The 284,975-nt window shown below is 45.4% G+C and overlaps 1 protein-coding gene across 2 annotated transcripts; it reads right to left on the bottom strand.

The window, feature by feature from the left end:
• Nucleotides 1-45,015: 45,015 nt before the first annotated feature.
• LOC138268293 (uncharacterized) lies at nucleotides 45,016-218,981 on the bottom strand. 2 transcript variants are annotated; one of them, XM_069217805.1, is made up of 9 exons: nucleotides 218,491-218,981; nucleotides 137,985-138,139; nucleotides 134,024-134,181; nucleotides 126,089-126,293; nucleotides 122,396-122,677; nucleotides 120,081-120,296; nucleotides 111,222-111,326; nucleotides 91,165-91,698; nucleotides 45,016-56,113 (listed from the first exon to the last, which is right to left on the bottom strand). In XM_069217805.1, exons 2-9 carry the CDS (start codon nucleotides 138,112-138,114, stop codon nucleotides 53,022-53,024), a joined length of 4,722 nt encoding a protein of 1,573 aa, XP_069073906.1. In that variant the 5' UTR covers nucleotides 138,115-138,139; nucleotides 218,491-218,981; the 3' UTR covers nucleotides 45,016-53,021. The 2 variants fall into 2 exon arrangements, with proteins under 2 accessions (XP_069073906.1, XP_069073905.1); XM_069217804.1 differs by having other exon boundaries at nucleotides 218,518-218,981.
• Nucleotides 218,982-284,975: the final 65,994 nt, after the last annotated feature.

Below are 284,975 nucleotides of genomic sequence, written 5' to 3'. Positions count from 1 at the left end.
GGGAGCTACTTCCAGGTAAAGGAAATAGCCGGTTTCCCCGCAACCAGAGATCAGTGGCAACTGTTTTTTATCTGGACTTTAGCCAGACTTTAAGGGACATCGACCTCTGAGGCCGAAGTTGCCCCACCGTGACTGTGGACCAAGCAGTAGTCCAAGGAAGACCCCATGACCAGATCAGCACCCTTCACAATCTTCACCAACCAGTACAGGACCACTCCATTGAAGCCTACGGTGGTTCATCCATAGAATCCAGAACTAGACTGTAGACTGCCTTGACTGCAAGGTAACTGCTCAAGCAAGCCTCTTTGGCCTCTGTGACTTATTTCCTGCCAGAGTTGTAGTTTATAAATTTGCAAAAGTTTTCAAGTTAACCTCTAAATGGAGTAGTTACCAATACTTGTTTGCAATTGTAGTGAAAATGCATTTATTTATTATTTGGTTGATAATTTATATCTTCAGAACCCTCAGGTGAATTTCGTTCATTTTGGTGTCCATTCATAAAAACGAGCTCTTTTTATAAATTGGTGCAGGATTTCCTTTGTGTTGTGTATCTTTGATATTCAAGTGTTTTTGCACTTCTACATGCTTTACACTTATTACTTTGACAAAGCCTGACTGCTTGAAGCTACAGCTACCCAGGATTGAGCGAAGGTTTGGCAAACAAACCTGACTGGACCCAGGATGGATTTAAGATTTTATTACACGGTGAGGTTGCGCAACCACATCATATAATAAACCTCTCTCCTCACACAATAACCAGATCTGTATTTGGTACCGCAACGGCAGGGGAATACAATGGCCTCCATCAATGCACCCTTGTACGCCAACCTCACTCTGAGGTGGTTTGAGGGTCAGCGAATCTGGGGCCCAGGAAGTTCCAGATAGTCATAAAATCCAATACTGAGGAGGCAGGTAATTTCTGATATAATATTGATCTGGAAAGAATTGCAAGGCTTTTTTAGATATCTAAACAATAATGATTACAAAATGAAGTCTACCCTTAGTAAAGAGAGGATTACCTTTTTGGACACTGAATTATATGTTAAAGACCAGAACTTACAAAGTAGAATCTATCGGAAGAAGGCATGTTGTAACTCCATTTTACTCACCAGTAGTGCACACCGACAGTCACAAATTAAGAGCTATACTGCTTGGAGAAATGACAAGAGCGAGAAGGAATTGCAGTGAAAAGGAATTCTGATACATTGTGGACATCAAATATACATATCTAAGAAAAGGGTATAACTTTGAACTAATAGAAAGTGTGAGTGGTAAAAAACTGAATTCGGAACGTGAGACTACATTAAGAGATAACAGTATTGGTAACAAATCTAAGAAGAATATTACCAAATTCATTATGGTGTATGGAAGAGATACAGGCAAATTTAGCTGTACATGATGAGTCAATATAAGAATAATTTACACAACACTAGGGAGTGGCATATCAGAGGGAGAGAATGATTAGGGATATACTTAGTCCTAGTTAGCCGGTAGTAGTTCCCAACACTAGTTGGCAGGGTCCTATTAAGAAAAGTTATTTTTAAAAATGTGGGCACTGTAGTGTGTGGGGAATTGGCTATATGGCAAAAGTTTAAGTTTAAATGGAGCTCAGAATACAGGTTAACAATATAATGTGTCAGCCAAAATATGTGCTTAATGTTTTAATGTGTGCTTGTAGGAAGTTCTGTGTGGATAGTACTATCCAGATCTTAAGAGAGAGAATTTCTTATTATTTAGACACACTAAATGTAGGGGTTATGAGACCTCCTGTAGCAGCACATATAATTTCTTGCCAGACCAGGGGACTACATATAGATTTTCATTTTCATGTATTCAAGTGGTGGGTACCTGGAAGCGGAAATGGAGAATTATGGCTACCTTATCTAGAAGCACAGTGGATAATAAAGTTAAAAGTGGTGGAAAAAGATCTAAGCGTTGAACACAAAGTGCAGAATCTGTTGAGAGATTAATTGTATCCCATACTTGTAAGTGATACAATAAGCAAGATAACAGGATTAGATGGGGTATAGTTACTTAGAACACTATATTCTGATAGACATTAAAAAGATGAATAATTAAAACAAGTCAAACTAGTATTTAAAGGGCATGTTGGACAATTATATGGCCCTTAAGAAAACAAACTGACAGGATGAGGGCCATTGACTTTTTATGGGCCCCTTTCCTAATATTGACAGTTGATTTTTGCATGAAGTGCTCGATGAGATTAATTTGACACTAAATATAGGCTCCAAGAAGGTGGTCCTGGACTTTCGAGATGTATAGACATGTTTGGGAACAAGTGAGATAGGGATTACTATCTGGTTTGGAAACATATTTCAAGGCGGGCACATATCTAACATAGGGATGACAACAGAGTATGCTGAGCCAGCATTTCAGTCTACTAGACATTGCATTGTAGTGCAATTTTGACTAATATATGGATGGCTAACTTTTGACAAGTTTAGGTCAGAGGGCTACATCTAGTCAGATTGTCATTAGAAACAAGTGCTTGCAATATGTTCTAGAAACCTTTCACATCATAAATTTAGGTGCTGATATTTTATGGAAAGTTGGTCTTCTATAATGGGTATTTCAACCTTATCCAAGCTGGCACACAAGTAGAAGGCCATGTAAATGCGGCACTATGGAGTGAAATGCACCAACAAGAACTACATCTGGATGCGGACTATGTTAGTGAGGAGTATTGTTATATTATGCTTTACTAGAGTAGTGCAATTTGACTTTTGCTTTTTTGCTGATGTAGATGTGATTAGGAGTGTAGCCAGGCTGGATCACACTTTGTATCCGTACACTTATGACTTCTATTACTTCGATCAACCGAACTTAGTAAGCAGATTACAGAGGCTTACAAATTTAATATTTTATAGAACTGGGGAATTTATGGACGGCTCTAAATGGATTTGGATTTAGCATCAAGGAAGTGTAATTGTGAATGACAATTTAATAATAGGTGAGCTTTTGACCTGTTGGCGCTTATCGTAATACACCATTTTTTGCTTGGAACTATGATTATATTATGTTGTTGCAGCCTGCTCGTCTGAGTACTCACTATGGATTGTAAGGTGACAGAACTGGTTATTGAGACAGATTTGGGATTCAGTTGTGGAACAATTATGAAATTTGGTGTGACTGTTGGACCATTGTTATGCCATGGTCTCAGAGCCCACTTTTCTGTGCATTTACTGTGGGAATGTTAGGTGAGGGAATTGACTTTTGCAACACCTCTGGTAATCAAATGTGGAACGTGGTGTCACTATAATAATGTAATATAGAATGAACTAGCAACTTACCCGATGTGTCCTAAGTGAAAGGTCTGATCAGATAGCGCAAGACCTTCTTTGATGGCTCCTATCTTCTTGCATGGTGAATCACATGGTACAAAGGATTTGGAACCTTGTGTTTGGTTGGAATAATGGTGTACTTATATGGTTTCTAGCCTTACAAAAGTCTGAAACACATGTTGACGAGTGTACCAAACGTTGACTGAATAAAGAAGAGTTGGATCAACTAAAGCAAATGGAATTTAGGATTATTGGACTACTTATGAGAGGAGGGCTCAACGGTGTATATTCCTGGGAGGAGCTCCCTCCCCACTGTGATTGGAGCCTGGATGACTGAGGGATCAAAGGAGGGGCATTTGTAGGTGTTATATGAACATGCCAGTGGCAGCAGAGGCCCCCTTGAAGATAATTAAGTTCTTGGGCACTGCCCTAGAGGACAATGTGCCAGAGAAACAAAAACGTCCCACCCCCCTCCACATCCAAGCCTTTGAGTACTTAATCCTGAATGAAAAGTGAAAACTAGTCCCAGAGCAGAAAACAGAGGGCTGCAGTTAGAGACTAATGTAAACTGGTGTCAAGTGGCATTAGCCACAGAAAAGGTACTTTCTAAAAATGCCCTTTTGTAGGGAAATGCCTCTCTTGGCATGGTTATCCCCTAACTTTTTCCCTTTTGTTGATGCTAGTTATGATTGAAAGTGTGCTGGGATCCTGCTAACCAGCCGCCAGAACCAGTGTTCTTTCCCTAAACTGTACCTTTGTTCCCACAATTGGCACAGCCCTGGCATACAGATAGGTCCCTTGTAACTGTCAGGAATCCCCAAGGTGCCTCCTGCTTTATCTGTCAGCATCCCCAGGGATTGGGCTTAAATCATATCTCTGTTCTTGGTTAAACCTTCATGTTTCTAAGTAAACAAAATGTGGTGTGTTACACAGTTGGTTTTATCAATGCTTGTTTGCTAATGTGAGCAGGTGTAACATGTGCTTCTAATTGGGTGTGGTGACTCATCCACATGTGGAAACTCAAATGCTTTCCTGATTCGCTATAAATAGCAGAGTGAAGCATGCCTCCCTGCTTGGCTTTGTTTTGCTTCCTGATCTCAGCATCTGACTTGGCAGTCCAGCCCCTGCTGTCATCCTCGTATTCAGGACTTTTGAGGCAATTATTTTCTTAGTTCATGTACCAGCTGACTCCAGGCATTCATCCCGCAGTCCGGAAAAGACTGCAGCTAATGGACTAGTATTCTCCAGGGAGTTTGTTCTTTAAGCGCCGCGCTTTCCTAGAACAGCTGGTGTATTTCAGACCTCGTGTTTCGGAAGAGTGCTTATCTTGAAGAGACAAATGCATTTCTGAACATTTTACATTATTATTGAGGTTACTTGCCTAAATGTGCTTCAGGAAATCTGCTTGAGCTCAAGTACTACAAAAAGTGACAGTGCAATTTTAAAAGAGCATTTTCATGACTTTTCTTTCTCTAATAGCATAACACATGGATTTAAATAGTGTCATTCATGCCTGTGTTTCAGGTTTGAGGAATTTCTTTTTGAAGGGTTTTTCACACACACACACACACAGTGAAACCAAACCAAACTGTGCCACCCTAACTGTTTGAACCCAGAGTGGACATTTTTATTTCTTGGATTGCTTTTGTTCCTTTTAGTTTAACCTATGTATGCAGGAAAGTTATATGTGATATCAATAATAAACTTGTTAGTCTTTCTTGTGCAACCACAGTTCTAATTGTAGTGTCCAACAGTGGATCTCTGTGAAGCCAGCCCTAGTGTTGCAGCACTTATTGTTATGGTACTCAGTTTGGGTTTTTGGTAATGCAGTGTTAGTAATTGTGCCAACAGTTATTATTATCCAAGAAAAGTACTGGAGCATCCCGGTGTCCTTCTACCAATCCTGTGAGCATATCAGAAAGTGAGATTCAGTTTCAAGGAAGTTGAGTGCACTAACTCTACTATCACTCTGTCAACAACAACCTGCCCCCTGAAGATACAGGGTGCCTGGCTGGACCGGTAAGACGTGGCAGTGTTTTGTCTTTTTCTCTTCCACTCCCCCTTTCCTTTTGGGACATCTGCCGGGGTTTCTGTGTCCACCAGGAAGTGCCGAGAGGTGTTCCAGGAGGTCTGGAGCATACCATCGCCCCTGCAGACATCCTGCTTTTCAAGTGAGTGGCCCCGCCTCAACAGTAACTGGTACCCCTGGTACCAAAGGCCCTGTGGCCAGGGAAGGTCCCTAAGGGCTGTAGCATGTATTATGCCACCCTGGGGACCCCACACTCAGCACATGCACACTGCCTCACAGCTTGTGTGTGCTGGTGGAAAGAAAATGACTAAGTCGACATGGCACTCCTCTCAGAGTGCCATGCCCTCAACCCACTGCCTGTGACATATGTTAGTCACCCCTCTAGCAGGCCTTACAGTCCTAAGGCAGGGTGCACTATACCACAGGTGAGGGCATAGTAGCATGAGCACTGTGCCCCTACAGTGTCTAAGCCAAACCTTAGACATTGTAAGTGCAGGGTAGCCAAAAAGAGTATATCATCTGGGAGTCTGTCAATTACGAACTCCACAGTTCCATAATGGCTACACTGAAATCTAGGAGGTTTGGTATCAAACTTCTCAGCACAATAAATCCACACTGATGCCAGTTGGGATTTATTGAAAAATGCACACAGAGGGCATCTTAGAGATGCCCAAAGTATACCATTCCAAACACCAGTTAGGCTGACCAGTTCCTACCAGCCTGCCACAACCAGACAGGTTTCTGGCCACATGGGGTGAGTGCCTTTGTCACTCTGTGGCCAGGAACAAAGCCTGCACTGGGTGGAGGTGCTTCTCACCTCCCCCTGCGGGAACTGTAACACCTGGCAGTGAGCCTCAACGGCTCATGCCTGTTGTTACAGCACCCCAGGGCATCCCAGCTAGTGGGGATGTCCGCCCCTCCGCGCACAGCCCCCACTTTTGGCGGCAAGTCCGGAGGAGATAATGAGAAAAACAAGGAGCCCCCCCAACAGTAAGGACAGCCCATAAGGTGTCCTGAGCTGAGGTGAACCCTGCCTTTAGAAATCCTCCATCTTGTTTTTGGAGGAATCCCCCAATAGGAATAGGGATGTGCCCCCCTCCCCTCAGGGAGGAGGCACAAAGAGGGTGTAGCCACCCTCCAGGACGCAGCCATTGGCTACACACCCCCAGACCTAAACACACCCCTAAATTTAGTATTAAGGGGCAACCCTAAACCCAGGAAATCAGATTCCTGCAACCTGAAGAAGGAAGAAGGACTGCTGACCTGAAAGCCCCGCAGAGATGACGGAGACAACAACTGACTTGGTCGCAGCCCTCCTGGCCTGTCTCCAGACTCAAAGAACCTGCACAGCAACACATCCAGCGGGGCCAGCGACCTCGGAGGACTCAGAGGACTGACCTGCACCTAAAGGAACCTCCCCAGAACAGCGGCTCTGTCCAGAAACAACAACAAAACAAGCAACTTTAAAAAGACTCCAGCTTCCTGCCAGAAGCGCGAGTCTTCACACTCTGCACCCAAGGCCCCCAGCTCGGGTTCAGGACAATCAACACCGCAGAGAGGACTCCCAGGCGACTCCCAAGACGTGGACACCGTTAGTCGACCTCCCTGCACCCCCACAGCGATGCCTGAAGAGAGGATACAGAGACTGCCTGGTAACAAAGGAACCCGACGCCTGGACCAAGCACTGCACCCGCAGCCCACAGGACTGAGAGGAACCACCTACAAGTGCAGGAGTGACCAGCTGGCAGCCCTCATCCTAGCCCATTCGGTGGCTGGCCCGAGAAGCCCCCCTGTGCCCTGCCTGTATCGCCAGAGTGACCCCTGGGTCCCTCCATTGCTTTCAATACAAAACCCAACACCTACTTTGCACACTGCACCCCTGTTCTCCATACGCACCTATGTTGTTTGGGCCCTCTTTTGACCTCTGCACCTGACCGGCCCTGTGTTGCTGGTGCTGTGGCTTTGGGGTTGCCTTGAACCCCCAACGGTGGGCTGCCTATGCCCAGGAGACTGAACTTGTAAGTGCTTTACTTACCTGAGAAACTGACCAATACTTACCTCCCCCAGAAACTGTTGATTTTTGCAGTGTCCACATTTAAAATAGCTATTTGTAATTTTAACCAAAACTATTTCTACTACTATTTTAAATCTAAGTTCTATACTTACCTGTGTGAAGTACCTTACAATTTATGTACTTACCTAAAATCTGAATCTTGTGGTTCTAAAATAAATTAAGAAAACAATATTTTTCTATATAAAAACCTATTGGCCTGGATTTAAGTCTTCGAGTATGTGTTCTCATTTATTGCCTGTGTGTGTGCAACAAATGCCTAACACTACCCTCTGATAAGCCTACTGCTCGACCACACTACCACAAAATAGAGCATTAGTATTATCTAATTTTGCCACTATCAACCGCTAAGGGGAACCCTTTGACTGTGCACATTATCTCTCACTTTGAGATAGTATACACAGAGCCAACTTCCTACACCTTTCCATAATATGGGTTAAAAATTCAACTTTACCAGTCAGCTATACATTTAATAAACATTACAAAGTGTCACAAAATGAAATGTCTAGCTGTTTCTTAGCCAGCGATAACATTATTACATTTAAAATGAGATCCTAATATTTTCTTATGCAACAGTCAGCCCTACTACAATGAAAATAGCTGTTTGGGGCCTTTTTATTGTAAGGACATCCAAAATTAGATTTTTACATGTCTTACTTTAAAATACCATGGATCCTGCCTTAAGGGAAGTAAGACCTACACAGGGGTGACTTTTACCTTCCTTTCAAATATTGATAAGGGTTTAAGTTGATAGATTGGATTGCAGTTTAAATGTTGCTTTAGGCTGGTAGGCCTGAAGCCATGTTATACACCATCACAGTAGTGGATAGCACAATGAGTAATGCAGTCCATTAGTGACATTTAACTTACAGCCCCTGGTTACTTTTTGTATCAAACACTAGGGAATTATATGTTGTTGGAAAATGGGTTATTGGTAAGGGCAGGTAAGTACCTACACTTAGCAATAGGCCACTAACCTCCACTTAGGTCCAGTTAGGTCTCAGTAAATTAAACCCAGCTCAACCCTTGGTAGCTTGGCAACGAGCAACAAGGCTTAACTTAGGAGACAGAGTGTAAAGCATTCAAATAACACAAAACAGTAATTAAATAAAACACAGGAAACAGTTTAAAAATCCAAAAACAATTTATAAAAATAGATTATATTTTTATCTTTAAAATGACACAAAAACGAATAAAATCGGATAAGGGGAACAGGAGATATGATTTTTTAAAGAATTACTGTTTTTTTAGCGCCTAGAAACAAAAAGCGCCAATCGGGTCATTTGCTTGCACCTCGATCGGGGCAAAGTCAAAGTTTAAGGCCGACCGCGATGGAGCCTGGCTCGGCTACAGGCCGCGGGAGCTCTCGGTCAAAAGTTTACATTCGCACTTAGTCATTTTTCTGAAGATTTTCTTCAGTGGGACTAACCTGCCAGTCCAATCCGACCTCCTGGAACTCTTCTCCAGATACGCGTCGCGGGAGCCCTCGGTGGAGATTTTTACCTTCGGACGTAGTCATTTTTTCGAGGTGAAAATCCTTCGACCGGGGTAAACCTGGATCTTGATCCGACATCCTTGGAGCCCTCCTCGGATACACTGGCGGGGAGGTCCTGGTCAACTTTGTACGTTCGGACTTAGTCTCTTTTTTGGAGATTTTCTTCACTGGGACGAACCTGCAAATCAGGCCGGGTCACGGTTGAGGCAAGCCGGCTAGAGTTGCCGCGGCGGGTCGGTCCCTCTGTGGAGCTTTTTTTTTTTAAAAGTTCTCCAAACTTCTGGATCTTCTCCCTGATGTTCCACTATGGTTCTTTTGGGGTCCACAGCTCACCCCAAGGTTTCAGAAGCTCTAAGATGATCCTTGGGGGGTGTGGACTACAACTCCCAGAATGCACCTGGCACAAACTCCTTTTTGGCCACTGGACAGTGGTCAGCTGGTTGATTTCTTCAGGAGTTGGTGCAGGGGACTCTGGTTAGCAATTTTTCAACTGTAGCAAACAGGGAGTCCCTCCTTGAACCAGCTGAAGCCAGACAAAGTCCTCCTTGTGGTGAAGCCCAAGTGTGCAGCTGGTGCAGTCCTTCAGAGTGCAGGGTCCAGGTGCAGGCCAGGGGTCCAGCAGGGCAGTCCTTCTTCTCCTTTGGTTCTTCCTTGTTGGAATCTGATGGGGATCTGAGGTGTGGGTGCAGGTCTGGCAATTTTATCCTTGCTTCTGGGTGAAAAACAGGGGGTCCTGATTCTCCAGTCAGGTGCAGGGTCCTTCCCCTGTGATGACCACTTCCTGGGAAGTGTGGCAAAAATCAATCCCAGGAGGCAACATTCCTCAAAAATCCATCATGGCTGAAAGTGATTTTTGGACGTTACATCTGGCTGAGCCCACCCATTGGTGTGGCTAAAAATCATAAATACACCCCTCTCCTAATCCAATCAAGGGGGCACCTAGTTGTCTGGGGTTGCAGGATGTGGGGGAGTTGCTGGGTTGCTCCAAATGTAATTCTCTGCATTTGAAGACCAGTTTGGCAGCCCTCCCCCTTCCTGCCTCACCATCTGCTGAGGGTAGATACCCTCCCACAGGCACATCTCTTTGTGTGAAGCCAGGCCACCTCACACCTCATCAAGGCAGCCTGGCCAGGCTGCCAGTGGCTGGCCAATCAGAGCACAGCAGCAAAAACAATGCAGGGCTGAAGCTGGCAACCTTTCAGGTAAAGTTTAAAACTCTTTACCTGAACAAGTTATATTAAATCCAACAACTTGAAATTGTGGGATTTATTATAACAATTAATTTGATACTAAACTCTTTGTAATTGTCACTTAAGGGGACTTTTAAAATTAAAATAAAGTCTCCCCATTCTAGCCTATGAAGGCCATTCACTACAATGAGGGAAAACGAATGTGGCTGTATTTACCTCACCAGGGCTTATAAAACTACTTTTATAAGGTCCCTGCTTATAGTTACATGGCACCCAACCCTAGGGGCACATAGGGCACACCTTAGGGGTGACTTATATGTAAAAATAAGGTTGTTTAAGACTTTGGAACTACTTTTAATTCCAAAGTCGAATTTGCATATAACTTTAATTTAAAAGCAGCCAGCGAGGCAGGCCTGCCTTTAAAATGTCACTATGCACCTCAGCAGTGCACCTATGGGTGCACTACCTATGCTCTGGTCCCTAAACCTACATGCCCTACCATATACTAGGGACTTATAGGTAGGTTAACTTAGCCAGTTATAATTAGCCTAATTTGCATATCCACTTTGCACAGAGCACTGGCCCTGGGACTGGTAAGCAGTACCCAGGGCACAGCCAAGAGTCAGTAACCACCAGTAGCTGTCCATGTGGGGGTGACCAGGGAAAAGGACTTTTCTACATAGGTAAGTTAAATATGCCAATTAAGGCTATCTTAATTTCACCATGTTGAAAGGAGATATGCACTATACTACTGGTTCGCAGGGATAAAGTGCATCGAGTTCTACTACCAGCAAAAACACTTAAGGCCACTCAAAACATGGTCATTTTCCACAAGCACATTTAAAAACAAATTATTAGTGTGTACAAATGCCTACATAAACTAGCTCACAGCTATCATACCTCTAAAATTCTTGCATGGACCAAGGAATTACGCAGCAAAAATGGGGTCACGTGAATGCTTCCCATGCATAATCTTAGTCCAAAATGGGGCCAATTATTTTTATATTAGGCTGCTCAGTTTCGGAATTCAATAATGCCAGGCAACAAGCTCTTCCCTATGATCTTAAACTATAAGAAAAAAACAGAATGCTTAGTTATTTTAGGGTGCACCAAGAAACTGTTCTAAGTTGCTATTTGCAACATAACAAAATGGTTACTTACCTGTAGCAGTAGATTTGGAGCTTAAAGACCTTTCTGGATTCACATACTATGCATTATCTAGCAGTGGGGTCTGGGATACATCTTAGTCCTCTTTTTTGTGTGTGGGCGCCTCTGTGTATGGTGCCATCTTCAGATGTTTTTCTCTGTTCTTGGAGACTTAACTCGATATTGTAGTTTTAAATGTTCTCCTTCTTGCTCCTTCTTTAAACGTTGTGCCTCATTTCTTGGAGAGTTGGGTGGTTACAAACAATTCCAGAAAATACTTAAAGCTGCAAAACTACTCCTACAGGTAAGTAACTATTTCATTTTGCAATGGAAATCTTTTCTGGATTCACATGTTGTGCATTGCTTTTGAAGTGGTATCCTTGCTCACCCTGTGTAGTCGTATTCTCTGTCCCACCTGCTTCTTCATATTTGTTTGAACTTTGACGCAATAGTATTTGATGAACATATGCGTCGATGACCATGTGGTTGGCATACATGTCACTAAAGTTGCTAGGAAAGTGAGAGCTGCTCCCTTCTTTCTTGTGTTGTGTGCTCTAGGCCTTGTCTCCAGATGCACTCCTACTTTTTCGTCAAGACCTCACAAGGATTCCATTAACATCCTATTTGTGTGCATTCAACTGTGAAACTTCCATTCACCATACTCATACGCCTTACGTACCTATGTTCGCAATTATTTAGTAATGTCCTATATAGAGCTCCATGACAGCAAGAAGGCAAGTGGACCAACAATTTAATGCACACAAATAGGATACTAACATGATCCTTGTGAGGTCCTGACGAAAGCCAATGAGCCGGGTGAGGCATTGGTGTGATGGCTGACATGTTGACCCAGGGATATAGAGGATACTAATTTCCTTAGTGTATCACCACCTGTTTTTAACTCTGACAGTGTGCCCTTTCACAACAAAATTACCTCAGGACTATTTTAAATCTAGGATCCCACCCAATAACCAAAGCACTCCCTTGGCTACAAAGGTTAAGCCCATCCAGAAACACTAGGTATTTGGATGGGGAATCTATGATGAACCATGCCACTTGGAATCCCAGTGGGTAAGAGTCCTTTTAATACCACTAATTGACACCCTTGGGCTGGTATGGAGAGATAGGCTAAGCACGGTAGAGGTTCCCTCATGTAGTTTTTGTATAGTTAGATGTTTGGGAAGGTGAGCAAATCCTGTATCTCTTCACTCCTTGTTTCGTGGAGTATAGTATGTTGTTTAAAACACACTTGTCTGACTTTTTTTTCCCATTCCTGGAGAAAGTCTGCTATCCTGCACCACATTGACGTTATGTACTGGGGATGTTGCTGGGCAGTCACTTGATGGAGGAGCTTGCTCCCCTGGAACGTTGTCCCCTGCCAGTGGATCTGGCCAAAAAGGGCTGACGCTGTGGTGGTGGAAACTGCCACTGTTGCACAGAACTTTACTGTTGAGCTAGCTGCTGGTATGGTGCCTATGACGCAGAGCGTTTAAATTGTCTTTATCCTGTGTCTTCTTATTGGGATTGCTCCCTTCCTTAGTTAATTCTGGAACTGTAGCATCCCCCCATGGCCTTTGCAGTGCCATCATTTTTGATCTGCTGTAATGTGTTGCCTACAGCTGTTCCAAACAGGTTCTCTCCCATAAAGTGTGTTGTAGATGTTCACCTGAACCTCATTCGCAATCCAGACACCTGCAACCAGACGTGCCTTCTCATGGATGTTCCCGTTACTAGCTAGCTCTGCGTGCCACATCAATGTTGATTTTAAGTATGTGTTAATTATTTTCCATTCCTCTACTAATGCAGTTTGTGTCCTGGCATTGCTCTGGGAGTTGCTTTAAGAGGTCTTGCACCTCTTCCCAGGGGCTGTGGGCATAGCAATTGAGTGCATTTGAATTTTAACCCAAACCCCCCCCCCCCCACCCCATTGTATCGCAGCTCTCCTCTCCACCTGATGGCTTACCATCTCCACTCTTTTGCTCTCCGTCTCAGAAGGGGGTCCTATGGATGCCAAGCATTGCTCTTTTTCTCACCATGGCCACAATGATTGAAAGGGCCACCTCAATGTCCATGATGTATAAAGGATTCTTGGAGGAATACTTGTACTTTTTTTTCATTTCTTGGTGTTACTGCTTTGCAGAATATTGGTTCCATCAAAGTTCCCTTTCCTGATCAAGGATGCTTCACAGCATGGTGAGGTGCTGGTTTCTGCTCTGGAATGGCTGGAGTGTCTCAAGGAGGGAACAGGCCTGTGTCCTCATCTCCTCCAGCTGTATCCCATACTTATCTGCTTCACTTTTTACAATGGCATTATGCATTGCAATGTCACTGGGTGGTGATGGCCTCAAGGTGTTGGTGTCGACAGGCTCCTTCGGATCATTTGTTTGAGATCCTGCCATTACCCAAAGACATTTTTGGTGTACTGGAATATTTGCTGGTCCTCGGTCCTCCTCCTCATAGAAGAACATTGCCTGTTCCTCTTCTTGTGCCGCAGGGCTACTGATGATTCAAGCTCACCTTGCTCGTCTTCTGCCTGCTCTTCCCACCTGGAGACTTTATAGGGAGTCAGATTTCCCTCCTTGATATCCTTTTTTTTCTCCAGGATTGTCACAATTTCTGCCCTGAGCTACCTTTTTTTAGTCATTTTTGAGTATCATTCTTTGACAACGAGTATTTTTGACGCCATTTTGATTGAGTCTAGCATACTCATTGGGTCCTCCTTCACGTACTACCCATCTCCATTGTCTTTTTATGCCAAAGGTTTGTCCGAGGCATGACAATCATCAGTCTCTCTCTTTCAGGAACTTTGGGGTTCCTTTGGTTTTAACTTCCCTTCGGTTGCTGAGTGTTTTGTGGTCGAAGTAAGTCTATGCGGCACTGAACCTAAAGCCTTGGGCTAGACCCCACAATGTTTTGTTATGTTACCTGAATATGTTTTAGAAGTTTTTCCACTCTGGTTTTCTTTGTTGGCTGGCTGACTTGGTTCTACTTTACCGACTTCTACTTCGGTGTCAGAGCCTTCCTCTTTTTTTGTGTCCTCAGCAATGCCCTCCTCGCTCGACAGTCTGAGGTCCTTCAGTGATGAGTCCCCTTTCTTTTGCGTATGCAAGATGGTGCAGTTGTCCCGCCTCTGCTTTTCCCTTGCTCAAGGTTTTTGGCCTGTACTGCCCGCATGCTTCAGATTTTCGTATTCTCGTCTCTGGGCAGGCAGACGTTGCAGACTTTGTGGTTGTCATTATGTGCATAATTTCCATGGCACACTCGGCAGATTCCAAAGGGAGTATTTTACATTTCCTATGGTGATAGTCTCTCGTCTACCATGCATTCTGAGACTGAAAGCGAGACATCTTACACAGTCCACAATTTTCCGGTGATCTTTTCTTCTCCGGTGTTTTTTGGTTTTCACCTTCTCTCTCTTTTTACTATCTTTTATTTATTTTTATTCAACAAACTGTCAACTTCTCTTGAAAAACGTCTCTCAGCGTCCAACTTCAGCTGTTGCTTCCAGACCCAACAGCTGAAAAAAGAATCTGAAGCGGGCAACCAGGGACAGAGGATTACTGGATGCACTACTGATGTCACAACGAGCGGACTTGACACCAAATGGTACCAGACGATGCCCACGCACAAAAAAAGATTATGAAATATTCCAGACTCAATCACTAGATAGTGAGATAATGCATAACATGTGTAGGAAGCTGGCCTTGGTGTGTGGTGGGTACCTATGGTACTTGCACCTATAGCCAGGTCCAGGTATCCCCTCTTAGTGAAGTGTAGGCAGTGTATAGAAGCAGGAGGTAGCTGTGGATGAGAAGCCAAGGGATATCTAGGCGACATGCAAAGCTCATGCAATACCACTGTAGTCACACAGCACTTACACACATGAAAGAAAACACTCAGTTGTACAAAAATAAAGGTACTTTATTCTTGGAACAAATCACCACAAACTACCAAACAGACATCCCCTCCTTAGGAGGAAAGTAATACACTAAATATATACACCAGTAATCAGAAACAGGCATAGAAAACATTAGAAAACAGTGCAAATAGCAATAACCAATAATGACCCTAGGAGGGGCAAAAACCATATACTAAAAACATGGAATGCGAATAAGGTACTCCCACCTAGGTAAGTAAAATGTGTAGAGGGGAGTACTAGAAAACCACAGAGGTAAGTAACACAGTACCCCCCAGCAAACAAGAATACAGGAGTAAAACACTGGATTTTCCCCAAACCACCCAAAAGGAGGAAAAGAAGACACCCATACAAGACTGCAAGAAATGTCCACAGGAGCAGAGGCAGCACCAACAGGAGTCCCACAGGATGGCAACACAGGAATCGCAGAAGAAGCCCAAGCAGCACTACAAAAGAGGATCCAACGCAGCAGAAGAACCATGCAGGGTGCTGTGCTTTGCAGGATGGAGTGCTGGGGGCTGCAGCTACACGTCGCCTGAAGCTTGGAGGAGATGCAAACAAGCCTTGGGAGCTGCAAGAGAGGCAGTGCATGGGGGTACTGTCCTGCGTGGGAAGGCAAAGGCTTACCTCCACCAAAGTTGGACAGCTAAAAGAGAGGACCAAGATGACTACTCCGGACCACCACCCGTGATGCAGGATCCACGTAGTTCAAGATGAGAGGAGATCCACACAGCCCGTCGTCGCTTGCTGTAGGTGCCTGCAGTTGCAAGGAAGGGTCTCCTTCACTGCAAGGGAGATTCCTTCTTCTTCTTGTACAGGCTGAAGAGTTGCAGTCTTTAGAGGATGCACAGCCAGGGAAATGTGGCAAAGCTGGCAGGAGACATTGACATAGCTGCGGAAGAGTCTTCTTCGCTGTAGCACGGTTTGCCGGTTCTTGATGGATCCAGTCGCGGTTCCTGTGGCCAGGATACAAAGTAGAGGTTGCAGAGGAGTCCTGCTGGAATCTTGCAAGCCGACTCCGAGGACCCACCCAAGAGAGAGACCCTAAATAGCCCTGAAAGGGGGACTGGTCACCTAACCAAGTAAGTACCTATCAGGAGGGGGCTCTGACGTCACCTGCCCGGCCACTCACATGCTCCCAGAGTTCCCTGCCAATCTTGGAAATAAGATGGCAGAACCCAGGGACCCTCTGGAGGAGCTCTGGGCACCACCCCTGGGGTGGTGATGGACAGGGAAGTGGCCACTCCCCTTTCCATTGTCCAGTTTCGCGCCAGAGCGGGGACTGGGGGTCCTCTACTAGTACAAACATGTTTATGCAAGGAAGGCCCCAAATGTGCCCTTCAAAGCATACCAACGGCTTAGGGAGGCTACCCCTCCCAAGACATGTAACACCTATTTCCAAGGGAGAGGGTGATGCCTCCCTCTTGCACAGGAAATCCTTTGTTCCGCCTTCCTCTTGCCCGAGCTGGTCAAGCAGCAGGAGGAAGGCAGAACAAAGACAGGAGCATTAGAGCTCTACTCTCCTGTGCAAGCCACAGGTGTCATACATGTACGCTGAGGCAAGCTCCTGACTCACAAAGGGAAGTGGGCGTTTTTTCCCTCAGTGCAGAGACAGAAGTTATACTCTCAGGAGAACAGGATAGGCTAAATCTCACGTGCAACAGAACTATGGACCTCCACATTCAGACATGGGAGTGGGTTTTAAATCATCAGTAAACAGTGCCTAGAAGAAGAGGTTTTCTTTCTCAGGTAAGAACATCAACAAAGACCCCAACAATATTAAAATAATCATCAATCGTGCTGTAGGATTAGAGGAGACACCTGTACTAGAGCACATACAAGAACATTTGTTTAGCAATGACCTTGGATATACTACATACATTGCTGATACCTCGGGGTATGACCAGATGTGGTAGCCACCTATGTTGTACAAGTCACCTCACTTCTAATCAATGCTGGGTAAAATATGGCTCAAATTCCAGATAATGCAGGTAGGCAGCAAATTAATTTCTAAAATAAAAGGTAGTTCAAAGGTACCCTAGATCTACTATTGTATACACAGCAAACATAACAAGCATTTGCAATGCAATGGGTCTCGCGTTTGCTGGAGTTAAAGCTATTAGCGTTGTAAACTCCTAACCGGACTTTACTTGCCAAATAAACTGAAAAGTAAAACAGTTTCACATAAGCAAGCCGACGGCCACCATGAGCACAAAGCAAACACACAAAAGGAAACAAAAGTTTGCTTGCAGTGAAACTAACCGGCAAAAGTGCAATTATCCATGTAACTGGCAAAAGTGCAATTCTCCATATAACCAGCAAAAGTGAAAATATCCATGCAACAGGGTTGATGTCATGCAAAGCGCTCTACTACTGCCCAGCGAGATCACGCTGCCTACGAAATAAAGAGAAAAAGTAGTGCATAAACCATATGGAAAACATGGAGCCTTGTATGTTTTCAGTAGTTGGCCGGTGCGCTTGAGGCGGGCTAAACACCAGAAAAGGCATGACGTATGCAAGCCTTTCACTAATTAAATCAAGCTAATTTTAAAATGCAAGCCCGCAAACCAACCAAACCGATGGGCTTGACATGGGCGCGGTTAGAAGCCCACAGAGAGATTACACCATGGACAGAGCGCTCTGTACTCGACCCTAAAAAGCCTGTTCACATCACTGATTCTACTGAACACAAGTTGCTGCCACCATTGTGCTCCTGTCACTTAACTCCAAATAATGGCACTAGCCCCTTACCTTAACAAGGGTAGTGCTTAGTGCCCCCATGTCAGTCTAAACAGACTGCATTACCGTGAAACAGGACTATATTATGGCGCACACGCATGATCTGTGATGGCCCAAGACCAAAAAAATCAGAATCAGGGATCCAGATATTGATGCAGCTGGGAAACTCATGGCAAGAGCGCATGTCCGCAACTGTGCAGGGGACATCCCATACCAACAGTGGTATACAGACATATACGCTAGTCACGTAAGCTTAACTTGTTACCTAAGGCAAAACAAAGGTAAACAATGAACAAGCACTGACAAAGCCAATAAGTCAATGTTTTTTCATATATTGCAAAGGAGTTGAGCTGCTGTGCAATATAACAAAGTTTTCAAAAAGTGCTATGACATGGACAATAGTGAGCTTGCCAGACAGCGATCATAGGGAGGAGAAAAATAACTTTTACCATGCAAGCCAGAACCAGAGCTTCCCATTCATTAAATGGCAACAATGCAAAATATTGGGGGAAGAGCAGCCTGGGAACATAAATCAGATAATCGCAAGTGTTTTTTTGCTATTGAGTATTAAATGTGCCAAACTGACCATCTTGTCCTAAGGTAGCGCTACAAAAACACGGTCATTAAAACATACATAATTAAGTGTATTCATGCCCCCTGAACACTGTGCAAAAATCTTTCTGCAAAAAAAGGGTCAGTATTAGATTCAAAATTATGATTTGGCGGTCGTTAGATGTATAGTTTTCCGTTCTCGAAATCAGTGACGCTGCGCATTTTCTACTGTAACCCAGCATAACTATTTTTTTTGCAAATCATCTGTTTTTGTAATGTTATGTAGAGCAGTGTTGTCCAACCTTTTTATCGCCGCGGACCGGTAAATGTTTGATCATTTTTCCGTGGCCCGCTTGTCCCATTGTGTGACAAGCGGGCCACGGAAAAATTATCAAACATTTACCGCCCGCCACAGTGGGGCGGGCCCGGTGCCGATTGCAGCCCGGGGGTTGGGGAACACTGATTGGAGAGCACCAAGACGTTCCTTTTCTGCCTCTTCGCAGCACAGTTATCCGCTATTGTCCCATGCCAGTGCTAGCTCAAGTAATTATATGGAATGTAAAACAAATACAAACATAGGGGCTTAATTTACAAGGTATACATTTCATTAAAAGAGTTCTCTAGCTTCATCACAATGACCTCAAACCTCCCCCGTCCCAACTTAGGCGTAGGTGATTGTGGAGATTTTCAGGTGCATTTTGAAAAGGGCCGCAAATGCCTTTTGTTTCTCTTAATACCTCAATGCAAATGTATGCAAACTGCTATGCCATAGCAGAAGTTATATTCAGGGATGCTTCGTCCAAATGCACTCTGTAACCAAAAGTTAATTCAGCATTATTTAAGCACATTAAACACATGTTTATAGATATTTTGAAAAGACGTGGAATTGGAACGCTTATACTGCACAGAGCAAAAGTGTAATAACTCGCAACCAACAGAAGTAGTTGACCAGTTTATTGAACGTACTCCTTGCAAAACACCTCCTCACTTGACAGCTCCTTTTCTCCTCTCAACACTCTTCTCACCAACATTCTAAGGTGCACTCCTGGTCGTACCATTAGCTAACATTCTACAGGAGAGCCTAGGAGCGTACCATTACACTTGTACTAATGAAATATAAACATACTTGTAAGGATTTAGTTATGTAGGAATTAAGTTAGTTAACTACGTAAAACAGTGTTTATATAATAGGTTAATATGCTAAAATACATAGGTATTCATCATTACAACAATATTACAACACTTCCCCTTTCCCTCCAATACATAAGGGAGAATGGTTCATCATATTGTTTATTGTCGTAGGACATAGTCCTTGTGCCATGCTGGAGGAGTTTTTCTCCTGGGAAAATCAGTCTGGGTTCTCCAGGGAATGGTCTTGCTTCCCTCTCCAATTCTCTCCTGTTCCTTATCTGGTTGGTTGTCCTGGATAGCAGATATGCGATCCATGCTCCATACCCGACCATCGTCTAAAGTTACCACATTTTTATGTAATTTCACAATTCTTAACGGTTCCGAGAACTTGCTCGTTCCCTTCCGAATGGATTCTGGAAGTCTCACTCTGACCCACTGACCCACCTTCCATTGTTTTCTCCTAGCACCATATTTGTTGTTATACCACTCCTGATACTTTCTCTGACTCTTCTCTACTCTCGCCAGCACTTCCTCACGCTGAACCAAAACAGGTTCTCCCCCCTTCAACCAATTGGGGTTTAATTTGGTTCCCGGTTGCCTACCCTTAAGAGAAACAAAGGGAGATACTCCTGTGACCAAATTGGGGGTGGTGTGGTATGACCATAACATTCGCTCAATCGCACTCTCTCCTGGCTCTCGCGACATGCTAGCTAACTGCAAACACTCTTTGACCATCCTGTTAACCCTCTCCACAAGACCATTAGCCCTCGGGTTGTACAGTGCTGACCTGAAGTGTTGTATCCCACTGTTTCTTAAAAACTCTGCCATGGCTCCAGAAGTGAACTGCACCCCATTGTCTGTCACAATAGTGCTTGGAATACCTTCTCTTGTAAAGGCTTCTTTCAGAAACGCTATTGCCTCTTGCGTCATTACATTATGAACAGCTTTTGTCATCACCCAGTGTGTATGATAATCGACTAAAACGAACATGAACCTTGCTCTCGATCCCCAACATGTGAGGGGTCCCAGGATATCCAACCCTAACTTGTCCCAAGGTTTGGTGGGAACCTCGACGGGAGATAAAGGGGACCTGTGCGTAACCTTGGTTTTATCACTCATTGCGCAAAGGACACACTCCCGAACAGTACTTTCCACCAACCTGTCCATGGTGGGAAACCAGTATGAAGCTCGAAGTTTATTTTTGGTTAAAGTTCTACCTAGGTGTCCCTCGTGTGCCAGAGCTATAAGTTGTTCCCACAACACTTTGGGAGGAACAATTCATTCACCTCTCATAACTAAGTCATTGGCTATATGTAACTCATCACGCACCTCCCAATACCCCTTGAGTTCCTCATCGATCGGTTGTGGTCTTTCAGGCCACCCACTCCTTATTTTACTTTTCAAGGCTTGTATAACCTGATCCTCATTAGTGGCAGTGACCCATTCTTCCTTGGTAATGCCCGATAGCTCTACATAGAACACTGGTTCAAGGGTCTCTTCCATTTCGTTTTGCCTCTCCTCTCTGGGTAGCCAAGACAGACAATCAGCTATAATATTTTTTTTTCCTGGAACGTATTGCATATCGAAATTAAAGGCTTCTAGCCCCATGATCCATTTTGCAATACGTGGTGTGGCATGGTCTTTACCTTTAATGGTGAACAAAGAAATGAGGGGTTTGTGGTCCGTCCTAACCAAGAAAGGCAAACCCCACAAAAAAAACTTGAAGTGGTTAATGGCCCAAAAGCACGCCAGCGCTTCTCTTTCAATCGTAGAGTAGTTGAGTTCTGCCTCCCTTAATGACTTGGATGCAAACGCCACAATCCTTTCCTGCCCGTCAATACACTGAGATAAGGTGGCACCAAGACCTTTCCCACTAGCATCCGTGGTAAGCCATGTTCTCCTAGTGGGATCAAAGTTCCCTAACATAGGGCAATGGACTATGGCATCCTTGACTTGTACGAATGCAACTTGACACTCATCACTCCACTCAAAAGGTGCATTCTTCTTTAATAATGCTCTCAAGGGGGCCGTGACCACTGCAAAATTGTGAACAAATTTAGACATAAACTCAGCTAACCCTAAGAACGATCTAAATTCCTCTTTATTAGTTGGGGCTGGGGCTTCCTTCACTGCCACAACAAGATCGCATTTAGGTTCTACCCCGTTTTTATTTATCTTATGCCCCAGATATTCCACTGACTCCACTCCTAGTTGGCACTTTTCCTTTCTAATTGTCATGCCCGCATCATCAAGGGCTTTGAATACTTCTCTTAAAATGGAATTGTGTTCACTCTCTGTACTTCCATACACTAATATGTCATCCTGGAAGCACATAATCTGCTTAATTCCTTGCAATATGGTTTGCATTATTCTTTGAAATACCGCTGCTGCTGAAGCAAGGCCAAAGGGCATCCGGCGATATCTAAATGCCCCAAACGGAGTGATAAATGATGTGAGTGAGCGTGAAGATGGATGTAATTCCACTTGGTGGTAAGCGGACGATAAATCAATTACACTAAAATATCTGGCTGCCCCTAACATGCTCACCATTTCGTCTATCTTGGGTAAGGGGAACCTGTCCACCCATATATTAGCGTTCAAATCCCTCAAATCTACACATAGACGAATGCCTCTGCCGTTAGGTTTCCTAGTGACCACTATGGGTGCCAGCCACAAGGAACACTCAATTGGTTCAATAACTCCAGTTTTAACTTGTTTCTCCAATTCTTCTTTTAGGGGTTCCCTCATTAAGTACGGCACAGTCCTGCACTTGTGTACTACAGGTGTAGCACCCTCCTTGAGTTTAATTTTGTGCTGGAAATTTTTCAATAAACCCAATCTATCTTCAAACAGCTTGGGAAATCCTTCACTAATGCCTTCACTAATTTCTTGCAAGTTTACTAACAACACTTGTTCCTTGCTGTTAGGATCCAGTTTGATTCCAAGATCCTTTTGGTGTTTCCACCCTAATAAGTTTGATCCTTTCTCTGTGACATACACTGCTCCCTTGGTGTGCCTATCCCTGAATGTAATGTTCAGTTCGAGCATCCCTTTAAGTGGTATAGGATCATTGTTATATCCTCTTGGTCTTATATTAGCCGTGTTCAATTTGTACCCCTGGTCATGAAAATTATCAACAAAGGTTTGGTAATTCATGAATGTGTATGGTGAGCATGAATCCGCGTATGCTTCCACCTCAATACCATCAAGTTTGATGCTGCACAATGGATAATTGTTGCTAAGGGGTTCCCTCCCATGACTTGCCTTGACCTGCAGTATGAATTTACTACCTAAATCAATGACCTCTTCCACCATATTAGTTTTTTTTTTCATGCCTTTATCATTTCTACACACCCGTGCATAGTGCCCCTTGGCACCACATTTCCTGCATAAACAGTTGCGCGCCAGACAAAGAGGACTGTTAGCTAGGTGATTGGGATTCCCACATCTGAAACACTTCCCTTTTTGTATATCTTCACTTAATTTTTTTTTCATTGGAGCGGTTGATAATATTGAATCCTCAACCTTGTTGACCACACTTTCATCTAAATTATTACAACTTTTGATTTCCTTCACCCCTTCTACCTCTGGCGAATATTTGATTTCCTTCATACACTCCATTGTGTGCTCAATACTCTTAGCTATGTCCACAGCTTCTTTAAGAGATGGGTTAAGTGTGAGGAGTTTTTCCTGTACCCTTGGACTACTTGTACACCTCACCAATTGGTCACGTATCAATGAATCCTCCAAGCTCTCAAACTCACAAGTATGAGCTAAGCCCCGCAAGGCGGCAATATAAGTGGCAACTTTTTCTTCTTTGCCCTGTACTCTGCAAAAGAATCTGTGCCTTTCCAGGACAATATTGATTTTGTGACCAAAATGACATTCCAATTTAGCAAGTGTTTGTTGGAACACATCAAAATTTTCTCCACCATCCTCACTATCATCTTCCGTATCAGTTAAACTTTCATACACCTTCCTTCCATGTATTCCTAGATTATGTAGCAGTATATGTTGTTTCCTTAATGCCGTGAACTTTCCCCCCCCTATAGCAATCAGATATGATTCAAACAGTTTAGACCACTCTTTCCAGGGTAACATCGGTTCACCTATTTCATTAAGGAACGGAGGAGGTTGGGACATCCCTGCTGCTGCCATTCCCTTTGTAGTTGGTCTCCTCAATAATGTAATGATTTGCCTGAATACGTTTTTCTCTTTTTTTTTTTTTTTCTTATTATTTTCCTACTTAAATATGTGCTGTATCAACACTAACAATACAATCTCAGACAATAACTTACTAACTGTACTCTCACTAAATTTACAACCCTCGTGCACAGGTTGATACCAACATACTGTTAATACAGGAATAAGATCATTTAAAAACAGAACTCTTATTATGAAAGCGATCCAATGTTTCAACAGATAGGACTTTTATTTTGACAGAAATTCAGTTCCTGTCTTCCGTGTTCTTTGGCTGAAGGAATTACTAGAGCAGTTTTTACAACAGTGGAGTCCCGTTGCTATGAACTCTCAACGCTTCTTCATGCTGCTTGATCGGGACTCTCGCAAGGTAAGCTCCTCACGCCTCCAAAGTTGGGCTCAAATACCCAACAGGCTCCGATAAGCACGATGAGAGGGAATTCCTTGAAAACTTCGCCCACTCCGTAACACTCAGAAAGAAATCCTGCACGTTAATGCACCATGCTGCGCGCACACCGCGCCGACTCAACTGGCTCGGCACAGCTTCAAAGGTTGGTTTCTCCTCACGCGGTTCTGAGCGGCGAAACTGGTAGAGTAAATCCCTCCCGGTAATCGCGCGCTTGACACAGCCGCAAAAGTCGGTTTCTCCTCACGCGGCTCCGGCGCGGCGAAACTGGTAGGGCAAATCCCTCCCGGTGATCGCGCTTCCCACAGCGCTGCAATGACACCACTAAGACGCCGAACAACTGCCTCCGTGCGATTCTCCCCACACTTCGGTAGTCGGGAGAACTCGTGCTCAATTATGCTCACACCGCGTTCTCCCGAACAACTGCCTCTGTGCGATTCTCCCCACACTTCGGTAGTCGGGAGAACTCGTGCTCAATTATGCTCACACCGCATCCCCCTCAGTCAATACGGCAAGAAGGGGGGGGGGGGGCACCGTCCTCAATCCTTCCACTCTGCACTTTCCCACAGTGTGGAGAATACCTGGTCTTCCTCGTACCGTTACAGCCTTATTAGTGCCTATCGCACACACCACACAGAATCTTCATATGGTAGAATACTTCGCTTCCTACTGCGATGTCCCAGCTCCCATGGGTACTCCTGCCCACACCAAAGTTTGGCCTGATTAACCTTATCCTATTATCACACCACGAACCGTCACTGATGGGCAACTCAGACCGTACCTTCTTAGATATACATGAGCTGAATACAGTCTTTCGTTGAGGTGTTGAACATATCAGGGGCAAGGAGTCTTCACTGCCCCTGCGCAGTATCCCATCCTCGTCGCCAAAAGTTCTTCTGTAATAACTCGCAACCAACAGAAGTAGTTGACCAGTTTATTGAACGTACTCCTTGCAAAACACCTCCTCACTTGACAGCTCCTTTTCTCCTCTCAACACTCTTCTCACCAACATTCTAAGGTGCACTCCTGGTCGTACCATTAGCTAACATTCTACAGGAGAGCCTAGGAGCGTACCATTACACTTGTACTAATGAAATATAAACATACTTGTAAGGATTTAGTTATGTAGGAATTAAGTTAGTTAACTACGTAAAACAGTGTTTATATAATAGGTTAATATGCTAAAATACATAGGTATTCATCATTACAACAATATTACAACAAAAAGTACAACCTCTTTTTGGCACTGCGTGCTCATGTTAAAATAAATTTGTGCCGTCGAAGACGGCGTGGTTGGGCAAATAAATAGAACACTTACTTGTTTTTGCTAGAATATGCATGAATCACTATTTCCACGAATATACTGACCGTACTTCGTAGTTTATTTGCATCAGTTAATTTACACAAACGCGATTTTTTTCATGAGAGTTGTACAATATGTAACAAAGATGGCACAACATATCCAGGCGATTACAGATCACATAAACTTGGGTGGGGGACAGTTTAAGAGTTCTCGGTGGCCCTGCTACACAAATCAAAATGAAAATTAATGCCCAGGCAAAAGGCTGGAAAGAACCTCAAACACACGTGTAAAGGACAGGTAGGCTTGGAAAAAGTTACCCGCAGTGAACTCACAGAGATGCAGTTGCTCCTTGTGTATATGTACAACATATCCGCGTCCCACAAGCAGAACCCTACAATTCAAGCACAGCACGGGCAGAGACAAATCACACATGGCCACAAAGCGGCTTAGTTAATAATGAGCGCTGTAAACTTGTCTCACTCACAACCCAAGTGTCGTAACTTCTGTTTACTGTGGTATCAGTGTTAAGTTTTATAAGAAAACGTGCTTTTTTCAAAGAGAAATGGATTCATTGAGTTTTACAACCTGGAACTTTATACTTTTTATACTTAAAATCATTACTATGGTTACCAGATGACGCCATACCACTAAATATACGATACTACAAATCTGGATATTCTTTTAACAAATATTTACGGTTAGTTCAGTTTGATCGAGTGAAGTGAACAAGGTCTACAACTCCTAAATGCATTAGAATGTTGAAAGAAATGGATGCGCCTCGCTATATAAATGAAGCAAAACAAAACTAAAACCGGAGAGGCTAGGGTGAGAAGGCCGAGAGCAGCAACAACAGATAGGGGACAACACAAGCGAGGTGCGGGGAAAAATAAGTGAGGGGGAGGCAGAGGCTGACTGCAGACATGCAGTGGTGGAGGACACATGTATAAAAATATTTTTTTTAATAAATTGGTAACATAAAAGAACGAACATAGGGAGTGTTTTGGGAAACAAATACAGGAGAGTGTGGGAAACAATAGTAGGAGGGGAGAGGTGATAAGGAGCAGTGGGAGGATGGAACACATTCAGTCGTATGGAGTGCGGGCAAAAAAATGACAAACATTTGCAATGCAACAGGTTTCGCGTTTGCTTGAGTTAGAGCTATTAGCATTGTAAACTCCTAATGGGACTTTTCTTGCAACATAAACTGTAAGAAAAAAAACGAGTGTGATTGCGCTATGTAAAACCCAGCGTGATTGCACTGCGTGGAAAATAAAAAGATAAAGTAGTGCAGAAAACAGGCTGAAAACATGGAGCCTCGTATATTTTCAGTAGTTGACCAGTGCGCTTGTGTAGGACTTAACACCGGAAAAGGCCTTTCACTAATGAAATCAAGCAGATTTTAAAGGGCAAGCCCACCAACCAATGAAAGTGACAGTCGTGACATGGGCGTGGTTAAAAGCCCAAAGAGGGATTAAAACAGGGACGGAGCGCTTGTGCGCTAGACCCTAAAACAAAGTTGCAGCATTCATTCTTAGAGCTAAACTGACAGCAACACAGAGAAGTGATAACGAGAAACAGAAGTTGGTGGATACCGTGATGACAACCAATGACTAAATCAAAAGCTGTCGCTTTTAGTAAAATTAAATAGGTTTTCTCTAGCATTGTTGAACAAGCTACTTACCTTTGGTAACGATTTATCTGGTAGAGACATATTTTAGTTGCAGATTCCTTACATTCGAATTTCCTCCAGGTGTCAAATTGGATCCAGAGACTTTTCTTTGAGCAGTACCCCTTGCACGCTGTCAGGTGGCGTTGGTCAACTCTGCATCCGTCATAGGCATTGTGATCACCATGATGACATTGTGGTCATACTTAAGCGCCACCCCACACTCTGATGTTCGTTTCTCCTCACGACTTTCCGCGCCAGAGCCATGAAGAACACTGAAACTGGTGTGCCAGGTCCCTGAAAGGGAAATCTCTGTCCTGAGAAATCAGTTCACAAGCGGGGTGAGGATGGGTAGGTGGGTAAGGAATCTGGAACTAGAATATATCTCAACCAGATAAATCTTTACCAAAGGTAAGTAACTTGTTCATCTGATAGAGACGTCTAGTTCAAATGTTTTACATTAGAATAGATACCCAAGCAATACCATCCTCTGAGGTGGGCTGCAAACCAAGATCACACTAAAAAGTCCTGCAAGACCGAACAACCAAAGAAGCCATCTCTGCGGACCTGACTGCCAAGGCAGTAATGTTTCGTAAACATGTGCAGAGAGGCCCATGTTGCTGCCGGGCAGATGTCCAGGACAGGAATTCCACGCGCTAATGCTGTGGTACCAGCAGTTGCTCTAGTTGAAGGAGCAATCAAGCCCTCAGGGAGTTGCTTCTTTGCCCGAGCGCAGCACATTTGGAGGCAGAGCAGTACCCATTGTGAGATAGTATGTCTTGGCACTGCCTTTTCTTTCTTCGCACCCACATATCCAACAAAGAGTTGATCACCCACATGGAAATCTTTGGCATGACTGAGGTAGAACGCCAATGCTCTTTTTGGATCCAGACAGTGGAATCTCTCCTCTTCATGATAGGGATGTGGGGGTACGTAAAAAGTAGGAGGTGATGGATTGGCCTACATGCAACGGCCTTACAAAGGAAGGAGACCCGTGTACGAAGCACCACTTTTTCAGGGTGGAAAGACAAAAAATGTGATTTGGAAGACATAGCTTGAAGGTTAGTCACAGCGAGCAGAGGAGATGGCAATAATAAAGGGTCAAGAGCCGCAAGGAACAATTGGGCATTGGCTCAAACGGGGCACACATGAGATAAGTTAAGACCGGGGTCAAGACCCATTGGGGCATAATGAACGGGCCGGAGGAAACAAATGGGTAATGCCCTTCTAGAACCTTCCAACAATGGGAGATTTGAATAAGGAAGGTTAGTCTGGCAATCTAAGAAAGGCCGAGATGGCCAAGAGATAACGTTTAGGGGTGCCCAAAGAAGAGCCCTGCAGGGCCAAAGAAAGTATGAACAAGAGAACCTCTGAGAGACGTGCAGAAAGGGGGTCAACAGATCTGTTACACCATGCCACAAATTTATGCCAATGACAGGCGTATACCATTTTGGTGTGGGGATTCCTGGCTGCCAAGATAACATCACAGACTTTAGGCAGCAGGTCGAAAGCTGTGAACTGTCGCCGCTCAATCTCCACACATGTAGGCAAAGATTGGACAGGTTTGGGTGGAGAAACGTCTCCTGCTACTGCAACAGAAAATCCTCCTGAACAGGCAGTCTGATCGGATGATCTGTAGCCATGCTCAGTTTTGGGCCCCAGACTCTTCATGCCCTCTCCGTAGCCACAAGGATAACTCGGGCCTGGTCGTTCTTGATCTTTTTCAGAACTCTGGAAAGAAGTGGTATTGGCAGAAAGGAGGCCTGAGTTCTAATCGAGATGAAGTGTCCCTGAGCGAGTGCCACCTTGGAAACTCCAATGTGCAAAACAGCTGACATTAAGCGTTCTCTGCAGAGGCGAACATATCTAACCAAGGCTCTCCCCACTGCTGAAAGAGGCCTGGTGTTACCTCGGGATAGAGACGCCATTCGTGATCGACTATGCATCAATGGCTGAGTTAGTCTGCTCTGGCGTTCAGAGAGCCTGCCCGATGTTGCAACACCAGGGTGATGCCCTGATGTTCCAGCCACGTCAAGAGGTGTAGAGCTTCCTGACAGGGGGTCCACAACCTCACTCCGCCCTGCTTGTTGCAGTACCACATGGCGGTAGTGTTTTCTGTGAACACCTGCACCACTTTCCCTTTCAAAGAGGGAAGGAATGCCTTCAATGCAAGCCTGATTGCCCAGAGCTCCAAAAGACTGATGTGGAGCCCAGATTAGGCCAGAGACCAGAGACTTCTGATCTCCACCTCTCCCATGTGGCAGCACCATCCCAGAAGTGACGTATCTGTCACCACTGGGATCTCTGTTTGGGGAAGGGAAAGAGATCTGCCTCTGATCCAATCTTGATTCGATAGCCACCTCTGCAGGTCTTTGGCAGTTCCCTCCGAGATCTGGACCGTGTCGGAGAGTTTCCCCTGACGCTGCGCCCATTGGAACTTCAGGTCCCACTGCAGAGTCTGCTTATGCCATCTGGCACGTGTGACCAACAGGATGCAGGAGGCCATGAGGCCTAGCAGCCTCAGAGTCATTCTCACCGAAATCCAGGACACAGGTTGAAACATCAGAATCAAAGCCTGAATATTCTTGACTCGCATTTTGGGAGGATAGGCCTGAAGTAGCACTGTATCCAGGACAACTCTGATGAAAGGGAGCATCTGAGAGGGAGTCAGGTTTGACTATGGCACGTTTATAGTGAACTCCAGGGAGTGCAGAAGATTCAACGCAGTCTGAAGGCGGGAGATGACTTTCTGGGGCGTGTTCACCTTCAACACCCGTACGTAGAGGTAGGGGAAGACTGAAACCCCTAACCTGCTCAGATAAGCTGTAACCACCGCCATCACGATCGTGAACACCCGAGGGGCGCTGGTAAGACCAAAGGGGAGCACGATAAATTGAAAGTGCTCATGACCTACCACAAACCGTAAGTAGCACCTGTGGGCAGTCAGGACTGGTATATGGAAGTAAGCCTCCTGAAGTCCAACACTACCATCCAGTCTTCTGGGTCCAAGGCAGACAGGACCTGAGCCAGAGGGAGCATTTTGACCTTCTCCTTCTTGAGGAAGAGATTGAGGACCTAAGGTCGAAGATAGGACGTAGGCCCTTGTCCTTTATGGGCACCAAAAAGTAGTGGGAATAGCAAACAGCCTAAGGCGGTCATTCTGACGGCAGAGTGCTGCGGAAGCACCGCCAACAGGCTGGCGGTGCTTCATGGGCAATTCTGACCGCGGCAGTAAAGCCGCGGTCAGAAAAGGGCAACCGGCGGTTTCCCGCCGGTTTACCCCTGCCCCAAAGAATCCTCCGCCATGGGGATTCCGACCCCCTTCCCGCCATCCTGGTCCTGGCGGTAAAAACCGCCAGGAACAGGATGGCGGGAACGGGTGTCGTGGGGCCCCTGGGGGCCCCATAATGATTTTCAGTGTCTGCCTAGCAGACACTGAAAATCGCGACGGGTGCCACTGCACCCGTCGCACACCAGCAACTCCGCCGGCTTCATCGTTGCTGGGTCTTTCCCGCTGGGCGGGCGGGCGGGCGGGCGGCCTTTTGGCGGTCGCCCGCCCGCCCAGCGGGAAAGTCAGAATGACCGCCGCGGTCATTTGACCGCGGTGCGGTCTTCTGGCGGGGGAACTTTGGCGGGCGGCCTCCGCCGAAGTTGGAATGACCCCCTAAGTCTGGAGCAGGACCCTCTATATGGCTCCGTTGGCCAAGAGAGCTGCAACTTCCTCTCGGAGAAGTGCCAGATGATCCTCCGGTAAGTAGCCATGGGATGAATGCAAGGCTGGAGGGGTAGTCTTGAAGGAGAGGGAGTAGCCCCTTCAGACTATTTGCAAAACTCACCTGTCCGTTGTGATGGATTCCCAGTGGGGCAGGTGATGGCAAATACTGCCTCCAACTGGTTTGAGATGGGGGACGGACTAGGAAGGCTTGGAGGCTGCGACCTCTGGTTCCCTGTCCCACGAGATCGTGGGATTTCACGTCCATGGCAGCGTAGTGTTTAGGGTCGTTCAGGGCGGGCCGATGGTGGCGGGAGATTGTCCTATTCACAAGAGCCCTCGTGGTGAGTCTGGACTAAGCACCCAGAAGGAAATCCGTGAAGGCTTTATTTAAGGGGAGGAGAGGCTCCAAAGTGGAAGCCCCAGGCTGAAGCACCTCCGTCAGGAGATTAGTCCTGACTGCCACAGTAGTAAGCTCTAGGTCAAGGACCTCAGCCGCCCTACTCACCACCATTGAGTAAGCAGCTTCCTCAGCCATAGCCACAGTAGGAGGAGAAAGCATGCCAGCGTCTGGAGAAGTATCCAGAACCTGGCCTCACCCAATTCCTGTGCCCAGTTGAAGTCAGAGTTTTCTAGCTGGTCTTCCAAAGGGTCCAGCAACCCCTCCAATTCTTCCCCATATTCGTACCCATAATAATAATCGTCCAAATCCAACCTGGGGTGAGTAAGCCCCGTCAAAGTCGAAAGTGGCATCAATTGATGCCGTTCCAGCTCAGAGAGGTCAGGGAGGCACAGAGCAGACCCAAAAGTAGGCTCTGCGGAAGGAGGCCTAGAGCTTTGGTGCTTTTCCTGCATCTCATCGGTCGAGCGACAGGGTGAAGTCAAAGAACGTTTCGCCTTCTTCAACGACTTCTTTTTGTGACCTGAATGTCTTGACGATTTTGAATGGGACGGAGGATGAATGGTGATGACTCCACGAGCGGTCTCGAGACCTTCCTCTCAAACAAGACCAGGAACGCAGAGTCGAGCGCCAGGCCACCATAAGCTTTAGGGACCGCTCCCTTAAAGCCTTCGGGTTCATGGCCGGCACTCAGGGCACGACTTCGGGTCGTGATGACGCCAGACATCACAAATTAGGTGCTGATCCACCACCGACATCATCCGGTGACAGGCGTCGCAGGGCTTGAATCCGGTCTTACGTGACATCTTGATGCACCAAATTCGTCAAATAAGCAGACAGAAATGTCAAATTTGGTAACTAAAAAATGGCCAGGGCTGCTATCTGCGGAAATGCACATGGCACAGAAAGAAAAGAACTGACGTCAGCGCACCGGGGTGGCGCTAAAGTACGACTGCAACATCATCACGACGACCATGACGCTTACGACAGAAGTGGAGTCGACCGACACCACCTGACAGTGTGCAAGGATACTGCTCGAAGAAAGGTCTACGGATCCAGCCTGACGCCTTGGGGAAAATCTAATGTAAGGAATCTGCAACTAGAAGTGTCTATCAGTCTGCATACACAACAAATAGGACATCAGAGTAAGTCAAACTGCTAGGTTCCTTCAAAATATATACGACTGGAGCAGTGCAGCTATAGCCACACATCAGTAAAACTTCAGTCACATGAGATGCTTAACACAAACACAATAGTCACATGTAGCTGACAAGCAAGCTTCTATACAAATTTAGTATAGGCATCAGTATGAACTTAAATTTACACACACACACACACACACACACACACACACACCAGCCCAAACTTCTCCCATAAATATACCATGGCACAGAACTGTCTGCCTCAATGAATGTAATCCTCACAGACATCACACAGCAAAAGACGGTAAAGTGCAAGCAAGAAACATGCTGTTAGACCTGTCACCCTTAAGGTGGTCCTACCCCAGACCTTTTGCCTTTACCTCCTGTTTTGTTGTTGTATCTTTTTGTTGGCCTTAGGACTCTGAGCACTTTACCACTGCTAATCAGTGCTTAAGTGCACATGCTTCTACCCTGAAACATGGTACATTGCTGTATCCATAAATGGCATATTATTAATTTATCTGCAAGTCCCTTGTAGAGTGGTATAAATATACCCAGGGTCTGTAATTTGAATGCTACTAGTGGGCCTGCAGCACTGATTGTGCCACCCACTCAGGTAGCTCTGTAAACATGTCTCAGGCCTGCCATTGCCAAGCCTGTGTGTGCAATCTCACTGCCACCCGACTTGGCATCTAAAACCTCTTGCCAAGCTGAGCACTCCCCCTTTTCTTACATATAACATCACCCCTAAAGTAGGCCCTAGGTATCCCATAGGGCAGGGTGCCACGTAAGCAGAAGGCAAGACATGTACATTTTTCATGTCCTAGTAATGGAAACCTCCTACAGTCATTCTACATTATTGAGAGGCCTGACCCTTTCATAGGCCGTCATTGGGAATTCCTTATAAAATATTTAAACTGTAATTCCTGATCTAAAAAGAGTAGCTGCATCATGTTTAGTACCAGAGGAATGGTACTGATAAATCCTCTTTACTGGTAAAGTCAGATTTATTATTACTATGTTACAGATGGCCCTTTTGGAAACTGGACATTTCTCTGGACTCTGCCCTGTGTGCCTACAACCTCTCTCTAATCCATGTCTGGCTTGGGTTAGGTGACACCTACACTTGTGCATTCCTTTCAGACACCCAAAACAAAGGTTACTCAGCTACATCTGCATAGTCATGGGTCTTTCTGGGGAGGGGGTTGGGAAGGTCTTACAGTTACATTTCAAAGGGTAGTGACTGAAGTCCACACAAAGGGGCTGATTACCTCCCATTCGCAGTCTGGAGCCAAGGCTGACCTGAAAGGGGTACCTGTGCACTTCACAAGAACTCTTTTGTTGTCACCCCCACATCAAAGGCACTTGTCATAAGTCCTGGGCCTCTTGACCCACAAAGGTAGTATACTTCCAGACCCAAGAGACTCTGCTTGAGTAATGTGCCAGGATCGCCACCCTGCCAGAATTGACTGTTCCCAGGAACTGCTACTCTGCAGTTTTGTGCTGCCCTGCTGCCTGTTGATCTCTGCCCTGAAACCCTAGAACAGCAAACACCACCAGTGTCTCCAAGAGTTTGCTGGCTTGCCCCCAGATTTCTCTCAGGTCTCAGGGACATTAAAGCTAACGACCTGTACACCCCTTCTTTGAGCAGACGTGCTGCCCCAGCGCACGGAATCCTGCGCTTTGTACTGTACTCTGGATGGCTTTGCAGTTCTCCCACTCTCCTGTGGGGTTGTTTCAGGTTCGTAAACTCTGAAGATGCGAGTCCCAACCAGATTACTAGGATCTCTGCCCTGCAACCCTAGAACAACAAACAACCCCAGTGTCTCCAAGAGCTTGTTGGCTTGCCCCCAGATTTCTCCGAGGTCTCAGGGACATTAAAGTTAAAGACCTGTACACCCCTTCTTTGAGCAGACGTGCTGCCCCAGCGCACAGAATCCTGTGCTTTGTACCGTACCCTGGATGGCTTTGCAGCTTTCCACTCTCCTGTGGGGTTGTTTCAGGGTCATAAACTCTGAAGACGTGAGTCCCAAACAGATTATTGAGGCGGCGAACACCCCCGGTGTTTGCTAGAGTGACATGGGGAGCTCTGATCTTGCCTGTGTGAGCAGGGCACTGACTGAGAATGTGCTCCGTTCCCCAATGCCAGCGTGCCCTGACGAGAGACCAGACAGACTGCTGTGCGTCGCAGCCCCCCCCCCCCCCCCCAAACTTAAGAACCAGCCAGTAGTGTTTGCGAGTCAGACACATTCACCCGACACAGGCGGCCCTCACCGTGCCACGACTGGCCCACCCAACCATTGCTCGTCAGTTCCCAGGCGAACCCGTGCGCTTTCCGTGCTGCTGTCCTTTTGTTTTCCCGCAGTGCCACATTCAAATCCCGTGGCGTGTGTTAAGTCCCAGTGGAGCCCTATTCCAAGTGAGAGAGGGGCACCACCTTGGCAGACAGTTCCACCCGAGCGATCTATGGATTTCTCCTGTGCCTCTCGCATCCAAAGATCCTCTTGTCTCTCTCGGGCCAGGATGGTCCTGGTGACACTGTCCTGCACTCACACAGCTAAACACCGTACAGCGACCTGATTACTCAGGCCAAGCCTGAGCGGCCGTAACAACGGATTATCATTCTGATCCTCACAACGTATTCCCAAAGGTACCATAAAGGCTCTAAATGAGCCCTGCTTCAGCTCTGTGTCCACACATTGTTGAGTGAATGACATTCTATATCCTGACTGTAATTTTATTGTTTTTATCTTGCACACCTCAGATAAAGAATCTCTATTCTTATAAAACCTGTGTGGAGTATTTTTGTGGTGTTTTCACTGTGGATACTGCATGTATGTTTCACAGATACTTTACGCATTGCCTCCGGGTTTAAGCCTGCCTGCTCTGTGCCAAGCTACCAGATGGTGAGCACAGATTAATTAAGGGTGTGTATCTGACCTACCCTGACTATAAGTGCAAGGAGTCTGCCTGGCTTAGGTGTATACCCTAGGCAACCAGGAACCACTTTCTAACACATGCAAACACACTAGTTGTGACACCAAGCAAAAAAAAAAAACAGAGTAAATGAGCAATGTGGGTAACAGAATGATGTGGAAGTTTCTCACAGTAAATTACAGTCTTGCTCACTCTGTTCTGCTTAACTCGCTTTCAGCGCTTCCATGCTCATGGCCGGAACAAGCTTTACAAATACAAATAGGAAGTAACAGCAGATCTAGAGATCATAAATCAATACCAACATGCTGAAAAGCATTAGAGATTAAAGACAAATACAAGACCATAAAGACCACATGATAGCATTAAACAAAACTGGAAAATTTGGTCATACCACGAAACCAACAGTGCTCTAAGGATTGAAGGAGGTTCAAAATAGCACATGCAGGGCAATCTTGGTGACAAATGAATAAAAGTGAACAACAAGAATAATCAAGGGGTGATGGGAGAGAGGAAAGATAGCAAATATGAGGCTCACCGGGTCAACCCGAATCATGTAGAATGGCGAGTAAAAGGGGGCTAACAATTTCAGCCTCATTTAATGGGAACATCGGCAACAAAAGTAAACCCTGTTGTAAAATCTAATCTAGTAACTGGAAAATACCCACTATTACTTGGGATCAAGGAGACTAAGGAAGGGACTCATGACAAGTGCTCTCTAAATGGAGGCCTCTGATTTTAATCTGAGCAAGGTGTTAACCATTAAGTACACTCACACTCGTTGATCAAAGTATTACATTTTTTTAACCATTTTTATTTATTTTCATTCTTGAGGTCTACATTTTTACCACTTTAGAGACACACGAATCTTATGTAATGAGACAAGGCATGGGTGGAGGCAAAAGGATAGTTCCATAAACTCAAAGGAGACCATAGCAAGGAAGTGAAGTGCTCCTTTACTGTGCTGGATTACTCTTACTCAAGAGACTGCAATTCGATCATTTCAATCAACCAGGTTTAAAGCCCCAACAAAGGCTCCTCCTGAAGCTATTGCATGAAAGAAAGAAGAAAAACTAGTTTCTACAGCATGAAATGTATGCTCATTTCACCAGTATCTAACTCTGTGTGGTCCTGGATGCTTTGAGAAGGGAGAATCGCTGACCTTAAAATGGGTACTATAAATTGCAGTGGCAAGGGAAAAATGAGTAATGCAAAAATGGGCCTCAAAATGTCAGTTTGGAGGAGGAGCGTCTTCAAAAAGAACCATAGTTAATAGAACCAAAGTTTATGTCTTTTGACTGGTATAATATTTGCAAGACCATCTCTTACTGGAAACTCACACACCTGCTGCCTAATTAATTAGTCACTGAGGCTGTAAAACATATCATGGGTTGCCACACAAGTAAGTGTATACGTAGCTGAAGAGTAGAAACGTACAAAGATGCTACAAGCTAATTCACAGGTTGCTATGTACCCTCTTCTTACATTGGTTTATCACATGCTATACTGCTTCGCTACATGCAAAATCTTAGAACTTTCTCTAGGGTGCTAGGGACTCTATTTTTCTTCTATGGAAAATAAAATCAACATGTAAATCAGAGAGAGAGAGAAGAATGAGCAACACCTTGGTCTGTACTGAACTGTACTGAACTGTACTTGTAGGTCTGGATCTCATACGGTCTAGCAGGATCCAGGGATGGGTTCTCTTCAACATATTGGGTAAGGTGTATGAATATTGGTGGACAACTCTGTATCTCAGGGTAGAAAGAAGGAATACTGCATGGGAAACAAATTAATAATGCAGTAATGGAGTGGCAGACAGTCTTTCTTAGCACCTTCAAGACCAGTTCCCGGAATCATGTATACAGTGGCGACATCAATGACAGCAAGGGTCCAAGTCATGCAAGCATTGAATTGAAAGGTAGAGGGGCAGTGGGAGATGGTAGAGAGAGCTGGTGGTGAATGCCAATGGTAAAAATGCTACACTTTAGGCACAATTAATTGCAATTGTTAGCAAAACCTGATTAGATGCCAAGCAATTCTGTAATCCATATTAAAAAGCCTGCAACAATGGGGGACTATGCTAGGACATTGAGCTAGGTTGCAATACAACCTGGGCTACGGACACAGTACTCAGCTATAGGAAAAAGGACAAAAACAATGGGGTCTACTAACAAGCCCATGAACCAGATTTAAAAGGACAGAGGCATGTCTATAATGAACAGGAAGTCAAAGGACACTGCCAAAACTGTACTTTCTTATGGTGCTCATTCTTTCAGCACTCTGTTCATCATCCTTCTGTGTTGCTACAGTCGCCTAGGTGGCCAGGGTATGTCCAGACATGGGTCCATTGCTCACTGTGCCACTGGATTAAAGCTAGCTTGGCTGATGAGGGGGTGATACCCCGACACCGGTCCCAAGATGCTTGTGTCAAGTCCAGGGAGTAACTGGCCTGGCAGTTCGGGCTGGAATGTTCCAATGGGGAGCAGGGTCAAGACTGATTTGCAGAGGGGGCAAGCTGTAAAAACACATGGGGCTATATAAAAAAGTGAGCACTGCAATTACCAAGATGAGGCATTATTCTTGCCACTGTACTCGGCTGATTGGAGTCTTAAAAAGTGGTACAACTGATGCAGTAATATTTTACCAGTCTAAACTGTGGTAAATGGCTGTTTGCTAATAGAACCTTAAAAGGAAAATGCAGTTTTGGCTAGAAACATAACAGAATTTGTTAACTTCTGCAAAGAGATTACAGAGTACAGCACAATAATAAAAAGCAAATGAAAACAGCAAAAACAATAGGGCACAATAAAAAAAATATATGCAGCACACTGACCACAGTAAACCACCACAAAACAATGTAATAATGCAGCATGAAAACATAAAAGCACCAGAACTTCACAGAACATTGCCACCATACCAAAATTACACAAAAAAAAAAAAAAAAAAAAATCTGAAAAAAAACCTTGTCACAGATCTCCTCCACAAATCATCTTTCGTGATACAGTGCTAAAAGGCGGTGCACCAAACACTGACTTAACATACCACCAAGGACATGAAATATCACTAGTCAAATAGGTTTTGTGATCTGGTCCACTGGGTTGAAAAGATCTACACTGAGGAAGCTGCAAAGAACAAGGTAATAGACCTTACTTTTATAAGAGATTATCACCAATGACAATTTTTTTCAGGTATTCTCTTCGCTCGAGTAAAGGCAAAAATTCTAAATGCCACACTTTCCTTAATCTGTAGAGAAGGAACTGCTGCACTTGCTGGACCGGAAAACAAAACAGTAGCATATCAGGATTCCATTTGACCAGCAGACACAAATCTCCTGAAGTTTTTTTCAGTGGATTTTTATTTTTAAGTAATCCCACAATACATTCTTCACACTTATTAAATTATTTATTCGCAAAGTCAACAATTTTCATAACCAAAATTCTTTACAAAAACATAATTACTTAAGTACATTATATACACACAATATACATACATAAAATACAAAAAAAGTATCAAAATGTATGCAAAAGCAATAAAATAAAAAAATAAAAAAAGCAAATGTTTCCGGTGGGCCTTGTTGGAAAATGTAACAGAAAAACTAAACCTTGACACAATTTATTAGAGAAGTCTCGCGGACTCCAAGACAAGTATAATTACTCTTAGGATCCAGTTTTTCGATCTACAAGATAGCTTTCTGACTTAAGAAATCACATCTGAGATATGTAGGCAAACTGCATATCAAAGGTTTAAGTCATATCAAAGGTTTAAGTCATATCAGAGGTGACTTGCCCGTCATTTTAGTGAGTTTGGAAATTACACCTTTAGATAGCAGTAGCAAGTTACAAATAATTAACAATATTTTTTCACTCACAGCTTTGCAAAAAGTAAACATTTCAAATATAGGCCCATACAATATACCCAAAAACTGATGTTTTGCTAGGTGCACCTAAGAACTATGTCATACGGCTTTAAATAGTACAAATCAGTCAGAAATACTTTATTCAGTTAATTAAAACTATACACGCAGAAACATACATGTTAAAAAGATTTCTTGAGAACGCACTCTAAAATGAATTTCATATTAAAATGTCCTTAAAAAATGCATTTTACAAATACTAACATCAAAAAAGGAAAAATTGTTCCAATGCAGCTACATGTCACAAAGCGGATAACAACATAATATAAAACCAAATGCTTCTTATTGATTCTAAAAACGTCTGACAAGGTACTAACAACATAGTAGCATACTAGCAGTCTTAAAAAGGCCCTTTTAAATAGCAAGTACTTCTTTTGCAAATACAAATGTCAAAAATCTGTTCTGATGCAGCTATATGTTGCTGTTACATTAAACAATTGACCTAAGCATACTATTTCACTGAATTGCCTCTTCTTAATTTTAAGAGCGCCTGATTAAAAACATAAAAATATACTAAGGGACCGGAGAGCTTCGGCAAATAAACCAAAGCTGGTCTTGCTTGATGAAAGTATTTACTTCTTAACAGAGGTATTATAAATCAAAACACAGTATTGATCGCAAAACATAATAAAGTGCATACTATCGTGCGAAGAACAATTATCACAGGAACAGGGGCCCAACTCATACATCTTGTGCCAACCCTGCGGTGCCCCCAGTATCCAATGTAATAGATTTATTCTGAATCTTATTCTTAAAAAACGATGGTGAGGTATTGTGACAGTGACTAGATAGGGCTCTAGAGATGGGCATGTTTTAATAGTATATGGGCCCATAAAGACGGTTTGCCAAGCCCTCCTGCCTCTCTTTCTGACTCCATAATTGATAGAAAATGCCTTTTCACCCAGATCAAGACTCTCTTTATGATGCCCTTTGGGTTTTCAAATAACTCTGGACACCCCTGTTTAACCGTTGCCTCCTTGATATACTTGAGCCACGGGATATAGATCAACCTAACCAAAGTCATACAGTCACTTATTACTGCCTGATTCAGGTCTAAATCCAGGCTAATCTGTATCCTCTCCCATCTCAACAGAGGAGCAAGGACTAATTGATCAGAAAGCATAGCACATACCCAATTCTTCATGCACTATGTATGAGTATACAGACTGTGGGACAGCTAACAACAGTCTTTCGAAGTTATTTTCCACAATGTGCAGGTCTGTAGTATCCTTATAGCTCCAAATATACATAACTCCCACAGCTGGCAATGAATATACCCTTTGCTTGGTAAACCTTCATATGAGCTTGGACAGGCTTCGCTCCCAATCTTTTGCGAAATCAGAGATCCTGACAACAAATTCTTTTGGGTCTTCCTTTGGGAGAATCATGAGCCCTGCTGGTCAAAAAGAACTCCCAGATAAGGAAACGTGGATAGCCTAGATATTTCAGTGCCCCCTCCGAAACATTTTTTTCTGACATTTGTTTTTGGGGCCTACAACCATGGTGTGGGATTTAGCGAAGTTGGCACTTAAATACAGCGAGCTCATGAAGGCTACAACGGAGTTGAACAGCTGCTGCAATCCCACTGCAGTTCAGTCAATCAGAACGGTGTCATCTGCAAATAGAAGCGCAGTTCCTGCCAGGGGATATTCGTGCAGGATGCATAGGGCGGGCCCAAATTATGACTGTATAGAGTGAATAAGAGTGGAGCCAAAATACAGCCTTGTCTTACCCTCCTATCCATGTTTAAGGGAGCTGACATGCACCCATCCTGATTGTATCTTACTGCCTCTACCAGATTCAAGCGAAGATTATACAAAAAAAGTTTACTAGGTTACGATCCACCCCCATTTTAAGCAACACACACCAGAGTTTAGATCTATTAATTTGGTCAAACGCTAATATTCAATCCACGAATGCTAGGGTGTAGTGTGCCTCTCTCCACCACAGTTTATTTCACAATAAACAATGGTAGATTCCGGTATTGATCTACCGTGCCATTCCCTGGCCTGAACCCATACTGTAAGCTGGAAATAACGTTGTTTTGGTCTAGCCATTCCGTTAATCTAGAGAATATCACTCTCCCCATAACCTTCACAGCCCTGTCTATCAGGGATATTGGGCAATAACATCTTGGGTCTGATCTTGAGCCCTTCTTAAAAAGACTTAGACCAAGAGGATGAGTGACCTTGTCTGCATGTTGCGGTGAACACACAAGCTAAAAGTTTGGCCCAAATAGGCGGATTCACTTTACTCAAGTCCGCAGAGACCCTGTCTGGGCAAGGTGCTTCTTCATTGGATATGGTTGCAATAGCCTCTAACACCTCTCCCCAGGAAAAGTCACGGCGTTATCGCCACTAGGGCATGCCAGATCTGGGTTCTGTCGCTCTTCAAATATATTGCCCTGGGTGCTTTAAAAAAGTGAGGGTCCCACATTCCTGGGGCAATGGTGCAGTCTATCATACTGTTAATAAACCCCAAGAAAAAGGGCTGGCTAATTATCTTCCAGAATTTACCACTATTATTCAAAACATTAATCTGAAGGAGGTCCTCCCATGCATTATCTTTAGTTTCTTTCTTACGAGCAACCAGGGTGTGTTTGTATATTTTCCTCCTTAGGGTTATCTCGTGCCTATCTCTGGGAATTTGCTTTAGTGCCGTCAGAAAATTCAGGTGGGCCTCTGAGCAATTGTGATCAAACCATCCTTCCCCCATCTGGTTTCTTTCTCCCCAGGTCCTCTGTAGGTCGATTGCAGCCTGCCCACATATCCTAGTAAAAGTAGTCAAAACATCCTCATCATTAGTGCCCTCATTTACACAGGTACTAATGTCACGTGCACATTCAATATAAATATTGCTGACAAAAGAATGAGGTACAAGTTGTTCTAATTTAATCTTTAAGCCTGGTCCTTGGAGGTAACTTCAGAATTCCTTGAACTATCAAACTATCGGTAACCCCTAGATCCCATTCCAACTCCATGAATAAAGGGTTATGATCAGTGAGCTGGCTCCATTTGGCCTAAAAGTGTGCTACATGTGGGACCAAAGTAACATATATTAAAACATGACCAATTATTGAATGACAGTCTCTCCCACTAAATGTTGGAACATCTTCACCCTCTGTCCAATCATTAATATGCTGCAAGTTACTATTAGCAATAATACAGCCAAGCATGTCCGCCTGCGGAGTGTGCTCAAAATGTATAATTCAGAGCTTTCAAAACAAAAATCGTCCTATCTGAAACAACCCATTCAACATAAATGAATGTTTAAATCACTTAAGAGATAACCAAATAAACTGATGTCTGTTTTTCAGCATCAAGGTCAAGAAACGATTTTAGACTTAACAAGTATTAGCCTGCACAAAAGAAATATAAAACTTAACAACCAGTAAGCTCGGAACTTTCTTAAAATCTACCTGAACTGCCAACAGGGGAACCTGTCTGAGTTAAAAGGAGTGTGCTTTGTATTTCGAGTGAAAGTAAGGTAATAAGCCCCCTTTAGCTCTTCCAAAATTTGAGGGTATGGCGGGCTCAAAGTAAGACTGAAAACCCATCCATATATAATGAATGATCACTATCCCAAGTCTCCTGTAGGCATAATATGTGGTGGCCTGGTAAAATACTGAGCTATCTCTCGTCTTCTCTTTTATAATTTATGTCTGCCATATTCCAGCTAGCTACTTTCAAGGCTAGTCCAAACCTAGTGGTGCTCTCACCACACCCAGCGCTAACAGTGATTACAAACACACCACTACAAGCCATCACACTCTCTACTTTACCCTGTTTGGGCTGGCATTGTAAGTGCAGTCAATCACTGCTATCCAGATCACTCTGGGAACGAAACTTATTGGTCAAACACAAAGGCATCATCTGTTTCCCTCTCAGTCCCTCTTGTCCTGCCTGTTGCTGCTTATCTATGGTCCTAAGGCAAACAGAACTTCTAGTGGGGGTGGAAAAAAACCTGTGGTAGCACTCTAATAGCCATGGTGCACTTGTTACCGTACGCCTTGTGTTGTAATATCCTTCTGGCGTATTCTGGTTATCTAAAGTTTTAAACTATGCAGTCCTCCTCATCTTTTTCTCCTTTACCCAGCCACCCCACCCTTCTTGCCATTATTAAGTGACAAGAAACCTGCTGCCCATCCATCAAGAAGTTATCACACCAGTATTTAGCTTTGCTCATTAACTCAGATATTAATTCTGCTACCTAATCTTTCAAAGGAGGGGCACCCACTAAAATGGCTTCCAGCAGGGTGGATTCTGGTGTGAGCGGCAATCTAATGGTGCTCCCAGAGGGCTCCTCCTTTTTCTGAGGTGGACTTCTCTGGACCTCCTGATGTTCCTTCTGAGCCTGCCGGGCGGCATTTCTAGGGTGCTGTGAAACTTAAGGGGAGGACCCCTCTGCCCGAATGCCCTTAAGGTGTGTGTCGAAATGCTAGTGTGTTCCATAGAGGCAGTCCTAGGCCTTATGGAGTCATCTGTGGGCAATGGGCCTATGATGCGAGGGATAAAATACTAAGCTAGGGAGGGCTTTGTATACTCCTTGAGCACTCCAGACATCAGAGGACGTTTCCACAACCATTCCCAGCTATCATTACCTTGAACTCATCAATCGAGGATTCTATAGCACCCAATTTTACTTGCAAACCCTCCAATAAGCTAGAAAATGACTTTACAAAATTTTAATGTGAAGCTTTAAACAAAGGTTCTAAAACAGTTTTCAACGGCATATCCAACAGATTAACACCTATGGGATTGGCGTTCAAAAGAGGGCTGTTGAGTCGTTCATTAGATTGTTATCCTTGTGCGGGTCTACAAGCATCATAATAAAGATGCTTTTAGTCTTCGTCCCATCTTTTTCCTTTTGTGCCCAGACGGGGGTCCTTTCAGATGTAGGAGAATTGGGATTGGCATCTGCTATGGTGGGCCTTTCTGGCAGGGTTCTGCCACCCAGCAAGACCCTCTGCTCCAGGCTCGGGTGTATTGGGGCACCCCCTCCTTGAACCACAAATGTCAATTCTTGCACTGGTGCCAGAATCAATTCAACTTTTGTCCGCCCCTGTTTTAATTCTGCACTTTGAATTTCTTTGGTTAACGCCCCCACCGCTAAGATGACATAATGGAGGCGATTTTGCAAGGTACTTTAGAGGTATCAGAGTCAGTATCTATGTTACATGTTGACTTTTGCTTACCCAGAGCTGAAGATTAAGGGGTTGCCAACATGCCAACTTGCGCAGGATGGCCCGCCCTTGGCCCGTGGGCGCAAAACACTGCGGGACCCGTGGAAGCGCTATATAGTGTGAAGCAGTGAGCAAAGGTGCTGGCAATTGCAGGGGCTACCTCCTGGACCCCGAGGTGCACTGGGACACACAGGGGTCATTATGGCCCGGCAGTGAGTGTTAATGTGGCAGTATGACCGCCAACAGGCTTGCGGTACATACCGCCATATTATGAGACTGGCGAGTTGGATGCAGCCAACCCGCCACTTCTCCACTCATACCGCCATGGCGCAATGAGCCGCCTGGCTGGAGATGTGTATCCAGAACCCAGTGGCCAGCATAGTACCGGCGGCGGCATTATGAGCCTGCTTACCACCATGGTTTTCGTGGCGTTAGCAACGCCATGAAAACCATGGCGGTAGGCCCTACCAGTGACAGGGAATTCCTTCCCTGTCACCGGTAGGTGGCTCCACCGCCCCCCAAACATTCAACTGACACTCCCCACCCCCCATCCAAACACCCCCCACCCCCTCCGATTCTCACAGACACACCCTGATCCCCTCTGATCCTCACAGACACACCTCCCCACCCCGCCATGCCGTATGAATTGTCATACCATGGCTGGTGGCGTTCTACTGGTGTGGCGGTGTTGGTGGTAGCAGCGCCACCTTACCACCGTACACCACCATGAACACTGCCGGATTTCTGCCCATCTTGTGGCAGAAGTCCGGCAGTGCTCATAATATGGCGGACGGATGGTAGCTGCAGAGGCGGCATTTTGGCGGTCATCACCGCAGCGGTAGGCGATTTTTACCGCAGATGTCATAATGACCACCATAGTCCCACTGATTCCTTTGATGAACTACATACATAAATATCCCAGAAACATGTCTGGATGGAAAGTATGTGGTAAAATATGTGTCTCTGAGAAAGTAATAACGGAGTAAGGTAGGTAAGGAGGCTGATGTAGGCCTTGCAAAATAAAGCTTCCCAAGTCCTGCCCTTCTAGAAAATGAAGTCTTGGGCAGCAGGCTCATTCCAAAATCTGAATATATGTATTGTGCTCAAATGCTTCTGGGTGCAGCAGAGAGCATTAAAGGGAGAATTTGTGACTTGTAACAGCTGTGCTGTCATATAAGTACATGTTTGTATATTCACAACAAGTCAATATGCTAGCAGCATGATGCAATCTTTCAGACTGCATAGTAAACCTAAAAAAAATTGGATACTCTGATTTAGAATATTCCACCACCTAAGAAGTTGGATTCCAACACTCAGCATTATGTCCTCAGAACTAAATACTTTAAAGCATTCTGTAATAATGCCAGGAACATAGTCCTTGACCAGCCTACACAAATACTATTCAGTAAAATACGAGCACTTTCACTGAGAAAGACAGACAAGATCCTATAGTACATCGAGAGTAGGATTTCTGTTTAACGAGACATCAATGAGACATCAACAATATTGAGAATGCTAAATGCTATGGGCTTAGTGGGTTAGTTCAGTGATACACAGAAGCACCCTCGGCATGAATACTCTATTCAAAGGCCTTAAGATCATTATCAATAACAAGTTCAGGGATATGAGATTGCTTCAAAGATGCTGGTAGACAAACTTGTAACAAACGCTCAGTCTTGCACTCCACAATGTGTTGCAAGTTCTTAACAACCAATGGCAGTACAACCTAACTGTCCGTCATACATCTATCAATCATACATATAGATGCTTATGACAGACATGTTGAATTACCACCACTGCCCGCGCCAAATTCCTCAGAATGGGCATGTCACTGGTACACAGTGATGCAGTCTGAAATGGGGCCTTACAAATTCCTGATTATAACTATCAGTATGCCAATGACACAAATGTGTTAGACATTTAAGACAATGCTTGGACACCATCAATAGTGTATGACTGCAAACCATCTCAAGATAAATTAGACCAATGCTGACTGCTTTCTCATCAGTGAGAGCAATCATCACCAGCAGTTCGACCAATATCTCAACTCAATGGAGCTCAATGACTTTTACCCCACGCTGGCCACCACTGCCAAGTAAATCACCTTCACTGCACATATGAAAAAAAAACTCCCTACAAATTCCACTCTTACACATAATCAAACTTTCTCAGTCAACTCATTCAACTTCACAATGCAAGTTCAGAGCTTAAAACACTTGATTTGATCCTCCTCCAAGATGCCACTCTCCCCCACCTAAAACCCCCTGTCAAAGCAGCTGCCTGCCAGATCACAAGCCAGTGCCACTTGACAGCATAAGCCCACACTCGAACTCCGTAAGTTCCCTGTTGTGGCTTGTGTCAGGTGCACAGTATTCTGCATCATTTTTACGTTTTTGTTTTATTAAAATCTATCAAGTCTGATTACAGTGTTGAAAAAGTAGACTTTTCTGGCTGTACCATCACCTCTAATCTATTGGTACTGGATTTTAACACTTAGGATTATCCACGTAGAGACTGTCCTTTTCTGCATTGCATTACATTTCCTTCTTTAAGAGAAGTCACAAACAATGGACTACCCATCTGGTGGTCCCTGGTGCTATCAATGTAAACCCCAGTTTGTTTGGGAAATTTTTTTGCACAAGACGGCTGAATCAACAGTACCTGCAGCTCACTTAGGTGATGAACTGACATTATCACAACCAAAAAAGAACATCTTAAGGGTCAAAGGACTAAGTAGGCAACTGGTATGGGCTCAGAAGAGGTGGACATCAACAAAGTGAGAACCTGATTCAAATCCCACTGTGTTCTCACAAAGGGCTTCTGCAGGAACATATTCTGTAAACGTTTAAGAAATCGGATCACAAAAGTCAACTTGACCAAATAAGGCTGATCCGGTAACTGTGAAAAAGCTGAAAGAGACAACAAATAACCTTTAACAGTGCCCAGTGCCCAGCCTTGCTGAGTCAAAGTAAAAGGCGTCAAACAGTTCAATTTATAATGGGTCAATCTGGCCACTGCAACAGCCAACAACAACCTTCTCACAGCGGCTGGCATTCATCGAGTTTGTGGAATGGCGTTAGCTGGCAAGATGATTCCAAGTACCATAGTTTCCTAGCTCAATCTGAGGCACTAGGATGACCTGAGGCTAGTTTTTCTTCACCTTTTTTTTTTTTAGAAATCGAGCCAAGACAGTCAGGTTGAAAGGCATAGTAGGTAGACTCTAGGCAGAATATGGCTGAGAGAGAGAGACACCCTGAGAACTCCAGTGCGCCAAAGTGTTGACACTGCAAGTTCTTGGTTGTGGCAAAGAGATCTGGTCAATGTTCTCCTCACTGCTGAAAGACACACTACACCACCTCTGGATGCAATTGCCATTTGTGATATGCTAAGCAGCGGTAGCAGAGTTCATTCCCCCCGGGCCTTTAGAGATCTCACCAAGTGAGATGCTGGCACAGAACCAAAGATCCCACCCTGCCCTGCTTGTTGGCGTACCAAATGGTGGTGGTGCGGTCTGTGAAAAACTATACCAGCCTCCTTTTGGTGATCTGCAGGAAGGCCTTCAACACCAGGTGGATTGCACTTGAATCAAATGGCGTTATTTTCTGCCGGAGGCCAGAGCCCTTTGATCTCCACCACTCCCAGATGGCCTCTCTAACACAACAGTGGTGTATTTGTAATCACTGTTAGCGCTGGGTGTGGTAAGAAGAGGGATCTGCATTTGGCCCAATCACAGATTAGTGGTCACAACTGTAAATCCTTTGCAGCCTTCTCCCGAACCTGGCCAGAATGGGATACGTTCCCCTAGTGCTGCCCTCACTGGTACTTCAGATCTTACTGTAGAGCCTGTATTTGTCTTCTGGCACTTTCAACCAACAGGATGCAGGAAGCCAACAGCCCCAGGATCCTCAGAGTCGTCCTCACAGAGATCAAGGATCAAGGTTGAAACACTTCGATAACCCGCATGTCCTGGACTCTCTGCTCCAGGGAGGGAGGGGGGATGGAGGTGGAGGGATGGCATGAGGGCAGAAAATCACAAGGATGGCTCTGATGAATGGGAGCATCTGTGAGGAGTTAAGTTTGACTTGGCACACTGATAATGAAGTTCCCAACTATGTTAGACGGTTTGCTGTCATTTTAAGGTGGACTATGATTGCCTGGGGTGAGCCTGCATCCAACAGCCAACAGTTGAGGCAGGGGAAGACTTTAACACCAACCTCGAAGCAGTGCTACAATCACTGCCAACACTTTCGTGAACACTCAAAGGGCACTGGTGAGGTCAAATGGGAGCACCCCAAACTGAAAATGCTCCTGGACAATAGTGAACTATAGAGAACACCTGTGGACCTAGAGGGTGGTTATGTGGATATAAGCTTTGTGCAGGTCCAGAGCTACTATCCAGTTTCCAGGGCAGACACAATCTTGGTCAATGTGAACATCTTGAACTTGTCCTACAGCAGAAACGCGCACTGAGGGGGAGGGGGGAGGGGGGGAGGCCAAGGATGTACTGAGAGTAAAACCCAGGTTCCAGCATCCGAGGCCAGATTCATCTCTATGGCCCCTTTGGCCAAAAGGCCGTGCACTTCCTGCTGCAAAATGGGCATGTGGTCCTGTCTAAGCTGCTCTGATATTGGTGAGAGGTGCAGGTGGGGAGAAAGAAATGGAAGGGCGTAACCCTGCTGCACAATTTGGAGGACCCATCCATCAGAAAGAAAGTCTTCAAACAAAAAAGGTGATACCTAATATAAGTTTAACTACTGGCAAACACTCAGAGTAGCATTGTAAACCATCAGTCTTTTACCAATTATGCCACCTCAGTTTGAATCCAGCAGTAGGCAACTCAATCTTGACCCTACTCCAATGGGGACAGTCCTTCCTGACTTAAAAGCCAGGTCTCCTCCCTGAGCTGGAACACAAGTAACCAAAAACCGGTTTCACCCTGATTGAGGCTCCTCCTCTGGGTGTAGCTTAGCTCCAGTGGCACAGACAGCACAGGACCAAAGTCTGGGCTTAAGCATGGCCACTTAGAGCATTGCATCAAACACAGAAATGGTGATAGGAGGAATGACTGCAGTACATCTACCCACTGACAATCACTTGGGGTAGCACCCCAACCCTTTTGCCCACCAGGCCACCTCAGTTTGAATCCAGCCATATGCTTTCCAGACCTGCCCCGGCTACTATGGAACTGGTCCCATCCCGACTTGCCAGGCCAGGTTAGAAGTAACATCCTGCCAGCCCTTGAAGAAGTGACATTTAATGCCTCTTACAGACTGGCTGTGTGCCAAAAATGGCACACTAAAGTGGTTTTGAAGCTGTGATTGCTGGAGGTGCAGCAGACGGAGCTGTGCATTATACCTGATGGTCTGGCACTCTCTCTGGGAGCCAAAGCCTCAACCCCAAAAGGGCTAAGAAGTTTACTGTGCCAGCAGCAGGGTCTAACGTGGATGGTACTGCAAGTCCCTGGCATATCCCTGAAAAAGGTGAGAGCTATCAAATAGAATATTCATTAAGGATGCCTGGATAGCCCATACAGCTCATCCAAGTACAGCGCTAAAGCACCACAATCACGCCAAATGCCTGGCCAAAACAATTGATCATGCCCAGGCCAAGCCAGGCAACACATTTAAGTGCATTCTGTCCATCCTAAATAGTTTGGATTGGACGTCTACAAGTCATCTGGGGTCAAAGGAAAGGTCTAACCGGCCATGTCCTATAAAGCATAGGTAAGCAGCCAAGTAAGAAAGTGGCTTTCACTGAGCTAAGGGCAAGACTGGCAGAAGAAAACATGCGCTTGCAAAATGTTTCCCTCCGGTATGATCCACGGGCAGCTAAGGTAGTGGGGAAGGGGTCTCAGTTGACCTTAACAGTGGATGCCTGAACTACCAAGATCTATTTAGGTTTTCTGGAGATAGACTATGGCAACGGGCGACCTGACTCTGGACTGCAGGGCCAGAACATGGTTTTGCCCACATGACCAAAGGTATATCCTTAATGTCCTCATTGAGAGGCAGAAGAGGTTCTGTACAGGTATAGCCAGGCTGAAGGACCTCATTCAGGACATAAGTCTTAACCTCCAGTGTGGGAAGCTGCCGGTCAAGGACCTCTGCAGCTTGTCAACTGCGAAAGATGCATTCTCCTCTGTTATAGAACCAGGAGGAGAGACTAGTCCGCTGTCTGAGGTGTCCAAACCACTAGTATCCTGTAATTCTTCATACCAATTGTTTGGGCTCCATCATTATAGTGCTGGTTACAATCAGAATCCAATCTGAAAAGTTGATGCAGCGTGTGAGCATGCCCAAATAATAAGGGTAGTGTGTCTGAACAAGAAGGGTTTCCAAAAGGCTGAGCCATGGTAGGTTTGGAGTGAGGTCTCAGTCGAGACACGTTTGGAATGATATTGCATTCGACTAGATTGTGCACTTCCTCCTTCGGTGTTAAAGGGACTGGTGCAGGGACCAAAGTTGGCAGAAAAGTAGATGTGGAGCCTGAAGCAGAATAGGGGCACGACACCGCCAAGTGCAAACACACCCAGCCAGTCGATTCCTCTGCAGATTCTTGGGGCTCAAAGGCACACATGGAAGAACATACAGCATTCCAAGGATACACAGCATAGCCTTCCCAAAGGCTTAAACTTTTTGAGACGTCCCTGACAGACCTAGAAATTGGGAGTGCATCTGGACCAGACTCAGAATCAGACCCTCAGGAGTTTGCAAGTGAGACCAGCTAGCATGTTGATGCCCTTGTGCCTTCTCTGGAGACAAGTGTGTCGAGAAAGGGCCAGTTTCGGGGTGGATTTGTTATGCTTCTTCTTGGACTGAGAAAAAGATAGGAACATCTTGTTGTAGACGAAAGAGATATCGCTCCGAATCAACATCTCAAAGTATGGGAACTGACATCAGCGTGCATGGGTGGCACCTATATGCAGCTCCATTATCACTTCCCGAACAGAATGATGCAGACACACAGCCACTTGAAGCCACCTATTAACACGCAGGAGTGCTGCTTTTAAGTTTTCCAGACCCAGTCTATCTGAAGAATATTCAAAAGTGGAGGAATCTAAGGTTAGAAGTATTGATCAGAAAGTATCTTTCCCTTCACCTGAGACAGACTCTTAACTCTCACATTCAGGCAAGAAACCAGGCACTCTAATAGCCTAATAACTCTCCTTGACCAACCCACCTGCTGCCTTATGCACCAGCTTAAATGGAATACTGCTTTGCTCCAACACTGGATGATCCACCATGCTCATGTAATGCTCTGCTCTTCTAATTTCAATAATCAGGCCACAATCATGTAATGAGTCCATTCCTTGTGTAAAACTCTGTAGAGGCATTTCCCATTCTTGGGTCTTCTCATGTAATTTCCTATCCTATATAACGAGCTACGGCTTTCGTCTGGGTACAGGTCGTGCTAAAATAAATACCCTCAAATGAAACAAAAAGAAAAAATAATTGTAAAGTGTTGCCTCGTCTTCTGAAAAGACGCTGTAGGGTTCAGCGCAGACCTAAATAATTCCAGCAGGTTTACACATTTGCAGAAACAGGTAAATTAAGTGATGTCCACGAAAGTTTGGGGATTGAATGTTGAAATCGGCATTACAATTTACGTTTTCAAAATCAACAACATAGTCACACAATGAAGGAGAAATCTGTTGCATGTGGTGTAACCCTAAAATCAAACAGAAAAGCTGTGGTGTAACTTTCGTGAAAAACGTTTAAGAGGCTGCACTGCAACCAAAGGGATAGAACTCTAGCTGGTATTTTGAGTGCCCACTTCGACAACTAAGCTCGTCAGTTGTACTTCCTGGGTGGGAACAGGAAACATATCCTGTAAATAACACAAGGCACGTCCAATCCCTGAGCACAACCGCGAAAAGAATGTGAGGTAGCACTTCTGATATTCATTTTTAGAGGGAGATTAACTAACGCAATTTGCAAAAATACAAAATCGTGCCCACCTCATTTGCATGATAAAATATTCCCTAAAATTATTCTGTAGTGAATGCCGTCATTACGATCAAAACATTTAAATCCCCAAGAGCTGATCGGGGAAAGAAAGCCCTTTGATGCAGCCACAAAGGCGCAACTGGAGCGAATGACATCTGATGAGAAAAAACAACATTCTCCTAATGCTCTGCACCCACGATTGGAAACTTAAAAGTGGTCCACTGTGAAAGAATGCAAACACCCTCATCCAATGTTATTGTGTGGTCTTTGGGCGTTAGCATCCCACAAATTATACCACCCGCACTAAAATCCTAATCTGTCATGGGGTGAAGCTTTCCCTCTCTATAATTCGAAATTCAACACCTTCCGCCCCCCCCCCCACCACGTCACCCCCAACAGGTTCACACTAGACAGTGCAAGTGTATAAAGCAGATTGCCCCAGTGTTCTTCCTTTGCTGGGCTCACGCCATCCGGATGTTTAGCACAGAATATAACTGCAACAAGTAAAAGAGGGAGGTGAATTGAATGAAACCATATTACCAGCAGACTGACCCACGTGCCTAGTTTTCAGTCGTATAAGATGGTGCCAGGTAACACGCTCTTGCTACTTTGTGCCAGAGAATGCAATACACCCTGTATCGTACTAGTCATCTTTGTAAACACTGCAAACATGATCTCCCTGAAATTCTTCCAGGCATTTCTCGCAGGTCTGTACCACACGATGGCTCAACTTGTGGAATGTAAGGATGCACTTGCGGAAGAACACTGCCTCACACTTGTCACATTTGTATAACGTGTGGCTTCGTTTGTGCATCTTCAGAGCCCGTGTAGTTATAAAACTTTTGTTGCATTCCTTACACACAAAGGTTTTTTCTTTATCACTAGGCAAGTGTTTGATCATGTGCTCCCTCAACGAAGGAAGTGTGGTGTATGATTTCTCACACTCCGTGCAAGAGTAGGGTCTTATGCCATCATGTGTTCTCATGTGTATCTTCAAGAGGTGCTTTGCATAAAATTCTTTAACACATTTGGTGCACTTGTACTCGCGCACGCCCGAGTGCTTTATCTGATGTGACTTCCGGGCAGATGGATCAGAGAAGTCCTTGCCACAAACTGGACACAAGTATGGGCGTGCGCCCGTATGTTTATGTTCATGTTTCTTCACATTGCTGTAGTAATTGCTTGTATAGGGGCAGTGCTTACACTGGTATGTCCTTGATTGCTTTTCACCTTTGCTTCGATGTTTATTTGCCGCTTTCTTCCTCGTCTTGGATTGGCTCGAAGAGGTCATACTGCATTCTTCGTCAGAGGTTGGAGACATTTCTTCTTCCTCAGCTTCAGAAGATACTTCTTCCTCTGATACGGATTCATCACTTTCCATTCCACTTGAGCCAGAACCCACACCACAAGAACTTCCAGAACCTTTACTACATGCATTATCCTCATCACCATCCTCTACAGAGGTGTAATTCACTTTCTTCTGGGACACACGGATACTATAGCCACTACTGGTCCTTTTTCCATGTCTCGGTGAAGAAGGCCTTCCAGGACTCTCCTCTGTCAAGGATGACGAAGTTAAAGAAAGCGAAGCTGGGAGTACTGCTTTGTTTTCGTTGCTGTTTTCCCTTTTTTTGTTTAGGAATGGGGGTAGGACATTAGTGGGCATTCGCTGCAACGCTACGGACACAGAGGAAGACAGCTGGGACAAGCCTTTCACTCCTAGTTGCTTGTCTAGGTAGTCAACGTTCAGTTTATGCTTCTGAATAGGAGTCGTGGGATTACCGGGCAGGCTACTCTTGGGTGAAGGCAATGCTGAAGGCGGCGGTGCAGCACTTTGGCTTGCACTGGTGAGAGCACTATTGCCTAGACAGTCCAATGGCTCCGGTGTAGCACTAGAGGGATGGTTTCCTTTGTTTTCGGATGAAAATGATGGTATGACAATTGGACTGCTGGCCTTTGGGCTGTCCTTGATGTCAGTTACTATCTGTGTCGCCAAGATATCAGGAGGAGGCGTAAGCGGATGGCTGAGGAGCTCCTTAGCGTTCTGTGGAGCACTGAGCAGCTGAGGGGCCGTATTAAGGGGAAGAGGGTGCTCACTACTTAATACTGAAGAAGCTAACCGAGGCAAAGGAACAGCCTGTGGTTCACTTACCTGGTTATTTGACAGTGGGGCGTTTGGTAGCTGGGCAGTTATGATGCTGGTAAGTCTTTGATTATTTATGGGTGATGGCGGAGGAGACGGATGCGTTAAATGGGAAGTGCAATGGTTAGGCCGATCAGGAGTATCATTAGAGGTTTGATTCTGCTCTTCATTAGATAATGGTGTAAGATGTGGTAGAGGATCTGATGAACCAACTGGCAGAGGGATCATATCATTGCTGCTTGCTGGGCAGTTTCTTTGTTGGGATGTTGTATTTACGGGAAGTGTTTTCTCATCTTCGGGTGAGGACAAAGTTAGAGGTGTGGTTTCTTTGGGATTATCGAGGCGGGCATTCTGCTCTGCATGGTTCGAGGTCTCAGTGGGAGTATTATCTGGAAGTACTTGCTCCTTTCTAGATTCTGATGACTGGAAAAGGTGGGATGGAAATTTTACAGGCTGATCTTTCTTTTTAGCACGATTTTTCCTTCTGGGTAAGACAGGGATGAAGTGATTGTTATCGGACACCGACGACACTAACTGTGATAAATAGCTTAGTGGGGACTTGGAAAAATTAACTCCCTTGTTTCTTAGTGTAGAGTAGGATAATGTTAGAGAAGAAACAGTCTGATCACTTGACCTGGAAGTCTTCAAGTGTGAAATATTCTGGGACGTGGGCAGTGTATTTTTACATCCCGGTCCTGACGACGAGAGGGAAGATGCCACTTTCTGAACGTTACCACCCAAGTTATTAATAGCCGAAGTGTTCACAAGCTGAAAGGAAGTGTTGGCTCCCGCGGAGTTCTCATTCTGTAATGCTAAGGAGAATGTTAGCACAGGTGACGTCGTCGATATTAACAATGCAGTTGGTTGACTGATAGCATTATTATTCTGTGATGGACCCATTCCAGGCAGATTGTGTGGCGAGGACGGAAGGGTTAGCATGAGTAATGACATCTGGGAGTTGTTGGTACCAGTGGGCACCAGGAGGGTGGTATTTGCAGGTTGATGCAACTGCGGAGCTGGAGCAGACAATACAAGTGCAGTTGCAGGCTGCGAAACCGGTCGAGACACAGTGACGAGATTATTTCTGCTTGTTTGAGCAAGTGATTGGCTCCCAGCATCACTGTTTTGCCCGACGTCTGTTGAAGCTGATGGAACTGAATGATTATTTGCCATGTGTTGATTGGCAATGTTATCTGATGATGCACTGCAAGGCGTCACTGCTGCTCGGTCGCTATACGTTAGAGCTCTTTTAGATAATAGTGGCGATGACAATGATGTGCGAATGGGACCCGGAAGTGCAAGAGGCCCTGGAATACACTTAAGAGTGACTGCATCATTTGGAGATGGAACAGCTGTGTTGAATGACTGCTTCTCTGACTCGGAAGATGACAAAGTCTTGGGAGGAAGCTGGGAATCTTTTGTGGGAAACTCAAGACTTTGCTTCTCCGATTGTGAACATGACAAAGTCTTGGGGGGAACCCGGGAATCTTTTGTGGGAAACGCACGACTGCCTTCTCGTACTGCATCACGAAGTTTGACTGATGATCTGCTTTTGGTTGGTCGACGTTTCCTTCTTGCACAGTTTTGAAATTCTAGGAAACACAAACAAGTTAAGCAGTTACTAAAATAATATTGAACAAATTAAGCAGTTAGTAAAATAATAATGCCCAAATTATCACTACATATCTAATGAATTTCAAAAGCATCGAATCCAGTTGTGGGAGTAAATCTGTTTTGGGCCTTTTGTGAGACACTAATTTGTAAAGGCTAAGAGACTGACCACTAGAGTCTCCTATAAAATTGCAACCATGGTAGTAAGGTTGCCAAAAGTATATAAAGTATATAAATTCTCATTGCATGAATCGCAATGCTTAGCATCTCCCTTAGTTGGATTTGCTGACCGGCAAGGCCTGGACAACATGACGTGAAGACATGTTGAGGTTCTGGTGGAAGCCTGCAAAGGATGCATTAAACAGCACAGAAATTACCTTTTTAGCTACTGCACTTTCAAGCCGGTCAGGGAGTTGACAAATACCCCCTCCCCATACTAAACCTTCGAGCAATCCTTCACTACACTGGGCCGGATTTAGCCTAGACCAGGGAAATCTCTGCGTGGACGGTATTCACCAATTCTGCACAGAGCTCTCTGCCGGGAGGTAAATTTGCAAGTCTCCACACCCTTACACGAGTGGATGAAGTCTCTAAAAAACAGAAATTATGACCCTAATGACTGTATTTCTGATGTAAGCCTATAGGTGTCGATTTCAACAAAGGCAGCATTAATTTCTGTCACTGCTACTGAAAACTCAGATTTGAAAGTACAAGGAAATATCCTCTTGACCACAATCATAGAGAGCTGATTAACAATAACTCTGCAAACACACACAATCAGCCCACACTGTGAACTGTCCCTCTCTCCCTTAGACTATGGCCCTGATTCTTACCTTGGCGGGCGGCGGAGGCCGCCAGCCAAAGTACCCCCGCCAGAACACCGCACCGCGGTCGTCAGACCGCTGCGGTGATTCTGGGATTTCCACTGGGCTGGCGGGCGACCGCCAAAAGGCCGCCCGCCAGCCCAGTGGAAATCAACATTCCCACGAGGACGCCGGCTCTGAATGGAGCCGGCGGAGTGGGAAGGTGCGACGGGTGCTTTTGCACCCGTCGCGTATTTCAGTGTCTGCAAAGCAGACACTGAAATACAAAGTGGGGCCCTCTCACGGGGGCCCCTGCAGTGCCCATGCCATTGGCATGGGCACTGCAGGGGCCCCCAGGGGCCCCACGACACCCCATACCGCCATCCTGTTCCTGGCGGCAGAGCCGCCAGGAACAGGATGGCGGTATGGGGTGTCAGAATCCCCATGGCGGCGCAGCGAGCTGCGCCGCCATGGAGGATTCTTATGGGCAGCGGAAAACCGGCGGGAGACCGCCGGTTTTCCTCTTCTGACCGCGGCCAAAGCGCCGCGGTCAGAATGCCCTGCGGGGCACTGCCAGACTGTTGGCGGTGCTCCCGCCAACCCTGGCCCCGGCGGTCCATGACCGCCGGGGTCTGAATGACCCCCTATATGTCCTTGTGGACACCAGGACCTGGATTTAGCCTACAGGATGCAGACCACTATGTTTAAAAGTAAGAAGAACGTCACCGAGTACGATCCCAGCCTTGTAGCTTTTGTTGATCACTACAGTAAAGGAGATGGTTTGCCGCCCTACACCATCAACGGAGTGGTGAGGGTTGCTATGCGGAAGGAGGTAACAGACTATCAATGCTGTGGGTGTGGAGATCAGCACTGTGGAATATTTAAAGAAGGAGAGGCAGGACCAGTAGAGGCAGGAGGAGGAGGAGTGGTTCTTCAGAATACATTACAACTCTATCACATACAAGTTCAAGCATCTGCACATACACATTTAAATTAGTAATACATTTCTCAGTTTTTATTAATATATTTATTTCATACAATATTTTACACACTATTTAAAAAAATATATAACATATTGGTTTTGGGGACAATTGGAGGTCTAGTCTAGCCAAAAGTAAAATGGGAAAATGTTCACAAAAACATCTATAGAAGTTCAAACACGTTAATTTCAAAGTTTGGACCCTTGACTGGGAAAGCATGTTTATTTTCAAAGGAAGAATAAAACAGACTAAAGTGAAAATTAAATATAACTTCAACCCCAAACCCAGATTAGGTTTCAAAAATGTATTCCCGGGTTGAGGGACCAAATACTTGTTTTAAATCTTTCTGAAGAGCTTAGTTTATGGAGTATTGAAAAAGGGCTGTGCTATTTTTCTGGAGTTTTAATACTGTAACTTTTTTTTATGCATGTCACTTTATGACTCAAATTTTGAATAGCGAAATCCTTGTTTGTTTCTGCTAAAACATTTTCACTGCAGATGTCACTTGATGAATTTATACAACTGTTATGATACTGTGTGTATATTATTGATTTATATGCTATGCACTCTATTGTGGTCTTATGAGCCGAATAAGGATTGAATTGATTGGCCTGGCCATTTCCATTCCCGCCTTCCTCTTCTTCAAAGGCCAAGGCCCAAAGACCATCCTTGACAGCACTTGGGGCTGTAGGGTGCTCATCACCAGTCACTGTTTTTTTGACCAGGCACTTGAACGATGGGTAACAGGGGATACAATTGGAGATCCCACTGTTGTGGATGATTTTGGACTGGAGTAGGGGGACATTTGTCACCGATTATGGAGGGCCTGCTTCATAGACACCAGTGATGTTTGCTTTTGTAAACCAATAGGAACCTCGCTGTCTGCCTACTATAGAGACTTGGTATCCAGATGAACCACCCCCCTTTGTGGTCTCCCCAGACTTCATCTGGAGTGTCTGAGCTTGGAAATAAATGTTTTCCAGGTAGCTGCCCTCGCCAGGCATACATGTATTATGTGGATATGTAATGGCTGTTCTTTGAAACAGTACATTATATGCGCATTACATAAAACTGATCATTTATGTATGTAAATGTATTAAGTATGTATAAAATGTTGTCTTGAAAACATCAAATAGATTAAATGTGTTTTTGTAGTTTTTGTTTTTTTAACGAGCAAACTTGAAGATTTCTTAAAAATATTAAAAAACATTATTTCCTTTGTGCCAACATATTATATAATTGATATCTTTCTATTTAAAATATCTCAGATAAATATATACAAAAGTAACAAAATTAATATTTAAGGTCACATTGACGGAACATGAAATACAGCACAGATATAAATAAACAGAATAAACCTCATACATGACATTACAAAACTTTCATAGCACATGAAAAATGATTAAAAGTAATTAATGTTAAACCTACTGCCTTGCTGCTGCTAGTGGGCTTCCACGGAGTGTGTCACCTTAAGTTAAGTGTGTGGAGTGCGGTATGTAATGCTAAAAAAATACCCACAGAGCATCCAGAGCCTTAAGCTGTGCTCATCACCAGAAGTGGTCACAGAGTTTGAGGGACTCTTCGGCGTGAACACCGACTGCTCTATAGTGCATGGAGATGGACTATCAGATCTATGTTTGTTCTGCATTGCTAAGCTGGATCTCAATTTTCATCTAAAGTTGAGGATACTTGTCGAGGACTCGCTCCTTAGTGATGTTTAATTCCTCTGGCGAGAAACTGGTGAGCACCTTCACATGATCCTCAGCCATATAAGAGATATAGTTAAAGGAGTAGCAAGGTGGAGTTGAATTGTTTGGTGGCCCTACTTCCTGTTCTCTTATGTCACAACCAGTTTGATGGATTTCACTGCTGTACACAATAAATAAAATACATTCACAAAGCCAATAGCTCTTGCACAGGCCGGACCTATTGGCTTTGCTAATGCTTGTTCCTATGTGTAGTTGATGTTCTTCGCTGCCTTTATTGATTTTAAATTACAGTAACTTGAAGTCCCACTGTTTGACAATGTATGGTTTATAAATTACTCCAAGGGTTGTTTGAAATAATTTTTGGCCTGTTCTGTAGCTGTTGGTGCAACACTGGGGAATAGCAATGGTCTTAAAATTTTTCTTGCTGTGCTTTAATATTTGTATGCAACAAGTATAAATCCTTCCTTGAGTTTAGCCCAGCTCCACCCATTCAGTAGTAGTCTCCATTTACACCTAAACATTTATCTCTGTGTGCATATTTGTATATCATAAAAAGAGGGGAGGGACTGGGAGATTATTTCATTTACTGCATATTTGTATAGACAGAAAATTCTGTATTTAAGAGATGAGGCAGACATCATGGGAGGTCTCCACTATTAAGTTAGTGAACACCATTTGTGAGTTCCCAAAATAGTATTTGGAGTATACTTTTACATACTAAAAATGCTTTTACAAACAGGCTCGTCTGAGTTTGTGCTTTGACTATTTTCTGAATTCATCGTGCATACAATATTCTTTAGCTTGATAAAGCACATGAGTCATGATCGCCACATTATACAAAATCCCAAGATAAAATTAAGTGGGCATCGTAGAATCAGGTGTCAATTCATCTCAAGCCCAGCAGATATGATCAAACATAGCAACACGCTAAAATTCCTATTGTTCTCAGTATAGAGAATTGGGTTAAGAGAACTATTTTCTTCTCTGCACTGAATGGTCCTATTAAGGCATTTAACTAATGCACACATCTTCAAACACATCCTCAGTTAAAGTGTAAATTAGATCATTACAGAAAATCTGATAAATAATTTCAGTGGGCAAAAACCAAGACTTAGAAGCACCTTTTCCATCACAAAATTATCTGAACAAGTTATTAGCTTCAGGCTTTCTAAGGCACCACAAAGATTGGAAGAAGGATGGTGTGGCCAATACGAATTTGAAAAGAAGTTTAAGTTTAAAGAGCAGCTCTATGAAAGTATTACCGATTAAGTACAATTGAGTATGAAGTGGTCCATTACCTGTATCAGTAGTTTTGTAGCTTTAAGAGTTTTCTGGATAGTCACTTGCTGAACATTATTCTGCAATGTACTGACTGGGTCCGGAATTATGTCTTCTTTCTTTCTTTTTTGTTGGAGTTATCATCAACAATCATGCAGTGGTATGTCCATGGCTCTGTTACATCAGGCGTGAGTCTGTGCGTGTTTGCCATCTTTCCATTCTTTTTTCCCTTGTTGGTGCTTTTTGGGACGGAAAAGTCCTCTGCACGGTAATAGATGTGTGCCCCTCTCCTGAGTGCCCAGATGTACTAATGTCTGAATCTCTAAAGTTTACTTTTGTTTTATTTGGCAAACAGAGATCGTGAGTATCCTCCATGACATAGGCCTGACTCAAGGATTGCAATCATGTTAGACTGGGAGGGGTGCCCAAAGAGCTACCTTAAGTGGTGCAAGGCTACTGCCTTCACCAAGAGTTAAGCAGCATGAACGCAGTTACGGCAGCAATCTATGTATTGACCAGTAAGAGTGAACAAGTACTTTTTAACCTTCGCCACTGGAGTGCGGCCTACAGGCTCACTCTCCTTTTTTAAAGTTCTGCTGCTGTGTGCTTAGCTCACCCCTTGGGCTACAACGGTGGAATGTGAGGTGCTGCGCAGAGCAGGAGTATTGATTTAGAGGTGGATGTGTGTGTGCTTGGAGAGGGTACAATACAGAGGCAATGCAATGTACATGCACAGTGAGTGCATGTACTGGGTGGATGTGTACCTGTGAATACATGCACTGGTGTATGTGTACTTGTGAGAAGTATATGACATGAAGGGTGAATTGGTGGACAGCGCACATATGATGAGTATGTGCTCTTAGCAGTATGTGTGCTGCTGGTGGCTCACCATGTTAATACAAAAAGGCAACCGTACTGAACAGTGCACACAGAGTGAATGTGTGTGCTGAATGTTTGTGTCAGTGGTGTCACGATGCATTGAGATAACAGTAATGAACAGTGTGTTGGCTGTGTACCTTCACTGAGTGCAAGTGTGCCTGTAATGGCAAACAGCATGGAGGACACTGGTTTCTATTTTGGGAAGCCCTGGCCTGCCTACTGAACACATGAGGAGTAGAGGAATCACCCCAGATAGATTTTGGTAATGCTGAAGACCTGAGATGAATGGTCACATTGGAGAGGGAGAAAGACTCTTCCCCCCCCCCCCCCCCTCCCCAAACGCTTAAAAGGGTGCGATTTGATTCAGTGAGAGATCACAAAGAAGGGGCCTGGACACATCTCAGAAAGAAGACGGGGCTGATAAGGTAATCATAAAAGTAGGGCTGGGAGCCCAGGATTAACATTTTTATGTACATACCACTGTGACTGACTTCCGGATGTGAACTCGATTCACTCTAATGAACTGTGTTGAGAGACTATCAGCTTCAGTCTCTCCTGCTGTGACAGACAGCCTTTCAAGAGGAAGAAGAGAGGAAGAGTGCACCACTTTAGCTGAACGTGAACATAAAACTTCAAAGACACAGGCCACAAATCATATTTGCTTTCTGGAAATGGACTATGAGAAATGGAGGTTGAGACCCCCAAAAATGCCATCTTCCAATCAGCCAGGCGAGCTGTGCGAGAAGAGGAAGCTCTGCAAGACTTCTGCCTGTGACCACAGCTGGGGGCCAATGACTGCTAGTCTCCCTGCTGGGTGAGGGGACATCACGTTGAAAAAAACGAAATGACCTGCTCTGGAGTCTGTGGAGTCTGAAGCACCATTGCCTGCCTGCTTTCCAAGACCAGTATGTCATGTAAAGATCCGAGCAAGGAGGCAGCGTGGTCCAGTGGGGAGCATTGTTGAAAGGACTCCCAGTGCAAGGCGGCAGCTGTTGCACCAAATGGGTCATGGCACATGTGCAAAATCAGAACAGCAACCCCTGTAGGCCAGGAAAGGGCCACCATGAAGAAAGCCAGGAACTGAAAGCCATGTAGGGAGCACTGAAATGCACTTGAACTCACAAACAAGCATGTTTGTACTCCTTGTCCAAACTGTGCTTCACTGTTTATCTAGATGTCAACACAGTAATGCTTTGTGAATGTGAATATGGAGGACCATGAGGCTCTCATACATATGCTATTGATGGACATGATTGCTAGAATGGCTAGAGCTGCTCCCTTTTACCTTATCTAGTGTGCCCTTGGTTGGGTTTCTAGCGACTCCCCCCACATTTGTGTAGCAGGTTTGATTTATGTGCACAATCTATTGTGCTGTTGTTCCCTTGGTTACTGGCATTCCCTTGCCTGCCCATGCAGAGGAGGAAAAACGTTGACTCCCCTTTCTTAAATTTCTTGGATGCAGTGCATGACCACTCTATGTCTAATATGTCTAGTGTGTACATGTCTCTTTCACCGTAGAGCTTTGGCTTTTAGAAGAGAGCTGGTAGTTGTATAGTTTGGTTAACATGAACTTGTGACTCCACCTTTGGGAGAAACTACGTGGGTTAGTCTTCATAACCATGCTGTCCTTGTGAATTTGTAAGGTTCTGGAATGGTGACTGCTTGGAGTTCATGGACGCTATGTGGTAAGTGATTACTATTAGAAAACTGGTCTTCAGTGTTAGGAAACTGGGTTCAAAATTGTGCAGCGGCTTGAATGTCTCCTTCATTAGTTGTGTGAGTACTGTAGGCTCCTTCATTAGTTGTGTGAGTACTGTATTAAGTTCCACAACAGTATGGGTGCCGCCCTTGACAGGGTTATCCTTTTTGCTTCTTCTAGGAATCTCTTTATAACCAGCAGCTTAAACAGTCTGGCTCTAGTGAGTCCTCTAGTATAGGCCACAATGGCAGCCAGGTGGACTTTAAATGATGCATACAATAAGCTGTTATCTAACAGGTGGGTTAGTCATCTTAAGTACTGTGGTTGTGCTCTCAGTTCTATCATCGATGGGACCTTGTTTATTAAAGCAGTATATATGTCTGTTCCATTCTGTGTTGGAGGATTTGCTTGTACGTGGCCTTCTGGCCTCCTTGAGGACCTCCATGGTCCTGTGTGAGAGACAGAGGTGGCCTAACTCTTAAGTAATAAGGAGCCAGGCCGCAAAGCTGAGACTGGGTGATTCCCGGTGGCAGACCTGTCCCCCTTTCATTGTATGTTCCATGCTGCTAGGAAACCTATCTTTGTTCCTTGTGAGATCTGCTGCACCAGGTCTGAGAAACATGTCTGTATGGCCCACTGTGGGGCTTTCAGAACAAGTGTCCTACCTGAAAGCCTGAATTTGCCTATTACCCTTGGAATACGTGGAATCCATGGAAGCATAGGCAAATGTCCCTGACCAGTCTATTAATAGGTCACTTCATGTAGACTGGTGGTGTGGGTACCTGGACGAAAATTATCTGCAAGCAAACAGATCTATATCTGAGTTGTCCTATCGGTGAAAATTTTCAACCAGTTTTTGCTGTTTTAGCTCCCACTTGTGGGATGCAATTGCTTGCCTGCTTAGTTTGAATACCTGGTATGGGTACCACTGCCAGTGTTGACTTCCTCTAAATAGCCTATTTACATCTGTTTTAGTTTAGTTTTGACAGTGGGTAGGTCTCAATTCCTCCCTGTTGATTTTCCACAGGCAAAACCTTCAAATCTGATAGTAAATAGTCCACAAGGTTAGAATGATTGCACAATCAGATCTGAAGATTTTCCCTGTGGAACATGTCTTAAAGGAACTACTGGACGTTAGAGAAAACTTCTGGAAGTCCCGTTAAAAATCACTGCATCCAGATGGCCTGAATATCACTGACAATACCACCGGATTACTGCATATCTCAAGAGCTCTCAGGACTGCATTGATTCCACATTCCAGATGGAATCTTCACTCAGGATGTTTTTTGAAAAACCAGCAGTGTCAACTGTGCCACCACTGAGCAAACCATATTGTACTACCCAAGGAAGGAGTAAGCCAAAGCGTTTTAGTGGAAATATATTTTTGTTTACACATTTGAAAAAAAAATATATACATATTTTATTTCTCAAATGTGTATTTTCCCCTGTGGGGTAGATATGACCCCTCAGGGTGAAGAAAACACATATAATGGTGAACGGAACATATGCAACTGTCATGGAGTACCCTGTGTGGCAAAAATGTAAAGGCTTGACTAGATTTTGAAGTGCTTTTTAGGGAACTTATGTATAAATCCAGGATTTAAAACCACGATTTGTAAAGTATAGCAAATCACCCATGAGGGTCTCAAGGCGCTGAACTGCAGACACAGGGAGATGTAGTTTGCCCAGCTTCACAGGATGTGGAGCTGACGCTGAGACTTAAACCTAGTTCCTCCCAGCTCCAAAGTCAGCAACTCAGACCACAACACCAGGACCACCCTGATTGCCCATGAGAACCACAGTAAGTGTAATAAGTCAAACAAATGTCCCTTGGAACTAATCACCAAGATTTCTACTTGCTTTGTAACTTTATTTGATTTTTGAAAGTGTGCAATCTCAATTAGTAATTTGTAGTTCACTGTATGGGTATGATACAAGTTAGTAACTGAGTTTTCACACTTTCAAAGCAAAAGTAGAAGTGTTGGTGAATGAGTCCCACAGGACATTTGTTTGGCTTATTACTTTAGAGAACTCAGACAGCATTCCCTAGCATGTTTGCCTTAGTTTCAACTGTAGATATGCTTGCTCAGTTTGAGCAATGAGGCCTCGAAGAACAAGTTACTTACCTTCGGTAACGCTTTTTCTGGTGGATACACTAGCTACCTGTGGATTTATCACCTTATGAATTCGTCCTTGCGTCAGCATCCGACGGAAAGTCTTCTTCCTAGCTGTTCACGTCGACGAGGACATCATAATGGCACGGCTCCACGTGACTCCGTCTGACATCAACGTGCCAATAAGAGGTCCTAGTCGGCGTAATGACGTCAGTTTCACCTCATTTTTTTCGTGCCTTTGAGGCGAACAGGTGAATACCGACCCATCAAAAACCATAAAAATAGATATATATACAGACACAATAACATTGTCTATTGAATATATTTACATAGTCACCTTAACCGCTTAGGTGCGGGCGTCGGCCACTGGCCGACGCCCACACACCCTCCCTGGTGCGGGTCACGACCAGTGGCCGACACCAGGAAGGGTATCAATAAATCCTCGGGTGCGTCGCACCCGAGGATTTATTTATTTTTTTAAACCCCCCCCAGGAGACACGGAAGCTTCCGTGTCTCCCCCCGCCCCCCCCCACCCGCCCCTTTGTGACGTCAGCGCGCCTCGCGGCGCGCTGACGTTGCAAAGGTGTTTTCCCCATCAAAGCAGGAAGCAGCCTTGCGGCCGCTTCCTGCTTTGATGGGGAAAACGGCCTTTCTCACGTTCGGGAAGGCCTCGTAAGAAAGGGGAGTGTCTCCCCTTTCTTACGAGGCCTTCCTGAAAGTGTTTCCTGGCCCCCGGTCGCAGCTGTGCTGCGATCGGGGGCCAGGAAACACTTTCAGGTTTCCTGGCCCCCCGATCGCAGCTGTGCTGCGATCGGGGGGCCAGGAAACACTTTGAAAAGGCCTCGTAAGAAAGGGGAGACTCTCCCCTTTCTTACGAGGCCTTCTCAAACAGTTTCTGGCCCCCGATCGCAGCTGTGCTGCGATCGGGGGCCAGAAACAGTTTGAGAAGGCCTCGTAAGAAAGGGGAGAGTCTCCCCTTTCTTACGAGGCCTTCTCAAAGTGTTTCCGGGGGCCAGGAAACACCACTAGACGCCAGGGATTTCACTTTGGGGGGGTGGCCCCCTCGGAAAACGGGCCGCCACCCCCCCGGGGCATAATTAATAAAAAAAAAAAAGGTAGGTGCCCCCTGGGGGGATGGGGGGGGGCGCGATCGCCCCCCCCCCCCCCCCCCAGGGGATTGTTTTTAAAAAAAAATAAAATAAATAAAAAATAAAAAAAATGACAGGGGGTCGCCCGTGGGCAGGGTGACCCCCTGTGGGGGCAATTTTTTTTTTAGATGTTGTAGGGTTTCCCTGGGGGCCATTTTGGCCCCCAAGGAAACCATACAACAACTAAAAAAAATAGATCTATATTTATATATCTATGTAGATAGATATATCTATGTACATGGATATATCTATAGATATATCTATGTACATAGATATATATATATATATATATATATATAGAGGTAGATCTATATATACCAAAGAGATTTATAAAGGGTGCTACTCACCTGTGAGGGTCTCAAGGCGCTTGGGGGGGGGGGCGGGGGGAGGGAAAGGGGCTGGGAGGTTCACTGTTCGAAAAGCCAGGTTTTGAGGCCCTTCCTGAAAAGAAGTAGGTTTTGGGTCTTGCGAAGGTGGGTTGTGAGGGCGTTCCAGGTTTTGGGTGCAAGGTAGGAGAAGGATCTGCCCCCGGTGGTGGTGTGTTTGATGCGGGGGACAGAGGCGAGAGAGAGGTCAGCTGAGCGGACGTTTCGTGTGGGGGTGTGGAAGGTGACTCTCGTTGAGGTAGGCAGGGCCTGTGTTGTGGAGTGATTTGTGTGCGAGGATGAGGATCTTGAAGGTGATCCTTTTGTCAATGGGGAGCCAGTGGAGGGATTTGAGGTGTGGAGAGATGTGTTCGTGTCGGCGGAGGTCGAGGATGAGTCGTGCTGCTGAGTTCTAGATGCGTGTAGTTTGCGCTTGAGTTTTAGAGTGGTGCCGGCGTAGAGGGCGTTTCCGTAATCAAGCCTGCTGCTGATGTGTGCGTGAGTGACAGTTTTTCTGGTCTCTGTGGGGATCCATTTGAATGTTTTTCAGTATACGGAGTGTGTTGAAGCATGAGGAGGTGAGAGCGTTGATTTGTTGGGTCATCGAGAGGGAGGAGTCTAGGATGATGCTGAGGTTGCGTGCGTGGTTGGCGGGGGTGGGTGCAGGGCCTAGCGTGGTGGGCCACCATGAGGGGTCCCAGGTGTTTTTGTGTGGGCCAAAGAGGATTATTTCGGTTTTGCTTGAGTTGAGTTTCAGGTGATTGGCTGTCATATATATATCACTTTTGTCAATATGTGTGTGGTTTCCCTGGGGGGAAAAGGGTCCGACTTGTCTAGTGGCAGTTTTAGTGCCATAAAGAAGCGCAGAAGGTTTATATGCCTACTGCAAAGAGCAAATCTGTATTTTATGTAAATAGCTGAGTACATTAGCAAAGTCTATGGAGAGATGAAGGGCACTTTTGCTGGGTGGTAATGAGGGAATCCGAGGAGGAGGGAGTGGGAGCACCAATAATGATTGTTGGACTGGGCGCAGGAGGTGCTAAAGACTGTGACGAATGGTATGTGACAAGGTGTTTTTTGAGTGTCTTGAAAGTACGTGCTGATTGAGGGAAGAAGCGCAGGTAAGGTGGCCTCTACTGTTGCACGTATCTCACACACCATTGATTTTGTGACTGTCTACGTAGGCTAGTGTTTTAGAGCAACAGTTTAGCCAATAGCAGAGAATGCATCTTGATGGATGACTGCTGCCTACACTCGGGTTATAGAGGACCGCTCTGACATAGGATCAGAGACTGATACAGCATCTGAGGGATAGGACAATGGCGCAGACTCTGGGAGTGATTTTTCAGTCAGAGGAGTCCCATTCGATAACTCCTCTTCCAGTACATTATGAGGGAGGTGATGAGGACAGTCCTGCTGTCCCTTCGCAAGCTGTTTGTGCAACTGGGTAATAGTGGGTTAGGCCAACCCAGAGAGCAGGTGAATGCGGCGGCAAGCAGAGAGAGAGTGCTCTCTTGGGAGCTCCCCAATTTAGTTCAGCCCCAAATTCCACCACCCAAATCATATTGTGGAGACATCAAAATTATCCATGGCAAAACAAACTGGTTTTGAAAGGCAGGCACCTGTGTTTTTGGTCCTGGATTCGGCGGCCATATAGTGAAACACACTAAACCCAAAAATTTCTGGAAACTAGACATTCGGGGGAGTCCACAGAGGTGTGACTTGTGTGGCTTCCCCAAAGTTTTCTTACCCAGAATACCCTGCAAAGCTGAAATGTTGAAAAAAAACTCAATTTTTCTCGCATTTCTGTCACACAAACTACAGGAATATGCTGGGATCCACAATATTCCTACCACCCAGTGACTCCTCACCTGTCCTGATAAAAACACTACCCCACTTGAGTGCCTACACCTAGTGTCTGTGTCAGGAATGGATCACCCCAGGGTCAACAGCTGCCTCACGTAAGGACCAACATTGACGGTTGTGTGATCTATTCCTGTCGCAGGCACCAGGCCTAACCACACAAGTGAGGTATCATTTTTATCGGGAGGCTTGGGGGAACGCTGGGTGGAAGGAAATTTGTGGCTCCTCTCAGATTCCAGAACTTTCTGTCACCGAAATGTGAGGAAAACTTGTTTTTTTAGCCACTTTTTGAGGTTTGGAAAGGATTCTGGGTAACAGAACCTGGTCCGAGCCCCGCAAGTCACCCCTCCTTGGATTCCCCTAGGTCTCTAGTTTTCAGAAATGCACAGGTTTGGTAGGTTTCCCTAGGTGCCGGCTGAGCTAGAGGCCAAAATCTACAGGTAGGCACTTTGCAAAAAACAGCTCTGTTTTCTGTGATGTGTCCACGTTGTGTTTTGGGGCATTTCCTGTCGCGGGCGCTAGGCCTACCCACACAAGTGAGGTATCATTTTTATCGGGAGACTTGGGGGGACGCTGGGTGGAAGGAAATTTGAGGCTCCTCTCCGATTCCAGAACTTTCTGTCACCGAAATGTGAGGAAAACTTGTTTTTTTAGCCACTTTTTGAGGTTTGCAAAGGATTCTGGGTAACAGAACCTGGTCAGAGCCCCGCGAGTCACCCCATCTTGGATTCCCCTAGGTCTCCAGTTTTCAAAAATGTACAGGTTTGGTAGGTTTCCCTAGGTGCCGGCTGAGCTAGAGGCCAAAATCTACAGGTAGGCACTTTGCAAAAAAACAGCTCTGTTTTCTGTGATGTGTCCACGTTGTGTTTTGGGGCATTTCCTGTCGCGGGCGCTAGGCCTACCCACACAAGTGAGGTATAATTTTTATCGGGAGACTTGGGGGTACGCTGGGTGGAAGGAAATTTGAGGCTCCTCTCAGATTCCAGAACTTTCTGTCACCGAAATGTGAGGAAAACTTGTTTTTTTAGCCACTTTTTGAGGTTTGCAAAGGATTCTGGGTAACAGAACCTGGTCAGAGCCCCGCGAGTCACCCCATCTTGGATTCCCCTAGGTCTCTAGTTTTCAAAAATGTACAGGTTTGGTAGGTTTCCCTAGGTGCCGGCTGAGCTAGAGGCCAAAATCTACAGGTAGGCACTTTGCAAAAAACCAGCTCTGTATTTTGTGAAAAAATGGGATGTGTCCACGTTGTGTTTTGGGGCATTTCCTGTCGCGGGCGCTAGGCCTACCCACACAAGTGAGGTATCATTTTTATCGGGAGACTTGGGGGAACATAGAATAGCAAAACAAGTGTTATTGCCCCTTATCTTTCTCTACATTTTTTCCTTCCAAATATAAGAGAGTGTGTAAAAAAGACGTCTATTTGAGAAATGCCCTGCAATTCACATGCTAGTATGGGCACCTCGGAATTCAAAGATGTGCAAATAACCACTGCTCCTCAAAACCTTATCTTGATCCCATTTTGGAAATGCAAAGGTTTTCTTGATACCTCTTTTTCACTCCTCATATTTCAGCAAATGAATTGCTGTATACCCAGTATAGAATGAAAACCAACTGCAGGGTGCACCTCATTTATTGGCTCTGGGTACCTAGGGTTCTTGATGAACCTATAAGCCCTTTATATCCCCGCAACCAGAAGAGTCCAGCAGACAAAACGGTATATTGCTTTCAGAAATCTGACATCGCAGGAAAAAGTTACAGAGTAAAACATAAAGAAAAATGGCTGTTGTTTTCAGCTCAATTTCAATATTTTTTTATTTCAGCTGTTATGTTCTGTAGGAAAACCTTGTAGGATCTACACAAATGACCCCTTGCTGAATTCAGAATTTTGTCTAGTTTTCAGAAATGTTTAGCTTTCCGGGATCCAGCATTGGTTTCACACCCATTCCTGTCACTAACTGGAAGGAGGTTGAAAGCACCAAAAATAGTAAAAATGGGGTATGTCCCAGTAAAATGCCAAATTTGTGTTGGAAAATGTGGTTTTCTGATTCAAGTCTGCCCGTTCCTGAAAGGTGGGAAGATAGTGATTTCAGCACCAGAAACCCTTTGTTGATGGCATTTTCAGGGAAAAAACCACAAGCCTTCTTCGGCGGCCCTTTTTTCCCATTTTTTGGGAAAAAACTAAATTTTCACTGTATTTTGGCTATTTTCTTGGTCTCCTCCAGGGTAAACCACAAACTCTGGGTACCATTAGAATCCCTAGGATGTTGGAAAAAAAGGACGCAAATTTGGCGTGGTTAGCTTATGTGGACAAAAAGTTATGAAGCCCTAAGCGCGAACTACCCCAAATAGCCAAAAAAAGGGCTCAGCACTGGGGGGGAAAAGGCCCAGCAGCTAAGGGGTTAAGATACATGTATACACAAATATATAAAGAAACATATTTCCAAATACTGCAAGATAACTGTGAAATCAGGCAGGCAACAGGGAGGCAGGATGGACCGTGAGGAATCCACAGGTAGCTAGTGTATCCACCAGAAAAAGCGTTACCGAAGGTAAATAACTTGTTCTTCTGATGGATACAACTACCTGTGGATTCCTCACCTTATGAATAGAGTCCCAAGCAGTACCGCACTCGGTGGTGGGTGCCCGCCTGATTACACCAAGAAATCTTGCAATACAGAACGAGCAAAATGACCGTTCCCTCCTCACTTCAGAGTCTAGACAATAATGTTTTACAAAGGTATGGAGGGACGGCCAAGTAGCTGCTTTGCATATATCTACTAACGGAACTCCTCTCGCTAGGGCCGAGGATGCAGACTTAGCCCTAGTAGAATGGGCCCTGATACCTTCAGGAGGGACTTTTTTCGCCAGAGAGTAACAAATCTTAATACACAAGATGACCCACCTGGAGAGTGTTCGCTTCTGGACCGCTCTGCCCTTTGTCCAACATACCCAACAAACAGCTGATCATCCAGGCGAAAGTCTCTAGTCCTCTCCAGGTAGAAGCTCAGCGCCCTCTTAGGATCAAACCTATGTAGCCTCTCTTCATCTTTAGAAGGGAGGGGAGGATGGTAGAACGAGGGTAGGGTAATAGACTGCCCTATATGAAAAGGAGTGACAACTTTCGGCAGAAACGCAGCCCTGGTTTTCAGTACCACTTTATCAGGGAAAAACATGGTAATAGGAGGTTTAACAGAAAGGGCTTGAAGCTCTCCAACTCTCCTAGCAGATGTGATCGCAATTAAGAAAACAGTCTTTAAGACCAAATATCTCAACGGACATGAGTGCATGGGCTCGAAAGGTGAACCCATCAAGAACGTCAATACCAGATTTAAGTCCCACTGAGACATGTGAAAGGGCGCAGGAGGAAACTTATTCACTAAACCTTTAAGAAACCTATTTACAATTGGAGACTTAAACAAAGAAGGCTGGTCCGGAAGGCAAAGAAATGCTGACAGAGCCGCCAAATAGCCTTTAACCGTAGTTACCGTACAGCCTTTCTTTGCTAAACTAAGAGCAAACAAAAGAATATCAGAAAGGTGGGCCTTTAAAGGATCTTTTTGATTCTCCCCACACCAAAGGACAAATTTTGCCCACCTGCCGGCATAAATGGATTTAGTGGAGTGTCGCCTGGACGATAGAATAACATCCACTACATCCGGTGGGAGAGAAAACGACCGTCCACTTTGGGAATCAGGAAATATCTTGAATAACACCCCTGACCCCTTTCCTACAACGGCACCAACTCTATAGCGCCCTTTGCCAACATGGTGACAACCTCCTGTTGCAACAACAGAAGATGGTCTTCTGAATAAAAAGGAGGGATGGGGGGGGTGGGAGGGAGGAGGGAACTCCTTAAAGGGGAGAGCATAGCCCTTTTCCACAATTCCGAGCACCCACGATTCTGTTGTAATCGACTTCCATTTCTGCAGAAAAAGACTCAATCTTCCCCCTACAGGAGAAGTATGGATGATAAAGTGGGGAAAACTACGGCTGCTTCTGCTGTTGTCCACCAGAGGAGGATGAAGAAGATGACAGCTGCTGGGCAGGACCTCTACCTCTACCCCGCCCTCTAAAGGCACGATAGGGCGGATTGGCAGGTTGCTGGGCGTAGGACTGCGACCTCCGAAAGACAGAGCCTCGAGCGAACCTCCCAAAACTACGAAAAGGTCTATACGGTGTTGCAGCAGAGGTCTGTAAGCCCAAGGACTTAGCTGTCGCCCGACAGTCCTTAAACCGTTCAAGGGCAGAGTCTGCCTTGTCCCCAAACAACTTCTCCCCATCGAATGGTAGATCCATTAGGAGAGGACCTAAACCAGGCATGCCTCCTAGTAGCCACAGATGTTCCCATGGCCCTGGCTATGGAATCCGAAGTGTCCAGGCCAGATTGTATTATTTGCTGAGCAGCCGCCTGCGCATCCATAAAAAGGGAACCATACGATTTCTGCATCTCCTGTGGCAGTTCTTTCGCCATTTCTTTAGCGGAGTCCATAAGGGCGTGGACGTATCTGCCCAGCACGCAGGTAGAATTAGTAGCTTTAAGCGCCATACTACAAGATGCAAAGATCTTCTTTGAAGACTGCTCCATCCTTTTGGACTCCCTATCAGTTGGGACTCCAGGGAAAGTCCCATGAGCAGACTTTGCAGAACATGACGCTTGTACTACTAAGCTTTCCGGAGTTGGATGTCGTGATAGAAAAACCGGATCTCCTGGTGCGCCCCTATGTCTCCTCGCCACTGCTCTGTTCACAGCCGGAGTTGTTACTGGCTTCTTCCATAAGTCCAGAATAGGCTCAGTTAAAGCCTCATTGAAAGGCAGCAAAGGGTCAGCACTGGAGGAAGAGGGATGTATTACCTCTGTGAGCAGGTTAGTTTTCACCTCTGCCACAAAGGCAAATCCAGGTACTCTGCTGCCTTCTTCACCACTGAATGGAAGGAAGCGGCCTCTTCAGTAAACTCCCCCGGAGACGCAATGTCCCACTTCGGGGAAGTATCCAGACCACTTGCAGTGGCAAGACCCTGGAACTCATCTGAAGGCTCAATCTCGCCTTCCTCCAACTGTCTATATTCCTCCTCCTCCAAAAGTCTCAATGCCTTCCTCCGAGATCGAAGATGCATCTCTAAGGCCGGCGTCGATAAAGAATCCATCGACGCCGACGACTTCGAATCCCGAAAGTGCCCAGGAAGAGATGGACGACTCCTAGACTCACCCGACGCCGGTGCCGACACTGAGTCGAACGATGACCTTCTCGGAGTCAGTTGGCAGGAAGGTGATGGAGCCGGTCTGGATGGGGACATCAACGACGTCGGATGGCGCGGAGAAGGAGTCGGTTGACGTGATGGAGGATCCACTGTCACAAGTGGAGGACTCCTGCCAGGGGATACCCTTGGTGCCGAACCGCCAGTCTCTGAAGGGCAGAAGGGCATGAATGGAGCCGCCTTGTACGGCGCCGGAGAGCCCAAATTAAACGCCAATGGCCCCGTGGGACCCGCCGGTGCACCAGCAGGGGCCATGGAATGGAACACGGCATACGTTGCATTAAAAAATGCAGCCGGATCCGTCCCTGGAGCCGGGAAAGCCGGGTACTGTTGAGCAGAGGTCTGCTGTACATCAGGCTCCCTCGACGCCGGCGAAAACTGAGGGCTACGATGAACGACCTCAAATACAGATGGCGCCGGCGACAACCCCGGACTATCGGGCTGAGGCGTGACAGTAGGGCTCATCTCACATGTCTTCTGACGTCGAGAAGATCGAGACCTCGATCGGCTCCGCTCCGAACGGCGCCGAGAGTCATGACGGCGCCGAGAGTCATGATGACGCCTCTTCTTATGTCTTTTGGGAGAAGAATGGGAGGAATCCTTTTTATGGCCCTTCTTCTTCGCTTTTGCCAAGAAGAGCTTCGCCTCACGCTCCTTCAGAGTTTTCGGATTCATGCTCTTGCACGAAGAGCATCCTTCTACATCATGCTCCGAACTAAGGCACCAAATACAATCCGAATGGGGGTCGGTCACTGACATCCGACCCCGCATTCTCTACACGGCTTGAAACCGGACTTTTTTGGAGGCGACACTGTAACCACCAAAAAGCGCTACAGTTATCAACGAGCCAGGAAGAAAAAACGTTGGCGTCGAAGGCATGGAAAAAAGGAAAACTGACGTCAGTACGCCGACGAGGACCTCTTATTGGCACATTGACGTCAGACGGAGTCACGTGGAGCCGTGCCATTATGACGTCCTCGTCGACGTGAACAGCTAGGAAGAAGACTTTACGTTGGATGCTGACGCAAGGACGAATTCATAAGGTGAGGAATCCACAGGTGGTTGTATCCATCAGAAAGGCATACTCAGCACCCCAATGTGTATCTACAAATTGGAAGGAGTTGGATGTAGCACAGTGATTGCACTGAAGGCGCATGATAGACTCGTGTTCTTGCGCTTTAAGAAGCTAGGGACGGAACTTGTCAGTATAGGTTCACTTGGCAAGTATACAGGATTAGTCAGGACTCTGATGAGAACAGAGACAAGAACGGGTAAGAAAAGCTTAGGATAGGTGTGTAGGGATAATGCATATGTAGTAGGCAGATAGTAAGGGTATTACAAATACACGTCACCACATTATCTTCACATATGGATTCAAACCCACTGGCGCCACACTCAATACTGAATTACTCCCTCACTCAACTAAGCAGATGACTCCAAACCATACAGAACGAAGCAGGCAGCCTCCTCCATCAACATCCCAACTCACACACCCAGTACCTGAAACAGCTTCACTGAATCCCAATCCACAGCTCTGGTCAAACTCCTGAAACACATTTTCAAAGTCTTACACACAGCACTTGCCCAGCATACCTCAATACGGCCTTCCAGACACCTTTGCTCAGCATAGCAGGCCCAGAGTAAGGAGAATAGACTTCTCTTAATTCGATTTAAAAGGGCGGAATGACCTGCCTCTAAACATAGGCGTAGTCTCTAAAAATTAGTGCATTCCGCACAAAGCTGAACACTTGTCTCTTTGACTAGGTTACTCCTTGCATCACCCGACTGCTCTTGCATCGGTGAAAGGATACCCTTTCGGGTGATAGTGCGTTTTACAAAAAATTCATACCATTACAGGGAACTCTGCACCCAACGCTACACGTATGTGTATAATGTTTGACCTGCTTGGCATGTTCATCCACCGTCAGAAATTAGCAGACGCTCCATTTGCTGTATGATGTGCACATTACAGTCATAGCCGTGCAATACAGTGAATGGGACATATGCTACGTTCTCATGGAATAAATACTGTGTGTCAAAAGAACGAGTTACTTACCTTCGGTAACGACTTTTCTGGTGGATACATTAGCTACCTGTGGATTCCTCACCTCATGATTCCTCACCTCATGAATACTCCCATGGCGCCAGCATTCGACGGAAATCTTCTTACTAGTCTCTGCACGTCGACGAGGACGTCACTGTCTCGCACGCGACGCCGTCTGACGTCATACAGGCAATAAGAGGTCCTCGACGACGTGCGGACGTCAGTACCAATCATTTTTTACGTGCATGAGAACAACCAGGCAATGCAATGAAAGAACAAAGCAACATCCATTATATTGTAAAAATACACCACATTGTATGAATAACTGTAAATCTTTTTATGTACATATATATATATATATATATATATAAAACTCTCTCTTTTAAAATATATACACACACCAAGTATATACATAAAGATATATACACATATACCTATATATATATAAATATATTATATATATACATCTATTGCACCCTCAAAGACCAAGAGGAGCGCACTCAAGGATTACTTGGCAAGACCATAAAGGCAACGGGGAGGCGGGTGGGACCGTGAGGAATCCACAGGTAGCTAATGTATCCACCAGAAAAGTCGTTACCGAAGGTAAGTAACTCGTTCTTCTGATGGATACAACTACCTGTGGATTCCTCACCTCATGAATAGAGTCCCAAAGCAGTACCACGCCCGGCGGTGGGTGCCTAAATGGTCAAACCAAGAAATCCTGCAGCACTGACCGTGCAAAATGGCCGTCCCTTCTAACCTCAGAATCTAAACAGTAATGTTTTGCAAAAGTGTGAAGGGACGACCAAGTTGCGGCCTTGCAGATGTCGACCACAGGAACACCTCTGGCTAAGGCCGAAGTGGCCGACTTAGCTCTGGTGGAATGAGCTCTAATGCCCTCAGGAGGATCCTTCTTTGCCAAAGAGTAACATATTTTAATGCAAAGAACAACCCACCTGGATAGTGTTCTCTTGTGGACTGCCTTTCCTCTCCTCTTGCCCACGTATCCAATAAACAGCTGATCCTCCAGCCTGAAATCCTTTGTTCTATCGATAAAGAAGCTCAACGCTCTCTTTGGGTCCAGACGGTGCAGTCTTTCTTCCTCTTTGGAAGGATGAGGCGGAGGATAGAACGTGGACAAAGTAATTGCCTGAGCCAAATGGAAGGGTGAAACAACCTTCGGGAGGAAAGCAGCCTTGGTCCTCAACACCACCTCATCCCCATAAAAAGTTGTATAAGGGGGTTTTACTGATAAGGCCTGCAACTCACTCACTCTCCTTGCTGATGTTATAGCTATCAGGAAGACTGTTTTTAAAAACAAATACCTCAAGGGGCAAGAATGCATAGGTTCAAAAGGGGACCCCATAAGGAAAGTCAGGACTAAGGACAAATCCCATTGCGGCATAACGAATGGCTTTGGAGGATATTGATTTAGAAGACCTTTCAAGAATCTGATAACAATAGGGGATTTAAATAAAGATGGTTGGTCTGGAAGACATATGAAGGCTGACAAGGCCGATAAATAACCTTTAATGGTAGCCACTGCACAACCTTTCTGCGCCAGAGATAGAGCAAAAGACAAAACGTCCGATAGATGAGCATGTAAAGGATCAATCTGCCTCTCTCCACACCACGCAACAAATTTAGACCACCTATTAGCGTAGATAGATTTAGTGGAGTGTCGCCTGGCCGCTAATATAACATCCACTACCTCAGGCGGGAGAGAGAAGGAACTCAGGTTGCCCCGTTCAATCTCCAGGCATGTAGGTGCAGACTCTGGAGGTTGGGGTGTAGAACCTGCCCCTGCGACTGTGAGAGGAGGTCTGCCCTGAAAGGGAGACGGAGCGGCGGGCACGTTGAGAGTTGGAGAAGGTCGGAGTACCACACCCTCCTTGGCCAATCCGGAGCTATTAAGATTACTAGAGCCCGGTCTTGGCGAATCTTCCTCAATACTCGAGGAATCAAGGGTATGGGAGGAAACGCGTAAAGCAACTGGCCGCACCAGGTCATTTGAAACGCGTCCCCCAACGCTTCCTGCATCGGATACTGAAGGCTGCAGAACAACGGACAATGCGCGTTCTCTCGAGTGGCGAACAGATCTACCCGAGGAAACCCCCACTTCTGGAAGATTAAACGGACTTGATCTGGATGGAGACGCCACTCGTGGTCTGCCGAGAAGTGGCGACTGAGACTGTCCGCACGCACGTTCAAGACTCCGGCCAGATGGTTTGCTATCAAGCAAATCCGATGGTCCTTTGCCCAGGACCACAGTCGAAGAGCTTCTCTGCAGAGAAGGTACGACCCCACTCCTCCCTGCTTGTTTATGTACCACATCGTGGTAGTATTGTCCGTTAGGACCTGTACCGACTGACCACGAAGGGAAGGGAGGAAGGCCTTGAGAGCCAGGCGTACAGCCCGTAACTCTAACAGATTGATGTGAAAAATCTGTTCCTCTGGAGACCAAAGACCTTTGATCTCCAGATCCCCCAGATGAGCTCCCCACCCTAGAGTGGAAGCATCCGTTATGACTGTGGCCACTGGTGGCGACTGCTGGAACGGCTTTCCTTGTGAAAGATTGTTGCTTGCAATCCACCACTTCAAATCCACAGCAGCATCTCTGGAGATCTTGACAGTACCCTCTAGATCCCCTCTGTGTTGAGACCACTGCCTTCGGAGGCACCACTGAAGAGCCCTCATGTGCCAGCGAGCATGCGTGACCAACAGAATGCAGGAGGCAAAAAGACCGAGCAGACGAAGGACCTTGAGGACTGGAACTACCGCTCCATTTCGAAACATTGGAACCAAATCCTGAATATCTTGAATCCGCTGAGGCGGAGGAAAGGCCCGACCCAATGTTGTATCCAGTACTGCCCCTATGAACAGGAGGCGCTGAGAGGGCTCTAGGTGAGATTTGGGCTCGTTCACCGAAAAGCCCAGGTCGAACAACAACTGGGTTGTTGACTGCAGATGACGCAACACAAGCTCCGGGGACTTGGCTTTGATCAACCAATCGTCCAAGTAAGGGAATACTGCTATCCCCTTCCTTCTGAGCTCTGCCGCAACCACCGACATCACCTTCGTGAAGACTCGAGGTGCTGAAGTAAGACCAAACGGAAGGACCGCAAACTGGTAGTGTTGCGATCCCACCACAAACCGGAGATACTTCCTGTGTGACTTGAGTATCGGGATATGAAAGTAAGCATCCTGCAAGTCGACAGACACCATCCAGTCTTCCATGTTCAACGCCAAAAGCACCTGTGCTAGGGTCAGCATCTTGAACTTTTCCTGCTTGAGGAACCAATTCAAGATCCTCAGGTCCAGAATTGGTCTCAAACGACCATCCTTCTTGGGAATCAGGAAATACCTTGAGTAAACTCCTTGACCCCTTTCCTGCTCCGGGACCAACTCCACCGCGCCCTTTAAAAGGAGGACTTCTACCTCCTGTTCTAGCAACAGGAGGTGTTCTTGTGAACAATACGAAGGGCGGGGCGGGATGAGGGGCGGAAACTCCCGAAAGGGAAGGGTGTAGCCTTTTCCCACAACACTGAGCACCCAAGTGTCCGACGTAACAGTCTCCCATTTGGTGAGAAAATGCTGTAATCTTCCCCCTACAGGAGAGGAGTGAGTGGGAAATGGTGGAAGCCTAAGGCTGCTTCCCCTGCTGCACCCCGCCAGAGGATGAGGAAGAGGCAGAGTGCTGCTGAGAGGCTCCCCTGGTGCGGACCCTACCCCTCCCCCTAAAAGATCTATAGGGATGGGAAGAGGCAGGTTGCTGATATCTTCCCCGAAAGGAAGAGGAGGAAGAGCCACGCCCAAATCCACGAAACCTCCTGAAGAATCTGGAAGAGGCCGTGGAAGAAGGAGCTTGGAGTCCCAACGACTTAGCCGTGGCCCTGCTCTCCTTAAAACGTTCCAAGGCCGAATCAGCCTTAGCCCCAAACAGTTTGTCCCCATCAAACGGGAGATCCAACAATGTGGACTGTACATCTGCCGAAAAGCCCGAGTTACGGAGCCAGGCCTGTCTCCTTTCCACCACAGTTGTGCCCATTGCTCTGGCTACCGAGTCGGTGGTATCCAGTCCCGTCTGGATAATTTGGGTCGCAGCAGCCTGGGCATCAGAGACAAGATCCAAAAGACCCTGGGGAAGCTCTGTAAACGAAGAGGAGATGTCATCCATCAGAGCATGAATATACCTCCCCAGGATACAGGTCGCATTAGTGGCTTTTAACGCCAGACTGCAGGACGAAAAAATCTTCTTCGACTGCGCCTCTAGCTTTTTTGAGTCTCTGTCCCCAGGCACCGTCGGGAAAGAACCAGGCGCTGACTTGGACGAACAGGAGGCCTGCACTATCAAGCTCTCCGGTGTAGGGTGCCTAGATAGGAAACCAGGATCAGTTGGAGCCGTCCGATACCTTCTGGCCACGGCTCTGTGAACTGCTGGGGAAGATGCCGGCCTCTTCCACACCTCTAAAACCGGATCCAGCAGAGCGTCATTAAAAGGTAACAGAGGCTCCGCCGCGGCTGAGGCCGGATGCAACACCTCCGTCAAAAGGTTTTGTTTCGCCTCCACCACCGGCAAAGGCAGGTCCAAAAAACTAGCTGCCTTCCGTACCACTGTATGAAAGGAAGCAGCTTCCTCAGTATATTCCCCCGGGGACGAAAGGTCCCACTCAGGGGAAGTGTCCAGCCCACTGGCCGACTCCAGTCCACGCAGCCCATCACCCGAGTCCTCTAGCTCTCCTTCCTCTAGGGCTCGTTGGTACTCCTGCTCTTCTAGTACCCGGAGAGCACGCCTCCTTGAATGCAGTCGTTGCTCAATCCGCGGAGTCGACAATGCCTCCGCCGAAGTCGGAGATCGGCGCCGATCTTCCGAAGCCACCGACGCCGCATCCGGCGCCACGGGTAACTTCGGCGCCGACTGAAGAGCAGCTGAAACAGATGGACCCACCGGAGTCACAGGCCGAAATCTCGACGTCGACGGGATGGAAATCCCTGGGGCCAATCCCTCCGAAGCCACCGGAGCGGCCACCGGCGCCGACACTGGCGCCGAGCCCACGTTCCCAAACGGGAGAAAGGGCATAAAGGGTGCCGGCCGAAGAGGCGCAGGATCACCCAAAGAAAAGGCCAAAGGCCCAGCCGGAGCACCCCCTGGAGCCATCTGTTGGAAGATGGCATACATCGCATTCAAGAATGCGGAACTATCGGCTCCAGGGGTGGGAAAAGCCGGATACTGGGGTGCCTGTCTCGGAGGCGACCCCGACGCCGGCCTCGGCGTCTGCGCCGGAGAAAACATTTGAGGCTCCAATACCTCAATCACCGACGCCTGTCCAGGCGAAGTTGGTGACGCCGGAGAGGGCAACGCGTCGAAGGATGCGGCGTCACCGTGGGGCTGACCTCCCATGTCTTTCGGCGCCGATCCGGAGACCTGGAACGAGCCTCCCTTGAATGACGCCGAGATTCTCTACGGCGCCGGGAGTCTCGATGACGCCGATGTCTTGGAGAAGACTTCTTGTGATGCTTCTCCTTTGACTTGGCCATAAACAGCTTCGCCTCACGTTCTTTAAGGGCCTTCGGATTCATGTGCTGACATGAATCACAAGTCGAGACGTCGTGGTCGGAGCTCAAACACCAAAGGCAATCGGAATGAGGATCCGTCACCGACATCTTGCCTCCACACTCACGACAAGGCTTAAATCCAGACTTTCTCTGCGACATTATTTCCACAGAGAAAGAGTACGCAGCAAGATATACACTGTAACCGCAAGAGTAACAGTTGCTCCCTCGAAGATAACCGTTTCGAATGCACGGAAAAAAGGGAACTGACGTCCGCACGTCGTCGAGGACCTCTTATTGCCTGTATGACGTCAGACGGCGTCGCGTGCGAGACAGTGACGTCCTCGTCGACGTGCAGAGACTAGTAAGAAGATTTCCGTCGAATGCTGGCGCCATGGGAGTATTCATGAGGTGAGGAATCATGAGGTGAGGAATCCACAGGTAGTTGTATCCATCAGAAACTACAGTTCTCCGTTGTTTATGATGTTCTGTTTAGGGAACTCCAGCAGTATTCCCCAGCATATCCGCCTTAGTTTCAAAGGTAGATATGCTCACTCACTCGGAGAAATGACGCCTCAGGCATACTTGGGCACCTCCAACTTGCATCCACAAACTGGAAGGAGTTGGATTTACCACAGCTAAAGACGCATGTAAGACATGTCTTCCTGAGGCTCATGCGGCTGTCCTGGGTGCCATTAGTAACAGTTCAATAAGTATGCATTTGGTAATGTTCAGAATGAAGGCAGCTACCTGGGTGGTAAAATGTAGTCAAACTGTTTTGGTTCTGTGGCGTTTGAATGTGATGGGCCCTTGCATTGCAGGTATGTTAATGTGAGTGCACTGATCTGTTGGATTGGGCCCTTGGCCAGCAGTATGAAAGTCTTTTGTGTAATGCGTGGATGACGTGTGTTTGGACCATAAAGCAGTTGGTGCCTTGACTTGGCTTTGCGCCTCGCCTTCAGAACTCTTTGTTTAAATATTCAACTATTTTGATAATTATTTGTGCTTAGAAGCTAGCATTTCTGGAGGTGCTAAAAAACAGTATAAGTGGTGGATGAACTTTAAATAATTAGTATCCAATTTATATCTGTGGCAGAAAGATGTCTTATTTTTTTCTCATTGTGGGTAGGTGTGGATTTTGGGCCCTAGCTCAACCGGCACCTAGACAAAGCTGCACATTTTTTAAAACTAGACAAGTAGGGGAGTCCAGGAGTTCATGACTTGTGTGGCTCTCACCAAGTAATATTAACCAGAAGGACTTGCAAACGTCAAACTTTGGTAAGAAACAGACATTTTCATCACATTTCTTTGGCGGAAAGACATGGAATCTGTGGGAGTCACAGGTTTCCCACCATCCTGAATTACCACACATCTCTCGATAAGAGGAGTACATGGGTGGCCCAAGAGAAAACTACACAAAATGTCCTAAATCACTATGTTAGGAGATAAGCAAAAGAGATATGCATGGTACTTGGGGCCATGCTGTGGCGCCACCTGCGCAAACCAACAAACCACAGACATTTTTGAAAACTAGACAACCAAGAAAGACAGAGGTGGTGGGCCTTGTGTGGATTCCACAAGGTTTTCTTACCCACAATGGTCTACAAACCTCAAACTCTGACTGAAATCACACATTTTCTTCCATTTCTGTGATGGAAACTTCCAGATTCTGCATAAAGCCACAATATTCCTACCACTCTGCATTACCCATTTATAACAATAAAAATGCCACCCCACTTGTATGGCTGGGCCTAGTGCCTGCTACAGGAATGGCTCAAACCAAGGTTGGCGGGTGCCTTCGCCAACAGACTCTCACTGACCTTGTTTTGATCCATTTCTGTCACAAGTGAGGAACCATTTTTATCGGTAAACTTGGGAGAATGCCAGGTGAAGGAAAGTTTGTGACTTCCCCCAGATTCCAGAAACTTCCCACCACAGAAATGTGAGGAAAATGTGTTTTTTTCTTAAGTCAAAGTTGGAGGTTCGCAAGGGATTCTGGGTAATAAAAAAAAACTGGTGAGAGCCACGCAAGTCAGCACACCCTGGATACCATTAGGTTTCTAGTTTTCTCAAATATACAGGTTTGCTAGTTTTGCCTAGATGCTGGCTGAGCTAGGTTCTAAAGTCTACAGCTATCCTCTTTGTAAAGAAAGGGTCATTTGTGAGTGAAAAAATGTGATACCGCCATGTTGGGTTTTAGGCTGGTTTCTGTCGCAGGCACTAGGCCTACCCACACAAATGAGCAAACATTTTTATCAGGAGACTTGGTGGAATACTGGGTGGAAGGAAGTTTGTGGCTCCCCTCAGATTCCAGAACTGCCCACCACAGAAATGTAAGGGAAATGTGTTATTTTTTTTATTCAAAGTTTGAGGGTTGCAAGGGATTCTGAGTAAATAAACCTGGTGAGAGCCACGCAAGTCAGCCCACCCTGGATAACCCTAGATGTCTAGTTTTCAAAAGAGTACAGGTTTGCTCGGTTTCCATAGATGCTGGCTGAGCTGGTTCCAAAATCTACAGCTACCCACATTGAAAAAAAATGGTAAGTTTTCAGTAAAAAAACAAATAAATAAATAGTGATGCAGCCATGTTGCGTTTTGGACCATTTCCTGTCGCAGACACTAGGCCTACCAACACAAGCAAGGTGTCATTTCTATTTGGGAGACTTGGGGGAACACAAGTTTGTGGATCCCTGCAGAAGGCAGAACTTTCCATCAAAGAGGTTTAAGGAAAACGTGTTTTTTTGTTTTTGTTTTTAGTCGAAGTTGAGGTTTGCAAGGGATTCGGGGTTAAAAAAACAACCCGATGAGAGCCACACAGGTCAGCCCACCCTGGATAACCCTATGTTTCTATTTTTTTTTTTTAAATGTACAGGTTAGATAGGTTTTCCTAGGTGCCGGCTGAGCTAGGTTCCAAAGTCTAGCGCTATCCGAATTACACACAAAAGGTAACTTTTATGGTTGAACAATGCAATGGGTCCATGTTTTGTTTTGGCCTGTTTCCCCTTGCAGGCACAAGGCCTACCCAAGTAAGTCAGGTACCATTTTATCAGAAGACTTGTGGGAGTATAGAATAGTAGAACATTGTTAATACCAATTGGATTTTGCTGCATTTGTGCCTTTCAAATGTAAGCCAGTGTCTTAGGAAGAAGGCATTTTGAAAATTACCCTCTAAATCATCCACTAGTAAGAGTACCAACAAATTCAGAGATGTGCAAATAACTAAACTCCATATTATGTGCCCATTTCAGAAATACAGAGGTTTCATTGGTACCTATTTCAATATATGCATTGGTCTGTGCTCTGTACTCTAAGAAAAACCACTGTATAGTGCAGCTCAGTTGCTGGCTCTTGGTACCTTGGGCTCTTGGACAGCCTACAAACCCTGTATATCCTGCAATCAGAAGGGTCTATCGGACATAATAGTATATTGCTTTTGTAAATCAGCCATCACGACAAAAAGTTACACATGAAAATGCTGTCACAAATAGACGTTTTTTCCCCACTCAGTTTCAATATTTCTTTATTTCAACTGTTATTTTCCTTAGGAAAACCTTAAGGGGTCTACACATATGACCCTTTGCTGAATAAAGAATTTGGTCTACTTTTCAGAAATCTATAGCTTTCCCGAATCACCCTTGGGTATCACACTGGTTTCCACCACAAATTGGAAGTAGGTTGAGACCAAACAAAATAGGAAAAATGGGCTACCTCTTTGAAAAATGCTAAAACTGTGGTACAAAATTGAGTTTAGGTCCCGAAAGCTGGGAAGATTGGGGCTTTAGTTTGGCAAACTGTTTGTGGATGCCATTTTAGGGAAAAACAGACACTTATCTGGGGCACTTTTTCCCCCATTTGTACTTAATAAAGTCAACTTTTTATATATTTTGGCTATTTTCTCAGCCGCATCCAGGAGAATGCACAAACCCTGGGTACCTTTAGAATCCCTAGGACGTTAGGAAAAAAAAAGGGACACAAATTTGGCATGGATACCTTATGTGGAAACAAGTTATGGAGCTCTAAGCGCAAGCTACCCCAAATAGCCAAAAAAGGGCTCAGCACAGGAGGAGGAAAAGGGACTGCAACTAAGGGGTAATGTCCATTTAAATACAGACCTGCTACAGGGCATGGAAAAAAGTTATTAGTGGGACTACATTAATATAAAGGTTATGCCTCAAGGAAAAAGCCAAGGCAGATCCACAAGGAGATGCCTTAGTGAAACTAGTTTTCATAATGCAATGGGACAGTTAGGCAACCTTCGGAAGAAGACACAGCTTTGTTTACATACTTTTTGGGGGGTGCAAGATTAACAGAAGATGGCATAATCTCGGGTATGGGGACCTGGATGGTGTTTAATACGTTCCAAGTTAAACCAAGGCCAGACAGAAATCATAAACTAACTAAAGGGTCAGCAATATAAGAGAAAAACGAGAGGGAGGAGGCACTAGCAAATGCAGGTTCCCTAAATAAGTTTATTATAAAGATGAAGGTTAGATCAGGTGAAATTAATATTTCCTAAATGTAAATAGCAGTGTAAGAGGTAGGCGTAACAAATTACTAGGGGATGGCCTAAAGGAAGATACTTTTTTGGAAGAGCATAAGGGGGTAACAATTTTAAAGTGTGTAACAAAGTTAGAGTGCAGGTATAGCAACAGGAAAAGAAAAAGGTAAATACATTCTATTAAGAGGTTTGCAGCAATGTCAAGTGAAACATTAAAAAATATAATGAAGCATATATAATAAAAAATGTGAAACATTATAAAGGATGAATAGGTGCCAGAAAAAAAGAAGGGCATAGAGGAAACTATAAAAAAATCCAAAGAACCGACCGTGGGATGATTTTGTCTGGGAAAATGGAGAAGATGCTAGAAGAAGAGTGGTGGTCCTGGCATGGTTAAGGGGTCAAGAAGGTTCAGCTCTGGTGAGGAAACTCTGACAAGGGATGGCCATTTTGATCAAATACTTAATGAGGCAGCAGTTGTCATTATCAAAACGTGTTTTCTAATTACATTAACACTGGTGCCAGAGATGTGAAATACAATTATCTTGATGACATCTACACAAAAGGAAGGGAACAAAAGAAATACGAGACGCCACAGTATTTAAATGTTTTAGCATATTTTTGAAATTCACCTCTAATTTTCCCTTTCTTGCAGAGTATAGCTACTTTGTGGAAGGCGATTTTATTTTATTATAGTAGAATTGGCTTCACAGAATGAATGAAATTGTAAAATGGTATGCTTTGAATATCAATGAGAATGAAGATATACAAATAGGCTACAGTGTGGGCCACGATCTTTTTAAACATCGTTGTTCCATCAGCAGAAAACAGGACAAATAATGTTAAATATTAATCATTAGCAATACTTCATATAACAATGAGAACAATTATCTTTTGTGGCACTCAATACTGGATGAAAAGATAAGCAAACCTAGGAGAAAACTCTTAATTCAATAGCAACGAGTTTGACGATTTTTCTTAAACAAAAAGGGGATGCAACGGATCTGATCTTAAAGTGGTCGATGAAGGCATTATTTCAGTGCTACAACAAAGACCCAGAGGTCCCTATGACTCACAAACCTAGATGGATTTATTTATAACATCTTAAGGACTTAAGTAATGGTGCCCCTACCAAATCGAAGTTCTCGTGCTGTAATCACACTCCATTCTAAGTTATCCCAATACCTTTTAATGCTGTAAATGTAAAAAAAAAAATTACCTACAACAAAACCGGTATTCTTATGACTTACGGGAGTAGCTTAGTCAGTAAGATTTGGGGGTGTGGGGGTTTGAGCATCAGAATTTCCGACAATCAGACTGGCATGTAATGTTTAAACACATTATACGACAAGGAGGGTGACACGGAAGGGGCCTAAGGGACAGCGGAAAGCAAGAGGAATGTGGATTGGCACGGGTACTAAGGGAGAAAAAACAATATTTTGTAAAATTATCAATCTTTTTGACGACTTTAAAAATGTGAGGGAGAGTGTGTGTGTTTTTGCCTGAATCAATGTATGTAACCATTCCAGACTGAAAGCATCTGTACTCAACTATTTATCAGAAAATTAATTTATTAGGGGGGTGTAGCACTCCCCCCCCCCCTCCTCCTCCACGAAGCTACGCCCCCCAGACGATTTTAGCAAACGCAGAGTACAAACCTGTTGTCCAAGTCCACAGCGTGACCTGTTGCATTATCCACCTCCAGAAGCCCCAAAAGAGGGGGGGTCGGTATGGCAGTCACACGGCATTTGCCCTCTGTGCAGTACTAATAAATGTCTGAATCTGGGTGTATTACTGCACTTGCGCCAAACAACAGGTTTTATTGGGTGACTTTTATTTTCATTAGCATAGCATTAACAAATTGATAATAAATAAATATTCTGAAATCCACTCACCCAAAAGAGTTGTTGGGTTTGTCTCAATGTGAGTCAAGGGTATCCAAAAATCTGCCTCACACCTTTGAAAACCAGTACTGGGTGAAGCAAAGACAGCAGGAGAGAAATAAGCAAACTATGAATTCACGTATGCATGATTGCCCACCTGGGTCCATCATGGCCATTCACCTGCTCTCCCGGCCACGGAACCTAGCACATTGTAAGAGTCAGGGGCAAAATGCAGGGACCCTGGAATTATGAGATTTTGCAGTCATGGCTTTTTTCATATAATTATGGATTTACCACTTCTGCGACATATATGATTTTCTGCATAATCAACAGATTTTCGCAAAAAAATAGTTTCTAGCTCGGATCAAAAGTTACTAAAAACACAGCAACACGTGTTGTTGCGCAGTGGAAGGCCGTTCAAAAAGGTTGACTGCTCCCCTTTCTGTTTATTTCTATATTTGGGTATAAGTGGTACTGATGAGGTGAAATCTTTGCCCCGATAGTGGTAACGTGTAAAAATCCCAAACTAATTAGGTAATATTAACACAAAATATGCTTCACTAACGCAGCGCAATTTGCCTTTTCTTGTTACATAATTTAGGCAAGTCTATGCATAATTTTGTCCTCCCCTGCTGCATAATTCCAGTGGACCTGGTAATACGCAGGGAGGACCAGTTTTATAGTTACATCAGCCTGTACGCTACATTACACTGGCATGTTACAAGAAAACACTAAGGTAAGACAAATACAGGTGGTAGTTGACAATAACTGTTACAATCACACAGAAAATATAAATGAAAATGTAAGTAAATAAACTACATCACCCATCTTTACGATAAACTACATCACCTATGCTTAAAGAAAAAAACAAATCCCTACACCGAAATGAACTGATATAATAGGTCAAACAAATGCATTAATCAATTGCGCTTGGAAGACAGAATTCCTGCAACCCTCATAGGTCTTGTAGCATTTAAATCCGATGTCCTGCTCCACACACCAATAAACAATTACTTTTATCTCACTCAAGAATTGATAATGGTACCAGACAGAATAAGCTGGTCAAAATATCCTTGAAGGAATGAAGGATTCTACTCCACCGGGCACTGGTTATGTGTTCAATCATTACAACCCGAGCCTCCCGAAGTATGCAGAGTTGGAGGACCATATTATGCAGCAGGGTTGCCTCCATTACGGAGCAAGAAAAGACAAATTATGCGGCATAATGTGGTAGATTCTGTGGAAGTATTACTTAACTATGCAGCAATCAGAATCTGAAATCTGGCCAGTAATCTTTTGCAAATGTGTGTCACTCTGCAGCACCACTTGTGTTTTGGTACCGGTGGAGTGGGTTATGCAAGAAACAAAAACATTTTGTTATAATCTGCAAACTGTGGTGATGGTGGATTATGTGACCAGTACAGTAAACCCACGTTTATGAGGAAAACGCAGCATCATGTCAAAATTACAGGGCCTGTGCTACATTCGAGCCAGTTTTAAGTGTTATATGTACCACATCCAAAGTTGAGGCCAAGGAAAGCCAATTGAGTTGATCCTGCTGATGTAACATGATCATGCAATTTCTGCCAGCTATCCCTCTAAATTCTGTAATCTACTTGGGCTAGTGATCGACCCAGGGGTGATAGCAATCTGTATTTGGCCATACTGTAAGATTCTACAGTGCCTCAGAAGCATGTACAACAACTAACTTATGCCTGAACCACATAAGAGGTTAAAATGGAAATGGGCTGCTATGTGAGAAGTCCAGACTTGAGGTTTGAAGGACATGTTCTCCCTCAACAAGAAGCTCAAATTACAATTATTCATCACTGGGGATTGTATTTGCCATAACAAATCTAGGGGGTTGGTGGTTGTATTCAGCTAAGACACCATTTAACCCCAAAGACCGTGGTGCTTTAGCAAGCTCCATGTGTGCTGGAAATGGGTTTAGCTTTGAAGATGCTGTTTATCTGCACCAAAGGGAAGCCGTGTCACAGAAGGCTGCCGCAAGAGAGATTCCTTCTCCCTTGCAGGTTCTTCTACCCTCAACTGCCACCAAAAATCAGATATATCTGTATACTATCCCTGTGACACTTATCTGCTGCTGTAAGAGGTTTTCCAGGTCCAGCCCATTAATACAACTAATAAACCGTAAAGGGTACTCTTTTGTTGGGCAGAGTCAGGGATTCTAACGACATACTTTACGATTTCCCTCCACCAACTCAGATGACAGAGCGATGAATTTTTACTCGGATGTTCTTTTCTCAGGAAGGAATTGCAGCAGATGTCACACCATTCTGAACAAAATAGATACAACAAACCTACCAGCTGTAGGGCTCAACACCAGTTGATAAAGACGTCCGCAAGACAGCCGCAACTATTGACTGCTTGCTGTTTCATTAATGAATGCCTTTCTTCTTGGAAAAAAAAGGCAGCTACTGTTTCACTGACCAATCAACATTTGCACAACCACAGTAGCAATAATAGATCTAGATGATGTCTTAAAGTACATACCCAAGAACCTAGCTGACATAACGCTCATATTTCGTCATCCTATAGTACATAAAGCACCAGGCAATCAGTTGAGTGTAAACATTCCCTTGCGATTTTTGTATCTACAGATAGACCTATGTGCTTTGCTGTCCACTTTGTCTCTTCACTGCAGAAGATCTGTAATCCCGCAAGCTAAAGGTTGCCCATAGGCTTCCTTTCCTGCTTGCAGTAGCCTTTCTAAATCTTATATGAGATCCCAAGTGGTATGGCCCGGACCCTCAACATGCAAGATCATGTGTAAACATGTGAAGTAGAAAACTCTGTGATCCTTTCTCCGCTTGGATATCTTAATTATTTATCAGAAATTTCACAACTACTCAAGAAAATTCAAGCGGAAATGTATTACTCACATTTAAAATGCCACAAAGTATTTGTATTTAAGCCCATGAATTTAGAGTTGGTCTTACCCTCCTCATTCTCACTCAAGTCGTCTTCGTTCATTTCAACAGCATCCTCCTCATCTTCCTCCTCATCATCCTCATCACAAGTCCATGATTTCTCAGAACTTCGGTCTGACCAGCTATCATTCTCCTTATCTTTTTCTTCATCATCATCATCGAATGTGTACTTCACCTGTGCTCTCTTTTCTCGGAGTCGGTACATGCATTTTGAAGTCTCCTCAGGCTCGGGTGAATGAGGTCGCTTTCTGCAGGCCCGCTGGCGATGTAGGTATGCTGGAGAAATACTGGACTCTTTTTCCCTAATTGCTTGTTGATGGTGCTCTGCCGCAGAGGAATGTTGAGTCTTTGCTAAGGCTGGATTGATCCTTTGAGAAGTCTTAGAGCAGAACTTTTTGGCAAGACTGTCCCAGCCAGAGGTAAACGGTGACAGAGCTGCGGGTGCTTCTGATATGGACCGTATTGATGCTTGAGGTTTCTTAGGGACATAACTCTCTGTGCCTCTTGGAAATTGATTGTTACCAGAAAGTTGTTGAAGTTCACCTGGAAACAGAAATATGCACATTCAGTCATGTACATCAGGAGAAATAATTAATAGAAGCAGTCACAATGTGCAACGGAAGATCGTCCTTTTGAAAAGAGGGACTTTTCAGAGCAGGCCACTGCATCCTGCAGAAGTGGGTGCCAAGAGTGTCAGACCTTCAAAAGAGGACTTTCTACTTCTATGTACCCCCCCATGTCATTTAGCTGCATTATTTTTAAGGTGCATCCAAACCACTGCCACATTCACTGTTCTTTCAGAGAGGTTGATTTTTAGGGAACCCATAACTTGTTTTAAGATATTGCAAACTGGGTTGGAAACAGTCATTTATTATCAAATCAGGATTATGAGTGCTGTGGTTATACCCAATCACATTTCTCCAGATACAACCATCTGAAATTTATATTAAGGGAACACCTAGACTGTGGGAAAGATGAGCAGAAACAATTGTACCTAAAACGGTTTCAGTTTTTATTCCCAATTCCAAACAAAAGACTGTTAACAATGGGGCAATACCACACCAAGGTGTTGTGCAGCAAGATGAGGCATCCCAGGTACAATGGTATTTTACCAATTTCATGTAATCTTGGAACGAGGGGGCATTAGTAGGATGTTTTTTGGAACTTAAAAATGTCCTGAGATAGTTAAAGTGAATCTACAGCATTAGAGAAAGCGTACTTCGGGTAAGCTACTAATGTTATTAACAGCCACAGGAGGGTGAACCATAAAAATGTACAGTTCATCAGAAGTAACTAGTTGCAGAAGGGTCAATTACATAAAGAGACCAACAAAATGGAGACACAGATCTAACAGTTTTCTATGTGATTTAATGCTTTAACATTCCATTATGAAATATTGCTAGATTATTACACAGCATCAAGGCACCAAAATGGATTTGACAGCAAACGAACCAGCTCTAAATCTAGATTATATGGAAAGAACCATCAACAAGTCTAGAATAAAAGATGGGTAAGTTACTTAACTTCAGTGATATGCTTCGGGTGCATACTCTATCTAATTGCAAATTTTGCACCTTGTGACTCTCCCTAGGCTTCAGTTTGGATCCAGCAATTATAGCAAACACACCACTGGCCTCTGTTGCAACTCTATCCTTCTTTGGGACAGGAGGAAAGGGAGCTCTGTATAGGTACCACCCCTGCACGTTGCAGTATGTTTATTCACTCTTCTTTACTGCTCCAGCCGATGCAGAAAGCACCTGATAGATTTCATTGGGACTGGTAGTGTGGTAATCTAACTTGGGCCACTATCAATTCCAGAGAGAAAACTACACAGGAGGGGGACGAGGGTTCGTTGTAAGGATTCTGAACTTAGATAAAGTATTCCCAGAAAAAACACTACCATAGGTAAGTAACTTACTCTTCTGATGGGTATTTCTATCCATACATTCCTTAAGTAGCAAATCAATACCAAAGAAAAGCTTCATCCAAGGAGGTGGGTCTCGGGAGTGACCTTTACACCAAACAGAACTGCAGAACCAAAATGGCAAAATGGCCCTCTGAGGACTTGTGAGTATATGCAGCATTACCTGGTGAAAGTATGGACGGATGACTACGTAGGTAACGGAAAGATGTCCAAAACCAGAACACCCCGAGGTAGACAAAGCTGTTGGAACAAGCCCTATGTCGCTTCGAAGAGTCATTCAAGGCATAACACAGTTTGATGCAAAAAATGATTTATGGGGATAAGGTCTGTTCATGAATGGTATCTCTATTCTTCTCACTGGAGAAACCAAAATATAGCTAACCATTCACATGGAACTGCTATCAAACTCGAAGCCAATCACACATCTTGAGTTCAACCTTTGTAGCCTTCGTCCATCTGCTCTACATGAATATGACAAAGAAAAGAACGTGGGCACCGAGAGAGTAATGAACTGCCCCACATGGAAAGGTGACACCAGTTTCAGGAGATAGGACTCAGGAATCCTAAGCACCAGCTTGTCACTGAAGATGGTAATATACAGCAGCTGAACAAACAAAGCCAGTAGCTTGCTTGAAGCAACACATATAAGTGACTCAATGGGAAATACAGTTTTAAAAGGAAAGAGTTTAACAGTACAACTATGAAGATGGATTAAAATTAATACATAACAAAAATATATGATCAAACTGAGCTCCCAGTAGATAGAAACATATGAAAGCCATTTTGAGAAACAAATCTCAATGGGTGATTTGAATAATGGAGGCTAATGAGGCAAACAAGCAAAGGAATCTTGGACAAGCTTGTGTGTAGTAGGTTAATCTGCTTTTCCTTGCACCTAGTGACAAGCTTGAACCAGGTCTAAAAATTAATTGACTCTAGAAAAGGATGGCAAGCAATAACAATTACTTCCACCACTTCCGATGGCAGAATAAAAACTTATCAGCTGGTTCCACTAAATCTCAATGCATGAAGGTGTAGATAGTAGAGATTGGAGTGTAACATCCTGCCTTGCTGCGGGGATAGCAGATCCTCTTGAAGAGCAAGTCAACTCTAGAAAGAAGGATGGACATTTTGTATTTTCATAATTAGCAGATAGGACTACTAATTTGGGGATTTAACATCCCTATATAAGGGCGTCCCATTTTTTTTTAAAGCAGGCCTACTGGCTTTGTCAAGAGGTCACTGCATGAAAGGGAGGTGTGTGGCTATTCACTAAATGGGGTCTGAAAGTCCGCCATCCAGGGGGATCTGGATGCTCATCAGCTGCATGTGGCCCGGCCCAGGAGGTCCTCTAATTGGCAGCGACAGATTTCTGTGACCCCTCCAAGTGGTTTTAGGGCCCCATCTTTCTGGAATTGGCGATCGGGAGCACAACGCAGCTCCACTGAGGAACCTGAGGTCAGCCAGGCTGTGTTCCCAGCTACACATTGCTGGACATTGTCCCAGGTTGGAGGCCAAGCTAATGGAGATGAGGGCACCTGGCTGGGTGATCGCCACCATCACAGTGACTCCCCTTGCCGGGAGTGGCTCACCTGGGACCCCTGGTAGAGAGCGGCAAGGGAAGAGGGGCCACTGACGGATGGCTGAGTACTCTGCGATGTGCCTGACTGTTTGTGGCATTGCCCGCAGAAGGCAACGGGCCTCACAACTCTGTAGGGCAATATGGACTACACTACGGTGCGTGACCTGGGCCCCTTTGCACCCACTACCATGATTTTTGAAGCGCCCGGGATGGTAGCACCAAAGTGGCCTACTGGAACACTAGGCTGGAGGCCTACAGGGCGATCTGTAGAGAGACAACACACCTGAACTGGCATCTGGGGGTCCCATGGTAACCTGTGCTGTGTGCTGCAGACATACCCTGTTGGAACGCCAGGTGAGCTTATGGGATTGCCGGCGACCCCTCTATGAAGGCCTTGTATGTACTGGAGTTTTCTGCCTCGCTCCTTTCCCCTCTGCTCTTGCTACCAGCAACCGGGGACTTACATTGACTGGACCCCTTCCACTGATTTGAACTATGATACCGACAGGGAGCCCGATGGAGTGAACACAGTGTAACTGTGACAAGGGGCCTGCTGCTTGAACAGAACTTACCACTCCGGCCTACATGCTCGATTGAACCCTCCCATGCAGAGCACTATTAATTCTGTGGGGGGCCCTTCCATCTCCATCTCCTTCTGCGGGTTGCTTGATGCAGGAGACTTGCATTTCCTCCCCTCTCCGCACGCGGACAACAGACTCCTTTGGTTGGATGGCAACCTTGGTGCGCTAAGGGTCCTGATGGCGTGCTGCTGAAGAAGTATGGGGTAGATTCTTGCTTGAGAGCCTGGTACCACTCATACACAGAGGACCGGTCACTCTCTACACACTCAGAAACTGGAGGCTGGCTTCACAAAACTGATCAAGCACCTGGTAGTAGTGTTGCCCCTGCTGAATCCCCTGAACATATTGTGCAGCTGAGTGTAGATTCCCTCCGCAACGTCTAGCAAGACTCCGCACCAACCACAGAGCCCTGACAGTAATCCTTTGGCCCACTTTGAGAGGTTGCAGATATGAGTAAATACTTCAAGTAAAGTGAAGTGGCTGATCCTAGCCCTTCACAGTCATCTGGGACTCAGGATGCCGATGGCAGGGCCCGGAGCCAGAGGGGTTCGGCTGGGGGCTACAATGGATACCATACTGCAAGCCATTGCCGCCTCTCGGGAGGCTCTTTAATTGAAAATTGGTACGATGCTGGCAGACTTGGGGCTCTCGCAAGACTATTGACGGCTGGTGAGAGGGTTACAACTACTGAGCGCTCCCTAGATAATCCTACCCGGAGGTGTTGGTCATCTGAGAATGAATGTTGAACATGGAAAGGAGGGCTAAGCCTTTAGAGGGTCAAGTTAAGGATACCGAATATATATATATATATATATATATATATATATATATATATATATATGGAAAATATCACTTACCCAGTGTACATCTGTTCGTGGCATGAGACGCTGCAGATTCACATGCTGTGCATTATCCTGCCATATAGTGTTGGGCTCGGAGTGTTACAAGTTGTTTTTCTTCTAAGAAGTCTTTTCCAGTCCTCCCTTTCGGCTCCATTGCGCATGGGCGTCGACTCCATCTTAGATTGTTTTCCCCGCAGAGGGTGAGGTAGGAGTTGTGAGTATACTAGATGTGCCCATGCAATAGAGTAGGTATGTATGTACATAATGTGTATTAAAATAATATTTATTTACAAATTTACAATTTTTATTCAACTAATAACGGCTGCAGGCTCCCGGGGAGGTGGGAGGGCACATGTGAATCTGCAGCGTCTCATGCCACGAACAGATGTATACTGGGTAAGTGACATTTTCCGTTCGGTGGCATGTGTAGCTGCAGATACACATGCTGTGCATAGACTAATAAGCAGTAATCTCCCCAAAATGCGGTGGCTTAGCCTGTAGGAGTTGAAGTTGTCTGAAATAACGTTCTTAATACAGCCTGTCCTACTGTGGCTTGCTGCGTTGCTAACACATCTACACAGTAATGCTTAGTGAATGTATGAGGCGTAGACCAGGTGGCTGCCTTACAAATTTCCGTCATAGGTATATTCCCAAGAAAAGACACTGTGGCGCCTTTCTTCCTAGTGGAATGTGCTCTTGGTGTAATAGGTAAATCTCTTTTTGCTTTAATATAGCAAGTTTGAATACATTTAACTATCCATCTGGCGATGCCTTATTTGGATATAGGATTACCTGCATGACGTTTTTGGAAGGCTACAAACAATTGTCTTGTTTTACGAAATTGTTTTGTTCTGTCAATGTAATACATTAGTGCTCTCTTTACGTCTAATGTATGTAAGGCTCTTTCGGCTACTGAGTCTGGTTGCGGAAAGAATACTGGGAGTTCCACGGTTTGGTTTAGGTGGAATGGTGATATGACCTTTGTTAGGAATTTGGGATTTGTACGGAGAACTACTTTATGTTTATGTATTTGTATAAAGGGTTCTTGAATAGTAAATGCTTGTATCTAACTTACTCTTCTAAGTGACGTGATAGCTATTAGGAAGGCTACTTTCCAAGTTAAGTATTGCATCTCACAAGAGTGCATGGGTTCGAAAGGTGGTCCCTTGAGTCGTGTTAATACAATATTAAGGTTCCACGAAGGTACTGGTGGTGTCCTTGGGGGTATGATTCTTTTTAGACCCTCCATAAATGCTTTGATGACTGGGATTCTAAAAAGCGATGTTGTATGTGTAATCTGCAGATAGGCAGATATTGCAGTGAGATGTATTTTAATGGAAGAGAATGCTAGATTAGGCTTTTGTAAGTGTAATAAATAGTTTACAATATCCTTTGTGGAGGCATGTAGTGGTTGAATTTGATTAGTGTGACAGCAGTAAACAAATCTTTTACATTTGTTTGCGTAGCAATGTCTTGTGGTGGGTTTTCTAGCTTGTTTAATGACCTCCATACACTCTTGTGTAAGATTTAAATGTCCAAATTCTAAGACTTCATGAGCCAGATTGCTAGATTGAGCGATGCTGGATTCGGGTGTCTGAGCTGTTGTTTGTGTTGTGTTAACAGATCTGGTATGTTTGGTAATTTAATGTGAGGTACTACTGATAAGTCCAACAGTGTTGTGTACCACGGTTGGCGAGCCCAGGTTGGTGTCATGAGCATTAGTTTGAGTTTGTTTTGACTTAGTTTGTTGACCAGATAAGGAATGAGTGGGAGAGGGGGAAAAGCGTAAGCAAATATCCCTGACCAACTGATCCATAGTGCATTGCCCTTGGATTGAGGGTGTGGGTACCTGGACGCGAAGTTTTGGCATTTTGCGTTTTCTTTTGTTGGGAATAGGTCTATGTTTGGTGTTCCCCAGCAGAGGAAGTGATCCTGTAGGATCTGGGGGTGAATTTCCCATTCTTGAGTTTGCTGGTGATCTCGACTGAGATTGTCGGCTAACTGGTTCTGAATGCCTGGGATATATTGTGCTATCAGGCGAATGTGATTGTGAATTGCCCAATGCCAATTTTTTTGTGCTAAGAGACACAGTTGTGACGAGTGTGTCCCCACTTGTTTGTTGAGATAATACATTGTTGTCATGTTGTCTGTTTTGACAAGAATGTGTTTGCGGGCTACCAGTGGTTGAAATGCTTTTAATGCTAGAAACACTGCTAGCAGTTCCAAATGATTTATGTGAAGTTGTTTTTGTTGATTGTCCCATTGATCCTGTATGCTGTGCTTGTTGAGGTGTGCTCCCCACCCCATCATGGAAGCATCTGTTGTGATCATGGCTTGAGGCACTGGGTCTTGGAATGGCCGCCCTTTGTTTAAATTTATAGGGTTCCACCATTGAAGCGAGGAGTGTGTTTGGCGGTCTATCAACACTAGATCTTGAAGTTGACCCTGTGCTTGTGTCCATTTTTTTGCTAGGCACTGTTGTAAGGGCTGCATGTGTAATCTTGCGTTTGGGACAATGGCTATGCATGAGGACATCATGCCTAGAAGTTTCATTACAGACCTTACTGGGTAGTGTTTGTTTAACTGTATGTTTGATGTTATAGTTTGGAACGCTTGGACCCGTTGTGGACTTGGAGTGGCAATTGCTTTTTGTGTGTTGAGTGTTGCTCCCAAGTATTGTTGTATTTGGGATGGTTGCAGATGTGATTTCTGGTAATTTATAGAGAACCCTAGTTTGTGTAGAGTTTCTATAACATACTGCGTGTGAAGAAGACACTGTTGAGTGTTGGTTTTTATTAGCCAGTCATCTAAGTATGGGAATACGTGCATGTGCTGTCTCCTTATGTGAGCGGCTACTACTGCTAGGCATTTTGTGAATACCCTTGGGGCTGTTGTTATCCCGAACGGTAACACTTTGAATTGATAGTGTACGCCATGCATTACAAACCTTAAGTATTTTCTGTGAGAAGGATGGATGGGTATGTGGAAGTACGCATCCTTGAGATCTAATGTGGACATGTAGTCCTCCTTTTTTAGTAAGGGAACCACGTCTTGAAGTGTTACCATGTGGAAGTGGTCTGACTTTATGAAGAGATTCAGGGGGTCATTCCGACCCCGGCGGTCAAGGACCGCCGGGGCCGGGGTCGGCGGTAGCACCGCCAACAGGCTGGCGGTGCTCCGCAGGGCATTCTGACCGCGGCGGTACAGCCGCGGCCAGAAACGGAAAGTCAGCGGTGTACCGCCGACTTTCCGCTGCCCATGGGAATCCGCCATGGCGGCGCAGCTTGCTGCGCCGCCATGGGGATTCCGACCCCCTCACCGCCATCCTGTTCCTGGCGGTTTCGACCGCCAGGAACAGGATGGCGGTGAGGGGTGTCGTGGGGCCCCCTGCAGTGCCCATGCCAATGGCATGGGCACTGCAGGGGCCCCCGTAAGAGGGCCCCACAAAGAATTTCAGTGTCTGCTCAGCAGACACTGAAATTCGCGACGGGTGCAACTGCACCCGTCGCAGCTTCCCACTCCGCCGGCTCCATTCGGAGCCGGCTTCCTCGTGGGAAGGGGTTTCCCGCTGGGCTGGCGGGCGGCCTTCTGGCGGTCGCCCGCCAGCCCAGCGGGAAACACAGAATCACCGCGCGGTCTTCAGACCGCGGAGCGGTGTTCTGTCGGGGGAACTCTGGCGGGCGGCCTCCGCCGCCCGCCAGAGTTAGAATGACCCCCTCAGTGTTCTGAGATCTTAGATGGGTCTTAACGTTTTGTCCTTCTTTGGAATTAGGAAATATAGTGAGTAGACGCCTGTTCCTTTCTGATGGTTGGGTACTAGCTCTATTGCTTGTTTTTGTAATAGTGCTTGGACCTCTATTTGTAATAGGTCTAAGTGTTGTTTGGACAGACTGTGTGCCCTCGGGGGCACATCTGGCAGGAAATTTGTGAATTCTATGCAATAACCTTGTTGGATAATGGCTAGGAACCATGCGTCTGTGGTAATGTGTGTCCAGTTCTGATAGTATGTGGTAAGTCTCCCCCCCACTGGTGATAAGTGTTGGGGTTTTGTGACCTTGGAGTCACTGTTTGGTTTGACTTGTTTTAGGTGTCTGGAACTTCCCCCTTCCTCTTGGGAATTGTCCTCCTCTATATGAGCCACAAAACCCTCCCCTCTGGTATTGTGCCTGATAGGTGGGTCTGGTTTGAGAGGTGGAAGGCTCTGGTGTTTGCATTCGAAAACCCCCTCTGAATTGTGGCTTTCTAAATGCGCCTCTGCCTTGTGGGGAGTAGAGCGCGCCCATAGCTTTGGCCGTGTCTGTGTCTTTCTTTAACTTTTCAATAGCTGTGTCCACCTCCGGCCCAAACAATTGTTATTGGTTAAAAGGCATGTTCAACACCGCTTGTTGGATTTCAGGTTTGAATCCAGAGCTTCTTAACCATGCATGCCTGCGAATGGTTTCCGGAGTGTTGACCGTTCTTGCTGCCGTGTCTGCCGAGTCTAGTGCGGGCCTTATTTGGTTGTTGGATATTGCTTGTCCTTCTTCCACAACCTGCTGGGCAAGTTTCTGGTGTTCTTTGGGCAAGTGTTGTATAATGTGTTGCATCTCGTCCCAGTGTGCCCTATCGTAGTGAGCAAGTAGGGCTTGCGAATTAGCGATCCGCCACTGATTGGCTGCCTGTGCTGCCACTCGTTTGCCCGACACGTCGAACTTTCTACTCTCTTTGTCAGGCGGTGGAGCATCTACTGACGATTGAGTTTGCCCTCTTTCTTGCTGGTCCTACAACCACCGAGTCCGGTGTAAGTTGTTGTGTTATAAACACAGGGTCCGTTGGGGGAGGCTTGTACTTCTTCTCCACCCTAGGCGTGATAGCCCTTCCTTTAACTGGCTCCTGGAAGACTTGTTTTGCATGTTTAAGCATACCCGGGAGCATTGGCAGACTCTGGTAGGAAGCGTGGGTGGATGCCAAGGTGTTGAACAGGAAATCATCCTCTATTGGCTCAGAATGCATTGCTACGTTGTGGAACGTAGCTGCCCTGGATAGTACCTGCGTATATATGCAGTACTGTCCTCTGGAGGTGACGGCTTTGTTGGGTAACAATCCTGACTGTTATCCGATACTGGTGCATCATATAAGTCCCATGCATCAGGATCATCCTGTGTCATCCCTGTATGTGTAGGTGACTGCATTGGAGGTGTTCCCACTGGAGACAGTTGTGGTGAGTTGTGGTGAAAACCTTGGTGGTGGTGATTTTTCTTTGGCCACCTTTGCCAAAGGCTGCGTTTTGGTCTCCTGAAATGCCAGTTTTCTTTTGGTCTTAATTGGAGGAAGAGTTTGTATTTTCCCAGTCTCTTTCTGGATATGCAACCTCCTTTGCGTATGGACTGGTTCATCCATACTTATTTCCTGCTCAAACCTGTGTCTTTCATTCATTTGTCTGGAAAGTCCTTGCTCTTCTGTGTAATAGCTTCTTTTCGGCTCCGAAGCCGCCTTTTTCGGTACAGATGTTTCAGAAACTGGCTTTTTCGGTTCAGACGAAATCTTTCTCACCTTGGGTGAGTCGAACTCTCGGTGTCGAGATCGTTCGGTGCCCGAATCTCAACCGGAGTCAAAAGTCTTCGCAAGTCTCAGGCCTTTTACGGTGCTGATGTTTGGTCACCTTCTTTTCGATGGGTTAAGCCATAGCCTGCTGGCGGTGGCATCCCCTCGGCCTTAACGATCTTGGTGTGAATTTTGGACGGGGCAATTCTACTCACTGTTCGTTGCACCGCCGAGGGTTGCTCACTTTCGGATTCGTCAGAGTCCGTCCCCTGGATGGAAATTCTTTCCTCCTCTCCGACGTCGAGTTGTTCTCTCGGTGTCGACGCCATTTGCAGTCTTCTCGCTCGACGATCACGTAGGGTCTTTTTAGATCGAAATGCTCGACAAGCCTCACATGTATCCTCCCTGTGTTCTGGTGACAAACACAGATTACAGACCAGGTGTTGGTCTGTATAGGGATACTTCGGACAGAAGCGGAAGGGAGTCCGGTCCATTAGTCTTCGACGATGGATGTGGTCAGGCCGTCCAGGCCCCGCTGAAGAACGGAAGACCCGAAGGGCCGCCGGAGCGCTCCTGCTGTCGGTGCCGATACAATAACACTAACCTGGTACCGAACGAGAACAATACCGTCGTATTTTTCGATATTTAGCTAACTTTCCCGATTCGAAATACGAAGCGAAGAGGAACACGTCCGAACCCGATGGCGGAAAGAAAACAATCTAAGATGGAGTCGACGCCCATGCGCAATGGAGCCGAAAGGGAGGAGTCCCTCGGTCTCGTGACTCGAAAAGACTTCTTCGAAGAAAAACAACTTGTAACACTCCGAGCCCAACACTAGATGGCAGGATAATGCACAGCATGTGTATCTGCAGCTACACATGCCACCGAACATATATATATATATATATATATATATATATATATATATATATATATATATATATATATACACACAAAAAAATCACATGTAATGTTATGGTAATAAAAACAAATACAAAAAATAATCATAATTAAATGCAGTCATTAAAAGTATATGCATTGCAATGTTTACCAATAAAATTATTAATAAAGAATTTGTATTTAAATTAATGACAAATATGTCTTAAAGTCTTCCTTTTAAGTTTCTCATGCCAGAGTGCAGCCAAACAACAAACCACTAGGATTTATGAACTCTGGAGTCCAAAAGCAAAACATCATTCTCTGGGGGTGCTTTGAAAAAATGGTAAACCTGTTCTGGGGTCATAAGTGTCATGCCCCAAAAGAATTAGGGTTTAAAGTTATTACATAATCCTGGAGAGCGTGGGCCACTGCAATCCCTGTAGCCTGCCACAACACTTAAGTAATTTGTTGGTGGTGCCTCTACCCGTACACAAGTGTAGGAAATATGTAAATTAGGCATTATGGGGCACTCCAGCGAACAAACAAATTTTAATTTTGTTAGCAGAATCAGGGTGGAAGTAAGCGGCTTCGTGCCACACTCTTGTCTTTTTTTTTTTTTTTTTTAAATAAATCGGATGGCCAGACCCCACCAGGGTCACTCTAAGCCAGTTTTTCAGGGTGGGGGTTGTGGGGTAAGTCCAAACACCCCCACCCCCCAGCCTGCTCCACCCAAGTGCACGTCTACCTTCAGTGCAGCACACAAGAGTCAGCACAGCCTCTGGTTTGCTGTTGCCCGGTGGGAAAAGTTTTCCTTCTACTTCCACCCATGGCGGGAGTGGTACAGTATCCTGCTCACGAGGATCACGGGCAGGGAGAGGAATAGCTCATGCAACCAGTACTCCCCTCCCCGCCTCACACAGTCTAGGGAGGCAGGCATCAAGCCCGGCCATAGGAGAACTTTTTCCACTCCGATCTCGGTTCCAGAAGATGGGGGGTCTTCTTCTGGGGCTGCGGTTTTGAGTCCCCAGTGCAAATAAAGAGCCTCTAGGGAAGGGACTCAACCCAATCCCCTTCCTGATAAAAATACAAGGATCATAGCAAAAACCCATGTGCTCAGCTGCTTGTTTTCTTTTCAGATGGGGCAAATCTTTAAAGATTAATGTCTCTGGCTCTTCTGAACCATTTGCGATGATCTTTGGCACGGTTTACCCGTGGTGGTGAGCTCTAGCCAGCAGGAGCATTATCATCAGGTTTCCTGGCCTCTAAATTGGTGCACTATATGGTGAGTTGGATTTAATGGCTCTGTGCGTGCACCTACTGTGCTTGGCTCCCACTGATCCTCTCATGCTGGTTGAGACATCTTGTTCAGCACCTCTAAAACCAGCCAGCAAAAGCACCATGCTGTACGCACTCCCCTGGTCCCAGTCCAGGTCTTCCTCCAACTGGTCCTAAAGAGGCATAAGAAAACGAGTGACACATCCCATGGAGAGGCCAAAGTCCTTAGTCCATCTAGCAGGGCATTAGGTGGCTCCTGTTTCCATCTGGACATTCTTCCGCTGTTGTCCCATGTTCTCAACTGTCTCTTGTGTCGATGTTTTTATGTTGGGATGGAAAGCTTTAGATGTTAGGCACCCCAGCCAGTCCTAGAATGCCACAGCATCCCTCCACCCAAGTCCCAACCCCTCCTACAAAGCATTCTGGGACAATCCAACATGTTGCCATACCATTTTCTCTAAAAAGAGCTCCTCTAAGAGCTTCAGCTCCACCCCTAGCTGACATCACTGCCTGATCCCTTCCCACCAAAATGTTAAAGGCAAGTCCCTCCTTGTGTTGACTCCAGATGTCTGGGCTTCCTCCTTTGTTCTCCAGGCCTGGGCTGTCCCAGCTCAGGTGCAGTGTGACAAGCTAATAAGCAGATACAGATTTTCTCCACACCCCTTTCCTCTCCCAGGGACTTAGTCAATCACTGATAATTGCTTTTTTTGTGTTGGGAGGCCCTTGATCTCTCTGTTGGTAAGCAGAAAAACTAACGTGGCCCAGTAGCAGGGACAAGGGCCTGGATTCTCATTATGATTAGCTGAGCTAGAAAGAATATAATAGCTCCTGAAGTCCCATAAGATGCTAATTTAATGTGTTGGGGACTGCAAAATCAAACTCTGCATTTATGTTTTACCCCAGTTTCACATCATGCTGAACTGTGTAAAAGTGGAGTGAAACTGCACTTTAATGTAGATTTTGCCTGTACATATACTACAGTGAAAGCACTACAGATTTTCCAGTAAACGCTACTGAACTATCTATGAATGCCCACAAATATTATAAGGTCTTCTCCAAGTAAGCACCAATCCTTGCAGAGTCCCTTCTGTTCCAGGCTACCTGCGCTCAATAACTGGGCAGCACACCATGGTAGTCTCACAGGTGTCACCTACACATGTGTAAACACATGCTCAAGTGCAACTAACCTGGTCCACCTTACCCTAGCTACGCCACAGTGATCTTACATTAGAAGGCAGACACTGACAGTAAACAAGCTCAGTCCAATTATCATTAAATTATTGCGAGTGAGACTCACCCGAAGTTAAAAATCCAGTAGTCATAAGAGAAAACTCTTGATGAACTAAATGGGCAGAACAAAATTACAACAGCGCCTCACCGAGCAAAGATATGCTGTGCTACTAGATGCAGGCACCACTCACGCTGTGCGAATTACCTTCTGAGCTAGTGTGCTTTAATGTTAAGGGATCCTGCCAGATGACTGACCATCAGGGAAATCCTATTATTTGCCAAAATACTGCCATAGGTGCAGAGCCTATAGACAGAGGGCACAAGAACCTCTCCTCCCTACTTCTTGCAGTACCACAGGACGGTCACCTTGCCCGTTAGCACTTGGATCAACCTACTCTTGGTGGAAAACAGAAAGCATTTAGATCCATCCAGATGGCATACAGTTCTAGAAGATTTATATGATGATGCTACTCTATTGAACCTAAGGCCACTGTTCTCCACGTCATTCAACTGACTGCTTCAGCCCCAAAACAATGCCTTTCACCATTGGGAGCTCTGATGAGGGCAAGGAAAATTTTCTGCTGCATGTTAGTATGGGGCCAGTCATCCACCACTGATGTTCCTGGAACACCTCACCAGACACATTGATCTTAAATAAAAAGGATCCTCAGTACTGGAACCACTGCAGATGCATATTCCAATAAGGTCCTGCATATGCCAATGGAAGCGCGTCACAAGCAGAAAGCATGATGCCAGAAGCCCAAAATGCCTCAGAACCTTTAAGTAGCTCTCCTGAAATCTAGGCTGATTTTCTCAGACTCAGTGCTGAGGTAGGAAGGCTTTCTAGATTAGCTCTGCTAAATGGAATCCTCTGCACAGAAATAAGATGGGCTTTGGACTCATTGAGAGAAAACTCCAATGTGGACAGTAACAACACTGTAGGTGGTTTGAGACTGGCTGATTCAAGACTGTCTTCGGCAGCTAGTTTGAGGTAAAGGAATACAAATATCACCAACTTGCTAAAATAGTCTGTAACCACTAACATAGCCTTCTTAACTGCCTAGGGGCTGATAAGAGGCCAAAAGGCAAAAACGAGAACAAAGTGGAATAACCCTACCACAAAGCTCAGATACTTCCTGTGGGATTACAGAAATGGCACATGAAAGTTTGCATCCTATAGATTCAGGGACCATATCCAGTCAGTAGAAAATGAACAAGCGTCATCATTTTGAACATTGAGGGCTAGGAATGGAATAATGTGAGGTCTAGAATCAATCTCAGTCCTTTGCCCTCTTGGATGTCAGAAATGACAGAGTAACAAATCAATCCTCTTCCACTCTCCACTACCCGCCCGGCACGATCTTGAATGCTCCTCTGACAAGCAACATTAGCAATTCTATGGTCAGAATACTGGTGTGATCCTCGATCATCTGACTGTAAACTAGTTGGAGGTGGGGAGGGTGTCCAGAATGGAAAGGGCATAACAAATTTGGACAATCTGGCCCCACTGCTTTGATGTGATGAATCACCAATAAGGCAGGCAATGCTGAATCCTTCCACCTGCTCAACTTAAATGTTCAGGGGAAGGTGAATCCATGGGGTTTGACAGTGGTGCCTTGAAAGGAGGTGGTTGAGAAGTGCTGCTGTGTTTTTGAACTCATCCTCGGCACCACATCTTCCCCCTGCCTCCACAAAAATCCTGCAGGGGTTGCGGAAGAGATTGAGAGTGTTGCTGCTGACAGAAGATAGACAACTCAAATAGACTTTTAATTTTCTGAACTGCTGCTGGAACTATCAAGCAGGAGAAAATACCTCAATGAGAAGGTCATCACTATATACTCATTGCTCTAAGAATGTGTCAGACTTCACATCAAGAAGTCTGGGCTAATTAAATGGCCTATCCATCACTGAAGCCTATCCGTCACAGGAGACTCTGGGGTAGCCCATCCAGTCATATCATCTGATAATGGCACTGGTGCCGACAGCAGGAGCAACAGAATCACTAGTGTCCAAGCCAAAATGGAGGGCATATATTGCACCATCCTGACCATCTTATACAGTTTAAGTAAAAGCATTGTGACTATCTTCATGCATATCAGGTAAACATGCCATATCCCACAGGGCAAGAAAGTAACAGTCCAGGTAGGGGTTCTCCTGCCGAAACAGCAGATCCTCCCCCAGCTGTAGCTTGAGTGGAGGACAAATGCTTATGTTCAGAAGTACCGGATACCAACCTCTTCTGGCCCAATCTAAAGGTACAATGTTGATTTTGGCCCAGTCATTCCTTATCTTCAGAACTCTGGGAAAGAGAGGCAGTGGTGGGAAAGAGTACAGGAGTCCTATGCTTGACTCTAGCCTGAATACATCTCCTGAAGACAGCAGTCTTTAGAACCCTAGTGCACCGAAGTATTGACACAGGTTGCTCTCAAAAGTGGTGAAAAAATCCAAGCAGGACCACCCAACAATAGGAACATGTCCTGCACCATCTCGGGATGCAACTGCCAGCAGGCATCAGTGGCTGAGCTCACCTGTCTTGGCGTTTAAACACCCCTTTCAGGCAGTTCATGATCAGAAAAATGCCCTAACGCTCCAACCAAGTTCAGAGACTCAGCTCCTCTTGGCACAAGAACCCCTATCCTGCCCTGCTTGTTGGGGTACCACAAGACAATAGTGGTGTCCGTGAGAACTTGCATCAGACTTCCCTTGATGGATGGCCAGAAGGCCTTCAATGCCAGGTGGATGGTCCAGAACTCCAGCAGATTCATGTGGATCTGGCCCTCTGATCTCCACCTCCCCCAGATGATCTCCCAAGCCCACCTGGGAAATGCCAGTCACCACTCTCAGCTTTGGGTGAGGAAGTGAAAGAAGTATGACCCCAGGCCAATTGAGTTTCAGTAACTATCACTACGTATCACAAGCCATCTCCTCTGACACTTGCGTGGCATCCGTGAGATTGCCTTATTACTGGACCCATTAGAACTTGAAATTCCATTGCAGAGTCTGCTAGCTGACATAGCTAACAAAGCCAATGTAAGATGCTTGAAGGCCAAAAAGCCTGAGAGCTGCTTCAGGAGAGGGGAAATCCTGAAATCCACAGTGTCTAGAATTGCTCTAATTTATGAACCCGGCAAGAAGTCAAGTGGGACTTCTGCTTGTTGATCGTGAACAGGAACATTCAAGAGGTTTGCCATTGTTTGGAGGTGGTCTATGATGACAGTGGTGAGTCCACCTTCAACAACCAGTTGTCCAGGTATAGGAATTCAGGTATCCCTGATCTCTGTAGATAGACTGTGTCCACCTCCACCACTCTAGTGAACACCCAAGGTTCACTGGCGAGGACGAAGGCAAGCAGCATACTGAAAATGCTCCTGACCTATCCTGAACTACAGAAAACATATGTGGGAAGCCTCCTGCAGGTCCATGGACACCATGCAGTCACATGGTTCAAGAGCACACATGATATAGGCCAGTGTGAATAGCCTGAATTTGTCCTTCTGCAGGAAGGCATTCTGAGGCCAGAGTCCACAATAGGCCTTAGGCCACTGTCTTCCTTTGGAATGAGGAAATAGCAAGGGTAACAGCCCCCTCCACTTTCCAAGTCCAGAATCCCTTTGATGGCACTTTTGGAGATCAACAGCCACACCCCCTGTAACAAAATGGGAAAGTGCTCTTCAGAAATCTGCTCTGGAACGGGAGGAATAGTGGGCGGGGCAGAAACAAAAGGCAGCCAATAGCCATTTTGAACAATATGTATGATCCATCTGTCTGACGTGATGGAACACGAACTTGGGAGGAAATGTCAAATCTTGGCCCCCACCTATTGGGCATGCACCACTAAGGGCAAGCTAAAGTGACTTGGTCACAGCAGTAGCAAGGAAAGAGGAACAGGAAGATCGATGCCCTTGCTCGCTCACACGCTGACTGCCAGACCCATGTCGACCAAAGATCTGTAGACTTGCTGCACTAGTTGAGAAGGCTTTCTCTCCCTATAAGCCAGCCCACTGAAGTACCCCCTAAACTTTCTAAAGTCATCCAGGAATATTTAGTAGCGGTCAGCAGTCATAAAGAGTAAGCCAAAAGCCTATTGTGCTTAAAGTGCTCCAACACAGACCCTGCCTTTTTAATGAAAAGGCTGGCCCATCAAATGGCACATACATAAGGAAGACTTGTACTTCGCCGGGGTTACCTGTGAAGCACATCCTTACATGTCAAAGAAGTACATCAATAGTCAAGAAACTAGTCCCCTTTTCATTTTTGGCAATGGTTGTCTATGAACTGCTTTGTAGGGGACAACTCATCTAACTATGATGTTGAGGTTTGAAACAGATATGAGCATGAACATTTATTCCGAAAGCAGGTAGGTAATAAGTAAAATGATGAACATGTTTTTCATTCCAGTATATATTTATATCCTTGGGTATTCTGTGTAGCACTGTTTAGGTAATCTAGGGGTCTAGTTAATGGGTAATGCCTAATTGACTCTTCGGAAAAGTGCACGTCTGTGCAGCGCTTTCACAAGAAATTCTGTAATGAATAGCGAGGTACATTTTTTGCACCCCTTCCATTTTTTCCATAAATACCACTACAGGCCTGTTGAATAATACTGTAGAACTAACCTTACGTAGAGCTTGAAGTATCCTCTAGCAAAAGGTGCCACAGGTCCAATCCTGTGTGGAATTAGAGCCTCCAGTCAAGATGATTCTTAACCTAGAGCTGGTGGCATTGTGAGTAAAACTTTGCTTCTGATGGTGCCAGCAAAGGTGAATAAACAGAGTTATTTTATCACTGTGATTTTTAGTGACTCCTAGCCTTAATCCGGGAATTAAATTATCTCTGGTAAGACTAAAGGCCCAACCTTGACAGGTTTCAGTTAGTATTCTCAGCTTTCTTCAGTAGTTGACTTTCATTGCTGATTTATGGGCAAACAGGAACTACTTGTTGTCGTGGTCCTGATGGGCAGGTTGATGAATTGGACAATACTCAGATTAGTTTCAGGCATTTCTACAGTATACTACACGTTTCTCTCATGGAGTGTCTATCCTTCAAAATAATCCATACATTCCCACTGAATATTCCAGTTTGTCTTTGCCATGTGGCAATTTCTTTTTGAAGCTTCAAGATAATAATGCTGATGTAGCCCTTTAGTGTCTTTCTAGACTCAAATGGGAGGTACACAGAAGAGGTATGACTCAAATGGGAGGTAGACAGAAAAGGTAGATAAGGTCACAGGGATTTAAAACTCTTTTCTGCAAGGTGTGCAAGGTTTCTTAGAGTTGTTTCTCATGTCATGTGGGCGTGTTGGATCATGAGATTTATGAAAGAAGGTGGTGCTGACAGGATTATTTGTGACACATTCAGAGAAAGTTGCTGCCATTAGCACCCCTACAAATTGCTAACTGAACTAAGGTCAGATAATGTTTTGAAGAGGTGCATTCACTCACTGTCGAATCACTATTCAGTAAAATGTGAATCTATCACTACAGATGGGATGAGGATTTTTAGCCTTTCAACTTGCGTTAAATCCAAACCACAACAAGCAGATTATTCAATATAATCATTTCCTCTGGCCTCTGATGATTCTTTTTCATCACCCTATCTCTAGAATTAAAAAGTATCCTACATCTGACAAGAGAGTATGCAACTTATAATGTATAGGAAGTTCTGGTTGAGCAGCGGGATATCTGATCAAATTTCATTCTCCAGGACCATGGTTCTTAGAAGAAAAACAAAAGTCAGAAACATATCAAAATCACATGTGGGTATTATCTCCATCACATGTTTGGGCTGAACAGAAAAGAGAAGTGTTGATCTGCTAGAAGAATTGTTATGTTAAATGCTTAATCTGCCTCTTTCAGAGGCAGAGAATTCCTGAATGCACATTTGCCGTGTTATCAGAAAAATTGTGACTACCATTCAGATGATTTAAAAAAAAAAGAAAAACTTATGTCACCTAATGATAGTAGAGCAGATCTCCAAGTAAAGCCTAGCTATTATGACGGTATCAATGCCCCAATTAAAGAGTTATTTTAATACAGGATTTTCGCTGTATACAAAGTGCAAGGCAGTTGTCCTCTTAAAATCAAGCCCCATTCAAATGCCAATGTGATGTGAAATTATGCACTAAAACCTTCAAATAGGTATAAAGCAGGTTCATATCAGTGATGCACATGCCCACACCTCCAACCAATAAAATATGTCCAATGAATAAAATATGCATTATCTTTACTTACTATCCTCCAGGCGCTGAAGAGCTTCTCTGTCCATCTGAGCTATATCATAGCCTGTTTCTTCTGAAAGATCATGAAGTCCCAAGAGATGTCGCCAACTTCCATTGCCTGAAATAAAATATACATGTTCATGTACAAGAGCTCATAAAATGTAACTTGCCCGAAAAAAATTATACTGAGTATAAGGAGCTACTGATATCGATTACATTTCAAATAGATTGTCTTTATCAAGCAAAGGTGTAGAAATGCACAATATTTTTCTCTTAGCTTAGCAAGGAGAAAGGAAATGAGCCTCTGTATCTTCAAGGCTTTAGCTGTCAGAAGTAGGCGGAAATCTCAGAGGCAGCAAGTAGTACATATTCAGACACTAATTTCCATTCTATCACCTTCTCATTGGTAGCTACTGAGGGTAGATCTAGCCTTACCAACTGGTTATATTGGACCTGTGCCTAATGCTTGCTGCTTCTCAGTACTGCCAGGTGTACAGTATAGGGCCGTTCTCTGTGGTCACTCTTTAGTAGAAGAGGGCATTTGTATTTTAGGAGAAGAAGCACTAAAAATGTGAGTCTGCCATGAATATTGTAGCAAATGGGTTCCGTACATTTAGTTCACCAGGAGTTTTCACAAATTTGGCTTTTTACTGTCAGTGAGTATCCCTAGCAGGGTCTCACTCATGGTAAGTTCACATCAATGGGATGGAGTGTGTTTACCGCCAGAGGCTGCCTTTTAAGATAAGGCCACTGCTGTGAGCTAGAATAAGAGTCTCACTTGAAGTGAGACTTTCCTCCATTTAACAGTCATTAAGTAGCATCTTAATATTATTCCGAAAAGGGTCATTACTTAACCTTCAAGCTTTGCCCGACAGTCACAAAAACATCTGGAACTGCACTAGGGCAGAGTCTCCGACATTCAATCCCCTTATTCACTACGATCAATGAGTATCAAACCCAATCAAATTCAATAAAAAGAAATCCTGTTTGTTTTTCGCATCACATATTGCACCCAACATGAAATAGGTCCACTTTACTAGATCACTAACATCTTTTTTGGTGTTGTCAACGTACCTTAGGACATAGGGTTAACAATCCCAAGAAAAGAACAGCTGATACCGAAGCACACAATGTAAAATCCAAAGTAGTGCGCCGGATGATACGCATAAAGATGCAATCAAGGTCTATGTGAAGACATAAACAGGGGAATGACTTTCATGGAATAAAACGTCCGGAAACTAAGAATTGAACCTTTTTTGACTTTATCATCTTTGGAATTTACACTACGTGTGCTTTGGTATTAGATGTTCTTTTCTTGGGATTGTTAACCTTGTAATTCATAATCAACTTACATACCTTTGTTAGCGGAATGCAGGATAGCATGTCAGCATTACTATTATTGACTTTAGTGATTATAATAGATCCGAAAGGCACTTCGGATGTGCATTTGAACAACCACTGCTACCAGATTAACTGTACCTTTGAATATCCCCAAAAAGCACAAAGTTAAAAGCGATCTGCTCCATAAATAAACTCATAGCTAGTCTTATTTCTGAACAACAGGGAAGGGCAACATACTAGATATATTAATCAATCTCCCAACGTTATTACCATAGACAAAACATTAAAGCTCGACTGGTTGGATCATCTATTTTGCCACCTTTCAAAACCACCCTGCTAGAGGTCTGGGGTAAATGTTACTTAAAACCCAGAAAGAGCTAAGAAGAGTTCTGGAAGATATATTTCTGCAACTATTTCACAAGAGCTTTGCTCCACAGTCACAACTCTAACATATCAAACTTCAGAAAAAGCAAATACATTATTTCACTACATGTATACTAAACATTATCGATAACCTTGCCACTTTCACAAGGAACACCATCAGAGACAAAACCTACTTCCCATGTATCTACATCATACAGAGCTTAAAAGTAAAAGAACAACCAGAAAACTAGATAGAATTTAGAGAAGAATCAAAACTCAAGACGCACTTCAGACCCTGATGAAAGAAAGAAACCCTCAAGAACTGACCACAGCACAAAGGAAAATATTTTAAGATTTGTTTAAAAAAAAAAAAAGACAAAATCACCCCAATACTCTTATTAAATATTACATCAAACACCACATATGAATAAAAACACCCAGCTCTCCTACTGTCCCTAACAATACTGTCAAGTTCTCAAAAAACATACAAAATATACAAGCCTAAAAAGAACTCTCAAACTTTATTTTTCAAACCCCTGCAAGAAAAAATACTGAACTCAACAACAAAATCCAGAAGTAATACTAGCCTTCCCTTTACCAATCCCTCAAGTCATGTGTCTTACCCTAATAAAAATCTATGCCCAAGTCATCAACCCACTAATTACATTCCACATCTCCTTAAAACACAGCTAAGGCACCATCTCCTTAAAAGAACAACAGTCTACGAGTGCAAAACTATTTTCACATGAGTCAGATTGCTTCATAAGTGTGAACTTCATGTGTAGAAAGTCTGCTACAGACCACTGTCCCCTTCCTCTCTGCAAAAATAATTGAAAGAAAGGTAAATCAGAGTCCTTCTGTGGGTGACTGGCTGAGCAGAGCCTGAGTTATGCTGCTACATCTTTGTGGTCATAATCACTGTTGTATCGCAGTTTTAATTAAATAAGCTATATATATATTGTTCTATATAAATACGTTTATCCTAATAGGAGTTTAATATTTACACCGATAGAAGTAGTATGTTCCACCTCCCCTTCCCCTTAGAATGGTAGAGTCCGACAGTTATTGGGCTGGAGTTGACAGTAGAACGTTGAGGAGCTAGAAGAGCAGCTGTGTGGAGAACTGTTGCTGAGGCAGTAGAGATGAAAGAATAAAGACTGAAGTAAAAGGAATTTGATTGAAGTGTCTTTATATCACTCCAGCTTTTAACCAGTATTTCATCTAAGCGCTGACACAAAACAAGAAAAGTATTCCAGGCTGTAATTTTTCAAGTGGCATTTCACAGAGGAAAGACAATATAAAAATATGTTTTATGTCCTGGCAGCACAACAATATAATTAAATTAAAGGCTGTTTTCCTGTTGCCTTAAAGATTTTAGAACTGGCATTTAAGACAGAATTAATTACATTACAAGCTGCATTTCGGACCAGACAGGAAGACGAATACAGATCAATATGGTAACGTGGAAGGCGCGGTAAACTGCGGAACGAGTATCCTCACATTTCTGTTGCTGGCAGTGCACCAAAACATTTTAAATAAATCTCGGTTACCTGAAACCCAGAAATCTGAAGTGCATTCAAAGAAAATCTGACTGGAACTTCGTTTTCAAGCGCTCACAATCACTTTCTGGGTACATTCTGGAAACCTGTAATGAAACGCTGACAGGCACAGCTCTCTTCATTTTTGAGGTGCATGGTGGGAAGTGTGTTGCTTGAGCTCTTTCCTCTAATTTTGCTACAAAACCTACTCTTTACATTTTGGTTGTTCTCTACTGTTATTTCAATAGTTTCATAACTGTTACTTCAATAATATTTTATAGTGTATTTAGTTAGTGTTAAGGTGAATTGCATTTGACTTACCCTATTTACCTGGGAATCTGTACTCATGATGGCTGCTGCAGGTATGTCCCAACCTGTTCCATTTTTAAATGAGGTTGGAGAACCTAGTTCTCCATGGAAAGAATGGTTCAAAATATTTGAATCATATTTAATTGCCATTGGGGGTGACAGATTTAATCCAGTTAGAAAACAGCATATTTTATTACACAATTTAGGAACACATGGTAGGAAAATTTACGAATCCTTGCCTGAACCTAATATTCCAGAAGATCAGGTGCGGGATGAATATGTCACCACATACATGAAATTAGAAAAACAATTTGGAGACAGAATAAATGTTGTTTTAGAACATCATACATTTTTTTCTCACAATCAAAGTAAGCAAGAAAGTATAACCAACTATATTGCTGCTTTGAGAGGATTAAGTACTTTATGCAATTTTGGGGAGCTTAATGATTCACTCATTCGAGATCAATTAGTTTGTTGCACCAGTAATATAAAAATTCAAGAGAAGCTATTACAAAAGCAACCTGACTTACATGAAGCAATTGAAATTGCTAAATCCATTGAGCATACTGCTATATGCTTACAGGAAATTAGATGTCCATCTGCTCCAGATCAGGTCACAGAAATCAAAGGTAACATAGAAGAAGACAACATTCTCAAAATTAGAGGCGTAGATAAAATACCTCAAAAAAACAAGATTGTAAATCCTAATCTAAAATGTTTTTGTTGCGGAAGCAGCAACCATTTAGCGAATTCAACTGGTTGCCAAGCAAGAACAGCCATTTGTAGGAAATGTAACAAAAAAGGGCATTTTGCTAGAGTGTGTAGGGATATGTCAAGACCAGAAAGACTATATGATGGCAAGAATGTAGAAGGAAATCATCAAGAAGTTAAAAAAATTATATTACAGGTGAATGATAAAGAAGTAACTCCTTTTCAGTATCCAGAATGTGAAATTTTCATTGATGGCAACCCGGTTAAGGTCTTTGCTGACTCATGTTCCCCTTTTACGATTATTAATGCTGTGAACCTTGACAAAATTGATGATGGAATTGTGACCAGCTTAACGGAACCAGATATTAACCCCAAAGGTTACAACCAGGACCCTATTCCTCTTAAAGGAATGTTCAGAGCACTTATTTCATTCAAGGGTCGATCCACTGTGGGGAAGGTTTATGTTGTAAAGGAGGGATCGAGTCTTTTGGGCTGGCAGCATCAGAAGGAGTTGGGGATTAAGTTGGATCCAAACAATCCAGAACAAGTTTTGATCATTGACAAACCCAACTCAAAAGAACACATTTTTCAGGAATTCCCAGAAGTTTTTAGTGGAAAATTGGGTTTACTAGCAGGATTTCAGCACAAAATCAAGTTGAAACCCCAATCAAAGCCTGCCGTACACAAAACCAGACCGATACCCCATTTACTGAAACAGGCGCTCAAGGAGGAACTTGACAGAATGCAATCTCAAGGCATAATTCAACCTATTGACAGCTCTGAATGGTTATCCCTCATTGTGATTGCTAGGAAAAGTAATTCAAAAGACATCAGGGTATGTATTGATTTAAGAGACCTGAATAGGAATATTTGGGTAGAAAGACACCCTCTTCCTATAATCCATGAGATTTTAAGTACCATGGGAGATGCAGTATGTTTCTCGGTGCTGGATCTTTCCAGTGCATATCATCAAGTAGAACTTCACCCAGATTCTAAGTGGCTTACGGCATTTACCACCCCTATGGGTTCCTTTATGTTCAATAGGATGCCGTTCGGGCTGGCGTCGGCTGCTGCAGTGTTTCAGAAAATCATGCAGCATATTTTAGGAGACACTCCTAAAACTTTGTGTTTCCAGGACGACATTTTAATTTATGGGGCGACAGTTGAGGAACACAACACAAACCTGAGGAGGGTTCTGAATATACTGAAAACAGCAGGCTTAACGCTAAAGAAGGAAAAATGCCAGATTGGTGTGAGTTCTGTAGAATATCTAGGGTATACAATATCGAGAGATGGTTTTAAACCTAAAACTTCCCTGGTAGAGGCAGTTAAAAAAGCAAAGGCGCCCAAAAATAAGGATGAACTTAAGTCATTTCTGGGTCTCACTGAATATATGGCCAAATATGTCAAAAACTTCTCAGAGACATCATATGATCTCAGAGAGTTACTTAAGAGTCACATACCTTATAAATGGAGGGAATGTCATGATTATGCATTTGAAAAGATTAAACAGGCCATTTTAACAGCACCATATCTTTGTAATTTTAATCATGAAAGGAAAACTATTCTCACCACAGATGCCAGTAAATTGCGTTTGGGGGCTACACTATCACAAGTCATTGATGGCAAAGAGAGGATTGTGGCTTTTGCATCAAGGGCTCTAAGCAAAGCTGAATCCAATTACTCAGTCATTGAAAGAGAGGCCCTGGCATGTTTCTGGGCTGTTAAACATTTTAAATTTTTTCTTTGGGGTACACAATTTACCATACGCACAGACCACAAACCTTTAGTTTATGTATTCTCCACTAAGGGATTTTACAACAGCACTCCAAGGATTGCGAGGTGGACCTTGGGCCTTGAAAGCTTCTGTTTCAAGGTTGAGTACCTCCCTGGCAATATAAATTTGGCTGCGGATTTTCTGTCTAGAGTTCCGTTGGATGTAGTAGAAGACTTTGATACTCCAGAATATCCTATATTGGTAGTTTCTACATCTTCTATCAATGAAGATGAATGGAATTCAGCATGTCAAAAAGATGAATCTCTATCCTTGCTAAAACTGAGAGCCAAGGAAGGATGGCCTGAATCCAGGAAGGATCTGGATGAAGTTATTAAAAGCTACTGGGAGGTGAGATACGAAATAAATGAAATAGGAAATTGTGTATTTAAGAATGATAAAATAATACCTCCTGCAAGTTTAAGACACAAAATCATTAGGCTGGCTCATGAGGGCCATCTGGGCAGAAGCCTAACAAAATCACGTATTAGGGAACGGTACTGGTTCCCTAATATGGACTCCATGACTGAAACAGAAGTCAAAGATTGCACCATATGTGCACGCAGTGATAAAACGAAATTGATTCGTAAAACCCCAATTTCTCCTGTGTCCATACCTGACAAGCCTTGGTCCAAACTGGCATTAGATATCATTGGGCCAATCAACATGACAGGAGTAGTCAAACGCTTTGCCTTAGTATTAATTGACTACCACTCTCATTGGATAAATGCAAAATTAGTTAACCAAATCACAACTGAATCGGTGATAAATTTCCTCAAGGATGTGTTTGCTGTTGAGGGCATACCAGCTACCCTTATTACTGATAATGGGGTTCAGTTGACTTCTTTAGCAATGAAAGACTTCCTTGCATCTCTCAGTATAAATCACCTCACTACAGCTTTGTATTGCCCAAGGGCAAATGGTCTGATTGAGAGAACCAATCGTATGATCAAGGAATGCATACAGTTAGCTAGTGTTAATCATTTGAGTGTGGAAAATGCTATCAGAGACATGTTATGGGCATACCATACAACTCCAAATTTAATCACTAAAGTTTCCCCGTTTTCTGCGCTAAAAGGCAGAAAACCAAGCACAAAATTCTTTCCCTCATGGTTAGGTGGAGGAGAGAAGAGTGAACCTGCAAACCCTCATATCAAACTTAAATTATCTCTGCACTAAGATAAATACAGAAGAATGTATGATAAGAAACATGGTACGAAACAACAACAGTGGGTGGTAGGGGACAGAGTGTATGTTAAAAATCCATTGAAGGGAATGAGGTCAAATGTGAGAGACACCAAGTTTATGGGCCCATTCAATATTGCCAAAGTAAAAAGAAATGTAGTTGTATTGGAGAATGGACAGTGTTGGAGCATGGATAGGATCGTCAAACAGCCACCGGGTGTAGAAAAGACTGGAAGCAATCCTGAGGAAGCAGGAGGAAGTCAGGAAGTTCCACAGAATCGCAATGAAGGAGGTTATGAGAAAAGAACATATAGCCGACAAATTAAACCTCCTGTTTGGCATAAAGATTACGAGATTACTACTTGAGTATAATGAACTGTAATTAATGATAGCAGATGACTGTACTATTTCTAGTTTTGTTAGAAGGGAAGATGTGTTGTATCGCAGTTTTAATTAAATAAGCTATATATATATTGTTCTATATAAATAAGTTTATCCTAATAGGAGTTTAATATTTACACCGATAGAAGTAGTATGTTCCACCTCCCCTTCCCCTTAGAATGGTAGAGTCCGACAGTTATTGGGCTGGAGTTGACAGTAGAACGTTGAGGAGCTAGAAGAGCAGCTGTGTGGAGAACTGTTGCTGAGGCAGTAGAGATGAAAGAATAAAGACTGAAGTAAAAGGAATTTGATTGAAGTGTCTTTATATCAATCACCTACACGGTCCACCTCACCGTTAACCCTCTGCAATGCCACTACCTCTTCCCACCATTGAGCCCGGAATCTTCCCGTCCCCATTTCTCACCCTTTTATATCCCGAGCACTGCGAGGACAAGCTGCTTTAATCGCATTTTTCGAATTTAACAATGAACAAACAGTCAAATAACAATCAGGGGCAACCATTAGTGTATATTATGTAGTTGTTGCTCTCCTCCCGATTTAACAATATTGATAGGACCGTCTAGGTTTATTACAGTACTTTATAACCTGAAGGACTTAGTCATCTTTGGGATATTAGTGCCACATTTGATCAAAAAGACAAAAACAATAACCACACAACCTTGAGTATTCAATAATCACTTAAGTACACATGAAGGCCATTTCACCAAAAATGCCAAACTTTGTGTAACTGACGTCATGGACAGTTTGACTCCCTGTTGCAGGGTTAGCTCACTTTTCCCATTTGTAGCATTTCAACCTCCTCCTACTTGTCATTAAAGGGTAGGGAAGGGGCAACAAGTTAAAATTATAGAGCTGTGAGTTTGCTGGGTTGCAATCGCTTGGATAAGGGTCAGCAAGGTGATAGGATGCCAAAGGGCAAGCCAGGGGTAGCAGTGGATACTAACTGACATCCAGGATTGAAATCCAGAATCCTAAAACCACAGTGATGAGTAAAATTGTTAATGAAAATGAATAAAAAAAATCCAAAGGGTTATTAACCTATTGCAACAGTAAAGCTTTCACTACTGTGATGTTGTGTGGAAGATAAAAGGAGGACACTCGGCAGATGGAAAATTTCAGCTCTCGAAATTCATGTTGGAAGGCATCCATAGATGGACTGCTAGACGTGTGGCTGCTCATGTCTGAAATGTATTTCACAACCAATGCTACTTCAGAATACCTTGCGACCACAGAACTCTGCTGTACTTACGTGTAATTAGAGGATAGGTGTAAACATCTTCGAAGTCTGGGCTTGGAGCTCTGGTTTCTGCTGGTCCCACTTCCCACTGCAGCATGATCCCTTCAATCTCATTGTCCAACTTTTTGAGAAGTTCATCAAGAGCATGCCAGGTACTCTGAGCATCGGGATCTACTGGGGCAGCAACTCTATCCTCGCTGTCCTGTATTTCACAGAAATTATGTAGAACTACAAGGAAAGTTGAGTGGATACAAGAAAACAAAAACACGGCAACTGAGACAGTAATTTCAGGATGACATCACAAGTGAATCAGAAAGAATAACTTGGGTGCAATTTTACTTGGACAACGCATTCAAATTCATCACCAAAGCCACACATAAGGCAACTACAAATACACAACACTGTGTCAAACAGAGGGCAGCAATATCAGAACAGCAACACCCAGGAAGCAATCATTGATCGAGCAAGAAATAAGGAACTAAAGGCAGAAAAACTCGTGCAAATGAACAACTATAAAGCTGCAGTGTTTACAGGCATGCAAAGGAGTAGACAATCAAGCCAGCAACAGATAAGCAATAGCACGACTACAAACCAATAGAAATTGCATGAATGCAATATGTGAGGTATGAATGTAACGAGGGCCCACAAGACAAACACAAGAATACACAGCAAACACTTGCACAATAAAAACAGAGCGGAATATGGAAAAAACTCAACGAGATGTTGTTTACCTTCTACTGCAATCTTGGACTTAAACAAAATATAGGAGAGGGGTTTAACCGAGAGAGAAGCACTGTGGAGAAATTCGTTTAGCGAGAAGCATTTGGAAAGCTACAGCCCTATTGAGAATCAGTGAGAGATCAGGAGAGAGTGAACAACAAAAAATGAGAGTAAGTGACCACTGGCAGAACAATAATGCCAGAGTTATAATGACAACACAAAAGGATGATGTAAGGGGTGCTGGAACTTTTCAAACACTCACCCCCAGTCACAGATCTGGGTTTAATCCATTGTTCTTTCGCTCACCATGCCACCCCATTTAGTAAGAAACAGATGGAGAGCTACAGCCCTACTGAGAATGAGTGAGAAATAAGGAGAGAGTGAAGAACACAAAATGAGAGTAAGTGACCATAGGCAGAGTTATGACAGCACAGAGGTTTAGGAATACCAAGTAAGAAGTCCAGGAAGCTAACGTAGAGAAAGAGCAACCTGAAAGAAAAATTAGAGTGACAGATAAGGACATGGGAGAGGACAGATTATATAATTAATGAGTGCAATATGCAGGCAGAACACTAGTGACAGCCCAGTAGTGTAAGAGCAGCAGACAAGCAGAATGAAACGCAGGTTCAGTAGTGAAGGCAGCAGCTAAGGCGAATAAGAATGAAATGACTGGACAGTAAGGGAAATAAGTTAAGCGAAAAGAAAGCAGGTTAAGTCAGTGAAGGTAACTGGTAAGGAAAATGAGAGCAAAATGACAGGAAAGCAAAAAGAGAGAGGGAGAGAGAGAGAGAGAGAGAAGGAGAGCAGACGTTTAGAAGAGTGATAGCAAAGCAAAAAAAGTGTGACAGCAGAGTGTGTGTAATCCTTACTCAGTGTAGTAACCGGTGTATTCCTAGCCTTTCAGTCCTACTCAGTCTCACTTATTGGACATTGTTCTCCTTTAAAGAAGTTGTAAGACCACGAAGGGTAGTCAGGACACACGAAAGAAGGACAGAAAGTGAGGCAGTAGGAATGTCAACCACTCAGTAGGATTAAGCACTTCTTAGGCACATTCTATTTGAACAACCTGCTGCTACATGCGGACACTATTAGTGACCAGGTCCAGGCATTTGACATTTTTGACAGGTCCCAAGCAAATAAATAGTGGTCTCAGTTTAAGTCGAATGAGTAACCACCCCATCACTGAAACAGCATACTCTCAATGAGCACCAGTACTTGAAATCACACCAATAAACAAATGGTCATTTCCTTTCTCACTCAAAATGTTACATTTCCTCTTCCCGCTCATATCCTTTCCAGACTCCGGCCTAATCTCTCCACCTTCTCCATGAGCTACTAGTGTTGACACAGGAACAGCCATTAGGACAGCATGATTTTCTGGCTGTTTCAGGAAAAAAAAACGGGTGCTGGAGGGTTAGGAATTTGTGGATGGGGTGAAACTAGGGAAACTCATACCGTGCCAAAAACCCTGCAAAGGAATGGCGTGGCAGCAAGTTGCGCATGACACTTAGCCACAGAAAATGTATTTGCCTGCTCTGACTTGGAGGCTGGTGTTGATGTGTGTGGCTTACAGTTGGCGAATGGGGATGGGTTCTGATGAACATTACCTTCTTCAAACGTGAGCTGATGAGCTTTGGCTATCAAAGTTTGTGGATTAGCATTGGCTACTGATGGCATTTGCTGCTGAGCGTTGCCTGTAGATGAGTATTCCTGCTGAGTGGTGACTAATGTTTCCAACTTGGGCAACAGGGCGATGGCTCCCACCGCTGAGTGCTGATGCAGCTGAGTGTTGGCAGCAATCAGAGACTGCTGGTGCTGACTGGCGCTCACTTCTGTATCAGTGTACTCCTGCTTTATGTTGGCTCTCACTGACATGTCAGATACTGGATCTAGTTCAAAATGAGAAATAAGCCATAAGTAAACTGAACACATTATATAATGGGTAGAATACTAGCAAAGTTGCTTCTGCCAAGCCTGCAATAAGAGCTGCTATCTGTAAGGACTATTTTTCTTCAAACTATGTACAGATAAAAGCGGAAAATTGACACATTTTTCAAATCAAGTAAAACGGGCATTATACCAGTTTTAAGTAACAAATATTGCACGTGTTCGGATGTTCAATAACATGTATTGCAAATTTCACATGCCTAGTAAAACAAACAAAGGCAAAGGTAATAGGTATGGCTTTACTGCGCTAACGCAAACATGTGCAAAACAGTCTGCAAGCCTAGCACACTAGGGCCAGACCTTTTGGCTTTGCCAATGCTCTTTTCCTTTATTATTTACTCTCCCTCCATACACACCGAAACAGTGCATCACAGAACCCCTATAACAACCTCTTCTCCTGCTACTTCATGGTGACACCTTGTAATGACAGACTATCAATCCTATGCACGCCTAGGAACCATATTACTATCATACCCACTCTGGCTCGAATGTACTTTTTCATTGTCTCTGTTCTAGGTTCCTTGAGGTTGAACAACTTGTGATATTTGTGGTTTCCTAGAGGGATGCGAATGATTGTTATCAATAGTACCAGAGTGGCTTTGGGTTTTCATGGATCTGTACTAATATATGCCCCATGTCTACTCGGTGCTTAATTTCTGCTGACGGTTGGATCTGGCAGTAATATGTGGGCTCTACTTGTGGCAGTTTTCTGACATGTACCTTCTAGTTTCTGGTAACTGGTTGCTGGTGTCCGACATGTTTGGTATGATAGGCAACAGAGAACCGAGGGGGGTCTGGCTGAACTCTCACTCTCATTTGAGCTTAGCAAGTCTTATGCCGTGTCTGCAATTGGTTAAGGGTCTTCAAGGTGTTGGCTTTGAGGAAGCAGCAGAGAACAGTTTTGAAAAGGTGCTCTGACAGAGTTGTTCTTTTCTCATGTCCTGCATGTTCTGACTCTACATTATTCTCTCATATGGCTCTGGTTAATCACCGGCAGAGTCTCCACACAAGATGACTCCTTGGATGACTGAATACCAGCCTTTTCTTCTGCGGAGGTTAGTCAAATGAGTGCCGGCTTACTTTAAACCTCTTTACTTTAGCCCAAAGATGGTGCTCCAGTGGTGAACAAGTGCGTTATAAATACAGGGAGCTATAATGTGAGATGCTGGGGAGGTCCCTAGGTGACGGCCGTTCCCTGTTGGTAGCCTGGCTCGGATAGCATTTTTTTACAAGTATCTAGATGCCTTTTTCCTCTTTCTGCGGCGCCTCACCTACTAGTGCAGCAGGCCATATCGGTGCATTTAGTTGTGACAGGATCTTTTAGATGTTAGAGGGAGCTCGGGGACAAATAAAAAGGTGATGAGTGGAAAGATAGAATACATCTCAGAAAGGTGTAATTACTCAGGTGGAATTCCAATACAACGTATTCTGTCCCTCATGCCACTTCAAACAGGAATCAGCTATCTGAAAATCAGCTTTGGTCATGCTTAAATAGGAACAGTCCAGCTGAACTTCAAGGCTAGGTATTCTGTGAATGGAAATACAGGCAACCCCAGAAAGGTTGCAGGTTACCTGTCCTCATCTACGAGGTGCAAACTAGGTGGTAGAAAGATCTCAGATCCCATGCCTGAACATATCCGTTGCCCCTGGGACGTTTTACTGAGCAAACCCTGAGAGTGATGCGTTGAAAGCTAAAATTAACCTCAGCTACTGTAATTACTCATGAGAGTTAAACTCAAGTTCACAAAAGTTGTCACTGTTGCGAAGATTCTGAACCTTTGACCCTGTGTTCTATCTAGCTTCCGTATTGTAATCGTAAATATAAGCATGCTACCTAGTGGGTGCCGCTCTGGCATTCCGTGACACTGGCAGAGCCTGGCTGGGTATAGTGCCAGAAGCACTGGCCTCATAAGAAATATTTGTACCCCACACTCATTTTAAAATCAAATTAAGCACAGTGCCTACACTACACTTAGGCACAAACTCCCATGGGAGACATGGTTGTCTCATGTGCTTTGCTGATAGTCTGTGGAACATCAGTATTAGTTCCTTCAGCTTCTCAGACCATTTCGATCGGACACCTCAAACATATGTAGCTCCTCTTTGCCTGTGGACAAGGGGCTCATTAGTACTCCCAGGGTCGTTCAGTGTGGGAATGCCACGCTCAGGAATACAGATACAGCAGTGTGTAACAATCACTGGGTGTGGTGGTACCACATACTTTGTACTGCACCTTTGAATTGGGGTTTAAGGGGCTCTATTCTGTGTGTTTTCCCTTTTTCTTAAGTCCAAAGCTTGATGATGATAGTTTTCCTCCCACAGTAATTCCTCCTGGTTCTCACCCGTAAACATTGCGCAAGAAAAAAAAAAACAACAGATGTGGTAATTACCAAAAAACTATTAATTCAAATTGGCTCACAAGGACCATACGGCTCTAGGTGTGAAAATGTGAAGTAGGCCCGTTTGTGCACCACAAAAGCAGTACGCAATGGTACAAACGCAAATCTGAAGTCTAGGTTAACCTTATGCATCAAGGAGATTCAATGACACTTTCTTTCATTAAACGTTTAACAAGAAATTTATAGTAAAAAATAAAATTTACATTTTACAGTTCAGCCACTATTCCGTACTGTCAAAGTGATCATGTAGACAGCAGAACTGTTCTGAATCAAATATACTCCCTGTATTTTCTTTAACTTGCAGCTGAGAAATGTCACTTTATAGTCTGGCTTTAAGAAACCTAGAAAACACTGCTGACGACGTCAACCATCATTACTGAATAAAAATAAAATCAAGAAAAATTAAAGCCACAGAACAGTGTCACATTTATGTTTGAATCAATGAGGGTTCAGGATCCAGACTCAACTGACTATTCAATACCATCTTCTAGATATCGTGGCAACCCTCAAATGGACAATCTGCATCCAACCTAAAAACAATAGTAATATTTACATAATTTGAGATCTAGTTTACAAGTACTGGAAGTAAGCCAATACCTTTAAAACCTGCACATTTACCATTAAACCACCCTGCATCATGTCTTCAAACCATCAGGCTGGTTGATGGGGGATGAGAATGATCAGGATGATGGTTTTTGACAAGACAAAAAAATGAAGAAATTGGAAGGGGGAGTCCTGGTGCTGGGCTTGTATTTAAAATACAGTATCCGGAAGCTTGATATGTTTTTCTTGGTTAATTTTCTCAGACCCTACTGAGCAGTACGTTAGAAATGCTATAATTTAAAGAAAATACGAACATTACTCACACTCAGATTAGTTACTCTCCACTATAATGCAGACTGTCACATTTCCCTTGAATAACAAAAGAAGCGGTATAACTATGAAGTTTCTTACCGGTGAAGGGATTGGCATACATGTTGGTTTGTCCACCTGTCTTCTCTATGATGAACTTAGCAAGCTTATCCAAAAGAATGAGATCCAAATGATGCTTCTGGAGAAAACTGTATGCTGCGAACCAGGGGTTAGCATTTTTATTATATGGCAACATATGAGAAAGGCCAGTCTCCGCCATGTTGACGGTAAACAAGAAGTCATACTCCTGCCATTAGGAACAAAAATGAAAGAGAAGCTGTAAGTTGTGTTACTGTTAGCTAGAAAAAGAATACATGTAAAATGTCTGTTAGCCAAGGAACTGTACACAGGACTGATTACCTTTCTCCTTTTACTGACTCAATGAAGACCTACTCCAAGTTGTGACTGGACACAAGATTTGTTGGTTTAAACATGTGATCATAGAGGCTACATATAGGATCCCCCATTTGTGCAGATGCAGGTGACCCACAGCACTTGACTTTACCTCTTCAACCCATTTCTTGAGCCACTACTTGCTATATAAGGTTCCTCTCACCACCCCGTGATCCAACCACAACAAATCAAAGAAACTTCAACTCTGCATCTCCCTTGAAAGACCCTCACGTGAACTATACAATAATGAGGGATGGGGTGCATCAGACTCCCTGTTCCTTTTGTGCACTTCTGTAGATTGTTACCATCATTTAGTGGCCTGAGAAACGTGAGATAAGCCCCGGGTTTCTGGATAAAGTTCCAAGCACTCTCTTCTTTCCACCTTGATGGGTAGGATAGCTGGCAGAATTAGTTACCAGAAGTTGAAAGAAAGGTCACTCCAAGAGTAGTTTCAATTGAAGGGAAAGGCTCCTTTATTTACTTTTAACTATCCTCTGGACTTACTTGTGTAGTGGCTGAGGGGGGCTTTTTGCCACATAAAAGATGTTATGGTGTTTTAATCCTTATTTAAAGGAAACTGCTTGGTGTGAAATTTGATTAAGACATGTGGTGAAGCATCTGGGGGGCTTGTTTATACCAGGCTTCTCCAACCAGTAGCTTGGAAGCTATGGGTAGCTCTCCAACTGTCTGTAAGTAACTCTCCTGTGTGCAGCCCAGTGAGCTAAATTAGAAGCTCTTGCTTGGTTGAATTAATTTACATATACCCAATGGAAAATTATACATTTTAAACTAAAATGTCTGTATTTTCAGAATTCATAAGCTGAGGTTTGGAGAAAAATGGCTGCATTTCCAGAATATATCAACATATATTTAAAGCTTATATTTGAGTAATGAAAATCAACCTGTGTTGGGGATACTCATACTAATATTATTACCATGGTGCTAGGGGCACTGGATCTATGCCTGTCATGCATTACCCATGTAGAGGCATCTCACAGTGATAAAGCATTTTCTTAAATTTCAGCTGGCAACTTTGGCTGATGCACAAAGATAATCACAGCTAGTAATCATACATATGGTGGCCACTAATGTTATCTTGCCTGATGTTGTTACTACTACACCTCTAGTAATATTAGTAACTCTGGAGGATTTTTGTTGAACTCAAGTAGCTTATTACAGAAAAGGTTGGAGACCCCTGGTTCATACCAACGACATCCTAGTCAATCAGGGTTGTTGGAATTTTTGTGGTACAAAGCTACATTCTTCTTACTGGCTTCAGATTGCCAGGCTGGAGGCCAGTACCTTCCCCACCTGTAGGCATTTGAGTACATGCATCTTCTTCAGTGAAAAGGGGCAGAGACATGGTGCACTAGTTAAAACAAATTAAAGGACAGGAAGGAAGGAACTGGTAATAATCTTTCTTTTAGGCCTCAGTATTATGAGAGTTCATAGCTCAGTTGTTAGGCAATTACTATCTAAAAGGGTGGTTAACAGTTTGATTCCTGGTCTTTAGGTGAAAAGATTTCTTTTTTGATAAAGAGAGGGAATAATGCTATTTTGGATTTATTTTAAAAAAAGGAACAAATAATTTAAAGAGTATAAAGTAAAACAATGATCAAGGGGAAGTATCCAGCTTTAGACGTCTGCATGAGCTTCTTGTTGTAATTTATTTTATATATATATTTTTTTTAATATACAGAAGAGCAATCATTGCAGGCATTAGATTGGACCGCTTTAAGTTCTGGTTATTTTTAGAATTATATAAAAGCTTTCTCACTGTGAACCCCTTTGTGAGTCATGGTCCGCAGCCAACACTCTTCTAAGAGACATATTTACTCTAAGGATGATAATGTTTACAAAAAAAAGGTGCAAGGAAGAAGGCAAACTCTATTTCCATGGTTTTGACTCATCTCATGAACAGATTCAACACTTCACTTCCTCCTAATTGTAGCTATTCAGAAATCAAAAGATAATGCTACCAGTCAGTGTTCTTGATTCTATCTACGCCTTAGATTTCTACAGTGAATATTTTGTCACAACCTTCTGTGTCAATGGGGCCCTCACCTGGGTATGAGGAGGAAGAGTCTCTGGTGAAACATTCCACTTTAAGGGCTATGATCATTCAGATGTCCAAGCTCACCATGCTTTGCAGATACCAGGGTGATAATTTGCAGATTCCCACGGAGTAGGAGGTGCCCAGTACTAGTTCAGGGCTCTTTGACCAGTTACAGTGTCATCCCCCTCCTTACCTAGACATTACTAAGGAGATTACAGAACTGCTAAATGAGGAGTGGAAGAACCCAAAGAAGGCAGATCTTCCAAAAGATCTGACACATATGTAGCCAAAAGTTAAAAGGGACACTGAGTTGCTATTGTCGGTCAAGGTTGATACAATATTCGCTAACTTGACGAGGGGTTCTACACTTATAAAATAGGATATGCTAGTGGCCGATCAGGTGGACCTCGGGGTAGAAGCTCCCTTGAAGAAGGGATTTTGAGGTCTAAACCTTGCTGTAAGTGCAGCCATGTATGAAGTATAAGCATTTCAGCTCCCTGGAGACCACTAAAGCAGCTGTTCAGGTAAGAGTGGATTGCTCCAAACAGTTTTGAAACACTGAAAGTCACACAAGATTCCTGTCATATGTCTTGTGACGAATGTATGTCGGAACGACGCCTGCCGGAACAACGAATGCCTGAACAACGAGGTCGGAACAATGACCTCGTTGTTACCACTAATGCCTTTACCACGAATGCCTTAACAACGATTTTTCATTGTAAAGGCATTCCTGGTAAAGGCATTAGTGATAGGCATCCATTGTTCCTGCATGCGTCCCCCCCTGGCCCCCCACCCCTAAAAATTACTGCGACCCCCTCCCCCCACCCTAAAACCACACCAACCCCCCACCCTTGCCCCTAAAACTACCCTAAACCCCACCTCCTCCCTAACATTTCTGCGACTCCCACCCTACCCCCAAAACCTAAAACAACCCCAACCCTGACATCTAAAGTACCCCAACCCCCACCCCTAAAACTACTCTGAGCCCCCCACCCTGCCCCTAAACCTAAACCCCCAACCCTGCCCCTAAAATTACCTGACCCCCGCAACCCACCCCTAAAACCTAAAACCCCAACCCTGCCCCTAAAACAGAAAATATCCCGACCCCCCACCCCTAAACCTAAAACCCGACCCCGCCCCTAAAACAGAAAATACCCCGACCCCCCACCCCCGGCCCTAAACCTAAAACCCCGACCCCACCCCCCACCCCGCCCCTAAAACAGAAAATACCCCGACACCCCACCCCCGGCCCTAAACCTAAAACCCCGACCCCTCCACCCCGCCCCTAAAATGGAAAATACCCCGACCCCCCACCCCCGGCCCTAAACCTAAAACCCTGACCCCCACACCCCGCCCCTAAAACAGAAAATACCCCGGCCCTAAACCTAAAACCCCGACCCCTCACCCCCGCCCCCAAAACAGAAAATACCCGACACCCCACCGCCGGCCCTAAACCTAAAACCCCGAACCCCCCCCGCCCCAAAAGAGAAAAGACCCTGCCTCCCCCTACCCCCGGCCCTAAACCTAAAACCTGACCCCCCCCCCCACCCCGCCCCCAAAACAGAAAATACCCTGAGCCCCGGCCCTAAACCTAAAACCCCGACCCCCTCCCCTAAAACAGAAAATACCACGATCCCCCACCCCGGCCCTTAACCTAAAACCCCGACACCCCACCCCTAAAACGGAAAATACCCCGACCCACCACCCCCAGCCCTAAAACTAAAACCTGACCCCCCACCCCGCCCCTTAAACAGAAAATACCTCGACCCCCCACTCCCACCCTAAAACCCCGACCCCCCACCCCGACCCCTAAAACAGAAAATACCCCAACCCCCCACCTCCGCCCCTAAAACAAAATCCCCGACCCCCAACCCCACTTACTTGAATCGTCGCCTCGTCGTCCTCCTCAGCCGACTCCCTTGTTTGTGCCTTAACCACGTGTAGGAAGTTGGCTCTGTATGCACTATTTCAAAGTAAGGAATAGTATGCACAGAGTCCAAGGGTTCCCCTTAGAGGTAAGATAGTGGCAAAAAGAGACTACTAATGCTCTATTTTGTGGTAGTGTGGTCGAGCAGTAGGCTTATCAAAGGAGTAGTGTTAAGCATTTGTTGTACATACACACAGGCAATAAAAGAGGAACACACACTCAGAGACAAATCCAGCCAATAGGTTTTGTTATAGAAAAATATCTTTTCTTAGTTTATTTTAAGAACCACAGGTTCAAATTCTACATGTAATATCTCATTTGAAAGGTATTGCAGGTAAGTACTTTAGGAACTTTGAATCATTACATTAGCATGTATACTTTTTACATAAAACACAATAAGCTGTTTTAAAAGTGGACACAGTGCAATTTTCACAGTTCCTGGGGGAGGTAAGTTATTGTTAGTTTTGTCAGGTAAGTAAATCACTTACAAGTCTCAGGGTTGGGTCCAAGGTAGCCCACCGTTGGGGGTTCAGAGCAACCCCAAAGTTACCACACCAGCAGCTCAGGGCCGGTCAGGTGCAGAGGTCAAAGAGGTGCCCAAAACACATAGGCTTCAATGGAGAGAAGGGGGTGCCCCGGTTCCGGTCTGCCAGCAGGTAAGTACCCGCGTCTTCGGAGGGCAGACCAGGGGGGTTTTGTAGGGCACCGGGGGGGACACAAGTCAGCACAAAAAGTACACCCTCAGCAGCGCGGGGGCGGCCGGTGCAGTGTGCAAACATGCGTCGGGTTTACAATGGTTTTCAATGAGAGATCAAGGGATCTCTTCAGCGTCGCAGGCAGGCAAGGGGGGGGGGGGGGCTCCTCGGGGTAGCCACCACCTGGGCAAGGGAGAGGGCCTCCTGGGGGTTCTTCCTCTGCAGGGGTTTTTCAGCTCAGCAGTCTTCTTCTTCTTGTAGGTTTCAGGAATCTAAATCTTTAGGTTCAGGGGAGCCCTTAAATACTAAATTTAAGGGCGTGTTTAGGTCTGGGGGGTTAGTAGCCAATGGCTACTAGCCCTGAGGGTGGGTACACCCTCTTTGTGCCTCCTCCCAAGGGGAGGGGGTCACATTCCTATCCCTATTGGGGGAATCCTCCTTCTACAAGATGGAGGATTTCTAAAAGTCAGAGTCACCTCAGCTCAGGACACCTTAGGGGCTGTCTTGACTGGCCAGTGACTCCTCCTTGTTATTCTCATTATTTCTCCTGGACTTGCCGCCAAAAGTGGGGGCTGTGTCCAGGGGGCGGGCATCTCCACTAGCTGGAGTGCCCTGGGGCATTGTAACACGAAGCTTGAGCCTTTGAAGCTCACTGCTAGGTGTTACAGTTCCTGCAGGGGGGAGGTGTGAAGCACCTCCACCCAGAGCAGGCTTTGTTTCTGTCCTCAGAGAGCACAAAGGCTCTCACCGCATGAGGTCAGACACTCGTCTCTCAGCAGCAGGCTGGCACAGACCAGTCAGTCCTGCACTGAACAATTGGGTAAAATACAGGGGGTATCTCTAAGATGCCCTCTGTGTGCATTTTTTAATAAATCCAACACTGGCATCAGTGTGGGTTTATTATTCTGAGAAGTTTGATACTAAACTTCCCAGTATTCAGTGTAGCCATTATGGAGCTGTGGAGTTCGTTTTTGACAGACTCCCAGCCCATATACTCTTATGGCTACCCTGCACTTACAATGTCTAAGGTTTTGCTTAGACACTGTAGGGGCATAGTGCTCATGCACATATGCCCTCACCTGTGGTATAGTGCACCCTGCCTTAGGGCTGTAAGGCCTACTAGAGGGGTGACTTACCTATGCCACAGGCAGTGGGAGGTTGCCATGGCACCCTGAGGGGAGTGCCATGTCGACTTAGTCATTTTCTCCCCATCAGCACACACAAGCTGGCAAGCAGTGTGTCTGTGCTGAGTGAGAGGTCCCTAGGGTGGCATAAGATATGCTGCAGCCCTTAGAGACCTTCCCTGGCATCAGGGCCCTTGGTACCAGGGGTACCAGTTACAAGGGACTTACCTACGTGCCAGGGTTGTGCCAATTGTGGAATCAATGGTACATTTTAGGTGAAAGAACACTGGTGCTGGGGCCTGGTTAGCAGGGTCCCAGCACACTTCTCAGTCAAGTCAGCATCAGTATCAAAAAGTGGGGGGTAACTGCAACAGGGAGCCATTTCTTTACACCACGCATGTGCGTTGTTCAGCACATGCGTGGTTAAGGCACAAAACAACGAAGTCGTGGTTAAGGAAAGCGTTGTTCCGCTTTTGTTGACCAGGACTTCGTTGTTCAGGAGTCGGCCTTAAGGGCGTTTCCCTCTTCCTATAACTACATTTTCTCTTTCTATACCTCGTCACTCTACACCTCTTATTATGCTCCAGTAACTGCTCCCCCTACTCGTAGGCTCTCTCTTATGCCCAGAGCCTTCTTCCTTGTGCTCTGGAGCTCACCTATGGAGCCCCTTTTACTGTAAATAAATGCAAACCGTTGTAAAGTGTACTTAAAATGAAGCAAGATTATCTAAAAGTATTAACTATCATTGTGTCCCATCCATTATTTTCCTGTGAACCTAACTCACTTTCATCTACTTAGTATTCCAATGCCCTCACTGTGCCACAGCGCCTACAGGCTCACCCTAGGTCCACGAGTCACTCTGCATTCCTGTGTCACTGTACATATTCAGTAACAGCCAGTGCTCTCCACACTCTACGCAACTGCCCTCTCCACATCACACTCTTCTCGATCACTAACTAGCAAGACAGGGCTGACAGGGGAATGCTAATCACCGAGGAACATGACGAGAGCCGACAGCATAATGCACGTCAGTGTGCCGGGCTGGCTACAGGAAGAATCGGTGCAAATGTGAGGAAGAAGAAAGGCAAACAGCAGATAGGCATACTTGAGTAAAATCAATGTACACTGACTACATTTCAGGTCTCTGGCAAGCAGCGACCTTCAGAAAAACTCTGCTTTGCCTCCAGTTATCCTCTCATGCAAGTTAAATATTTCCTAATGGCGCCAAAATGTGCAGTACCTGCTGCCTTACAACCAAGTGAGTTGCCTGGGTCATTAGTCGTGCACCGGTCCTGGTGTGTGTAAAAGGTTCTAATTCTATGGAAGCCTGTGAACGTTAATCCCATGGAAGTGCGTTAATACTTTATATCACTGTAAGGTCCTGTGAGACAATCGGTTTTATTGTTATTAATTCCTACTAATTAAGACCACATTGTAAGCATTCATTATTTCGTTTGTGAAGAAAACACAAAGAAGCCTAAAAAATAAAAAATTCTAAAATCAAAAAGAAAGGAGCAGCACCAAGCCCACAGCTACTTATGGTCTGCTCTCATTTTTTTAAAGACTCTAACATGTCTCAATGAAAAACAATATACTGAGAATTAGGTAAGATCGAAAAGGAGAGGTTGGATGCAGGAGCTGCATACATACAACATATTGTAAAAATAACTGCTTAGGTTCCATCTAATTCCTGAAAAATGCGGAATTCTATAAGACTACAGGACAAACTGAAATAAAGAGAACAAATTATATACAATAATCGTTTTGGGGAAGTGTACTTACTTGTCCTTCATAAAATAATTTTTCAGAGGTTTGTGGTGTCTCTTCATGTGAGCCTTCTACAACCTTACTCCATCTCTTTTCACTTGCACTGCATCCATCGTCTTCAACTTTCACATCAACTATCAAACTTTTTTCTCCCTCCTTTGAACCTGGAATAACTACGTGTGTCAAGAAACAGAAATGAATTATTTAACAGAAAAACAGAATATTCCACATGTAAGGTTAGGAAAGTTACTTCTGGGGTAAAATAATTAGGGCATTTTTAAATAATGGTGTAGCGCTTTAGATTATTGGACCATACAGCTGCTGCTGAAAGCTATTTACAGTGCAGTGGTGGTCATCCTGTCCCACCGAGCCCTGTATTGTGATGCTCAAAGCAATGGACATTTGAATGAGTTAAAAGACAAAGGGCCTGATTATGAGTGTGGCAGGCCTCGAACCAACACACTCTCGGTGGCTGTCGGACCGCCGCGGTCCAACCGCCACACTACGAGCGAGGCTGGCGGGCAGCCCATCAACCTCATGCGGTCTCCACCAGGATCAGAGATCCCGATGGGCTGATGGCGGGTTCAGGTTGCAATCAGCCAGATCGGAGCTGACCTCACTGCCACTCTGCTGATTACAACCTGGTTCTCCACCACCATTTACATGGCGGTTTCACAAACAGAACACAATAACACCTCATGTGGCTCATAGGTGCCATACAGTTGGACCTTATGGAATTCACACAGCACCCCACTTCCCAAAACAATATAGGACTCCATTAAGAGAAACTAACTCCCAACCTACTGCTACCCAACACCCCACTGCTAGTGAAGTTTCAAAGAATACTTTGGAGACTATTAGTCCATCTCAGAACCACACTTAATAATCAAATGGTACTTTCCTGAATTGATAGTAAACTTTACTTACATACAATACTAATTAAATACAACACACATAACACTAAACATATAGTCGAAAAGACAATATTAACTACGTCAACATTGATGTTGATTCAAATCGAACAATCAGAAAACAAGCCCCAATTTTTGGTGGAATCCTTGAGAGCAAGGCATAAAGTTACCCTTAACTACAAAAGTGTAGCAGAGCCCGCCAATGACAATGCAGCACTGCAAATATCTGGCCATAACATAGCATGGGAGGGCTGGGGGGGGTGGGGGGGGGGGGGGGGGGGCTGGCAGGGCTAAAAGAGAACAAATGTGCATGTTTGACAACCCAACACAGCTGGGAAACAATTTGACGTCTACTTAGTAGAGGAGTGGGGTGTACCTCTGCTCTCTAACTGCAGGTACAACAGGTGGAGAGGTGGATACAACCATTTGTTTAGTTTTATCCCAGCAGGGGCGTTGTCAACCTCCCCCTACACACACACTTTAGCAGCTACAGCTGGGTGGGGTTTGATGGGTCTCTTCTGTCAGCAACTCAGCAGTTAAAGGCTCATAATTAACACGAAAGTGTTGGAAGGTGAGAGAATGAGATGGTAGATGAACGTGTGAGTGAAATTGTGGATGGGCAGGTGAAAGAAGAGGTGGATGGATAGATGCATAGATGAATGGGTGAAGGGATGGATAAGTGAAAGGGAGGGAAGTTGGATGTGTGCAAGGGTGGAAGGATGGATTATGAGAGAAAGGATGGATAAATGACTGAAAAGATGGATGATGAATGAAAGGGTAAATAGATCGTGGATGAGTGGATTTATGAGAGGATAGATGGAGTAAAAGGCAGCATGCATGAACAGGGTTGAAAGGGTGGATGGAAGGATGAGTGAAATGATGCATAGATGGATAAGTGAAAGGATGGATATAAGGACAGATGAGTGAAGTAATGGATGAATGAGTGAAAAGGAGTATCGATGGGTGGTTGGAGGTGGATGGATGAGTGAAAGGGAGGATGGATGAGAGTGAAATAATGGATGAGTGAGAGGGTAGATGGATGGATAGATGGATGGACGTGTGAGTGCAATGGTGGTTGGATGCATGGATGGATAAGTGAAATGGAGAAAGGATTGATGGATGAGTGAAAGGGTGGTTGGATGGATAAGTAAAAGGAAGGATGGATAGTTAATGAGAGAACGGATTAGTGGATGGATGGAGTGAAGGGATGGATAAGTTGAAAGGGTGGATGGATTGGAAGATGGATGAGTGAAAGGATGGGTGGATGAATGAGCAAAAGGATGAATGTAAAGATGAATGAGTGAAATGGAGAAAGGAAAGATGGAGGAGTGAAAAGGCATTTTTGAGTCGGAGAAAGCCTGACAGGCATGCCTAAACCTGATGGGTGAGAAGGGTAATCTACTTTTTGAATGGGCTACCCGAACCCAGATAATTAGAGGGAATGCGGAGAGCAGATGGACAATGAGTGGTGCTAAGCTATAGTGAAGTTGAGCAGAAAGTCTGCCACATACAAGGCCAAATTAGAAATCATTTAACAAACAAATAAGGTCTTTGCCTGGAGCCCAATCAAATCAATATATCATCGAGTATCTAAAAAAAATAAAAAATTTAAAGGAATCTGTCACAGTCTTGGCATTATCAGTCATAAATCGAATCCTAGACTCAAAGGTGGATGCGCTTTTTAATGGATGTATTTGGTGACGCATAAATTTGTTTGTACCCTCTTACGTTACAGAAATAACCTAACAATGTATTAAACATCAGATATATTGTGTGCCCTAACGTTACTAATGTGAGGTGGGGCACCCAAATCGTATTATTGAAGGTGCATTCACGAAAGAAAACTAGTGACCCATATATATATGTGTGGTTCTAATGCTTGACTTTAACATGCTAAACTTTAGTACTCATGCACATTTATATCTATGAATGAATTTTAACTTATGTTGTTTCGTTGAAACTACACAATCATGTTTCATTTCTAATTCAAGATGCACTTATTATAATCATGTATATCAACTGTTTTATTGAGTTAGGATCACCAAAAAGCCTTAAACATTTGGTCTTGTTTAACCTTCAACATGGAGTTTTGCTTGTGCTGCAATGTTTTTCTTTGCAGGTGCGTTTGTGTGATTCTACAGCTATTGAAAGTCATATTGTCTAAGTCCAGAATGATTCCTTTGCAAGGACAATAAGCTCTAACAAACTAAGAAGAAAAGACTCCCCTTTGTGTACCAAGAGCCGGGAGACATCCAAGGTCGTACTGATGTTAAATTCTTGGGATGAGAAACTCGAGGGGAGTCGCCCATTTCGACATTAAGGAAGATGGAAAACTACTGGCATTGATTACATGGATTTCTCGAAGGTTCTGTAAGTTTAATTGGTATTCACATATTAGGACAAAAGCAGATTCACTTGAGACCTGGAAGGGTATAGACCTCTCCGCCCTTATTATTCTGTGTGGCTTTATTCTATGCAACACCTCTCTATCAGAACTTCTACTGATGTTTCCGTTATGCTCACTCTTTCCTACTTCCTGAGACTCAATAAGGGTTTTGCTTTAGTTTAGGTTAGGATATTTAGATTAACATAGTTTTTCATTACACAAGAGGGCCGAAACATATACAGACCAACATATCCTGTTCCCCATCTTTTGTACTGCATCAACTGAAATTCTTGTATGCCTTTTGCTTGTATGATTTAATCTCATTCAAAGCTTTACCCGGCCATTGGTGATTTTGGAGTTTTAGAGAATGTTTTTGAGATTCATTGACATCAGTTTGGCCCTTAGTTTGTACTAAACTTTTTAATATTATCTGCCGTCTCCTGGAATTTACTGTGTGACTAAACACGTTCCCCTGTCTATTGATATGAAGGGCTGTTTTTAATTTTCCTTTACCGCTCAAGCATCCTAAACAGGTCCAGCGGAAGAAAAGAAGTAAGAACAAGGGCCCAGAACTCCATCAAATTCCTCTTGACACCCTGGGATAGGAGAAGGTAATGGAAATAGTTGTTCTGAGTGCAGGGAGATATAAAGAGTGTAAAAGATAATGGGTATTTCGTACCTTTTACATTCTCAGGGTCACGGTCAGGAAGCACAAAATACGATTCATGCTTAAGTCCTTCAGGAACTGAATTGTTAAAGCCCACTTGTGTAGGTTTAATGCCTCTCAAAAACTTAATCAGGCTATCCATGGTGGTTCCTGGATAATCAGGGCATCTGAAAACAACAAAACAGGAGGTGATATTACAAGTTAGTAAAAAATTGAGTGATTTTCTAAAACAGTTGCATGCAAGCAAGGATCCCATTCGTGTTATTACCCAATATACTCCTAGGGAAATAAAGGGCTTATGTGCTCATGTTAGCATCACTGTCTACAGTTTACCATTACTTCGAAAAATGTCTGCTGGGCATACACTCTTTAAGAACAATAAACATGACTGTCAAAAACAGAGTTCATGTGCACCCACTGCTTGCTCAGCCTACTCATTCAACTTCTGTGGCTGCCAGTAGAGCACTGACTCAGACAGTTGTCTACTGAATGTGTACACGTTGTTTTCTGTGTGGTCATGAGAGTTGCAGATTTGAGGTAGATTTCAGTTGTAGATTATGATTTAGAGGCCTGCCAACACATCCCCCAACATAGCAAAGTCTTTCCTACACAGCAATGCAGTGAGCTAAAACTTCACAGCTTGGTCATCCACCACCAAATCGCTTCGATTTCACTATTGGTTTCATTGTTATGAACGATTCTTGAGGCTCTCTTCCAGCAACTTCAACAGCAACGTATGGTCTGAAAATTGTTGACCTACAGTCGTTTTGCCCCTCAGTTATTCTACATTCAGCAAAAGCGTACCTGCCACCTTCAGATTCCTACCAAGGTAAAACCCTTATGCAGCATCAACATAGTCTTCTCCACCCAGCAGAGCACAGAATTATCTCTAAATTAACTCTTCATATATCAAATTTCTCAGTTTAGGAACTATAATATAATGTCATATAGCATTAGTAAGTTCTTTAAAAAAATAAAAAAATTTTTTTACGTGGAATGAAATTTTATATATTTTGTTCATTAAGATCTGTAATTGCCTTATTGCATTAATATTGCTCTGTTAAACTTATGTGGAAGGAAACGGTTTATGGTTTTAATTAACTAATAAACTTGTGTGTTATTCTATCAGTTTAGGAAATATATATATTTTAGACACACTGGCTCATTAAGGGCGATATACCTAGAGAATAAAGACTCCAGGAGATAATTAAGACAGCTGCACTTCTTTAAACATTGTCTTTAATACAAATAACCGAGATTAAATTAATGCAGAATGTATTACAAGCATGAAGCCTACAGAAAACCCCAATTAATGTGTACAACATATTTATCAATGAAGCAACAAAAACATACATTCTTGAGAAATGCCAAAACAATCATTTGAGATTGCCTTACAACTGAAGAACCCTCAATATCTTCTCTCAGTCTTCTCACCATCGTGAGCCAGAGAAGCTATATCCCATCACTGCCACACCCTCCTTGTTTCTCCACACCAGACATCTAAAGTCTGAGAGATATTGCCTGACCTCCACTGACAAAGGTCCCCCTTCCCCATGGTAGGACCGACGTACAGTGCAATCAGAGGCCGGTAGGCTGGTCTAATAGATCAGTGCATGGACTGTTTTTTTAGTGGTTTCTGGGACTGTTATATGGCCAGGTGGGCCAGTTTCAACTGTTGATTTCCCCCATACTACTACAAACATTGCTAGCAGCACACACAAATGCATGCAGTCTCACATACCTTACATAATACCCATAAAGCGTTTCTTTACAAGTTCAAAATTGGCCTGATTTGAAAACGTGGCCTACTTTTTTTTTTAGCAATATGGTAATGAGTAATGACAATCACTTTTTTTGGGTGGCCGGGGCCTATTTTTTTGTCCAGCCTGACTCTGCCTGCCCTTCCTTCCTATACATAATCTTCAAACGTATACCCCAGCTTGCTAGAAGTCAAGGCTGGCGAATGCTGGTACTAGCCAATACAGAAACAGGCCAACCTCCCTTTGCAGTTAACCTTCCAAAAGGTTTTAGGAGAACACAACCTAAAGAGAAAGAAGCACATAAATATACTATCCTGTACTTCTGGTGCAGCCCATGTTCCCTCCTGCAACCTCAACAAGTCTATGCTGTGAAGAGCCAGCCCATAAAACAGAATGTTAAAAATCTGAAATAGTTGTTCAAATACTGTTCATTTATGTGAACGTTTTTAAAACCACGTTCAGATCAAAGGATCACTTCACGTCAAATACAGCATCCTTTTTAGGACGCACATGCCCTAATTCACAGTCAGTGGCAATTCATCAGGACCAGACTACAGTATATAGTAACAATCGTTGTGAGCCTACCCTGGTGCATACATGGAGCCAACCTTAAGGTTATCTAGGATGTGTCCTATTAAAGAAATTCTTTCATGTAAAATTGATTCCCAGGTTAATATTTTTACTTTTTTTTATACTAATGACCAAAATCTCTAGTTGGTCGGGCCCTTTGGGTTATCATGGAGTACAGACTCCACTCTGGCCATTTGCCAATATTGAACTCACCGCAGTGAGCCTACCAGCATCCACAATATGTGTTCATATATGTAGTAATACTGTAATGTTTGTGCAGATGACTTTTACACTATTGCAGATACTATTAGTGGACATGCACTTGTTGTCCATGGGCTGTGTAAGTCCAAAGATGTATATGAAACGCGCTGAATGTAGGAATGTACACAATGGAAAACAACAGGTTCAACAGTGTCTCGTCTATACCTTGCCTGTCCTTCGAGTAATAATGCTTGCATTTGCTACTTTTTTGGAAGCATTTCTGGAGTATCTATGTTGGTCACACTTGGTTTGCACATAGCGCTTATTACTCTTCAAAACGCTGGATACATACAACACTGTGTCATGTGTTCTTTGGTGCGTCACAATTTGAGATAAGTCTCAACATGCTGAATATGGCTGCTGGTTGCATGATTTCAGGGCCAGTTGTCATTCATGATGTGAAGTCACTTGTCTTTTATTTGTGTTAAATTGTTTTAGCCTTGTCATAAAATATATTTTCAGAATTAGATGTAATACATTTATTTCTTAAATAATGCACTGGACCAATATCTCATTTAGCCACATTAACCATACACATGGGTTATGGTTCGATATGGTTGTAAGACATTAACCTATATTTAAAAAACCTTAGAAACTCACTGAAAAATACAGTTAAAATTAAGTTATGGTTACAAAAGAACCCTAAAAACAACTGTAATAAGCCAGGGGTTAAGTAAACTAACCATAACTTGTAACCCAGTTACATACTGTTTAGGACCTCACAAATGCGAAGTTATGACATATTAGATGACATCACTGATAATTCATTGATGACAACATCTGTTGGTGACATCAAGTTTGATTTTTTAAATTATATGCATGAAAAATGTATACATTTTAGGAGTCAAATCCGCTATTCTCGTAATGAGAGGTTTTTTACAGTGCTTTTGAAAAGTACAGAACAGATTTTTATCAGTTACGTATGGTATTTTGCAACACTATGGTGCCATCTTGTTCTGTGAGAATAGTTGAACTTTTGCCTCCACTGCTTTCGACTCAGTTCACGCTACAGAAATACCATATACATGCCCATATATAGAAGCTGCCATGTGTTGGATTATATACTGAGGTGGGGGTAAGGAGTCTGGACTATTTGTTTTGTACGTGTGCTGACGTTTAGATTATTGTACGTTAACTGAGTATATAATGGTATATCAGTTCCTGGTTGATACGACCAGACAACTACGTTTTTCTTTGAGTTTGTATTTATCAGGGGATACATGTTCGTACGGCAGTAGTGGAATTTTTATATTACTCTGGAGTGTTTCTAAATCATGGAAGGAGCTTTGCAGTTTATTTTTTATTACTTTTACTGGAGATGTATGATATGTTAATTGTTTTATGATCCTATCAGTGAAGTCATCTATGATGTCATTTGAGATGTAATCCGTGATGGCGGCTACTGGACTTTTTTGCTTATGCAGGGTCATCCCCAATCTTTTTGCCTCCTGCCTCCTATTTTTTCTGACCTATTGCTGTTGGCTTTTGAACTCTGAGCACTTTACCACTGCTAACCAGTGCTAAAGTGCACATGCTCTCGGTGTAAATTGTATGGTTGATTGGTTTTATCCATGATTGGCATATTTGATTTACTGGTAAGTCCCTAGTACAGTGCACTAGAGGTGCCCAGGGCCTGTAAATCAAATGCTACTAGTGGGCCTGCAGCACTGGTTGTGCCACCCACATAAGTAGCTCTGTAATCATGTCTCAGAACTGCCACTGCAGTGTCTGTGTGTGCAATTTTAACGGCGAATTCGACTTGGCACGTGTACTCACTTGCCAGGCCTAAAACTTCCTTTTTCTTACAAGTAAGACACCCCTAAGGTAGGCCCTAGGTAGCCCCTAGGGCAGGATGCAGTGTATGGTTAAGGTATGTCCTGACAGTGAAATATTGCTAAATTCGTTTTTTCATTGTTGCAAGGCCTGTCCCTCTCACAGGTTAAAATGGGGGCTACCTTTAAGTCTGATTAAAGTGTAGGTTCCCTTTGGGAGCGGATAGACATGTGGAGTTCGGGGTCTCTGAGCTCACAATTAAAAAATACGTGTTTTAGTAAAGGTGATTTTAAGATTGCGTGTTTGAAAATGCCTCTTTTAGAAAGTGAGCATTTTCTTGCTTAAACCATTTCTGTGACTCTGCCTGTTTGTGGATTCCCTGTCTGGGTCAGTTTGACAGCTGGGCTGGTTGTGTCACTGTCTAGTGAGAGGTGCAAAGGGAGCTGGGGTGTAGTCTGCATTTCCTGATGAGCCATCTGTGCTGGGAGTGGAGGAGTGGTTACAAACACCTGAAAGGGCTGTGCCTGCCCTCACACAATGCAGTCTCCAACCCCCTGGTGTGTGTGTCTGGGGCCTGGCCTGGCCAAGGCAGGATTTCACAAACGAGAGACTTTACTTTGAAGTAGGCCTACTTCAAAGGGCAAAATCGGTATAAGAAGGGCACCCAAAAAAACAGACTTTAGAACACTTCTGGAAACCAAGAGGAACCTCTGCCTGGAGAAGAGCTGAAGAGCTGAGGAAGAAGAGCTGCCCTGCCTGTGACAGTGCTTTGTGGAGGTATCCTGCAGATGCTGCTTCTGACAGAGTAAGAGGACAAAGACTGGACTTTGTGTTGCCTTCCTTCTTGTGAAACACTCTCCAAGGGCTTGTATTAGAGCTTGCCTCCTGTTGTTTGAAGCCTCAGGGACAGCAAAGACTTCTCTCTGCCAGCAACTGGAGTCTCTGGAGAGACTCCTACTCTGTTAAGTGGTGCCCATCCAGTTCCTGGGAAACTGAGAAGAGAAGCTGTCAGCCCAAGAGTGAGAAATCCAAGCACCGACCGCCGTGCAGGGAAAAGAACGACGCCATTCCGATCTGTGACTGAAAAGAATCGATGGGTCGCCGGCTTCGCGCTTGAAAATCAACGCTCGTCTGCAACGCGACCCGAAGATCAATGCCCGGGGCTGGAGAAACGACGCACAGCATCGCTGACTGAGGCTAGTGAGATCGCAACCCACGCTGCATGGTTTTCAGATCAGCGTGCGGCTGGATTTCTGACACTGGGCGTGTAAAAACAACCCAAGGCCTGCCCGGACCCAAGAGTGCTGATCGGATCGATGCATCGCTCTCCTGCGGAGAGAAGAAACGCCGCACGCCGACCCAATGAAAGGAGAAATGACACAAGGTCTCGCTCGTGAGTGATATCGACGCATCGCAAGCCCTTTCTGACGCACACTCACCCATGCAGGGTTATTTTTTACGCACCCAAGGTACATTTTCACGCTAACAGTGTTAGTGTGTGTTTAAAATTACATGAAGACATTCTTTGCATTTTTTGTGATAACTTGACTTCTGTACTGTGGATTTTTGTCATTGTGGTCTTGTTTTGTTTAGATAAATATTCTCTACTTTTCTAAACCTGTGTTGTGTCATTTTGTAGTCTTTTCATTAAGTTACTGTGTGTGCTGGTACAAATACTTTACACCTAGCACTCTGAAGATAAGCCTACTGCTCGTGCCAAGCTACCAAGAGGGTAAGCAGCGGTTAGCTGAGGGTGATTCTCTATTACCCTGATTAGAGTGAGGGTCCTTGCTGGGACAGGGGGTAACCTGACTGCCAACCAGAGACCCCATTTCTAACAATGGCCAAGGCAAACATACGGGTGGGACCACAGGTAAGGGTCTGGAAAACGACTTGCCAATATAGATGTGCATTACATGACATGGAAACATACTGTTTGTTTGTAATCAAAATGTTACTTTATAAAAGACTTGTTTTATATTCATAAATCATAAGATGCAATCTTTTTTTTATTTCAGGTTCATTACTATCCAGACACAACAACATCAATACAAGGGATTTTGAAGAAAGGCAATAGAACATTTCCCTAGAAGTGAGGCAAAAATGAGGCAGGTACATTTAGGTGGGATTGTCAATTGCAGTGCTAATAGTGGGTAGGATGGAGGAGGAAGGGCTCCTTCCTCAGAGGTGCAACATCTACAGGATGCACCCAGATATCAATGGTGCTGCTAAGGAAAGTTGAAGGGAGTACTGCCACACTATACAGCGCACTTTATCATCAAGGTTTAGTGTATTTATAGGTGAGTACATATTTTGTATTCCTCAGCCCACATCTGCGTACCCTAACTATATTATGTGAATTAAAGCACCTCAATCTAAAGGACTGGAACGCACAATGATCCATAGTTTTGTTACTGAAATCCTTTATTCTCAATTCATGGGTGTGTGCCCCGTTACACACAAAGACGGTTCACGCCCTTGAACTGAATCGAAGATTCTCGATAGATGATATATATATATATATATATATACACACACACACACACACGCACACGCACACTTCTCCACAAAGTTGTGTCAATATTCTGCAGTCAATATTTTTTTATATGTCAATATGTACTGTCAGTAAGAGTGGGTTCTACTGTGTTGGTTCAGGTCCTGTCAGTCACACCATACGTTTGATAACAGGCCTCCCAAATCAAAAGAAATGTGTTCAAGAGTGATAAGGAACATTGAGGTTGGGAGACCATTGAAGGCTTTGGAAAGAGCCTGCTGAAGAAATCGGAGTGGGACTCGAGCAGGGAGCCAGTGCACAGCTTTTCTTTTTTTTGTTTGAGAGAGAGAGAGAGAGAGAGAGAGAGAGAGAGAAACTGAGTGGCCGAGCGAGAAATTGTGAATTATATGATTAGGTGAGCAAATCTAGAGTGCTGCTGGAGTTGCAGGGTGTTCCTTACAGGAGCTGCTCTCCACTGAAAATTTGGGAACTACCCAGAGTTCTCTCTTGTTTTGTACATAACCTGTGGCGATCACCACTGTGCAGTTACATGTAAATCAGAGTTTCCCTTGGAAGGGAGTTTATTGTTTTGCTAATAACTTTGGTGCCATTTTCGGCAAATCTTCATGAAACTCTATAAAAAAATGTTTATTAGCTTCATCCCCTTTCTGGAAGGTATTGGGTTGATCCATCAGGCAGGGGCTTTGTAAAATTGGGGTGGGTCCCAAAACCCTATTATACCCATGTAATTTCCATAGGGATTTCTGAAAACCGACACAGAGAAAATGGCTCAATAGATTTACACCAAATTTGCCAGAAAGTTACATCTTTACTCCTGTGGAAAAAATTGTCAAAATGAAGCAATCTAATTGGCTGGGCCTGCAGGACCATTCTAGTCCTAACATTAAAAAAATAAGGGGGCAGGGAAAGGACACCCTGAAACCTTTAGACCAGTGTAGGTGCAGCCTGGTCCCACAGTGCTGAGCCTCTCTGTGGACAAAATGAAATTAAAAAAATAATCATGTTTTCACAGTCCCATAGGACTCCTGTAGAAGTCAGCACATCCCCGGTTTATTCCAGTAGGAGTTGTGCAGAATTGAGCATGTTTTTTTTTTTTTTTAAAGGACTAGTGTGGTATGTGGATCTGCTGGGGGTGTCCATGGCCAGGTCATACAGCCAACCCCACGTGGCAGAGTGTTGGCTAACCACAGAGTGGTTGGGCACAGGGACTAGCATTAGGCCAGGCCCAGCAGCCAACCCCAAGCTGTGTGCAGCTGAAAGACATGCACGGTGAGGGATTGGCCACCAGTTGTGGTGGCCGACCCCCTCCATGCACACATGAATGCCTTGTGTGGTGGGGTGAGTATGGGGCATTTGGCTGTAGACGCAACATACTAAGGTCTTACTTTACGTAAAAATAAAGATTAAAAACAAAGGTTAAAGTGGAATTATAAGTAGGTATTCTAATGACAAACAAAATACTGTTGCAAAAAAAAAAAACACTGAAACTCACCAGTTTTATATACATAACTCACTTAAGTATAACTTGCACCACTATAATTCACTGTTTATGACCTTACATATTACATCCCTGATCACATGTGACATCTATGACGATGCAAACTTAGCAGATGAAATAAAAAAATTGAATGAGGGAATAAATAAACACAAGGAGAAAGAACTGGGAAACAATTTAAACTGGGCATGAATGAGACACTGACTAACATGGAAGAATCAATAAAGTAAAAGAAAACACAAAAATGTAATGGAGATACACAACATTATGAGAAAGGATAGGTTTACATATCTGCAAAGAAATCTAATGACAGATTTAAACAAAGAGGCTTAACTGACCACAATAGGAGAAGATGGGACGCTTCAATAGGTGCAAGCACTTATGTGGACAAGAAGGAACAGGTACATTAGATCAGAAAATATGGTAACAGGCACAACATCAATTCTGATATATATATATATATATAATAACTTTAAAAAACCAAAGGTTACAGGGGCGTTATATTTAGGCTCACATATTAAATGTACAAAACAATAGAAATTCACCTGTTAGAGTTATCTCAAGTAACTATAACTCGCTCACCCCGCCATGCACAGTTGTTTCGTCAAAAATGTTACTGCAAATAATACATTGATATTATCAACGATGTTATCAAAGGTGTCATGAGTGCCGAAATTTGTCGGGTAAATAGCAGTGCATGGCAAGAGCACAAATCATAGTTATATTAGGGCACGAGTTATAGTTATTACATCACTGATGACACCTTCTATGGCATCACTGATATCACTGCAAAATTTGCAATAAAACAACTGATGAGAAAACTGCATGGCGTGAGTTATAGTTACCTCAGAGCACAAGTTATAGCTATAACGTCCCTGTAACCTTTGTTTTTATATGTATATATACACATATATATATATATATATATATATATATATATATACACACACACACACACACACACACACGCCCACCCACCCATATATGGAAAATTTCACTTACCAAGTGTACATATGTTCGTGTCATGTTCTGCTGTAGATTCACATGCTGTGCATTTTACTTCTGTCATCTAGTGTTGGGCTCGGAGAGTTACAAGCTGTTTTTCTTCGAAGAAGTGTTTTCGAGTCACGAGATCGAGTGACTCCTCCTTTTCGGTTCCATTGCGCATGGGCATCGACTCCATGTTAGATTGTTTTCCCGCAGAGGGTAAGGTAGGAGTGATAGAGTATTTAGGTGAAAAGAAAGATGTCCAAGCTAATGCAAATCTATATATATATATATATATATATATATATATATATATATATATATATATATAGATATATATATATACACACACACATATACATATGTACAAATGTTTTTAACGAATACAGGCTCCCGGGGAGGTGGGAGGGTGCATGTCAATCTGCAGCAGAACATGCCATGGACAGATGTACACTGGGTAAGTGACACTTTCCGTTCGGTGGCATGTGTAGCTGCAGAAACACATCCTGTGCATAGACTACAAAGCAGTTTGTCCTCCCATAAAAGCGTTGGTTAGCTGTAGGAGCTGAAGTTGTTTGAAATAATGTTCTGAGTACAGCTTGACCTACTGTGGCTTGTTGTCTTGCTAAAACATCTACACAGTAGTGTTTAGAGAATGTATGTGGTGTTGACCAAGTGGCTGCTTTGCATATTTCAGCCATTGGTACATTTCCTAAAAAAGCCATTGTAGCACCTTTTTTTCTTGCATAATGTGCTTTAGGAGTAACTAAGAGTTGTCTTTTGGCTTTAATGTAGCATGTTTGGATGGATCTTACAATCCATCTTGCCAACCCTTGCTTTGATATGGGGTTAACTGTATGAGGTTTTTGGAAAGCTGCAAACAGTTGTTTAGTCTTTCTGAATGGTTTTGTTCTGTCTATATAGTACATTAGAGCTCTTTTAATGTCTAATGTATATAGAGCTCTTTCTGCCACAAAATCTGACTGTGGGAAGAAAACTGGCAGTTCCCCTGTTTGATTTATATGGAAAGGAGAGACTACCTTTGGCAAAAATATGGGGTTTGTTCTTAATACCACTTTATGCTTGTGTACCTGGAAGAACGGTTCCTCAATAGTGAAGGCTTGTAGTTCGCTTACTCTTCGTAAAGATGTAATTGCGACTAGGAAGGCAAATTTCCATGTTAAGTATTGCATTTTACATGAGAGCATAGGTTCAAATGGTGGGCCCATAAGTCGTGTAAGCACTATATTTAAATTCCAAGAGGGGAACTGGAGGTGTCATGGGTGGAATGATGCATTTTAAACCTTCCATGAAAGCGTTAATAACAGGAACTCTAAATAGGGAGCTGTGTTGTATATTTTGTAAATATACTGAAATTGCAGTAAGTTGTATTTTTAATGGAAGAGAATGCTAAATTGGATTTCTGTAAATGAAGTAAATAGCATACAATATCTTGTATTGATGCTGTCAGAGGGGCAATTTGTTTAGATTGACAGGAATATACAAATCTTTTCCATTTGTTAGCGTAGCACTGTCTGGTAGTGGGTTTTCTTGTTTGCTGAAAAACCTCCATACATTCTGATGGGAGTTGTAAATATCCAAATTCTATGACCTCAGGAGCTAAATCGCTAGATGAGTGTTTTGGGATTTGGGTGCCTGATTTGCCCTTTGTTTTGTGTCAACAGATCTGGTCGGTTTGGGAGTTTGGAATGTGGTACTACTGACAGGTCTAACAATGTTGTGTACCACGGTTAGCAGGCCCACGTTGGTGCTATGGGTATCATATTGAGTGAGTTTTGACGCAACATGTTGACTAGAAACCAAATGAGTGGGAGAGGGGGAAAAGCGTAAGCAAATATCCCTGACCAATTGATCCATAGAGCATTGCCCTTGGATAGAGGATGTGGGTGTCTGGATGCGAAGTTTTGGCATTTTAGCATTTTTGTGTGTTTGTTAGTGAATTCTGCTGAGAATATCTGCCAATTGGTTGTGTATCCCTGGAATGTATTGTGCTAACAGGTGAATTTGGTTGTCAATTGCCCATTTCCAAATTTTTTGGGCTAGAAGGGAGAGTTGGGACGAATGTGTCCCTCCTTGTTTGTTTAGGCAATACATGGTTGTCATGTTGTCTGTTTTGATAAGGACATTCTTCTGTGTGAGAAGAGGCTGAAAAGCTTTGAGTGATAGGAAGACAGCTAACAACTCTAAGTGATTTATGTGTAGCTGTTTGTGTTTGGCATCCCATTGTCCTTGAATGTTGTGATTGTTGAGGTGAGCTATCCAACCAATCATTGATGCATCTGTTTTAATTATGGTGTGAGGCACAGGGTCTTGAAATGGCCGCCCTTTGTTTAGATTTGAGGAATTCCACCGCTGAAGGGGCATGCATGTTTGGTGGTTTATCAACACTAGGGGGGTTATTCTAACTTTGGAGGAGGTGTTAATCCGTCCCAAAAGTGACGGAAAAGTGACGGATTTACCACCAGCCGTATTACGAGTCCATTATATCCTATGGAACTCGTAATACGACTGGTGGTATATCCGTCACTTTACCGTCACTTTTGGGACGGATTACCACTCCTCCAAAGTTAGAATAACCCCCTAGATCTTGAAGTTGACCGTGTGCCTGTGACCATTGTTGTGCAAGGCACTGTTGTAGGGGCCGCATGTTTAGTCTTGTGTGTGGAAGAATTGCAATACATGATGCCATCATCCCTAAAATCTTCATGACAAATCTGACAGTGTACCGTTGATTTGTTTGTATCTGTGTGACTATATTTTGAAATGCGTGTATTCTTTGCGTATTTGGAAATGCTAGCGCTTTTTGAGTATCTAATATTGCACCCAAATACTGTTGTATTTGTGCCGGTTATAGATGCGACTTTTGGTAATTTATTGAGAACCCTAGCGTGTGCAAGGTTTGTCTTATGTAATTCGTATGGTTTTGACACTGCGTATGACTGTGATTTTATTACCCAATCGTCTAGATATGGAAAGACATGTATATGTTGTCTTCTTAGGTAGGCTGGGACTACCGCTAGGCACTGTGTGAATACTCTTGGAGCTGTTGTTATTCCAAAGGGTAACCCTTTGAACTGATATTGCTTTCCTTGAATGACAAATCTGAGATATTTTCTGTGCGCAGGGTGGATGGTTATATGAAAATACGTATCCTTGAGGTCTAATGTTGCCATGAAATAGTTTTTTTGGAGTAGTAGTATAACATCTTGCAGGGATACTATGTGAAAATGTTCTGACAGGGTGTAAAGATTGAGGGTCCTGAGATCTAATATTGGTCTGAGGGTGCCATCTTTTTTTGGGAATCAGGAAATATAGCGAATAAACTCCTTTCCTATTTGAGCTTGTGGTACAGATTCTATTGCTTGTTTGAGAAATAGAGATTGGACTTCTTCCTGTAACAGATTGATGTGTTCTGTAGATAGTTTGTGTGACTTTGGTGGAATGATTGGGGGAGTTTGTATCAATTCTAGGCAATAGCCATTGCAGATAATTGTAGTACCCATTTGTCTGTGGTAATGTTTTGCCAATTTGCGTGGAACTGTTGTAGTCTTCCCCCCACAGGAGAGATTTTGGAGTGGAAGGGGATGAGACAAGTCGCTGCTTAGGGTGCTGTGGGGGTTGCCTAGAGGTCTGAAATTTCCCTCTATTTCTGGGATACTGCCCCCTAAATGTGCCCCTAAAACCACCTTGTTGGTATTGTGGTCGGTAGGTTGGTTTTGCCAGCGATGTGGATGGTTCTGATGTCTGTGGTCTAAATCCACCTCGAAACTGCAGTTTCTGAAAGGATCCCCTGTATGGTGTGGCGTATAGTGCACCCATTGCTTTAGCGGTGTCTGAATCTTTGCGTAATTTTTCAATGGCTGTGTCAACCTCTGGACCAAAAAGTTGTTTCTTATTGAATGGCATATTTAACACTGCTTGCTGTATTTCGGGTTTAAACCCCAAAGACCTCAGCCATGCATGCCTTCGTATTGTCACTGCAGTGTTGACACTTCTAGCAGCGGTGTCTGCTGCATCGAAGGCAGATCGAATTTGATTATTTGTGATGGCTTGCCCTTCCTCCACTACTTGTTGTGTCCTCTTCCGGTGTTCTTTGGGGAGATGCTGAATTATGTCTTGCATCTCATCCCAATGGGCCCTGTCGTATCGAGCTAACAGTGCTGGTGAGTTAGCTGTCCTCCACTGATTCGCTGCCTGGGATGCAACTCTTTTCCCTGCCGCATCAAACTTTCTGCTTTCTTTGTCGGGTGGGAGTGCATCTCCTGATGACTGGGAGTTTGACCCTTTTCTGGCAGCACTGACCACTACCGAATCTGGAGGTACTTGTTGTGTTATGTAATCAGGATCAGAGGGAGAAGGTGTGCACTTTTTCTCTATCCTGGGCGTAATTATACGTGCCTTAACTGGCTCGTTGAATATTAGATCTGCATGTTTTAACATGTCTGGGAGCATGGGGAGGCACTGGTATTTTGGATGTGTGGAGGATAGGGTATTAAACAAAAAATCCTCTTCCAGAGGTTCAGTGTGATGGTGACCCCATGGTATGCTGCAGCCCTAGCTAAAACTTGATTGTACACAGTGCTATCCTCAGGTGGTGAAGGCTTAGAAGGATAGCTCTCTGGGTCATTGCTGGGAATGGGATCTGGATCATAAAGATCCCATGGATCTACATTGTCCTGTTGGGAGTCAAAAGAGTGTGTGGGTGACTGCACTGGGGTAGGACTAGTATGAGGAGAGATATGGAGATGTCGAGAGTGAGGAGGAGAAAGAGGAGGAGAAAATTGAGGAGGTGGTGGTTTCGCCTTTGGCTTTGGCACTTTAGCTGGAGGCTGCATAGGGTCCAATTCCTCCTGAAAGGCTAGCTTTCTCTTTGGCTTTAGAGGAGGTGCTGTTAGGATCCTGCCTGTCTCCTTATGGATATGAATCCTGGCTTGCCTTTCGTCCATAACTTCAAGTATTGGCTGTACTTGATACTCCTCTTCAGAGGTTTTGTGGCTTTCTTTTAGTTTCTTTGAAAGTCCATGCTCCTCTGTATAAGCTGGCCTTTTCGGCTCCGAAGCCGGCTTTTTCAGGATCAAAAAAGATGACGCAGTGGATGATCTTGGCTCCGAAAGGGTTTTCCAAATCTTCGACTTCGAAAAATGGTGTTTGCTCGAGTCGGACACGGAGCCTTTTATTGCCTCCGATGGTTTGGGAGGTGTGGCCTTTTTCGGTGCCGAACGGATAGTTTGGTCACTGGGAGTCTTTTTTCGGGCCGAGCCATGGCCTTCCAGCAGTGGCGTACCGAAGGCCTTATGTTTTTGTGAAGGTACAGGGACAGGCGTACTCGCATGTTGTCCCACTGTGATCGGTCTGTCCTCCTCAGATTCCTGTTCCGAGGCGGAACCTCAAACGGAGACTGCTGTCTGTATGATTTCTTCCTCCTACACGTCGAGATGTTTGGTGCTTTTGGAAGCCATCTCAAGTCTTCTTGCCCTCCTGTCTCGAAGAGTCTTTTTGGAACAGAAGGATTGACAGGCCTCACAATTTTCTTTCCGATGATCTGGGCAAAGGCAAAGATTACAGACGAGATGTTGGTCTGTAAAAGGATATTTGGCGTGGCACCGAGGACAGAATCGGAATGGAGTCCGACCCATGAGGCTTCCATGCGGTCGGCCCAAGTAGGCATGAGTTGGGCGTGCGCCCCCCAAAGGGTGAGTCGAGTTGTCTTCTCCGACGGTACCAATGTGGTGATGGAAGATGTAAACCCGATAGATACAATACCGTCCAAAAGGAGGTGTTTTCAAAGTTTTCCCGAATTGAAATCTCGAAGCGAGAGGAAACACGTCCAAACCCAGCGGCGGAAAGAAAACAATCTAACAGGGAGTCGATGCCCATGCGCAATGGAACCGAAGATAAAGAGTCACTCGATCTCGTGAATCAAAAACTCTTCTTCGAAGAAAAACAACTTGTAACACTCCGAGCCCAACACTATATGGCAGAAGTATAACGCACAGCATGTGTATCTGCAGCTACACATGCCACCGAACATATACATACATAAACACACACACACACACACACACACACAAGAAGACACAAAAATCACCAAGCATATTAATAAAGTGCAAGGAATATATGTGCAAAAACGCAATTCAAATATCGGACTACTACAGTTGAAATTAGCAACAATTAAAACAAAATGAAAATTATTTAGCATACAGAAACAAGGCAAAATACAGCTATCAGAAAATGCAAACACTATGACAAATCACTATGACAAATCACGATCATAACTGAGTTCATTCGTGCGGATTCAGAATCAACGTTCCCATGGCTACCCAGAGCACATAAAATTATAGCTGATGTGAACAGCAGCAGTCAGTAATACTCATCTCATAGGGACAACTGGTCCACACAGATCATATCTCACAGACTCTAGACTTCAAGCAAGTATTTGGCCATAGCAAACACATATCAAACATCGAGACAGCTGGTTCATGCAAATGTTATGTTTTAGCCTGCAGGCTTTGTACAAGTACTTAGCCACTGCATACAAATATAAATCAGTGCTGTCTGAAGTTGAAATCCTCAGGGCGTATGCAAAATTCCTCATTTCCAGTTTTCTACACCCACAGGGACCAACCAAGATTTCCTAATACCAAAGTATGCTGAGCAAAAGAACCTAAAATGTGCTACTGTTTCAAGTGTGACATACAACATGAGCATTTTGAAGATGTTCTCAACTGCGTGCTCCACTTACTTCCATACTTGTTCACGGGTAGGATTCCATATTGAAATTCCAGATACAGGATTTTCACCTCAGGGGCTCGATTTTATCAAGGAATTCTTCAATTTGGGCTACTCATTTTACATCAAGAAATCTTTCTGCTAAGCTACTCAAAGAAGACTTCAGGTAACGGTTGTCATTAACAAAGGGCCAATCCCTGACCTTCAGGTGTTCCACCATCCCCTTATTACATGTGGATGGGTTGTTCAAAAGTTCACTCACATTAAGATCGGAGAGCCATGTCAAAGTTGAGCCAATGTTTCCAAATTACAACATGTATGTATGTACGTATGTATTTTGTATTTATAAATCGCATTCCGGCCGTGGCATCGAAGCGCTAAGCAACAGTGGGTAGAATGACCAAAAGAAAAGACAGAGAGAGAAAACAATAAGACTACTGAGGAAAAAGCAAAGTCTTGAGCTGCTTTCTAAAGGCCAGAAAATTGTGTTCCTTTCTTATCGTCATGGAAGCATATTCCAGTGTTTGGCAGCAGCCACTATGAATGCTTTATCGCCCCATCTGGCCATACAAGTGCGAGAGACAGCGACCAGGTAGGATCCTGATGATCTAAGCTGATGACTTGGGACATATCAGCGTCACTTTGACGACAGGTATTCAGATCCACGCACATACAAGGACATATGTGGCAGACATATTGGCTTAAAGATAATGCGCTTCTTGATAGGTAACCAATGTAATTGTCTCAGACTTCCACTGGCCGAGGTTGAACAGGGAAGATCTAGTATTAGACGGGCTGCTGTATTCTTAATTAATTGGAGTTTACTGAGCAAGGTTTTGACAATATTAAGCATTAGGGCATTACAATGTCTATTTTGGAAATCACCACAGCAAGGGACACCGTAATTCTGAGCTCCTTTTGTAAATATGGAAAAACTTTTTTCAAAATTTTGAGTCCAGAAGCAGGCTTTGGTGATGGAGTTAACTTGAGACTAAAAAGACAGGCCATTATCAAAAATAATCCCCAAATTCCTAGCGGAACTAATGGGGGCATGTAGATCTCCACACACTGATGGCCACCACCGTGAGCTCCACAGATCCCTACTGGAGCCAAAGAGCAAAATCTCTGTTTTGTTGCCATTCATCTTAAGTCAGTTCAGGCCCATCCATCTATTAACCTCACTCATACAGCGGTGAAATCGATCACAACTTCCTCCCAATTCTTATAGATGGGAATGATTAATTAAGTATCGCCCGCATAGGAAAGTGGCCAGAAAAACAAAAGATCGAATAAGTCCGGCCAATGGTCCTACATACAGATTGAATAGAGTGGGGCTGAGCGAGGAGCCTTGAGGGACCCCACACGGTAGTCGATAGGCAGGTGCTCTAAAATCCCCGCAGCTTACTGTGGCATTTCATTCCTTTAGAAAAGACTTCAGAGTATTCAGCGCTGTGCCTCTGACACCCGCTTGATGAAGACGTTGTGTCATAATGTGTGGAGAGATGGTATCAAAAGCTGCTGATAGATATAATAGCACTGAAATTGCACCAAGCCCCTCGTCAACTAATCTCCAAATAGTGTCCAATGTGGCAATTTAGGCGGATTCCGTGCTATGGGCTTTTCTGAAACCTTATTGAGTGGAGTCTAAGCTGCCAGAATCTTAAAGAAACATCCAAATCTTTAAGCTCCTTGAGCTCCAGTTGGTAATGTTTCCGATCTTGAGTCGACCACAACCGTAGCCACTGTAAATCTTAAACCACTTCTATATTGGTTGAGATGGTTTGTTGCACCAAATCCAATCTTAGGGGAACCAGAGGAGCATTTTGTGAGATGCCAGTTAGGGAACATATAGTTGTTGCCAACTGGAATACATTACTAGCACCCCACACCTCAGAAAGTACACAAAGCTACACTAACTGCTTTTGCACAATATATCTCCAGTGCTGGCGACAGAGGAAGAAAGGTAGAAGATTTTAAAACCCTCAGTACAGCCCCGGTCCTACGCTGCAGCAGCACTTTGCCTTTCAGGGTTTGCACTGACCAAATGAGTATTAGTCAGGGAACCCCAAGATAATCAAACTCCTTCACTATCTCCAAGGGCATTTCTTGGCTATATATTTTCCCATCGAAGAACCAAGGCAGAATGAAAGTTGTGAAATGTATTTTGTCAATATTTATTTCTAGCCCAAGCAAGTCTCAGAAACTGGAGAATTTCCATAGCAAGGTCTGGAGGCCCCTTGGAGTGGTTATTAAAGTTGTGCAAGTGCTCAATTACCCCCTTGATGTAAAGAGTGAATAAAGTTGGAGCTAGCACGCAGCCTAGGCGGACACTGCTTTCTATTTGAATTCAGTCTTTCAAATCCCACCGTTCCCCCAATCAAACCTGTGAAAAGTTGTTTCTATACAGTAGTACAATCTGGGATAACAAAGAAACGTGCAATCCCATTTTGTGGAGAGCCAGCCAGAACTGGCCTTTAGGAACCACAGGAATCTCCTAACAAACACACTGCTGCTTCCAGAACATCTTTCAGTTAAACCTCTTTGCTCAAACAACATAGCACTTAGACTGCCCTTCCACGTTCCGCAAGCACCTGTCGCCTGCCTCTCACTCTTCCTAAGCAAGGGGCTGGGGAGAGGTTCTTGTAATCTTGCAGAAAGAAAGTAAGAAGTCAGGCACTGAATCATAGCCAGCAACGCAATAAAGCTGTATGTGTAACCAGTGAGCATTCCAGGCCGCTCACAGCGTTTGAAGAGAACAAAACATTACTTTAAAAAAAAATTGATGTCAATTAGGGTTAGCCAGAACTGCCAGCTTCCGTCACTGGCATCCCTAGCTGTCTGCTTAGTTTATGAAGGCAGGTACAGAAACAGATGTAAAAAGCCATATTACATTATGTGGTTCCCACCCCTTGTTCTAATGTCTATCAGCAAATAGTAGATTAGGGGCTGTAATACAATAACTGCCTCAGAGGTGCAACGGACGCCTAAGGAGCCACTTGGTAACTTGAAAGGGGCTGCAGACGTTTGTGCATCATACAGCCTGTTATTATGCCATTACACATTTTGCACCAGTGCTACGATGAGCGGGTGTTTCCCGATTTGCATAGAGGAGTAGTCCCTGGCAAATAATGAAAAACTTGGATTCTGTGTTTGCACCGTACAGCAGATGCAGAAGCATAGGAGCTGTTTGGAGACGCAGAGACTGTGCACTACACAGAGTTGGTGCACAGTCAGTACAACCACCGACCTCGAGATGCCCATCAAAAGGGCCTAGATAAAGTCCCAGGGCCACCCTTGCATTCCTCCTACAGGCCGGGGCCGTCACTAATGGCAGCCACATGCAGGGGTATATGTGATCCCCTTTCAAATGCAGGCCAGACTGCCAACTGCACTTTTCTCCCAGGGCACGCATACATTTGCGGCTACGCTGGAAACATCCCTTTTAGTAACTTTCTTTTTTTAATTGTTTATTTATGCATAAGATAAATACATACAATTATGTACTACATTATAGCATATTATTTTAGGGGGGGAATATCAGTCCAATCGCTCATTCTATGCCAATAACAGTTTAAAGACTCCAGATCCAAGTCCAAACATTTGCTCTATCTGAGCGTGCATAAAGAGGCAAGACAGTGATATTAGATTAGGGCGACCCAACCAACATGATTTCCACAAGCAGACCGATAGAGTGGTGCCCACCCCTACAGAGACAGTGCAGTACATTGTAACACATAACCAACAACAGTGCACTGTAAGTATAGTAAGCATCGACAGACCAGAGGATAGCGCTACTAATGACCGTCATTCATCCAGTGTAACAGGCAGATACGGCCGGGGAGGTGGGGCACCAGGGGAGGGATCACAGCAGCATCCCAGAACAACACAGGAGCCGGGGGTTTACTCACGGCGACTCCCCTCACGTTGCAAGACTGGAAGCGCGCCCGCCCATGATAACCAAAACACACATTCATGCCTCAGGAACCCTCGAACCCAGTACTCCAATGCTCAACCACAACCAGGGCTCAACAAGCAGACGCATCAGTCAAAGGACCCTCTCCCGCGCTCTCCTGCACGCCAGTTAACTCATTAATCATGGCACGTCTGATCTCCAAATCCCGGTCAGCATGTTTATCCAATCGAACCCTCCGCAAGCGGCATTCCTCCGCAGTAGCCCATTCAGCTAAATCACTCAGCCAGGTAATATGTAGTGGGGGTGCAGGCTGGCCCAATGGCTCGAAATGTGTCTTTTCGCCAATATAAGCCCCAACTGTGCAAATCTATATGCCATTTTATGACCCTTTTTAGGGACTGGGATCAGACCCAGCAGGCAGAGCTTCATCGTCACCTGCACTCTAACAGCCGTCACCTCCCTCAGCGTCTTCACCACTTGATGCCAATAAGGTTGGACAGATCCACAGAACCACGCCATGTGATCAAATGAAGCTGACGGCTCTCCACAACGGTTACAACTGCCAGGCTTGGAGGGAAATATTCTATTTAAGCGTTGTGGCGTCAGGTATGCTCTATGTAAGTAATAGAAGTGTGTCAAGCATTGCTAGTCGCATCTCCCACCAGAGAACAGGCCCTACTCCATTCCAAATCTGTGAGTGCCGTTCCGAGACAGGTGTCCCATCCATCGGTCTCTAATCCCCTGAGTGCCAGTCAATCTTTCACCCTTGAGAGCTTTGTAAGTTTGGGATAGCAGACCACGGTCACCTTCAGGATCAAGTATTGACGCCAGGAGGCGAGATTCAACTGGCTTCTCCGGAAAGGATGTCCAAATACCTCTGACCGTCTGCGAGACATTCGCATATTGTAAGAACTGCCTCGGACCTATTCCAAACAAGGATTCTGCCTCATCCCTCGTAATGAGCATACCATTATGAAATAAGTCACCAGCATTATTGCAACCCCCTGCACGCCACTATGCAAAATCCATTACCTCAGCAGCCTTAGCAATAGGTCGGACCCACCACAGGGGAAGCAGGCGTGCGTATTGGGCCATGCGCAGAACCCACACCACCACCCTCTCCAAAGCTCTCAACACCTGCTCCACCAGATAGGGGGTGCCTTGCGGAACCCCAGAGCCACCCTTTAGTATATGCGGGAGGCACTCCACACAGACAGAACCAGCTAACAAATCCTTTTCCCTGTTGGGCGCATCCTCACACCACCGGACTGCATACTGTAGCAACCCGGCTAAGTAGTAAGTCTGGCAGTCCCAAGTCACCATCAGCCAGGTCCAATTTCAAAACTTCCATGCAGACTCAACATCTTTTGCCTGCCCAGACTAAGAATAAGAGCAATTTATCAAGCTGTCGGAATATCGAAAGAGGGAGCTCACAGAGTGAATTCTGCATGTAGGCAATGAGGCACCAAGATCATTTTGCTGAGTGTGATTCAACCCATAACAGATAGTGGGAGAGAGGTCCAAAACTGAACAGAGGTAAGGAGGCCCCCTAGTACTTTTCCCATGTTTGAATTGAATTGCAATTGCGGCGAGTGCGCAACCCGGATGCCTAAATATGAAAAGGACCCAGTCTCCCAGGATAGGCCCAACTGGGGCAACTCCAACGCCTCTATCACCGACAGACCTGCATCAGGAATAACACAGTTTTGTGTCCGTTAATGTGGAGGCCCAACACCTGCCCAAAATTGTCCATCATTCCCAATAAGAGGAGGACCGTCCGTTCAGGTTCTGTGAAGTACACTAGAGCATCATCTGCATACCATGAAATTATGTACGTTCTCGTACCCACATGGATGCCCCATCTATCCAAACCAGTCCGTAAATGAATAGCTAGAGGCTCCATTGCCAACGCGAACAGCAGTGGCGACAAGGGGCAACCCTGCTGTGTGCCGCGTTCGATAATAAAGGAATCTGACACAATCACCCCGTACGCACTCTTGCCCGGGGCACTGAGTACAAAAGACGCACCCAGGATAGGAAGACAGGACCAATGGCCATCCTGCGCATCACCTAATCCCAGGAAAAGGTGTTGAACACTTTCTCCATATCTAGTGCCACTAGCGCTGCAGGGAACGCAGAGCCGTGAGTCTCGTGAAGTATATGTGATAAGCGCCGTATATTCATATGAGTCCCCCTACCCGGCATTAAAACCGCATTGATCTCCCTGCACTAAATGCGTCACACTCAACTCAAACGAGAGGCCAAAACTTTAGCAAGTAATTTAAACATCAACATTCAGCATGGATAACGGCCTATACAAGCCAGGGTCGTCAACCTCCTTTCCTGGCTTCCCTTCCTAACTATCAAAGCTTCTCACATACGCTCCGGTAGAAGACCCTCACTTAGCGCCTCATGGAGTATTTCCAACAATCGTGGAAGAAGCACAGCAGAATATGTACGATAAAATTCGTCTGGTAGCCCGTCCGGACCAGGTGCTTTCCCGGTCACCATACCAATCAACGTCTCTCTTAGGTCTTCCAATGAAACCTCTCCCTCTAATTCCTCCACTTGGGCTGCCATAAGGCGAGGCAACCGGAGACCATCCAAATACTCCTAAATCCAGGTCTGGCCTACTCTCAATGGTGAGGTATAAATAACTCGCAAGTGCTCACGCAGGTGCGCATTCACCCTCAACTGCCCTAAAATCCTTTCCTCAGAAGAGCCGCAGAGCATCTGGATAATGGGGATGGGCCTCTCTCGCCGGAGGAGCCAAGCCAACATACACCCGGAGCGGTCTCCTTCCCAGAATATCCGCTGCCTATAGTTCCGGCGGACATAATTCTCTAGACTATCCCAGAGGTCAACAATTCTACCTCGCACCTCAAGGCAAACCCCCTCCAAAGCGTCGTCACTATCAACTTGGCACTGTATGGCAGCCAACACCTCCTGCTGCCGTGTGAGCTCCCGGTCCAGATGCTGCTTGATTCCATATGTTTTGCTAGGGTTTTCCCCTCTAATAACTACTTTCAGTGACTCCCATTCTCAGCCTCGAGTCCCTGCCGTACCCCAATTCGTATGAAAGTATCCAACTAGCACATCCTGGAGATCTTTTTTGTATTCCGGATCGCCTAGTAAGTCTGGATGCAACCGCCACAGGGGGATCACAGGTCTGGGCATGTGCATTTCACACTCCAGAAGGAGGGGGGCATGGTCCGACAAAAACTGGTCCTGGTAGACAACTCGGCGAACGTCCAGGGAGCCATAATTGGCTAGGAGAAATCTATCCAAACGGCTGTAAGCCCCATCTACAAAGTGGAGATTCCTCATAACGTTCCGCAGTTTGGCAGTCCTATGCGTTTTCGTATTAATCTTCAGGGGGTCCCTATCTAGCGCACCATCTAAGATGCACTTAAAGTCACCAGCCCACAGGATGGGTATCCCAGTATAAGATATTAATTCCTGTTGGAGCTGATGATAGAACCCCACATCATCAGAGTTAGGGCCTTAGATATTCAACAGACAGATCTTAGGGCTATCTAGTGTGCCGTACAGAAATATACAACACCCGTACACATCTGCTTTTAGCCTTTGTATAATAAAGGGAGTCCCAGGGGCCACCCAGACAGAAACCCCTCTAGCCTAGGAGGCATAGGGCGCTGAATATAGACGCCCACTCCACTTTTTCTGCACTTTTTGTGCTTCATTCTCAACCAAATGAGTCTCCTGTAGGAGAGCAATATTTATAACAAGCCACCTAAGATACGTATGTACTCTACAGCGCTTTAAAAAGGAGTTTAACCCCCTAACGTTCCACTTAACTAGGAGTGTCAAGGTACCCACCATAGTCTAATCCATCCAACACACCCAACCACATCTCCGGGCAGTCCCCACCCACCCATACGCAGTCCCCACAACACAATCCCCTGGTTTGGCGCATGCGCAACCAGGTAAGTCGATGCCCCTAAGGAGAAGAACACCCACGGTGCTTACAGTGTCAAATACAGAACTCAAACTCAAAGAAGAACCCACATAAAATGTCCCCATCCCACCCCGGGTAAACACCTCCCACAACTAGTGTCTGCCCAATCATGTGTGTACCCCGCTATCACGTCTATAGTCCAGAAGTGGGAGGCGATCGCCGTTCCCGCTCCATAGCTAGATTCAGGTCCAGACTGCGCTCCGACACTCCGCAACATGCCAATCGTCTGGCCCGCACACAGACTGTACTCACAAATATAACCAACAACAACAGGGGGGGTTAGCTCAGTTCCACCACTCCGCAGCAACCCCAGGAACAATCATCGACTCGGACCCCCGCCACCTCTCATCCAAAGGCAGCAGCAAAGAGGATAGGGGAGGGTCAGAGAGAGGAGGAGGATTCAACAGTGGGAAGACCTCAAAGATTCATCCAACACCAAAGTGCGTGGCTCCAACCACAACAGAAGGGCCAATGAAGTATTCATGTGTCCTCAGGTCCCACTTCCGGAGACAGTCTGCCTGCAACACAGGGGGACCCGGAGCAAGAGAATGCCTCCAATGTGAGAGTTTAAACCAACAGTTTAGCCTCCTCTTGCTCCTGTCTCTGACGCTCAAGACTCAGGGTGCCGTTCAAGCGAACAGGTTCCTCAGCCGGCGTGGTGGCATCGGGTGCTCGTGCGGGCTGCAGTATGCACCTCTGCTGTCCCCCGGGGTCTCCTGTCACTCTCTCCAACCAGGGAGTCCAGCGTTACCCCCACATCATTCCGCTCCAACCAGTCCCAAGCCGCTTCCAGAGATTGAAAGAAATGCGAGCGACCCGCACAGAGAACTTTCAACTCGGCTGGATACAGCAGCATATAAGTATATCCCAGTTCTTTTAGCTTACGTTTAACACCAGTAAATGATTGTCTCTGGAGCTGCACCATCCTGGTGTAGTCAGGGAAAAAACAGATGGTGTGATTTTCAAATGTAGGATCTCCATGTTTGTGCAAATCGTGCAAAATTACATCACAGTCTCTATAATTAAGGACCTTGGCTATAATCGTTCGTGGAGGGGCTCCCGGAGGCGACGCTGCTAAGGCCCTGTGCACACGTTCCACCACAAATACAGCCGATAAGGGGGCTTCAGGCAATGTTTTACGGATCCAGTCTTCCAGGAAAGCCTTAACATTCGCCCCCTCCACCCCTATGGGAAAGCCCACTATCCGGAGGTTACAACGCCTCGCCCGCATCTTCTACCCTCGCTTCCAGTTTGTGCGGTTTAGCTTCAAGGATGGCCACTGAGGCCTTCAGCGTGTCCATCTCAGACTGCAGGCACTTCACTTGTTTCTCAGTGGACACCGAGCGTTCCGCCACCACTCTTAGATCCGCTCGTAGCAGGTTGACATCAACCGCCATGGGCGCAATCGGAGTTTGCATTGCATACCGTGAGGACCCCATGGCAGCCAGGATTTGCGCCCCGTTGGGTTCCGCTCCTTTCTCCAAGGGGCTTGGGGGATCTTTTTGCTGTGTATTGGTCCATTCAAGTTTGCTGCGTACCCTTATATGTTCTATCCTTGCCCATGGTATCCACCTGATGAAGCAGCAGTTACGAAGGAATACACTTAATGCCAGGCTCCATCGTTCCAGGCGCAAGGCAGGCAGTCGCGCTCAGTATCCTCGCCACCCAACACTGCTCAGTCTCTAACGTCCTAACCCCACAGGAGTGGGGTGCCGGCACATGTAGGAGCAGCGCAAGTGTCGCACTCGATCTGACGTATCCAATTCACAGCTTGCTAGTCTTGCACTCCAGAGCCGGACAACCCAGGATCACTAGTCAGATCACCATCGCAGGGGAGTGCCTCCTCAAAAACCAGTCCAGCGACAACTCCAGGTGCCATTGTATGCCCAATGCAGCGCTGTAAGCCCCAAACGTCCAAGGCCTGAGCGCCCCCCGCAGAAGGCACGCAAACCGCACTTCCACCACTGCAATGGGCCTCCAATCCAGCAGGGATGCCCAACTCCAGCTCTGCATCCACCTCCAGGGTGGGGGGGGAGGGGGTTCGGGGCCAGGGGTTGAGGGGGGTTCGGTGCCAAAATCCAAGCAACACCTCACCTTGAGGGGCCCCTCTTCAGGATCATCCTCCTAAACTTTTGCGCCGCTACACTGCCTCATACGGCCGATTTTTGCCACATTTCAGATCGCGCACGCAGTAGAGGCTGCCATGTTGGGGTCAGGCGCTCGTGTCACGTACTCCCCTGCTGCCCGATTTCGGCATCTGGCTCTGTTTTATTTTCTCCCCAGCTGCTCTCTGCATCCTCTCCTCCGCTCCGGAGGACTCCAGGACCCAACCACCTGGTCCACGGGGGTCCGTGGTAACCGGATCATGCAGGATTACTGAGCCGAGATCGGGAGCACTTGTCTAGTGCTGCCGATCGGCCATCTTGTCTGCCCCTTTTACTAACTTAATAGAGTGCACTGTTTCGATTTGCGTCAGGCAGACCAAAGATAAAGGTGCTCCATGGCAAAAGCAGGGACAGTGCACCTAGTATGTAACACGGGCCCAGGAGGATGTTAAGGGCAGGGTAGAATAAATTGCGATGCCATCTGGGGAACTAAGTTAATGTTGTGTAATTGTGCTATAAGTGGCACGCTGCAGCCTGGCTGTCCCAGCGGTTGTAATCTGCGAGGGCAGTGCTGCAAGCAGGGCTGCCTGGGGATTACGACTCCCCATCCGCCTGCCTTTTCATGGCGGTAAACACCACCATGGAAAGGCTGGCGGAATGCGGGTGTCAGGTGGGGACACTGCAATTGGCATGTGCAGTGCAGGGGCCCCCATGCACAGTTCCATTGCACATTTCACTGCCCGAATTACGGGAGGTGAAATGCGCGATGGGTGCTGTCGCAACAGACGCACCTAACAATTGCCGCCGGCTCAATGACGAGCCGGCGTCAATGTTGTGGTGAGTGTTCCGCTGGGCCAGTTTTGTCCGCTGGCCCAGGGGTATTCGAGGTGGTGCCTCTTCAAACAGGAAGAAGTACTAATCAAGCGCTGTTTTAAACAGCGCTTACGGAAGTGGAACGGCAAGGTCACAATAGCAGTGAGGGCACTGTCAAAGGGTGACACCAGTAAATTCTAAGAGAAGGAAGTGATGGAGTTTGCTCCACTTTTGTGCCCTAGAATACACTGCTCCTCTCACTGTGGCACCTCGTGTTACCTTCTTTGCGCTATAGGGTTAGGAAAATGGCTGCCTCTACTAATTGAACTCTATTTGAAGTGGCCCAATTTACATCCAAAGGCTAGATGTTTTTTGCTATTAAGCTTTGGGCCGTGAAGTGCTTGGGTCTGGAGTCACCACTCCTTTTGCACCACTTTGGAGACAACACCTTTTGCATCTTCTTGCCTAGAACTAACCTATGTGCTTGGTTGGTGACCCTACGGAGGTTATCAAGAGCAAGTGCTATCACCTAGTGTTAAGCTCTACTCAAGTCAGCTGCAGAGGTCTTGACAGAATGAGAATGTCATAGGTTACAATCCTGACATAGCTTTTTCACCTCTTCATCTCTGCAAGGTCGATGCAAATGAATTATAGCGATATTGTTAAGAATGGCATGTGCTTTGCAGTGCTATGAAATCACATAATCTGTATTACCAAGCTCCACACATATATATATTGAAAATGTCACTTACCCAGTGTACATCTGTTCGTGGCATCAGTCGCAGTAGATTCGCATGTTTTGCAATAGCTCGCCATCTGGTGTTGGGCCGGAGTGTTACAAGTTGTTTTTCTTCGAAGAAGTCTTTCGAGTCACGGGACCGAGTGACTCCTCCTTTTGTCTCCATTGTGCATGGGCGTCGACTCCATCTTCGATTGTTTTTCCCCGCAGAGGGTGAGGTAGGAGTTGAATTGTAGTAATAGTGCCCATGCAATGGAGTGACTAAGTATGCACCTATTTAAGGTTGAGATGATACATATATAAATAGTTGAAGGTAACTTCCAAACTGCTACAGGCTCCCGGGGAGGCGGGTGGGCACATGCGAATCTACTGCGACTGATGCCACGAACAGATGTACACTGGGTAAGTGACATTTTCAGTTCGATGGCATCTGTCGCTGTAGATACGCATGTTTTGCATAGACTAGTAAGCAGTTATCTCCCCAAAAGCGGTGGATCAGCCTGTAGGAGTGGAAGTAGTCTGAAATAATGTTCTTAATACGGCTTGACCTACTGTGGCTTGTTGTGCGGATAACACGTCTACACAGTAGTGCTTGGTGAATGTGTGAGGCGTAGACCATGTGGCTGCTTTACATATTTCTTGCATTGGGATGTTTCCTAGAAAGGCCATGGTAGCACCTTTCTTTCTGGTTGAGTGTGCCCTTGGTGTAATGGGCAGCTGTCGTTTAGCTTTAAGGTAGCAGATTTGGATGCATTTAACTATCCATCTGGCTATACCTTGTTTTGATATTGGGTTTCCTGCATGAGGTTTTTGAAATGCAATAAATAGTTGTTTAGTCTTTCTGATGTTTTTTGTTCTGTCAATGTAATACATCAATGCTCTTTTGACATCTAATGTATGTAGTGCCCTTTCAGCTACGGTATCTGGCTGTGGAAAGAACACTGGAAGTTCCACTGTTTGATTTAGATGGAACGGTGAAATAACCTTTGGCAAAAATTTAGGATTGGTCCTTAGGACGACCTTATTCTTGTGTAGTTGTATAAAAGGTTCCTGTATTGTAAACGCCTGAATCTCGCTTACTCTTCTTAGGGAAGTAATGGCGATGAGAAATGCCACCTTCCAGGTTAGGAACTGTATTTCGCAGGAGTGCATGGGTTCAAAAGGTGGACCCATAAGTCTAGTTAGGACAACATTTAGGTTCCATGAAGGAACAGGTGGTGTTCTTGGTGGTATAATTCTCCTAAGGCCCTCCATGAATGCTTTAATGACTGGTATCTTATATAGGGAAGTTGAATAGGTAGTCTGCAGGTATGCAGATATTGCTGCAAGGTGTATTTTAATGGAAGAGAAAGCCAGGTTAGATTTTTGTAAGTGAAGCAAGTAACCCACTACATGTTCTGGAGTTGTGTGTAATGGTTGTATTTGATTAATATGGCAGTAGCAAACAAACCTCTTCCATTTACTTGCATAGCAGTGCCTGGTGGATGGCCTTCTGGCTTGTTTTATGACTTCCATACATTCTTGGGTAAGTTGTAAGTGCCCGAATTCTAGGATTTCAGGAGCCAGATTGCTAGATTCAGCGATGCTGGATCTGGGTGTCTGATCTTTTGGTTGTGCTGTGTCAACAGATCTGGCCTGTTGGGCAATTTGATGCAGGGTACTACTGATAGGTCTAGCAGCGTTGTGTACCAGGGTTGCCTTGCACAAGTTGGTGCTATTAATATGAGTTTGAGTTTGTTTTGACTGAGTTTGTTTACCAGGTAAGGAAGGAGAGGGAGAGGAGGAAAAGCGTAAGCAAATATCCCTGACCAGTTCATCCATAGGGCATTGCCTTGGGACTGTTTGTGTGGGTATCTGGAGGCGAAGTTTTGGCATTTTGCGTTCTCCTTTGTCGCAAACAAGTCTATCTGAGGTGTTCCCCAGAGTTTGAAATAAGTGTTCCGAATTTGGGGGTGAATTTCCCATTCGTGGACCTGTTGGTGATCTCGAGAGAGATTGTCTGCGAGTTGATTTTGGATCCCTGGTATAAATTGTGCTATTAGGCGAATTTGGTTGTGAATTGCCCAACGCCAAATCTTTTGTGCTAGCAGGCTTAACTGCGTGGAGTGCGTCCCCCCTTGCTTGTTTAGATAATACATTGTTGTCATGTTGTCTGTTTTGACGAGAATGTATTTGTGAACTATTATTGGTTGGAAAGCTTTTAGTGCTTGAAAAACTGCTAGAAGTTCTAGGTGATTTATATGCAGTTTTGTTTGATGTACGTTCCATTGTCCTTGTATGCTGTGTTGATCGAGGTGTGCTCCCCACCCTGTCATGGAAGCATCTGTTGTTATTACGTATTGTGGCACTGGGTCTTGGAAAGGCCGCCCTTTGTTTAAATTTATGTTGTTCCACCACAGAAGCGAGAGGTAAGTTTGGCGGTCTATTAACACCAGATCTAGAAGGTGACCCTGTGCTTGTGACCATTGTGATGCTAGGCACTGTTGTAAGGGCCTCATGTGCAGTCTTGCGTTTGGGACAATGGCTATGCATGAAGACATCATGCCTAGGAGTTGTAGTACCATCTTTGCTTGTATCCTTTGTGTTGGATACATGCGTTGTATGATGGTGTTGAAATTTTGAATTCTTTGTGGACTTGGAGTGGCTACTCCTTTTGATGTGTCTATTATGGCTCCCAGGTATTGTTGTACCTTGCGCGGCAGAATTTTGGATTTTGTGAAATTGACGGTGAACCCTAGTTTGAAGAGGGTTTGTATGATATGATTTGTGTGATTTGAGCACTCTATTAACGAATGGGCCTTGATTAGCCAGTCGTCTAGATATGGGAACACATGTATTTGCTGCCTTCTTATGTGTGCAGCGACTACCGCTAGACATTTGGTAAAGACTCTTGGTGCGGTTGTTAATCCGAAAGGCAGTACCTTGAATTGGTAATGTATTACCTTGAATACAAACCTTAGGTATTTCCTGTGCGATGGGTGTATTGGTATATGGAAATAAGCATCCTTGAGGTCTAAAGTTGCCATGTAGTCGTGTAGTTTTAGCAATGGCAATACTTCTTGTAGGGTGACCATGTGAAAGTGGTCTGATTTGATGAAAGTGTTCACTACTCTGAGGTCTAGGATTGGTCTCAGCGTTTTGTCCTTCTTTGGTATCAGAAAGTACAGTGAGTAAACTCCTGTGTTTATTTGTGTGTTTGGCACTAATTCGATTGCATTCTTTTGCAATAGTGCCTGCACTTCTATCTCCAGGAGATTGGAATGGTGTGTTGTCAAATTTTGTGCTTTTGGTGGTATGTTTGGAGGGAATTGTAGAAATTCTATGCAATAACCATGTTGGATAATTGCTAGAACCCAAGTGTCTGTAGTGATTTCCTCCCATGCTTTGTAATAATGACTTATTCTTCCCCCCACTGGTGTTGTGTGGAGGGGGTGAGTGACATGTGAGTCACTGTTTAGTAGTAGGGGTTTTGGGGCTCTGAAATCTTCCTCTATTCCTAGGGAATTGCCCTCCTCTATATTGTCCCCGAAAACCTCCTCTACACTGTCCCTGGTAACTGGACGGTGTTGCTTGTGAGGTGCTGGCTTGTGTGCTCTGACCCCGAAACCCCCCTCGAAAGGGTGTTTTACGGAATGTGCTGTAATTGCCTCTGCTCTGCGGGGAGTAGAGTGCGCCCATGGCTTTGGCAGTGTCCGTATCTTTTTTGAGTTTCTCAATCGCTGTGTCCACTTCTGGACCGAACAGTTCTTTTTCGTTAAAAGGCATATTGAGAACTGCTTGTTGAATCTCTGGTTTAAATCCAGACGTTCGGAGCCATGCATGCCTTCTGATAGTTACAGATGTATTAATTGTCCGTGCAGCTGTATCTGCAGCGTCCATGGAGGAGCGGATCTGGTTGTTGGAAATGGTCTGTCCCTCCTCAACCACTTGTTTTGCCCTATTTTGTAAGTCCTTGGGCAGATGTTCAATGAGATGTTGCATCTCGTCCCAGTGGGCTCTGTCATAGCGCGCAAGTAGTGCCTGGGAGTTCGCGATGCGCCACTGGTTTGCAGCTTGTGCTGCGACTCTCTTACCAGCTGCATCGAACTTGCGGCTTTCTTTATCTGGGGGTGGTGCATCTCCAGATGTGTGGGAGTTGGCCCTTTTCCTAGCTGCTCCTACAACGACAGAGTCTGGTGGCAGCTGTGTAGTGATGAAAACCGGGTCTGTAGGAGGCGCCTTATACTTTTTTTCCACCCTTGGTGTGATAGCCCTACTTTTGACCGGCTCCTTAAAGATTTCTTTTGCGTGCCGGAGCATAGGCAGGCTTTGGTATGAGCTGTGGGTGGAGGAGAGTGTGTTGAATAAAAAATCATCCTCGACCTGTTCTGAGTGGAGGCTTACGTTGTGAAATTGTGCTGCTCTAGCCACCACTTGAGAATACGCGGTGCTGTCCTCTGGTGGAGATGGCTTCGTAGGGTATGCCTCCGGACTGTTATCTGACACTGGGGCGTCGTATAGGTCCCATGCGTCTTGATCTTGGTCACCCTGGCTTATGGTGGTGTGAGCTGGGGAGTGTGATGGAGTTTGTGCTGGTGAGACGTTAATCACGGGCGGAGGAGAGGGTGGTGGGGTAACTCTTTTCACCACTTTTGGTTGTGGTGTCTGTTCAGTTTGGAACTCCAACCTTCTCTTTCTTCTAATGGGGGAAGGGTGCTTATTTTTCCTGTCCCCTGCTGTATGAAAATACGCTTTTGCGTATGGTCCACATCAGTTGATTGTAGCTCTTCCTCAAACCTATGCTTTTGCATTTGGGAGGTTAGCGAGTGCTCTTCTGTATAAGAGCCTAAAGCTGGCTCGCTTGCAGTTTGTTTCGGCACCGAAACCCTGTCTGCGTGTTTTTTCGGCTCAGAGGTGACTTTTTTCTTTTTCGGGGCCGAAACCTCTCGGCGTCGATCTTCTTCGGTGCCGCTGTCTCGGCGTCGAGCCGTGTCCACACCGGCATCTCGGTGTCGAGGCTTGTCTCCAGCACTTTCTCGGTCCCGAGAAGGCTGCGTGCCGGTGTCTCGACCGGAGTCGGACGATCTCGGCACTGTTTGGGCCTTTTTCAGTGCCGACGGTCGGTCACCGAATTTATGGGTGGAGCCATGGCCTGATGGCAGTGGCGTCCCCTGGGCCTTGTAAATCTTCCTCTGTGTGGTTTTCGACGTCTTACTCACGGTTTGTGTATTGTCGAATCCTTCGGAGTCTGAGTCTTGGATCAAGAAGGTACCTTCCTCTTCTTGTTCCTCGAACTCTCGGTGGGCTGTCGGCGCGGACGCCATCTGAAGTCTTCTGGCTCGACGGTCTCGGAGCGTTTTTCGGGACCGGAATGCACGACAGGCCTCGCAGGTGTCTTCACTGTGCTCAGGTGACAGGCACAGGTTACAGACCAAGTGTTGGTCTGTATAGGGGTATTTATTGTGGCATTTGGGGCAGAAACGGAACGGGGTCCGTTCCATCGGCGTTCTTCAGCACGCGGTCGGGCCGACCAGGCCCCGACGGGGGATCGAAAAACTACCCCGAAGGGCACCGGAGCTCTTCGATCTTCGATGCGGTGTTGAATCTAACTACGCCGATCCCGAACGCAACAATACCGCCGAAAATCTTCCGAAATTAGCTATCTTTCCGTTCCGAAACTCGGAGCGACAGGAACACGTCCGAACCCGATGGCGGAAAAAAAACAATCGAAGATGGAGTCGACGCCCATGCGCAATGGAGACAAAAGGAGGAGTCACTCGGTCCCGTGACTCGAAAGACTTCTTCGAAGAAAAACAACTTGTAACACTCCGGCCCAACACCAGATGGCGAGCTATTGCAAAACATGCGTATCTACAGCGACAGATGCCATCGAACATATAATTATTATTTTTTTTTTTTAAAGTTATTTCCAGACTGCCCCAACATGCACCAGATAAAGACCTAGGGGAGAGGATGTGGCACAAGGGCCAGAGCTGCTGACTTTGGAGCTTGGGAACACGCTTTCAGTCTCAGCGTTCAACAACCTGTGATTTTGGGTAAATCACTTAGGCCCTTATTACAACATTGGCGGTAACTACCACCTACCGCCACGGCTATGGTCGCCAACATGCCACCGCTGTGGCTACCAGCCATCTACGCGTATCATGACCGCCGACAGTATTCCAGCAGAATGCTGGCGGAGCACCGCTGACTGTCATGGCGGGGGATGGCGGCGCTGCTTACAGCAGCACCGCCTCGCCAGAAAAACACCACCGACCGTATCATGACCGATGATACAGCCTGGCGGTGTGTTGCTCGCGGATGCTGTAGCTGTCAGCAGCGCCGCCCACCGTCTCCAGCCAGAGGACCCCCTGCAAGCACATACGTCGGGTTCTCTGACAGGAGAGGGGGGTGTTTTGTGTATGTGGGGTGTGTGTGTGTGTATGTTTGGGAATGCGTGCATGCGGGTGTGAGTCGCGTTGAATGCGTGCGTGAATGAGTGATTGTGAGTGTTGTGAATGCATGTGTGTGACAAGGTATGTTGGTGTGTGTTGCTCTGTGTGGGTATGTACGTGTGCACATATGGGTGGTGGTGGGCATGTGTGTATATGGGTGCACATGTGGGTGCAGGAGAGGGAGGGGGGCGGGGGAGACCCCTATCAGTGCCAGGGAAAGTATTCCCTGGCACTGATAGTGCCTACCATCATGGTTTATGTGGCGGTAAGTTTGGCACGAAAACTATGGCGGTAGGCTGGGTTGTAATCCCGAGGGTTGGAATGTGAGACCGAAGTCTCTAGCCCAGCGGCCGTTACCACCCTGGCGGTCGGTGTGTTAAAGTGGCGGTCTTTGATTGCAGTTACCGCCAGGGACAAAATCCCTTTTTTTTTTTTTCCGCCGTCCTGTTGGCTGTATTAACGCTACTTTAACACCTACCACCAGGCCTTCATCTCCGCTTGCTGCCAAAAATGAATGTGTTCTTGTGCAATGTAACCGGTGCTCATTTGAAGCTCTGTTATACCTTTGTATTGAGTTCACGCTAACCAAACTCTATTTGAAGATGCCCAATCTACATCCACAGGCTAGATGTTTTTTGCTATCAAGCTTGAGGCCTTGAAGTGCTTGGAGTCTGGAGTAAGGACTCCTTTTTCACCATTTTGGAGACAACACCTTTCACTATCGTCTTGCCTAGAACTAATCTATGTGCTTGATGGTGACCCTATGGAGGTTATCAAGAGCACGTGCTATCACCTAGTGTTAACCTCTACTAAAGTCAGTTGGTTAATGCACCCACTGCAGAGGTCTTGACAGAACAAAAATGTCACAGATTACAATCCGGGCATAGCCTTTTCACCTCTTCATCTCTGCAAGGTTGATGCAAGTGAATGATGATAAACGGGTCGAATTTTGAGGACGAGATTTGATTGCTAATGTCAGAACAGGAAGAAAACATGAAGATAATAAAACTTATCATATGCTTTCATATTTATTTTCCATTAGTTTTCTTCAATCATTTGAGTGATGCTTCAACTGTATTCATGGTCGTGCTGTGAGTTTTATCATGTAGTTTTCCTTGGTATCTTTGTGTTTCTTGCACATGCTTGGGTATCACGGATATGGTGATGTGCCCTGCCTACTTTTTGCTTTAGTTGCCACTTTGCTGTTACACAGTATGCTTTTTGTATTTTTACAGGGTTCCTCCAAAGGGTGCAAGAAGAACTGTGATGTAATATTTTCCTGTTTGCAGGGTCCCCTTTGGGTGTAATCTTTGTTTCTATCCTCCTTCAGTAGTTGGTCCTTGCTGCTCAGTGGACCGAGATTCCTGCTCTCTGTCTACATAATGGTCATGTCTCCTTATATATGGTCTAGGAAGGAAATCACATCATAGGAAAAAGAGGCTGGCAACATCTGATAGAGAATTTCAGGCCACAAAACGAGAAAGGTGACCATCTTGGACAGTAATAGATGCAAGACGAGTCATGCCTACGTCAAGAGAACATTGTTTCCCAGATACTCCAGGCATGAGAAGACTCTATATTTGACATTCTTCCGCTCCTCCATGTTCTTGCACTTTGTTAGCCAAGTCATCAATTTCCGGGTGGCTGCAGAAATATTGATGTTGGCTGAGTGCAGCAGAAGACAGCCCCTCGTCACACACTGATTGTGAGGCTCAAAGATGCACTGCATTCCCATCAAGGGAGTAGCCAGAAAATTAATCAATTAATTGCCTCCCACTTTGAACTAAAGCTCTTATGGTACCAAGCAAGCAAATCAAGTCATTGTGACCCTCTACAGAAGGGCTTACTTGTCTCTTTAATCCAAGCATCTATCCATTCATCTTTTCGCCCTTCTTTCCACCCGATCCAAGCATCTACCCATTCATGTTTTCATCCATCACCCGCTGATAATCACCATTTCACCTTTACAGACTTTTATCCAATCAGTCTTTCTTTCATCCAGTCTGTCACCATTTTGTCCGTCCATCCATCTGCCCATCCATATTCAAACCTATCTATCAAACATATCCATCCTTTCACTCAGTCACCCATCCTTTAACTTAGCCATCCCAATTTCATACATCCATTCATCCATCCATACATACTTTTGTTCATCCATCATTTCACTCATCTATCCATCCACCCTTTCCCTTATCCATCCACCCTTTCACTAAGCAAACCATCTTTTCACTGGTCCATCCACTCACCCATCCCTCCATCCATCCATTTACCCTTCCACTCGTCTCCCATCCTTTCACTGACTCATCCATCCGTCCACCCTTTCAGCCTGCTATCCATCCTTCTAACCTCCCTTTCACTCATCTATCCATTCTTTCCCTCATCCATCCTTACATCTATCCTTTCACTAATCCATCCATCCACTCTTTCCCTCATCATGCATCCTTTTACTCATCCATCTATCCATTCACCTTCATCCATCCCTGCATCCAATTGTTTCACTCATTCATCCATGCATCTATCCATCCACCTTTTTACTCACCCATCTATTCATTCAGCATTTCTCACACATCCACTCATCCATCATTTTACCCTTACACTCATCCATCTTACCACTAATTCATCCATCCACCCTGTCACTCATCTACCCATCCACCATATCATCCAGCCACTCAATCTGTTCTCCCTTTCATTTATTCATCCATTCTTTCACTCATTTTTCCTTATATCCATCCTTTCACTTATCCATCCAGCCACTCCTTAATCCCAGTCATTCATCCAGCCTTTCACTGCATCCATCCACTCACCCATCATTCATTTACCCTTTCACTCATCCATCCTTTGTCACTCATCCTTCCATCATCATTCAGCCACCCTTTCACACAACCATCCACTCATCCATCTTTTTATCCATCCTTCCACTCTATCACTTCTCCATCTATCCATTAACACTTTCACTCATCCATCCATCCTTCCATCCATCCATCCATCCTTCCTTCCAGCAACCATCCTTGCATCCAATCTTTTTGCTCATTCATCCATGTATCTATCATCCACCTTTTCACTCCAACCAGCCACCATTTCACTCACACATCTATGTTATCCTTTCACTCATTTATTCACCCTTCCACTCATCCATCAGTAGAATACCTTTACTCATCAAACTCCAAAGTGACTGGGGCCCTGCCCCGGAAGTGACATCCTTAACGACTGAAAGCCCTCCCCGGAACTGACGTAGGTGAAGGTGGTGTCACATGGGTTGTGACATCAGCTGAACACAGGTTAGTCACTTGCCGGGTCCTTGCCATAGTGTCTAGGGGATATGTAAAATTGTTGCCCTACCGGTTTGTGCAGTGTTTGAGTCTAAGAGGGCATGTCTGGGCAAGTTCAGACAGTCACAACCCCGTGACAGCTGTCTGGCTCATCAAAGCATGGGTCTGTGTGAATACACAGCCAACCTCCCCATCGCTGTCTAACCTAAAGGGGGGCTGGTCATATGTGGCTTTTTAAAAAAAAAAATTAAAAAAGAATTGAAACCCTCCAAAACACAGATGCTTGCTCTAAACTTCCCAGGAGATGGCTCAAACGTGATTAACAGATGTCATGTATAAAGTGACCACAAAGGCTTACACACACACACAAAGGTTGAAGCAAACAGAGGCTGTGACATGAAACCTTAACACAGATGCTCGCTCCAAACCTCCCACAAGAGGAATCAAACCTGGGTAGCAGATGTCAAAGTATAAAGTAAACACAAAGGCTTACACATACAAATGTTGAAGCAGACAGACTGTCAAATAAAACCCCAACACAGATGCTTGCTCCAAACTTCCTAAAAGAGGGCTATCCAAAGCCCTGTGTCTAATATTGGTGTTTTACACAGTAGGTCTTCAACAACAGACAACGGAGGTTGTCTTTAGGTAAAACCTAAATAGAAATCAAAACGCAATCTGGCTGAATAAGATATCTATACTAGTTCCTGATTTTTCCAGCACATAAATAAACTCCATGCTCCTGGTGCTGTAGAGACTAAGCAGTATCAAAGGTCAGGCTGCACTTTTTCCCTCCTGACCAAGACACTGACCTGGCTACTTTGAAATGGAAAACCCTGCTTCCAAGCAGCCATGACCCGCCTAGGTACCATGGTCTAGTAGTCCAGGCCCAACTCTTTGGAAGTTGTAAAATTGATAAATATGCTACCACATTGCTCATAAATAAAAATCCCCAGTCTAAACACCCTAAAATTAAAGTACAAAAATGGAGGTGAATGGTGGTAATCTCAAATCTATAGCCCTAGTCTTTCAACAGATGCTAACTGGACATATAACTGGACAATGGGAAGATCACACTTAGATGGGTTTAAGCATTGCAAAAAAAAAGAAGAAAAAACGCTGAAAATCTCCTTACCTAAAAAACCTCTCTGACCGCCCCATGTTCCTCCATACCTGTGCGGAAAGGCTAGGAGAGGCCCAAATGGGATGCTGTCATGAAGGCCTTAGATCCTGCAAACACAGGCGTACATTCCCAGTCCGCCTCAAGATGCATCTCAGGGGCTCTTTTTAAATCTCGACTTGAAAAGAGGACTTTTCCCAGGGTAGCAACAAACCTGCAGCAAGAACGCCATCATCCAGTGTGGTGCTCTCGCCCTCAGAGAAGGCGAAGCACCAGTGTTATAAGGCGATTCCCAGGAGAGACTTCATAAGGGAACAGCGACTCCACGTCAGGATTGGCTGATGAAGGAACAGGAGTTAGCAGAACTTTGATTCCCTTTGTGTAAAAATACTTATTGCAAAATAATAAACCAATACTTGTCATATGATTATCTTCCGGGCTTCTAATTACATGGGCTCACAACCGAGTCAAACACCTTACTTGTTTATTAAAAAAGAAAAGGAACGGAGTTGTACTGAAGCGTAACAAAGTTTGTTTTCCTTTCAGGGTTAAGTATCCGTAGATTTGTGAACTATTCATAACATTTTCAGTGTGGAATGTAATAAAAATATTGACTTGCCAATAGGACAGGTTGCTTCTTAAATCTACTTGTCCTGTAAAAAATGTACTTGTCTCTTTGGTGCCATGTAGTGCGGCAACCAATTATGGCATTGATCTCATTATGTAAGAGCTCTAATAATAGTCTCTCTGATTATGCCATGGCAAATACTATAGTAGGGCGTGAACACTAGCAATTTCAAGCCCTACGACAGCAATTTCCCTATTTTGCCACCTTTCTGCAAATCTACATACTGTGGCTGCAGGAAGCAGTAAGCATTAGTTCCAGAGCTGGAACGCATTTGGGTATGTGCAAAACTTGCAAGTTTTAAGGATTTCACCAGCTCTTCTCTAATCCTTTCCCATGGTGAGAAAGGTTGGAAATGTATTCCTGACAATGGCAGAAGTAGATGTTTTTCCAGGGACGGAAAGAAAGTGGTTGGAGTGAAAGTGAACTTGGATTTTCGCATGAGCAAATCTACACATGCATATTTGCTCGCGCTAAAATACAGTCCACACATTTTTTCTATGGGTACGATTTCCTATTCTATTTCAGAATATTCTTGCGAATTCATGAAAGCCACTAATTCAAAGACATATACCATGGACGCACTTTTGTGACTTTCTTTAAGAACTGGGTCCCTAATTAGGTAGGGCATTAACCAAGACATTTTATCTTTATTAAGGTTCTATTTATCTCTCTATCAGCTGGCTTTACTGTGAATGATAGCATTCGGCTCATCCCCGTAGATCATATTGGCACACAAAGTAGTTTTGATCAGTGCCAGGAACAACTGTGGCAATGTGTGTTTTTTGAGACCAAAAAACCTTTTTTTTTTGCTTTTTGCTAATGTTTCTCACAATGGTGAGGGCGTGGCAGCTCCAACAACAATTAAATGGTACAAAAACCATGTCAAAACAAGGCACGCACTGACAAAACCAAAAGACTGAATACCAATGTCAAATCAGTTGGCTATGCTAGTGCTAGTTTATTTTCATGTTTTCCATAATCTTGTTGAAAATGGTTACACTGTTTTTGAATTATGAATATTTTTGAGAAATACTAGCATGCATCAACACATTTTACTATATGATGCTTCAAAGAAATAGTACCTAAAATTTCACAGTAATTTAGCACATTTTTTCCTACTATTTTTTTTTTTTTACATTTATTTTGAAAATCAGGAATCACCATTCGGGCTTACAAGATTATGCAAACATTTGCGTCTAATCAGAGAGTATTTGGGAGCATTATACGTAGCCTCAAATTGCTAAACTTTTCAAACTTGTGTACACTTTTTTTCAATGGACCCACTGTCAGTAGCACTGTGTAACCTTACAACGTTTATTTAGGATGCTCACTCTAATAATAAAGCTTTGCCTTAATGAACCATAAATACAAGCTCTAACATCTGGACACAAATAGTAGCTCAACTGCAAACAGTTCCCCTTCCTGTAAATTGGCAGTCAAAGGCTTTGTGCTGCAGGGGATGGGTCTACTTGTCCCAATGACAAAATAAACATGAAAACTTGTTATCCTTGACCCCAAACAATATGTCCTGGGCGTCAGGCTATAGGAATCCCACACCCCTGGGAACTGATGATTTTTTTTTTGTCAAATGAAACTAGGAGCACACTGTTTGCAACCTCAATCGTGGTATCTAAGATAGGATTCTACATCAGCCACCTGCATAGGCTGACTTTACTATTTAATGTGGTAACTGTTTCACTTTTAAAAACAAATTATCTTGACTGTGACTTCATCTGCCTGACAGATGAACCAATAGAGCATTTTCTCAGTGCAAGGATGTCCTTGAGTTGATTGAACAAAATGTGGCAATGAGTAACAATGACAGAAAGGCAACACAACAAAAAGAGCAAGACTGGCAAAATGAATACAAAATCGGTCTGCAAGCATCATCAAGGGATGAATATAAACACAAATGAAATGAGAGGGGGTACGAGAAGGAAAGCAAGGAGGTAAGTAAGAGAGGGAAAGTGTAGAGAGGGAGAGCGTTCATTTCAGAAGTCAGCGGGGCACTGCCTGCTTGAAATACCTTCAACTGCGGGACAGTGAGAGCAACTCCCAGGAGGAGCCCTGTCTGTTCCATCTGCTGAATATTTATTTCAAGAGTTTTAGCAGCCACTTTATATTATTTGGCAGCTGGAAGACTGGTGCAAGTTGTATCGAAAGTATGCTTTCCTCAGTGGTCCTCTAGCTCTGAAGTGATGAGGAACTGAGCCAAGTGTGGGAGGAATCATTTTTAGGTCGAGCACGCAAGCGCTTTGAACTGTTGTAAGTGTTGTGGGCTTTTAAACAACCCCATCTCATGCCCATCACTTTCATTTGTTTGTGGGCTTGCCTTTCAAAAACAACTTGATGTCATTAGTAAACGCTGCCTTGAGGCTGTTTTTGTCATGCCTTGCAAACTGACCCTTTTACATGGATTATTGCACGATCGCTAATATACTTCAGCGTGGGCAAACTATTTATTTTGTCTTTTGTCTCTTCCGTTCCTGCTGCATGGCGGCCATGGCGCTCACAGAGTGAACAGGTATACCAGCGTGAACTCGATCAACCCTTATTAAGGCGCTGGTCACACTGTTCACAGTTACTTATTCAGAGTAATTTCTTGTGGCTCTCCCCTTAAAACACTTGAAATTGGTAAATACTTTACAGAAAACAGAAATCTGGCACAGGAGAAGCATTATGGGGAGAGTTTCTCCGAGTGCAGTGAATATTGTAGTATCTGCTCTCCCGCTGTGCAGGGGAGCCGCTGTTGAGGATTTAATGCATGGTCGATTTCATGCTATATAAAGCCACAAAAAATGTACAATACACACACACACAACACAACTACTTGTATTTACTGATAAAGTAAAGTAGTGGTAGAAAACTATTACAAAAAAAAAAAAAAAATCCAGTCCAAACAACAGAAAAACAATCCAGGTGTAATTAAACTGTACTTGGCCGGTGCTTCTCAGCTAAGAATAGGAAGCGACGTATTGGCTGTCAAACCAGTTAGAAGGCAGCAAACAAGAGCAACACTGCCTACAACCTATGGTAAGTGGCAGGCGGGAGCAAAGTCCAACAGGTCTTGCAGAAAGCGCATGGTCTAAGCTCAACCTAAAAAAATGGTACTTGCGTCCCACAGATGAAAAACGGCCAGGTCTCAAGTGCTCAACCTCAGAAGGGAAAACAATAATTCTGAAAATTATTGGGGGTACATTCAGTTACAGTAAAACTAAATCAACAATCTAAGTATCATCAAAAAATAAATAACAGTATTTCTGAAAAATAGAGAGAAGTGTGGCACAATGGTTAGAGCGGCAGACCCTGAAGCAGAGATCTGGCTCAAGACCAGGGTTCAAGTCCCGCTTCGGCAGGTCTTGGGCTCAATTCCCTTGGACCAGATAATTCTCGCCTCAGGTGCCTAATCTAATTAATGAGCCCCACTCTGCAACTCTGGGCAATAGCTTGCTTAATCTCCACAACGGCCCCAACAGCGCTTGGATGCCTGGTTTCACCCTGGGGGTGCCCAGGAGTGGGCACCTCACAGGGAAAAGCCAGGAGGGGTTCCATAGCGGTATGAGTACAGCACCTAGAGACCCTAACGGGTGAGTAGTGCGCTATACAAGTGCAAAGTTTACAGGTTAACAGTTTACAGTTTAAAAATAACATGTGTCCAAAACACCAACCCATTATAATGATTCTCTACCTGAACCATTATTAAGAGTAAACTTTTACTTCGGGCTGTTACAAAACAAAAGAAAGTAAAATAAATGGCTCGGGTGACTTTTCCTGGGTTTACTTCTCTACACTTCTGCTAATTACCTACTCTGCGACAATAGTTTTCATGTGAAAAAAAAAACATTCAGTCTCACTCACTTGTGCTTATATACTGCTCTTGGGCACAGAGGAACATATTAAAAAATAGTATAGAACAAAAAGGTGTTAGTGCACATGCCTTTGCCAGCATGGGCTACCAGTAGTGCTACCAACATTGAGTTTACAGTTTTCACACACAGAAGAATATGGACTAGTTGAGCCAGGAGGCAAGGGCACAGTAGTGGGTTTTCATTAATCTATGGGGAAAGGTACCACAGAATAAAATGCTCCTGGCTAGGATACTTTCTGTCCTCTAGCACAATCTATTCACCTTCAGTCTGCACTGACAGATCACAGGAAATCGTTCTATGGGGCTGGATACTGCAATTGTTCACAAGTTACCACCTTATGTATGGGTTATAGCAGTTTTACTGCCAGCAATTGCAAAATAACAAAAAAGTTAACAAACTAGCAGTACCGCCACCTCTAGCAGTAAGTCACAGAGTATTTTTCAGGTTTCTAATGCTAAGCCACATTTTGTACTGTCTTCCACAGATGAGGCTGAAGCTAATATTCTAAGATGCCTTCTTGTTTTACTTTCAATGTACAGAGCAGGTCAAACCAAACTCCAAGGTGTTGGTGCTGGTTAACCAAAACCCAAAAGGGAAAATACAATTTTAAACTAAGTATATCACTGCGCTCATCACTGCCAAAACAATCTGTGAGAAAAAACTCAAACACAACCATCAGTGTTAGTTTTTCTTGCACTGTACGACTTTAAGTAGACGAGTTGGACTACTGGCCAACATACTTATCCCTAAACAGATGAGAAATTGATTCGACCTAAAATACTATAAATCACAGTTTGCATATGAACTACATGTGGAGGTCTTTTGTGAAATACTTCCACATTTTGTTGTTTTTATACACCATGTTTCAGTTAATTCACAAACAACCCGCTCTGTGCAACTAGGTTAAAATATTTCTAATAGTAGATAAGGTCCGGCGAATTTAGTGACTTCATAAATTAATGCACATTGTTCTTTTGACACAACACACAGTGAGAGACTATGGCCCTCATTATAACATTGGCAGTAAAAAACCACCTACCGCCGCGGCAATGGCCGCTAGAAGACTGTCGCCGCGGCTACCAGCCGTCCACCGTATCATCGCCACAGAGGGATGGCAGAAATCCAGCTGTGGCCATGCCGGCGGATGGCGGACATTAATACGACCTGGCGGTGTTCTGCTGGCGAACGCTGCTGCTGGCAGCAGCGCCCCGTCCAGTCTCCTGCCGGAGGACCCCCTCTGACTACAGCTAAGTCAGGTGCTCCGCTAGGGGTGGGGGGGTGGAGGGGTTTGGGGTGTGTGTGTATGTCTGTGCAAGGTCCTCATCCTGGGATCATCACCATCCGCCTGGGACGACTCCTGGTGGCCCCCCGCCCTGGGAGCCACCCCCAAGCCAACGGACCACGCTCGCAACCTAGGCTTCATCCTGGACTCCTCCCTCTCGATGACCAGACAAGTCAACGCCGTCTCATCTTCATGCTTCAACACCCTGCGCATGCTTCGAAAGATCTTCCGGTGGATCCCCACCGAGACCAGGAAGACGGTCACCCAGGCCCTCGTCACCAGTCGGCTGGACTACGGGAACGCCCTCTACGCCGGCACCGCCGCCAAACTCCAGAAGAAACTCCAACGGATCCAGAACGCCTCAGCACGACTCATCCTGGACATCCCCCGACACAGCCACATTTCCGAACACCTGAGAGACCTGCACTGGCTCCCCGTCAACAAAAGAATCACGTTCCGACTCCTCACCCACGCACACAAGGCCCTCCACGACCTGGGCCCCAAGTTCCTCAACAGCCGCCTGACCTTCCACAAGCCCAACCGCCAGCTCCGCTCCGCCAGCCTCGCTCTCGCCACCGTCCCCCGCATCCGCAGAGCCACCGCCGGAGGAAGATCCTTCTCCTACCTGGCAGCCAAGACATGGAACTCCCTCCCCATCCACCTCCGGACAACGCAAGACCATCTCGCCTTCAGGAAGCAACTCAAGACCTGGCTGTTCGAGCAGTAGCGTTCCCCCCCCCCCAGCGCCTTGAGACCCTCCGGGTGAGCAGTGCGCTATACAAATGCCTTTGATTGATTGATTGATTGCAAGCGTGTATGCGGGTGTGTGTGTGTTTCGTGTTGTGTGTGTGTGCATGTATGGATGTGTGAGTGCGTGTATGTTGAGTTGTGTGAATGCATGTGTGCGTGTATGTATGTAGGTGTGTGTGTGAATGGATGTATGCATGCATGGATGTATGTTGGTATGGGTGTGTGTGAAGGGAGGGGCGTGTAGGGGTGTGGGGGTCTGGAATGGAATGGGGGGTTGGGGGGGAAACCAGCGGAGGGGGCGGGGAAGACCCCCATCAGTGACAGGAAAGGGATTCCCTGTCACTGATAGTGCCTACTGCCATGTTTTTCGTGGCGGTAAGGATGCCACGAAAACCATGGTGGTAGGCGGGGGTCATAATCCCTATTGGCTTTAGCCAAACCGCCAATGTCATAATACGGAGAAAAGTACTGCCAGCCTATTGGCAGTACTTGCCTCCATATTTACGTAGGACACTGTATTCTGCTTATTCAAGTAGAACAGACACCATTCTTGCTGAAATTAAAGGACTTCTGTTGTTCTTGATTATCAGAGTCAAGGCCCACATACATCTGGCTGTACTCCAGTCAAAAATTAAATAACTTCCTTCATATTACTATATATAACCAAATATTCTATGAATATCGAATTATTCCTTATTCAGTCATCCTTAACCTGAGGGAATGGGTAATCAATATAGGTTTAGCAAATAATACTTACATTGTTTTTTTTCAGTTGGGCTGATTATATTGAGTTCTCATAAAAAAATATAAAAATCTATTGAGAATGGCGACAGGAAATGGCGTTGGGACTGATACAACAAGAATATATTGTGGGATTACCCCTTTAAGTAGATGCCACTTGCTACAGAATGTTGGCCAGTCTTGAAATCAAAAGACAATAAGGACAGACTTCCAGTGTTCTTCCAATGGCTCAAGGTAGATTTCTTCTAAACGTGGACCTGTAGGGTGTCTGTCAGGAAGACCCTGTCTAGTCAGAGCATATGAATTAGCCAGTGGCTGTGAAAATCTGCCTTTAGCCCAGAATTCTTCGACCCCCTTCCTCACTACTTTTGAAGGCTGAGGCTGAACAGAAAATATAGGTGTACATAGGTCAGCGGTGAAGGGGCAGTCTGTATGGCTATGTTCACTACCCAAGGCAACTACTGTAACCCGACAGCAGTTGCTCATGTTGTAAGAGGGAAGCGGTGGAGAAGACAGGGCTCTGCAGAAGCATCACTCTCCCCAAACCACCCCAATCATGTGGCTTCATCTATAAGGGAGGATGCCAGTCACGATTCGGGGTAGGCATTCTGAGTGGCATACTTGCGTGCCCAGAGCCTACCCCACGGTTCTTGCACCTTCCACAGCACATCTCTATGAACCTGTGCCCCTGACCGGATCCTTGTGGATTTAAAGACACTGTTTCAAGGGGGGCAGGAGAGAAGAGGACGGCACCCTGGGGGTTCCTCTTTAAGCAAGCAGACGATCTAAAGAAGGTTATCTTCCAGTTTATACAGACTGGTACTGTATGATGGTGCATTTTTATTACTTAGAGGAGCGATCCAGCAGTTATGTGACGTGACAAATTCAATCCTGCTAGATCAGCCCAATGCAAAGACAGTTTAGGAAAAACAGGCTCATGTTGCCCAATCTATTTTGCACTTCATTATTGTAATGTCTTTTTGTAGTCTCCTGATGCAAATGCCTGGCTTACCTTCATTAGCAAAGCAATTTATTTTTTTCCTACCATGTGTAAGTACGCTGTAGCTAAAACGCACTGAATCGACTAAAAGGGTGCTGCCAAAAACCCTCATTTCTTGCTGCATTTTTTGTAATCAATATCTCTTTAACCGCTTTAAGGCGGGCGTCGCCCACTGGCCGATGCCCACACTACCTCCCTGGTGCAGGTCACGACCAGTGACTGACACCAGGGAGGGGGTTAAAAATAAATCCTCGGGTGCATCGCACCTGAGAATTATTTTTAATGTAAAAATACCCCGGGAGACACAGAAGATCTTCTGTCTCCCTTCCGCCCCCATTTCTGCCCCTTTGTGAAGTCACTATCTGTTTTCTCCATTGGAGCAGGAAGCGGCCACAAGGCCGCTTCCTGCTTCGGTTGGGTAAACAGCCCCAAACGGCGTTCCCGACGTTCGGGAAGGCCCTCCTCTTTCAAACAAGGCCTTCCTGAACGATCGAGGGCCAGGAAACCCCACTAGACACCAGGGATTTTTTTACTTGCCAATACAACTGTGAGCAGGGCGACTCCCTCAGGGGGGGGGGGGGGGGGGGGGGAATCATTTTTTTTAAATAGTTTCCTGGGGGGGGGGGGGGGGGGAAGGAAGAGAGAGAGAGAGAGAGAGAGAGAGAGAGAGAGAGAGAGAGAGAGAGAGAGAGAGAGAGAGAGAGAGAGAGAGAGAGAGAGAGAGAGAGAGAGAGAGAGAGAGAGAGAGAGAGAGAGAGAGAGAGAGAGAGAGAGAGAGAGAGAGAGAGAGAGAGAGAGAGAGAGAGAGAGAGAGAGACCGCACCCACATATAAAAGTTATTTATCTATATATTGGTCTCCTCCAGATGTTGGAAAAAAAGGACGCAAATTTGGTGTGGATGGCTTATGTGGACAAAAAGTTATGTAGGCCTAAGTACGAACTAACCCAAATAGCCAAAATAAGGGCTCAGCACAGAAGGGGGGGGGGCCAGCAGCTAAAGGGGAGGGATGCCCAGCAGGTAAGAGGTTAATGCAGGGACACGAATACTCACGACTGGGGGGTGTGAAGCTGCAAGCTGAAGTCGGCATCTGTACCCATCACGGTTTCATGTGATCTTAATGGCACAGTTTTAGTGCCACAAATGAATATACAGAAATTAGGAATTCTATGTTCACCCGAACTAGCAATACGTTTTAGACAAAAGAGGAACATCGAATGGACATTCACCTGCACAAGAAAACCTTACAGACATGCACAACTACTCTGGTTATAATGCTGGAAGTAATAGTGGTGGCTATCGTGAAAGTGGCAATGGTCATTGAGGTACAGGTACTGGTGATAATTGTTTGCCCTTGAGCCCCGACAAAAACTTGAAGGGGGCCATCAGGAGAATGATATCACACTAGACTTTAAAACTCCAGCTGACATCAAACAAATCAACATTAATGAACACTTACTGCTGGTGAATATTATACCTATAAGTCTCAGCAAAGAGGGACAAGTTTTTCCTCAACTCTGGATTCCCCCTTTAATAACAAGCATTTGGAATGCAATGGGTCTCGCGTTTGCACGAGTTAGAGCTATAAGCGTTGTAAATCCCTAACTGGACTTTCTTGCCACTAAAATTGAAAATAAAAAGTAAAACAGTTGACATAAGTGAGCCTATTCAAAGCGCCATGGTCGCCGAGAGTGCTAAGGAGAGACGCAAAAGGAAAAAGACTTTTGCTCACAGTCAAACGTATCGGCAATCGTGCAATTATCCATGTAACAGGGACAGTCTGCAGGGCGCTAACAAAGCTGCATCAGGGAGTGACAAACGCAAAGCATTTACCAAAGATAACAAGGGATTTTTGAAAGGCAAGCCCACAATGAGTGAAAGTGATGGGCATGCACTGGGGGTGTGGTTAAAAGCTCACAATTTTTACAACAGGACAAAGCGCTTGCCCGCTCGACCTAAAGAGCCTCCTCCAGTTAAAAAAATATATAAATAAGAAAATTACTGAATTACATATATAACATAATAATAATGTATGCGTGAAAATAAAGGGTGAATTTGTCAAAACTGAATGTATTTTTAAGATGTAAAATAGTCCATCATATATTCTTATGAAATAACTCGCTAGGAGGCAAACAACAGCATGAGATGAGAGGAGGAGGCAAAGCTCACCAATGTTTATTTTAAAGAGCTGGCAACAATATGTACTACAGACAACTGTGCTGTCAAGCCAAACCTAAACATTTAAATTCAAGACATTTTTACCATGACAAAAAACGTTTATGTCTGCCTAGCCTAACTGACCAGATTATAACCACCTTCAGCTCAGTGGTTGAGTGAAAAAAGGGGCAGGACACGAGTGCAATGATAGAAACAAAACAGCTGAATAATTAACAACCATTTATAAAAAATAATAATACTAAATGCCTAAATCTGCAAAGTCCAGAACTCACTGTGACGTTTTCATTCCTCTTGTGGATACAGCTGTTGCAAAAAAGCTGTGAACATGTTGCAAAATTTCTACTGTTACCTACTTACAATATGTACATTTGACAATGCACACTCATACCAAATGATGAAGCTCTCAAAACAGCAAAGACGAGCTATAACTCTTTCAAGTTGACGTACTCGTCACATATCTCCTCTTAACCGAATCACGCACCAGTACACGGTGGAAAAATCTGGATAGACAAATCCTAGACAACCAAAAATATTACAAAACCTGGGATTTAAGTTGCCTGGGCACTTCTAAACAAGCATTTGCAATGCAATAGGGTCTCACATTTCTCAGAGTTACAGCTATTAGCAGTTTTTAAACTCCCAACCGGATTTTTCTTGCAACACTGAATGGAAAAAAAACAGCGCGATCGCGCTGCTACAGTTCACTCATAGTGAAACCTATCGGCAAAAAAGCAATTATCTACGTAACCGGCAAAAGTGCAATTAACTATGTAACAGGGTCGATGTCATGCAAAGTGCTCGACTTCTGCCAAGCGAGATCATGCTGCGAACAAAAGATAAAAAGTAGTCCACAAACCTGACGGGAAAACGGCGAGCTCACATGTTTTCAGTACTTGGTCGCTGCGCTCGAGGAGGGCTAACCACCGGAAAAGGCATGACGTATGCGTGGCTTCCAATAATGAAAGCAACTAGATTTTAACAGGCAAGCCCACGAACCAATGGAAGACACTGACGTGACGTGGACTGGGCGCCGAGCCCTTTTCTAACTCCTAAAGCGTCTTGCATGCGCATGCGCCGCAGGCTCGTAACCTAAAAACCGCTGCTGAGACAGAACCATATAAGGCTCTTCATTTTTTCCTTGACCCGGAGTGTGAAAAAAAAACTGTATCTTCACTCAGGGTGTACTACCAGCCATCAGCAGCCTTTGATGTAACTCTGGAGAGGCGTCTCTGTTATGCCGAAGGAGCTAATCAGAAGATACGATCACCTGCTAGTGATCTGAAAGTGCATGAGTAGGGGATCCGCAGCAGGGCAGGAGGAGTGAAGGGCAGAGCACAGACTCCGGCTCTAAATTTAACAGGTGTGCAGTGATAAAGCTACTGCCAAGTATTACCAGTTTCTATACATTTTTCCAACCCACAACAAATAAAAGTAAGTACTTTACAAAGAGTTTGATTTAACATTTCTAATGGAGTGGTATAGTTATTTCAGAGTCTCATAATTACACAGTTGAAGCATTCAAAATTATTTACCACAAAGTCATTGTTATGCATTCATCCCTAAACATCATTGATAAAGCCAATAGCCCAGGAACGATTCCTCGCATGGCTGGGCGGGGCTTGAGGGGTGGGAGGGGCAGGGGAGCACAGTGAAAAAGTAATTAAAAAAAAAAACCTTATCTGCTTTGCTCCCGCACCGCGCTCCTCTCATGTCACTGCTGCAGGCAAAGGCTCCCAGCCTACCCTGAGCCAATCCTGATGGGCTGTGTCAGGATTGGCCAGGGCTCTCCCAGACAGACTGGGAGCCTGTGCAGGTTCTCTCCAGCCTGGAGAGAGCCCTGTGCGCATGTGTGTTCGGCAAAACACACATGCGCTCTGAAGGGAGTGCACAGTGCACTCCACTCGCTCGTCACCCCCAATGCCCTGCCCCTTTTACATGGAAAGAATAAGAAACAGTTTATTATCCTTTCCCTATAAAAGCATTTGCAGTGGTTGCTGCTGGCAGGTGGGCGACGCTCTACCCGCCCCTACGGAGGAGCCACGCCTGCAATAGCCGGGGCTTCTTTTAAATGCATGCCTGTTGTTCTATTATGTATTTCTATGCAGTAACTGAAAGAGGCAGCAAAACACCAGTCAGACAGCAGAGATTTTTATCTTATGTTTTTTTTATGCACACCCTTAATTATGTAGGTCACGCCCTTTGAGAGATTCCTCCCTCCCCCAATTTTTTCAAGCTACTTAAAGCCCTGTGCGAAACCACAGATTAGGAGCTAAACACCTGCAAACTAACATTAATCAAACAGAGAAACGGGACAACACATGTATCTAAAACGTACATCTGTAACGATTACATTTGTAGAAGCAGGACAAAAGTTTAGCAAACGAAGATTTAAGAAAGGATTCTTTCATTCTCCATAACATTAGACCCAAGAAAAATAATGAGATTAGCAAACAAACTCCACTCCTAATGGGCACTTCTGGGAGGGGGAAAAACAGCAAGCTAACACCAATCTCATTCAAATCACACATCATTACCATATCACCTTCAATTACGTATGATGCAAATAAAAGATGTAAAGCATGGGAGATTAGACAAAAAGGGGCCGTGTTTTTATTCAAGCATGCCTGCGTCTGGTAACCTCCTCATGCTTTGAATTTAAGAGTTAAGTTGAAGATGAGATGCCCATTCTGCAGTTAGATGGTAGGGAGATTTGGCTAATGCCACGCTTTTCGTTCTTGATGGCCTGGACTAAGCAGGTGCTCGGCTGATGCGGCCAACATAAAACCAACATTCGGGGAGGCAAGCCTTTTGCAGCAAAAACGTCACTATATTTGTCCGACTTTCATTGGAATAAGGGATATTTGGGGAGAGGGAAACGTCAAAACAAGGTTAAAAATAATACTTAAAACTAGCCACAATAAATCTCTGGCCTTAATCAGCAGGGATGGCATGAACAGCTGTCACAGCCCGCGGTTAGATGAAGGAGAAAAGGTCTACAGAATGCGCCTCTTGCCAGCTTCAAAGGATGGTGAAGGCAGGCATTGGTTTGAAGGGGACAAGAGGAGCGTGTAGCGCAAAACTTATCAAATGCGCTTTTCTATGCCCACTTTAGAATTAGGAAATCTATCCGGGGGCCATGAAGACATGCTGGAAAAGGAAGGTTAGAGGAGAGTGTAACTAATAACACGTCCACCTTTAAGGTCGGTCTGTATAATCTATGACAATATTCAAATTAGATAAAACAAAAGAGATGTGTGCTGGTCCCTTTGTAAATGCTTTTGGGAACATACTGACTTTTCAGCATCTTCAGAAAGTGATTGCAAAACATGAGTAAGAATCAAATTGGTCATGGACCAGCCACACAGTGGGTGAGTGGTGGGACCAATGAGACGTGCATTAAGATATTAGTCTGTGTACCAAGAGCTTTCAGAAATGCTGTGCTCTTAGTCAAAGGCTTAAGAGGGGACTAGGTTTTGAGGCCATTAGAGCTTCCATGACTCTCTCAAACTCTACTGGTCAGGGAGGTTGCTACACTAGAAAGATCTCTGTGTGAAGCGCAACATCGACTCGCCTACTTTGCATCTGAAAAACCCGAGTGGGAGCAAGGTATTTGCAAAAAAGAATGAACTTATAGACAATCAGCAAAAAAACATCACTGTGCTGATTTAATAATTCTCTTTGGCCAATGAGGAGTCTACTCTTTACATCAACAAAGGAAGCACAAAGATGGCTAGTAAATAATGCATGTTTTATAGAATGTGTACTGTTCAATTAATGGTATCACAAGATACAACATACAGCTAATAGAACGGAGATTTTGCAAAATACTTGCTGGCTCGGTGCGTCTGTGCTGTTTGCATCTTCCATGGGCCATAAACAAAAGCTCTCTGTAAGGGTCAAACTGAACTGAACCAGTTGTGACCAGGCACAGCCCTAGGGTCAGGTCTGTAGGAGGAGTGGTTCTTTGTCTCTTGAACAAAAGAGTATAAAAGGTGAGAGAGGTGCAAGTTGACAGTCGTGCAGCCCGAGGGTAAGTCCTTTACTACAGGGTGTTCTTGGCTGTGCACCACTGCTCTCCTTTTATCCTGCGCTCTATAGTTATACCTGGAATAATGCAACCAGGACATCTGCAGCAGGAGCAGACGAAGCCAGTCCTGCAATGTGTGCACTGAGAAACAGTCTTGAAACAAAAGATGGCAACTCACCTAGAAAGCTGAAGCATACCTTCTGCCAAGCTTCCAACAACACAATCAATGCCCCACAAGATGCCGCACTTCTACAGTGCGGTAGTAAAGCACCATGCTTATTTCAAGGCGTAGGCCTTATTTGTCGTGCTCTCCACCACATAGAACAACTGTCTTTCCTATTTAAAACTGCACTTCTTGATGCTCCGGAACATCCAACCTGTTGACAGTTCCACTCTACAAGACAAAGAACATTAGAACTGGATCATATGACACTCTGGATAGGACACTGCTGCGGAACCCCTGACAGCAGAGGCGTGCCAGTTACCATGTCGCCATCACTAGCACTGCTGACATTTAATTCTCAGGTCTGCAAATCTACAGAAAATGTAACCGCATAAAATAAAATGAATACACCAGTCACATCTGTTTGCATGAACCAGATGTTTGGCCGTGGCAATATCTTGTCGTGAGGCAGGACTGCCACAATGCAAGCAACATGGCTTCGGCATAACTGACGGTTTTTAATTCTATAAATAAAACAGTTAACCATGCTTTCATTCTGAAGTGGTGTCTGTCAATTTTAGATTCAGACTCTTGAACCCTAAGATCACTGCTTGCTACCCCTAAAAAAAGAAGAACAAAGCACACATAAACAATGTGAAATCTTGTGGTTTATCCAACCGGTTAAAGTCAACCTGAGGTTTTCTGCTAAAATGCCAAACAAAAAAGACATTTCTGACCTTTGAGTGGTTGTATTTTCTTTAAGATTATTTGCTTTTTAGTTTGGCAATATCGTGCGCTGAATGGAGTCAGAGGGTTCACTCTCTAGCGTCTGCATTGCAATGAAGGTTAATCTTAAAACTTAAGTGCCAGGTAAATGGGCTCGATCCACTGTACAACAAAAAGCACTAACAAAACCAACAGTTTTTTTTTAAGCTGTGCTATTTCTTGTTTTATTGTTGTTTTTGGAAAACATTTAACCATTGACTGGGTCACCCTGGGTACTCACTTTATACTTTGACATCTGCTAATCTGGTCTGAGCCCTCTCGTGGGAAGTTTGGAGGAAGCATCTGTGTTAGGGTTTTATTTCTCAGCAATGGGGAGATTGGATGTGTATTCACAAAGACCCATGTTCTGATGTGACAGACAGCTGCCACGGGTTGTCACTGTCTGAACATGCCCAGGCATGCCCTCAGACTCAGAAACACTGCGCACAGCGGTAGGGCTATAGTTTTACATATCCCATAGCCCTAGAAACTATGGCAAGGACCCTGGCATGTGACTAACAAGTGTTCAGCTGATGTCACAACCCATGTGACTCCCACCTACACCTACGCCAATCCCAGGGAGGGCTTGCAGTCATTGAGGACATCACTTCAGGGGCAGGGCACCTGTCACTTTTGAGTTTGATGAGTAAAGGTATCCCTGTATTGTACTTCCATTCATCCATTCACCCTTCACTTATCCACCTACCATTTCATCCAGCCATCCATCTATCTATCTATCCTCCCTTTCACTCATTTATCCATTCTTTTACCCATCCTTCCTTCCTTAATCCATCCTTTCAAACCAGCCAATCCATCCAGCCTTTCACTCCATCCATTCACCTACCCATCATCGGTTTACTCTTTCACTCATCAATCCTTTCTCTTATCCGTCTACCTTTTCACCCACCCATCCACTCATCTATCCATCCATTCTTCCTCCCTTTCACTCATCCATTCTCATGCCTATCCTTTCACTCATTCAGGCATCATCTATCCGTTCACCCTTTCACTCACCCATCCGCCGTTTCATTCACACTTTCACTCTTACCCTGCCTTTAAATCTCTCTTAAACAAAAAAAAGTTCAAGTTAAAGCTTTCTCTACACCACTGACTTTTTTTTAACGCCTCAGACCCCCCTATCTCATTCAAGAATTGGTTATCTGGTATCAAGATCACCCTAAGAAATTTTAAGTTGCCTCAGCTCAAAATACTGTTTCTAGAAGATTCCTCCACAACGAACTTAAGACTTTCTCCCACCCTCCTGATGTTCAAATTTAGGCCCGAGTCCACATACAGGTTTTTAAGTAGTTTAAGTAATTGTTGCCAGCTTATTATAGACTGAAAGCGGTATCCACATTCAGCTTTAATTCCTCACTGTTCTTGCACGTTTCCTTTTCCCTGAGCTATCAGTTAGTGCCAGGCTGATGGTATGCGAGCAGTTTCAAAGTGAACCGTTTATCTGTTCAGCATGCTTTCACTCTTCGGGGATCAGAGTTGTCGCTATAAGAAAAACTATCTTTCGTGACAGATAAAGTACTACACTCTGGACACACCTAATTATCTTACTAGAAACTGGTCATAGCAAGCGGACAGGGGCCCCTTCACAGCTGGCACACTTTCACTTGAGATTCCAGCAAGGCAAGAACACTCATGAAATGCTTCCTGGGAAGAGCCCCAAGCGTATGGAGCTCCATTTGCGCGCCCATTCGATCAAAACCACCATCACTTGAAAGGTTGAAATTGAGTTAGGCACCAGTTACTTCACCACCATTTCTTCTCGCGAATGCCCAGTGGAAGGTTCACATTCCTATCCAAACCTTTGCCTCTCCATGTTTGTTGTTGCTGTTTTTTTTCTGGTAAACCAAACAGGGTTTAAGAAATCTGCTAAGAATTAAGTGCCAGATGTAGCAAACGGTTTTACCCATTCTGTGTCTATGGGAAAATGTGTTCGTACATATGGCCCTTAATACCCCCCTCCCCCCACCACGCACAAACCAAACATTCCATACACAGCGTCCACAAGGTGTGCAGCAGTGCTTGCGTCCCACGCACACCTGGAAGAGGCAGAGCAGTAACACCCTGACAAGCAGGGCACTTGCTCGCATTACTGCAGCAGCGGGTGTGGCACCAGCGCCCGCAGACCTAAGTGCCCACCGCCCAGCAATGATGGTACTCCTTTACTGCGGAGTAGAGAATTAGGCATCTCCGTGTAAACAGTGGTGTGCCACTGCGCGCAAGCATTCTCCCAAATACAGAACACGTACAACTGAGGAAAGGGCAGTGCAATACTCCCTCATACGCACTGAACAGTACAGGGAGCGGCAGTTGCAGGTTACCTCGCAGACAGAACACACGCTGTGGTTTGAAGAAAGACGAGTGAGAGACGAGACGCCTACTGTGGGGTGCACTGCCCCAACGGTGTGTGCGGGTGTGAGGGTGAGAGAAGGAGTTCGAAGACAATATTCGAGATGGGGCCGGATGCTGCCATCCAGAGAGTCCGCCTATCATTACCCCTTCACGCCACGGTCCACTGTTACACGTCCCTGGGGGTTAATCTGTTTCAATTCACTTGCTCGGAGTGGCCAGGCCTCCCGTCACAGGTAACCAGTGGGCCTTTAGGTGCTCACATGTGGCACTCGCATTAACCAACCCTGGCCTCGGACACCAGGGTCATCATCTTCTGGATGGACGGAGCTGCAAATGTAGTCGCATTCTACCACCTGACAGCGCCGGAGATATATTGCTTGAGGAAAATTGTGCAGAGCTAGTCTGGTGCCATGGAATACTTTTAACATGAAAATTCTAGTTAGAATGGTATCATCCCTACTTGAAAAAGACATGGTTGAGTAGAGACCATAAGGATGTGGGAACATTATTAATTTGCAGATCCTGGTGACTAATGAAAAGAGGCATCAATATATTTTACTTGCAAAAGTCTCTACTGCTAACCCTTTCAAAAGTGGCGTTTATCAATTGCAGCAACAAAGACATTTTCAAGAAGGCACAGCTTATTTTTGTCAGACTAGTTAAGGTCATCTATAAAGTAGGGGTTTTGGAGCACTTGCTGGGTTTTTACCCAAATCAAGAAGTATTACAGAATGTCTTAAGCATAGTGTTAGTTTGGCTTACAACATCTGAAGGGTGCGCCACTTGGCAGAGAAGTTTATATTGGTATTAGCCATCCCAGAAGTGGTCTTGAGAAGCTGCAAACAGAAATGAAGGAGGGCAGCACAATACTCCCATTATTGGTATTGCCTTTGGGATAACCCGCATGGTTACCTTAAGATGTAATCCCCATAAAAGCTGCAGAAGAGGTTAGAATAGTTGATAATTTGCCTTGGCCAAAAGGGCAGTTGCTGAATGATTTAAAATCAGAGTAGGACAGCATGGTACACTATGCTTATACAGACGATGTGGTGCAGACTGTGACGGACGGCAGGATGGATTTAAAGAGGACCAAAGCCTAATTGTACAGAGACGCGCACCAATGAAGATAACACTATCCGCAAAAACAGATCTGCTGCAAAGTAACTACTTTTTCATTTTTTTTTGTAACAGAATTTATTTCATTTACATGATATTTCATCCAGTTACATTCCGATGAGAATATGTACTACTTAGGCCCTTACCTTTGTAATTAAGGGATACAATACTCGTGGTATATTAAAAGCACCTACCTGTTAAATCCCACTCAAAAAGCCATTTTGGCAAGCCTGGGCCCAAACCCATGTGCAAGGCTAGATCCAACATGCATATGGCAATACACCACCACTTGTTTGGTCAACACGTCCTATACCAGACCCATTCATGCAACTTTCACAGCACTGAGGCATTTACTGTAAACCTACCATTATACAGGAACTGGAAAACAGGTATTTCATCAAGTCAAAATCCCTCATCCCTCACTGCACAACACACAATGACTAGATCAATTCTGCAAGAATTATGACCTCGAGGGAAATAAGTCCAAAATGAAATACATGGTATTTACACACAGTAAGAAAGTTAAAGGGAATCTGGTCCTTGACAGAGCAAAACTGGGCAGGGTTTTAGAATTTGACTATTTGCCGGTGAGACGGATTTTCCCTATCTTTGTTGACCAACTATTGCAATCTGCCACTCTGCCCCTTAAGCATAAATCTAGGTTTATTGTCAGATTTGCAGGTAAAGCCTCTTTTTACCCGATATCACCTGCTCTGGAAATATACAGGGCTCAGGCGTGTGGTGCTGGTCTCTATGGTTGCGAACTATAGGGTTATTGTAATCTCAATGAGCTAAACAAAAGGTGAGAATTCTTTTCTAAGAGCTTTACTAAAGCTACCTAAAAAGTACACCACTTCTCCCCCTGAGGTTTGATCTAAACCTAAGACTGATTTCAGATATAGCACATCTTAAACCTATTTTAGTTTGGTGAAGGTTATTTTCTACTGAACAACTTATACCCTATAGAGTGCACCTCACCAACATTTTAGCCCACCCAATCGGTCCCTCAGGATCACATGGTTAGTTCATATTAAATCTTGGCCGGATAAGCTAGAATTGTCTGATTTTTGGCTTCGTCCCACTTCAAATAACTAGCAGTTCTTGGGCCTTATCAAAGTACTTTACTGGAATGTTGTCTTGGGCCTCAAAATCTCTGCCGTTTCCTCGGGGAGCCTGCCAGATCAGTATTTGTTGTTTATATGTGGCTCTTTTTGAGAGGATTTTATGGACTAAGTATGCCAAAAGGTAAGGTCTCTGTATGTCAAATTTAGAGTTGGTATCTTACGTACTGCAGCGTTCACTACCTCCTGGAGGAGTAATTTCAACTCCTCCATCCTCTGTCCCATGGGTTGTCTGTCAGTGGAGAAGGACGAGCACCTTTTGTTTTTTTGTTGTGCTTGTACCAAACAGCGTGCTAGCTGGATTATCGCTTTGTACCGCATTCCGGGGCGTGATGATAGGCATACTCCCCTGAGGATAAGTAGGGCAAGGTACTATGAGCTGTGTTTACTCAGTTGCCTGATACATAAACTCTGTATGGCATCTCAGGAAAAGTAATAAGTCTCTAATGCACCATGCACTTTCATTTTAACTGGGATAATGTTTTTGAATGTTTTTAAGCTTCTTGGTCGTCCGTTATTTTAACTTCATACAGCACTTTAGGAAAAGAAGTAACAAGTCCTCAATGCATTTCAACTTTAAGAGGGTCCATGTCTTTTCTGAATGATCTTAAGTGACCTTCAGTACCTCTTGTCCAAACACAATAGGCAATATGACTTTGTGCGAAGGTCATATTAAGCTGCTCCATCAATCAATCATAGATTTGTAGAGCGCGGCTAATCACCCATAGGGTCACAAGATGCTGTTTCTGGGTGTGCTGCTCAGTCGAAGAGCCAGGACTTTCCTGAATTGCTTCAGTGATACGATCTGGCCAAGCTCAAGAGGTACTGTGTTCCATGTCTGGGCTACCAGGTAGGAGAATGATCTTCCTCCTGCTGTGCTTGTCCGGATCTTGGGGACAGCTGCAAGAGCGAGTTGGTAGGAGCAGAGATCTCTTTTGGGTACGTAGAAGGCGAGGCAGTGGTTAAGGTGTGCCGGTCCTATGCTGTGCCTTGTAGGTGTGGATCAGGAGTTTGTACAAGATGCGCTTGTTGACTGGGAGCCAGTGTAGGTCTCTGAGGTGGGAAGGGATAAGGCTGAGTCGGGGATGTCTAGGATGAGTCTGGCTGCTGCATTCTGGACTCTTTGTAGTCTTGATTGAAGTTTTGTGGTGATGTCGGCATAGAGTGCGTTGCCGTAGTTCAGTTTGCTGGTGACGAGTGCATGTATGACTGTCTTCCTTGTGCAGAGGGAATCCACTGGAAAGTCGTCCGCAGGAGCCGGAGGGTGTGAAAGCATAACGAAGAGACAGAGTTGACTTGGCGGGCCATGAAGAGAGGAGTCCACATTGATGCCCAGGTTGTGTGCATGGTCCATGGGGACATTTCCCAGAGTAGTGGGACACCAGGAATCTTTCCAGACAGAAGGGGTGAAGCCGATTTCAAGGATTTCGGTCTTGTTCGATTTGAGTTTGAGGCAGCTGGCCTTCATCCAGGCGGTGACTGCTCATCCCATTATGGAAATTTCTCTTGGCCTTTGCAGAGTCCTCAGACAGGGAGAGGATCAGTTGGGTGTCGCCGGAGTGGGAGACTATGTTTAGCCCGTATTTGATGATCTTGGCAAGCGGGCCATGTAGATGTTGAAAAGCACCAGGCTGAGTGAAGATACTTTGGGCACTCGGCAGCATGTGTCTTTGGGTTCTGGAGAGAAAGGCAGTAGGCGGACGATCTGTGTTCTTCCGGTGAGGAAGGACCTGATGAAATCCAGTGCTTTATCTCGGATGCCGGCGCTGTGTAGTCTGTCGCAGAGGGTGGAGTGGGAGAAGGTGTCAAATGCAGTGGAGAGATCAAGGATGAGTGCGGCCATGCCTCCACAGTCTAGTACGATGCGTATGTCATTGGTGACTGCTAAGAGTGTGGTTTCAGTGTTGGGTTGCTTTTGAATATGGATTGGGAAGGGTCCAGGATGCAGTGCGTCTCTAGGAATTCGGTGTGTTGCTGGCCTTCTCCATGACCTTGACTGGGAAAGGGAGCAGAGAGAAAGGTCTGTAGTTCTTCAGCTCCATAGGGTCAGCCGTGGGTTTCATGAGTTGCGGGTTGATTTTGGCGTGGTTCCAGTCTGAGGGGAAGACAGTGGTCTCGAAGGATCAGTTGATAGTTCGGCAGAGCTCTGGTGCTATGGTGGCGCTGGCCAAGTTGAAGATATGATAAGGGCATGGATTCGGGTGTGCTCCCGAGTGGCTGGAGTCAATCAGTCTTTGGGTGTCCTCTTTGGTGATGCGGTCCAGGGGTTCATTATCTGGTGGGGTGCTAGGTCCGTGATGGTGAGCGATGCTGGCGGGTTTTAGTTCCTGAAGAGTTCGTAAATGTCCTGGATTTTTTGGTGAAAGAAGGTGGCAAGGTTGTTGCAGAGGTCTTGGGAGGGAGGGATGGATGATGTGTCTGTCCCAGGGTTCAACTCTTTTATTATGGCAAAGAGCTCTTTGCAGGTGTGAGTGCTGGTGTTGAGGTGTTCTTGAAAGGCGGCTGTTATGTCCTGGTGGTGCCTGGTGACTGCATTCTTGTAGGTTGTGCATTCTTTGGTTGAATTGCTGATCCTCCATTTCTGTTCCAGTCCTCTGCAGGAGTGCTCGGATTCCTTTAGGCCTGCCGTAAACCATTTAGGTGTTTTGCTCGGTCGATGTCTTGCCGTTTTCCTTAGGGGGGGCTACGTTATCAGCACAGTTGGATAGCCAGCGGTGTAGATTGCGTGTGGCTTCATCGGCATCCGGTGGGAGGGAGTGGTTGAGAGCGTTGGTGAATTGTGCTTCTGTGACTTTGCCCCAGCGTCTGCCAGTGGGGCGGGGGAGTAGTGGCGTGTGGTGTACTTTGTGTAGGTAAAGTGGATGCACTTGGGGTGGGTCCAATGGTGTTCCGAGGTGTGAATGATGGTGATGCTGCCCCCTGCTGAGAAAATTTGGGTCGAGAATGTGTCTGGCTCTGTGGGTAAGGACGTTGACGAGTTGTTTGAGGCCAAGAGTTGTGAGGTTGTCCAGGAGGTTTGTGGTGTTGGGGTCATCATGGGCAGCAAGGTGGAAGTTGAGGTCACAGAGTAGGATGTAGTTGGAGGAGGTGAGCACTTGGGGTGCGACGAGGTCGGCAATGTCTTCGCAGAACTGGGGTTGGGGTCCGGGAGGCCTGTAGATGAGGGTGCCACAGAGGGAGGTGTTTGGGTTGGTCTGAATCACGAAGTGTAGGTGCTCATGGGTTGACTAAGACTGCAACTCGTTGGTGGTTGTCAGATGGAGGTTGATCTTGTAGATAATGGCAATGCCTCTTCCAGGCCAGTTGGCTCGGTCCTTGTGGGTGATTTTGTAGTTGTCCGGGACGGCCGTGGTGATGTCAACGGTGGTGCAGGGGGGAGTTGGGGGCAGGGGAGGTGGGGTTCCGGTCAGCTGGGAGGTGAGTAAAGCACTCTGTGCGGGGGAAAGGGGCTGCAGGGGCAGCGGCACGGGGGAAAACGCGGGACAGAGAAGGGAGAGGAGAGACGAGGGGAGAAAAAAGGAATAAAAGACAGGAAATAAAAACAGAAGTAAAAGCAGAAGTAAAAGGCAGGAGAAGACAGAGACAGAAGTTCCTTACTTGCAGATGGCCACTAGGCCACCAGGGATGAGGCACAGACAGCAGCCTGTAGTGGAGGTGGGCCTCGAACTGAGAGCCAAGCAGGCTCTCAGTTTGCCCAAGGCAGAGGCAGCAGCAGGTGGAGCTGCACATGAGGGGGCAACAGATGCTTACCACGAGGTCAGAGAAGTCGCCCTCTCACTGCGCAGCGGCCGCCATTAAGAAGGGAAGGGAGGTGGGCTCCGGTCATCTGGGAAGCAGGAGGATGGGAAAAGCACTTCGCAGGGGGAGTGGGGCAGGGCAGCAGCTGCGTGGGGGAAAAACACAGGACAGAAGGGAGAGAAGAGAGACAAGGGGAGACAATGGTATTCGGATTGGGCCTAGAACTTAGTGTTGCTTTAAAAAAGATGGAGGAAATGCAGGATCTCGCACTTAGCCAGAAGGGTTGGGGACCTTGGGGTGCACACATTAACAGAGAGAGTACAAGAGAGCGATGCTTGGGTCACGTGTGAAGGATGGCAAAAGGAGGGAAAAGAGGGTGGTGTGAATTTTTGGATGGTTGTTGGGGGACTGTTCATTCTGAGGGGAGGCGTAAGAGCTGGGGGTAGTTTATTAACTGTATTGGTGAGGCAGGGTTTTGTGGATGATATATTGTATTGTATGTTTCAGCTGCATTCTGATCCTACTAAAGCAGTCTTTTGCCTCTAACTCTGGCCTGTTCATTCTCCTCCATTTTGTCTCAGGGTATGGTGGACAGCACAGGGTCCAGCAGAGTTGGATTGGGAAGGTGGGTAGTCAGGCACTGGGACAGTGCCTAAGGGTCACACGTGGGTCGGTTTTTCTTAGAAGCTCTATCCACCCAGCCCACAGAGCCTTACTCTCTTCCCCTCCAGGCCACTATAATATGGGCCCAGCACCATGAGCAAGGAGGCTTCGAGGAGGCTGCTTGCAGCAGCTTGCAAATGTCTGCTTGTTCCCAATGGGACTGGCGCAGACACCTGGAAGCAGTATCCCACTCCCCTGCCGAGCTGTTAAATTAAGACAGGGTGTTGAGTGTGGCAGCGAGGCTGGGGACAGGTGAAGTGGCCTTGGGCCAGCATCACCTCATCCCATCCTGGAGCAGAAGCAGCTCCGCGCGTAACCTTCACCCCTCCCCTGCCAGGCCATGCCCTGTGGCGATAGTTGGCTGGGGAAGGGGAAAGTAAGAGAAGCCACCTCCCTGCGGGCATGTTGTTGGCACCTCGGCCCCAGTGACTTTCAGGCTTTGGGGGGAGGGGGGAGTTATGGTTGCACAGGCGTCTCTCTAAGGCACCTTTCCCAAAGAGGTAAATTGAGAAGATGTAATGTTAGGTTCAGCACTGGTTGGTTCTAGTCCCAGGGTCAGCTCAACATTCTGTGATTCTGGTCAAATTGCTTAATTGCCCAAGACTCTAAAATAAAAATAAAATTTGATCTTCTGTAATGTAATTAGCACTCATATAATTGCTCCAACACCACTGGGCCGAATTCACGCTATATAAAACTACAATAAACAAATACCGTTCTGTTTGTTCAAGTTTTAGGAGTCTGCAAAGGGTGGAGTACAATAATGAAAGATGATTCTTGATATAATAATAACAAATTTTGTATTCCTTTTTAACAAGGCCTTTCTGCCTTTTTAGCTCTCGCCTGTGAGACTGCGTGTGCTAGCACGCTCTCTCACTTGCGAGAGGTATTGCATTGTAAGAGGGGCTTGGAATGCGCACATTGCTTGCCATCAAGTGTCACTCTTATCTGAAGGTTCCTAATTGGCCACCGGTCGTAATGCCATTTCCTACTCTTTCAAGTGTTTCCATGGTCTAATTATTGATTCATTTAGTCTGAATAGGATCCTTCTACTGCACATTCACTGCTCGAGCTGTGATACAGATACTATTTTCATGCAAGTGCACTTGTACTCAACGTTTGCTGGCAAGTTTCTACTCCCTTTTGCCAATGCCTGTTGCATCTGCTCCTTCATGTCTAGGTTTAGTGTCTACTGTTGCAGTTTTATATAGAGTGAACTGGACCAGAGGGTACTAACGCGTTTAACATGACTAATGGTTACTTTACACAAGGGCATTTTATTTTTCTTTAGGCATGGGAGAGTAAGTGATCTTCCCACGATCACATGGTATTGAGCAGACTCCTGGGCTCGAACCTGGTTCCCCAGTTTCAAAGGCAAACTGTAGCCCTTACGCAACATGCTCCAAACTTTCATTAGTACCTTTTTCCTGGTATATTAATACAGCAACAGAACACAGTTTCCTCGCTAACAAATTTCATTTGGACTCAGCATTTGCAGGCAATGTCCACTCCCTTTTGCCATCGCTTGCTGCATCGGTCTCTGCCTATCTGCTCGTTCATGTCTGTGATACCATCACTTTTGTTTTGATTAATTGCAATTCGTCTGGCTCTTAGTTTGTTTTGAGGGCCACAACTGTGAAATAGGCATTATTATTTGTGGATGAATTTGGACAAGTATTAGAATGCAAGAATGACTGTTAACTGATGAATACACAACAGCCAAACACATAATGGTACAACTTGATTGCCTCTAGTAGATCTGATGATTCTTTTACTCCTCACTGGCTAAATGCCGCCACTCCGCTGCTGATGCAACAAGCATTGGCAAAGCCATTACCTCTCACTTACAGAAGCCATTGGCTTTGTCAATGTTTCTAGACATGTTTCACAGCAACATGGCTGCTGTGCAGCACACGTAAGTTAGAGAAAAACATGTTATGACTTGCCTTAACATAGCGCATTGTACCCTAACTTAGCTTTGGCACACACCGGCAGTGCTGCTATTCAATATGTCTGAAAACACTGACAAAGCCAATAGCACTGGTAGGTGAGAGAAGATGCTGGTTAAAACAAGCATTTGCAATGCCACCGGTCTCGCATTTGCTCGAGTTAGAGCTATTGGCATTGTAAATTCATAACTGGACTTTTTTTGCCACATAAATTGGTCAACCCTGCCTCATAATTTGATCTTTTCCTGCCACATAATTCCAGCAGCCCTGCATATAACTAAAGAACTTCCATTTATCTTTTTTCTCTATCTGCAGCCAAAAATCAAAATGTTGCCATTTAGCATCCTAATTTAAATCTATCTTGCTAATTCCAATAGAATACAACTTTCACCACCCCACCATCAGAGTTGCAGCCACCATTTATCTCCATCGGCCTGTATGTGGAACGCAAATTCCTGTACAAATAAACAATAACGAAGACAACGTGATATCACCTTATCAACTACCCAGATAACTGCAGGTCAAATCCAGGCCCTGTTTTAGAGTTGAAGAAACAGCATGTATAATTAGGATACGTGTCCCACTCCTAGGCTATTCATTAATGAGCACCAAGAGGCATCTGCGTTGTGGGCTCGTTAGGGGGAGACGCTACAGTCTATGCACGCCATAGGCAAATCCTGTGTGGTCAAGAGGGAAATAAAGTAATAATCTATCCCAGACTAAATTCTTTTCTCGAACAAGAGCTGCTATCACCCAGCAAAATGCACCAGTCCTGCCAAAGGAAGGCCCCAATGAAACCTGTGCGCTGCATTCAAGAATGCTACAAGCAACCACCACTCAGATGCAGTATGTTTTACCACCACACCCAAACACTTGCCAAGCCTCTTGAATGAGTAGAAGACACACCCTTAAGATTATGGTCTTGAAGGCATAGGGAACAGCACAGAGGTCGAACATGCAAAGGCAAAATACTTCACTTTGCTCACCACTCTCTTGAATACAAGGCCTCCAACTTTAGGAAACCAAACCCAAAATTACACAATTTAATTTTGATAAACCCCATGTGTGCCCCTCACACCGCAAGTGATGCATATTACATAATAGCCCTCACGCCTTAACTTGAACCATTTTATCACTTGCTAATACAAGCCAGCTACTGATGTGGAAGGAAGTGTCACTTGATTGGAAGGCAGAATGTAGTTTTCTCCTGGCTAACCATCTTGCATTATGGACCCAACGACCCTCTTCCAAACCAAAGTGTTCCTCGCAGGGGAATTGCAGGAAACTGATGGCCTGCATAGGAGGGAGAGGGAATTGCAACACACCTCAGGTGCCACAAAATATCAGGGCATGTCCACAACATCCGGCGTCCTATCTTATCCCTCCCCAATAACCCTCAAATACCAACTCCCAGTCCAGAAAAAAAACTGCAAACCTTAACACGAATCCACATAAGGTTGTCCCCAGCCTTTAAACACCAATCACTGATACTTCGGATACAGACTCTTTCACGGAGGTACTAGTCCTAATGACGTCCCACTGGCCTACAAAGATATCACATTTTATAACCCCATTCACAAGAATCCATCCTTCACTAGGTTTGCATGCCATATCTGTAATAAGGGGCATTATCTGTTATGGTTCAGAGACTGAACTAATCCTGCACCACCAACAACGCCTAATGCCATGGTCTACAAGAAAACCTAGCACATTAAATGAAATAGTTTATAAAAATATTGCAAAAGCGATATATTGGTGCAAACATTACACAGAGCAATCTGCTTCCCACAGCGCCTTAAAGAGTATAGCATGTGCACAGTGAATGCACACCGTAGAAAGTGTGATTAGTGCGATTGACAATCGAGGGTCTGGGCAAGCACTTTTAAACATAGGGTTTTTAAACATAAATGTTTAATAACGGTCTAACACAGCTAATCTGGAAGAGAAGCCAAAACAAAGACATTTAAATGCCCGGCTCTGGGTGGCATGAAGAAGCACATGGATTCACAACAGGATTTAGTGCCACAAAGTCAGTTACATGTCCTTTAAATCCTGTCCGAAGGCGCTCCAATAATAATGCCACTATAAAAGAATATATCTCAAAACAAATGCAAATACAATATCCTCTGCTCACCTCGACCTTGCATCGTGCCAATAAATTGACACCAATAACCAACTTCATCCTTACAAATAAAACCAGATCGGGCACGAAATAGAACACGTTTGCACCCTATGAAACTTCAAACTGGCATGGCCACCATGGAGAGACAAAAGAAACAATGTGACGTAACTGACGTAACCATTCTGGTCATTGTAGGAAAGTACCATCTTGCCTGGCATGTTACCCCTTTTTATTTACTTGTGTGTCAGTTTGTTTTTGCCTGTCTCACTGGGATCCTGCTAGCCAGGACCCCAGTGCTCATAGTTGTGGCCTGAATGTGTTCCCTGTGTGGTGCCTAACTGTGTCACTGAGGCTCTGCTAATCAGAACCTCAGTGCTTATGCTCTCTCTGTCTTTAAAATTGTCAATGTAGGCTAGTGACCATTTTTACCAATTCTGACTGGCACACCCTTATAATTCCCTAGTATATGATACCTAGGTACCCAGGGTATTGGGGTTCCAGGAGATCCCTATGGGCTGCAGCATTTCTTTTGCCACCCATAGGGAGCTCAAACAATTCTTACACAGGACTGCCACTGCAGCCTGAGTGAAATAACGTCCATGTTATTTCACAGCCATTTTACACTACACTTAAGTAACTTATAAGTCACCTATATGTCTAACCCTCACTTGGTGAAGGTTAGGTGCAAAGTTACTAAGTGTGAGGGCACCCTGGGACTAGCCACGTTGCCCCCACATAGCTCAGGGCAATTTCTTCAGACGTTGTGAGTGCGGGGACACCATTAAACGCGTGCACTACATATAGGTCAATACCTATATGTAGCTTCACAATGATAACTACGAATATGGCCATGTAACATGTCTAAGATCATGGAATTGTCCCCCCGTGCCAAATCTGGTATTGGGGTGCCAATCCCATGCATCCTCGGGGCTCCAGCATGGACCCCGGGTAGTGCCAAACCAGCTCGCTGGGGTTTCACTACAGCTACTGCTGCTGCCAAACCACAGACAGGCCTCTGCCCTCCTGGGGACTGGGCAGCCTATTCCCAGGAAGGTAGAACAAAGGATTTCCTCTGAGAGAGGGTGTTACACCCTCTCCCTTTGGAAATAGGTGTTAAGGCCTGGGGAGGAGTAGCCTCCCCCAGCTTCTGGAAATGCTTTGAAGGGCACAGGTGGTGCCCTCCTTGCATAAGCCAGTCTACACCCGTTCAGGAATTCCCCAGCCCCTACTCTGGCGCGAAACTGGACAAAGGAAAGGGGAGCGACCACTCCCCTATCCATCACCACCCCAGGGGTGGTGCCCAGAGCTCCTCCAGTGTGTCCCAGACCTCTGCCATCTTGAATGCAGAGGTGTGAGGGCACAATGGAGGCCTCTGAGTGGCCAGTGCCAGCAGGTGACGTCAGAGACCTCTCCTGATAGGTGCTTACCTGACTAGGTGGTCAATCCTCCTCTGAGGGCTATTTAGGGTCTCTCCTGTGGGCTTCTCTTCACATAACGAATGCATCTCCCTCTTCAACTTCTGCCAAGGATCGACCACTGACTGCTCCAGGACGCCTGCAAAACTGCAACAAAGTATCAAGAAGACTACCAGCGACATTGTAGTGCCTAATCCTGTCGGCTTTCTCGACTGTTTCCTGGTGGTGCATGCTCTGGGGGCTGTCTGCCTTCACCCTGCACTGGAAGCCAAGAAGAAATCTCCTGTGGTCGACGGAATCTTCCCCATGCTAATGCAGGAACGAAACTTCTGCTTCACTGGTCCTCTGGGTCCCCTCTCATTGTGACGACTGTGGTCTCTGGAACACAGGAGCTGGATCCAAGTGACCCTGACAGTCCAGTGGGCCATCTGTCCAAATTTGGTGGAGGTAAGTCCCTGACTCCCCACGCGGACAGTAATCCTGTGTACTGCGTGAACTGCAGCTGCTAGAGCTTCTGTGCACTTTTGCAAGGAATGCGTCATGCACAGCACAGGACCCCAGCACTCCGCCCTGCATTGCTCAACTCGCTGAGTTGACCACCGGCTTCATGGGACCCTCCTTTGTAGTGTTGAGACGACCACCATGCTCAGTTCTCTTGAACCCCTGTTCAAGTGCTTCTGCGGGTGCTGCCTGCTTCTGCGTGGGCTCTCTGTGCTACTGAGTGCCCCCTTTGTCTCCTCCTCCAAGGGGCGACCTCCTGGTCCTGCCTGGGCCCAGGCAGCACCCATTTTCTTCAACCGCGACCTTTTCAGCTAGCAAGGCTTGTTTGCGGTCTTTCTGCGTGGAAACAACTCTGCATCCTCCAGCGTGCCAAGGGACATCTTCTGTGCAAAGGAGAAGTTCCTGGCATCTTCTGGAAGCCATTTTGCACCTTCATCCGGGGTTTAGTGGGCTCCTGCCCTCCGGACACTTTCATGACTCTTGGACTTGGTCCCTTTCCTTTGCAGGTCCTCAGGTCCAGGAATCCGTCTTCAATGCTTTGCAGTCAGTTGTGGTTCTTGCAGAATCTCCTATCACAACTTTAGTGTGTTTCTGGGGAAGTAGGATAACTTTACTCCTACTTTTCAGGGTCTTGGGGTGGGGTATCTTGGACACCCTTAGTGTTTTCTTACATTCCCAGCAACCCTCTACGCACTACACTAGGCCTGGGTTCCCTAAGTGGTTTGTATTCCACTTTCTTAGTATATGGTTTGTGTTGCCCCTAGGCCTATTGCATCCTATTGTATACTACAGTGTTTGTACTACTTTTCTAACTATTTACTTACCTGATTTTGGTTTGTGTGTATATTTTGTGTATTTTACTTACCTCCTAAGGGACAATATCCTCTGAGATATTTCTGACATATTGTCACTAAAATAAAGTACCTTTATTTTTAGTAACTCCGAGTATTGTGATTCTTATGATATAGTGCTATATGATATAAGTGGCATAGTAGGAGCTTTGCATGTCTCCTAGTTCAGCCTAAGCTGCTTTGCTATAGCTACCTCTATCAGCCTAAGCTGCTAGAACACTACTAATCTACTAATAAGGGATAACTGGGCCTGGCACAAGGTGTAAGTACCATCAGGTACCCACTATAAGCCAGGCCAGCCTCCTACAGTCATCATTTGTCGCTCCCTCCTGCATGGCCACCGCTGCTGCTGCGCTGCCTCAGCCTCTGAAGAGTCTTCCAGCTCAGAGATCGAGGCCCACCTCCACCCACAGGCACCTGCCTGCACCTCATCTCTTGGTGTGTCTGCCACAGTCTTTTCTGCTTTCTGCCTTTCTTCTTTTTATTTTTTTCTGTCTTTCTTTCTGGCTTTTGTATTTTGCATTTTTGTCTTTTGCCTGTTTTACATCTTTCCTGCTTCCCGTGCTTCCCCCCCCCCACTGCTGCAGCCCTGCCCCCTCCCTGCGAAACACTCTACCGCCGCCCCGCCTCCCAGCAGACCAATCCTTTCCTCCCCTTCTTAAGAGTGGCCGCTGCACTGCTGTGCATCAGGCACGCCAAAGGCAATCCTGTCTGTGTCCGCCCGCGCCTGGACCGCACCCAGCAGCCACAGGCCCTGGTTCCCATACCACCCATCGCTACAACGCAGAGACCCTCCATGCACTGAACACTGGATGCTCCACTGCCTGCCATCTTGCGACCCCCAGAGACACCCATGGGCCTTTTTCCTGCCTCCACTGTCACCAGACCTCCACATCACACCAAACTCCGGACCTTCCTGCTACAAGACCTTCGGACACTCACCATGAGCACCTCAAATGCATCCTCCTCAAAATACACTCCTTCCACAAACACGCCTTAGAACTCTGGGACCTTCTAGACTTTAACTGCCTGAACAACGCCTGTCTCACCGAAACCTGGACAAACCCAGTGTCATAATCAGATGTTGCCATTCCCAGGAACTACAAACTGCTCCGTAAAGACTGGCCCTTCTGTCCAGGCGGCGGAGTGGCCATCGCCCAAGACCACCCGCCTCCTGACAACAAACACACAGTAAGACTTCCCCCTCATGGAGCACCTCCACTTTCAGGTCCACAACACCCCGAAGATCTATCGGCCACCCGGCCCAGCCTTCAACGACTCAATCTTTGAGATCTTTAGCCCCCCCCCCATGCACTTGCATCCACAAACTACCTTCTCCTCTGCAACTTCAACTACCACATTGACAACCACAACACAGATTCACTGCTCGAGAACCTCACCACAGTCTGACTCAAGCAGCTGTTCACCTCACAAACACACATCGATGGACACACACACAACCCAATCTTCTCCGCCAGTAGCAATATCACCATCGACTCCACCTCCAAGCTACACTGGACCGACTCCCACTGCATTCAGTTCATCATCACACCAACAGCCCACCTCAGCACCGCCAGCCCCCTAACAGGAAATGAAAAAAGATCACAGAGGAACAGCTCACTGACACCCTCAGCAAGTCCCCTCCACCTGACGCCACATACGCAAACATCTCAGCACAGAACTTCCGCCAATGGATCTCCGAATGCGCCAACACACTGGCCCCACTATGAAAGACGTCAATCCTATTTAGTTTTAATGCAAAACAGGAGTTTATTACTCCAATATGAATAGGAGTACCCCGCACCTTTTAACATCTTGCCACTTGACAGATATGACACTGTCACTTACACTGATTGTTCAGCACAACCAGCTCTAGGTACAAAACATCAATATTCAGCTGCTTGCTCAGCTGTGAGCATAGTGATGAAGGAGGATGTATTACACCATCATAATACCTACACATAGGCGCTAGGGGACTGTGCAGCACAATTGGCTGAACTGAAAGCCCTTGACCTGACAATGGAACATACAGATCCAAGACACCTTACATTGATACTGTGTGATTCATACTACTGTGTCCAGTCCTAAAATGATTATCCTAATCACTGGCAGTTGAACGGATTCAGAGACTCCAAGGGGAACACCATTAAACACAGAACTCTGTGTGGGAGGGTAGCTAATCTTAAGGAGAAGCTATTGGATGCTCATGTAGTCCATACACTGGGCCACCAACTAGTAGGTGTACACGTTATTTGAAACACCTTGACTGATGAAGCGGCCAAATCTGTAGTAGTTACTGCTTCTATTGCTGCAGCGACTCGTTCTCAGACGAGAATGGATAATGAAATACTGACTCCTGTGAAAGCTTCGGCTGAAGGCAAGCCTCTCCCAAAAGCATACCCTACAAAGTATTCCTACCTCATCAGTGCACAGAATGTTGCTTTTACAACAATTCCTACGGTTGGAGATCGAGTGATCCCCAACCAGGACCAGAGATTTGATCTCGTCAAAGCAACGCATGAGGGTGTCGCATCTGCTCATGCTGGTGTTGCAGCCACAATAACACTCTTACAGAAACGCTTCAGGTGGCCAGGTTTATACAAACAGACCAAGCAATATGTCCTTTGCTGTGACATGTATCAGCAGATTAAGGGCTCTAACCTCAAACGCCCTCCGCAGACATCCCTCTTAGTGTCCAATAGGCCACTACAATGTGTGTACCTGGAACACTGTGGTCCCTTACAACCTGATGGTGCACACAAATACATCTTAGTTGCTGTAGAATCTTGTGCTAGATTCCTGTGGGTATGGCCACAGCTGTTGGCTGATGCTCGATCTGTTATAAAAGACTTGCTGATCTTTAGCGATACATATGCTGTTGCAGCATTCCATTCGGACCAAGGCCCTGCCTTTGCCTCTAAGGCATTCAGGGACACAATGAGGACGATGAATGTTGAACTCCATTACTCCTCATCCTACCATCCAGAGGGTAATTCGGTCGTGCAGAGGAGGAATTAAGCTCTAAAGCAGTCCTTAACAGCTATAGTATTAGGTTCAGGCGCAGTTGGCTTTATCACCTATATGAATTCTAGAGAGCCCAGACAGTCCTTGGAAGGACGCACTCCTTACGAGGTCCTCTTTGGGATACCTATGTATGTCCCAGATCTAGATGGCCCTGGTTTGGTTGCAGCAGATACACCATTTGATATAAATGAACGTCTCACTGTCTTGCAGGAGCTTCAGACATTTTGTGATAATTCATCCACCAGTGCTGCCACCTTAGGAATAAGCGATTCCGAAACAACTTCTACAGGCTGGATTTCTAAAGTTGGGGATCTGGTTTGTGAGAAGATTGCTGTGAAGAAGGAATTTGGCCCATCCTACAGAGCACCGGTCCCAGTCCTGGGAATACAAGGCACCATAACAATCATCTTACCACCACTGCCAGTAGACAGATTGTCTTCATTGATAATATAAATATAAAAATGCACCATGTGGCCGATCCTCCACAGTAGACCCACAGGTACCCTTGGGTAGTTTCCGGGCCCCTCTCACTACCAAACAGGACACACCTCTTCAAGGAAGAAACAACAGCTCTTCTGACTACACCAATATCTACAACGATGCTACGAATGCTTCCTCCAGCATGAGGAGGGCGGAAAATGATCTTCTGCTAATTTCTGTTACCACCTCACCAACAAGAACTGTCCAATATGTGGCCGTCTTCTACTCCAACTCAACGCAAACTGACAACATCATCTACTATTAACCTCCACATAAAGTGGATACATCCACCAATAGTGCACCAGCTCCTGTGTTTGCAGAGACTGCTTCTGGTTATTTCAACGACCTTGATGACTTCTCTTCAACTTCATCTGTACTTGTAACGGAAACCGTTTCAAAGATGCATAAGCTGTACATTTGGCTTAAAAATAACTATTTAGTTTGTCCATTGAATTATCTGTCGATATTTCTGACATTGCTTGCCTTTCTGTTATGGATTGGTTTCATGACTGTTTTCTCCATTTTGATAAATGGTCATTATCTCTACTGTAGAGCCAGTGGATAAAGTTCTAACTCCATATCTTTCCTCACATAAAGTCTGAAGAGACTTGTCCCTTGTGAACATTTCAACAGTACCAATTCCAGATGGGATTGTTTGGGATAAAGTTCCATTTGATATATACCGGCATACAGTGGTCATTCAAATTCCATAGGTTTTTAAAATTTCGATGACTGATGTAATTACATCTGGTGTTGTTTCTGATGACTGGGATGTTCAAACAGTTGATTCAATGCTTGCTGAGCTAAAAGAGTATACTGTATTTGAAAGTGAATATGTGTATGCTAACACAAACAATTATGGGGAAAATGTTCTGTTATAATAATTGGGGACATTCCTACCTGCACCGAGCAACAAGACACAGATCAGTATTCAATTATAGACAGTGGGTACACTGTTCTACACCTCCAGTGGGGAGTCCTGAAAAGTATACAGACAAATTAGAATATATTTTTGGGCATGACACTTCATATGCAGCGTCATGCTACTTCAAGTTACCACCTTCAAAAATACAGCAAATTTTGCTAACACTTAATTATTGTATACAGACTCCTTTGTTTCCTGACTTGCAGTTAAAGGATACGAATACTGGAAGAACAGGTCCAGGCTGGTACTTATAATTTTTCACTTTCTAGTCCCGGTGGGAGGTTATTGCAGCCAATAGACACAAATGGGTGTCAAGCGTGTTCTGTAATTCGTCAGGTTTCAAGCTTAGCAGCTGGACCCTTGCTTTGTCTCGGGTCAACACTTGTGTACAGTTTCCACATACAGTGTGGGTAAACTGTGCAAACAATGGTTACAGACTAACCCCTTAGTAGGAGTTAAAGAACATCTTAATACACTATCTGAAGACATAGATTTACAACATTTCTTTCTAGGTCCCAGAAAGCCCCGATCTAAAGAGGTTGTATGCGTATACAATGAGATCTGGAAACGTTCTCAAATGGAAGCAGTTGTGCGCTTGAGGCAGACTGATAAAGGTTTTAGCCGTTGTCGATAATGGCATGAATACTCAGTCCAACAAAATATACTTCCTTAATAACAGTGCCATCGGTGATTGAAAACATTCAAAATGACATGTCCTTTTTACACCATAGACAATGTCAACTGCGTTCTGTCACACAGTTAGGATGGACACTGCAGATTTTGAAACATCGCCGCATTCCAAGGAAATACATTAACAGTAGTGACCTGTTTGGTGCTTTTAAATTTACCCAGGGAACAAAAGATAACGGCTACAAGGGAAGCGAGTTTCACCATGCTTCATAAAGAAAAGCTAGAAAAGCTGCCTTGCACTGTTCTAGAAAGACCATTAACAGTATGGCTTGTACACGGCATTATAAATCTGCCCATTTGCACCTTCCATTTTATGAAATGCATGAAACATCTTGCCGTGGGCACATACGAGCGGCTAGGAGATAGCTATATTAAAGACCATTTGGAGTAGCCCTTCGTAGGGAAATGTCTGAAAGGCGAAACAGAGGTCTTTCGCGAAACAGAAGTCTTTCTCAGCTGAAGTGAATGTGAGACTACTGTTACTCATTCAATGATTTGCAAACAGGTGTCCCTACATGGCCTTTGCAATGCTGGGGTCGCAAACCTGGCCTTTTTTCTGATAGGTATTCCCGTCCGTTTGATTCGTCCAGCATTTCATATACTTTCAAATGGAAGTTATGTGGTCCTGAACGAACAGAGCTGTTGCGGTATGAGACCAGGAATTGCCAACGCAATTTCAGTCTCTAAGATTGTAACTTGTGGACCTGTTCTATTCCCCCAACGCAAACACACACACACACACACACACAAGAGAAGAGTAGCAGAATTGTGTACTCATATTGATTTTACTAAAGTAAATTATGACAGGCTGAGCAGATTAAAGGAGCTACTGTTCCAGAAACAGGTTGCGTTGACATCAGCTAGAGAGACGAATGCTCTCCAGATAGCAAGATCATCAGCCGAGATACAATCCCTATTAAATACCAACTTTCCCAAGCACTTTGGAGAGTTGGTATCCAGAATATTCAATGTGTCAAGCACTACAGGGATTGTGCACTTCTTTAAGGCTGTTGGGTCCGGATTTGTGTCCATGTTCCAGACTGTCTTCGGAGTCATTCCTTCAGCCATCCATTCACTCTTTTCAAGTGTGTTTGGCGGCTTTCCTGTGACTTTGGCATTGATTGGCGGGATACTGCTGCTGCTGTTTCTGATTCGCAGTGGTTGTGGCTGCTCAGCTAAGCGGAGCAATGGAGCTACTCCCACCAGCCCAGCTGCGCCAGGAGCGTGCTGTGGTGCTCCGTTACTGGAAGAATTGGAGCATGATTAGTCATTGTCATTCCGACCAATCCTAAGGTGCATGCAACTTGCCTTCCATTGCACCTGGTGCCTCTGAGTGCCCACCTTTCGGTGTGCCTTGCTGTTCCGCAGGTGACTCCTGTGGACCAAGAGCTGCTGGTGTTCACGATGAGGATTCATTTAGAGTCGTGCCCCATGAGACTGAAGCTGATTCGGAAAGCCATTCATGAGTCACCCCATGTCAACTATGGCATCTTGAGGCACTCTGGATGGTACTGCCTTCGGGGGTGATCCTGCGCTTGAGACTTCCGTGCACTTCGGCTCTATGGACCCGTCTGCCAATCTTGTCATGGATATGACATCTGACCATGTGGAGTCATTCCTGGATGCACTTCCTTTCAATGACTTCTGAGACAATTTTTCAAGATCATGACTATTGTAAACTGATTTGGCCATTGGTTTTATTCCAAAGTTTCAAAAGTGTTATGTCAGATTTCCTTCTTGATAAGATTGGCTTTGGTCTGCTGTGCTTGTCATTGTCGACGTTTTTATCTCTGTATGTTTTAAAGAAGTTTTTTTAAGCTTTTACTCGTTTTCAGCTCAGAGCATTTTAGCTTGGACTCATACTTCACTGGCGTCATCTTTGTAATGGCAATGGGGAGGGTGTAGTGGATCCTACTTAGTTTTAATGGGAATCAGGAGTTTACCTTAGCCTTCTGGCTTGCAGGCCTGTGCCCCGTCACCTAGTGACTTTTAACCTACTTAGATTGGTCGGTCTTAGCCTGTTTATTTAATTATTTCTTCAAAGGTGGCTGCTATGTTTATAGTTAGGACAATGTTTTGATTTCACGTTATCAGTGCCACTCTGTGAACGTTAAGTGAGATACAAAGGTACTTACGTGTAACAGGAACATAATGTAGTTTTGGAGGGAATTGTTTATATAATTGCCACCCCAAGCATGCCTTCTTATATATTGTTTGGGAACATACCTGCGTCAGGGGTCCTACATGATCTGTATAACTACATCTCACGCAGACAAGGTTATCAGAGGGGTTCCTTCCAGATGCCATCAAAGCTATCTATGCTACACATCGCCTTGATGCAGACCCAGCTGTCATGTCCCCACAGAGTCTGATCTAGAGACCTCATTCCAAGGTAACGCAGGCTATGGGGCTCTTCTCATGGACCTGGTACTGGCAGATTAGGTTTATTACACCCAGCTCTCTTTAGGTTAGAGATTAGGTTCTCTAGAGATATTTTACATTTCATGTTATTGCAAGATGGTGGAGTCTTTGTATTCGGGACTCTTGTTTTTACAATTCAGCTTCTTGCATGGTCCATTAGCCTAATTGTTGCAGCTCACGTATTTTATAGTAGATTGCAGTCTTGTTAATAAAACCTATTGAAAACTGCACTGCATCTACTTCACTGCCTGTGTGTGACCAAGACTTGTTGCTCATGTGAGAAAAGTGTACTCTCAGTTTAACCATGACTCCCCTGAGATGTCGCACTCCTGAGTCCATGCGTAAAGGCTGGCAGAAATCACATTTTACTGTTCGCATTTTTGGTAAGGTACTGCTTTTGAGCCGGGAGGGTTGGGCCAACAGTTGCTTGCGACTTGTTGTAGGATTGACTTAGTCGCCCACAAACAAGAGTGTGGTCATCCCTAAACCAGCAGTCATGTCTGGAACAGTAGTCCAACTACAACAAAGGCCAGTTGGTTTTCCCAGCACTCCAAGTGCACATGCAGACGGCTAGAAAAAAGATGGGGAAACAGCAACTCCCCAGAGGACCATGCAGCCTTCAAATCCGCCACCAAATCCCACCATCACCTCATCAGATCCTCCAGGAAAGCCATCCTGCAGAACTGTATCAACGCCACAGCACACAACACAAAATAACTCTTCTCCATGATCAAAGAATTTGCCAAATCCCATGCAGAAGCTGCGAACATCCCTCCATCTCCGGACCTCTGAAAGATTAGCCTCCTTCTTCCACCACCAAATAGCCTTTGGACCCCAAGGCGCTCCAAGCCCACCAACAAGCCTCCAGCTTGGATCTACCGAACCCTCACAGATCCTGCCCCACTGGATCTACCTTCACCACGGACGAGACCCGTTCCATCATGAGCAGCATCCACTCTGGGGCCCAGACCGATCCCTGCCCCCACTACATCTTCAACAAAGTTAGCACCTCAATCGCACCTGAGGTCTGCAAAACCCTCAACTGCTCCCTGGAGACGGCCTCCTTCCCCGAGGACCGGAAGCACGCTAGGATCCACCCGCTCCTGAAGAAACCCACGGTTGACACCATCTCGCTGCTGCCTTTCCTGGACATGGTCATTGAAAAACCCATCAACATTCAGCTCCACAAACACAGAGGACAACAACATCCTGGAAGCCTCCCAATCAGGATTCATGACCAACCACAGCACAGAGACCACCCTCCTCGCTGCCACAGATGACACCCACTCTCCCCTCGACCTCGGTCAAAGAGCAGCCCTCATCCTACTGGACCTATCAGCAGCCTTCAACAGTCTCCCACCACACCCACTGCTCCAGACCCACGCTGCAGACATCTGCTACAAGGCCCAACTGTGGATTTGATCCTTCCTGACCAGCAGAACACATTAAGTCAGACTCCTGCCATACCTATCAGAACCTACGGAGTACCTCAGGACTCCTCCCAGAGCCCCACACTCTTCAACATCTACATGGCCCCACTTGCACCCATCATCGGAAGCCACGGACTGAGCATCATCTCCTATGCCGATGACACTCAGCTGATCATCTCTCTGACCGAAAACCTTACAACACCCAAGAAGAACTTCCACAACGGGATGGAAGCTGTTGCTGCCTGGATGAAGGAGAGCTGCCTCAAACTCAACTCTGACAAGGCCGAGATCCTCATCCTGGAATCCTCCACATCAGCTTAGGGTGACTCCTGGTAGCTCGCCACACTAGGCAGCCCCCCACCCCTACACACCACGCATGAACCCTCTACTTCAACCCGGACACATCGCTCACCATGACCTGTTTTTTTTTACAGTTTACAGGGTCTGCCCGCAAGACAGTAACAAAACCACCCCAAGGCGATAAAAATAAAGCATTTACCAATGACATCAAGGGGTTTTTGAAAGGCAAGCCCACGAGCGAGTGAAAGTGATGGACTTGGTTAAAAGCTCACAGAATACTTAAAAACAGTTCAGAAAGCACTTGCACATGCGACCTAAACAAAACAAAAAAACAGGTGGCAAACATAGCCAGATCTGGAGCTGCGATCCTTGCCCATTTTATTTCACTTCTCCTGCTCGGCCAAAATATGGTGCTTCTAGTTTTCACCAATGTTACTGGCTCTATAAACTTTAAAATGCAATAATTTATCAAAAAAATTCGGGCAATGAGACTAACCAAATGGTCTTTCATGAACAGGTGTGATCAGGGAAGGGTGGCAAATTTTGGGGGTGCCAAGCTGAACCTGGGGTCTAGGGCCAGAATTCCATGTATTGCTCTGCGAGTCCAGCCTCTAGCCCAGGAGCACTCTACACATTCCTCCCCCAGTGAATGATCACAACTAAACTCTGGGCAGTGTGGCTTCACTGGGCGCAGACCTGGAAAGGAGGCGGGCTGTGTTTAGCAATAACTTATGATTCAAAAGCATCTGCTGCACAGCTGCTTGAGCATCCAGGTTTCAGGCGGCAATAAAAATGTCAAGATAACTTGTGATTAATGTTCGTGCTAGATAGGGAGATCCGTGTTTTGTCTAGTGGCACTTTTGACTCGCCGTAAAGTAGAGCTGAGGGTTAATATGCCTGCTACAAAGAACACATCTGTATTTTATGTGGATTAGTAAAGCTAGCCTTTCCCAGCGCTTTAAAACAAATGTGAGAGCGGGGCTGTGGAGAGATGAAGGGCACCGAGGAGGAGGTCGTACGGTGGACACCAAAAAAAAGACTGTCGCAACAGGCGTCACCACCCACCAGCTCTAACGCAAGCCCAGACTAAACCCTATAAAACATCACAAAGAAACTGAAGTGAAAGCTTAGAAACTGTAGCCAGCAGTAAGAAATAATAATACTCGACAAATCCTGGTTTGTTGAGCAGCATGCTGCCCGACATAATGCGCTTCATCGCCTTGTCCGGGTAGTAAATGCTCTATAGATGTAATTGCAATTAGAAACACGTCGTTTATACAGGAATCACGCGGTCGGCCTGCCACGTTGAGTGCCAGTCTAACTTTTTAGACAATAACATTAACGCCTGGCGTTTAGTGCCGCTGTCCCAGAATGCAACCTACCGTGGATTGGAAAAAAACTGTTATTTGTGACACGCCGATTTGTGACACAGACGCATCACCGCAACTCCTCTTAGACCCAAGCCACCCCTACTCCCCGACCAAAAAATTATATTCAACTTAGTCCATGAGCAAGCCCTACCCTCCCTAAATTGCGATCTGAACTCACGAACGCCGAGGGGCTTCAGGTCCCTGCTTCGCTTTCCGTGGATGAGCTGCCTTCCATGCGCTTCAGTGCGATCCTTATGGGTACAACATCCTCACTGTGAACTGTTTATTTTTCGGTGGGGATCTCACATTTTCCTTCCCGCGAGAGTCCCAGCATGAATGTAAAAGAGGCGGGGCCAAGGTGGATATCGTGCTGGAGGAGGGCGAGGTAACAAGGAATGGGCGGGCCAAACCGCTGGGTCGTGGCCACAAATGTGCGGCCGTAGATGTCCCTAAATCCCAGGGTGGGTGGAGTGGACGAGGCCAGTAAACCCGCGGCATAGCCGGAGCAGGGGAAGGAGCAGTGTTTGCTGTTGTGGAACTGATGAACGTTATTTAAATGTAGTGCAAAGTGTTCCACTCGGTAACTGCACTCGGGTAACAAGCGGTATATAGAATCAACTGTCCCGCCTGGGACCACTGCGGGGAGTCCTCCCCCGCCTCTGCTTTTCTAGTGTCTCTCTTCCTGAACAAGAGGGCTCCGTCCGCTTTTACGCCCAGCCCCCAAACTTGTACCGGCTGATCCGGAACTTCAGGTTCGTGTAGGCAATGGCGCGGGCGTCCTTTTAAGCCCCGGTTTGTTTGGGACCCATGTGGGCGGTCCGGTATGTCAACTGGTGTGGAAGTCGACGAAATACGGGAGCACTCCAGTCCCCACTCCCGTCCTGTAAGAATAGTAGGGGATACAAACGCGGCAAAACTGTTTGCCGAAACTCCAGCCAAAGGCAGAGCGAGAATTCCTTGGACGCTGCCCTCTTCAGGGCTGAGCCAGCCAGGAGGCCGGGGACTATTACCGGCACCGTCAGCGTGGTGTTGCAGTGCCGAGCCGGCGTTATAAGCGCTAGGAACCCGAGCGACCTGCGTTATGGCTCGATCTATTGGCCGCCATCTTGCTCCCCCTCACAGTAATGGAGAGGCCAAGTTTTCAGTTTGTGTGTGTGTGTGTGTGACATGTCTGTTTTCTGTGTTCTCATGTGACACTTTAGTGCACCATGTGTGAGGCTTTGAGTGACATTTGATCATGAGTAGAGAAAGGCTAAGATTCATTTTAGAAACATCCCGTTTTCTGGAATTCACTGGTCTAAAAGGCGCATTAAAAGTGCAGTTTAAAGGTATGAAATTGATACTCGGGTGAAGCACATAGGTTTTCATGAAAGCTTAGCTTGTGACAGAGTGCAACAGTGTAGACCCTGTGGCCGCAGGTATGCAGGAGAATAAACTGAGAACCTTTCCTGCTGCTGTATTTCAGTCTGTAAGAAGTCAGACACAAAGAAGAAAGTAAATGAGTAAGGGCCCCCAATGCAGACGAGCAAAATGTACCCCCTACGGTAATAATGTACCACAATAATCATGATTCTTTTGGCCCATCAGTTCCCCAGTGTAACCACACCTCTTCCAGCATTGATAGCGTGTCGAACCTTACTTAATAAGTACAGTTACAAGGGGACGTGTGTAGGTGGATGAACCTTTTGACTCGTTCAGGGTGTTCTTACCATAGTTCCAGAACAGAAACAATAATCAATACAAAATAATAATCACTAGTCTAATCAATAATCAATGGAGTCAGTAATTGTCACACACCATGGCCTTTTAGCCATGAATAACCACACCTTTAACTCGTTCAGGGTGTTCTTACCATAGTTCCAGAACAGAAACAATAATCGATACAAAATAATAACCATTAGTTAAATCAATAATCAATGGAGTCAGTAATTGTCACGCACCATGGCCTTTCAGCCACGAATAACCACACCTTTAGTAAAGTTTAGTAAGTTTATTTCCCTTATATTAACAAAGCTAGAGTCATGTAGATTAATCTCAAAATCAAATGAAACATATATAAAACAGTACTGGTTGACCAAGGCGACGCAATCTAATCAAGGCTTGAATCACAACACATTCTAAAGCAACAGTACAGATCAATAGCAGCAAAGTCAGTTGCGATGAAGTAATTTCATACATGTCACGACTCACGTGCTGCTTACGCCTGGAATCCGCAGATCGAGTGGCGTGGGTCTTGAGTGTTCGGCTTTGGCCCAGAAAGGGGCGACTCTTTCTAGTAGCCACGGTGCTGTAGGCAATGGTAACGCCAAGAACAGACCGTGCCCTTCAGAAATAGCGCCAGAGGGAAAAAAACCCTGAAAAGGGGAAAAAACCTCCAAACAGTAGATTCCTGAAACAAGAACAAAAAACCAGGAATCAAAAAGAAACAAAATGCAGGTAAACGCTAATTTTGACGAGATTCAGAACCGAAGGCAAATAATCCGGAGCAAAGACACAATCAGAGCAGAAAGTGTTGCAGCGCAAGGAAAGGAAGAAAACAGAACCCTTAAATACCAAGAAACAGGAAATGACCAACAGGAAGTAAAAGGACACCATCTTTAGATAGGGAAAAGTACATAGAACAGAATAGAGTAGGAACCATAGAGAATAAGGAACAAGGAATGCTGGGAAGAGAAAGGTAACATGGGAAGGGGGCAAAAACATAAAGAAAGTACAACAAAATGCCCCAAGAAGAAAAGAAGAAAGGAAGAAAAAAGAACAGGTAAGGAGGGGTCAGGGGCACCAGGAACGCAAGGAAAAGCAGAGCGAGGCCCCAAGCAAAATCTGGGGCCTCGTGAGGTGCACAGAAGGCTCGGGGCGCGCCGCGTCCTGAGGACGCGCTGTGCGGCGCAACAGTAGGTCCCCCCCCGAAGGCCCAGGTTTGAGGGGAAACAAACAGTGAAAACGAGAAATCAGAAGAGGTGGGTGAACAGAAGATGCATCTTCCCAAGAGCATTCACTAAGAGGATATCCCTTCCAGTGAACCAAATACTGAAGACGTTTGTGAAAAAGGCGAGAGTCACAAATTTCTTGAACCTCATATTCAGGTACATCATTCACCAACACAGGAGGAGGACAAGGAAACTGACGAGAGAAAGGGTCAGGTACATAAGGTTTGAGCTGGGAAACATGAAAGACTGGATGAATTTTCCAAGTATGAGGCAAGCGAAGACGAACAGTGACAGGATTAATCAACTGAAGAATACGGAAAGGCCCATAATAGCGAGGTGTGAACTTATTTAGAGAAAGGCGTGAGGGCAAGAATTTGGAGGAAAGCCAGACTTTATCTTGAGGGTGATAATCTGGAGTGGGTCCACGTTTCTTATCTGCGATCTTCTTCATATATCTCTTGGTGTTTAATAAATTAGATCGAATTAGTCTATGGATTTGTAGAAGACGTTTGGAAAAAGAAGTAATCGCAGGTAGAGGAGAGGTAGATTGAGGAGAAGTAGGAAAAGAGGTAGGATGATAACCATAGGAACAGAAAAAAGGAGTGACTTTGGAGGCACTATGGACAGTATTGTTGTAGGAAAATTCAGCAATAGGGAGATAAGTGTTCCAGTTGCTTTGGGTAGAATTACAAAAAATTACAAAAACAGCGAAGGTATTGCTCTAATCCTTGGTTCAGACGCTCAGTCTGTCCATTGGTCTGAGGATGGAAACCGGATGATAGTGCTATATTGATATTTAGTGTCTTGCAAAAATATTTCCAAAACCGGGAAATATACTGAGGTCCTCTGTCAGATACAATGGTATGTGGAAGTCCATGGAGATGGAAAATATGGTCGATAAATATCTGGCTTAATTCTATGGATGTAGGTAACTTTTTTAGGGCAGTGAAGTGAGCCATTTTAGTAAAGGAATCAACAGTGACCATGATAACCCGGTTTCCTGCTGATGGTGGAAGTGAACACATGAAGTCAGTAGAAATAGTATGCCATGGAGCTGGTGGAACAGGCAAAGGCTGTAGTAATCCTGCAGGTCTGGTACGGGGAATCTTGACCTGAGCACATATGGGACAAGCCTGAACGTATCTTTCAACATCCGACTTCCAGGTAGGCCACCAGAAAGATCGTGAGAGAAGTTCTTGTGTGGCCTTGATGCCTCTATGACCAGCAACCGGCGAATCATGGCACATCTGTAATGCCTTGTCTCGAACTCTGTTAGTAGGGAGGAATAACAGATTCTGATGATAATAGTATCCTTCCTTCTTGCATAAAAAGGTTCTTAGTCTCTCTACTTCGCGGTTAGACAGGCTGGAGTACTCCAGTTGTACCTCCTCCAGGAAAAACTGAGCAACTCCAATGATCTTACTAGGTTCAAGTAGATACTGAGATGGGGAAGGAGTACAATCTGGATAACGGCGAGACAGAGCATCAGCCAGAATATTTTGGGATCCAGGAATATAGGTGATGTAAAAATCATACTGACTGAAGAAAAAGGCCCAACGGGCCTGGCGACTATTCTGGCATACAAAATTACGTAGACATTGTAGATTACGGTGGTCTGTTCTCACCTCAAAAGGCTCCTTGGAACCCATCAGAAACTGTCTCCATTCTAGGCAGGCTGTTTTCAGAGCTAATAACTCCCTTTCAAGTACTGAGTAATGTTGTTCTGCTGTAGAGAGTATATGGGACAAATAGAAAACAGGATGTTCAAGACCATCATCTTCTTGTCGTTGGAGTAAGACAGCTCCAATGGCTCTTTCGGAAGCATCGGTAACTACAATAAATTGTTTGTTGGTATCTGGGTGTCTTAAGATGGGGGCTTGAGTGAAAGCCTTCTTTAAATCTTGAAAAGCTGTTTCAGCCGCCTTAGTCCAGAAAAACCCCTTCGTTAAATTGTCCTTCTTTAAATTGTGAGTTATATGGCTGGTCTGTTTAGCAAAGTCTAAAATGAACTGCTGATAAAAGTTTGCTAATCCTAGGAAACATTGTGTTTCTTTAATAGAAGAGGGAGAAGGCCAATCCAGAATGGCTTGTACTTTTTCTTGGTCCATAGCTATGCCAGTGGGACTTAAATGATAACCCAGATATTTGACTTCCGTCTTATCGAACTCACACTTTTCGGGTTTACAGAATAGTTGATGTGCCCAGAGTCTTTGAAGGACTTGTTTCACATGGGAAGAATGGAGTTCGGGGTGTCTGGAATAAATACGGATATCGTCTAAGTAGATTACAACTGTCTGGTTCAAAAGATCAGAAAACACTGAGTCCATAAATCTTTGAAATATTGCGGGGGCATTAGTAAGACCAAAAGGCATGACCCTGTACTCAAAATGACCAAATGGTGTCCTGAATGCTGTTTTCCACTCGTCTCCTTCCTTAATATGTAAGAGGTGGTAGGCTCCCCGAAGATCCAATTTGGTAAAACGTTGAGCCCCTCTGACTGCCTCTAGAATATCCTTGATGAGAGGCAAAGGATAACGATCCTTTATAGTTATCTTATTCAGGCCTCGAAAATCCAGGTAAGGACGAAGATCTTTTGTCTTCTTGGGTACAAAAAAGAGAGGAGCCCCTGCCGGAGAAGACGATGGAACAATAAGACCACTCTGTACATTTTCTTCCAGATACTCCTTTAGAACTTCCTTTTCAGGTTCCGTGAGGGAATACATCCTTCCAAAGGGAACGACAGTTCCAGGTTCCAAGGGAATAGCACAATCGTATTCTCGATGTGGAGGTAATACAGGTCTGGATGGTTTTTGGAACACATCTTGAAACTCTAAATAGTGTTCAGGGACTCCTTGGACTGTATTGATGGAATATTCCGTAGTACTTTTAATAGGTGTTAATCTGTTCGGTGACCAATATTTGTCGGAAGCAAAACAGTTCTCATGACAAAACTGTGAGGACAAAGAAATAGTCCGGGTTACCCAATTCACATACAGATTATGTCTTGTAAACCACGGAATTCCGAGAATGATGGTATGGTTGGGGGATGATATGAGATCAAAGGAGATGTGTTCTTGATGATTACCAAACTGTAAATTTAACATCAGGGTAGTAGTATCGACTGGACCAGAGGATATCAAGGATCCATCCACTGTGTGCACTTGTTCAGGCATTTCTTTGGGTTGTGTTGGAATCTGTTGATTAGTGGCCCAAGTCTTATCCATGTAAATACCACTAGCACCACAATCTAGTAATGCCATAGTCCTTTCTTGACGGCCGTCAGGTAGTTGTAACATGACAGGTAACATGAACAAGTATGTTGTATTGTCATTAAATGAACTGATGGAAGGTATAGCTGATGATCCCGCCCCCTCCCTTCTTACAGAGGACGGGAAGTGGCGTTTCCTGATGGTCTTGGTGGACGTACAGGGCAGGTACGAAGCATGTGACCAGCAGAACCACAGTACAGGCACAATCCTTTCTTACGTCTGTCTTCCCGCTCACTAGCAGAGAGCGGCCCTCGAGTAGTATCCACTTGCATGGGTTCCCCCTCTATGTCTCTAGCAGGAGGACGAGATTCCTCAGAACGAGGCAGATACACCTGTGAAGTGCTTGGCTGGGAAGACCCTCTACTCCTTCTCTTCTCCATTGGTCGTTCTTGAAGACGATACTCGATGGAAAGTGCTTGATCCATCAGGCCACGAAGATCTTCAACTCTGGTGGAATGTACTAATTCATCTTTTATTTCTTCTTTAAGTCCTCTGCGAAACAAAGTCACCAGGGTACGCTCCACCCAGGTGGTCTCTGCCGCTAACTGACGAAAACGTGTAATATATTGAAGGAAATCTTGTGAGCCTTGTTGGATGTCACATAAGGCTTCTTCCGCTGAGGCCTCCAATCCTGGACGACTAAACATTTGTTTGAAGCGAGTCACGAAAGCGGAATAGTCTGACAATACCGGATCGTTGGATGACACCATCGGGGTTGCCCAGGCCAAGGCAGGACCGGATAACGCACTGATAAGATATCCCACCTTTGTCCTGTCATGGGAGAATTGGGTAGGTCGGAAGGCGAAATACACCGTGAATGCATCAAGGAATTCACGCAGTTTAGTTGGTTCACCAGAGAAACGAGGAGTAGAAGCGGAGATAGTCTGAACATTGCCACTGCGGAAGGCCAAAGCCTGTCGTAATACAGCATTCTCATTGCGTAGTTGTTGCAATTCCTGAGCTTGTTGCTGAATTGTTGTCAGAAGAGATTGATCTGGATCTGCAGCAGCCGCCACTGTATCATCCATGGTGTCAGAGGACGTCGGGATGGTTAGGCGCTGCAATCTGTCACGACTCACGTGCTGCTTACGCCTGGAATCCGCAGCTCGAGTGGCGTGGGTCTTGAGTGTTCGGCTTTGGCCCAGAAAGGGGCGACTCTTTCTATTAGCCACAGTGCTGTAGGCAATGGTAACGCCAAGAACAGACCGTGCCCTTCAGAAATAGCGCCAGAGGGAAAAAAACCCTGAAAAGGGGAAAAAACCTCCAAACAGTAGATTCCTGAAACAAGAACAAAAAAACAGGAATCAAAAAGAAACAAAATGCAGGTAAACGCTAATTTTGACGAGATTCAGAACCGAAGGCAAATAATCAGGAGCGAAGACACAATCAGAGCAGAAAGTGTTGCAGCGCAAGGAAAGGAAGAAAACAGAACCCTTAAATACCAAGAAACAGGAAATGACCAACAGGAAGTAAAAGGACACCATCTTAGATAGGGAAAAGTACATAGAACAGAATAGAGTAGGAACCATAGAGAATAAGGAACAAGGAATGCTGGGAAGAGAAAGGTAACATGGAAAGGGGGAAAAAACATAAAGAAAGTACAACAAAAATGCCCCAAGAAGAAAGGAAGAAAAAAGAACAGGTAAGGAGGGGTCAGGGGGCACCAGGAATGCAAGGAAAAGCAGAGCGAGGCCCCAAGCAAAATCTGGGGCCTCGTGAGGTGCACAGAAGGCTTGGGGCACGCCGCGTCCTGAGGACGCGCTGTGCGGCGCGAGCCGAATGCTCGGCTCGCGCCGCGTGGTGCGGCGCGACAATACATGGAGTTCGTCAAGACAGCTCATCAAACATTTGTCCCTGCAATTTGTCAGTCATATGAATAGCCTCAACTAACCCAGATTAGCATCAGCAAGTTATTACTTAATGCAAAACAATTCAGAACACTAATTTGGAAAAACATCTAGCTAAAAGTATTATTATGACAGCGCAGTTGGTACCTAGAAAGGAAAGGCATAAAATATAATTCAGTCACATTGTCATATCTACCTATCCACGGTATGGGTCAGCAAGCAGAATCAGTCTTTGTCCTCAGGTCATTAATCGATCAGCAAAACATCAGGCTCTCAGTCAGAGAGTATGAGCCCAATGACAGAATCTTTTCTTCATTCAAATATTGCATCACACATCAGAATAAGGTCTGAGATCTTTTTCCTCTGTCACGTTGTTATATCAAAGTCACCCAAACTATCCCCTAAGTTCCAATTGGTCAAATAATCGTACGTTATTACTCTGTCCAGTGAGAGTTCTATACCAAATCTATGAATTCTAATATTTTACACTTCACACGTGGTTGATTGGTCTGGTTTACAATGTTCCCATCATCTGGCTCGTCAGGTATCGAATTTGTTGCATCTTCTACAGTAGTTAGTGTCTTCATTGTTCGCGCCCTGGAAAGAACCTCTTGCACACATTACACACGTCTTGATATATTTTAAAGACACTGTCTCCTGTTAATTGGTTGTCCTGGAAAGCTTCTGCTAAGCATTTTAACAAGACAATGAGCATTTCAAAGTTAATTCACTCTGTCAGCATTTTAATTTAAACGCCAAGAAATACAGCTTCTGCATGAGGCCTTGCAGTACTAGGCCTAGACACTCGCTAAGCGAAGGCCTACAATGAAGAAACTAAAACATACTTTATACTCAGTATGACATATGAATGCATTAATCTAATACATTTTGAATATTTCATAAGTATTAATATTTATTTAGTAAAATTCATGAACGCATTATATTTCTACATTTCATTTTCTACATGTCATTATTCAAAATACATAAGCACTCAATAAATTCTAATCAATACATCTGCTGCAGCAATCCCTCTGATGACTAAATGTGTCATCACACTAAATTTCCACCCACAAACTTATAATTCTATTTCTTCAACATTTTGTCTTCTCCTTGAGTTTTCCCTATACATTCTTTCCCTTTTCTTCCCTCCTCTGATTCTTTTTAGACCTCTTTAATTTAATTCTTTTGCATAATTTTCACAATCCCCAGATCCCCAGTAGACAACCCACAACAATTAATATTCCCTGTAAAAATTTCAACAGCACCCCGTTCCAAATACTACTAAGCCAATTTCCCACTGAAGCAAACCCCTTTCCAACCTTTTCCCACACACCTGGTTCTTTCAACTCCTTCAAATCACTACTTGCGTTAGCCATATTAGTAATTAAGTCTCCTATCTCTTTACTATTGTTAGTTCTATATGAGCAGCAATGCCTAGAGTTAATCATTTTACAGACTCCGCCATCCTTTGCTAAAAGAATGTCTAAAGCAAGACAATTTTGAAGAGTCATAGCTCTATCCACAGCTAATTCAGTATCTATCAGGAGTATAGCCCCTGAAAAAATTGTCAGCATGTTACCCACAGTAGTAGACAACTTTCGGATCTTGATCAAATTCAGGATGACTCCCACTAAACGACTCACCGCACCAAATATATCTCCCACTATCGTAGAAGAGGACTCCATCCTTGTCTCTTATGATGCAATTCAGTCACTTTCAGAAACTTTTTTAAATCCTTCATTTGGTAAATCTTTGGGAATACTATCCCCAAATAACAAGTCCCATACCATCCACTTGGAAAAAGGTAGTAAGCATTAAGTCCACAAATATAATGTATCCCTGGAATCGCAGGGTCCTGCCCATTCCACATAAATGTCCACTTACTCTGAAACAAAAACACATGCCTACATTCACTTGTGCCCACAAATAAAGTGTCAGTGCACAATTTTGGCCCATATATACAAAGCTTCCCTACGTGTAATGCATCTAAAGCTAATTTCCCTTACATTTTAGCGTAATCATTCTTGTAAGTCCCTTTTTCTAATTTCTCCTTCAGCGCCTTTCTATTGTCTTCAGTATGATCTAAGAAGCTCGTTTCTAAAGGTGTAAGCAAGCATGTTAGATTGTTCTTATGCGCATATGCTGTGCCAAACGTTAGTGTAGGTTCAAAGAATACTCTAACTAATACTATGTCATTATCCTTAGCTCTTCTATTCAAATACCTAATAGGAACGAACGAAAATCCGAGGTCATGATTGGAGTAGAAATTCTGAATATACTCCTGGTTATAGAACCTTGTTAGTAACGGAGTACAACTTATATGTTATTGGAAGACTATGATAAGTGACTCCTTCCTTGACTGATGAAGAAATCTGTGTACACACGACAATCCTTCGCATCCATCATCTCAACATATTCACTCAACAAGCAAGATAAAACGTTACAAGAAAGTTCTTCTTGTGCATTAATATAGTCGTGCAAATATTTCTCATCTAACTTAAACCTCTCTAAAGCCGTTAGTGTGGTAGTCTCAAAAGCAGAAGTATGGTTTTGCATCAAAAACAGGCATACAATCAACACGATAAACAAAATCCCACACATAATTGCCAAACCAATGCTCATATATCTACAGCGCCTAACATCCCTAATTTGCTTATCTGTGTCATCCATGATCTGTAAAGAATCAGAAAGCAGAAATACCTTATGAAAAACTTGCAGCAAAATCAAAACTCAAAAATAAACAATTCTTTCAGCAGTTTTACTGCCAGGAACCCTTCTTCTTTGTCAAAGTCAGTTAGCAGTTTGTCAAAATCAAGTTTCAAAAGTCAGATCAGGTTATCAATGTCTTTTCCGGTTACCTTCAATAGTCTCTTTCTCAAAATTTTCTCAGATTGTTTCAACAGTTCAGTTCATGAATCTCCTTTAGGTCACCTCAAAATATTGACTCATAACTTCCCTATCAAAACAAAAAGACATAGGTGGTCATTACAACCCTGGCGGATGGTGTCAAAGCAACGGTAAGACCGCCAACAGGCCGGCGGTAAACATTTTGAAATTAAAAAAATTGAATTACGACTGTGGCGGAAACTGCCTACAAAGACAGCCACTTTAACACTCCGACCGCCACGGCGGTACAAACAAACAGCGCGGCGGTCACCACCAACAGACAGGCGGGAGACAATGTACCGCCCACACTATTATGACAGGCCAATCCGCCACCTTTTCCAGGGCGGATTCACCACAGATAAAAACACGGCGGAAACAGGAATTTAGAAGGGAAAACGCTCACCTCTACACACCCCACGAGGAACGAGGACATCATGGACCCAGAACTCCAAATTCTACCTGCAATAGTCTTCCTGCTCCTCTACCAGGAGCACGAACCCCGGCGGCGAAGACCACGGTGAGTAGTGCACCTACGACACAGGGGGGAGGGAAAAAACAGGGACATACACATGCAACACCCCCACCCTCACCCACTACAACACACACACTAATGCATATTAATACATCACAGTTACACCCCCAACCCCCCGAAAGAATGCAAAGACAATAGAAAATGAGTGTAACCATTGTCATATGTTAAAATCATGTAAGCAAAAAAATATATATACACCATTTACAAAATATATACCAAGCATAGTCTCTCAAGTCTCTACAGTGGGTGGTCTGCCCACTGCTTTATCCTGGGGAGTGCAAAGCCACAGTCTCTCAAGTCTCTACAGTGGGTGGCTTGCCCACTGCTTTATCCTGGGGAGTGTAAAGCCATAGTCTCTCAAGTCCCTACAGTGGGTGGTCTGCCCACTGTTCAATCCTGGGGAGTGCAAAGCCACAGTCTCTCAAGTCTCTACAGTAGGTGGCTTGCCCACTGTTCAATCCTGGGGAGGGCAAAGCCACAGTCTCTCAAGTGGATAACAGTCTCCACTGGTTCTGGAGGGGACCTTGTGCCCAGAGTGCTTCATTCTGCCCGTGACAGACTCAGTAGCGTCAGTGCCCTTGGCGCTCATGGGCCAGCGGTGCTTGAGACGGCGGTGCCCTGTTCAGCGGTGCTTGAGACAGCGGTGCCCTGTTCATCAGTGCAGGAGGTGGCAGTGCTTGAGGCGGCGGTGCCCTGTTCAGCGGTGCTTGAGGCGGTGGTGCTCTGTTCAGCGGTGCCTGAGACGGCGGTCTCCATTGCAGGGACTCAGCTGCTGGTGGTCCTTCATGGCCCAGCGGGGCTTGTGCTGGCGGTCCTTCATGGCCCAGCGGGGCTTATGCTGGCGGTCCTTCATGGCCCAGCAGGGCTTTTGCTGGCGGTCCTTCATGGCCCAGCAGGGCTTTTGCTGGCGGTGGCCTGCTGGGCTGGTGCTGGCGGTGGCCTCCTGGGCAGCCGGGCTGGTGCTGGCGGTGGCCTCCTTGGCAGCTGGGCTGGTGCTGGCGGTGGGCAGCTGGGCTGGTGCTGGCGGTGGGCAGCTGGGCTGGTGCTGGCGGTGGCCTCCTGGGCAGCTGGGCTGGCGGTGGCCTCCTGGGCAGCTGGGCTTGTGCTAGCGGTGGCCTCCTGGGCAGCGGGGATGATGCTGGCGGTGGCCTCCTGGGCAGCGGGGATGATGGCGGTCTTCTCCGCCGTGCTGCTCTTCCCAGACTTGCCGGGTTTCTTGTGGCCCTTCCCCACCTTGGAAGGTGTCACAGCTGACTCCACACTCCCACCGGGACCCCTGGGAGCGGCTTTGGTGGCTGGAGTCTTCCCCCTCTCTCGCACGGCACTGGCCAACTTCTGATGCTTCACAGGTGGGGGACTGTCTGTGCTGTGGCTCCGTGCCATTCTGGCTGCCCTGGTGGCCGGTGCACTCCTGATTCCAGTGACTACAGGCACCACTGGTCCCAGAGATGTTGTGGCTGAGGTGCTAGTTTGGGACCTATGAGATGGACGGGGTCGGGGAGGTGTGGGAAAGAGGTCAAGGTTGGACAGGAAAAGTTTTTTTGACACACTGGGACGGGTAGCTGGAGGGGGTTTGGGAGTGGAGGAAGAGGTGGTTGTAGGAGGTGTTCGTTTGCTGACTTTGGGTGAAGGTGCATGCGCTGGAGGCTGTCGTGAGGTGGATGGCTTTTGGGTGGGTGTGTGCCTGCGTTTGTGTATCTTCGGAGGGGGCGTCACAGACACACTGGGAGAGGACACGGGGCGTGTGAATAGTAGTGGGGGTGGTGGTGGGTGTACTGGAGAGGGACGTAGTGGCTGTAGAGGTAGTGCATGCAGGTGTGAGGGTAGACGAGCCAGGGAGGGAGGAGGGAGACGAGGAGGAGGGGGACACAGTGGAGGCAGTGGATGTTGGTGTGTCTGCATGTGTGTGATACTTGCGTGAGTGTCTGTGGGATGTGTGGTGCTTATGTTTGCCTGAGCTTCCCTTGTGTGTTGACGTGTGTGCATACTGGTCTGTAGGTGTGCTTGTAGGCTGATGTACAGGGGATTGGGTCGGGGTGGAGGAAGCTGGAGGGGGGGAGTCTAGACACAGGGACAATGGCTGCCATCAGTGCTGAGGCCAGAGTCTGAAAAGCTCGCTGAAGGGCCGCCTGACCAGAATGAATGCCCTCCAGGAATGCATTTGTTTGTTGCAACTCCCTTTCTACACCCTGGATGGCATTCAAAATGGTAGACAGCCCAACAGTGAGGGACCTGAGAAGGTCAATGGCATCCTCACTGAGGGCAGCAGGGGTGACTGGGGCAGGGCCTGAGGTGCCTGGGGCGAAGGTGATGCCCACTCTCCCGGGTGAGCGGGCACGAGGCGAAGGTTGAAGGGCTGCTGGGAGGGCAGTGCTGGAAGGGGGGGTGGCGGCTGTACTTGTAGATGGTTGGGGGGGCACAGATTTTGCTGCCACCACAAGGGAGCTCCCATCAGAGGACGAGTCCGTGTCACTGGTCGCAGGTCCTGTCCCCGCCGTGGAGCTCCCCTCGCCCTCCGTCCCACTGGTGAACTCTGAGTCCATAGTGTGGCCCTCCACGGCCATGTGGGATGCAGCTCCCTCGTGCTCCGGTGCCACAGCTCCTCCGCCTGGTGATGCTAATGCACACAAGAACAGGGAGACCACAAAAAGAGGGGAAACAACAGAAGAAAGACATGTTGAGTGCATGAATTACCGCTACTGTTGGCGGACACGACAGACGCAGAAGCCCCCTACGCTACGCCGCACTCTTGGGCTCCACTGTTCAATTCCTGGGAAATGGCCTACAAGGCTATGGACGACATCTGCACACATAGATGACACAGGGGCATGACCAGGTGTACTTGGCACTCTACAGAGGTGGGCTGGGGTGCCACATGGCCTGCCTTACGGAGGGACCTTGCCTACGGAACTCGCCCTGGCCTAGGGAAACCCACAGCCTACCTCCCCCACCCAGACCCCTCCACTGCGTGCAAAGTCAGCAGAATGCGAGTGTACTCACCCCCTTGTGGCTGCTGTGATGCCCTTAAGCGCCCATCCAACTCCGGGTACGCCACTGCCAGGATCCTGAACATCAGGGGGTCATGGTGCGACGGGCACCCCTCCCACGTTGGGAGGCCATCCCCAGCTGAGCCTCCGCCCTCTTCTTGCTCCAGCTGTGAATGTCCTCCCATCTTTTCCGGCAGTGGGTGCTCCGTCTGTGGTAGACCACCAGGGTCCCGACGTCCTTGGCGATGGCACGCCATATATCTTTTTTCTGGTGGGCACTGACCTACATGATTTGTACAGGGGGAAGAGAAAGTTATTACCAACTGCACCATCAAAGTGATTGGCCCCCATCCCTACCCTAGCCATGTGGCACATGCACTCACCGTCGTTTCATGCACGCCTAAATCATCTCCCCCCATCTTTCATCCACCCCACTCCACACAGGCATAGCCCATACAGCATGCTCCCGGTGTACTTACCTGTTTGTCTGGAGGACCGTAGAGTAGCGTGTACTGGGGGAGGACCCCATCCACGAGTTTCTCCAACTCCTCCGATGTGAAGGCAGGGGCCCTTTCCCCAGACACTCGAGCCATTGTCTCTTCCAGACCAAGGTCACAGCAGCACTTTTAGTGTAGGTCCTCTCCTGTCGAAGATCAGGTATCGAGTGATTGAACAGATAGGAAATGGCGGTCACGTCCGCGGCGGTGCGTACCGTCACCGCCGGCGTACATCGTCATTGGCTCCTGGGACCCATAGGGTCCAATGGTAACCAATGCAGCATTGTGCCGCGGTCTTCGACCGCCTACCGTGACGGTGTACAACGCCAGCGCAGTTACCTCACATCCCATTATCCCACCTTACAGGTCAGGCAGCCGCCATTTCAGGGGCCCACATGGCTTCATTTTCAACTGCGTCACACATACCTAGGCCTAGACTCAACACACATACAGGCCACTTTTTAGATTATGAATGGTGTTCTGTGTAAGCTGTGGGTACGTACCTCTGAGTTGGTTGACTTGGTGCTCGCTGTTGTCCTTCATAGGCACCGTCCGCTGGGACATGTGAGGAGATGGCGGCATCCTCCGGTGTACCGACCGTTGGTGGACCTGTCGACAATGGAGGAAAGACACGTGATAATCACATACAGGCTTGACCGTGCCAAAATCCAGGAACTGTGTACCCAGATGGAGCCAGACCTGATGTCAGCTATCCGCCATCCCACAGGAATCCCCCACAAGTGCAGGTGCTGTCAGTGCTCCATTTCCTTGCAAGTGGGTAATTTCAAACAACAGTGGCCATAGCATCAGGGATGTCCCAGCCTATGTTTTCCAACGTGTTGTCAAGAGTGTTGTCTGCCCTGCTGAAACACATGCAGAGCTACATCGTTTTCCATCAGGTTGAGGATTTGCCTACAGTGAAAGGTGATTTCTATGGCCTGGAACATATCCCCAACATCATAGGTGCCATTGATGGGACCCATGTGGCTTTGGTCGCCCCCCACAGGAGTGAAGAGGTGTACAGAAACCGGAAGAGTTATCATTCAATGAATGTACAGATGGTATGTTTGGCAGACCAGTACATCTCCCATGTGAATGCCATGTTCCCTGGCTCAGTGCCTGAGGCTTACATCCTGCGGAATAGCAGCATCCCTTATGTGATGGGTCAACTCCAGACGCACCTTGTGTGGCTATTAGGTGAGCACCTGGAAGCAAGTCGGTGGGAATGGTTGTCTGGGGATATCCCTACAGGTTAGTGCGTGTCTAACAGTTGTCCCTCGCCATTTGCAGGTGACTCTGGTTACCCCAACCTGTCATGGCTACTGACCCCAGTGAGGAATCCCAGGACAAGGGCAGAGGAACGCTACAATGAGGCCCATGGGCGAACTAGGAGGGTGATCGAACGCACCTTCGGCCTCCTGAAGGCGATGTTCGGGTGCCTCCATATGACAGGTGGATCCCTATTCTACTCACCAAAGAAGGTGTGCCAAATCATTGTGGCCTGATGTATGCTTCACAACTTGGCTTTGCGACGACAGGTGCCCTTTCTGCAGGAGGATGGTCCAGATGGCGGTGTTGTTGCAGCTGTGGAGCCTGTGGACAGTGAAGACGAGGAAGCAGAGGAAGAAGACATGGACAACAGGGACTCAGTGATCCAGAAATATTTCCAATGAGACACAGGTAAGAATACAAACCTGCCTACTACATGTACTTAAACACTACTACCTCTCTACTGTCTGTCATTTTCACCCAGTGAATGGTCACTGAGTTGTCACTTTCCCTTACGATTGCACAGATGTGGGTCCCACTGTGTGAAATCTGCTTTGTTTCCTCATGGACTAGAGCTGTGTGACATATGTATGTTGACATTACAAATGAAAGAGCTTTTTGCCACAGTTATTGCTAATACAGTATTCCGAAATCACAGACAGACTCCAGATTGTTTTGTGCTTTAAGGGTGTTAATTTTTGTGCTTAAAATTGGAGGGGGTAGCAAAATGGTGAGGGTTGATGGTGGAGGAATGTCCATGGCAGAGTCTAGTCTATTAGTCTCACAGGTGCATTGCCCAAATGGGCATAGGAAGTGGAGCTGGGGCAGTTTAAGGATGGACAGGGTGACAAAGTGGGACAGTAGGATGACAATCAGGGTGGTCTCATTTCTTGGGGGGGGGGTCTTGGCATCATTCTCTGTCTTGTTACTGGATCTCAGGGACCGTTTGCGAGATGGTTCTCCCTCTGCAGGGGGTGGGGTGGTGGTCCTGTGGCGGTGCCTCCTGTCCACTAGCGCCGGCGGAGGTGGTGGGCAGTTCATCGTCCAGGCTAGTGTCAGGGGCCCCTTGTAGTGCCACAGTGTCCCTCCTGGTGTTGAGTACTTCCTTCAGCACCCCTACGATGGTGCCCAGGGTGGAATTGATGGTTCTGAGTTCCTCCCTGAAGCCCATATACAGGGAGTGCAGAATTATTAGGCAAGTTGTATTTTTGAGGATTAATTTTATTATTGAACAACAACCATGTTTTCAATGAACCCAAAAAACTCATTAATATCAAAGCTGAATATTTTTGGAAGTAGTTTTTAGTTTGTTTTTAGTTTTAGCTATGTTAGGGGGATATCTGTGTGTGCAGGTGACTATTACTGTGCATAATTATTAGGCAACTTAACAAAAAAAAATATATACCCATTTCTATTATTTATTATTACCAGTGAAACCAATATAACATCTCAACATTCACAAATATACATTTCTGACATTCAAAAACAAAACAAAAACAAATCAGTGACCAATATAGCCACCTTTCTTTGCAAGGACACTCAAAAGCCTGCCATCCATGGATTCTGTCAGTGTTTTGATCTGTTCACCATCAACATTGCGTGCAGCAGCAACCACAGCCTCCCAGACACTGTTCAGAGAGGTGTACTGTTTTCCCTCCTTGTAAATCTCACATTTGATGATGGACCACAGGTTCTCAATGGGGTTCAGATCAGGTGAACAAGGAGGCCATGTCATTAGATTTCCTTCTTTTATACCCTTTCTTGCCAGCCACGCTGTGGAGTACTTGGACGCGTGTGATGGAGCATTGTCCTGCATGAAAATCATGTTTTTCTTGAAGGATGCAGACTTCTTCCTGTACCACTGCTTGAAGAAGGTGTCTTCCAGGAACTGGCAGTAGGACTGGGAGTTGAGCTTGACTCCATCCTCAACCCGAAAAGGCCCCACAAGCTCATCTTTGATGATACCAGCCCAAACCAGTACTCCACCTCCACCTTGCTGGCGTCTGAGTCGGACTGGAGCTCTCTGCCCTTTACCAATCCAGCCACGGGCCCATCCATCTGGCCCATCAAGACTCACTCTCATTTCATCAGTCCATAAAACCTTAGAAAAATCAGTCTTGAGATATTTCTTGGCCCAGTCTTGACGTTTCAGCTTGTGTGTCTTGTTCAGTGGTGGTCGTCTTTCAGCCTTTCTTACCTTGGCCATGTCTCTGAGTATTGCACACCTTGTGCTTTTGGGCACTCCAGTGATGTTGCAGCTCTGAAATATGGCCAAACTGGTGGCAAGTGGCATCGTGGCAGCTGCACGCTTGACTTTTCTCAGTTCATGGGCAGTTATTTTGCGCCTTGGTTTTTCCACACGCTTCTTGCGACCCTGTTGACTATTTTGAATGAAACGCTTGATTGTTCGATGATCACGCTTCAGAAGCTTTGCAATTTTAAGAGTGCTGCATCCCTCTGCAAGATCTCTCACTATTTTTGACTTTTCTGAGCCTGTCAAGACCTTCTTTTGACCCATTTTGCCAAAGGAAAGGAAGTTGCCTAATAATTATGCACACCTGATATAGGGTGTTGATGTCATTAGACCACACCCCTTCTCATTAAAGAGATGCACATCACCTAATATGCTTAATTGGTAGTAGGCTTTCGAGCCTATACAGCTTGGAGTAAGACAACATGCATAAAGAGGATGATGTGGTCAAAATACTCATTTGCCTAATAATTCTGCACTCCCTGTACTGTTCCTCCTGCAGGCGCTGGGTCTCCTGAAACTTGGCCAGTACCTTTGCCATCGTCTCCTGGGAGTGGTGGTAGGCTCCCATGATGGAGGAGAGGGCCTCGTGGAGAGTGGGTTCCCTGGGCCTGTCCGCCCCCTGTCGCACAGCAGCCCTCCCAGTTCCCCTGTGTTCCTGGGCCTCCGTCCCCTGGACCGTGTGCCCACTACACTGCCCCCGGGTCCCTGTTGTTGATGGGGTGGTGGGTTAGCCTGGGTTCCCTGTAGTGGTGGACACACTGCTGATTGACGTGTCCTGGGGACGGAGGTATGGGCCCGCTGGGTGGGTGGGTGCTGTGCTGGTGTTTCCAGAGGGGGGAAGCTCTGTAGTGGCCTGTGACTGTGTGATGGGAACCGACTGTCCCGAGGTCCCCGATGGGCTGGGCTGGTCATCTAGATCCAGTTGGACAGAGGTGCTGTCATCACTGTGGGCCTCTTCTGTTGGTGGTGTGGACATGTGTGGACCCTCCTGTACGGTGACGTTGGGTAGGGGTCCTGCAGGAGTATAAAGGCATGATTATTGCATCTGTGTGTGTCAAGGTGTGCAATGGGTGGGTGACCGTGTACCCCAGTGCTTGCATTCCTGTGTGGGACCTTGTGTGATGGTGGTTTGGGGGGGTGTATGGGTATGTGCAGTGGGCATGCTTTTGTTTTTGCATGCAGGGCCTGGTGTTGGGATGTGTGGTTTGTGATAGTGGGACATTTGTGAGGAGTAGGAGTGATGGGGTGAGGGTGGGGGTAGGAGATAGCATGCAGGTGGGTGGGGGATGAAGTAGTTAAAGGTTTGACTTACCAGAGTCCATTCCTCCACCTACTCTTGCGAGGCCCTCAGGATGCAGAATCGCCAAAACCTGTTTCTCCCATGTTGTTAGTTGTGGGGGAGGAGGTGCGGGTCCGCCGCCAGTCCACTGAACCGCTAGGTGGTGTCTGGAGACCACGGAACGCACCTTCCCCCGTAGGTCGTTCCACCTCTTCCTTATGTCCTCCAGATTTCTTGGGTGTTGTCCCACTGCGTTGACCCTGTCCACTATTCTTCGCCATAGTTCCATCTTCCTTGCAATTGAGGTGTGCTGCACCTGTGATCGAATAGCTGTAGCTCTACCCGGATGATTTCCTCCACCATGACCCTGAGCTCCTTCTCCGAGAACCTGGGGTGTCCTTGCTGTGCCATGGGGTGGTGTAGGTGATGTGTGAGGTGGTGTGTGTGGTGATAAGTGTGGTGATGTGTAGTGGTGTGTGGTGTGAGGTGCGTGGAAGTTGTGTGGGTGATGGTGTTGTGTGCCTGTGGATGCTAGTGTTGTTGATGGTGGTGTCTCTCTCTGGCTTTCGTTCGTGATTTGTTGTCGTAAGGGTTTGTGGGTGTGTGTTTTATAGTGTATTGAGTGTGTGGGAGTGGTGTGTGTATGTGTAGCAGGTGTGTGTATTTTGAATTGTCCAATGTGGATGTGTTTTGTAAAATTGTGTGTATTTTGAGCGCGGCGGTGTGTACCGCCATTGGAATACCGCGGTTGAAAAAGTTGTGATAGTGTGGGCGTATTTCTGTTGGCGTGACTGTGGAGGTTTTGTTTTCACCAGTTTATCACTGACCTTTGGTGTGGCGGACTTGTGTGGACGTCTGAATTTTGGCAGATTCCAAACTGTGGGTCATATTAGCTGTGGCGGAGTTCCGCGGCGGTGTGTTGGCGGTCTTCTGCACGGCGGTAAGCGGCTTTTACCGCCAATGTTGTAATGAGGGCCATAAACTCTTGTTGACATTCGTTTGTAGTTGCATACGCCCATTCAGGACCTGCGTATCTTCGACTTGCTATTCTCTTTCTTTTCAACTTCCGATCACCATTCAACTCTCCTTCACTTAATTCTTCTTTTCTCGTAGTGTCTACTTCTTCCTCGATTATTGGTTCAACTATCACCTCTTTCCTTTTCTCCACTTGCGAATTCGGCCACTTATCCCCTTTTCGTGAACCTCCTGTCAATTCTCTTCAGGACTGAGCTTGAATCATTTTCTTTCTCTGTGTTTTCTCTTGACGGACCTGCAACTGGTTCAGGAGAAGTCAGATCACTTTGACTTTGATCCACCTCAACTCCCTCCCTTTCTGGATCTGGCAATTGCTCTGTTTGTCCCTCGGAATCATCTGCTTCTGGTAGAGCCACCTCTACATTAGGCTCTTCTGCAGTTTCAGTTGAGATAGGTTCCCCAACACCCTCCTGGAGGTCTCCAACCTCATCTCTCACAGGAGCGATAGACCCGTCTTCAATGAGTTCAGGTTCAGCTTCAGTTCTTCCTTTCTCCTTTTCCAATGCTGTAATTTGTCTCACAGTTGTTGGTACTCTCAACCATGATCAACCGCTTCTTCATGATCCAGTGGACATGCCACTTTCTTTGTGTGACTCGCGTGAATCCTATTCGGGATCCCAGCACACTTCACAGCTGTCGTAGTCGTGAGGACCACTTGATATGGAACCTTCCAACGAGGCTCCAAACACGTCTTGCGCACATGTTTCCGGACAACAATCCATTCACCAGCTCTCAGCTTGTGCCCTGGATCATGGATCGGTGGCAGTGTAGTGGCCTCCACCTGCTGAGAGAAATAGCGGACTACATCAGCCAGACCCTTGCAGTAATCCAACACCATATCATCTGTAATGTTCACAAGTGCATTTGCTGGAACTGCTGGCAATCTCATTGCCCTACCCATGAGGATCTCATGGGCCGATAATCTTGTCTTCCTGTCAGGTGTGTTTCTCATTGACATCAACACCAAAGGCAATGCATCGGGCCATTTCAAATTTGTTGCTGCACACATTTTTGCATTTCTTGACTTCAAAGTACCATTCATCTGCTCCACTAGTCCTGATGCTTCAGGGCGGTAACTACAATGCAACTTTTGCTCAATGTTCAATGGTGCACACAACCGTTTAATCACCTCATTATTGAAGTGCGTTCCCCTATCTGATTCTAAAGAGATCGGAAATCCGAAGTGCAGTATCAGCTGCCTAAGCTACAGTTTTGCTACAGTGAGGCTATCATTTCTTACAGTTCAATGCGTAAAACCTTGCAACTTGATCCGCATAACCATTTCCTAGGGACACGTAGTCCTGTGACTTTAGATGTGCACTGCATTTCACCACGGCAATTTCTTCAGGCAGTTGAATTGCATATAACAACTCCTTTATTCTCTCACCATTTCTTACTGGTGATCTAGTAGAGATTCGAAAACCTCTCTGCGACCACAATTGACTAAAATCATGAACTATTCTGAATCCGTATTGACTATCTGTATAGATAGTGACTCTCAATAAAGCAGAAACATGGCATGCCCTAGTAAGAGCAACCAATTCCGCTACCTGAGCAGAATATACTTCTCGAAGCCAGGAAGCTTCTAAGGTACCTGTAATTGTGCACACAGCATATCCTGCTCTCCGTGTCCCTGTGTTGTCTCTCAGACAAGAACCATCAACAAAAACAATTTGGTCATTCTCTTCCAGTCCAGTATCTCTTATGTTAGGTCCCGGTTTTGTGCACAACTCAGTTACTTCGAGGCAATCATGTTCAACATCTGCCTCTTACTCAATTTCAGTAGTATCACTTGGAAGTAAAGTTGCCGGGTTCAGCACTGTACATCTTTTCAATGTCACATTTGGGGCACCCAAAATACTCATCTCATACCTAGTCAACCTAGCACCAGTCAAGTATTGGGTTTTCATCCTTGTCAGCAATATCTCAATCGAGTGAGGGACCATTACAGTCAGGGGATATCCCATCACTACTCCTTCACACTGTGAAAGACTCTGACCAACTGCGGCAACTGCGCTCAAACAACCTGGTAAGGCTGCTGCAACTGGGTCCGAAGTAGCTGAAAATATGCTACTGGGCGATGAGCACCTCCATGGACCTGAGTCAAGACAGACAATGAACCTGCATCACGCTCATGACAAAACAATGTGAAAGGCTTCATGTAGTCAGGCATACCCAATGCTGGAGCTCTGCACAAACTCTCTCTCAGCTCAGTGAACGCTTTCATCTTATCCTGATCTAGCACTATGGGATCGGTAACATCCTTATGAGTCAACATCTGCAATGTTTTGGAAATTTCTGAAAAATTCGGGATCCATTGGTGACAATAGCCTACCATTCCCAGGAGTATCCTGACATCTCTATGTGTGGTCGGGGGGCTTATCTGCAGTATCACTGTAATTCTCTCCCTGGATATTTTCCTCAACCCTTTCTCAGTTTGGTGACCCAAATATTTCACTACCTTCTGGCAGTACTGCAATTTCAGTGGAGACACTTTGTGACCATACTTTCCCAAATGATTCAACAGGGCAATCGAGTCATACTTAAACTCATCCCTTGTCTTGGATGCAATCAATAGGTCATCAATGTACTGTACCAGAGTCGACTAAAAAAGGTAACTCCAATGACTCCACATTCCTTTTCAATATCTGGTTAAACAAGGAAGGTGATTCCGTGTACCCTTGAGGAAGTCTGCACCAGCAGTAGACTCGATCTAAGAATTTGAAACTAAAGAGAAATTGACTATCCTTATGAAGAGGCACAGAAAAGAATGCTTTTTACTAATCAACCACAGTGAATCGCATGGAATTTAAAACATGATTACAGCTGGGTTGGGCACTATGGGACAACACTTGACCACAATGTCATTTATTTTTCTCAAATCCTGAACAATTCGAACCTTCCCACATTGCTTCTTCAAACCCATTATCGGTGAGTTACAAGGGCTGCTCAACACCTATTTCGGAACTCCCTGCTTCACAAAATCTGCAATTATCTGAGCCACTTTCATCAGGACATCTTGTGTCATATTATACTGTGGAAGCTGCAGAAACCCTGCATTCGGCTTCAAAGTAACCTTAATCGGCTCCACACCTCTAATTAAACCCACTTCTTTCCCTGTAAGATCCCGCATGTTCTCTTTCACTGTACCCTGCAAATTGGAATGAAGCTCAATGAAGGGGTACTCCTCATTTGTAGTTTCACACTCCCTTTCTGGGGCTGGGTCTTCCCCATCATCACTGTTTGTTTGGATCTCAATTCCATCATTTGAGCAAGTAATCCAACACTTTGTCTTCCACAACAAGTCCCTTCCCCGTAGGGATACCGGACTTGAATCACAGACCACAAACTTATGCAGTCCCTGGAAACTGCCAATCTCAACTTGCACTGGATCTGTAATCGGATTTGTCAAAAACTGATTCGCTACCCCCACAACGTGAACTGTTCGACCTAAAAAGGGCAAATTCTGAACATCTGCACTCCTCACTGTAGAGCTTGTAGCTCCTGTGTCCACCAGAAATGAGACTCTGTGATCCATTACTTTTCCCTTCACATAAGGCCCTCTCTGATCTACTTCTAAAGAAGTCGCAAGCACACATGGCTCCTCATCGGAACTGTCACTCATCCATTCACCATTTATTTAATTCTCACTGTGTAATAGGAATTGGTGCACTGTGTTACTTCTTCTGTCTTGTCTCTGACCTGTGACCTGTTGAGAAAGCATCATCTGTTGCTGCTCCATCAGGGCTTGAGGTATCTGCATTTGCTGTCTAGGTACCATAGGAACCTGCTGCTATATCGGCTGCAACTGTGACACTTTTACACTGGGCAATTGCACCTGCTGCATGGGCTGGAAATTTTGCATTCGACTCATATCGTGGAAATTTGGATTAGGACCTCTTAATCTTGGTCCTCTCACATTCTGAAATGTGTTGACGTCGTTATCTTGCTGAACAACACCCTCTTGCACAATCATTGGACCCTCCTGCTTCCAGTGTCCCACGGCTCCACAAATGTGACACCACTACAGAATTCAAATCCGGACCACGATTCGTATTGCCTCTACCTCTCATCTGAGACTGAAACATGACATTTCCCTGTTGCTGCAGCATCTGCTGTACACAATTTCCTTGCACTTCTGTTTGAGCTGCCTTAATCTGCATCACCATCGCCTTCTCTTTTAACTTTTTCTGCTTCAACTCGAGCTCATCACTACAGTACTACGCGTACTGCAACACCTCATCAATCGGCTTTGCTTGCCAGCAAATCAAATTACTCTGAATCATCTGACCTATCACAGGGCTCAATCCTTCCACAAATCTGAACACAAAATGCAGCATGTTTTTTGGCTCAATTGATTCCTTGACACTGTACTCGTTGAATGCCTTCAACAATCTCTCATTGTACCCATGTATCAACTACTTTACTTCCTGCACTGTCCTATCAGTCCTTTGCCAATCAATGTTTTTGGGTGAAATCCTCGTCTTATCAACTCAATCACCTTATAGTAATATTTCCTTAACTCAGGAGACGGTGCACCTGTACTTTTATCTCTCTCTGGTTCGCTTGTTGGCCAATCTACAGCTCTCTTGCACTCAACCCATAAGTCAGTTGGGACCACTATCTCCAGTAATGTGTTCAAACACTTTGCAAGCTTCACAAACCTGTCTGTCTGCTCACACCACTGTACTGGTTTCTCCCTCAAATTTGGGTAATCGTTCGTAAATGACAAAATGTCACTCCTACTCCAAGAAACGTGAACAAAATTTCTCCCTGGAATTTCTATCATTGGTAAAATCTTTACCAGATCCTTGTCCTGTTGTACAATTTCGGTCACTTCTAAAGAATCTCTTTTCCTCTTGTCTCTTTTCTTCACCCATCTACCTTTTCACTTCTCTAATGCTCCCCAAACCTGAGCACTCTGCAATAATTCTTTAAGGTGCGCCTTCATTTCTGCTGACCTCATGTGTTCAAAATATTTTGCCTCAAAATCTAATCTGTAACTCTTCTTCAAATGCTTAGTTTTCTTGATTTCTATGCCATGTTTTTCTGTCAAATCTGCCCTCTGGTGTACCTTACCCACCTCTCTTGTGATTCTCGGGCATAAGTATCTCAACTCTGCTTCTGTGTAGTATTCTAATTTATTCACCCCCATTGTTCCCTCAACTAATTCTCCTGCTTCCATGCTCAATCTGACACAATTGATCTGGTCTTCTCTCTTGGAAGTATTCTGTGGGGTATTCAGCTTGTCTAATCATTCAGTCAATTGCTGAGCTGTTAGTCCCTGAAACAAAATGTTACCCGCTTGAATCTGTGGCACCTGCTGTACCACTGCATTCGGTGTCTGCAATGTCAATAGCTTCAAGCTCTGACCTGCATTGAGTCCATTCACAGCATCTGGAAGTGCAAGGAGTGGACTAAGATCTAACAATGATCTAGATCCATCAAACATCTGACCCACGGAAGAGACTACCTGCACTTGTTCTCCTGATCCCCTCCTCATTAAACTCTGAGACATTGCTCCTTGTGTTTTCACAATCAGGTTCTTTTGCGCAAATAATGGTACCGCTGCACCAACAGTAATCGGCAGCGATATTGCATCTGGGGCTGCTCTGGCACCCGTACTCTGTGGCAGAGTAACACCTATACTCTGATTCATCATCGGAGTCAAGTCCGACTGTGTCCCTGTCATTGGCTTAAACCTCGGCATCCCCTGTGGCTGCACCTGGGACAACAATATCGGGGTCGGTTCAGTCTGTATCAGCATTGGCCTTGGAACTACTTGCTCTGTAGGCACCACGAAGTTTGAAGACATTTCTAGAATAGGCACATCAAAATAAATTATTTGTATCGGTGGCGGATGCATCTGTGCCTGAACTACTGGAGTAGTCAACACATTAGGGCCTTGTACCACACCCTGTGTCTGGCTGGTATTAACCTGTACTGGACTCATTGTCCCCATCTTCTATGCCGGAGCTGTCAGATCAGCACTAGTACTCAGACCACGTACCGTATATGGTGGTGGTCAATCTCTCAGTATTTGTGTAACAAGATCCTCAGCATCTGGTTCCTCCTCGACTATTGAAGACTTTCTTGCTTCCTTACTCTCAGACGGGCTCTTATTAGTCATTCTAGTTGCTTTCTTTCCTTCTGCTCATCTTCCTGCATAATTGCTGGAAACAACTTAACATCCTGCAATGTCACTGATCTCCATTTCTTCTGTTCCCAATCCTATCTTGCTTCTGCTAATGACTTTTCTACCTTTCTTACTCTCCTCTCAAATTTCATTTGCGGTTGCTGCCTAGCTACCAGCTCCCAAACTGCTAATGCCTCAAACTGTGCTGTTCTCGGAAGGGGCTTCGATTCATATAGCGCCATCCGCAATTGCTCCAAAATTCTCGAATTGAACGTCACATTCTCAGGAAATGCTAAGCTCCCATTTTTCTCTGTGAACTTGTACCACTGCTTTAACCAATTACATAGTGCAACACCTCTCTCTTCTATTACAATGTAAGCTGGTGTACTTTCTGGCAGGGTAGGCTCTCCTACCCTCGCTCTAATGTAAATATCTACCCTGAGGGCACTTTTCAATGCTTTGAAAAACTTCATCTTTTCTACTTTTGTGTACTCAAAATCAAATCAGGAAATTACTTTTACTCCCAAGATTCCTTTCACCCACGTTCTCAACCAATTGCCTCTCACGAACAGCTGCCAATCCGTGCGCAACCCTTCTTACTAACCAACCTATCCCAGCACGGCTCCAATGGCGTCACACTCACACATACTGCGGCTGGCAAAGTCTTGCGGCTCTTCCTTCTAAACTCCAATTCACACAAAACTAATGCAGAATATTGCAAGCACTAATCAAAAAACAAAAAAAACAAACACAAACCTGCTGGTTTACTGCTGGAAAGGTAACACAATCGCTTCAGAAACCTTACGGATTTTCACTGATGGCCCTTTCGCTCATTCAGCTATTCCTCTTTCTTCGTCTCCCAGATTCGCAAGCAAAATTCGACCCACAAATTTTACTCTCAACTGATCAATGGGTCTGTCGTGGTGCACATAGGACTCACCAAATCCCTGTCGAAATTTTCTCTAACCCACTTAACTCACTGGTTTGTTGACCATGCCCAATCAACCTATTAAACCAGACAGATTACAACATATAACCAAGTGTCTCATACACTTTTCAATATACTCCGGAGTCTTAGACCACGCAGGTCCGTACATCAACAACCACGTGGACAATTTTTAAACACAAAGCGCCACACACGTGAAGTTCCACGACTTCCCTACTCTCATACTGTGGAGTACTCACAGTCCTACTAAAACTTCATCTGGAGTACGCAAATTCCCTAAATTCTCCCATACGTCACAATTCACCTGCGATTTCCATAAGCTGTGCAAACGCAACCTACTTCATTCACACCTTAGCATTGTTAATATAGGGAACTAAATATTCTAACTTTTACTAAAGAGTGTGGTTATTCATGACAGAAAGGTCTTGGTGCGTGACAATTACTGACTCGATTGTTGCTGTTATTGATTACTAATGATTATTAATTATTGTGTGTTGATTATTGATTATGTACTGGAGCTATGGTAAGAACTTCTCAATTGCGAGTCAAAAGGTTAATCAACCTATTTGCGTCTCCTTGTAAGTTTATTTATTAAGGTCAGACGCGCTAACAAGGGCTGGGGCTCGGGAGTAACTTGATGGGAGAGCAAGTGAAATAATTGCTCTCACTGGCCCAAACATGAAAACATCTGTCACCGCGCATCCTCACACCCGCTCCTCAGTGGATGTGTGCAGCATTAGAAAAAGCATCCAAGCTGCTACTGAGTAACTTTAGTGGCTTGGTGCATGAAAAAAAACTGAAGGCACCGGATCCACATGCAAAGCTGGGTCCAATCTTTGCTGTTTCAGGGATGTAGAATTTTATAAAATATCTACTTATCGATGGGACAGGTTACTTCACAAATCTACTTGTCATGCAAAAAAATCAACTTGTCCCTTTGGTGCCCATGTAGTGTGCCAATAAATTATGGCAGACATCTCATTATATACAAGCTCTAATAATACCCTTTCTGATTAAGCCAGGGCTCACAATATAGCAGGGTTTGAATTCTAGCAATTCCCGCATTTCACAGATCTACATATTGGGGCTGGCGGTAGCATTAAGCAATAGTCACAGGGTGGGAAAGTGCTTTCGAGTATGTGCAAACATACTAACGTGCAGGTTTTAAGGGTTTTCACCAGCTGATCTCTAGCCTTTTCCCGTACTGAGAAAAGTTAGAAATTTACACCTCTCAAGGGTAGAAATAAAGCTTCCATGGTTGGGGAAAAAAGTGAACTTATAAACACTCAAGATATTTTCAAGTGAGCAGATCAATACATGAATATTTGCTTGTGCTAAAAAGCAGTTCACAAATATTTTCTAGGGGTATAATTTCCTGGCCTACTTCTGTAAGTTATTGTGAATTCATGAAAGCTGTAAATCTTCACTAATTCAATGGTATATATCATATGTGCACTTTCGTGACTTTATTTAAGGATTGAGTCCCTAATTAGTTCTTAAGCTACCCAAGAACTTTTTGTTTTTATAAAAAATGTATTCCTCTCTCTAAAGACTGGCTTCACTGTGAATGCCAGTATTCTGCTATATTTATGTGCTGTAATTATGCTTAGCTAATGTATTTTAGCGCAATAACGCGGACACCTGCATTAAAATGCTTTAGTCTAACCCCTGAAGTATAGTACTTGGGAGGGATGTTTTTGTCATGCTCTCTCTGCCAGCCTTAAATCATTCTCTGTGCTGCTGACAGGTAAGCATACATGCCAATAGATCCAATTCAGGCAGGAGACTCCCAGTTTTTGAAGCCAGAAATGCCTTTATTTTGTCTGTCTGAGCTCCAGGAGGGCCCCCTTAGTGCAGTAGCCTGGCCTCTGTGGTCCTGAGAGAGTTTGGAGGGGGTCCCCTCAGGTTTTGTTACACCACTGAAATAACTCTTAACTAAAACAAATGAATTTCTATGGTTTTGTTCATTTAAAATGTGAGCCTAACTACATTGTCCTGGTAACCTTTGTTTTTTTTAAGTAAATTTATTCAGACCTAGTTTCCAGAGAAAAAGCATTTTTAGACTTGCCTATATGTTTGGCCCCATTTGACGAATCTTCAGGAAATGTTCCCAAACAAATGTGCCCAAGAATCTTGTTGTATATGGAAAGTCTTGGGATGATCAGTCAAGCAAGGGGTGAGAAAAAAGTGGGGGGTAAAAAAAATGAGCTTCCCATGTTAATTCCCATGGAGATTTGAGATCTTAGGGACTCTGCTTCAGCCGAGCTGCGAAAACAAACCTAAAAAGAAAAAGGGACAGTGTACGTTTACTCTAAGCCCCTATCCTTGGTCCAGGGCCCTTCGTTCCCCGCTGAAGGGCTTAAAGGAATGTTTTTTTTTTTAATGCACTGTGAAATTTGCACACAAAAAAGGAGCAAGGGTAGTGTTCCGTGCTTGCTTTTAATATTGCCCCTGGGTGAGCAAGTTCTCTGGGGTGTTTACCATAATAATAGACTCTTGACTTCTTAGAGTGTTAGATCAGATGCATCACTGGTGATGAGGGAAATGCTGTGACGGATGGGCTGCTTAATTTATTATGGGGCATGTGCTTGCGAGTGTGTCTTCGTGTGTACTTCAAACAAACATTGCCATCTGACTTTTCACTTGAATGGGATAAGTCAGCTTTTTGCCTGTATTTGAGAAGATCACGGATACAAATACTGAGTTTACTTGATCTGGCAATCAGAGCGTGGCTAAGCTCATTCAGACAGGTCAAATGGCAATGAGTCATAGGTCTGCTAACACCAAGTTCTGTTTGCTGAAGCCTGTAGTGCTTCTTGCTAAAAGTTACAAAGGTCAACTCTAGCTAGCAGTCTTTTTTTGCTATTCTCTGCTTTCACAGATCTCTTGTTTTCAAAATGAGCATTTTCAAGAACCAGGTAAAAGGAAAAGAGGGGCTAACAGTACTCTTTAGTGGTATTTGGAATGTTAATGAAGAGGATGATCTGGTTTTAGCACTGCTGTACCAAGTTTGTCATTTAGGTAGACCCCAGTTCCCTTTATTGAGTTCCTCTGTAGCAAACAATTTCTGCCTGCATCCTTCGTGTGTCCTTTTGGTTTATTTTCTTTCTCTGTGAACTGAGATTCCGATATCAGCTGGAGAGGACGAAATCCAACAGTAATTCTAACTGCTGCTTATTCATATTCTGAATACAATACGCCCCTCCTCCCCTATCCACATCACCACACCTCCACCCTCCCAAATCTCCAATATTCTTATCAAATAGAGAATTGTGGATACGAGTTAGGTGGAGATAAACATGAATGTAGCCCTTCCAGAAAGATTGTGACCCACATAATGTGTTTCTTGTTATGCGTGACCTTCAGATTGGCATCACGCTTGACAACTTAGTAATGCAGAGATGCGGGATTCATTTCTCCTCTCTGAGAGAGCCAGCACGGGATGCCCTTTTTCCCCTGATTATTTCCCTGCACTCCCAGCTGCAATTTATAAGCCACCAGAACTCCATCAGTCATACTTCTCTCCCCGTCCTGCTTTCATCAGCCCCCAGACCTGCAAGCTCTAAAACTGCTCTGTTGCTTTTGTCTAATGGAGGACGCATGGACTGAATATGTGGGTGTGTGTGTAAGCTTGGAATACAAAAAAACACAGTACTCTCCAATAATACAACGCATGGCTAGCTTTTGAAAACAAGTTCTTAAAGTACTGCTAAACAGCATTCAAGTGTATTGTTGTCATGCATCATTAGTCTTAATGGTTTGTGCTAGAATTTAGCACAATCTGGAAGCTTGAAAGCTATTTAAGTTGTTCTTGCTTTATTTTTCACTTTTATTGTGCTGAAGTGCTAAGTATTTAATGGGGAAAATGCCATCCCACACTCCTGATTGTTAAGGTGATAGTTCTGTTTACAGAAAATTAAACCATATTTTCAGGGCAGTGAAGTGCTTGAAAAAGTGGAAGGCTCGGAGTGGGTGGGAGCAGGTTAAGGGGAAGCTTCAGACCAGTGGAAGAGGACAAGGTGGGTGGATGGTGTTGGAGGCTGTACCAGCCTCTTAAAAGAGCTGTTCTCCTTTCCGTGTTCTTTTACCCTTGTTCATGTTTCTATATTGCTTCTATTATTTAGATTCCCGGTGAGTCTGACGGGAGTGCCGACAGATGTGCACTTGGGATGGAAAAGCACTTCATGCATCGAATGATGAAGAGACACTTTAGTAACAGACCCTGGAGCGTCTGCCATTCTTTTTAAGGAACCTTGAATATCCAAAGGCTATGGACATTCAGGCTGGTTGTGAGATTTGGAAGCAGGCGCGGGGTTTGTGTGGGTATATGGGGTTGGCAGGCAGTGTGGTGGTGGTTGGATTAATGTATAGAAATTAAAATTACTTTGTTTTAAAAAAAAAACCTTTTACAATTCACTGAAAAAACCAAGGTTACAGGGACAGTATTGTTAGAAAAAAGAATTAAAAGAAACAGAAATTCTCTTAAAAAAAACAAAGGTTACAGGGACATTATAGTTAGGCATACATTTTAAATGTACAATATCATAGAAATTCAGCAGTTATTGTTAGAGGGGGCCAACCCCCTATAACCACCCAACCACGCACCATGTACGGCCTTTGGCCTTGCACGACAGGGATTGGCCGCAGGGCCTGACCTGTGGCCAGGACCTGCGGCCTACCCCCAGTAACCACCCAACTCCACTCTAGTTACAATGAGAAATGTGCTGACAAATAGAAAAAAAAAATATTTGACAAGTAAAAAGATCAAAGTCACCTTTTTGTATGTACCTTCAATTTTTGAAGTTGAAAAAATTTGTAGCTGAGAAATGACAACTGACACCTAGACTGGAGCCCTCAACCTTATGTGTGAGTGTCTGAGACCGTAACCCCTAGGCCGTAGTGTGCCGTGTTGTGAAGCTATTTGTATTTGACCACTGACTTTCAGTTTGTACTTAGCTTCAGATGTTGTCACATCGGTGGTGCAGGTATTTTTCCACAAAGCTTGTTTTCTACACTGAATGTCTTTTCGCTCTTCTCACGAGAGCAGAGAACATAATATGGGGGATGCAGAGGTGATAAGAGTGTACCAGGGTGATAATGTTTTCAGCAGAGAAAGGTGCAGATCTGTCTCAGGAATGCGCATCTTGGCAGGGCCTGTTCCTTTGCGTGTTTTTGACACAGACAGAGTACAGCCAGTGCTTGAATTCCATAAGTTACTCGAAGGGAGGAGGAGATTGCTCTCCTCTAGGGTTTGTTTATGGTAGATAAGGTGGGAAAGCTTGGCACTGGGGTAGAAGGAGCTCACCTGATTGTGGATGCATGGTTCAAGAAACACACCATGTTGGGAATACCTCCTGCGTCAGCCATCCAGGGTTCCTTGGCTTGAAGACGCTGGCAAGGATGAAGAGTTCAACCCCCATGGTGGTGCATTTTAATTCTTAATTATCTAACTTGACTATGCATATATATATATATATATATATATATATACTGTCACTGCCTATATTCATTCTTGATGAATTGCACTTTTTAACTATTTTAAGTATTTTAGCATTTACACTTGTTTTACTTTTTCCAAGTTAAATGCCAGTCTTCATATTTTTGTGTGCTTTTATTTGATATCTGGGAAGTGCCTTAATACATTTATTACTCGAACTAAGAGAGCTGCGTTCCTTGGAACCGTTTTCTCTCAGTTTTAAGCAAAGCAGAATAATTTTATGTAGTCTGTTGCAGAATACGAAGTGAAAGATTTAAAAGTGAAAATGTTTGGCAAAAAGTCAAAGGCAGTTTCCCAGGTGCCAAATGGCATACCAGGGTGGGAAAAAGCAGCTTATGATGTTCTTGCAAATGAATGGGCCTGTGGAGCAGGGTTATGTGAACACTGGAGTAAATGTCTTGTCGATGTTGAACCAAAAAAGTATTAATTTGCTTGTAAAAATTGCCAGTAGAGAGGTGATGTATTTATCTACAGTATTTTTAAGCAGACAGGGCTGAATCCTGTTATCTGCTTATAGAACAATACATGAGAAATGTCCTCAGTTAGAACAAGAAAATCAGCATTTGTAGAGGCACCTAATTGAAGCCAAAAATAATGTAACTATGCTGTCCTGTCAGAATAAATTACTGCAAGATAAAGTAGATACTAGTCAGTCCGTCACAGAGAAAGCAGCTGTCTGCGTTGCACAATATAAGTACTGGAAACGCAGGGGAGAGTCAATCAAAAGAAAGTTCATTTAGCCATTGCTAAAGCAGGGCTAGACTGGATTCCTGATGTTTGGGATGCAACTATTTGGGATTCCACCGATTTTTCCACCACCCCTCACCCCCACCCCCCCTCCTATTCCAGTGACGAGTCTGTTCAAAAGGGTGGGGGCCAGCCCAGCTTGAGGCAGAGGAACAGAAAGTGTTTCATGCACAGCCTATATTAAGATGGAAAATACAGGGCACTCCACAAAACTCTGTGGTGGGGGTTGAGATGCACTCCTTAGAAGATTATTCTAAACAGGAGATAAACAACATCATGGATAGGTTTTGCCAAAAACCTGGAGAAGCATTGCTTATGTGTATGGTGCAGTTGTTTGGCACAGGAGCTTCTGGGGTGGCAGTAAATGTGGACGATGCAAGGTCGTTTTGTACTCTTGGCACTAACCCCATAACACAAGAACAGTTTAGAGGTCATGGGAATGAAGGAGCGACTAACTTCTTGCAATTGGCAGTTGTGGGTTGTAGTCAGAAATATTGTACTCAGTCAGACTGGCCGCCAAATGATAAGCCCTGGTACACGTTGAGAGATGCTGTGCAAAGAATTAAAGAAGAAAGTATGAAAACTGCAATTCTCTTGGATGAGGCTCACAATTTGTTAGGTGCTCCACTGACCATTACAGTACGAAACAAAATCATTCAGTTAGCTCCCCCAGCTTTCAAGCAGGTGATAACGACTCTCCTAATTAATCAGACAGGGCAGGTATTGAAAGATGTACTGGAAGCAGTTCACTAATTAGGAGAGCTTGGAGACTGGATGAAACCTGAGAGATCCTCATGGACTGAGGGTCGCACAGACATTAACAGAGTATTTAGGAGAGATATGTTTATTGCGTGGCTGAAGAATGGTGTCAACAAAGAGCAGATAAATGGGATAGATACTAAGACACTGTGGGAGATGTACCCTAAATGAAGGCTGGATAGAAAGGAAGGCAGCAGAAAAGTGAATAAGTCACAGATGAAGGGAGAAGGAAAAGAGACTGAGAAAAATGTTTCCTCACTGGGGAAGGAGAAGGAAGATTTGGACACTGGTTCGTTAACTGCTGAAAACGGAAGGAGAGGAAATCCCTTGCAGATATGAGAGCATATATCCAGACCTGACTTGGGCAAAAGTTGACAGCTTTAAATCAGATTAGGAAACAGGCCACGTTCTGGTACAGTGATGGGCTCGTAAAGATAACAAGACCCCATGTTGATTTAGAAATTCATTGGAAACATAGAAATGTTCAAAAGGTTCAGGCCTTGGTGGATTCCGGAGCAGATGCCTCTTTAATATATGGGCATCTGAAAAAATTCACTGGTCAGCACTACACAATCACATGGTTGGGTGGAAAACAGACCCCGCAGTGCAGACTAATGTTCAAATGAAAATAAGGAGAACACCTAAAAGAGAATACACTGATTTGATCGTGCCCCTCTTAGAGTATATACTGGGAATTGACATTCTCAAGGGGATGACTTTATACTTGGATGATGGTTATTATAAATTTGGATCAAAGCAACACACTTCAGTGGCAACCATGAGGGTGGGTCATCTGAAGATACCCCCAGTGAAAGTGCCCCCAGCAACCAAGGTGGTTCCTTTGAAACAATGTTGAATTCTGGGAGGGCATGAGGAGATAAGTCAGACTATACAGGATTTGATAGAGGCAGGTGTGGTGGCCCTAGTCCCCACTGAGTGGAACAATCCTTTGAGGCTGGTTGCCGAATCAGATGGGACAATCTGCGGTCTCCGACACCATCACTTTGATTGAGAGGATACAAAAACATAAAGGGACCTGGTATGCAACTATTGATAGTGCTAATGCTTTCTTTTCCATAATATTGACCCCTGAAAGTCGGGCGCAATTTGCTTTTTTGTGGAACGGAAGATAATTCAAGATGTTAAGGCTCCCCATTGGGTATGTACATAACCCCACCATCTATCACCAGCTAGTGGCAGAACACCTGGATGAAATATCTAGCATTCCAGGGGTGTAATTGTCTCATTATATCTTTGATGTGATGATTCAGGGAGAAACACAAGAAAAGGTGCAGACTCAGTTGGACAGGGTTGCAGAACTTTTGCAAAGCAAAGGGTGGATGATTGATGCTGATAAGACGCAAGGACCCTCTCAAAATGTGAAGTGTCTAGGAATCCAGTGGAATAAGGGACATAGGGAGGTGTTGCCACAGGCAAAACAAAAGATACTAGAATTTCCACACCCAGTAATAAGCAGGAGACTCATCGATTCATTGTATTGTTTGGTTTTGGAAGACAGCCTATCCCTCACTTGAGTTAGATTTTGGCGCCTTTGTACAAAGTGACAAGAAAGAAGCATGAGTTTGAATATGTAGAGCAGCAGCAGTATGCATTTGAGTTGGCAAAGGAGGTGATTCTACAGGCGTTAGACTTCTTGCCAGTACATGAAGAAGACATTGAGTTACATGTAACTGTTCAGGGGCAACATGTAAATAGGAACATGTGGCAAAACAGGGAAGAAAGAGGGTGCCCCTCGATTCTTGGGCCAAAAAAGCTATCAGAAGCTAGGAAGTTATACACTCCCTTTGAGAAACAATTACTAGTGTGTTAATGGGCTCAAGTTGATGCAGAACAAATTACTCTAGGTCATAATGTAATTCTAAGACCTTAGATTCCATTTATGCAGTGGGTGATGAGTTCACCTAAAACTCACCAGATAGGACATGCACAAGAAGCCAGTGTGATCAAGTGTAAGTGGTACATACAGGACAGGGCCCAAGTGGGACCAGCAGGGTCAGCGACCCCGAATGAACAGGTGGCACAGGCCCCCATGCAGGATGATGAGGTAATGCAGGATGTACCCGAATCAAAACAGTCACCAGTGAGGTAAGGTGAGCCATTTGAGTCCTTATCCCCTGAGGATAGGAAGCATGTATTCCTCACCGATGGTTCAGCCAAATATGTAGGAGCCAAGAGACATTGGAAGGCAGTGTCATATAATCCTGTAATTAAGAAGCTGCTTTCTACTACCGGAGATGAGAAGAGTAGTCAATACACAGAATTGTATGCTGTATATCAGGCACTGAAACAACAATTGCCTGGGACCTGTCACATCTATAATGATTCTTGGTCTACCCCCAATGGGTTAGCCACCTGGCTTCCCATGTGGTATGCACACAACTGGCAAATACACCCAAAGGAGTGTGGGCAAAGAGCTGTGGCAGGAATTTTGGGAAATGTTAGATCAAAGTATCGTTACTGTATATTATGTAGATGCCCACTGTCCCCCAGACTCACTAGAACAATGGTTTGATTCCCTTGCAGACGATAAAGCCAGAATCTCAGAGGCAGAAGTGGCAACACAGGATTCTGACTTGGTGGGGATGGCTAAGTGGGCACACCAAAAATGTGTACACCTGGGAGAGAAGGCCACTAACAGGTGGGCAGAGATTAGAGGGATGCACATTCCCCTAGGTTTGTCATTCTTCAGTGTCCTATTTGTCAACACACACAACAGAGATCCGTCCTGCAAACTGTCAGAGGTCAGTTGGTGAGAGGGAAGTTGTCGGGGAAGATATGGCAGATTGACTACATTGGACTACTACCGAATAGTCGCGGGTGTCAATATGCCTGCACAGTGGTGGACACTTATTCTGGCTATTTAATTGCATTCCCATGTAAACTTACTACCCAGTTCAACACCATAAAAACATTGGACTTGTTAATGTTGTATTACGGCGTCCCTCTCCAAATCCAAAGTGATAACGGGTAGCATTTCAAAGGTAAATTGGTGCAAGATTATTGTTCACAACACAACATAGAATGGCTTTATCATGGTCCATATTACTCATAAGCTGCAGGACTGATTGAGAGAATGAATGGCCTACTGAAAGCCCAATTATGAAAATTATCTGCTGGGACTTTGAGAAACAGGAGAGAGCATTTAAATGAGGCCCTCCAAATTTTGAATAATAGACTTTTGAGAAATGCAGAGACCCCTATAATGCGAATGTTGACCGCAGCATTACGGATACAACCCCATGTAGCAACAAACACCATCATGTATTGAGAAATAAAACCAGAAGCTTTAGCTCCATACCGAGCAACATCAGAATCTGCAGGGCTAAATTTGTTTGCTTTGAAAATGTTAGGATTGAAACCACAAGACATTATGATTATTGAAACAGGTTTTGGAATACAGATTCCCCCAGAGCATTTAGGATTGATTGCTTCTCGATCTGGATTGGCACTCAAAGGTATTCAGGTCCTGGGTGGAGTGATTGATGCAGACTACCAAGGAGTACTTAAAGTAATTTTGTTGAACAGTGGAGACACTGACTTGATAATACAACCTGGAGACAGAATTGCGAAGGTTATCATTATTTTAGTGTGTCATTGGTCTAGGATACATGCTTTCGTGATTTGTTGTAGATTTGTAAAGAAGGTTTTGAGAATTTAAGGTAAATAATGTATGTACATATCAGGCTTAAGAGGATCTGTGGATCTGATAGATCTAAAGATAAGATCTGATTGAGTGCCATCACATTAACATAGATGTGGTGCGTCCATTTTAGGACTCAATCCTATGTCCTAAAAAAAACATGTAAGGGGCCAGGGTAGGGCTATCTTGCTCCCGCAAGGCCTGGTTGGGGAAATCCAAGAGGGACCTCACCCCATGGCCAAAAACATTTTTTTTTCAAATTACTGCAAAGTTGCAGAGAATCTGTGGATCGACATTAATAAACAAAAAAGTGTGCTTCCACTCTTTATTAAAAAAAAAAAGCCCCTATGGATTGGCCAGGCCAAGGAGGGAGGACTTTAATAGTTCCTGGGAACAGTATCCTCCAGCCTGCTATATCTTTAAACACTAGGGTGTGTGCATCCCCAGCTACAAGCCATTTGGAGGCCCTGAGGACCCCATCCCCGGGCCAAATTTACTTTCTATGCGTAGCGTGCACATTTGTTTGCTCTTGCCCAGCGGGAACAACTTTTCTCTGCTCCCTGCAGGGACAGGGAGTGGAAGTTACTATTGTGTTCTGGAGAATTGGCTCCCTGGGTCACTGCTGCCACCAGGCTCCTGGGGGATGGGGTCCCTGGAGCTACTGAATGGGTAGGGAAGAGGATACCCACACTCCACCCAAAAAAACCAAAAAACATTCAGCCCCAGGGATTGGGGTCCAAAGACCCTTGCTAGTCTTGGTATGGAAAGCCAACACCCTAGCTCCAAATAAAAAAAAACCTGGGGATTGGGTCCCTAGGGCCTTTAAAAGGCTTGGGGAGAGGAGCCTTGGTCCTTTATAAGGGTTGGGAATGGGTGCCACACTTCATCCTCCGCTTTACAAACAATATATATACACATCAGCCAAATATATATACATCAGCCCCAGTGGGATGGGGTCACCAGGACCTTGGAAAGACTGGGGTAGGAAGGTTGCATGCCCCTCCTCCCCATTACAAAAAATGATCAGCCGCAGAGGTAGGGTCCCAGCTCTAGCTGGAAGCACACCATAATGCCCTGCAAGGATATCTTTCCCCCCAAATGGTTTTTGATTCTGGTAGTGCCCTTGGAAGAAGCAGAGGCACCACCAAGCTTTTTCTAAATGCTGTCGCAGGCTGCAGGGGGCACAGAAGAATGCACCCCCTAACAATATTTAAAATAAAATGCAGTAACCCTGGCGGGTCATTGAAACCATTACCGCAAGAAAGCTTACAATTATATTTAAAGCACTCCGAGTTGGAGCTCTGTGGTCTTCATCTAGAGTACAGCAACCCTTGTGGTTGGCTTTATGGCTCCAATTTGTTGCCTAAAAATGTTAAAAATAAGACTCAGAGGCATATTTTTCTACATGAAGAGTGATAAGCAGTAAGGCAACTGTGACCGGGCCGCCCCGGGCAACAGCGGGGAACCGGCAGAAACGGAACCGCTACGGCCGCGTTCCCAGGTTCCCCTGGAAACGCGTCCGCAACGAGGCCAGCGTCCTGAGGTTGCCTCGGCAACCTCCGGTGACGAGGAGGCTCCGGATTGGCCACCAGGCGGCCAAAAGACGGAAGCTCCGGTCGAGAGAGGGAGAGCCGGGAAGGAAGAGAGGAAGGAGAACGACGGCGACGACGGCGAACCGAAGGAGGAAGAGAGAGACGGCGACAAGGACATCGGAGGAGGACCCCAGTGGCCTGGAAGCGGCGGAACCCGAACCCAGAGGAACAGCGCCCGACCGGAAGCAGGGGAGACCAGCCCAGACCGACGAGAGGACCTCCACAGAGCCAGCCACGACCCTGGAGGGTCGTGGCTCTACAAGGTACGGTCCTTCTGGACAAACCGAGGGGCACAATAAAAGGGGAGAAACGCTGGGGAAGGGAGGGAGGCGGGGTGAGGGGAGGGAGGAGTGAAGGGCACTTTTAGAGAGCACCGGGAGAGCACAAAAGGGTAAAGTACAGAATATACACAAGCCCTGAAGTCCTCACTGGCACCTATATCACACATACAACCCCCCCCCCCTCCTTAAACCTTTTCCCCAGTAAAACATATAAGTAGAAGACGTGGTATAAGGCGTCCGTTCCACTCACCAGCGGTATGTGTTCCCTTTTTTCTGTATGTCACATCCGGGACCTGATGAGGACGATCCGGTACGCCAGCTAGAGAAAAGGAAGAAAAGGGACACCGATTAGAAGGAAGATATTCACCACTCCAGAGAAGAAACTGGCGCTAAACGTCGTACTGACTTTTCATCAGTTCTTATTTCAAATTACTAATAAATACTTACCTCAAAAACCCAAATTTACCTCTCCTGAGTGTCTATACTGTGGGGACTGTCTACAGTGGTGTCAGAAGTGGGATCTTGTTTCTAATCCCTCTCCATAAAACAGTCCAGACAGTATACACAATGAGTGAGAGTCCATCGTTAGAGACCGTGATTAAGCAACTAGCGGAAGGGCAAAGACACTTACAACTAGTATGGGAGGCCCAACAGAGAGAGGCCAAAGAAGACCGAGAAACCTTACAATCTGCTCTGAAGAGCCAGGCGACCATACTGGCGAACAACCAGTTAGTCCATGAAAGTGCGATGAAAAAACTAACGGAGACTATCGCCGCTAGTAAGGTACATCCGAATGTACCTAGTTCCGTATTACAGAAGTATCAGGAGGGAGAGGATCCGGAATCCTTTTTCACCAACTTTGAACGGGTAGCCTCCTCCGCCCTATGGCCAGAAGATAAATGGGGACAATATGTGGCCCCCCTGCTCACCGGTCTCTTACAATCAGCATATCAAGCCGCTAACCCCGGTGGTGTCAACCCCTATCAAGACATAAAAACAAGTATACTAGAAAGGGTGGGTCACGACACAGAATATTACAGGATGAGATTTCGTAAAGTCAAATGGGGCACCAACGAAGATCCTAGAACCTTTTATTTTCGTGTGAAGGATCTAGCGTTAAAATGGTTAGGCCATATTGGAGATAGTCGGGAGGAAGTCATCAAAACCATTATACTGGAACAATATCTAGATGGTCTACCTCCATCCACAAAACACTGGATAAGACAACACCCAAAAGTGGATACTGAGACGGCCATCGATCTGGCCTGTGCTTTTCATCGATCCACCGATGTCAGAAACTGTCCCACGCGAAGTATCATTAAACCAGTTCTACCGACCCCAAAGACATTTGTAAAAAGTCCACCCGACTATCTAGTACCACGTAGGATTCCTGAAGGCCTGCCTACCATGGGACCCCAATGTTATAGTTGTGGCGAATGGGGACACATCGCACGTATGTGTCCCCAGAAACAAGAAATGGGAGAACCCATGGAGATAGGGATGACAAGGCGAAGGGTGTTATGTACTGGGAAGGGCGCCCTAAAATTTAAAATGATGATACAAGTGGACGGGAAAAGTGTATATGCCCTGGTTGACTCCGGCTGCAGCCAATCAGTAATTAGGAAAGACTTGATAAATAATGATATAGAAGAGAAACAATGGGTATCTATATGTTGCATACACGGGGAAAAGGCCCAGTATCCTATACAGGTACTCCAGATCAGGTGGGGACCCTATCAGGACTTCCTCCCAGTGGGGATAATGCCCCGGTTAATCGAGGAATGTATCATTGGGACAGACTACATCCACTTCCAAGAACTATTAGACTACGTCAGAGATAGCAAACAAACTACGGATTGGTGGGGAGAGGCACCTTTTTCAGAGAGTGATATTGAGTGTCCGCTATATCGTAGAAAGTTGTCACGAAGAGAGAAACGACAGGGAAAAGGGGACTATCGGAAGACGAAAGGTGACAACACCTATGGAGAGATAGTGGCAGAAATTCATGAAGTTCCTAGTACTTTTGTCCAACAACAGAGAGAGGACCCCTCCCTTAACAATGCCTGGAGGTCGGCAGTAACAGAGGAGACAGAAGAGGTGGGTCCCTACTTTATAGTGCAAAAAAACTTATTATATCGGGTTACTACCACACGACGGGGAGAACGTAAACGCCAACTTCTGGTACCTACCCACTATCGGGAACATGTTCTTACACTAGCTCATAATCACCCAGGGGGAGGACACTTTGGGAGAGAAAACACCGAGGAATATTTGCTTAGAAGGTTTTATTGGCCTGGAGTGTACGCCCACATACGTAGGTATTGCGCCCAATGTCCCCGTTGTCAGTTAACCGAACCTAGTCGGCCTAGGAAGGCGCCTCTCCTACCCCTTCCCATCATCGATATCCCGTTCAAAAGAATAGGGATGGATCTAGTGGGACCTTTGATTCCTTCGTCAAAAGGACACACCTACATCTTAGTCATTGTAGATTATGCTACACGATACCCAGAGGCCATTCCCCTGACTAGTATGACAACCAAGACAGTGGCCCAAGCTATGATTAACGTATTTTCTCGTCTTGGGTTTCCACATGAAATCCTCACGGACCAGGGGACCCCTTTTATGTCCACCTTAATGAAACAAGTGTGTAAAACATTGGGGATAGCTCAGATCAGAACCTCCGTTTACCATCCTCAAACGGACGGATTAGTCGAAAGATATAATCGAACCATTAAGACCCTGCTGAGAAAGACTATCAATGAGACAGGGAAGGATTGGGATCAAAAGTTACCCCTAGTGTTGTACGCCATACGGACACATGAGCAAGCATCCACGGGGCATAGCCCCTTTGAGTTGGTCTTCGGACGCCAACCTCGGTCCCTTTTAGACATGGCGGTAGAATCCTGGGAGGCCGAGGCTGAGGAAGCAGGGACTCCTTTGTTAGAATATGCGGAAAAATTGAGGAACCACCTACACAGCTTATGGACCGACGTACACGCAAACCTGGAACAGGCCCAACAAACACAAAAGTCCTATTATGACAAAGGAAGTAAACTACGGGTTTTCCAACCCGAGGACCAGGTCCTAATAATGAGACCCACCTCCGACCATAAACTCCTGGCCAAATGGCAGGGCCCATATCGAGTAATCAAAGCAGTTTCCCCTGTCACCTACCTTATCGAAATATCCTCCCGTCCAATAAAAACACAAATATATCATGTAAACCTGCTAAAAAAATGGGAGACCCCCGCACAACCTGAACGTTCCGTAGAAATGGGTCAGTTTGTGTGTCCCGACAAGACCCTAGATATCGAGTTCTACCCTACCAACCCCGATACTGAAAGTACCCTACCCATAGTAGACGATATTTTACCTGAAGGGCAAAAGCAACAAGCCCTTAAGGTTTTAAAACAATGGCAACCACTCTTTTCAGAGAAACCAGGAAAGACGTTTTTAATTCACCATAAAATACGCACAAGCTCCGGGCAGATCACCAGAGAACGCCCGTATCGTATTCCAGAAGCTAGAAAACACATAATCGAAGAAGAAATCAAAACAATGTTATCCCTAGGGGTCATCGAACCGTCCACTAGTCCCTGGTGTTCATCGGTTGTCCTAGTACCGAAGCCTGATGGTAGCGTCAGGTTTTGCATAGATTTTCGCAAACTTAACTCAAACTCCCTATTCGACACCTATCCCATCCCTAGGGTGGACGATGTTCTCGAAAAACTAGGGAAAGCAAAATACATGTCTACTATCGACCTAACTAAAGGGTATTGGCAGATTCCCTTAGCTCCTCCAGATAGAGAAAAAACAGCTTTTTCTACCCAGTCCGGGTTATATCAATTCACAGTACTGCCTTTTGGGCTTCATGGAGCCCCTGCAACCTTTCAGAGGTTGATGGATAGGATTCTAAAACCCTATCCTGCATTCTCCGCTGCGTATCTAGATGATGTAGTCGTATTTAGTGAAACATGGGAGGACCACTTAATACACCTACAGAGAATATTCCAAGCCCTTCAAACCGCTGGTTTGACGGCCAATCCCAAGAAATGTGTGATAGGTAAAACCGATATCTCCTATTTGGGATATCGGATTAATCAGGGTACACTACAACCTCAAAATGGGAAGGTGGATGCCATTTTACATGCCCCTCTTCCACACACGAAAAAGGAATTACGCTCCTTTTTAGGATTAGTGGGCTATTATCGGCGCTTCATTCCACATTACTCCACCTTAGCAGCACCTCTTACGGACCTACTCACTAAACGATATCCCAATCGACTTTTGCCTTTTTCGGAGACGCAAAACGCGAGTTTTGAACAGTTGAGAGTTTCCTTAACCTCCGATCCCATCCTGCACTGCCCAGACTTTACGAAGCCGTTTCACCTCTACACTGACGCATCGGATGTTGGGCTTGGAGGGGTTCTGACTCAGCCAGATAGCGAGGGGCTTGACCATCCGGTGGTCTACATCAGTAGAAAACTGTTTTCCCGGGAACGTAACTATCCAATTATAGAGAGAGAGTGCTTGGCTATCAAGTGGGCCATTGACTGTTTGCAGTACTATCTCCTAGGGCGGCCGTTTATACTATTCACGGATCACGCTCCTCTTACGTGGCTGGCTGCGCATAAAGATTCTAACTCCAGGATACTGCGATGGTTCCTTGAACTGCAACCATTCTCCTTTCAGGTTCGGCACGTCCCTGGATCTCACCAGGCCCCCGCTGATTATCTGTCCCGATTTCCTCTGTCTTCGCCTGTCCTGGAGCAGGACAGTTCTTGGGGAAGGGTGTGTGACCGGGCCGCCCCGGGCAACAGCGGGGAACCGGCAGAAACGGAACCGCTACGGCCGCGTTCCCAGGTTCCCCTGGAAACGCGTCCGCAACGAGGCCAGCGTCCTGAGGTTGCCTCGGCAACCTCCGGTGACGAGGAGGCTCCGGATTGGCCACCAGGCGGCCAAAAGACGGAAGCTCCGGTCGAGAGAGGGAGAGCCGGGAAGGAAGAGAGGAAGGAGAACGACGGCGACGACGGCGAACCGAAGGAGGAAGAGAGAGACGGCGACAAGGACATCGGAGGAGGACCCCAGTGGCCTGGAAGCGGCGGAACCCGAACCCAGAGGAACAGCGCCCGACCGGAAGCAGGGGAGACCAGCCCAGACCGACGAGAGGACCTCCACAGAGCCAGCCACGACCCTGGAGGGTCGTGGCTCTACAAGGTACGGTCCTTCTGGACAAACCGAGGGGCACAATAAAAGGGGAGAAACGCTGGGGAAGGGAGGGAGGCGGGGTGAGGGGAGGGAGGAGTGAAGGGCACTTTTAGAGAGCACCGGGAGAGCACAAAAGGGTAAAGTACAGAATATACACAAGCCCTGAAGTCCTCACTGGCACCTATATCACACATACAACCCCCCCCCCCTCCTTAAACCTTTTCCCCAGTAAAACATATAAGTAGAAGACGTGGTATAAGGCGTCCGTTCCACTCACCAGCGGTATGTGTTCCCTTTTTTCTGTATGTCACATCTGGGACCTGATGAGGACGATCCGGTACGCCAGCTAGAGAAAAGGAAGAAAAGGGACACCGATTAGAAGGAAGATATTCACCACTCCAGAGAAGAAACTGGCGCTAAACGTCGTACTGACTTTTCATCAGTTCTTATTTCAAATTACTAATAAATACTTACCTCAAAAACCCAAATTTACCTCTCCTGAGTGTCTATACTGTGGGGACTGTCTACAGCAACATTTATGGCAACATGCTTATTTTTCCCATGCCTTCTGTAATTAGAAGAAGAATACAATCTCTCTGTAGCTTTCTTCAAATTCTGAGCTACAGCATTTTTGTTTGAAGCTGACATTTTAAACTGACTCTAATATCTTTTTGTAACAAACATCTAACTGCTGTGGTGGTCCTGTGGCGGTGCCTCCTGTCCACTAGCGCCGGCGGAGGTGGTGGGCAGTTCATCGTCCATGCTAGTGTCAGGGGCCCCTTGTAGTGCCACAGTGTCCCTCCTGGTGTTGAGTACTTCCTTCAGCACCCCTACGATGGTGCCCAGGGTGGAATTGATGGCTCTGAATTCCTCCCTGAAGCCCGAATACTGTTCCTCCTGCAGGTGCTGGGTCTCCTGAAACTTGGCCAGTACCGTTGCCATCGTCTCCTGGGAGTGGTGGTAGGCTCCCATGATGTTGGAGAGGGCCTCGTGGAGAGTGGGTTCCCTGGGCCTGTCCGCCCCCTGTCGCACAGCAGCCCTCCCAGTTCCCCTGTGTTCCTGGGCCTCCATCCCCTGGACCGTGAGCTCACTACCACTGCCCCCAGATCCCTGTTGTTGTTGGGGTGGTGGGTTAGCCTGGGTTCCATGTAGTGGTGGACACACTGCTGATTGACGTGTCCTGGGGACGGAGGTATGGGCCCGCTGGGTGGGTGCTTTGCTGGTGTTTCCAGAGGGGGGAAGGTCTGTGGTGGCCTGTGACTGGGTGAGGGGAACTGACTGTCCAGAGGTCCCCGATGGGCCGGGCTGGTCATCTAGATCCAGTTGGACAGAGGTGCAGTCATCACTGTGGGACTCTTCTGTTGGTGGTGTGGACATGTCTGGACCCTCCTTTCCGGTGACGTTGGGTAGGGGTCCTGCAGGGGTATAAAAGTTCCACCTCTTCCTGATGTCCTCCCGATTTCTTGGGTGCTGTCCCACTGCGTTCACCCTGTCCACTATTCTTCACCATAGCTCCAACTTCCTAGCTATGGAGGTGTGCTGCACCTGTGCTCTGAATAGCTCTGGCTCTACCCGAATGATTTCCTCCACCATGACCCTGAGCTCCTTCTCCGAGAACCTGGGGTGTCTTTGCCGTGCCATGGGGTGATGTAGGTGATGTGTGGGGTGGTGTATGGGGTGATAAGTGTGCTGATATGTAGTGGTGTGTAGTGTGAGGTGCGAAGAAGTTATGTGGGTGATGGTGTTGTGTGCCTATGGATGCTAGTATTGTTGATGGTGGTGTCTCTCTCTGGCTTTCTCTCAGTAATTGTGGTCGTAGGGATTTGTGGGTGTGTGTTTTATATTGTATTGGGTGTGTGGGAGTGGTGTGTGTATGTGTATCAGGTGTGTGTATTTCGAATTGTCCAATGTGGTAGTGTTTTGTATATGTGTGTGTATTTTGAGCGCAGCGGTGTGTACCGCCAATGGAATACCGTGGTTGAAGGACCGCCGCGTGGATTCGTGGGTCGTGATAGTGTGGCGTATTTCTGTTGGTGTGCCAGTGGAGGATTTGTTTTTGCCAGTTTATCACTGACCTTTGGTGTGGCGGACTTGTGTGGGTGTCTGAATTTTGGCGGATTCCGTGCTGTGGGTCAAAATAGCTGTGGCGGATTTCTGCTGCCGCAGCGGTGTGTTGGCAGTCTTCTGCACTGCTTTTACCGCCAATGTTGTAATGACCGCCTTAGTAGGGTGGCTGTGGTGAAACCGACACTAGCTTACTGCGGGATCTTCTATTACCCCAGCAATAGCCCACACTGGCCCCATTTACCCACTCACGCGTCATTCATCAACATCATCATTCAGGCCTTGTGTTGTATATACGCTTAACCTTGTCCACTCCTGACTCTGAGTCCACTTCTGACTTCGAGGATTTAGTAGGTTTAGTTTTAAATTTAAATAAATACAAGCTTTCCATTGCTCAGAAGAAGTTACTGTTGCTAGTTTTTGTTATCATATCATGTCTTCTTTGTTGTGCCATGGTGGTAGTCTGGTCTCAGTCTTTCTAAAGTTATGATATAATAATATAACCCCACTAACTCTGCGTTTTCTTTCAATCTAGTTGCTTGTGATGGGTAATCCTTTGGTTAATCCCGCAGATGAAGTTCACCTAGATGGGACTGGGGCTGGGGCTTCAGTTGTAATTCCTTTCCTTCTCTGTTAGTGTGCTAGCCTGCTACTACTACCACCACCATGAGATGCCACCTTTGGAAACCCTGCAGTAAGAAGACTGAGAGAGGTAGCAACCCTTGCTTCATCTATTCAGTTAAGAGAACTATGGAGTGAAATGAACTAGTTTAGTTAGTAACTTAACTTCTATCTAAGATGTTGTTTGTGTTTATCTAGGTTGTTGTAGGCAATGGCAATCCTCCCCCTAGGGATCAATATAGTTACATATGGTAGTAATACAAGAGTGTAACTAACTGGTGTACACTTTTTAAGCAGATTTTATAAACAGGCTACACTAAAAGGCAGCACTCCAAAATAAAGGTTTGAGGCACAAATAAATAAAAAACGTTTTTTTTTATTATTTTTTTTACAAATTATAAAACCCATCCCTTTCCACCCACAACATGCCCACCTCTCTCCTCAAACAAATCACGCTGTCACCATCCAATAACCAAATACATATTAAGTGTTCAAAGTCCAAACCCTCATCCCTGCTTCCTTTCTTGCCCTCTCCAACCACAACAAATGCCCCTCCCACAAAAACAAAAATGTAAAATAGCACTAAAAGAGGGCTTCTCCACGCAGGTCTGGAGCTCATCGAGGTTTCCCTTGATGTGGGCCACCCTCCGGTCCAGGTGCTCCAGTTGTTGCAGGACATGGCACTGTAAATTGCGGTCTGAGTGGGAGGGGGCAGCAGTGGTCAGACGTGGAAGGGCAGCTTCCAGCTGGTGGCAGTGCTGTAGATGTAATTGCAGCTGGAAAGCTGGAGGCGCTGGCAACTAGCTGGAGAAGCTGGGGCACGGGGTAAAGGCAGATGCCTCATCTTCCTCCTCCTGCAGAGCCACCAGCCACTGATACTCCGAACAGATGGCCTCCAACCTCTGCAGCTGAGCTACTATCTCCTTTTGTTTAGGTGAAACACAAGGAGTAGCTACATCAAAAAATAAAAATGACAAATTGTAAACCATGCTCTGTGCAAACACTTGTTTAAAATTATAGTGACACAGTAGTAGTACATTGCTGGTCCCCTAGGGCCATTGAAATTTGATATAACTCATTAAGAGTCACAGGGCCATTTTATTTACCTACACATGCCTAACTGTAGTTGAGGAACATTAAAAGGGAAAAAATTGAACAGGCCTTGAAATTTATGAATGAATTGTCCAGAAAAATGTGGCAGATGCCACAAATTGATTTTTCAATTTTTTGACAGAATTTAGGAAATAACAAAGAAGGTGATTGAGTGGGCACTGGGAGGAAAGGTAAACACACCTTGTTTTTGGTTTGCAATGCAATTAAAAAAATGTAAAGCTACATTAACTTAAGCTCACACACATTGCACAGACTACACTATAGTACTGCTGAATTGAGCCTGCTGCAGTTAGGTAATGGCATGTGTGACTAAATGCCATGGGGAGGGATGTGATGAACGATGATGGGTGGAAGGATACATATCTGCCTTGCTTAATGAATACAGTGAGTTAATGGAGTAGACAGAAAATTAAAATACTCCCTACTTTGAACCGAAGCTTTAATAATCAAGCAAAGTAGATTAACAAGTCCCTCTCCAGAAGAGCTCTGTTATTTCTTCATCCAAGCAATTATCCATTCATCTTTTCATTGTTCTTTTCACCCTTTGATAACCACCATTTAAGCTTTACATACTTTCATTCAGACTTTCACCTTTCCAATCCATCCATCCATATATACACCCACTCATTCATTCACCAATCCACCCTTTCAATCATCCTTTCACCCATCCATCTATTTACCCACACATCCTTACCAATCCACTCATCTTTAAACCCACCCAAGCATCATTTTACCCATCTACCCTTCACACACCCAGGCATTCTTTCACCCATAAACCCTTTCATCCATCCTTCCACCCACCCAAGCATCTCCTATCACCCACCTATGTATCCTTTCACTCCGCCACATCCTTTCACTCATATACCATTTCACCCACACTTTCTTTTAACTGTCGATCTTTTTTCCCTTTTCCATCAACCCATCATTTGCAGCATTCATTATGAGCTTTTGTCTGCTGAATTACAGATAGGAGAGGCCATTAAGAACTCAACCCTCTTTACAGCTGCTTGGGTTCACGATGCCCTTGCAGCGAGGAAACTAGTAATTCTCAGTAAGAAAACAGTGTGACTTAGTAATGACTGTCTCTGCTGCAGCTGGTTCTCCTGGTTCTCCCCCTTCAACTTCAGCTGCATTTGGCTCACTAGTGCTGCTGCTGGCCCCAGCACTGGTGGTCGGTGCGGCTGGAAATCATTACACATGTTAGATGCCAGATATGCCTCCTCTTGTTATTTTTTAAGAACAAATTCAACAGTCAATCAATCAATCAATCCATCAATCATAGCATTTGTAAAGTGCAGCACTATCACCCCTAAGGGTATCTGGGAGCTGAGGGGTTCATGTATCCATAAAAAAGGCTTGTCTTGAGTCTCCTTGTGAAGTCTGCCAGTGAGAGAGCTGTTGGGAGGTGGAGGGGCAGGCTGTTCCAGGACTTGGCAGCTGTGTAGGAGAAGGAGCAGCCTCCACTGCGGCTGTGATGGATGCAGTGGGTGTGTCCGAGTTTTAACGAGGCAGAGCGTAGTTGTCTTGCTGGGATGTAGATGCTCAGCCAATGTAGGACAGCTCTAGGTTTTGGAGAGCCTTGTATGTGAGTGTGAGGATTTTGAATTGGCATCTCTTCTGGACGGGGAGCAAGGTTCTTGAGGTGTGGGGTGGTGCTTGAGCACTTGAGAAGGTTGAGGATGTCTTGCTGTGATATTGTGTGGAGGTAAGTAAGGAGGGGGAGCCCTGTAGCTCCACTGTATTTGGGCTAGAGATACTGGTATAAACTAGAGTATACAGGCAAGATAAATCTATGAAATGATATCAATCCAAAGCGAGGAAATAAATTACTCACTTGAAGACATTTGTTGTCTCTTTTATTTTCGATGCTTTTAGTCTGTTCTTTGAAGGCTTTTCCCCATCAACAATCTCGCCATTTCTAGTGAATTCTGGCAAGAAATTGTAGGAAAGACTTTTTAAAAAAAATAGTGGTCCATGTTGGTGTCATGGAACCGTTCTACACAGATAATCACAAAGTTTTTTACAATAATATGAACAAATCTAACAAACAAAACATGAAGGAAAAGTTATTTTGCACTGAAGTCTTTCTTTTTGTAGGCTGCTGCTTTTTTGGGCTAGCAGTCTATTATGCCGGAGGGGATGATTTTTGGTATCATTTAATAGGGTCTTGTTCGTCCTATATGTTTATGGTACCATCTGTTGCCTTTTTAATCCATGATTTTTAAATTCCAAGGGCATTCCTCCGAAGCCTGTGTTGTCGACGCGTTTCGGCCTTTGTAGTTTATCTGGCCTCCTCAGGACATAACACTCAGTGCCTGTATTACAAATTAATAGTTATATCATTTGTCTATGGACATCACATGGGTGTTTAATGAACCGCCAGTGGTTACAAGATGCACTGTTCACCTTTACGTCTACACCATGGTTGTGTATTCTTTTAAACAACTTAATGATGTTGTGTGGAGTCGGGAGTCTTTTAAGTAGCTGGGAGGACACTCCAGCGTAGAGCGTTGCCATAGTTGAGGTGGCTGGAGACCACAGCATGTGTGACTGTCTTTCTGCTGCCTGTAGGGATCAATTTGTAGATTCTTTGGAGCATACAGAGGACGTAGAATCAGGAGGAGGCGACTGAGTTTACTTGTCGATTCATGGATAGTTGGCAGTTGAGAATAATGCAGAAGTTTTGTGCGTGGTCTGATGGAGAGGGTGTTGGTCCGAGTCCTGCTGGCCATACGGAGGTGTTCTACCCAAAGATCAGGACTTCCATTTTGTTGGTGTTTAGTTTGATGCTGCTGTTTTTCACCCATGTTGCTACATTGGTCATGGTATTGTGGAAGTTGGCTTTGGCGTTGTGGTGGGTCTTCAGTGAGTGAGAGGATTAGTTGAGTATTGTCGGCATAGGAGACTATATTGAGCCCGTAGGAACTGACGATATCTGCAAGGGGGACATGTAGATGTTAAACAGGGTTGGGCTGAGTGAGGATCATTGGGGTACGCCGCAGGTGATGTTCTTCAGGGTAGAAGTGAAGGGAGGAATGCAGATGCTCTGCATGCAGCCTGAGAGGAAAGAGGTGACCACTTAAGGGCGTTTTGTTGAATGCCTATGTTGTGGAGTCTATTGAGGAGAGTGTGGTAGGAGACTGTAACGAAACACTGCAGAGAGGTCCAGAGGATTAGAGCTGCTGACTTTCCTTGGTTGAGAAGAGTCCTGATGTCGTCTGTGGTGGTGATCAGTGTATTCTCCGTGCTGTGGTTGGCCCGAAACCCTGATTGTGAGGTGTCAAGAAGGTGGTTTTGCCCACGGTAGTCAGTGAGCTGTTGGTTGATGATTTTCTTGAGCACTTTGGCTGGGAAGGGGAGCTGGGAAATCAGTCTGTAGTTTATGAGGTTGCTTAGGTCATCGGAGGGTCTCTATAAGAGGGATCTGACCTCCGCGTGCTTCTATTCATCCGGGAAGGTTGCCATGGAGATGGAGGTGTTGAGGATGCAGGTTAGTTCTGTGCTAATAGTGTTGACTCTGAGGTTGACAATCCAGTGGGGGGCAAGGGTCAGTTGGTTCGCCAGAGTGGATGGATGACATGACGGCTGCGGTGGTCTGTGTGGTAATAGGAGACCAGGAGGTTATCTTGTGGCTGGTGTTCGCGGCTTGAGTGATGTTGTCTAGGCTGGAGGTGGAGTGTTGGGGGTCGAATTGTTCTATATGCTGATGATCTTGCTGTAGAAGTAGTCTGAGAGGGTATTGCAGAATTCGTGAGATGGGTGGATGATGGTCTCTTTGGCCATCCGGTTAGATAATTCCTTGATGATTGTGAAGAGTTCTTTTGTGTGCTTGGCTGCGGTGTCGATGCGGGCAGTGATTGCTGCTCTTTTTGTTGCCTTGATGTGGTGGTGGTAGTAGTCGAGGGCTGCCTTGTAGGCAGCTCTGTCAGAGTGGTCCTTGATCAGGCACCATTGTTTCTCTAGTTGGTGGCAGTTGCGTTTGGAGTGTCTGAACTCCGGAGTGTACCATATTGCTGGCTTTGAGGTGTTGCTGGTTTCAGTGGGGCTACCCTGTCGGCAGATTTGGTGATCTAGGTGGTGAAGTTTTAGATGGCCTGGATGAGGTCAAGGTCTGCCGTGGGTTTTTGGTTGTGCAGTGCCTGGGGGCTTGTGCCCATAGGGTCTTGGTTACCTTGCCCCAGCTTCGGTGGGGGTACTGAGGTGCTTGGAAGTAGTGTGCTGGGAATTGGAGATGGTAAAGTGGACGATGATGTGGTTGGTCCAGTTGAGTTCAGTCACATGGTGAAATTGATTCTGTTGCTGGCAGTGAATATGGCGTCCTGTGTGTGTCCAGCTTTGTGCGTGGATTTGCTGACTAGTTGGGTGAGGCCAATGTTGCTGAGGTTCCCTGAGGGAAGTGGAGTTGGTGTCGGAGTCGTTAAAGGGAAAGTGAGATCACTGAATAGGGGGTGGTGGAGGAAGTTGATGATGAGTGGGGTGATAAGGTTGGCGATGGTGTCGCAGAAGGCTCAGCATGGTCCCGAGAGTCTGTATGCAAGGGTTCTTTGCATCATGATGTTGGCATCGGTCTGGAGTCAGAAGCTGAGTTGCTCCATGAGGAGAGTTGGGTTTTACATATACAGTAAAAAAGGAGAAAAAAATATTCTAAATGGGAAGAGGTAAAAGTTAGAGAAACAATAATAATATAACAGAGGGACTTACTGAGTCCAGCAGACTCGCCAGCTGCAGCACTGGTTGTGGCACCCCCATTTCCCTGACCCACCTTCCAACTTGCCCTTGGGTGCTGAGTTAAGAAATAAAGAAGATTAAAAAAAAAAATTATTGGTACTATTAATCTCCCAGAAAATATATTGACAGACAAAGGCAAACACAGTAATATTGTACTTTTCTAAATCAGATTGCCTATAGTACTAGTATTGAGTTGACTTATTCTTAATTTCCAAAACCTAAACCCTATTCCAAATTTCCTGAACTCCATTTGGAACTACTGATGCATTGCTAACGTTTGATCTTTGCTTCTCAACCAACTTTAATGGGCCAACTCATTCTCCCTTTTCAATGCATAGATGCATAATACGCATCACTGGGAAATTGTGTTTGGGTCTGTATGAATTACATAAAGAAAGACACGGAGAATGCTAACTCACTGATATTACCTACTATTATTACTACCACTATCTTAGTGACCGGACAGAGGAGTCTGCATGGCTTCTTAAATTATCAGCCGAAGCAAGTGCTGACAGGTGTGATTACGTAGCTCAGCCAGCTCAAACTGGATCACATAATATTAGTCATAACGCAAACTTAACTTACCTCTGAATGTGAGCAGCATGCTATTTCAAAAAAAAAAAACAGCATTATAGAAAACAACAAACAAATAATGACTCACCAGAACACCCAGCAGGTCAAACAGGTCCTGCTTGCGATCCAGCATGTCCACCCAGTGGTGAGATAACTGCTTCTGGGTGCGCTGGATCTCAATGTGCCGGCGCACACACACGCACTCCCTTCCCCACAGCAGTTGATGCTTCCACAGACCATAGCTGCTCCCAGGCCTGCCGCCTACTGCTAGCATGGAGGGGAGGTGGCTCTGCACATAAACACGTACAGCCACCTCCTCCTCATAAAAAATGGCACGGAACTGTGCCTCCTAGTGGTGGCAATGACTGCAATGTGTGAGGCTTGCAGTTGGAACTCCCTTTCTTGCCCCTCTCACCCTGCTCTGCTATGGCTCTGGGAGGTCAAAAACAAAGGTTAGAAATAGGAAAAGGAAGGACGAAAGGTAAAACTAAAGAAGTAAAGGGGAAACCAAAAAAGTACAAAGCAGTCATGAAAAACTCAAAAAATGATAAAAACGTAAAATACACAAACACATACTGATACAATAAAGGAAAATTAGGAGTGGGTGAGTCAGATAGAAAGTGGATTGAAAAGATTAAGAGTGAATACAAAAATTAGGGCCCAGCACCATCCACAGAACAATAACAAAATGGTTGCACACATGCCAACCACATGGTGCTCCTTGCACCCAAGAACGCGCATCACGTTCCTAAATGTGAAAAATATAGCAAGAATGGGTGCATCAAGCAGCTCTGCCTGCTCGCAGAATTACACAGAATCTCGCAGAGTTTTTCACCTGCTCCCCAAAATTCTGCTTAGCAGAATTGAACAAGTTCCACCCGGCCTAATTGTGTGTATAGAAACATCAGAAGATGTTTGTTGTAGCACGGGCCAGCTATGAGCACATTTCAGGGGTTCAGTTAAATGCCCCTCCTCTAAATCCGGCTATCTTAAAGCATAAGTCTGCTGGATATCCAAACTGAATGAAATAGTCTGTCACTTTGAATCACCAGTGGTAACTAATAGCATCTGCCACGCTTAGTGACCTGTAACTACTGATTCCTATAGGGCCTTCTCTAGTGGGTATGTTAAAGCCATAAAAACGTGGATATTTGACATTTGGGTGGTCATTACAACCCTGGCGGTCGGTGTTAAAGCGGCAGTACGACCGGCAACAGGCCGGCGGGAAATTTTTGGGAATTACGACCGTGGCGGAAACCGGCAACAAAGACAGCCACTTTAACACACCGCCCACCACGGCGGTACAGACAAGCAGCGTGGCGGTCACCGTCAACAGACAGGCGGAACACAATGTACCGCCCATAGTATCACAACCCGCCAATCCGCCACCTTTTCCGGGGCGGATTCACTGTGGATAAAAACACGGCGGAAACAGCTTTTGCTATGGGAAAACGCTCACCTGAACACATCCCACAAGGAACGAGGACTCCATGGACCCGGAACTCCAAATACTCCCTGCCCTTGTCTTTCTGCTCCTCTATGACCCGGGGAGGGGGGGCAAAAGTTAGGGGGACACCCACGAAACACCCCCACCCTCGCATATTACAACATACACACCAATGCATTCACAAAAATCACAGTAACAACCCACAATCCCCCCGGAAGAATGAAAAGACAAAGCGAAATCCGTTCAAACATTGTAATGTTGCAATATACATGTCTTACAAAAATATACAGATATATACGAAAATCAGTCAGAAATATATACATTACGAGAAGTAGTGCAGATATGTACATAACAATGTCCGTGCACCAACAGTCCAAAAATGCATGGGCGAGGCTCACAAAAGATACCTGACCATAATCGGAGAGAACACTGCCTGGGCATCAGATAGAAATACTACAGGCACCTCAGGGGGAAGGGAAGTGGGTGCACCTCAGCCGGATTACTGCAAAGCCAGATCCACGATGGGGCTCCATGCCCATTGATGTATCCTGGGGAGTGCAAAGCCACAGTCTCTCAAGTCTCTACAGTGGGTGTGGTGCCCACCGTGCCATCCTGGGGAGTGCAAAGCCACAGTCTCTCAAGTCTCTACAGTGGGTGGGGTGCCCACCGTGCCATCCTGGGGAGTGCAAAGCCACAGTCTCTCAAGTCTCTACAGTGGGTGGGGTGCCCACCGTGCCATCCTGGGGAGTGCAAAGCCACAGTCTCTCAAGTCGATAACATTCTCTACTGGTTCTGGGGGGGACTGGTGCCCAGAGTGCCTCATCCTGTGCAGGACTGAGGTAGTGGATGCATCTCTCCACTGGTTCTGGAGAGGGACTGGTGCCCAGACTGGATGAGTCTCCCCGTGAAAGTTCCTGTCCTGTCACTGTCCCAGCTGCACATGGGATAAGGATGCCTGATGTGGCGGTCTATTCATTCCTACCCGGTCTTTGCCCTGTTCAGCGGTCTTCACCATGGCGGTGCTAGCCCTGTTCAGCGGTCTTCACCATGGCAGTCTTTGCCCTTTTCAGCGGTGCTTTGCCATGGCGGTCTCTGGACTGTTCAGCGGTGCTTTGCCATGGCGGGCCTGGTACGGACATTGGTGTGTGGCATGACGCTCCCTACACTGGGCATTGGTGTGTGGCATGACGTTCCATCATAGCCCACCTGGGCTGTGGCAGCCGGGACCCTCCTGGGCAGTGCCTCCAGCGGTGGCGGTGGTCTCCGGACCAGTGACGATACTTGGGCCCTCCTGGGCTGTGACTCTGGCGGTGGTCTCCTGACCAGTGACGATACTTGGGCCCTCCTGGGCTGTGACTCCGGTGATGGTCTCCTGACCAGTGACGATACTTGGACCCTCCTGGGCTGTGACTCTGGCGGTGGTCTCCTGACCAGTGATGATATTTGGGCCCTCCTGGGCTGTGACTCCGGCGGTGGTCTCCTGAACAGTGACGATACTTGGGCCCTCCTGGGCACTGACTCCGGCGGTGGTCTCCTGACCAGTGACGATACTTGGGCCCTCCTGGGCTGTGACTCCGGCGGTGGTCTCCTGACCAGTGACGATACTTGGGCCCTCCTGGGCACTGACTCCGGCGGTGGCAGTGGTCTCCTGACCAGTGACAATACTTGGGCCCTCCTGGGCACTGACTCCGGCGGTGGTCTCCTGACCAGTGACGATACTTGGGCCCTCCTGGGCTGTGACTCTGGCGGTGGTCTCCTGACCAGTGACAAAACTTGGGCCCTCCTGGGCTGTGACTCCGGCGGTGGTCTCCTGACCAGTGACGATACTTGGGCCCTCCTGGGCTGTGACTCTGGCGGTGGTCTCCTGACCAGTGACGAAACTTGGGCCCTCCTGGGCTGTGACTCCAGCGGTGGTCTCCTGACCAGTGATGATACTTGGGCCCTCGTGGGCACTGACTCCGGCGGTGGCGGTGGTCTCCTGACCAGTGATGATACTTGGGCCCTCCTGGGCTGTGACTCTGGCGGTGGTCTCCTGACCAGTGACGAAACTTGGGCCCTCCTGGGCACTTACTCCGGCGGTGGTGGTGGTCTCCTGACCAGTGACGATACTTGGGCCCTCCTGGGCTGTGACTCTGGCGGTGGTCTCCTGACCAGTGACGAAACTTGGGCCCTCCTGGGCTGTGACTCCGGCGGTAGTCTCCTGACCAGTGACGAAACCTGGGCCCTCCTGGGCTGTGACTCCGGCGGTGGTCTCCTGACCAGTGACGATACTTGGGCCCTCCTGGGCTGTGACTCCGGCGGTGGTCTCCTGACCAGTGACGATACTTGGGCCCTCCTGGGCTGTGACTCTGGCGGTGGTCTCCTGACCAGTGACGATACTTGTGCCCTCCTGGACAATGACTCCGGCGGTGGCGGGGGTCTCCTGACCAGTTACGACGGTGCTGGCGGTTGTGTCTCGTCCGCCGTCAATGATGGCACCCTTCTCCGCCGCGACACACACAACAGGCTGGGCAGACTTCCTCTGGCCCTTCCCCACCTTTGGTGGAGTCACAGCTGACTCTCCAATCCCCTTGGAACCCATGTGAGTTGTTTTCCCACCAGGAGTCTACACACGGTCCCGTCGTCCACTCTCCAATTTTAGAGCATCTACAGGGGGTGGGCTGCCAGTGCCTTGGCTCTGGGTCACACTGCCTGCCCTGGTGGCCGGTGCACTCCACAAATCTTGAACAGGCACCACTGGTATTGGAGGCTTTTTGGCTGAGGCGCTACGACAGGACTGATGAATTGGAGGGGGGGGGGTGGGAGCAAAAAGGTCAACTTTACAGAGGGACAGTTTCTGACGTACACTGGGATGGGTAGTGGGAGGGGGTCTGGGAGTGGAGGAAGAGGAGGTGGTTGTCGGAGGTGTCACTTTAGGTGTTTTGGGTGCAGGTGCAGGTGCAGGTACTGGAGGCTGTCGTGAGGTGGATGGATGTTGGGTGTCTGGTTGCCAGCGTTTGTGTACTTTGGAAGGGGGCGTCACAGATACACTGGGAGAGGACACAGGGGACGTGTAAATGGCAGTGGAGGTGGTGAGTGCAGGTGAGCGCCTTGTGGTGCTGGGTCTCCTTGTGCGATTCATGGTGCCTGTAGATGTGGTGCATGCAGGTGTGTGTGTAGACGAGACTGGGAGGGAGGAGGGAGAAGAGGAGGAGGGGGACACAGTGGAGGCAGTGGATGTTGCTGTGTCTGTACGTGGGTGAGGCTTGCGTGAGTGCCTGTGGGTTTTGTGGTGCCTATGTTTGCTTGAGCTACTTGTGTGTGCTGACTTCTGTGCATGCTGGTCTGTAGGTGTGCTTGGGATGGGCTGGGTACAGGAGACTGGGTCTGGGTGGAGGAGGTTGGAGGGGGGAGGCTGGACACAGAGACAATGGCTGCCATCAGTGCTGAGGCCAGAGATTGCAGGGTTCGCTGAAGGACAGCCTGACCAGAATGAATGCCCTCCAGGAATGGATTACCGTGTTGCAACTCTCGTTCTACACCCTGGATGGCATTCACAATGGTAGACTGCCCAACAGTGAGTGACCTGAGGAGGTCAATGGCCTCCTCACTGAGGGCAGCAGGGGTGACTGGGGCAGGGCCTGAGGTGCCTGGGGCGAAGGTGATGCCCACCCTCCTGGGTGAGCGGGCACGGGGCGAACGCTGAGGGGCTGCTGGGAGGGCGGTGCTGGTAGGGGAGGTGGCGGCTGTACCTGTAGAAGTGGGGCACACAGATGGTGCCGCTACCACAAGGGAGCCCCCATCGGCGAACGAGTCTGTGTCGCTGCTTGGTGATCCGGTGGCCGACGTGAAGCTCCCCTCGCCCTCCGTCCCACTGGTGCATTCAGAGTCCGTGGTGTGGCCCTCCATGGCCATGTGGGATGCAGCTCCCTCGTGCTCCTGTGCCACTGTACCTCCGCCTGATGATGCTGATGTACAAAAGGACAGGGAGAGCAGAAAAAGGGGGGGGGGGACAGAATTAAGAGAGTTTTAGTGCATGGCATACCGCTACCATTGGCGGACAAGACAGACACAGCAGCCCCCTGCATTACGCCGTGCTCCTGCCCTCTGCACATGCAATCTCTGGGATATGGCCTACATGGCAATGGTGGACATCTGCACACATGGATGCCACAAGGGCAACTATACCTGTGCTTATGTAGCCTTACAATAGGAAACACATTATGACACTGTGATTGATAATACATATTTACTAAATCACAGACTGACTCCAGATTGTTTTGTGTTTCAAGGGTGTTTATTGAAGTGCTCAGAAATGGGAGGGGGTTGTAAAATGAGGATGGGTGATGGTGGAGGAATGTCCATGGCAGAGTCCAGTCTATTAGTCTCACAGGTGCACTGCCCGTATGGGCATAGGTAGTGGAGCTGGGGCAGTTTACCATCTTGCTCTGTCCTGTTCCTGGATCTCAGGGACCGCTTACGTGGTGGTTGTCCGTCTGCAGAGGGTGGGGTGCTGGTGTGGTGGTCCTGTGGCGGGGCGTCCTGTCCACTAGCGCCGGCGGAGGTGGTGGGCAATTCATCATCCTGGCTAGTGTCAGGGGCCCCTTGGAGTGCCACGGTGTCCCTTAAGGTCTGCTGTATGTCCTTCAGAACCCCTACGATGGTGCCCAAGGCAGAGCTGATGGTCCTGAGCTCCTCCCTGAACCCCACATACTGTTCCTCCTGCAGGCGCAGGGTCTCCTGCAACTTGTCCAGGACCGTCGCCATCGTCTCCTGGGAGTGGTGGTATGCTCCCATGATGGAGGATAAGGCCTCGTTGAGAATGGGTTCCCTTGGCCTGTCCGCCTCCTGTCGCACAGCAGCCCTCCCAGTTCCCCTGTATTCCTGTGCCTCCGTCCCTAGACCGTTTGCCCACTACCACTGCCCCCAGGTCCCTGTTGTTGTTGGGGTGGTGGGTTATCCTGGGTTCCCTGTAGTGGTGGACACACCGCTGATTGACCTGTCCTCGGTAGGGAGGTTTGGGCCCGCTGGGTGGGTGCTGTGCTGGTGTTACCAGAGGGTGGAAGGTCAGTGTTGGGCTGTGCCTGTGCAAGGGGAACCGACTGTCCCGAGGCCCACGATGGTCCGGGCTGGTCATCAGGATCCAGTAGGGCAGAGCTGCTATCGTCACTGTAGGCCTCTTCTGGGGGTGGAGTGGTGTTGTCTGGACCCTCTGGTGTGGTGACGGTCCTTCGGGTTCCTGCAGGGGCATAAGAGCATGATTATTGCAGGTGTGTGTTTAATGGTGTGCAATGGGTGGGTGAGCGTGTACCCCAGTGCAAGCATTCCTGTGTGGGAGCTTGTGTGATGGTGGTTTAGGGGGTTGTATGGGTATGTGCAGTGGGCATGCTTTAGTGCTGGGTGTCCATGCTTAGTTGTGTCATGCAGGGCTTGGTGTTGGGATGTGTGGTTTGTGTTATTAGTACATTAGTGAGGAGTTGGAGTGATAGGGGAGGGTGTGAGGGTGGGGGTGTGTGATAGCATGCATGTGGGTGGGGGATTAGATAGTTAAGATTTGACTTACCAGTGTCCCATCCTCCACCGACTCCTGCGAGGCCCTCTGGATGCATGATGGTCAAGACTTGCTCCTCCCATGTTGTTAGTTGTGGGGGAGGAGGTGGGGGTCCGCCGCCAGTCCGCTGAACCGCGATGTTGTGCCTGGAGACCGTTGAACGCACCTTCCCCCGTAGGTCATTCCACCTCTTCCTGATGTCCTCCCTATTTCTTGGGTGCTATCCCACGGCGTTGACCCTGTCGACTATTCTTCGCTATAGCTCCATCTTCCTGGCTATTGATGTGTGCTGTACCTGTGAGCCAAATAGCTGTGGCTCTACCCGGATGATTTCCTCCACCATGACCCTGAGCTCCTCCTCGGAGAAGCGGGGGTGTCTTTGGCGTGACATGGGGTCTTGTGTGTGATGTGTGGGGCGGTATGAGTGTTGATGTGTGTGGTGATGTGTAGTGATGTGTGGTGTTTTGTGCGTGGGTGTGGGTTGGGTGATGGTGTTGTGTGCCTCTGTATGGTGGTGTTGTCTTGGCTGTACAGTCTCTCTGGCCTTCTCTCGGTAATTGTGGTCGTAGGGGTTTGTGGATGATGTGGGTGGGTGTTTTATATCGTGTTGGGTGTGTAGGAGTGGTGTTTGTATGTGTATCAGGTGTGTGTTTTTTGAATTGTCCAATGTGGCGGTGTTTTGGAGATGTGTGTGTATTTTGAGCGCGGCGGTGTGTACCGCCAATGGAATACCGCGGTTGAAAGACCGCCGCGTGGATTCGTGGGTCGTGATAGCATGGGCGTGTTTCTGTTGGCGTGACAGTGGAGGATTTGTTATCGCCAGTTTATCGCTGACCTTTGGTGTGGCGGACTTGTGTGGGTGTCTGAATTTCTGCAGATTCCGAGATGTGTATCATAATAGCTGTGGCGGTATTCCGCGGCCACGGCGGTGTATTGGCGGTCTTCTGCGCGGCGGTAAGCGGCTTTTACCGCCAATGTTGTAATGACCCCCTTAATCTCTGCTTTACCGCCTCACCTAAACATGAAGGAAATAAATACTGTTTTCTAAAGCTGGGCAGTGTCTTCAACAGAGCAAAATTTCCCTGGTAAGGGCAGTCCCTTGCCGTAAGTATCACTGTAAACCCAGTTGTGGTCGAGCAGACCAATAGGAAACATGGAACCTGGAGGCACGATTTTAATTCCAGCCTCCCATTTGACCAAAATGTGTTCAGTCACTATTTGAATGTATGACTCTGCTTGCTTTTGTCAAGGTTTGGAGTATTTAGATACAATGTAAAAGCAGTGAGTACCTGTGTGGTTAGAAAGCGGACTGGATAGTACCTGGAGAGGGAAGAAGTGCTTGGTCACATGGTAGATTTACCAAAATGCAATACAGTGGTAAATGTAGCAGTGTGCTGCAGTCTTGAGTCTACTAATTTAACAAATGCTCCGATCCTGGGCAAATAAAACCCTTTGTGCTCAATCCACTGATTTTGTAATTTGTCAGCAATTTGAAACAGACCTAAAGGGAGAAATAGACAGTAAGGGCATACTCCCAGTACTAGCTCCCAGCATGATTTTATTTCACACATAAGGGTGGTTTGCATCCTAATAGCTAAATGTGCTGCAGCTCCTGTATCCCAGCCAGCCACTTACAAGTATTTCTTTTATATCTCAAAAAGGGTTGAAAGAGTGAGAGTTGCTTGGCCTTCGCGATGGTTAAAAGAATTGGGGAACCAAAAAGCTTGACAGTGGGCACCTTGTTTTCCCTCTGCGGCAGCGGGAGTAGAAGGTTATATTGCAGGACAGACCTGCATATTGTGACTTGTTGCAGTTGGGCCCAAGGGAGGAGAGACTCTTCCCTAGGCCTTGCAGTACTACAACATAGCTACCAAGGCCATAGTAGGAGACCAGAGGACCAAATGTAATAAGATGCACCTTTCTCTTAATTGGATGGGGAGGGTACACAAGAGGACTGATGTTGGACAAAATAAATAAAGAAGTCATGACTTGGCTGTGACACACAGGCAAAGGGCCCCGAGTTGGTGGGTTACGTGTGGGACCCTGGGCAGTTGCTAACACTGCCCATGCTTAGCTCCAGCCCTGAACATGGCACTCTAAAAGATGACTAGATTCTCTGGTATAGCTCAGCAGTATAATAAACATGTGGGACACACACCGCAATGAAACCCAGATTTACTATAGATCTGTGCTGTTGCAAAGTGATGCAAAGCAGCACATTGATATTTACTTTCAACTGCAAATGGTATTTTGTGCTGATAACTTGTCCCTTTCTGAGCACAAAGAGTACTTTGTGTCAAGGGGGCATTACGAGGGTGTTACATGGACAGATCCATGCAGACACCCGTAAGTGTTGAAGAAAAGCCCAGTCTGCCAAGATTGCCAGACCAGACTTTGCATCAAACAATAACACCTCCTTAAAGCAGGTGTTAAGAAAGGTATTGTTTGTGTAGTTTTTATGTAGTGAAAACTTGGCTTTAGTACCATATTATATTGCACATGTTTTAGAAAAATCTCTTCAGATCTCCTAAAAAAAACTGTGCACTGCCTGTGTGCACAAAACCAATGCAAGAGATCCTTATGAGTTTGCCTAGGCATAGGAATTTGTACTGGATGCGTATGCTTCCAGTTCAAAATGTATGCTAGGCAGTGCACACTCATCTCTCCGCCACGGTGTGAGGCTGTGTTATACACAAGACAACCTTATTAGAGCTGCAGCACAGGGAATAGCAGCAGCAGGGGCCAGTCTTAGATCTGTCAGTGTGCTGTTTTTTCCATCTTGCGCACAGCACAAAAGTACACTTCTTTACTGCTCTGTGGTACAAGACAAAAATGTAAATCTAGCCCTTTCTGTTTAGCCTCAATTGCCCGTGAAAGGCAAGGACAAAATAAACTTTTCACAAAAAATGAGGAGAAATAAAGATCATTCTACTTTCAAAACCAGTGGTTCTTCACCTTTGGTTTGCGGACCCCTTGAGGTTTCTGACACGTTCTTAAGGGTTACACATGTCTGTCTCTCACCATTGACGGCACTGGGATTAACTGGACACAGATACGTCTCTGTGCACTCAGGTTACACAAGAACTGTGTATGACAGTGCAGGGGTAGCATGACTAGAAATAATCAGGCCAATCACCATTCAACATTTTCACAATCTGAGCCCCAACTCGGAACAGTATTGGTTGCATTTCTAGCCATCTGTGCAAGAACTCAGTTCAGTGCACCAATACAGAAATCCAGTTGGTCTATGACCCATGCACAACCCTCTTAAGAGTACTGTATAAGATGTGTTTTCTGCTCCCACTTGAAGAGCTCTAGGACACAGTGGAACTCCGAACCCTCTTTCATAAATTAATAACACACTCAAAATAAAACTGAAAAACAGGTGATGCACTTTACAATATTCATTCCGAAAATCTAGTCTAGTGCATATAATATGAATGGTAACCACGTAAAATGAGAATATAAATTTAGCAAAGAATGTCATGGCCAGTGAAAGCAATGTGAATATTTCTAACCTGGTTAGTAAGTTCCTAGCATCCTAACACCCTATCGCTACTTCTAAGTGCTATGCCAATTAGTAGAAGCAGAAAAATTCAAGCCTATAAATAAAGTTTCTTCAGATGGATCACACAGCTTCTGTCAGTAACAAATAGCTGTTTAACTTTTCTCTGTTATAGCTCTTGTCTGGGTATAATAAGCAGTGTGAGGTTGAAGGCCACAGCCCTGCACCACTCTCGGAGCAGCGTCCGACCGAGGATGGTTGTTGCCACACACTGGCATGATAGCCTTAGTGTGAAGCCTCTCTAATGGTCAGATACCTAGGCTTTTAGAGCACCTGATCACCAATTTGATCTCATATTTACAAAAAACACAGTACCTGCAGACACTAAAAACGAGACTACAAAAATGGTAATAGATGATTTACATATAGATAACATGCTCCTATAACTAAAAGAATATTATGCCACCCGGTTGACGGTGGGGCCGCCACTGCGAGTCTGGCAGTCATGGGACCGCCAAACTGATAATGACCCCCTATATTCCTCCTGATGATTTTAGGGCCTGATATGGTAATAAAAACTAAACTCAAAAACCATTGGAATACACCCTGAACAGCATTAGTCCCTAGTGTACTTAATGTCTGTATCGCTGAGCTGGTGGTGTTTTGGCCCTTGAACAGTAATGAAGTTTATCTGATTGGCCATGCAGTAAAGAAGAGAAGACATCTAGGCAGCAAAGAAGATATCCTCCTATCAGGTACACCGGGCATAGACACCAGGGTTGAAGACAATGATGTGCTGGTGAGCATGCAATTACCGTACCTGGACTGAGTCCATTTGGAAACTCACTTTTCAAATCTTGATTACCACTGGCTTCTGAGCCCCAGTCATCCTCTTTCCTAACGAACCCTTAAATATTTAGAAAAATGAAATTCTTTGCTTCAGACACTGCCCCTTTCCTTAGTGTTTTTTGGGTATTTTACATCCTAATTCCCTTCCACTGGGGGAATTTCAAAGTTCCTTCCTAGAAGACAGTTTTTGGTTAACATTAGTTCACATATATCAGTCACAGGCCTTTTTGCTCTCCCTCTTCTGCTGCATTGTTCATTTCTTTCATTCCTATGGGTTGGTCATCGCGCATACGACATCAGAGGAGAGATGATGAAGATGCATGTCATCACTCAGTTGGCCAGTACAGAGGTAACTAGGAGCTCCTCCTGCAATGGCATGTAGAGTCAGTTTGTTTTGATGGAGGAAACTATAAATATCCTACTATATACCTTGTCCAAATGCATGAGCCATTCAGATAAGTTTTGACAGTGTTTTCATGAGGCGTTCACTCTTTGTAAGACTGAGGCCTTTTGCGATACCTCATTTCCAATGAGTTGAAGTACTCGGAGAAGTCTTGGATCTGAAACGGTGGCCTGTTGTCAGTTCTCAACTTT

The sequence above is a fragment of the Pleurodeles waltl genome, chromosome 12, assembly GCF_031143425.1.
Source record: "Pleurodeles waltl isolate 20211129_DDA chromosome 12, aPleWal1.hap1.20221129, whole genome shotgun sequence".
NCBI lineage: Eukaryota > Metazoa > Chordata > Amphibia > Caudata > Salamandridae > Pleurodeles > Pleurodeles waltl.
The sequence above is the reverse complement of the archived record's forward strand: the minus strand, read 5'-3'. Positions and strand labels throughout refer to the sequence as shown.

Excerpts from the sequence above, each read along its gene's own strand:
- LOC138268293 (XM_069217805.1), bottom strand. The coding sequence starts at position 138,114 with ATGGATAGCCTGATTAAGTTTTTGAGAGGCATTAAACCTACACAAGTG. Across the intron at positions 120,297-122,395 it reads TCAGCTCACGTTTGAAGAAG|TTCTACATAATTTCTGTGAA; the intron begins GTAATGTTCATC and ends CTTTCCTTGTAG. Across the intron at positions 111,327-120,080 it reads CACCTATCCTCTAATTACAC|GCAATGGAAGTTGGCGACAT; the intron begins GTAAGTACAGCA and ends ATTTTATTTCAG.